Source organism: Anopheles stephensi, chromosome 2 (assembly GCF_013141755.1).
Source record: "Anopheles stephensi strain Indian chromosome 2, UCI_ANSTEP_V1.0, whole genome shotgun sequence".
Taxonomy (NCBI): Eukaryota; Metazoa; Arthropoda; class Insecta; order Diptera; family Culicidae; genus Anopheles; species Anopheles stephensi.
In genome coordinates, this window is record NC_050202.1 from 1,996,578 (window position 1) to 2,273,474 (window position 276,897).

The following is a 276,897-nucleotide window of genomic DNA, read 5'->3' on the forward strand; positions in this document are numbered from 1 at the left end:
AAGCAAGACGTCATACAGACCAACGCTTGTGGATCGTTTGAAGTTCGATGGACGGTTCCTGCAGGAACTGCAAAGTTTATTTGGTGCGCCTTCAGCATGACCTCCGGCCAAATCGAGCACCAACATGTGCATCGGAAAAGTACGAGCGAGCGACGAGCTGGACATCGAACTTCCTATCGCACACGAGGACCCTCTCCGGCAAAGGCATTCAACTCAGCATCTGTCCTTATTTGCATAAACCGTTCTCAAACCGTCTTCGATCGCTTTCCGTTTCACAGCGCTTTGTTCTTTTCCTTTCGAACGCTATTTAAAAAATCCACCAGTTTTCCGTTGCGCAAACCGCGAACGTTGCGTGCCGAGGCGGAGGTTCCTCCGGAGGTTTCCTCTTCCGTATGGCGAAGAGGCACTTCTTCCTGTCAGTGCGCAAATAATGATAGCTGTTTGTGTTTTTGCTTGTGGTTTTGTTCCTCACGCTTCGCTGTTCTGTTGTTGGGTGATTTCTTCGTTCGAATATACTCCGTAGGCCAACTGTCAGCTCGTGGACCCCAAGGATCAATGACACTGACGGGTGCACCTTCACGAAAAGGGGTTAAAGGCATTCTAAGGAAGGTGTGAACAAGGATATTTGGATGATCGTCTAGCAGTCCCGTTCGGGTATCAATCAGCGATCACTTCGCCGGTGGCTCAAGTCATCACAAAATTAATATCGCCTCAAAATATTGGTCCCCGTTGACAGTTCAGGAAGCTGCACAAGCTCTGGTTAAAGGGTGGAGCCACGGAAGATCCTCGCTGATCCTCACGCTGTCAGCAAGAAGATGAGCAAAAAGATGCGACCGAACGCTGGGAAAGTATCCGGTTTCCATTCGAAGCGCTTTTCCAGCTCGCCATTGATCGGACACACCCGGTCCTGGACGAGGTCCTGTGGGAAACTTTGAATGCGTGTGTGTAGGTGCCGGTGTAGGTTAAGCCGGTAGCGGATCCAGTTTCCTCCGTTGATGATATTTTCAAGTGCAATTCTAACGCACCCGAGTGCAGTCGTTCGAAGGGCTTCCTTTCCTTAGAAGCTCACATACACAGACACGTCACAAGGCCCTTCGGCCCAGACGATGTGCGCAAAGGGAAATTGCAATTAGATACTGGTAGCTTTGATTTTCTGTGTCACTTTTTCTCCGGGTCTGATCCCTGTGTCTGAAGCTAAATTTGAAACAATTTGAAGCGAAATGAGCGAAGAAAAAGTGATCCTCAAAAACAAAAGGTATCATGTTGGACAAGGTATCAAGATGAGATACGGCTAAAGGGACACCCCGGTACTATGGTTCATGTTTCTGTCTAATGTTCCAAGGTTTGCTCAATTTTTCATTCATAAAACCACAACCAGCATTCGGCTCATCACTTGCTTGGTGGTCTTTTCATTTAAAGTCTTTAACCAAGCTCACGTTACAGCGCAATGGGCATGGACGCTAACTTGAAGGCGCTAACGAAATTCTAGACATCTCTGAAGGGATGACTCGGAATGCTAAGAGTCACACGATTTTTAAACAGTATGCAAACGCATAAATCTGTATTAGATATGCGCCCTACTTTTTATCGCCATAAATCGCCAAATTGAGGTTATTTCATTTACAATTCCTACCAAAGTTTCTCATATCCCTAGGAGCTCATAGCGATTGAAAGCCTCTTGATTTCTTTTCCCAGCTAATCGATTTCATTTTCCTACTTTACGGCCTCAAGCATCCGCAAGGCAATCAAAACTGTAGGCTTGACGAGACCGGATATTAAAACACACACTGATCTTGCAGGCAAATCTCAACGATCCTCACAATAGGCTAGAAATTACATTCCCAACTATGACTTCGTCTTTTATTAAGGGGGACACGTCCACCTCAGCGTGACTGATTAGCCTGGATAGGGAGAGCCGCATGGAGATTTAGAAGAAGCGAAAAAAAATCCTCTACTCAACAGAACGGTCCTCAGGTTTCTTCGATCGAATATCCTCAAAAAATGTCCCTAGAAATCGAACCGTATGACTTGAGGATGGTCATAAAAAAAACTGCGTCACTCTTAAATAATGCTCCTAACGAGTGATCTTGAGAAGGACGCAAAAAACACACACACACCCAACCCCCAGGAAGCCAATGACAAAGCAAGTAAAGCACATAAAAATCCTGCACCAAACCTCTCTTTATGAAGCAGCGAACGTCAAAGCCCTCCAGAGGCCGAGCAATTTAAACAGAATCAAAAAAGCGAAATGCGTCCTGACACTAAACTTTTACGACGCCTTTCAAAACGCGGTGCACGTACCGAATGGAGCGCAGCCCAAGAACATGACCACGTGGTGCATTTTTGCTGTTCCATCCCAAAAACCCAGCTGGTGGCCAGGACTAAGGTTTATAAAAAATAATAATAATAAACGGGACCCGTAAATCGCAGTAAATTGCATCAGGAAGTTCTGTTCTTCGGTTTTCGGTGATGGTGTCTTCGATTCGATCCTCCCTATATCTTCCCCGAGGGATCCCTGGGTTTTGTCCTTTCACTTTCAATTTTTGTCGGTCCCACCGAAATCACTGCTCTTTCCTGTCCGTTCCGGAAGGAAGTTGGAAGAAAGCGACTTTCGTCCCTGTTCGATCGAGATGATTGTGGTCCTCTCTCCTTAATGCTCTAACTGCCATCGTCAGGACCCTTTTGCCTCTGTGCGAAAGCGGGGCAAATCATGCACGGAGAAAATACGGTTCATAAATTCTGTTCCAACGAAGCCCCTTCCGTACGGTTCGGCCAGGCTCGGTCCATTATCCATCATCTAACCGCTCAACGTCAACGGGCTCGAAGAAACGGACGGCCCGGCAAGACAACGCCATGTCCCGGCAGGAAAAGCGTTACACCCGGGAGTAACCGGGATATCGCACAGCAAATAAAAACATTATCAGCCGATCCCTTTCCCCTGGTAAAGCTCGGGACCAGGTGTATTGTACGATCCTTGCGCTGGTACCATTCGAAGAACCTCAACTTCTTCGAGTCATCCTGAAGTCTGTCCTTCCGGAGATTGATCCAGTTTTTTTTTCTTCCAAAGTATGAGACACCGGGCCATTAGAGCACGGACGGTTAAATACCGTAGGATTACATTTGGGGGAAGACGAGAAAGTACTTTAAAGACGCGTTTGAGCGTGCTCTCATTAGAAATACATTGAGGTTCTGGATTCGGATGAATGAAGACTCGTCCCTTCTTATCCCTTGCCGGTGCAACTGTGCTCGGCCTACCTATTCCTGAAGGATTGCATCTCCAGAAATCCACAAAATGTAGCATCAAACCAGAAGATAAAACCTTTTAGACCCCTGGATCCTTTTTAGACGAGATCGGTACGCAACTCTGGGTGGATCCTTGGGATGTGATTGCTGCATTGCAAAAAAAAAACCCACTTTAATACTCCCCAAGAAAAGGACCTCGGCAGACTGCTGGGTACTTTCTTCAGATCCTGCACGCAGCTGCACGATGCGCTGGTACGATGCGTTGTGTTCGCCCACAAGGCAATTTGCTACATTGTCCACAGCAGCAGCAGTCCCGCAGCTTTCTCAGGTGTTCCCATTCAGCACGTGCCTGTCCTTTTTGTGTTTCTCCTGGAGCAGCGTTGCTTTTTTTTGTCTTAAGCCATTCGTCTTACATTGTTCCCATTTGCGCTCAAGATTCGCGTCTTGAGCCTAGTGTGTGTGTGTGGACGTAACATCGTCAGGGCATGTCTCATCTGGGCCGGGCAAGGATGTAGCTGCATGCACAAGGAAGAGGAACAAAACTCTAAATTAAACACGCAAACAGACAAAGCCAACGACGGACGGCGACGGGGTGGTAACCGGATTATGGAGTTTTCTTCCCAATTTTTGTGCTGCTTGCCATCGTCTCACTACTGCTGCTGGCTGCGCATGTGCATGGGATTTTATTTGTTTACACTTGCGCTTGCTCCTTGCGTACTCCAGCTACTCCTTCACGCTGGCAGCTGTCAACCCAGACTGCATCGGCCTGCCTGGCCTGAGGGTGGCTTTTGCTGAGCAAAAAAAGAAGAAGTCCCACAAAGCCACTGAAGGCCAATCGATTCGGCACGAAGCGAAGCAATGCGATCAGGCCTTCTTTCTTTCAGTGTTGTTCCGTTTTAATGTTTACCAACAACGAGCAAACCCCGAAGGGTAAAACATTGTGCTCGAAGTAGATGTAAGCAAATTGTACCTGGAGGGACTGCAAAGAGAGAGAGAGAGAGTGGGCAAAAAATGCCTTTTAATAATTAAAACGGAAAGGTGTTTCTGCGTGCAAATGTGCAAGCTGCACCAGCACCCAGATGCCGAAGCGATAAGACACAGTTTTGATAAACCAATGTGCTAATGAGGTGTGCAGGCAGAAGGCAAACCGAGAACGGCAGAAATGATGTCGATTGCTCTCGGCTTCATAAAGCCATACACAGATGTTATCTGCTCAAAAAACGTTGAATGACATAAAATCTGTTCAAATATTGATCTTCGCTGGAATACATTGTATGCAGCTCCGGGTGGTTAACCCTTCAATGCCAATTGTGTACACCGTTGGGGAGATCCTCAATCGTGAGCTTCAGCTTTAGGCGTTTACTAATTAAAGGTCCCTGGCAGTTGTGAAGATCAAGAAATTGGATCTCGGCGAACCTTACGAAATTCTAACACACGATGCTTATGGACATCCCCAAGTCCTTCAAGAATTTGCTCACTTTTGGTCGTGTCCTGAAGGTGACTCGTAATACAAACGGTGAAAGTCCAAGACATTAGAGTACGCCTTCGTCCTGCGCTGCTGCGTCGGCTACCTGACAAATAATCTCATCATTTGCAACCGTGCAACCTGAAACCGTTGGCCTTTGTCAAATGCTTGCCAGCACAACAGTGAACACAAAAACTAAAGAAACCTCAACGAAAAGTGAAAAAAGGAGTGACAGAACGCATTAGCCACTTTGTTTTCTTTGCCACCGACTACATCGTGGGTGATTAGAGGTACCATTCCTTCCTGTCCAGCGCAACCTGACCAGCTCCGAAACACTCGAGCAGCCTTTGACACCCTCTACCGGTGAAACCAGTTCTTGCGCCTGATGAAGGGTTAGTGAAAGAAGCCTACCGCACAATGGCAAACGGGGTGTAGGAAACATTACAGAACCACATACACACACACACACACGTTTCTGTCCCGATCCTCCGATCCCCCGTTGACAGGTTGAAGATCGCCAAATCACTGCACTGTGCAAGCTCACATGCGGGAAGGCTGCGAAGGCTGCTTCTTGGGTCCTTTTGTACACCGTCCGTCTTCCGAGGCTCGGCGAATGGCATCGATTAAGCAAATTTAAGTCCACCCGTTCGGGTTCGGATACCTGCGCTGCATCAGCGAGCCGAGAGCGCCTTTCGAGCAGCGCCGAACATCGACAAACATTATAATGGTTGGGTTTTTGGTTTTGTGGTCCGATTTTTATTTTAGCGCTTGCCGGTACCTTAACGATCCTTACAGCAAACAGAGCAACACAAAAAAAAAAGGAAAACAAAACTCTCTGACGGATCGATTTTCGGTCAGACAAAACCAAGTGGAGGCTAAATAAAAAACACGCAAATGACCATCATGCCGGCACTAAACAGTTCGGACAGCAGCTCCAGCAGCGATCGGCTGCTGTTCGCACGGTAGATCCATTAGACGGTAGTTTCCACAAAGGAAAGACGATCGTAGGAAAGGATCGTCCACCACCGGATCCAGATCGAAGCAGGAGCGGACAAGGAAGAATGCGGTAATGATGCTCCTTAAATTCTTCGACCTTCTACAGTCACATCTATACCACGTATGCGCTTCGATTTAGTAAACCAAATTCTGTGTCTTGGAGATATCCTCCCAATATCCGCGACTTCAACTGCCGAACATGAGCGAAAATCCAATCCACAGCGACAAGGGCAGCTAGGTCTGCGCGCGCATCTTCAAATCAACAAGCAAATAACCGGAGCATAGCTCTTAGGGACACCTTCTTCAAAACCACAACCCAAAACAACGGAGCCCGGGCCACCAGAATGTCTCAAGGAATCATCCCAAGATCGTTCCGTGCGCGATTAGAAAAGCAAATAATTTTCGGTACATTTCCGTGGGCTATCCACTTGGCTCCGGAAACCTGATTTTGAGACCTTGTTGTCCGACCGTCCGTGTGTATCTTCAAATTATTTCCACCAACCGGTATAGAATTGCAGGCCCTTAGGGATGAGCAAACAGACCGCGCGTCCCAAACAAGCTTCTCGTTTGCAACGGAGCCAGAACGCAAGAATGCTGGCGGTCCCGCTCCTTCTGCACGCATGTCCGTAATGTGAAGATTGTTATTTTTTCCCCGAGTTTTCCCAGCCTTCTTTCCCTTTTTTTTGCCTGTCCTGCCTGTTTATTTATTCACCAAACACGGAGTTTCCTTTCGGTCTCCCCCTCAATTTCAATTTCAAACACCGCCAAAGTCCTTTAATCAGCGGACGGAAAGCGAGTATCACGATTTTAAATTGACACCTTCGCCTATCGCCGGGGTGGGCCCTTGGGTATTTTCCGTCCAGCCTGGCATTCTCAGCCTGGTTGAGAGCCCGAAAGGATTCCCAGGAGCTTGGAATGGGCAATAGAAAGAGACACGTTATTGCACGCATTCCTTCGCAATCCCGATTCGATCTGTTTGCCCTGGCCGTATCTCAACACTAGATAAGCTTTTATAGCTCCATTGAAAGGACCTTCCGGGGGACGACGTCGCGGGACAAAGGAAACAACGGACGGACAGACACTTTGTTCGTCGAGTCCTTTTGAGATTGAAAACGAAACGAAATATTAATGCACATCTCGACACTCATCTTCTCACATCAAGGATAATGCCGGTGGAGATGCGAAGATCGCTGGCGATCTTCCAAGAACGGTGAGTGAGCAAGATCCTCGGATATTCTAGATACTCGCCGTTATCCTGCCGTAACCTGTCGGCAGCTAGCCAGCCAGCTAGCCAGGGTTGATTTATTTCTTCCATCATTAAAAACCCCTTGTAAGAGCTTAATCAGAGGTTCGGGGAAGCCGCCACGAGTGAGAAATGGGAAAGGTCCTCAGCAAGAACAGCTCAGCACAGGGTGAGAACAACGCAGCATCTCTCCACCGTCTAGAGCACATCCGTCCGCCTTCACGGAAGGTAACGTTTGTTTTTCCGCCAACCGTTCAAACAACATCGTTTAGCATCAACCGCTCGTGGGACGGTTAAACAAGACCGGTGGAATTCCACCGAGGTAACCAGAGGTGCTTTTATGGGCCGGTTGCCGGTGCGCACTGAGGCTCGGCCGAGAAGGTGACGAGAAGGGTGTCCGGGCAGGATGGATTTGGGAATTAGCAGGTAAATAATTTCTTCAAACATTTTCGCCCAGCAGTACGATCCTTGGCGCGCGGTTCTGAACAGTGCGTGTGGTGAAGGCCAGCACCACACGCTAAAGGACGTTAAAAGCAATACCCCCAAAAAGTAAGTCGTACAGTCATTCCCTTCAAGTACCTTGTACTGAAACCAGCAAAACAGCACAAAAAAAACTGAATGGAAAGGTTACACGGAAGAGACACACAACAAAAAGACGCATAATAATCTCATACTTACAATCGAACATTCCATGCCGCCTCCGTCTTCACCCACTATTAGACCAGACCCGGTCAATCGATCGATAGAGGCGGCGAACAATTAAGTTGTTAGAACGGGTGCGTCGATCGTCGGCCGTACCACCGTGCGCGGCCGTGCCATTAAGGTCGTTAGTTAGTAGCGGTGCGGGCCGAGGATCGCCATCGTGTGATCCGGCGAATCGATAAATGCGATGCGTGCGGAGGATAAAGGCGTAAGGAACACGCAACAACCCATAGGAGAGAGCAAAAATAACCTCATCATCCTTTCGGCAATGGCGGATGTAGCGCCGATCAGCGCCAGCGTCTTTTAGCGAAACGATTAAACCAAAGTCGGCCATAACGACAGGCTCTACGAACGCATGGGCGATTTAGCCAAGACATCTCCAATCTACGGGGCCTAAACCGTTCACACCGACCACAACCGAGGTGTGCAGAGATTTCAGGTTTTGGTTCCCTTTTTTTTTGCTTCGGTGATCCCCGATCGAGCCCTTCAAGCCCTTCTTCCTTTTGAGCAGGTCCCAACAGCAGCTTCATCGATTGAAGGATGCTAAAATTGCTCGGAAGTCGTCCCTGCGCTTGTTGGAAAGGTTCTGTTGTAACTAAGGCGTCTGCTTGGGATTCCTCGTGCCTCATCCTCAACTTCCCTACTCGCTACTCTTTATCCTTATCCCGGCGTCTGAGCTCCCGTCGTTCACCCGTTCCCCGTGGCCCGTGCCAAAGCCGCCCGTGAACGTCTTCGCGTTCGTGCCTGTGTTTGATGGAACGCCATTCAAACGGTTCGGTCAGGAGCTAAGGCGTCCTGTGGAACGCAACGGCAACGCCAAGCAGCATGGAAACAGCAGCCCGTACATATGTGTATGCAAGGTATATCGTCACACTAAAACAGGATCGTTAGAAGCGACAGCTTGGTAGCAATAGTCGAGGGTTCCCGTTTGTTGCTGCCTTCCTTTCTTGCTCCGTCGCGAAGAAAACAAAAAAACCTACTGCACCGACAGTCCAGGTGTTTCGTGGCCGCTCGCTCTACCTCCCTCCTCGTGAACGTCCCTATACTGCCGCCCTTCCGTTGTCGCACTCCAGCAGCTATTGTGTTGTGTGTGCACCGAGACGTCGCGAATGCCAGCTCCCGAGGCCAACCCGTCTGGATTCTTGCTCGCAGAAGGGAAGAACGAGATCTTTAGGCGTTATTGTTCGTGCGTTCTCTCCTAGCTCCCGTTTCTAGCACCACTCCAGCTCCAGGCCACCGCGATCTCCACCATTTCACCCCTTGAGCAACTCCTGTAGCACAGCAACCGTCCCAAACCAAGCGACAACCCCTGTTCAGAGTGACTTTAAGAAACACAACCTTACCTCCTTCCTGGCACGCTTCCAACAATGGTGACCTCACGGCCTGCATGCCTCCACAGCTCCGACAGGACCTACCGTCTAGCCTCGTACAACCATCATTACGATATTCTTCCTGACGAAATTCGTTCAATTCGTCTCACCGCAACTGTGCAAGGAACTGCATCCACATCCGGCACATCCCTTCCTTCTGGGTTTCTACCCGTGAGCCGCGTTCAAGACGTTCCAGCAAGACTGCAACCGCACATGGCGTGCAGGTTACCAAAGTTACTGGCTCATAACAAATTACGCCTACAAGCTCAAGATATGGAAGAGGTCACACTTCCTTCTAGCTCGCAGGGATGCAGTCTTCCGTAAAACGAAACCCCGAATAAAAACAACATGCAAGGGAAGCCTGTTCTGCTAATTTGTTGACATCTTCGTTGAACTGTTTTATGCTGTGAAACAAAACATTCAAGCGCTAGGAGGGCACTGTCAGCGACATTCATTCATTACTCACGGGACCGTCATCCTTCGTCATTTTGGTCCATCTGGTGATCGTGCGTCAAGCCGCCTGCCAAGCGTCTGTTGGTACTTCACGCTGACAAGTTCTTCCCAAAAATTCCTCCACCGATCATGATGATGATGGGGTGGTTGATCTTTGCCTGCTCGTTGGTTTGTTGTTTTTTTTTTTGTGTCTCGCAATCAAAAGTATTTTTTACGGCTGATAAACATAATGCCATAATGGACCGTGTTGTGGCCGAATGGTTGCCTCCCTATCAGAACGGAACCGGTTCACCACCATTGTTGTTGAGCTGAGCGTCTCGACTCCATACACTAAGCCAGATGCCTCTCCGAGGTCCCAGAGGTCTGTTCAGCTGATGCTGAGCTCGCAATGCGCACCGAGTGAATGTCTTTTGTTTCAACGAGGGAAAACCACACACGCACGCTCGTTACCCTACTGGGGCGTAACTTTAAGTGACCAATATTTTACACTGCTTGAATGGAAGTGTCACTCGCTGCCACAGAGAGAATGACTCCACCCGGTACCGGGCGGTTCCATTCGATCATCACGAAGAAGACACGGATATCCCGGAGTTCTGGATGTCTCTAATCTGGTGCCTGCCTGCCTGCTTGCCGATCGGTACTTGAGATTTTACAATCAAACCTTTCCCACTGCGTATCAGAGGTAGTCCCAACAGTTCCCGGGAAAGTGTCTCATGCTGATATACGTGAAAACGCCATCGCTGAGGAGGGCGAGAAATGGCAAGATAGGAGAAAATGGGTAACTTCTTCGGCTTAAGTGCTTTGTTGTTGTTTTTTTCCTTTCTAATTCCCTTTCCCGTGGGTGTCATTGCAGGTCGTCGCCGAGCTGCTCTAGGATGCCGAGATTTCTCGCCGGGTACACAGGCCCGAGTTTACAATGGCGTTCGTAGGGATCACCATATACCAAAAATTACGGCAAGCTCTGCATGCCCTCAATGACAAACTCCGAAAGACAATCTGCCGGCAATATGTTGCCGATTCGTGTGTTCCATTACCCGTCCGGCCAATACAACCCGCAATACAAAGTCAATACGTCGGTTTATAGATGCGCTCGGGGTGTTAGGGACGCACCACAGGTTTCCAGTTCCCAAAGCAAGAGAGAGCGTATCATCACATCCAGAATCCTGGACATGCCATCCTGCCATACTCGACACGACCTGTGGGGCGACCGACATCTCTCTATTCCTAGAAAGATTGTAAACTAATTCAGCAGAGCAGAGTGTGACGTAAAAATGGCCTACGTTTGCCTGCCTACCTTTCCGGTAGGTGTCTTTCACACCGGGCGATAAAGATGGCCATAAAATCGGCTGTATCCGTCCCAGGCTCTCGAAATTGACAAACGGTTTGCCTGGCTCGCGCGCTGTCTACAACGTTTGACCTTGAGGATGTGTTTCACTGAACTCGGAAGGAATGGGACCAGGGGGGAGAACTCGCTCTTTGAGATGGACAGCACGGAGTCGCGGATTTAGCGTGCGTCTTTACAGTCTGCCTTTCCTACCATCCCCCATCCCAGATCCTCCCCTTGCCCTTCTTAAGTCAGCCTTAAGTGTATGAGTTGTGTTTTATTTTCGTGATCGTTCGTTCTTGCTGTTCTGAGCTTCACGACCCGTTTCCTTTTTCTAATACAAATCAATCCGCGGTGCCGGGCGGCATCCGCACCGAGCGCTTGATAGCATTAGGCATTAGGCTAGAGAGCTTCACACATTGTAAGGAAGCGGACACTTGACACCGGCACAGGCACCGCCGATTGCAACAGCACTCTCACACTCTAGGCAGTCTTTTCCCCCTGATAAAGCCGGAGATAAAGAGCATTCCAGCGTTCATCTACTCTGAAATCCCAGCAGCAAGGGCGGCCGGCCCTGTGCTGCTGGCGGTGAGGCTCTCGGTGAAGCTCATGTACACAAGGAACAATGTTTATGCCGCTCCTCAGGTATATTTAGTCGTGCGTGCCCTTCAAAGTACTCCACGCGCTCGAAGGAAGGAAGTACGGCAAATTTGTAATCGGGCGCTCCGTCGTTGTTCGATAACTCTCTAATAAGCACTTGGGGCCTTACGCAAAAGGGCTTCGCATATGCTTTGCTGAGGCGCTATTTTTTGTGGTTGTCTGTTTAGCGATTGGTGCGTTTGCTTGGGTCTTAAATTCGATATTGGTCCACCTGATTGCTTCCAACCCGATTGGTAAAGATAGTTCTTGCCTGTGTTGATTAAGGCTTTTTTTTGTTTTGTCCATCGTTTGTGCGTGTGTCTTGATTCTCGGATGGCCATATCTGTGTGTGTTTTTTGTAGCTATGCACTAAATGAAACAAGTTATGCTGCGGCTGCTGCTGCTGCTGAGTGGGGATGAGATGGTGGGGTTCGTGGTCAACCCTTATTGCTATGTGGGAAACGATTTCCAAATTTATGAATGGCCGAGCAAAAAATTAACATATCTTACGAGTGGTCCGACAGAGATCCCGCTCCCATCTTCCTCCCTCTCGCTCTCGCCCCTCGCGGTGACTCGTCCATCTATCGTCCTATTAGTGCGACTTGAGCATGATGAAGGATGTCGGGCCGGTTGGACTGATCGCTGGCCTGGCTGCTCGGGTGTCAGCAATGGCGGAGGGGGTGTGAAGGACGTGGGGATGGAGTTGGGTGAAGGGGGGGATATTGTATTGCCGCACACATAACAATCCTTATGCCGGTCGGGGTGGTCGCTTTGTTTACAAATCGTTCCATTCCGAGACCTTTTCTTGCATGCCACAATATGTCCAGCGCCTTCCACAGACGAGGCAGACGTGTAGAGGCAGAAAAAGTCCATCAAACGCACGCACACACGGACATCGCGACATCCGCTCAAACACCGTCACACTGAAGAGGGGCTGGGGGATTTGGGAAAAAAGGCATTCTTCTCCATCGTCGTCGCAAAATATAATGTGGTTTCGGTTCAGGCCGCGGGCCTGCTTCGTTTGCTTGTTCTTTGCCTGTTCCCTGCCTGCCAGATATGCGCGCACAGCTGGAAAGAGGAATGATTTCGGTGTTCTGAAGAAGTTTCGTGAATTGTCGTGGCTCTCGCGCTAACGGGTCGGTCGTCTACAGTGGACAAGAAAACCAAATTCACCGCGCAGCCATGTTCTGTTCGTGTAAGGAAAGTAAATTTCGTGGCGTTTAAAATTTCAGCAAAATGATTACGATTACTTAACTAGGGAGGCAACAACAACAACAACAACAACAAATCTTTGCTAAAATTTATTTGTTGCACATGGGAGCACGGAATTGAGAATCCCTGTAGCAAAATTTCTGTCTCTTTTTCTTATGTCTCTTTCCTAAGATACAGTGCGTGCCGTAAGAAATGCGCACAAGACTTGTTCTGTTATTTGCCGAGCTTAAGATGCTCGGTAGGAGGCTGGATGGTTGACCTCTATTGTTAGGTATCCTTATTTCTTGCTAACGAGTATTTCACAGCAAGATGGCTTAATCAGGCGCTGCGAGATGTGCAGAGCCCTGATGCTGAAGCAGTATCAGTCCTAGTACATATGGATGATGCATAGACTCTTAAACCTCACACAGCAGAAACTTTGGAGAAGTAAAACACACTCTTCGAACCTCGAAAGCTTCCCCGTACGCAGGGCTGAATTTTCAGCTAGAAGAATAATTTAAATCAAAAGCAGCCAGTAATGGTGGATCAAAACATCTCGAGGACCTTTCGAGCTTGTAGTGTGAAAGAAGAAGAGAACAACAATTTCAAATCAGTTTCAAGGAAAGTGATGCGTTTATAAAGGTATTTAAAGTATTGTTCTACCCATAATAATCTATTCTAGTTCCTAGCAACATCTCCATGAAATCCTTCTCCGCATTAAATCGTATCCTGCGCAGAAAACGAAACCAAACACGTGTTTCACCTTTTCCGCCGGTCACTGTATGTAACAGAGCGGCGCGCGACGCTTTTCTCTCGCCAGAACACGCACACGCTCTCTCGCGCTCTCGCTCTGCACTCGCTCTCTCCGGAACACGCACACACACAGCGAACCGCATCCAGGCAGACTTCGAAGTTCGTCATCGGTGGTGCCAGCGTTCAAAAGCGTGAAAACAATCAGACCGGACGGTTTGCAAACGATCGCCGCGCAACAAGCCCAACCAGTTGTCATCGTCACCAGCAAGCAGAAGAACGGCAAGAAACGTGTGTGTTGTGCGCGTGTGAGTGTTCATCCGGCTATCGGGTGCAACTGGATGGATTGCAGCAAACGATAACATTATTGTGGCGATCTTCTTGGAAGCAGCTTTTTGGCAGTGGAAAAGTGTGATGTACTGTTCGAACAGAGAAGAAAAACTAAAGAGCCGTGAATAGTAAAGTTACAAGTTTTTGGTAAACCATACAGCGTGTGGAAAAGACGTAAAATAATACAAGGTTAGTAGTGGTAAGTGTGGTGTGTGACAGGATTGGAGGAAAACGAGGCGGTAGTGTGTCAGTGGTTAGTGCGACCGCGTGTTGTGTGACAGGAATAGGTTTCTGTCTCTTGGGGTGTTTACCTCGTGTCATAGGCACACACAGGGTCGGTTTTGCGCATTAGGTGGGGTTGGAAAATAGCCACCATCCACCCACCAGGAAAGGAAGAAGCCGGCTGCCGGGCTAGGAAACTTTGTAGCCCCGTTTAGCCCTGACCGGAAAGTGCATGCCGTGCGTGTGTGTGTGTGTGTGTGTCTGTGCAACGTGTGATCCCGGTGGGTGGCGTGGGAGTAGTGTGGTGCGTGTGCAAGTGGTTGGATGATGTTGAATGCGTTCGCCAAGTGATACTGAGTGTGAGGCTTAAGGCAGAAAAAGGTGTATGAGCTGGAATCTAAGCAGCAGAGGAAAGAACTCTTCTTCTTATCAATCTGCGACCGGTCGTGCAAACGGACACACACGCACACATGCGAGCGAGTGAGCGAACGAGCGGTGACGGAGCCACGTTTGTTGACGTCTCGCCGGCCGGCCGATAGGGCAAGAGTGGTTAGGGGAGGTGTAGTAAAGGAGGAGGAGGTGGTGGAGGGTTGTGCTGCAGTGGGCCGTGGGGTTTTAAACTTGACAGTTAAATCGTGCTCTCTCGCTCTCGCTCTCGGCTAACACGCGCGTACATCACCACCTTACATTTTTGCGTACTATTACATACTTCGTTCGTGTGTTTTTTTTTTCTCTTCTGTCGTGTCGTGTCGCGTCTGCGGTGTTTGAAGTGTGTTTGAGATCTGCGCGCACACACAGCGAAACCGGCGCGCGACTATCAAGTGTCGCGCGATTGGCCTCGACTTCCGTTTCGATTGTGTTTGTGCGTATTTAGCGTGTCGCGGGCGCTCGTGTGCGTATGTGTCCCTGCTGGGTGTTGGGTGCGGTGTCGCGGGTTGGTGGGGGGTTGGGGGGTGGTAAGAAGTGAGGGCGAGAAATATTCGGCAAAAGAGGCACAAGAAAAGTGAAGGAACATAGGGGAAAAAAATCCGCAAAGAAAAACAATCCAACCACACACAGGCCAGGCCGGCGATTTGTTTTTTTTTCCTTATGCGCGCTGCTGCTTCTTTACGGTCCTATCCGTGGTTAATATTTATCGAGTGTGTCGACCTTTAGTGTGTGTATATATGGTGCAGAAGGAAGGTTGCTCCCTGTGTGTGTCGCCGTCGTGTGCATAATATACTTTGTATTTTCATCGCAGCGCAAACGTTTGATGGTGTGTAGAGTCTGTACTGCGCGATACCGATAATGGTGTGCGCGACCGGCACGGCCGGCTCCTATATAACATCATCATCACACGACGGTGATCAGCCGGATCATCAACACACATGATTGTACATGACGGAACACAGAAGAAGCAGCAGCAGCAGAGCGCTCCGAATAGTTATTGAAATCGAGACACGTAACGGGACTTTTTTGGATATTATTATTGTGACATTCCTCGTGTCATCAAATCGTGGCCACAGACATACACACGCGCACAAGCCTTCGCTTAGAACTAGAACGACACGGATGATGTAGTGTTAGTGTGTCTGAAAAAAGACTAAAAATTTTGTTTCTTTTTCCTCTGTAGGAACTTTGTTGGACTTTGGAACGTTCTTCTGGTGAAGTGTGTGCAACAAAGGACATTGTCTCTAGCAGGCTGTCCCCACGGCTGAATATACCGTTATCATTCTGCCTAACCGTTACACACTAGACAGGAACCAACTTCGCCAGGACTATTGTTGTTCCTGCTGTGTTACACGGAAATATTGGACGGTGCATGCCCGGACATGCTTCTTTTGTCGAAATAGTCAAAGTAGCAGCAGCAGCAGCAGCAGACACGGAAAACGGTTTTTATTAGTTCGTGCAACACGTTGAAGAACAGCCCGCAGACGACCAGAGAGACAGCCATTGCCGGTGTTATAATAGAGAGAGTATCTCGCGCATCACGGGGTAGAAATTTTCGCACAGTTCCGCGAGCCGCGAAAACGTCGTGTGCGTCCGCCTGCGTCGTCGTCGTGTCGACAGAAGAAGCCAACAGCAGAACCAAGATCAAGAAAAGTAGCAACGGAAGAGACAAACACAGACGGACCCCGAAACAGCTTAGAACAAAAGCAAGTCGCAATTTTTGGTACGTTCGCTTCACCGGGCCGTGCTAGATAGGGGTGGGGGGTTGCACCAGCAAGAGGAAGTGGAAGACAATCTGCCTGCGTAACGTTTTTAGGTTAAGGCAGGCAACAACATCCCTCTGCTAAGTGTGAAATCTTCACCAACAGATACACACGCGGAGCGGCACAATGGCACCACAGGCAGCAGCAACGACGACGCCGGTAGTAGCAGCCGGCGCAAGTCTGGTCGCGAACATCCCTACCGCTGCGTCGGTCACGCATCACCCGGCCATGCCCGGTATCGGACATCTATCCTGCGAGGAAATCATCTACGAGGAGGTGGACAACAAGTTTGCCGAACCGGATCGCCACATGATCAGTGATGCACGCGTTATCCAGAATCTGATCCGGCTAGAACGGTTGACCATTCCACCGCTGAACTATTTTGTCTCGGTGCAGCAGAACATTAAGCCAAACATGCGAAAGATCGTCACCACGTGGATGCTGGAGGTAAGGTCCCCTTTGCCACTGTGTATGACTTCAAGGTTCACTTGCGAGACCACTAGATGAGCGAAAACGTTTTTTTTTGTCTTACACTACCACCTCCCCTCCTTCTTCATCTCTCTGGTTCATCACCATGTACCATGCTTATTGGAGCATTAGAGGTACGCTTGAGTGTTGGAGGTTAGACGAGCAAAACATCGAAAAAAAATCGTTAAAAACCTTACAAAAAGCTCAAGAAACCATCAAGTGCCGGTGGCTTTTTAAATAGCCACCTCATTCCATTCCCCTGCTTCCTCTCTAACACCTCTCCTCCCTCCCCCGACCGGGAATGTGAATTGGGAGCATTGACTTTTGCGTACCGCTGGAGGAACAAAATCGCTCGCGCGAAAAACGCGAATTTTTTGGCCAACTAGTTCTCGCTAACATTCGCGCACCACCACCACCACACACCCGAAAAAAATAAATACTCTCGCTCGCTTGCTCTTTCTCTCTCTCTCTGGTTGTTGGTGGTTGATCATCATCATCATCATGATCATCAACAACAATCATCTTGCTCTTCTAATAACCTTGCTAATTTTGTTTCTGTCCGTTCTCTCGCTCTCTCTCTTTCTCTGTTACTCAATATTGGGGATCTTCTTCAATTGGGCCTGCCTTCGATCATCGTCATCGTCATTAGGTTTGCGAAGAGCAAAAGTGCGAAGAGCAAACGTTTCCATTGGCCGTGAATTTCTTCGACCGCTTCCTGTGCGCCCTGCCGATCCAACGCCACCACCTGCAGCTGCTCGGATGTTGCACCCTGCTGCTGGCGTCGAAAATTCGCCAATGTCAGCCATTAACGGTGGACGTGCTCAGTGCCTACACCGACCATGCGGTTTCGCCGGATCAGATAAGGGTAAGTGTGTGCGCGAATTCGCTTCGTTCTCTCTCTCTGAAAAAATTGGTAGTCTGTAAAACTGTGTGCGTGTCTCTATAAGTGTTGCGGGGGCAAGGGTAGGCCGGCTCCCCCAGTAAGGGGTGCGATCTCGCGAAAAACTAACCCCCATAGGCTTGCTGTCAGTGTAGTCGAAATGGAGGGGTAAGACCTGTATGTCTCCTCGTCGGAAGATGACGTTCATTCGCGAGTGCTCTCTCTTTGGAAGCTCTGACCAAGAACCGTGATTGTATGCGTAGTGTACCCGAATTCTTGCTGCGAGGTTTGAAGACACGGTTACACCACATTCTCTATGTACAGGCAAGGCCCCGTCTTTTTCTTCTTCCTGGTCCGCGAAACCTCTGCTTGGTGGAGGGTACCCACATGTGTCCTCTTCTGCGCACTGTACACAGCAAGAACTCAACTTCGGAAAAAAAACATCGCCACGCCATGGATAAGACACCCCTATTGACTATTCATGCCTCCTTAAGGTTGCGCTCTTTAAATCAAACTTCACCACGAACACCTACCCTGGCCTGGGCGTGGAGGTGTGGAGCAGGGTATCGCGAAGAAGAGGAAGGGTCTGCAATAAGTCTGCGGCGCTTTGTTGTGTGCGTTCGCGTGTGCTGTGGAGGCAAGAACTCGCGAAAAAATTGCCAAAAAATCGCCAAAATAGAAATAACCGCATGCCGGCGACCGACCGACAGACCGACCGACCGACCGGACCTGATGTGTGTGTTGGTGGGGATTTAAAAAACAGTCGAACTCGATTTGGAAATAGCATCACAGATGACGGAGGGTGGCATGCGGAATGTGTCTGTGTGTGTGTGCGGGGCTATTTTTTGTTGTTGCAAAACGGCTCGCTGGAAGTTACAAATTATCTCCACTACTTCCTGCACCACGATCGCGAAAATCGAAAATCGATCACAAAACCACACAATCGCACAGAATACAGCAGCTTGAACTTCCCTTTTCGAAATAAAGACTTGAGACTTGCAAATCTTAAACAGGGGGGGAGAGATGTTGATGTTGATCGGTGGGGCGGCGAGATCATGCGAAAATATATTGCGTGATAATTCAACCTTCTGGCATCCTTTTTCTTGGGGTGATGTGTGGAGGAGAATAGAGGGTAGACCACCCCCCTCGACACACACGCAAAAACAGAACCAATCCATTAAGGCGAAGAAAGATATCAAGCTGATGATGGCGATGACGATGATCATGCTAGAGCGGGCAAAGAAAATTGCGGAATGATGAAGAAACATTATTCACAGACACCCAGTTTTATCCTCCCCTAAATTGGAAGAACTGTCTGTGCGCGAAACACCCCCCAGCCCGGGATCGGAAATTGTCTTCAAGGAAGTCTTCCTGTTTGTAGATTTCTATAAGGGGGGCGTGAATCAAAATGTCGCCCGTATGTGTATCTGTATCATAATGTTGTGTAATTGGGAAGAAGTTTGTGGTCAAACAATTACGGTTTTTCTTACAATTATCTAGGTTAGATAGAGTAGCCTCCACCGTACGTTTATAGCGGGGAACACATGTGGTACGCGCACACCTGACTACACTCGGATGGAAAAAAAAACAACACGAAGAAGTCGTAAGGAAGTGATCGTCTTCAACGATCGTTCAAGAAGAACCGTCGAGCCGGCGAACCGTGAACGATAAAAAGCTGTATCCGTAAGATGATGGATCGTGAGGGACACATGGTTTCGGTGGCGTGCCACACACTGGTTGTAGGTGTCAGGGTGCTACTCCCCGTCGCCGAACGACTCTGCGCTGTAGTAAGAGTAGCGATTGCACGCAAGTTTACGGAAGCAGCACCACTAGCGAGGGTTTGGTTAAACTCCTTTTCAGCCCTATATCAACGAAGCTTGTTCCGGACAACACGGGATTGTGGCAAGCGGGCCATCAGTAGAATATAATTAACGCCCAGCGCCAAATAGTGACCGACCGGTGCTTGACCGGAATTAAATACCCCCGCTATAGCACCTCACACACACACGCACGCACACGCTACGGTGGTGAGGTTTCTCAATTCGCACACCGAAACAGAGCCGGGCGGTGGGCATTTAAAAATCGCCTTCCGGGCGAAACACCTACAAAGAAGCCACCGGCAAGAAGCGCCATTTAAACACCCTCGGAAGAAGAGTGGTGAGGAGATCAGTCTCAACTTAACGCTCATGCGGAAAACCACCACCTTTTTATGGGGGTTTTGTGAAAATAAGGGATGATGACGATGATGGAGACGAGAGATGCGCACGTAGAGTAGTAGTAGTAAGGAGTCATATATTGGCGGGGTTTTGAAGTCTTGCCTAACATAAATAATAATAACAGGCCCTGCTCCGTTACACAGCCACCCCGATCGATCCTCATTTTCGGGCGCTAGGAAAAGCGTGTCGGAGGAAAGGAAGGAACACATTCTCCCATTGACGCAAGCGCGCATAAAATTCTGCAAACCCAGCCCATCCCCCTGGACTATGGTGCGCATCAAATTCGCACTAGTAGAAACATGGCCCCCGGAGCCAGAGCGAATAAGCCACCACCACCAAAAGAGATCCGATCCATTCGCCTGCTTGTGGGAAGATCGTCTGTGCTTTACCTCGAGATTTTAGGGGAAACAGCACATCAAAAAACACCAGCAGCAGTCTGAGAGTCGGCAGCCAGTACCAGTTTGCGCCGCCACCTCAGCTTTTTAGCGCAAACGACGGAAAAATGGATCATCACTGTTTCCCACGCTGTTCCCACGGGACGAAACTGGCGAGAGATGCGAGAGAGCAAGAGTGTTCGTGTATTCAAATGACAAAGATGTGTCTCGCACGACACACAAACATTAGTTGCGTCGGGCGGACAAAAGAGCTTGCAAAATCGCCGACTTTGGCGAACGCAAATAAACCGCTGGATATGACGCATCCTCCCAAATGGAAGAGGACGCTCACACACACACACACAGCCGCATCTCCACCACAAATGGGCTTAATTAAACAAATCCTGACACACGCACACTCAGTTCCCCCGCCACCCCCAGAACATCAGCCGGAAACGGCCAAGGATCACGCATCGGTGACATTGGCTTGCTGGCAGCAATAATGCGAAAACCGCACCGCGGGGACAATATCCGCTAACACTCCGGATGTGTGTTGTCTCTGGTGCGCGACGCTAATCCATCACGCCAGACGGACGTATTTCTTTTTGCTCTTCCTGCTCGGCCCGGGCGGTCCTCCTCGCCAGGGGTTTCTTTTTCGGTTGTGCCCAATTTGCGAGCACGGCGGCATCTCTCCGTCCGTCCGTCGGCGTGTTCCGATTTAGTCCCAAAAATAAGTGAATATTTTTGGTTGCAAACGAATGCGCGCGGCGGTGACGACGTCGGCGAGAAAGAAGGTTTTTGGAAATGGTGAATGAACGACTCACAGCGGAGAGGGGTCGGACACACTACCGCCTCCCACACTCTGTCACCATCATCGGCCAACCCAAAAGGATAGAGGATGCCTTGTGCCTGCTGCTGCCTGTGTGTAGTGATGCCGCCACCGTAATACGATATCAATCAAACCCAATTAAGCGCAAAATTTTCTTCACTGCGGACACCACCGTCATCATCAGCACCCACCAAAGCCTCTTGCCTCTTGCTCGAAGCGCAGCACACTAGCTAGAGCGCGGGGGAGGACACACGTCCAAAACCCGTATGGGCGCTGTCAAAGCGCCCCCGGGAAGGTGCCACAATCGCGAAACGAAAGAAGCCGGTGGTCGGTCGGTCACTCGTTGGTGGATTGCAATTCTTCGTTCTTTCCGTTCCGTTGTTGCAATCAGAAATCATTGGAGATGATGATGGTGGTGGACACACCAGCACTCGGTGTGTGGGACAAGAACTCCGACAAAGCTTTTGTGGACGGTGGCGTTGTCAGGACAGGAGGCAATATCCATTTTTATCGTTTAGAGACGAACGAGGTTCTCGTCCCGCAGGAGGAGGAGGGGACACGACGCGCCTCATTCTTCCGAAGGGGGCCAGTAAGCAGAGACGGTGGAAGCGCCAACTTTTTACTGGCGTGTTTACTGAAGCGAACCTCCTATATGGATTCGGATGAAGTCTCAGACACCAGAGGACTGGCCGGAGATATATGTTTGTGAAAAAATGATTTACATTTATTATGTGGCGTGTAAGTTGGTTAGCCTTTCTTCTATTTGCTTCTTCCGTGTTCTTCTGGCGGGGTTATTCGCGCTCTGATCTCTTTCTCGCACTCTCTGATCCGTCATCCACTGGAGACGTTATGTTGTTTGGTGGTGTGCCACTGCGAAAAAGACCGGCCGAACGGTCGGCTGGTTGGCCAAAACGCGAGGCGCTATGTGTACTGCAGCAGCGACCCCAACAACATCGTGTTATCGTATTACGTGTGTTTGCTTGTGTGCGTTTGTTTGCGCGGCCTATGAGTCCTCGCCCCTCTACCAAGCCAGATCGGACGGTTTTTTTCTCAATGAAATATTCCAACAGCCCCCCCCAAAACCCCCTTCAAACTACGAAGACGACGATGATGGTCGAAGAAAAGCAAGAGAAGGAAGCGTAAAATCTGGCGCGCTTCAACAGGCGGCAGTTGAGCGTGCGCGCGCGCGGGATATTTTGCGCTTGGCTTTTCTTGCCCTATACTTGGGTTGGGGGTTGAAGAGGAGGGAAGAAGCAGCTTCATTGATCTTTTCGTATCCCTTTCCTAAGGAGCCTCGTTCTGGGATAGTTGGCTCCAACTGATCGGAGAGAGTAACTGGTTGATGGTGGTGGTGTTCTACTCTGTTGTCGAGATTTGTCTATTTAGGTAAACACATCAGCATTGAAGCGAGGACCCAATGAGAGGCAAGTGAGGAAGCCTTGGAAACCTGATTCGGAAAGATCAACTCTCCAGAGTATAGCTTAGCTGAGCGCAAAGCCAGAGCAAGTCGACGGTCGGTCTAATCTTTATCTAGAATCGCTTCATCCACCGAGGCTCGTTGGTCTATTATCCGCGTGAAACAGGATAAGACACTCAAACGCTACGCTCTTTGGGTGTTGGCAATCAAAATTTGTAGAGATATCAGCAGCGTGTTGAAGTTTTCCCCCCAGAAGATGTCGACGACTTTGGAGAGTCAGTCCGCGTGTTTCCTGTCGTCTTCGAAGGAGGTCTTTTCGGCATGTGCGATGATACAAAGGAAGTCAGAAAAAATCTATGCTCGACTCTTCATTCGTTCGGTGATAGTCCAGATGAGGCCGAAAGTTTATATGTGTGAACGCATAACCAAAGGCGCTGTTCGGTGTGCGTGAGCAAGATCCCGGCATGTTCCCGGTGGATTCGCGCGCATTTCTTCTGTGTCGTGGTCGTCGTGGTTTGCTTTGGTTAGGACCACCGGCGCATAATTTGTGCACTGTTGCTTCTCCTGCTTCCCCACCACTACCGCACGACACCCGCACACCCGCTCTGTCTCACATTCGTGTTTCATGTTTCGAGACAACTTTTCCCGTGGCCCGAATCTTCCAATTTCTCGCGCTCACCCGCCGTCCATCGTCGCCGAGGATCGTTTGGTATGTGTGGTGCATTGCGCGCTTTCTCAGATGGTTTTGGTATATTCTTCCTCGAGGACATCACCGGCGCAACCACCGACGACGACTTCGCTCGACGGCGATCATCGGGGCGTATGTACGGTGTGGTGTAAGGAGTTGGAGGAATCTCGATCATAAAACTCGATCCTCCCGTGTGGTGGTGTGGTCGGCCAGCCGGGGCAGGCAAGTGCTGTGTGGCGCAGTCTTTTCTCACTGTCGAATTCCAATGTCGCGCTTACCACACTCCATAGAAGGAAGAGCAGCAGCAGCAACAGGGGGGGGGGGGGGGGGGGGGGGGGGGCACCAGTGTACGGTACTTGATGCCCCGGTGCTCTTCTCAGGTTCGTGTGCAGTTCCGAGAGGAGTATTTAAAACCTCGGCCAAAAGCGCGCAAAACTACGCACCACAGCCACCACTATCTCCTCCCAAGAGAGAGGGCTCCACGAACCTGCCGAACCAGACAACACGCACGCACTCCAGGAAGAACCTCCAAAATGTCGGGACAACAGAAAGGGAGAGCGGCCAATAAGAATGCCAATTGTGCCTCCACCGCCCGTGTCCCCCCCCGGGGCCCTTTTTGGGGTGGAGCGTTAGAGAAGCAAAGAGAATGAGATAACTGTCTCCGCCGCCAACTCCATGCTCCTTCCTCCGAGGGTCTTTACCCGTCTGTTGTCTGTCAGCCGGAGCACAGATAGGGAGGACATATGCGAAAGTGCGCGCGTACTCAAGCACACCAAAAAGGCAAAAAATAAAAGGGAAGCCTACTTTGCGCGGGCATGTCTTGTGGTTGCGAGATGGCGCATAACGTTGCGGCAGTTGGGGTGGACAACAACACGACACACATACGCGCGAGGCGAGCAGGGGGATATCAGCGATTCCGAGCCACGAGAAATTCCTTTCGTCTGTTTCCCAGAAATACAGAACACACGGGTCTGGATGGAGGACCATAAAAAAAATGCGCACACCACACACAGGCACACACTACCCACCGCCATGAAGAAATCCAGAATGAATATTGGTCCACGCCAAGTACTTGGCGATGAAGAACCAGGGCGCGATCCTGGCGGAGTAGGAAGGCACAGAGTAGGTGATCGTGCCGGTAAGACAGGGCAGGCGGCTGTTGGCGCATCCCGAAAGGCTCTCCGAAAAGAGCCTGGCAATGTGGGACTGGTGCGCGCGGACCTTTTCGATTCATCCTTGTCCTAACCCTCTGGCTTCTCTTGGCTTCAGTCGCGAGTCCCTGCCTGCAGAAGATCCTGAAAAATGAGTTTACAACATTTTCACACGTTATTCAATCGCGGTGTGTTGTGTGCGCTGTGTTTCCTTTCAGCGGTTGTTGTTGTTTTACTTGTAGTGTTATGTTGTTTTTTTGCTGTTGTTGCTGCTGCTGTGGCCATTCTTCTCTCTGTCTGTTCTTCTCTCCATCTCGTTTTGTGGATCTATTCTTCTTTTATTAGTATTTTTATTTGTCCGCTTTTGTCCTTCACCCACCTATATAACCTCCTGCAATCGCACCCGACCGGGTGATGAGGCTGGTGTGGTGCTCATCACCGCCGCCCTGTATCCTCACCTTCGCGTCACCTTCCTCTCCAAGAACTCTGCCAAAGTTATGCTCGACTCGTTTAGCCTGAGTTTTGGCCTTTAAAAAACAACCCCAGATACGTGTTTTCTTGATGTGTGCTTTTTTTCGGCTTTTTCGCATACTTTAACGGGCTTCTCCGGGCTATAGCAGGCAAGCCGAGAGAGAGAGGGAGAGAGAGAGATTCTGCACTCTGTTCCTCTGGTGGCTTAATGTCGTCGGGTGGCGGCATGCCTTTTAGCGCACGATTGTCTCGCTTCATCGTTTTGCCACTTGTACGCTGCTGCTGCGCGGCGCTGCCACACATCAATTTTGGTGGAGGCTTTTTATCCTTTCTCTCCTTTTCTCTCTCTCTCTGCGTTCAGGTTGGTGTTGGAAATCTTCTGGACCAGGGAAGTTCTTCTTACACTCACCGCGACTTAAGCTGGTTCCCTTTTGCGCTCTCTCGCATCGCTTGTTATCGTCCCTTTTCCTCGAGCATCGGTGATCGTCGTCTTCGGTATGCCGAAGAAGGCGAACCTACTGCTTCAAACGTGGTGAAGATCTCGCTTTCCAGTTAGAAGTTCTGGTGCTCTTTAAATGGACCGTGCCTTTGCCTTTATTGCTGGCTAGCCCTTGGTCATGTGTGTGTGTGAGTGCGTGCTTGTGTGCACATATTTGTGCGGATGGGATTTCATTCCCTTACACTTCTTCTGCAATCCCCTTTTCCATCGTACTACGAGGATCTGGTTCTCCTCCTGGGAACAGATTCTTCATGGGTATGAGGCGAAAAAAAAAATCGGGACGAAAGTGCAAACAAGATCAGGAAGAGGATCATTGCACACCCAAGAAGAAAGCCTCCGAGGAATGTTGAATGAAGAGAAAGACCAAGGCACAGGCACCGAAGATGATATCCACAGGTCGCCTTGGTGGTAAACCTGCCAGGAGGAGTTTTTGGAGTTGGAGTGCAAAAAAAAAGGATGAGAAGGACGCACGATCGAAGAATGTTTGAAGGCTTATAGGTTTATATGGGAGTAGTCTCCGTTGTGCGATGTCCATTGAATAAAACACACACCGCGCAGGAGCGCTGAGCCCCGTGGTCTGGGCATTTATTTTTAAGGGTTCATTTCTTTTTCGCCCACGGTTTAGGTTTTGCGATACTCGCGGGGTTTGTGCCACCACCCCCAAGCACACCTTCTCCTGTCAGGATACAGCGCCGGCGAAGGAAACCGAACCGGATAGGGGAGCCTTTTTAACGATTTCCACGAAGTCTGCTGAGGTTGTTGTACATAAAGGAAGCGACGATGGCTCCTTTTTGGAGATCTTCGCCCTCGATCACCTTCTTTGAGTGCGCCGGTTTCTTTGGAGCCAGGTTCGATCGATCTTTCGTTAGCCAAGAGCCCGATCTTCTCTCTAACAAGCTTTCCGTTTCTTCTCGAGCCAGAAGGACAACTCTCTCACACATACTCCACTCCACTCCCCATGCTATAAAAGCATGCGCGAAACCACCCCCCTCGAATGGGTCGTGTCTCCGTCCCCTCCCCATGTCCAGCTCCTCCACTGAGAATGGAATGCTGTTCTCACTTTTTTGGCAGTTTTTTATGCGTGTGTGTGTGTGCTTCCATTCCATGTTCTGTGTGAACAGAGCAGAGAACGATCGCGCGGTCGGTCCTGTCCGTTAGTTAGCAAAGGTTGCGCGCGTTGTGAGAGATTTTATCGAAACCCCAGCGCGTTCTGTGCGAATGGAGGTAAGATTTTGCTGGGATCTCGTCTGTGTTTAGTCCGCGACGAGTCCTGCTGTTGTTGGTTTCGGCATTTTGGAATGGTTCCTCTACCTCGTCTTCAAACTCCCAGCCGAGAGGAGCCAACAACAGAGCGGTAAAGGTGGGTTGATCAAGCGTTTTGGTGGGCCGAAAAGGAATCGTTTTCTTGTGCCGCACAGCGAGAGCAGCGCACACACACACAAATGCACCTTCTTCCTTTTAGGAGTCTTAATATTTGCGCTGGTCAAATGATCAAAGGGACACGCGGAGATGGCTGGCCGCAATAGCAGCGCAGCTCCTTCTTGGGCTGTGGTGGGATTTTGTTGCTGCCGGTTATTGGTGATTGGCTTCTTTTTTTTTCCTTTGGTGGTGGTGAGTTGGTGTGGTGTGTGCCCTGTTATCTTCCAGATCATCAATCAAATCGAAGCACGGCAAACGAACGATTCGGTTTAGAGTCTGCTCTTTTTCTTGCTCTCCACAGCACGATCGGTCGTTCCTTGTCCCTCCGAGGGCAGTCCTTTTTGCAGTTCGCGGTAACCTTATGCCCTTATGTCTTCCTAGTTAGTTGCCGACGAGCGGCGCCCAAAATAACGGAGGAACGTGCTCGGAGAAGGCAACGAAACGAGGTGGCGGAATCGAATTTTAACCGTATCGAAAAAGCGACCACCACCACCGGCTCCTCCACCACTTCACATACGCACAATTCCTGCCAGTGTGACTTCCTTTTGAAAGAGATTTCGAAAAAGGTGCTACCTTGTATCATTTTTTGTTGTTGTTGATCGCGTCGATCACAAGGACCATTTTTTATTCATCATTCAACGGACTGCGGCTTAGAATGTGCTTTGGACAAAAAAAACGCGCGTTCGGCATTCCCTTTTTAGCGCCTTCCCTGAAGGATACGAAAATAATAATAATGATGATACGAATGCGAAGAGCAACAGCACCACACGATCTTGAGAATCACGCACGAACGGACGCCGCCTATCTCTTCTGAAGCGCTCTGTTTTTTTTTTGTGTGTGTCCAGCATCACCGAGGGGTTAAAATAGCAACCCCTAACATTGAATCGGATCCGCCTGCGCTAAGGGTTGCTTAAAGTATTCTGCTGCCCGTCCGTTCGTTCGCACGATCATATTTAGCTATTTTTTTCCTCTTCTGTTTGATCTCTCGATGATGATTTGGTTAAATTTGGTTCTCGTTGCGTAAAAGGATCTCTTCTCCGGAGGCGCTCCTTCATTTTTAACGTGCCTCGTGCGCTCCACAGGGGTGGACACAACATACAGGAGGGGGGGCGGAACGCACAGGTATATAAATCGACGCGCGATCCCATCCTTTATTATTGGGCCCTCACCTCCCGGTCTCCCGCCGAGTCGCTCGGTAATCGGCCAGGAAACGAGCGCGCGACGCGCAAACGTCGTTGATTTGAGCGGGAGATTTGGTTGCGGAATGATTTTGAGCAAGCAGCAGCTCAAGCCCAAGCCCAAGTCCAAGTCTTCGGGACTTGCGTTGAAGGATGATGGCAGAACACACAGAGAGCGGGTTCGGGTGGACGATTATGAGATTTTCTTTTTATGATTCTGATCTTTATTTTTACGTGCGGGCTGTTTTGTTTGTTGTGTCTTACTCTCTGGTACGTCGTTTTTGGAGCTCCGTGTGGGACACCCACCTTTGGGAAGCTTCTTTGCGATCCTTATTTTGGGCCGAGAAGATGCCGAGATGCCAACCGCCATAAATGCGCAATGAGGCGTACAAACGGTTCCAGCATTCCATTCATCAACAATCAGCATCACAAAAAGGATGGGAGAAGAATCTTTCAAAGAAGTTGTGCGTGCGTGTGTGTGTGTGTTTGAATCCTCCACCGGAAGAAGCAGCCGCGCATGTTGTTGTCACCCTGATGAAGAGATTGACCGACCGTTGCGTCGATGCAAACCGTGCGATTACCCAACCGATGTGTTGCGGGGCCTTAATGTCCTTCTGCCGGGAGCAGTCGGATGATTAAGTTGGCATATTTGCGTGTAGTTGTGATGAGGGAAAGGACACAGCACCGGAGGAAGGAGTTTGATTGTCGACCACACCGGCAGATAGATGGTGCAATGGGAACGATGGGACCCGGGACACACCAGGTTCAGTGTCTCCGGTCCGGGTCATGCAGATATTCATCAATCAAAATCTCACTCACTGTGTGTGTCCTCCGAATGCACATTATTCTCATCCTGGCCGTCGTTGCCCGAGCTGCGTGCAGCAGTGTGCAGAGTCTACACCGCAAGCGGCGATTTATTATACGGCCCATATAATCCTGCTGCGGTCAGCCAAGGGAACACTGTGGAAGAAACTGACCCCACATCATCTCGTCTTCGGTGTTGGGTTGTTAAAACATTTGCATAACCCCTCGCACAAAGACAACAGGACAGAAGGACATTCGAAGGGGGGGAGAGATGTTTTGTTTTCAACCGAAACTAAAGAAAAACAAGCATAAGGAGGTAGTTGCATGCATCACTAGGCCTGAGCTCAGGCCCAAGTCCATGGATATAAAATTGAACCTTATCTCCGGACGGGATAGTAGGGACCCCTGAAGGAAGGCGCCCTAGCTCTTGTGTAGCATCGCGTACACAATTTAACGGTTTTTCCATTGCTTTTTGTTGCTGTTCGAAGACGTTAATGCGTTCCAGTGTCCTACAATTAATTGCTGTAACCGACACGACCGGGTGTCCTCAGGGGGTGTGTGTGTGTTGTAGCCTTAAAGCAGAAGAAGCATTAAAGTTCAGCAGATCCTGCAAATGGTTGGGGAATATCCTTCAAAATATGCAAGCAGGCGCCAGGGCAGCACATGTGCCCTCCGTTTCACGTTCAACTGTGCACGAAATTTATGCAAAGTGTGTCCAACCGACTCAAATACTCGAATGGCGCACGTGCTCCTGCTTTAGCAGGGGAGAGGAGCTCTTTGGGTCCTTTTTTGGGGAGTTGTTGGCACGCGTTGGTTACTTAAGAAGGCCACGTTCCAGAATAAATTGAAGTGAGTCCGCAGATAAGCTATGGTTGATCCTGCCATATGTCTTCACTCGTGTGCGCCGGAGGCGTCCGTTAAGCTTATCTTTTATGACTTCCAACAGTTGGCCGTTTACTATTAACGCTTTACGCATAGCAAACCGTTTTTTTCTTTAATTGTAACACCTTTTATCTTCTCTTACCTTTTGCAGAGCTGGGAGTTGCTGTTGATCAGCAAGCTCGAATGGAACATCAACGCGGTGACAGCGTACGACTACGTAGATCACATTCTGGAACGCTGCAAGTGGGGCTCGGACGATTCCCGACTGCGCGAACATGCGCACACACTCATACACGTCTGCAACACCGGTAAGTGCTCTTTGCTATCCAGATCCTTGTAGCACCTAAATGTCCTTTCCGATAAAACGGATACACACGGTCGATACACCTTTCTTCAGCATTGGTGCGCAATTAAGCAATTTCGGCCAAAACCGTGTTGTGTTGTGTCCGCTCGTTAATTGTCAAGAATTCCCTTTTGCAACACGGCGCTGTGTGTCCCTGGTCGCCTGCCATCGTCGTCGTTTTGTCGTTATTAATGATCGCCTTACAAACTCGCCCTTCCGCTTTTTGGCCAACTAATGGTGTGGAATGTGTTGTGCGTCGTCTCCTCTCCCGGGAGGTACTCGGCGTGCTCAGAGGCGGCATTAAACTGAATTGACTTTTTCTGGATTGATTTGTCAAACGCATCGCGACGGTTAAGAATGCGCCGCGTCCACAAGGGGAGGACATTGCGAGACATAAGGAGGTCTCTAATTCGAGGTCATTTTCATAAAATTCTTTTACTACACGTTTATTGCTCCTCGTTCTCGCGCCGTTCGAAAAAATCACCCCAGAACGAAGACGCGGCCTGGTGGACGATCGGTTGCGATGAAAATTTTTAGCGACTTTCAAGTCTCGAACTTCAAACGGGAACAGAGAGAGTGAGAGAAGGGAAGACGTTTGAGGGGGGAACTTCTTTTGAGGTGATTGGATTTTTGGTTTTATTGCATTTTGAGCGCGCAAACAACACAACCCGGCGAATCTCCTCTGTCCCTTCGTCATTTCCCCCCGAAGGTGAACCCTCTACAAGAGAGTCCCTCTGGCATTCTGGGCGAGGACAATTATTCTTCGATTTCAATGCCAATCGGTGGCATTGCCTTCCTTTCCTGCTGGTAACATCTCAAGAAGCCGCACCGGGTGCCGAGCACGCGAGAGAGGTGGTAGGGCGAATATATATATTCTTCTGATCGCATCTCGCCTCACGACGACGACGACGACGACGACGGTGAAGACGCCGCCGGAATCTCTCTCCCTGTTGTGTGTGTGTGTTTTATATGTGTTTTTTCGGTCGTCGGTTTCGGGTTTGTGTTGTTCCCTTTTATTCCACCCGGTGCCCGAAAATGAATGGTACATTCATTTTCGGGGATATTTAAATTCAAGGTTATCCGCGAGACGAGCGTGTGCGCGCTCGCGTTCGCCGCGGTCGGTGCCGCCGCCGCCGGCTCACGCAGAGGGTTGAAACCACTTCGCTTCCAACCACGGGGTCGCGAAGATATGACGACTATCGCCCATGGCCTGGCTGGTTGTGCAGAGAAAAGGGCCATACAACGCACACACCCGGCATCGTTCCTCCTGTTTGCTGGCTCCGTGTGCCAAAAGTAAAGCGGAAACGAGCCAGATTCCTGTGTGCTTGTGTTTTACCCGCGATCGGGAAGAAGAGGTCGTGTCCCTTCACGGTTACAGCCTGTCGCATGTGGGCACCTCTTCTCTTTGGGCCACAAATAAAGGAACTTCAACCGTAGAAAATGGTAATGTAACGTTCTCGCGAATCGAGGGAAAAAACAGAGGTTGATGACAACAAGGTGAAATAAAACCCAACAAACCGGAATCGCTGTACCAGAGAGCAATGCCAGGAGTGTTTGGAGAAGCTCCCGGCGGATGGTGAACCCTGGAAGGGAATACCTCGGGAGGCTTGTCAGAGTTAAATGGCTTGCTTGTGTGCGAGAGTGTGTGCAAAAAGAGCGCTTCGGGAGGGTTACAGGACCTTCGAGGAGTGGTTGCAGAATATCTGCACAACTGTTTGGAAGTTCTATTGTTCGGAAGTTGCTACAAAAGACCTAAGCGTCTCCAGCAGGACCCAGTATTCAAACTCGAAACGAGTATTACAAGATCCCCGTTGTAGCAACCGGCTTCCTTCGTCAGGAGCGTCAGGATACAGTTAAGAAAAAAGAGCGCCATCTGCTGTCGCTGCCATTGTTCGCTCCCTCATTCGTCCTTTTGCTGCCCATTTGCTCCCTTGCCTGGTCCCCTGGGATATCCTGGTTCGCCTTCATTCCGATACATTTATTCTTCCTTCCCGCAGTAGGTCTCCTTTCGCGCGAAGAATAAACGGAAAGGTGTTGTGCTGTGCAGCAAACGGTGAGTTCAGCTTAATTTGAACCTCCTAACGAATGTTTCCTCCTTGTTCGTCGATATCAAACAGCTGCCATCCGCCGTTTTAATGTCCCGATACACGCACCCAAGGATGACGAACACCGGAGTCCATTGCGCTTTATCCGCCGGGGTTGTGTATCGGAATCTCTTCAGGGCAGCCCCCCTCCAAAACGCTCACCCGTATAGGAATTCTACTGCCTGACATACACTTGCTGGTTGGAAGGAACTCTGGACAGCAACAGGAACCGTGTGCGCCTGTTGCTGCTACTTCCCTGCACGCATTGCCTATCGGACTTGATCACAGGATAATTGTGTGTGAGTGCATTTTTGACCTTTTCACCGGGTGGGTACCCCGATGGTTTTCTGTAAATGCGCAGGTGTTGTGTGTGCTCGCAGCCAGCCGGACGTGTCCTTAATTGACTGGGTCGCTCGTTCGCCTGTTTGCTCGCGCCTCGTATCGCGACACCTCGATCAGGCGCAGGTTGAAAGGAGAAATTTATGTTAATTTCCGGTTCACCCTCTAATGACAATCGTGTGGTGTAGGGTGGGTCCTGCTGCTAGCTCGCCTGCTGCGGCTGCCCATCAAAAGTGTCAACGGCCAATTGAACCGTCGAGCTCTCGGGTGGAGGAAATTGAAGCAGCGCAGATCCTGCAGGTTGACTGACTAACGTGATAAAAAGAGAAGCGGAAGTGTATTGCTTGGTACAACAACCGGAGGGACACCTTCTTCCTTGAAATGGTTTTCTTTTTTCAACTTTTAACTCACGAAGCTTTTGTTTTAGCCGTGGCTCTTGCTTTTGAAAGTCAGACAGAACAGTGTTCCCTCCCCCCCCCCCCCTCCCCCACATAGCGAGAGAGGAGGGTCCACATGCCACCACCATAAACGGGAGACGCTTGCACCGAGGGTCATTTTCCACGTTAGGAAGTGCCAGTTTTTCCCTGTTTTTTAAATGCCCGCACCAACTTTTTCTGGTCTCCTGGCCGCTGCTGCTGTGTACACCACCACCGGCCACCGCGCTTGGCCAATTAATAATCGACGGCTCGCGATCTCCTGTGTCAAAGCCTTCGTATGGGAACGCCGAGCTCTGTGCAGTCCCGGTTTTCTTTCCCGAACCAAACCAAGGAGATCCAACATTTTATGATAAACCTGACCTGACCGCCACGACGACGGCCGCTTGCTCGGAACGGAAAAGGATATTGCATGGTCTGTGCAGGCACACACACACCTGCGAGTGGACCGTTTTTAGCTTTGGTGAAGTTCTTCCGGGGTCGCTCAACCGTCGTCCGGCAACAATGTCACTCAGAACGCGATCATAACTGCTAGAGCGGATGGTGGTCGGTATCCACACTCAGCAAAAGTCAATGTTCGACGAATCGTCTCCACCTTCTCAAACAACAGCCTCGGTGCGGTGCAGGGTAGATCTTATCGATTCGAGGAAGTTAAACATCAAAAACTGTTGCAGAGGAGATATCTTACTCTCCCCTCCGTGTTTGCACTCGACACAATGATATCAGTCGTCAAGGATTACTAAACGCCTCGGAGAGGTGACACCCGGATTGCTTGCCCACATCTGCCTCTCAAGGCGTAGCGAGACACACTTCGGGTCGGGCTTTGCTGCGGCTCTGCGATTCTACCTCGGCAGGGGACAAACCAAGAACGATCAACATCCATCAACCCCCAAAACGACGACGTGTTTAGTATGCATTCCACAGCTATGTATGCAACTGAGCGGGTTACTCGTCTTTCTTGCACCAGCGCAGCTGCCTTCGTTCCTTTCGCTAAATTCCTCGTCCAAGTTCGCTTGCTTTAGTTTATGCGCACAAAACCGGGTGATGATGCGGGAATGTGAAGCCTTCCCCAGTTCCTTCTCCACTGCTTCTCGCTGCAGGCACGCACAAATATCTCCCAGGAAAGGATCTCGTCTCGACTCTTCGTGGTCCAACAACCGGTTATTTGTCCGTTTGACTAAATTTAGCCAGTTTTTGCAATTCATGCAATTGTTGCGCTCACCGGATGATAATGTTACACCACCGTGTCTGTGTGTGTGCCGAAGCCGTCTGGCAAAAGAGCCCAGAGATATCATTTGGCCGGTTAAGCGTGCAAGGCAACTCCGTATCTGTGCACTATCTGTTTAAAATCCGGTAAAGATCAGTCAAGTCACTTTGGTCCCTTAATTCTGAGGTAATGAATGAGATGGCCTCGAGTTGCCCCGGGGGTTGGTATTGTCGCCGTTAAGCAACATTGTAGTCGTTCGAGATGCATCTTGCACAACCGTGTGTTGTAAAGGTTCCTCGAGGTTTGTGACACTTCTTGGGTTGGTGAGGACTCCACAGCGTTTGCTCCCCCTCCCAAACGTCCTGCATGTAGATATAGGTTCCGGTTCTTGGTTCACAGATATCCAGTTTTTTTTGTTGTTTAATTTCCCACCGGCAGTTTGAGATTTCGGGACATTCTCTCACTTATGATGTGTGCGAGGGGTTCTGTGGTCCCAGGACCGTGTTTGCGGAAGGAAAAACTCGTTCCTCCTCCCGTCTGCCGTCGTCAAACCTTCGAAAAAGGGACCGTGAAGGAACCACTTTCTTCTCGGAAACAAACGGGACCTTCTTTACAATGCCGCAACAACATCGTGTTTTCGTCGTCTGGTCTGGCGGTGGCCGGGCAACGGTTTTAAAAATCGGGGAAACACTCTTCTGGGAAACTGTCTCCTGTTGTCCCACTAGTAGTGTAGCTATCGATCGACTGTTGTTGTAACTGGGAGAAATTTATCACCCTTTTTTGCCGCTCGAAAACACCCCTTTTTTGGGTCGGTGGGACACCGCATGATCAATAAATTAATTACTGGCTGCAATCTCCGACAACGACGACGAGAACTATATCTCGTTCGGTTGGTGTGTAACGGCAAGTCTTGTTTTGGGTAATAAAATTCCTTACCACTTACCCTTTTTTTTACTCACGACTCCTCACGAGATCCTTACTGATACAACATTCCTTCTGTGCGGAAGCCACAGAACGTTATCCTGCGTCGTCATCCTGTAAGGGAATGTTCGAAGGATGCGATCAAGAATAGCACATAGGTAGGTTTTGCTTCAATTAATAAATCCTGGCCAACAGCAGCAGCAGAACAGGGACGAAATAAATCAAAGTTCCGATTGTTTCGGTTTGCCTGCTCGGGTCGGGGAGCAAAATGGTTGTTACATGAAGTGTGGTGCAATGGAATCGTGCGGCGGGAAACCATTAGAAAGGAGGAAAATTAATTAAAGGACGACACACATCATAGGGGAGAGCTGATCGCCACTCAATCATTCCTCTTCCATCGGGATTGTTTTTTTTTTTATTTCGTCACACGCTGCGATCGCAAAAACATATTCTCCAAACTCTCTCCCTGCAGGATTGTAAGATTTGTCGCATTTTGTATTTTTTCTGCAGCTTTTTTTTCCTTCTGCACCACGAAGAGTCCTGCAATTTCTTTTCTTTCTTCTTCAAAAGTAGCAATTCGTCTCCTATTTCCCAAAAAAAAAACAATCTCCCTTCCTTTTAATCTTTCTCAGGGGTCTTACCTATGTCTCCCTCTGTTGCAGTTAATGTAGCATGCTGTACAGAACTAAAATGGCAGAATGATAATGATAATCCAAATCAAAATCAATTGCTCCCGAATTTCGGTTGCGCGTCGTTGACTCCGGCGGCAGGATTTTGTGGCCGTTATTTTGAATCTTTCCTTCAGGAGGGATCCCTGTAAGGATCAAAGCCAGCTCTAAAGAATCGTGCTACAACAGAAGAAAAAACTTTCTTTTTTTTCGGTGTTTACTTACGTCTCGAAAAAAGGAAAAGTGATCCTTCCTTTAAGGAAAAACTTACAAAAAAAAAATATTAAAGGATGAACTTTAAATCACTCTTGAGAAGTTTTTCAATATCGAATAGATTACCAGGTAAAATGGAGGTTTTTTTTTGCTGATCCTTATTTTACGTGACATTGATGCGTCGTTCGTGTTTTTTACGTTAAGATCTGAGATTAAGAAAAAAATGTTTATAAAAATCACACCTGGCCAATTTCTCTCTCCTTCCTTAGCCTTGGTCTTAGACTAGAGGACGGTTTCCGTTCGCGAGGGGTCTCGTTTTAGGTCTGGAACACTTTTTTCGTTGCTTCAATCACAACCCGCTTTAGGGGAGAGAGAACGACGAGTGTGTGTGATCCTTCTTAATTATTTCCGATTTAAAATCACGTCTCGACGGCGCGCGCCCGAGGTCTTGCCCTCCTTTGGCGGTTCGTCTTCTCCTTCTGCTGGGATTGTTTTTTTCGGGTTGCCATTTGGCCAAGGATCGAATGACCGATTCCCCCCCACCGTACGTACGCGGTGCATTGTTGCACAATGGGGCTAATTTTGTGCAGCTTGCATTTCAACACGCACATTTGTATGGGAAGCTTGTTGTGTGCGCGCGCACCTTTCCTGTCTGGCTCACGAAAAACGCACAAAAAGAGGAGCCACAGCGCGCGCTTGTCAAGAAGGTCATTTTCACCTGCATTGCATTGCCCTGCCTTCCCTCTCCGATGCTGGTCGCTCCCTAGGTAGTGGCTCATTGGGAGCAATTACAATTACACAGTATCCCTTTAAATGGATTCCTTTTTCTGTGTCTCCCCGTTCCCATGTCGGGTGTATGGTGCTGATCGATTCCTAGTTAAATGCATCAATTGGCAATCGGAAAAGAGAGATATGCCGTAAGGAAAAACGCACCTCTCTCTGGTCCGCCTTGAAATAGCATAAAACACACACACACACAGAAAGAGGAGCACGTGCCTCTCAAACAGCCATTAAAAACAACGATTCGACGGTGGTGAGGGATTGAAGCAGGAAAAGAAGCAAAGGGTTCGTCGTCTCCTCCTGCTTGAAGTCTCCCAACTGGCGAAGTAACATTTCATCATGCTTCCCGCAGAAGGTGGACATCACGTCCTCTCCACGTGCAGGCAGGTTCCGGCCGCTGGCTCCCATACTTTACAGACACATTCGTTCCACTGTTGTAGGTTTTCATTTTCGGTTGATGTATGCACATAAATAATTAAAAAAGCATAACTGCGTGTGCCTCCCGCCCGCGTTTGCTCGGGGACAAACAAAACCCACAACCACACCACGCGGAGCCCTTTAAAAAAAGCTGTGGTGGTGTTCCGCAAGAAAAGGCGCATAGGAAAATTCCCTTTTCGGGTAGCAGCAGGTCCAGCAATGCTGTTGACCGTCATAGGTTTCCTTTCTCGGGGGGGTTTTCTTCACCCCATTTGTTGTCCTCTCGTTTAAAGGCAGCCTTTTAAATCTTGTTGCTGATGCTCGATAATGTGAGTGTCCTCTAGTACGTTCGACGTTAAACGATCTTCGATTAGGTTAATGGGTTTTTTGAAAAGTCCTGACCGTTTTCCATTCCACCCTACACAATTGTTTGTTTCATTTCTTTGCCCAATATTGCATCTTCTTGAGGATCTTCTCAGTCTCTGGGAAACATATGGACAACGCTCAGGACGCTGCTTGGGCTGGGCGTTGGTGGTGGTGTGGGCACTTGTTTGGACGTCTTTCTTTCTTTCTTTCGCTCGAAGATCGGCCATTTCATTTCGAAAAACCTCCCTCAAGTGGTGTGATGGAATGGGCCCAGGGATCGATCTGTTGAGCATCGGGAGAAAAAGCGAGATGGAACTTCCAACCACAGCCATCTTCTCTTCATCCTGTTATGTTTCGGAGGTTTGCCTGAATTGTTCCTGGAGTTCCTGGAAGGAAAAGGATGAGTTTTGCTTGCCCAGCGCAGAGCGCTTTTACAAACACACTCACGCGAAAAGAACTCGATTCCTATCTCGTTGTTACAAGAAGAGGCACAAGATGAAGTAACGCAACATTTTTCCCATGGTTTAATTTCTAGAACCGCTTGTGCAATTTGATTCCCAAAACGCACACCCCTTAAATGCTTCTCGACTTCTCATTTGTGCTCTTCTCATAACTATGCTAATAAGGCGTGTGGTGTAAATGGGTTGCGATTTTAACGATATAGTAGAGGACCCACAGCAAGCGCCTAATCAATATAGATGCCCCTGCATAGTGCGAGCCGATAGGTCGAGTTCAACAGTCGAGAGCCGCAGTTCTCTCATGGGGGTTAGGAAACTGTCATGCCCCTACTCAAGGACGATCAAAGCAATTCAACAAGACATACGTGTGTGTGTGTGTGTCGTCAGGCTAGCTTTAACGATAGGCAAATTCTTTCCGCACAAACCCTTCTTTTGGGTTCGCATCGATCATCCCTTAAATCTACATTTGCCCCGTTTTCTGCGCATACCCTTCCCGTCGAAACGTGTCGAATTGGCCCGAGGGCCAATATTTACAAATATTATAATTTTGACGCTGCTAATCGAACCTTCTAGCTGACGATGGTAGATTTATTACGATCTTGTTTGCTCTTGTGTGAACCCCTTCGTTTTTGCTGCTCTCTAGTCTACTACCTGTGCGTTTGGGTTTTTTTGGCGGATGGATCAATCGAGCCCGGCAACCGAACGGCAACCTTCTTCTTCGAGTTGAGGGTAGTAAAACTGGCCGATAGGAGACCGGACCTACCTCTAACGCTCGTTCGGCTCATTACGCGCCTCTAGGCGAAACCTTTTGGGTCTTGCGGACATTGGTGGTGAGCAATGATCGAGATCTCACACGCACGCTAGACGCACGTTAACCTTCAAAGAAGACGGGCACCAGACGCTCGCACGCGTTTTGTAAAAGACCTCCGGACTGCTAAATTTGAGTTGAGGTCCGTCCACAGTGTGTGTCTACGTGTTTTTGTAGCAACCTTGGGTTTTAACCGGTAATTCGTTGGCCTGCCTCTCTCTCTCACTAGGTGTGCAGAAAAAAGGGGTTAAAATAGATTTATGGCAGAATGATTGTCCATCCTTCTCTGTCTTCCTTGCAGCGCGATTAAGTTTTAGGACCTCCTTAGACGACCACCAGCCAACCGTCCTCCTCCAGACGGTCCGAACGCCTGGAAGCCGGCATACCGGATAAACCTTCCTTTGAAGTGTGTTCAAAACGGTTGTTGGCAATCGCTCGCTCTCTGCCTTGCCGTGGATGCAAATTATATACGCGCAAACCTTTTCTTTTATTATTTCGCAACCCCAAACCCGAGCAAAAAATCCGACGGACTTGGCTCTTTTCGTTCGGTGTTGGAGAGCGAGCGGAGCAGGAACGAATGGTTGAATCCTTTTTTCGTCTTCGGCATCTTTTCGTGTTTGGAACCGCGCTACCTCGCCTTAAGAAGGAGGAGAAGAGAAGGACCCGGGCCCAAAGGAAGGCAGGAAAGGAAAAACTTGAAATTTCTGCAACCAAGCCCAGCTTTTCCTCTAACGAAACCGTTGCTTATTGTTGCTTCCTTTTCGAGAAGTAGCGAGAGCAGAACAAACGCAAGAAAAGCAAAGCCGTTGTGTGCGGCTGGTCGCGTTGCGTTCTTGGCTTTTCCACCGTTTCAAGACAGGAAACGCATCGAATCCGTGCAATTCGAAACGGTTCCCGGGGTTTTGGAATCCTCTGCCTTCGTTTGGACCTCTTGGTTTCGTTGTGTTGTGTTGGTGCTGTTTTGATAAATTCGCTTCTTACGGGGAAGAGAAATTATTGCCGGCTACCCTATATTCGCATTTTGGGATTCGTTTCGGAACCGGGAAGATTACTGTTCTGTTCCTCCTCGCTGCGATTCAGAAGCATCGGCAGCCTTGCTTCTTTGTGTTTTACCGATCGCAGATCTTGATGGCCTGTGCGAGGATCGATGGATATGCACACAATCGTGATAATTTATTGTGCACGATCATAATCTCATATCAACTGGGTAGGGGCGTGCTGCTGCTGCTGCTGCTGTGCCCGTAAGGGAAAGAAGCGTCTTGCCTAATGAAACATCCACATAAAACCCACCCAATGAGCCGCCGACCATCTTTCTGGAGGGCTAACGAGAACAGCCAGTGTGTTCGTTTACATTTTCCAAATGTGATATTGCAAAATTAGTGCGCATTGGGGGCATGGTGTGTGGTGTATTATTACTTCTACTCCTTCGAAGCAAAAGGGATTGCCACACAGCACAAAAGCCCCGGAATCCGTGTAAGCGACTCGATCGTACTCTCGTCCGTCGTTTGAGATTGCTTCAGGGCGTACGACTCTTCGGAGCAGCTGTGTACGCTGTAATGATTTGTTTCCTGCAAGCTAAATTAAATAAATATGCCCAAGCGAATAGGAGGGGTCGGTTCGATGAATGCAACGAAATAAATAATAATCGTAATCGTAAGAATGCGACGCAGCGCACCGTATCGCGTGAGGGTTCTTCTAGGCGAAAAACACCTTTTCCTTTCGATCGCTTCAAAGTACCAATTGATAAGGACACACAACGGAACACACAGCACCAGGTGAAGTTAGCGAGCGAGCGAGAGAGGGTGGCTCACCTTCGTCCTTATCCCTGTGCCTTGTGACAACAAATGGCAAAAGGGAACGGAGGAGGAGGAGGACGCAGAGAAGTACGAAGGACCGATCGTTTTCTCGCTGCACATTTGTCTTGGGTCACCTCCCTACGCCGCGGCGACACGCAATAGTGCGTCGAATGTCGTCCTGCGCGATTTGAAATTGTAGCTAGCGAGATCCGTTGATGATATCGCCTCCTTTGTAGCTGCTATAAAGGTCTTTAGGGAGGACGGGGCACGGTGATGACACCAGGTGTTGAAGACGTTACATTAACACAGGGTTTGGAAGAAGAAAGAAAGGAACTGCACGACATTCGTTTGTGTCCCCCAGTCCGTACCAAGACGCACCCCGACGACCGCCTTCTTGCGTTGCGTGAGTGTCTTCACGTACTCTCCCTCGGTGACATGTGGTACACCACCACCACCCGTCCAGTACTCCCGGAGGTGAGCCATCTGTGCAGCTTTTGTTGAATGTGATCATCAACCTTTTTTGATCAATCGGTATGATAACCGACAATATATTTTTTTTTGTAATGCTACTTCCGTTATGCAGCAAAAAAAAGTGATACAAAGAGCTGGGGTGCCTGTCGTCTGGTGAGCTTTTCTTCCGGTGGATGAAGGTAATGACTACCTTCTAGCGATGTTACCCCAAAAACACACGGTAGTGAGACGAGTGACATTAATTACATTACATCCACTTTTCTTTCTTGGTAGCAAAGTTCAAAGGGAAACGAACGCTTTTGCTGTGGGGGGTTGAAATGAAAGGGAGGATCCTTTTTCTTCTGGGGGTTATTCCACCCGTCTGGAAGACATTCACCAGGAAATATTGGAATGGTGTTGGAATGTAATTTTATTAGTTCAAAATAATTAAGACGGCGCGACGACGACGACGACTGGCCCATAAAAAGCGAAAATGGCGCCTAAAAGTATTTTTGGCTCATTTTGCCGAATCGCGCCCAAAGGGCATTTTGGATGGCCAAATTATGCATGTCCGCACGCATTTTATTTACTCCTCAAAAGCTTGTAAACAGTGCGCCCGTTAATGAACTTCAGGGCCCAATTTATGGGCTTGAAAGCTGGCGAAAAGAGGTTTGCTTGACGAACGAGATGGATCTTCTTCCCGTGGTCGGTCGGTCGGTCGGTCGGTCCAGAACGGCATTTAAGATAATCACTCCTAAGGGTGGTGATGCGTCGTTCGCATTTTTCTTTCTGTTTGGCTATTTCCTCTTCCGTTCTTCCGACCGCCCGAACCTAGTTGATCTTCGGGTGGAAAGCGCGGGGTGCAATCGGGGTGAGCTCTCTAATCGAGCTTAACAGCGCAGAAGAAAAAGCGTATATCCATAAATGAGGGCAGGTGTTTGTCGTTTCTGTGTGTTGCTTCTGCTGCAACGGAACTCCACCCGGCAGGTGAACGAGATGATTGAGCGCTTTTTTATTATTCGTCTCTTTATCGGCAGGCAGGTTTTTTTAAAGGATAGAGGCGAGAGCTGCGAGACACCCGCTAGTGTGTGAGGCTAGGCGAGTGGCAGGATCTCTCGAACGAGCTGCGACAGGATGCAACTGGTTGGTCGGTGGACGCATCCAACAAAGCAGCAAGAATTATGCCAAAACAAAACACAAAAACACTTAAATTACGCTATACCAGAAGCGGAGAAGCGAGAGCAGCAGGTTCGGGTTCGGGGTGCGACAGGTGCCTTGCGTGTGTTGTGAATGATGACGAAAGGAAAAACATAAGGCATTCATATCGAAATGCTGCTGGTGCCGCTGACCAGACGAAGCATAAAAATGTGTTTCCTCTTTCGAATGTGTGTGCCCCGTGGATCACCAGAATCGCGCGATCCTTCGACGAGCGACGAAGATATCCTTGATCGCCGCTTTTGTATTCGAAAACCACAACGCAAGGTGCAACCCGCTTTTCTTACGTACATGGACGTCTGTCAGGGAGTCGATCTCGCTTCGTTTTTGGGTCTTCGGATGGTGTGCTGCAGCAGCAGCAGCAGCAGGCCCCACAGAGCAGGCAGAAAAGGAAGTGGGTTGTTTGTAAACAAAACGTAGCAGCAGCAGCAGTTGCTCGGCGCGCCATCATTCCGTCACGATGCTTGCCTGTAAGGGTTTGCTGCTTCGGCCGTAAAATCCCCATCTCTCCCATACGCGCCAATTTGAGCCCGTACTCGAAGGACATTTAAACGCGAAAAGCTTTTCTCTTCGCGAACAAAAGCGCGCACCACCTGGCGTCCGCATCATGCAAGCGAAAAGCATTTAAGTTGCACACCTTTTAAAGGGGCAGATGTTTGTTGTGATGTTGTGCTTTGGGGTTGTTCCAGATATAGCATCTTTGTGTGTTGTTGCTTGGCAGCCCCCAAAACTGGATTCGCACTCATTCTCTCCCGTTCAAGTACACGATGCGGTTCAGCACAATGGCCCCTTCTGCTGCAAGCTGCAACAAACGCGATCTTCCGTGTTATCATCGTACATGGAAGCTCTTCTCTATGTGCTGCAAGTGCATTCCTGAACATGCGCTCGCGCGCGCGCGGATAAGATAGTGGAACACCCCGAGCGAGCTACGCGAGTTCCAACACTAACACCAGCGCATCGCGCACCGCCTGTAGACTAATTCAATTCAACGAAATCGTTGGAAGTTGGATTTTTGCACATAATGTGGGCGCATCGACGGCGACGATGATGGCGTAATTGGACTAAGGTTTTGTTTTGCTTGTGCCCGCCTACGTAATCCGATACACTTCCGCCCCGGGGCGGAGGGGGGGGGGGGAGGGTGGAAACCGTCCGAGGGTTAAACCCTTTCTTGAGCAACCCGGGCGATGACGACAACGGCCGACTCTACTGCTGACCAGCACATGTGAAATATTTGTGTAACAGTGTTCCTTCTTTACGAGCACACACAAAAACAAACGGAATATGCATTTATTGTGAGTCTTCACGGTGCAGTGTGTTGTAAAACGATTCGTCGTTTCCACCGGGAATCGCATTTGCTTTAAATTGCCCTCCGCGCATTCCATTTTAGTGACGGCGTCGGCGCATGTAATTTGTACCTCCTGCAAGAGCTCTTGTTGCTTATAGGGTGTTAATTGTGGAGAAAAAGCTTCTTCTTTTTTTTTTTTTTGGGGTGGAGACCCTCAGTTCCCTGCACCGAAACAAGGAACCGAAAAGGAAGGTTAAAATTTCAGGATACAAAAACCATATAAAATCTTCCTTCCCAAACCCAATTGCGCGAGCAAAAGATTGTAAAGCCCTGCTTCCTCTCGCGTTGCCCAACCGAGAGCACCGTGCGTGTGTAACCAATAAAGTTTGGGCAAAATGAGCAAAGGATGGTTAATTTCGCGTTGAGCAGCCGCACAGCGAAAAAAAATAATGGAAAGGATCAAACAAAACACCCGAAAAAGAACGAAAAAAGGGGAAAATCAGGACGAGCGAGAGAAGATCACTCGCTCGGGGCAAAAGGAAAGGGCACTTTTATGGACTTTGCGGACTTGTGTATATTATTGCATGAAGGATTTACTCATCGTTTAGTTTTTACGAGCAACGAAAACGGCGTAACACCCCGAAACGAATGCACATACCAACAGCGCACAATCGATTGACGAGAGAGAGAGCTCGTGATGATTGCACCCCGTTTGTTGGAATGATTATTTATTTACCCATTAAATTATGGCTACAATTGTGTGTATTATTTAGAGAGCATTATTGGAAGGATTGCGTTTTTGTACTGTGGCTGACTCTGGAGTCTGGAAATTCCACTCACACACATGCGTACACACCAGGAAGATGCAACAGCAGCAAGATTCATTCAAACAAATACGCCATTGTAGAATTTACCCAACCGACGCAAGTCTTCTTCTGCAAGTCCTCGTTGTGTCCTTTCCGAATATCCTTCTTACTATGGCCATCTCCGCCTGTGTGTGTGTGAATATGTGTAAGAGGTTCTCCGTTTATAGCTAGCTTTATTTGTCCAAACGGAAAGAGCTTGCGAAAGCCTGAACTTTGGTACGCCAAAACAAGAAATTTGAGCACTAGAAAAACAATACACACGAAGAAGGATCGAGGCGAAATAGAATCGAAGAAAAACATCATCTCTCTGATGGCCTTGCCAGGTCTCTGTTTGACTGGGTGCATCCTTGCAGGTTTTACGGTACCAGGCACAAGATGATGCGATGGGCCATGGATTGCAAGCGGGCAAAACGACAAAGAAGGATGTTGCTTGTTGCGCTTAAACACACACACATTGGAAGGAAGATTCCAAAGGACACGGTTTTCTTTTCTACATCCAGCCTCTGCTTTGCTGTACCTTTTTGTTCCTTTCAAGGTTTTGTTCTTACCATCGTCGGGCTTGCCTTTTCGCTCTACCTGTGCACTTTCTAACGAACTTTTAGCCGAAGAGTCGTTTTCGAAACCCATTGGCGAAATCTTCAGCATCCATCCCCATTCTATTGCTTTCTGTGTGTTTTTTTCTGATTTTTACCTGCTAGTTTTAAGAATCTTCTCCTTTTTCCTTTTAAGGACTGTCGCAAATGAAACTGTTCCCACTAACGATTTTGTGTCGCTTTTCCATCTCTCGCCCCGTTCATTTTTTTTCTCCATTATATAGAAACCATCTTCATGCAAGTGGAACCATCACTGCTAGCCGTATCCTGCATCGCGTCGGCCACACGCGGTCTCAACGTATCGTCCAAGCTCGCCGTCGGTTACGATCTCTGCCAGCTGACCATGCACGATCTGCAGAAGATCGACGTGATCGTGAAGGTGATCGAGGACATTGTGGCGCGTGAAATCGCGGACAAGCAGTTCCAGCAGCAGCAGGTCGCCCAACAGCAAGCGCAACTGGCGGCGGCCGGCAGCAGCTGTAAGGAGCAGTACCAGCAGGCGCCCCAGAGGTTGGCCAATGCTAGCAGCAGCAGCAGCAGCAGCAGCAGTACGGTGCCGCCTCAGCAACAGCAACCGGAAACACCGACGGATGTCCAGTACATCTACTTCTAGAAAGGATTTCCCAACCAAAACAAAAACACGAGAGGAGAGGAGAGAGCACAGCACACGTCTAACGTAAGCATCTCTTCCGATCGTTCCCAGCAGCAAGAGTAGCAGCGTCTTTACCGTGCGCAACTGTATTGCTCCCCAGAACAGCCAACAACGGCCGTGTGTGTGTGTGTGTGGCCGTTTATAACGCCACAATCAATCATATGGTTGGAGCTGTTGGTAGCGCGGGGTGGATCAAAATCGAATCGAGTATGACTTAAATCGAGCCATAACATCTTCAAAAAAAACCCCACCCGCCGCCCCATATTTTATTGAAGGTGCTTAGATGCGTTTTTGTAGCGAGGGATAATTAGAATGTAGATAAGGGGAGAGAGGGACAGAGAAGAGAGGTGTCTTTACACACGGCGGTTGCACGGGGTGACGATGACCAAAAATATCGAAGGATTTCACGGAAAACTAAAACAGAAAAAAACACACAGCTTAGAATATGGGGAAGGCATTGTTGCAAGGGCGCACGAAATGAGGAGGAGGAGGAGGGTACACCCCTTTTCGTTCGTGGTTAGCTGATACGCCGATAGGTGTGTAGTTGTCGATAAGCTTTATCCGTATTTTTCCAACCTCCTCGTCCACGCACGGATCAGTGGGGTGGGGGGGGGGGAGGATGGGGGTTGAGTGTGAGAAGGATAGAAGGAAAACAAGGGCAACCTTCTTAATTCCTTCCGCGATCGTTTTGTAGTTTTTTTTTTGTTGTACATATTAGTTTAGAACTAGGTTAAGAGTAATGCCCTTCCTCCCAGCCCAATTTCTCACCAACTCTTCTTCATTCTACCGATCGCTTTTTTTTTCTTCTTCTATTTTTACGTTATTTTCTTTATCATTCCGCCCTTATAGTTTATCATGAATGCGCTATTTTTTAATCAATTATCATCGATACCCTCACAGTAGTAGTTGTTACAAGAATTTACATTTTTGCGCTCGTTTTTTTTTTCTTCTTCTTCTATCCCATGTTCGATTCTATACTAAGAGTTCTGTTGAAAAGTTGCAAATCTAAAGGTGAAAATAGGAAGGAAAAACACAGATATTAGGTAAAGCGCTACGTGTTTGCGCGCGCAGTTATATATATATATATATATATATATATATATATATATATATATATATATATATATATATATATATATATATATATATATATATATATATATATATATATATATATATGTATATGTATATTGAAATTTTCACACATTCTTGTTACTATGTATGAGAATCGGCAACACAAACCACGTTTATTATCGTTTTTCTTCATTTTTTTTTATCATATATAACTTCTCTGCGTGTTTCGCCGGAGCCACTCACGACCGAGCGCGCGCCTCCATGGCCTGCTGCGCGCCTCGTCCGTGATATCGCGATAACGCGCGAGTCGCGACAATGTACAAACGATACGTTTGTTCGCGAGCGAGCGAGCGAGAGAGAGAGAGAGAAAAGAGACAGCATAAAAAAGAAGGCGAGAAGAACAAACAGAGAGGGAAGCAAGAGAAAGTAAATACGCGCAAGCACGCACAGACACATGTGCTCCGGTTTGTTGCGGTGGCCGATAGCATTTAAAGGGACAGAACCACACACGCACTACACTCTGACTGAATTTTACTTTAAAATTACTTCACACTTCATCGACACAGGCGCCGCCTGGCCATATCCACCACCTTTCCCTTGTAAATTGTCCACCCCCCTCCCTCGGTTGGTGGTGGTGCGCCGGTGTAAGAACGGCGCGAAAGGCTCACACAGACAGCGCAGAATTGAACGCAGAAGAAACGCACGCACGCCGAGTCACCCCAAAAAGATAAGAAAGCGTGGAGGGGAAGCGAGAGTATTTTCCTCCCGGTGGTGGTACTTGCATTTCGGTAGTCGCCGGAGGGTGTGAAGAAGAAACCAGCAGCAGCAGCAAATGGCTGATAGGAAGTTGGCACTGTTTTTCTTTATCTTTTTCTTGGATATATTGGTTTTCTCAGAAGAACGGAAGGTGTGTTGCGGATATCCGTGACAGGAGAACTCGCGTGGCGCCCCCCGGGCCCTTCTTGTAGCCCTTCCGTTGCGTTACGTTACGCTGTCGAATGTAAATAGTAGGGCCATCTGTGTGGCACAAGTAACGGGCGCGAGCGCTCGGAGGGAAGGAGGAGGCGAGAGTCGCTTCAATGAACTAGATCTAGTTTTGGCCGATCACCAAGAAGCAGCAATCCATTCATATATCAATCCCATCTATGCTTTCGGGCGCTTATAAACCCTTTTCTTTATACCTCTGGGGGACTGTCCAGGGTCGGAACATTTACATGGTTATCCACCTTTACTTGCTTGATCAATATCGTTAAATCATCCTCTCGTTTATATCATACCTCTGTAATCTGTTACGTTTTTCTTTCCCATTTCTATAATACTTGTTCGTGTTCCAATTCATTGCTCTGTTTTCCGTTTTGGATTTTGTCTTTTTTCCTTTTAAAATCCAAATGTTTACTGTTTTTTTAAACGGAGTTACGAGACATAACAGTTTTTTTGAGTTAGTTCATAATGTAAAAATTCGAAACAAAAAGTGGGAAATTAGGGCGAGATATATACTAAAGTGCGTGAGGATATGTAAAGGATAAAAGAAAGGTAAAAGGTGAAAAAGGAAAACAAAAAAAGAAAAACACACAAAAAACAAGAATTGGAAACCACATACGCTTTTGAATTGATAAGTAGTGAAAAAACAATGGTGCGTCACGATGCGCGTTAAATTCTACTAGTAGAAGCAGTAGTAGTAGTAGTAGTAGTAGTAGTAGTAGTGTCAGTAGTAAGCTAGTATGCTAGTAGAGAGGAAAACCAACGGAAAGTGTCCAAAATCTGTCTGCCTGTTCTGCTCTCGTACATAGTGAAACACTTACCTCTTTTGGCCTTCTCTCACTGGGGCGCAATTGCATCACTGTTTTCTGAAGCCTTCTGTCGCACCCGTACAAAGTACACGGCGGTTGGTGTAGAAAAGGAAAGTAGGGGAAGAATGCTGCATCGGAAATGCAGCGCACCACACACACACACATGCAATCGCGAGCCAAGTGCTGCTCCAGTTATTCTGTGTGGTGCATTTTTGATCGACGATAAGCATCGATAGGGGTCGGAAGAAACATCGTTTGTTTGGACGGGGAGTGCATTGATCGATTGGGGTTGAAACCGCCACCCGCTAGGCAAGGTGTTGCTGCACCTGACTAAATGAATCCATTCTCGTGTCGCGATTCATTTTAAATCTCATTTACAAAAATGGGTTTAAATTTGAAACAAAAAGAAAACAGAACACACTTATTTATTTGCAAAACATAATCTTGAAGATTGCAGAACCGCTGGAGAATGATGGAAAAGGTGCATAAAAAGAGCTGCAAGTGAACTCTTACGAAAAAGAGCAATAGAACTAGAGGAGAACAAACGGCAAATAAACAAGGGAAAACGAAAGACTACTTAAGACTAGGTGGAAATGAGTGAAAAAGAGAGTAACAGGCAGACAGACAGGCAACAGTGGCAAACAGGTGAGGACAACGACTTTTTTTCCTTTCTTTTGTACATCGCTGGGCATTTCATGTTTAGAGTGTAATTGTTTTTATTGCCAAAGAAGTAGTAAGCTAGCCTGTAGAGAGAGAAAGAGAGAGAGAGAGACAGAAGCAAAGCAGAATAGAAAAAAAAGCATGGGAACGACAGGAATGACAGTATAATGAGGAAGCGTGAAATTACACACATACTACTAGCCAGCTAGCATTGCTACAGAGAACATACAAGTACACATACCTTCAACAAGCCATTACACACACAAGCATACGTGCGCGCACTACATACTGAACTACTTAAAGCGAATGCCCCTAGAAGTTAAGGTTAAACAAATTTCCGAGTTCCGGTGGACGACAGGATTAAGCGACAAGCACCAGTTACAACAGTTATCACTAAGAACAGTAAACTCCGCTCTTGCTCTGGCTGATAATACTACGGTACAACACCACCAGCGGACAGAGCAAAGGATTGCGTGAGACTTATTTTTATGGCAGACTGATCTCATTACTAGGTAGAGTTAGGTGAACGATAGAGATACACACATTGGAAGAAGTGTAGGAGAAAAGGAAGCGAAAGAGGAAAAATAGAAAGTAGAAAAAGGATGCAAGGAAAGGATATTGAAATGATATGAGAAGGAAAAAAAGGATGTAAATAAAGAAGATCTTAAATAAGAGGAAGATAGATCATAGAAGAAAACATGGTGTGTTGGTAGCTGACGTACACCCAGCTATACACAGTTTAGTAACGTAGAAGCTAAGGATAGGATTATTGCTGCTTACTACTACCGTGAGAAGATGTAGTGAGGTGGCCAACTAACAGCTGCACGGAAGCGCACCGTTAACCTACTTAAAAGAGGGGCCCAAATGAAGATTTTTCTTCTTCTTCTTCTTTAGCAACAAACGTGTTTTCTTACACCGCTTTCGGTCTTTGTTTGTTTGATAATTGAACTGTTAGGGAGTTTTCTTTTTTTCTTTTAATTTCCCCCCCACCCACCCCCCTTCCCCCTTTTTATTACGCTTTGTTTCTTTTGACAAAAAAATCAACAATCAATTTTTTTTTGTTAATCTAGTCTTAAATAAGAGAATTTATATTAATTTATATGATGATTATAAAGAAGAGAAAAAAAACGAAAAACCAAAACCAAATTGTCGGCAAACAGCAACAACAACGAGACATGTAGCACAAACTGTAAAAGGTGAACAACAACAAAGCAGGAAAGGTAAGCAGAAAATAGAACTTAGGCGGAGAGTGGTGCAGGACGGTTGAGCGAAACGAATCAACAAGCGCAAGTTTACCAGATTTACTAATCTGTGCGATCAGAGAGAGAGAGAGAGAGAGAGAGAGAGAGAGACAGGGAGTCATATAAACATAGTGAACGAAAAGGTGCATTTATTATTCTTTTTTTGTTTGTTTTTGTTTTACAAACGCAAGATTTCTGCCTCTTGATGTACTTTTTTTTTATTCACACCCACTAGTAGTTGTCTATTGTTGTTGGTATATAAAGTTACACTCTTGTCGGACACCAGCACTACCACCGCTCGCCACATAGCCTAGCGTAGCGTGGTGTGCGTGTTAGGATTACGTTTACTCTAAGCATAAGGACGAGAAAATATTAAAATAAAAGAAAAAATGGTTGGATTCCTACATAAAAGAGAAAACCCTAGACTCGCTGCGTCATCATCAGTTTATTTGTATAGCCTGTATTAGTTTAAGCGTAGAATGTAGCATTTAAGCATGTGGCTCTTTACTAATACTTCCACTCTGGAGTATAAGCGTGTAAAGAAGAAGGATAGGAAACAGTTGAATAATACGCTTGTTAACACGTGTTCTGTAGAAAGCAAACAGTTCCATTTATTGAACGTTCCCCCGAACTTTTTTGAACATGTAACAACTACGCGTAATTCTGTACCTTGTGCGAACTATTTTCTTTACCTTACTTTGTTTATACCAGCATTAAACCTGTAAAAAATAAAATGTAAAATGAAACAGAGAAGATGGGGTTATTTTTTTACGTTTTAATACAAGATTCGAAGGCAGTATAGATGACATAGGGGGAAATAAAGTGCAGTTACCCGCAATGGGCCCAAGATTGTTAAGCTTGCCGTTTGAAATAACGACCATTTTAAAATTAGTACAACGACGAAATGTTTCACGCCGGTTGGTTGAAATATTTCAACGGTTCGGGGCGATTCCTTTTCAATCAGCTACTCAGAGTTGTCAAAGCGATGTGGTGCGCAGTACGCTTTGTTGGTAGTATTTGGAGTATGTTGATAAAAAACGCTATAAATTCACTTATTCTTCCTTAAATATAGTGGATAACATACTAAAACGAGATGTATTGTTTAAATAAAGCCCAAAACGATAAAAAATCCACAGCAAACGATGAGACCGCGCACACCGTGTTGAAATTTGACAGCTCTGAACTGTCAACGCAATTGCCCAACGCTCGCTGGCTGATAGGAGATCAACACAAGCCAAACAACTTTCTCTGCAACCACAACAACAATCCCGGCATGGCCAAATTCCAGTGAAAAGTACTCTTTCAATTCGCTATGCATGCGTCGTATGCATAGCGTGTAGCATAATGTATATTGCGTGTATAGTAAATGTTCTTTAGTTATCGTGTAAAAAGTGCGATACGTGTACAGAGAAAGCATGTCGAAAAGTGCGACCAACAAACTGGGCAACCGTAGCTTCCGGGTACCGGCAACCGTGTTGGCTCCGAAGACGCGGCGAGGTTTACAGCCGCTAGATGGACGACCGAGTCCGGCAACATCCAATGTACGGCCACCGGTCGCCGTTCGGACGACGAAGCGGCGTGATGATACGATCCAGCTAATGGACATGGATAATACGCTGCTCAATGCGGTCGATTTGGATAGCATCGAGAGGCCGCGGATCACATCGGCGGCTCCACCGGCCATCACCACCACCACCACTAGAGCGCGATCACCGTCGCTCATTTCGTCCCGCGTTGCGCTGAGCGCTCAAATGAAGCGATCACATTCGTTGGGAGGTAGATCAGAGAAAGCGTTGAGTAAAGCAGGCCGTGATTAGCAGCTAGATTGTTTTACCTTTTCTTCCTTAACAGCGGCCCAGGACAAAATGGCGGCCAGCACTCCGAAGCGCCGAAAATCGACCGCAGGAGGACGGACCATCTTTGTCCTGCAGATGAGCATGGACGGAGAGGAGCTGGAAGGTGGCGAGCAGGAAGAGAACGTCTCTACCAATCGTTCCAGCATTACGAAGGATAGTGGTTGCTCGGAACGGAAGACCATCAACACCGGGTTCGAGGATGAGGACGACGAGGACTATCTGCTGGATGTGATGATTCCGTGTGGGCAGCAGCAGCAGCAGGAGCAAGAGCAGCAACCCGAAACTACCGATCATTTCATCCGCGATAAGCTTCGACGGCTGAGCAGCGTTCAAGGCGCGCCGCCATCACAGCTCTGTGTCGAAGATCACGCATTTGAGGTGTACACAAACCGTGCCATCTGCTCGCAGTATATGAGACTCGATCAAACCGTGGTGGATGAGGGCGTGGAGAAGATTGATCCAGTATTCGGATCCCAGCGTGATGCTGTCTGCCATACGTCCCCGTTGTTGAGTTCGTCGTTGCGGGTTGCGCACGACAGCGAGCAGCATCGGCTGCAGGTGAGCGAAGTGCAGCGTATTTTTGCCAACTGCGAACGGACACTGCTCGACCTGACGAATATCGTCCCGGAAGGGGGCAGCGGCAGTGGTGGTTCGCCGCAGCCCAAGATTTCGTCGAGCCTGGCAGCGATCAACTGGGACGAGGAGATCCATCAGCCGGCGATTGCACCGCCGTCCATCGGTCCGCCCCGGGTTTCCTCGCTCTTCCTCGAGAAGGGTCCGTTTTACGGGTTACCCAACACCGTCCGACGAATCTTACATGACTTCCGCGGTATAGATGGTCTTTACGATTGGCAGCGCGAATGTCTTGCACTGCCAGCGATACAGGAGCGCAGGAATCTCATCTACGCACTGCCTACCAGCGGTGGTAAAACGTTGGTCGCCGAAATACTGATGCTGCGGGAGATTATCTGCCGGCTGCGGAACGTGCTGTTTATTGTGCCGTACGTGTCGCTGGCGCAGGAAAAAATGATCGCCCTCAGTCCGTTTGCGCTGGAGCTGCAGTTCCTGCTGGAGGAGTACAGCGGAGGCAAGGGACAGTGTCCGCCCCGCAAGCGACGCAAGAAGAACACGATCTTTGTGTGCACGATCGAGAAAGCGTTGCTGCTGATGGATTCCTTGGTGCAAGCGGGTCGTGCGAACGAAATCGGGCTGATCGTGATCGATGAGCTGCACATGATCGGTGAACAGCGTCGTGGCGCCTGTCTGGAGATGCTCATCACGAAGGTGCTGGTGCTGCGTGCCGGCATCCAGATCGTGGGCATGAGCGCTACCATCGGCAACCTTACGGAGGTGGCCCGGTTTATGCTGGCGGATGTTTACAGCCGTGATTTTCGCCCGGTTGAGCTGAAGGAGTACGTCAAGTGTGGGGAAGATATGTACGAGGTGCGCAGCCGGGAACAGGCGGGCCACGCGGAGAATGTTTTCGGCGAAAAGCGGGCGCTCGAGTTCCCGGATTGTGCCGAAGAATTGCGGCGCATCGATACGGATCATGTGGTGCGGCTGATACTGGAGGTGATTCCCGACAGCTCGTGCCTGGTGTTTTGTCCCACCAAAAGCAAATGTGAGAGTTTGTGTGCGATGTTGGCGAACCATCTGCCGCCTCGGTTAGCAGAGCACAGGGCGGACGAGAGGGAGCAGATCATCCGAGCCCTTAAAGAAGATGGTTCGATTGCGCCGATTCTTCCGCTAGCGTTCCGTGTCGGTGTGGCGTACCATCATGCCGGGCTAACGCAGGACGAGCGTCGCACGATCGAGGATGCGTATCGTGCCGGAATCCTTTCGCTGATCGTGTGCACCTCAACGCTCGCCGCTGGGGTAAATCTTCCGGCGCGGCGTGTCATCATACGCTCGCCATACATCGGGAACAGCTTCCTCACGCTCAGCCGCTACAAGCAGATGGTGGGACGTGCGGGTCGGGCCGGTTTCGGCGAAACGGGTGATTCGATCCTGATCTGCACCCAGCGCGATATACCGCAGGTGTGTGAGATGCTTTGCGCCCCGATGGACGTAGCCGAATCGTCACTGTTAGCCGATGATCGTGCGCACTTCAAGTCGCTCATACTTAGCGCCATCGGGCTGGAGCTTTGCGAGACGCGGGAAGCATTGCAGGCACTCGTGCGATGCACCCTGCTAGCACAGCAAGCCACTCGACGGTCCATCGATCTCGAAGCGGTCACGGACGAAACGATCGTCCAGCTCTACCAAGGCAACGCGATCAAGGCGCGACATGACAGTTGCCTGCGCAATCCTCCCAACATGCTGGTGGAAATTGAATCCGACAAAGAAACGCAAACTCTAGCGGCGAAATCGGCTGGCAGCGCACAGTACGAAAGCTCCGCCGCCGGACCGGTGTTTGTCCGGGTGCACAAAGCAGCAGCACACCCGGGGAAGGTAGTTAAAACGATTCAGCGAACCAGTCCGCTGGAAGTGAATCGGCTTGGGAAGGCAGCAATCCGGGCGGGATTCGATATGGAGCGAGCCGTTCGATTTTACGACGAGATGAAGACGCTTGGCGAGCGTTTGTGCGTGCTGGACGAGTACGACCTGCTTCATTTGATTCTGCTCGAGGATGGTCGCGAGGTGCAGATGAAGCAGGATGATTTCATCATCTTGGTATGTCAATGTTGTGCTTTCAAGCTACGCTAATGTATAGAATGGTTGTAATATGATTTTTCTTTCGAACACTACGTCAGGTAAACCAATTTACAAACGAGCAACTGAAGATCGCTGAACGATACGGTATCAACAACGGGCTGATTGCCAAGATTCTTACGCGCCGGTCAACGTCCGGTGACACGCAGTACAGAATGATGCGCTTCATCCGGCTGCTCATCGTGCACGAGCTGTGGAAACAAACCGCACTGCAGGATGTGGCCCACCGGTACCACGTGAACGCTGGCTCGCTGCAAACACTGATGACCAGCACGGCTGGTACGGCTTACAGTCTGCTGCGGATGTGCGAGGAGATCCCGGAGCTGTGGGCCTTCAAGCACCTGCTGACGGGTATGACGGAGCGATTGACACACTATTGCACGCTGGAGTTGCTTCCACTGCTAGAGCTACCTTCGGTGAAGCTGGTAAGAATACGCTGTCATAGCGCGATAGAGTAATTGTGGATCAAGAGCGACATCCTCGTCGAACAATGATTTAACGCGCTAAAATGTGCTCCCACCGGCAGGGTCGCGCCAAGCAGCTGTTCCGTGCAGGGTACACCACACTAGCATCAATCGCCCGTGCCAAATCGAAGGAGCTGGTCGAAACGATCGAACATCTCAACTACCGCTCCGCGAATCAATTGATCCTTAGCGCGAAGGTAATGACGGCCAGACCGTGTACCGAGAACCTTCGAGCGTTTATCTACTTCCCTTCTTTTCAGGCCAAACTGATGGAAGAGGTCGACGCGCTACGCGAACAGGCGGAGGAGTATCTTTCCCAGCTGAACCGTTAGAGTGCATCTTTCGTCACGATCTGTCGGTGTTTTTCTTTCTTCTCCGCGCGAGTCGTAGTTTTGTTTGTTTAGAATTGAAGAAAACTTAATGAAGTTGGACTGAACTAAGAAAAAGTGAACTAAAAACGACCAAATGATGAAGAGACTGGCGAATTATAGTTGGAGAGGCTGTTTGCTTTAAAAGCTCATCCTCCTCCGCCCGGTAGCGTACACAAACGGAACACAAGCGCAAAGCGGTTCAGTGATCCTGTACTTATTTGTATTCTCATTAGCATTATTTGAACTTAACGAACCTCTTAGCCGAAATCCTGCTGCACTAAATAAAGCAAAGGAGCAATTCTTCTTCTTTTCCAACCACTACTCTCTTTTACAAGCCTAAAGCGCACCTACTAACCTTAATTGTCTTTCTTTCTCGGCCGGAACTCCACGTGCACCCCCTTCTCGCTGCGCATGCCGGCAAACCCCTTGGCCAGCTGCAGCGGTACCTGGGTGTTGGGCGTTCTTTCGAACGAGAATTCCAGCAGCATGTAGTAGACGATGGCTTTGACTTCCATCAGCGCGAACCGCGAACCGATGCAGTTGCGCGGCCCGATACCGAACGGCAGGTAGGTGAATGGGTTAATTTTGTCGCGGTTTTGCTCGTTGAACCGCTCCGGATCGAACTTGTCCGGGTTCGGGTAGTACTGCGGGTCGCGGTGCAGTCCGGCAACTGGGAAAAACACCACCGTGCCCTTGTCGATGGTAAACTTGAGCCGATCGCCATCATCCACCACGTAGTCGCGCACGCACACCCGATCGGTGGCGGGTGCCGGGCTCCACATGCGCAGTGCCTCCGACACCACCATGTCCATGTACTGCATGCCCTGGATCGCGTCGTACGTGAGCGGACCTCCGCCAAGCGCATTGCTCGTCGCGCGGATCTCCTCGTACAGCTTGTCCTGGACGTCTCTGTTGATGGTGAGCTCGTAGGCGAGGAACGTCAGACACGTTGAGACGGTGTCAAACCCGGCCAGGAAGAAGATCAAACACTGGGCCACCAGCTCCAGCTCGGTCATCTGCACACCCTTGCCAGTTTTGCCCACGTCCGACTCTTCTACGGCCGCGAAACCTTTCACCTCTTCACGATCTTCTTCCTCGCGCTGCTGCTTCCCGGCGGCACCCTTGCGTGCCTGCATCAGCAAGTGCACCATGTCCGGACGCACGATACCGTGCGCATCCCGCGTCTTGAGCGTATCCCGGATGATCTCGACGAAAAAATCGCTCTGCTCGCGATCGAACAGATCCAAGCTGAAAAAGCTCATCAGCTTCGGCGCCAGCCGAAATCCGATCATTTTGATGACCACGATCGGTCGGTTGAACGCCATCATCTTCTTGCCGTTCATGTAGAAATCGTTGTCCGCGTTCTTGAGCGAGTCCACCTTGATGCCGAACGCACACGTCGCTATGACGTCGTTGGCGTACCGCGTAAACACATCCTTCATCTCGTGCTCCTGCGCCCGGCCGCCATTGTTGCGGATCTCCTCCTTGTAGTACTTCGCCATGTTGGTACTGCACTCGACGATCAGATCGAACATCTGACGCATCTTGCTCCCGGTAAAGGCAGGGCTGAGTGTGGCTCTCATGTCGCGCCACCGTTGATCGTTCATCGCAATCAGCGTCTTGCTGAACAGCGCCGTACTGTGTGAATCTTCGTTGTTACCGAATACTGGCCGGTGGTTGACGAAGTAGTCGAAATCTTTCACACCAATCTTTTTGATCAGCTCGGGATCGCGCACCACAAACACGGGCTGCATAGTGTCCACCATACCGAAGACTCTGGAATGCGGAGAGAAGGACAAGTGATGCTTAGTTAAAAAATGATAAACTGAGGTCGGGGTGAAGTCAAGAGTCGCAGCCTTGAGATACCAACTAACGAACATCTTTTCCGATGAAAGAGCGTGTCAAATCAAGCGAGTCACCGACAACAACATTGATGTTGAGTTATGCGCACGGGTGCTGGCTGCCAACCGGTCATACTACAGCCTGAGGAAACTTCTCCACTCTAAATACCTGTCGCGACGGACGAAGCTGGGACTGTACAGAACATTTATAGTCCCAGTACTCACATACGCCTCTGAGACATGGACTCTGTCCAAAACTGACGAAGCCCTCTTAACCGCGTTCGAGAGGAAGATGCTCAGAAGGATTTTTGGCCCCGTATGAGTGTCGAGGCGGTCCGGTGGCCGAGGCGACAGCGGCGCCGGTCTTCACACGGCAGGGCCGGGGTTCAAATCCCATCCAGACCGCCTCCCCGCACTTAAGGCTGACTACTTTTCTACGGGTAAAATTAAGTCACAGAAAGCCAGAAATGGCAAGCCGAGACCTCTCGAGGTTGTAGTGCCAAAGAAGAAGAAGAAGATGTGTGGAAGGACAATGGAGGAGCCGCTACAATGACGAGCTCTACGAGCTGTACGATGATCTTACCATCGTGCTGCGCATTAGACTCGCCAGGCTCCGGTGGGCTGGTCACGTCATGAGAATGATACCGGACGACCCAGCCCGTAAAGTCCTTTTAGGCCGTCCACACGGACAGAAGAGGCGTGGTAGGCCCGCCATTGAGATGGAGTGATGGCGTTGATGCGTCCGCCAGAACGGGCGGGATAGCGGATTGGCAGACGACGGCGCTAAACCGTGAGCGGTATCGAGGCCAAGACCGCAAAGCGGTTGTAGCGCCTGATAAGTAAGTAAGTAAGGCCTTAGTTTTCGAAGCGAATTTTTTACAATTTTTTCTTATTTCCAAGGACCAATTTTCTTAATGCTGAACGTAATATACTCTATCGCAGAGCTGGAGCCTCCAATAGATAAATACGCTCATTAGTACATTTACAATCAGTTTCATCGTTTGTACTTCGCGTGAGGTTGTCAGTGCTGAAGTGAGATACAATTCGCAAAATATTCTAAAAAAAGATTTGATAAGCTCGCTATCATGAACGCCACGATAGCACAGGTTATCAGACGGTGGACACAACAGACAGCACAACAATTCGACTTCTGCCTATCACAACTATCAATATGCCTCTTCGTTGTGAAGATTCTCTCTCAGCACTGTTGACTTATGCCCCTGTGTCCTGCACAGCTTACACATCCCCCCTGAGTACTTACTTAACCAGCGGAAACTTGTTGTAAATATCGACGATAAAATCACTGAACGAAGTCTGCTTCATCATCAGCCGTCGTGTGCTCCCGAACAGTGGTTCGGTCGCCAACGACGGTATCGGTTTGTCGTGAAAATACTTATTATTCTTCGTGATGTAGTAGTAGATGAAGCCGAGGATCGCCACCAGCGGCATCAGTATCATCAGATCGATCTCCATTGCTGGAGCTTCTGTTCACTTTCAGCACACGCACTCAAGCCTTGTATCCTAGCATCGCACTTGCCAAATTTTGCGACAACACTGAAACGATCCCACGACACGGTCAGTCCATTTTATACTAAATCCGGTTTGCGCGTACGACACACACACGATCATATTTGAGTGTATGTTTTTTATTTGTTTTCACTTACTATGGGGTTGCGATTAGATAAGGGTCGCGCGGGTGAGAAGATCCGGGGGTTGGAACATCATATGCCAATTGCCACCCATCAGAACTCTGTGGAGCAGTGGGGTATCGTGACGGGCAGATTTCTCCAACAACAACAAAAAATGTCCATGCAATGAACGACGCATGGAGTTCACATGTGAGACGAGGGCGTTTCGTTTACCTGTGGGGCGCCCTCAGGCCGTTGATGATCTTAAATTTGTAATAGCTTAAAGGGTGAAGATGAAACTTAAGAGAGTCGTTGTGTAGTCGCTCGAATTCCTCTTCCGAATGTCGCTCACGCACACAACCCCTCGTGATCCATTGTTTATAATTCAAAAAAGGTAGTTAAAACCCGTTTTAACTCGACCGTCGAGCCCCTGCGTGCCGGTACATGGCGATGATTCAGCCCGATCTCCGTAGCACCAGGCTATCTTTCGCGTACCTGATTACGGCGTAGTTCGAAGCGATTGATTGACAAAAGTGGTTGGGGAACAAGCCCAAGCCAGGTCGGTACGTAAGCATGCCGGCGAGTAGTAGCTTCTTCTGATAGTGCTTATCTTTACTAATAAAACTCTGTTTTATTTCAGGTAGTCTCCCCGGGGGACTGATAAGTTGCATTAGAAATCTTCAATTTAGCGAAGTAGCAGTGGCTGCCGATAGTAGTCAAAGGACAAAGACTTATTGTCTCAAAGGCTATATTACCCATGTCCAGATTTACGCTCCAAGCGTCATAAACGTAAATCCTGTATATGCAACGCTGGCTTTGTAGGAAAATGGGTTTGCGAAAAATTTCACTCTATTCTCACTTTCTAGGCGACTGACCAACCATTACTAATGAATTCCAATGATCAACATTCCAGGCCGGGTGAAGGTGAATAATTTTTATCTATCAGGAACCTTTACATTTACAGAGTCTATCAAGAAACGGTTTGCGTTAGAGAGATGGATCTTTTTTTATTATCCTAACGCTAGAGAGGCCCACTCTGGGGTGGAAACCTCACAGTCCTAGTTCTGTAAGTCAATCTGGATCCTGACAATGCTGGGATGGCATAGATATAATTCATTTAAGGCTCTCCTTTGTAGCAGAAGCTCACCAAAAACATGCAGCATGGAGTGAACGACTGGTACATGAACACCTTGTAGCTGCGTTCAAGAGAAAGATGCTCAGATATATGTTTGACCCAGTATTTGTAGAGCGCCATGTCATGAAAATGATACCGGCCGACCCAACCCGAAATGCAATTTTTTCAGGCGGTTCACGTGCACAGATGAGGGCGGGGCAGAAAGTTGATGAGGAGTAATGGCAGTTGAGGACACATAATCATGACCATAAGCGGTATCGTGGACTTCTGCCGCTAGTCTTCCTTAAACTATTCGCCTATTTCATAGCTTGGTGGCAGACCTGTTAGCTTCAAATATCTAGAAAAATTTTGTCAGATCACAACACATCTTTTTGTATACTATTCATCTAGAGAATTTACTATTTAAAAACTAAATCCTTTACTTACAGTCCATGTTTGACACCTCTGCAATGACACAAAAAACCAACGCAGCATAATGTTGACTCACAGCATAGAATTGTGGTGTTATGCACATTCTCTTTCTAATATGCTTGACGTTTTTCTCTCTCACTCTCTCACACACACGGAGAGCGGAATTGAACGTGTGTGTGTGTGTATGCGTTAGACTCCAACCGATCGGAGCAGGAAACCATAGCAATGCGTCACCATCACACACACCTACACACACTCCCACATCGACCTGACAGAAGCGAGAGAGCGAGAAGCAACGGTAGAAACAAAACGCGTACACGCACCGAGACCGATCGCCACCATATATTCCCTGTACTGCACTTGCCGTTAGGGGTTGGAAGGCAGCAACAACAACAGCACCAACAAAAACATATTTGTGCGTGCGTGTGTGTGTGTGTGTGAGAGAGCATGATCGCACTCTATGTTGCTGAGAGCATACGCCCGCACGTTCTCCAGAGGAAATGGTAACGCAAAACCATAAGACGAACCAGCAGTAACAGCAGCAGCAGCAGCAGCAGTACAGTGCGAGCGTCCTCTGTCAGTCCAAGAGCTGCCACACTCGGCTCCGGGGTGTTTTGTGAACACAGTTGTTGTTGCGGTGACGGAGGCCGGATTGTCGAAAACAGTGCACACCACACCGTACCCGCCGGAAAGTTATCCGATCGTAACTCCTTCGCCTTTCGCCCACTACTGCGAACGAGCAGAAACCGCATGGTGCCCCGCCAGAATTCAACGACCTTTTGACGTGCACGGAGTTCGCTTCCGCCCGCGGAGAGTGGTGCATCAAAGAGTGCGTGTTTATGTGAAAGAGTTTGTTGCTGCAATCCTTTTTGCTCCATCCAAGTGTGCTGTGGAGTTGGCGTAGTCCATCCTCGGCGGAAGAATAATTTGCGTGAAGTGTAGTGTGGCAAGGTGGCTCCTCCGACGAAAGCAAAGTGTATTAAAGTGTTTCGGAAAAAAGGCAGTAATCCAAGTGTAACGTTTTCTCGGCCTAGAGTGCCGTTTGTTGTTACTCCATTGCTACCGTGTTTAAAGTAGGCATTAAAGCGAATCGAGCTTGCGAGACGACGCCGTTCATCCCTTATCGCGTTGTTCTGATCTTCGTGCGCGATCATCGTACAATGTGCCTGTTGCAGTGAGTGAGTGGCGTGGTGGCTGCATTCTAAACCTTCCGTCCATCCCTTCTTCCCGGAACACAGATTGCACAGCTCGGTTTGTGTTTGATAAAGCTGTGCGATTGCGTTGACGATCTGTCGTCATCTCGGTGGCGCATCTTCTCCCATCAGGCCTCACTGCAGACAACGAGTCGCAACCCCTTATTGCACCGGCAAACCTCGGTTCGCCAAGCAGAGTGAAGGTAAGTAATCTCTGTTGAGATGTGTCACCAGATGAAGTTCAACTTCAAACCAGCCGATCAAGAGTTGCTGCTCTGTGTGTGACGTTGCTCCGCTCCGTAGCTGTAGTCTTCAAGAAACGGACCAAAAGAAGAGAAAACCAATCGTACGAACCGGTTTTGGGTTTTCCAATCTGTTCACTCCCGGCGGCCCAGAATCACAGGTACGGGGGGAAGTAAAAAGCCAACATCAGCAGCAGCAGGCCCTTTTACGCTCCGCCCTGAACCCTCTGCTCTGTGCAATTCTCCAAAACCTTGCATCCGCTTGCTCCAGGTTCCGAACACAGGTAGCTTTAGTTTTAAACCGTTTTTGGCCAAAATTATTGCCCAAGTGTAAAACAAAAGGAAGAAAAAACCGGGGGTGAAGGGAACTCCAAACATCTTTCTGCTTTTGGTTTTGGCAACGAATGGCCGATTTTATGTGCGCACAATCACTTCTTCCAACCAGATTTCGGTTGGCCAATCTCTCGGTGTTTCTATCCCTCTCTCTCCGTCTCTCTGTTCCGAGACGGACGGCACAATACAGCCGAGAACCGTTGTGTGGTGTTTATGGGGGATGTTGTTCTTATTTCTTCTCCCTCTTCTGGTTCTTCTTCTTCGGTGGACTACTACTACCCATTCCCATGCTCTGGTGGCCTTTTTCATGTGGAGCGAAGTACTAGCACTGCCTCCCCCTCCAAACCTTTCTGGTTCTGCCGGGTGTTTGTTTCATGTTATCATGTTTCGCTGCAGAACAGGCAAAGTAGACTGAGCACATACCGAGCTACCAGGCGGCTCACGATCACGTTCTCGTTCATGTCTACCGAACAAACAGTGTGCCGTGTGCCGTGTGTGAGTGTGTCGCTAGTAGTTTTATTAGCTTTGGCCACTTTTCTAAGCAGCTTTATCTTACCAGTGGCATCTTGGTGCTCCGGGAAGGGTACAGCCAGGGCTTAGATTTCCAAATGCCATCAGCGCCTGCGAAAGTAACGGAAGCCTTTCGGAATAGACAATGTGCCTATGGAGATTTTCATTGCGTAAAGGAAACACGGAAAAACCAGGTCAATGAACAATTGTGTTCCGATGTGCGAGGGCTTTGCCAGAGGATTTTTCGGCTTTCGGATGGCAAGTCTTGTTACGTTCTGAAGATCTGCTTTTAAGAGGAGTTCTTTGACATGAACATCCGATTTCTGAATTACTAATTGGTTTAAGCAATGACGATGAAGCGTTGAGTGGGATGGGGATTTGCGGAAGGGTCGGGATGTCTCAGCGGCGTGAATATGTGCGATTAGTCATATGAGAGTGTGCCTATCAGTAGCAGCTCAAACATGTTGGTACGACATCCATAATTGAGGATTCATTGTCAATCAACTTCGCCCAATGTTGAGTCATTCATGGGATGACCCTAGCGCGTTTAGTCCGGGTCGACTCGGGTATTCCTCACTATAAGTTCCGGTCTTTGGTTTCTTCCAGAAACTAGTGTTCTCTGAGACTTTCCTCTTCTGAATTATAGTCTTCAAGCGTCCCTGGGTATTTAGATCCATCTGCATGACCTTCAGCTTTTCTAGAATCATAGTCTGAGCATCTTCCGCTTTGACCTTACCAAACAGGTTTTTCAGTAGCTTAGGACAAAATTCAGGTCTCAAATGTATCAAGTTCTAAAGTCTCTGCCAGCGTGACCACTCCCAGCAACCTTTATTTACATCTAAATATCCCGGGGTAATTTAACGCAAATTTCTTATGACTAGAGAGAAAAAAGTTCATTCCCTTACACTCGATGGCGAAAGTGACAGTTAGATTAGAAAAGCGTCATTTTTCTCCCATATAGCGTCCTTGGAAACCTTTTAATAGCCACCTGAGTTGAGCTAATATCATCAGGCTAATGGAAACATTCCTCTCGCGATTGGCATGAGTTCCAATTAACGACTCGATCATCTCATTGGGAGTGAAAGAGTCCAACAAAAAAAAACACACACACACAAAACGAGCACAACATTAGCCCACGGGGGTGAGTGGTAACTGTGCCTGTACGGCCAATATCCGCGTCCTAATAAGGTCACCATTTGCCTGGTTCTACAGCTGCTGCTGCTGCTGCTATGAGGCGTGAGTCACTTCCAGGTTGATCGAGGCCGCGCAATGATCTTGCGATTGTAAAAGAAATTTATCTTCTCCATCCTTCGTTTCGCGTCGATCAAAGAAATTGTCATCATCGTTCGCGTGGTTTATCCGATGAGAAGGTTGTGAAGGCCATCGTTTACCTGTGCCTGAGTCATTTGATGTGTGGAGCTGATGGTTCGGAACGCATTAATGCCATTTTCATCGGGCGCCCACTTTCCCTTTATAAACACACACGCACACACACGCATACATATTTTATCATTTACTTCCGCAAAATTTTCCCTTTTTTCCTTTGCCTTTACAATGAAGCCCATCGCGCATGCGCCCGTCCGAACACGGCCAAATGCTATTAAACAGAGAGAAAGATAAACAACACACGCACATGGCAAAGTACACAAAGCAAACCCGCAAATAAATGATGTGAAGCAAAGTATAAAATTTAACTTAAAACAAGAAAAAAAACATCGGCCGAAAAAGTGCTTAAAATCTGTACAAGAAAACGGTCACTCGAAAAAAAAACATATAGAAAAAATGCACTAGACCTAAGAGTTGCTGTAAATCTTTCTCCATTGAGATACGGGAGCTTTTTTGTGTGTGTGTGTTTGGGTGTTGGGTTGTGGCTTTTTCTTCAGCAACCATCCTTTGGCTTTATTTAGATTAGGGCCATCATGGAACACTTTTTCCATCCCCACACACCATCCCATTCATCCGCCACCGCGTGAAACTAGGCCACGCGGAACCGGGTTTATGATGCGCGGACCATTAAAACACACGGCCTGGCGTGTGTGTGTGTGTGTGGGGTGAAGGCGTGTGCCCAGGTTGATCAGTTTACTACGGCGCTATGGATTGTATGTGTGCACTAAAGGGGTGATAAGAAACTATTTTATCGCCTTACTGTTTCACAGATGAGCCAAGAATGGTGCTTTGGCAGCTTCTTCAATTCAGCAGTGCTTTCTTTTTGATTGCATCTAATAGGACGGTTAAAATTGCAATTGCACCGGGCTCTTTACCAGTTGCTTTACCTCATTAATCGGTTGTTTTAAGCTTGTTCGGTCCCAAACAGTGTGTTAGATTAATATAACGGCTAACTGTGATTAGCCAAAATACTGTAGAAGAGATTATTAATACATTTATGAAAAAAGTAAATGAGTAAACAGAAAATAAAAAAGTCAAAAATAGACCTAATAGTTAGAAAAAAAAGAAAAAAATAAAAGAAGCAATAATAACATCGTTCATTCGCAATTCATACATTCCAAAGGCATCCTACAATCAAAGCTAATTTTCAAGCAATTTAGCTAAAAATATCTTTTAACGTGGAGATTACTTGTATGCTCGTCGGAGTATTATTACTGTGTGCGTTCATTTTCCTTTACATTGACCCTGGGGAAACCATAGTGCACAACTTACAACAATTAAAAAATATAGGAAAGCAGTTTGACTAATAATCAATCTCTTACTTCCCTCTGCATCGCCCGGCAATCACGCTCAATTTCCCTTGCAATTGAGCAATTTTCAGCGGCTCAAACTTTAACTCTCTACGAGATGTAAACTCAACCGTAAAAAAACCCACCAAAATTGGCGGTTGAACCTTTGAACTGCAGCTACCATCTTTGTAGGCCACTAATTTGTTGTTGCTCGTTCCTTGCAGCGATCGGCTTTTGTTTTGTTTGGTTGCCTTTTGCATTTCGCTTACTAAACTTATTGAGTTTTAATCACCTTTTTGGCAATGCTGTGTTGCTGGCTGTGTGTGCAAGCATGACATAAAATTCGTTGCACTCCCAAGGACACACAGCAGTGTTGTGCTAGTAGAAAAATAAAGGCTCACGAAAACCACCCCAAAAGACACGCACACACACAGAGAGACTGAAGTGGATTTTTCGGTGTGGTGCGTGTGGCCAAATAATAAATTCAAGGTTCTCCTTCCTTCCCAAACACGCCTTACGCTCGTACGCACACTTGCCCGAAACCCCCCGGCGGGGTGGGTTCAGTTTTGCGTAATTGCATTTTGCGCATACACATTTCCCTTTTGTTTTGTCACCTTTCTCGTAAGGCGATGAAACCTTTTCCATTCGGAGCAAAAAGAAAAACCTCCCCATATCAGCTCATATTTATCGGTGTGTGTGTGTGGGTGGGTTTTCGGTTATTGTTTGGTGCTCTCTAAGGAGGTTATTAGTTTATGCTGGCAAAAGCCACCACCCAGGGCACACTACGGTCGATGATGATGAATGGAGCCGCATGTGAGAGAGAGAGAGAGAGTGGGAGAAAGAAACCGAGTTTGGATCATGTTTCAAAGAGGGCGACGAATTTCAGTCACCATGTTGGGAGGGGGGGGGGGGGGGATGGGGGCAAAGCAAGACAAGTTGCAAAATTGCATCCAACAAGCACGCGGCGGAGGACCGCACTGATGGAGTGACGTGTTTGGAGGGTTTTTGGCCGGCCGATCATATGGTTCGTGACGCATCTGTTTCTCTCTTTTGGGGGATCGTTGTGTCACAGGTTGTGTGATTCATGCTTTATGCAACGTGATGCATCTTTTGCGTGTTTGACGATGTTTGACGAAAGGAAATATATTACTTATTTTGATTTTAAATTTGATATTGTGGTGTGTTTTTATCTAGAATAGTCTTAGATTAGTTCCCACTCATGTTGAGAACGACAGAAGCATTTTAAAATGGCTGATCGGTTTGGATAAAAAGCTATTAAAACCACAGCAGAGTTCAGCATCATTCAAAAAATAAAATCTTGATTTAATTTTGTTAGTAGAAAGTGAGCAAAACGTTTACCCATTGCCTATCTTTCCCATAAATCCCAGCCGATCGGAACAGCGCCAGAACCTCGTTGGCGCTTTTTGAGGTCAGAGTGAGTGCCAAGGCGATTAGCCGTTTGCCATTTTCTCGACACACAGCAGGGAGAGAAGCCACAGCAATAAGCAAGCGGGAAAACGGACACCAACACCATAAGCGCTAGTAAAAGCCTCTTTGATGCTTACAGGAACCGGGAAAAGGGAAAGGAGGGGAGGGGAAAAGCCACCTGCCTGTCGGGGCTCATCAGCAAAGGTAAAAACCAAACTCACTTGGAGTGAAATCTGCCTCAACTCGGCACCAACACCGTGTACCGTTATGGGCGCTGCTGCGGTTAGGCTTATGCTTATTATTACTTTTTTTTGCATCTTTTCTGCACTCCAGCGAGAGAAAGGGTGCGTGTATGTGTGTGAGAGAGAGGGTGGAGGGAGTTGGGCTTTTCGGTTCTCCCTTTTTATGACTCGTGACCCGCGGGAAGGAAAAGCGACGACGCGCCATATGCTGCCATACGGGCCGCATACACGAGCTTTCCTTAACGCGCCAAGCGTGTGGCGGTGTAACGTGCCTATCGGTGTGCCCATTCGGAAGCTCGCCACAATCCGTAACATGTCTTTAATATGCACACAGAATAGGTTGAAACACACCGGAAGGACAGCTCGATTATGCCAATGTGTTCTGCTCAATTTCCGCCTTCATTAGTCTGATCCGCTCGGCAGACCTGTAGCGGTAAGGGGGAGGCAGTAGCAACAGGGCCGAGCACCTGTTGGGAAGGTGCTAGAACTTACCGAAACACTCATTTCCGGCCAGGGAAAATGGTGAAAGAAGGAAATAAAAAAAACCCACCCCACGGGATGGGAAATTAAAAACGTGTTCGCGAGCGGGTTCGTCGCTTGTGGACAAATCAAATCGTTCTCGTACGTGATGCGCTCCCGGCAGGGGTTGTCGACTGACAGCACGAGGGCGTTTAGGTTGATAAAATATTCATGGGTGCGGTTTGCTGGTAGGATTTGAATGTGGGCACTGGCAAAGGAAAAGACAAACGCCATCCCGAGGAACAGTATGTGTTTTTAACGCATAAATTAATACCTTTTGCTTAATTGCGTCTAGTGTTTTACATTTTTATCTTTTTGTCTAACTCACAATGTGCTTGCTCTTACCAAATTCTGTACCGTCGCCCACCATTTCATCCAGTCAACCGTAGCAAAGTGCGCCGGAGGTACAACCAAACAAAAAACCGCACGTGCATGTGCACTCCCAAATGCACGTACGGCACACGTCTTTCGTTTGTTGCGAACACATAGTTGCTACAACACAGAAGAACTCGGCTACAATTTGATGTTTTCTTTCACACACACACACACACCGTCTGTACTCGCGTCTTTTGTGCACGAAATAGTTTCCTGTTATGGTTCAGTGCGTTTCAGTCTGCAAGAGGCTTTTTTTTGTTGTTGCTGTTTCCCCCCGCTAATGGGTGGGTTGAAATTCATCCCCGCTGGTTGAAGGTGAATTGAAACAGTGTGCTGTCTCCGCGGTAAAGGTGGTTGCGGAAAAGCTGAACCAACCGAACCGAGCAACCCGAGCGATGTGGAAAGCGAAGGTGCATCAACACAACACAATTGTCCATTATTCTGGTCGGGCTCGGCTGCTGTTGGAGCAACGGAAAAGCAGAAGGGGGGAAAATATTAGAAACGATCGATTTCGATGATGAAAATTCGATGGAAATATGAAAATGCATCAACCAAACGAGAAAAAAAAAGGGAAACCCTCGTTGCGCCCGAAACGATCAATTAACATCGTTGCGATTTCACACGATGCGATTTTGGGGTGTTTTGGGCTGGTACTTTCTTCTGTGTCGAACGGTCATAGTTATGTTTGTGTTTTCGTTTCTCTTGAAGACATGTGCCATGCATTATTCCACCACCGCAAGTGCCATGATCATTTAATACGATCAATGAAGCGTCTGCCGATACATCGAAAATGGAAATATATTTTGGAGCGAGCGACTTTCGAAATGAGAGGGAGAACCCTTGTTTTGTTCACTTTTTAAGGCGCTTTCTGCTTGAATTTCTACCGCCAAAAAAAAAAAACACTAATTCTTTGTTTCATTTTCTCTGTTTATTATTGCAGAACGACCAACCAACCGTCGAACACCGCCCGGCATCAAACGATGTACAACGGTGAAGCAACAGCAGCCCGACCGAAGCAGGAAGTGATTGGATCGGAAAGCCGTTCGGTTCCAATATAGCACCAGCGTGCTAGAATCCGCCCCGACCGGTGCTAAGTTGCAAACGTGGCTTTAGCCCAACGCTGCTAACAGCTACCCACTGGCCCGAAGCCGATTTCTGTTGCCGATTCGGAACAGACCATGGAGGAGGAAACTGTAAATCATCTCACAAATTCACAATCAACAGCCAAAACGATGGCGGACCGTGGTGTGATGAGCCCGGGCTATTGCACCTTCCCGAGACCACCGTCCTCTACCAACGCCAGGCTGTCATCGGTGGCAGAGCATACCGAGCGTCAGCAGGTGCTGGATCGGGATGCAAACCACGCCGGACACTTCTACACATTACGGCCAGCAAAGATGGGTGGTGTTGGTGGGCGTTTAAATCCGGTGGTGGGAAGTTTTCGGAAAGTACCGACCACGGAAGACCTTGCCGAATCGAACCGCAGCTTACTGTACCAGCAGAACATGAGCACGTTCGAGAACTTCTGCGAGCGGCGCAACAGTGAGCAGCGACTGCAACCGCACCGTGCTGGTGGGGAGGAGGAGGTGGAGGAGGATGAGTCGGCTGAACTGGCTGGTCCGGACAGTTTGGGCAATTTCTGCACCCTGCGTAAGGTGCGAAGATCGCGTAGTGGAAGTGACAGTGTGACATCCGCGCAACAGTCCGACGCAAGTCGTCGCCCGCTCGGCGGTGCGTACTGTACGTTGAAGAAGAAAAAGCTGCAATTGAATCGAAAGTTTGTGGAAAGCTTCCTGGAAGACCCGAACGCGAAGGTGGTGGATTATCTGTCCGAGTTGGATGCGTACCTCGACGAGATGGATGATGAGCTGTGCGGTGATGTGGATGATGGTGATAGTGCGTGTGAGGATCACTGCTTGGAGCAGAATCTGCCCGCTCTGGATAGCAAGTGTGAGAGTGCTCGTGAAGAGGAAGAGCAAGCTGGAGAAAGTTTACAGTATTACCAAACCGAGGTGCGTGGTGAGGTTAGTGAGGAGTGTGCGATGACGGCGAACGATGTGTATCAGGAGGATCGTATCAAGTTCGGTGACATCAAGCATTTCTGTACCCTTCCCAAACAGAAGCGTACACAGTTTCTGGATGCGTTTAAGCGTGGTGCGTCGATGCGTAGGTCGGTCGCAAGTCAGCCAAAAGCGACCGATGAACCGGTAACCATTCGGGATGAGAAGATCGTGTGTGAAAAATCGTCGGAAAGCGGGGACACCTCAAATGGTAAGTTATATTGCAGTTTGGGCTTGAATCCTCCGCTTGTTTATTACTCTAAGTGAGTTTTGTTTCCGAATGGGGTTGGAGGGATCTAAGCAGCACATCTTGGAAGAGATTGCTTTTCGAGACTTTAGCTTAAATCAAAGCAATCTAGGTGTACAAGCCGTGCCACAGGTGATCAAGTACGTAATAACAGAACGAAAGTACAAAAATGGAACAACAGCTACAACCATCCTCATCGGTCGAGTTTGAAGCGCTCTCTGAGCAACTTGCCGAACTAGAGGAACACCAGCTCACAATAGCGGAATCCGACAGGATCGTGGCAGCACTGGAAGCCAAACTCGCCGTACGAAAGCTCAAAAGTGGCCGAGCGCCCGTCGCACCACTCCCGTTCTCCCACTTCAAGGCCTTCTGTCTCGATTGGGTACGGAAGTGTGAAACCGCCACGGAGAAGGTACGCTTCGAGACGCGTGCCACCGAGCGTCAGATCGCCGACCACCGTGCACTGATCGACCAGAAACGTCAAAGCGTGGGGAACGATGCACTGCGGGTACATCTCGAGAGCTTCACGATCGAGCGGCTTGTTGGGGAGCGTGACTTGCGGGCCGCACAGCACACCGATTACGAGCTGCGACGGCTCGGTGCGGAAGTGAAGCGTGAGATGCTGATGGAGAAGTTGGTTCTGTACGAAACTACCCAACACCATGGTCGCTTGCGCGACAATGTGAACCGGTGGAGTAGCAGGCTCGCCGAACTGCAAGCCAAAATTGAACGGACCGATCGTGAGGTAGAACTGTTGGAGCGTCAGAATGACGAATTGCGTGCCAAGCTGTGCCAATACCGGGTGCCAAGCGTGCAAGAGATGGCTAACCGTGTGGAGAAGTTGCGCCAGCTCCAGGCACGACTCTACCGACGGGTGAAGCGCGGAATATTGGACGGCTCTATTGCGGTTCCCGTAGGCAAAGTAGAAGAATAGCAACAATACGAGCGACGCACCAATTTGCTAGATAATTCGGTTAAACTCAATTGACCTAAATTAATCGCACGCTGGTCGGGTGGTGGGACGTTCGCGGGACGGGTTGAACGAGCGGCACCTAAATTCAATAAAGAAGGAAACCCCCCATTCATCAGCCGCGCACCGCTGCAATGGAACCGACTCTAATCGGATTCGGTTCGTCACGATCATGGTGGTTTCTACCACCTCGATTAAAGATCGCCCACGGGTTGTTAGCCTACCGACGAGACAATCGTTCAGTCGTTGATCTTTGTTGACATGTTTCTATCCAACGTACCAAGAGTTTCTACGGTCGCGTTTCGTGCTATGTTAATGTAAACAGGGTTAATGTGAATCTTGTAGCACGGTTGCAGAAGAAAAACGCTCTACTCGTGCTCGGTTGCAATCAATACACCCTTGAGTGTGATTGGCCAAAGATGAAGTACGAAACAATCGACTAGGTTGAGTCATAGTACTATGTTCTGCATGACTTTATATTGTAGATTACAAGCGATAAGAGCCCCGTCCTGTGTGCGTCTGTGTCTGGAGTGGAGAAGAGCTTTATCAGTGTCAATTATAAGCTGTCTGCTATACAGTTCGGTGGAAGAAGCATTTCCTATCGTTTCAAGTATCCAGCAGGACAAGTACTTCCTGTATTCAAGTGACCATGTTGAAGATCCGATGCTTTATTTAAAGTTCTAAAAATAGCTACGATACATCCGTATGCAAATAGAAACGATAAGCATATGGCACACAGCTCACAGCCTTTTGGAGGCTTTTTCCTCCATCAGGACAAAGTGCGACCCGATACAGTTTCGTGAATCTTATCTCGATTCGATTCGCTGAACCGCTCTGGGTCGAATTTCTCCGGGTCTGGGTAGTACTGTGGATCGTTATGGATGAACACATTCCTGGCCTTATCGATGATGAACTCAACACCATCTTCATTGCGCACCACATAGTCTCGCGTGCAGATACGATTGGTGGACGGAGCTTGACTTCATTTCCTGAGGTATTCAGATATTACCATGTCCATGTACTTCTTATGCTTTATACGGGCTTGAGAATCCCGTTGAACAGTGCAATTGCTGCTTTATTGTCAATTACATAGAGGATGCCATAAGAGATTACAAATTTTGCGTTAGTGCTTCTAAAGCGTGTATGAAAAGCTGCTCATCAGTTCGTTTTCCTTGGGATGAGCTGCAGGTAGATTCCTTTTTCCGGTTTCAACGGAGTAAACCCTTTTGCAACTTCGATCGGAACAGTTGTACGTTCCGAGCGCTGAAACTCGAAGTTCAGCAGTAAATGGTATACGACCGCTTTGATCTCCATCAACGCGAATCGGGATGCGATGAAGTTACGGGGTCCTATTCCGAACGGAAGATACGCTCCGAGTGGAATCTTCTGTCGGTTCTCTGCGTTGAAACGCTCCGGATCGAAGCGGTCTGGATCGGGATAGATTTGCGGATCGAAATGTAGTCCAGCAATCGGAATAAATACGCTAGCACCTTTGGGAATAATGATGTCCGGATCTCCTGGAACCGTATAGTCCTGATTGCAAACACGATCGGTACCTGGGGCTGGATTCCATTTCCTCAGTGTCTCCGACACAACCATGTCCATATAGCGCATGCCTTGTAGAGCATCGTAGGTGAGCGATTTTCCTTCCAACGACTCCGACACTTGTTTGACCTCTTCGTACAGCCGTTCCTGTATGTCGGACGCTATCGTTACCTCGTACACCAGAAACGATATTGCGGTGGCGAGCGTATCGAAACCGGCCAAGAAGAACAGGAAACACTGAGCTACCATCTCACCCTCACTGAGCATTACTGGGTGTTTTGGAAGGATCTTTTCGTCGTTCAATTCTTTCGCCGTCGCAAAGCTCTCTACTTCTTCGGGCTCTTCGCTTGGCTGGTGTCGCAACGTTCCTTTACTCGATTGCATCAGTAGATGAATCAAATCGGGACGTACGGTGCCATGATGTTGCCTTTCCTTAACCGACTGCCTGAATAGTTCGGTGAAAAACTCGACATGCTTCCGGTCGAATATATCCATCTGCAGCCATCCCATAAGCTTCGGAAACACCTGGTATCCCATCATCTTGAGTATCACATGCAACCGGCTAAAGTTAGACAGATCTTTCCCGTACCGGAAGAAAACGTTCTCCTTGTCACGGAACGAGTTGATGCGGACGCCAAATGCCACGGACGCAATAACGTCGTTCGTGAAGCGGATGAAAAGATCCTTCATCTCACACTCCTGCCCTGCTGGGTTGGCCAGTGCTTGCACCATATTTTCGCTGCACTCCACAATCATGGTAAACATCTGTCGCATCTTTCTGCCGGTAAACGTGGGACTGAGGGTGGTACGCACGTCACGCCATCTCTGACTGCGCAGATTGAACAGTGCTTTCGTAAACATGACGGTAGACCCTTCCGAATTCGCACTGTCTGCCGATATTAGCGGGCGATGGTTGATAAAGTGATCGAAATCTTTCACCGTGATGCGCTTGATCAACTCCGGATCGCGTATGACAAACATTGGCGTCAGTATCTCGAACATTCCAAACATTCTGCAATGAATATAAGATATGTTTAGCATCCAAATTGCCTATCAACAGTCGACATACCTACTTCGCGTCCGGGAATGCTTCATAGTTGGAGCGTACAAATTCATTGAAAGAAGTCCGCTTCAGTACTAATCGCCGACAGCTTCCGAAGAACGGTTCGACTGGCAAGCATGGTATAGGGAATCGCTCGAAGAATTTATTGTTGCTCGTCAGGTAGACATAGAGCGCCACCAGCAGCGATACAAATCCAATCATTAGCACTAAATTCACCTCCATTTTGTAGTACTTTCGAGTACACGTCTTGCGTCTTCTCTCAAAAGCCCGCTTCTGTTGATCGTCTTGATGTCAAAAGCTCTGGAAAAAAAATATTGGGAGTGTCATTAAAACACAACATAATTTAGTAGTGGCTTGAAGTATTCCAACCAATTCTAGGTACGTTTCCAATTCATACACAGGAAGAAAGTATGCTTGCGAAAAATACTTTATTTATTCATTAGTGATAACAAGTTGGGCAAGATGTTAGATACATTTTTTCACTGTTGGTAATGACGCGGTTTCAACTTTAGATGAATGCCCTTTTCTGCTTTCAAAGGGACGAATCCTTTTGCCAGCTGTATCGGTACCTGTGTACGGTCCGAGCGCTGAAACTCGAAGTTTAGCAGTAAATGGTACACGATCGCTTTGATCTCCATCAACGCGAATCGGGATGCGATGCAGTTACGGGGTCCTATTCCGAACGGAAGATACGCTCCGAGTGGAATCTTCTGTCGGTTCTCTTCGTTGAAACGCTCCGGATCGAAGCGGTCTGGATCGGGATAGATTTGCGGATCGTGGTGCAGTCCAACGATAGGGATAGACACGGTAACACCCTTGGGGATAACGACGTCAGGTGCACCACCTTCTCCAGTCACCTTGTAATCCTGGTTACATTGACGATCGCTGGCCGGATTCGGTGGCCACCTTCGCAGTACCTCCGATACAACCATGTCTAGATATCGCATCCCTAGTAGAGCATCGTACGTGAGCGATTTCCCTTCCAGCGAGTCTGACACCTCCCTGACCTCTTCGTACAGACGTTCCTGTATGTCGGACGCCATCGTCAACTCGTACATTAGAAACGACATTGAATTGGCGACTATATCAAAACCTGCCAGAAAGAATATCAGACATTGGGCCACCATCTCCTGCTCACTGAGCGTCTCTGTGTGGGCCCCTTCTGGTAGAAGCTTCTCCTCGTTCGATTCTTTCGCCGTTGCAAAGCTCTCCACTTCCTCGCGCTCCTGCGGCAGATGGCGCAGCTTTCCTTTTGCAGCTTGCATCTGCAAATGGATCATATCGGGACGCACGATGCCATGCTGTTCGCGCTCCTGAACCTGACTTCTGAACAGATCCGCAAAAAACTGAACATGCTTACGGTCGAAAATGTCAACATCGAGCCATCCCATCAGCTTGGGAAAGAACTGGTAGCCCATAATCTTGACAAACACTGGCAAGCGGTTAAAGTTGGATATCTCTTTACCATAGCGGAAGAACACGTTCTGCTCGTCACGGAACGAATTGATGCGCACTCCGAACGCACAGGATGCAATGGCGTCGTTCGTGAAGCGTATGAACAGCTCCTTCATCTCGCACTCGCGTTCAGAAGCAGTTTCCAGTGCCTGGACCATATTCTGGCTGCACTCCACTATCATGGTAAACATGTGCCGCATCTTGCTGCCGGTAAACGTTGGGCTCAGGGTGGTACGTACGTTACGCCAACGCTGTCCACTAAGGTTGAAAAGTGCCTTCGTAAACATGACGCTAGAGCTGCTGGAACTGTCTCCCGAAACCATCGATCGATGGTTAATGAAATGATCGAAATCCTTCACCGTGATGCGCTTCACTAGCTCCGGATCGCGAATAACAAACATTGGCGTGACCAACTCGAACATGCCATACATTCTGCGAAAGCAAAACAAAAACACTTTTAGCAAAATGGATCACTTGGTACAGACCGTTTACTCACTTTGCGCCCGGGAATGATGCATAACTTTGGCGAATGAAGCCGTTTACTGAGATTTGTCTCAGTAATACCGCCCGCTGGCTACCGAATAATGGTTCTACCGGCAGACATGGTATAGGGAACTGCTCGAAGAATTTATTGTTTTTCTTTAGGTAGACATACAGCACCACCAGCAGCGATGCGAATCCAATCACGAGCACTAAGTACCCCTCCATTTTGAGGCAGCTGTGAGATCACTACCGCTAGAAACTCTATAAAAACAAGATGAAGATTGATGTGGTTAACAATAGAACAGGAACTCGAGGTGGTCATGTATGAGGAGGGCGGTTATGTCAGCATCACTTTAGTTCTTTCTCCCTGGAAGCTACACTGTACCTTTTTTACACTGTATTTTCGACGATCGCGATTAATTTAATCGTCGTTGGTATGACCTCCCAAGATGAGACGATCAGACATTCGTACTATCAACCACCACACACCGGTTGCTACGGTTACCACCATCTCCACGGTTGCTGAACTGAATGCGAAGTGAATAATTAAGCGACGCCTGCTGTATGACGATCGTCATGAGTTGGCTTCTATCTATGCCTATTAATTCCTGGCTGTCTGATATATCTTATCAACGACGCGGCGACTAACGCTGAAGTTCATGAAGTTCAATCAATTTAGCTGCCGACCATTGGCCTCCCACAAACACAACCACACACAGCAATTTGCCAAAACAAGGCAAGATTCATCTTCGCACAACTGCTCCCGAGACAAGACCGTGACAGACAAGTTTTGAAAACGAGTCCACTTCCACTGTTAATAAGTCAATTTCGCGTGGACAGTGGAAGGAGACGTTATCGGGGTTTTTTTTACAATCGCCATCGACATACAAGCCGAGACTCAGTTATTCTAGACGACCGATAAGCATTACTTTGATAAACACAAGGATTACATGCGCGCCAAAGATGTCACGGATTACGATATCCTGCATTGTTACCTTCGAACTACTTATCAAGAACTGGTAGCCAATGAAAATCTCGTCTTGAGTGATTACGTTTTATTGTACATTCTTTAGCAAAGAACACTCGTCACGGCGGATCTCCCCTCAGTTACTGACCTCGCGCGGCTTCAATCGAATCCAGATTCCATTTTCGGTGGCTAGCGCAACTGGGCTACGCTTCAGGCGCAACGGTTCCTCCGTTTTATCGCAACGCTCAAATGTAAAGTTCTTCAGCAGGTAGTACACAACCGATTTGACCTCCATCAGTGCAAACCGCGATCCGATACAGTTGCGCGGTCCAACGCCGAACGGCAGGTAAGCTCCGGGATTGATTTTGTGTCGGTTTTCCTCACTGAATCGCTCCGGATCGAACCGTTCCGGGTTGGGGAAGTATTTCGGATCGCTGTGCAGACCCGCCACCGGTACCATGATGGTGCGTCCCTTCTCGATCTTGAACCGTAACCCTTCACCATCGTCGAACGTGTAGTCGCGGTTGCAGTACCGATCGACCATCGGAGCCGGTGGCCAGAAACGCAACGACTCCGACACTACCATGTCCATGTACCGCATGCCCTGCACGGCATCGTACGTTAGCGGCTTACCGTTGAGTTTTTCGTCGATCTCGACAACCTCCTCGTACAGCCGCTCCTGTATCTCCGGATGGCGCATCAGCTCGTACATCATAAACCCGATCGCGGTCGAGATGGAGTCAAAGCCGGCGAGGAAGAACAGGAAGCACTGCGCTACCAGCTCCTTGTCGGTCCATTCGCGCGTGATTGCCTTCTTGCCGACGGCCGATTCGTGAACCGTCGCAAAGCCGGCATCCTTCTCATCCCGCTGATGGTTCAGCACACCACGCTTCACCTGCATCAGGATGTTGATCATGTCGTTCCGCACGATGCCCTTCTCCTCGCGCACCCGTATGTTGTCCAGGATCATGGCGGAAAAGTGCTTGCACATCTCCTTATCCATCATCTCGATGTTCAGCTTCAGCATCACTCGGGGCATCATCATGAACAGCATAAAGCGAATCGTTGGCCAGAAGGAGCTAAAGTCCAGCAGCTTCTTTCCCTGGACGTAGAAATCATTTTCCCGGTCGGCGAACGAGTTCACCTGAATGCCGAACGCGATCGAGGCGATCACATCGTTGGCAAAGCGCGAAAAGATGTCCTTCATCTCGTGCACCTGCTTGGTGTCGTCCGCCCGTGCCTCCTTCAGCAGATGCTGCACCATACCCTCACAACTTTCCGACATCAGCTCGAACATCTGACGCATCTTGCTGCCGGTAAAGGCGGGACTTAGCGTAGCTCTCATATCGCGCCACTTCTGTCCGCGCAGCATAAACAGCGAGTTGAGGAACATGTTGTCCGAGCCGGCCACATCCTGCTCGTTCGGCAGGAACGGTGTGTGGTCGGTGAAGTAATCGAAATCCTTCACACCGATCTGCTTCACGCACTCCGGATCGCGCAACATCAGGTTCGGGGTTAGCATGTCGTACGCACCGACCACTCTTTAGGCGTTGAGGATGGAATCGAAACGGGCATTAGTTTGGTGAGCCGTGTCCCCCTTTTCCATGACTTACTTAGCATCCGGAAACGTGTTGTACAGTATTTTGATGTGCTGGATCATGTCCCGCTGGCGCAACATCATGGGACCGGAGCTTCCCAGCAGGAAAGTGGGCTTCAGGTGCGGGTACGGTTTGTCGAGGAAGTAGCTGTACCGGCTACGGACGTAGTAGTACAGCAAGCCGAGAATCGCGGCCACTGCCGCCATCGTCACAATATCCAGCGCCATGTTGCACTGCTGCCAGATGGTGTACTGTCGCTACTCGTCAGCCCTAAAACGAACTAACCGCTTTTGTGTGAGGCGTGAAACTGGTTTGATCTGTTCAAGTGTCTTCCATGGCCGCGCCGGCTGTTTCCCGTTTGTTTGATAATGGAAGGGCAACGAGTGTGTACATGCCCAGTCGCTATTTATACTACGAGATTAGATTAGAAGCCTCATTACACACTTGTGTTCGCGGCTTGGGACAACAAACCATCCAGCGTTTGGCGTTGGCGTCGATATGACTGACAGACTGACTGTCCCCCCCACGGGTAGCCAAAAGTATTATAAAAAGCCTGCAAAGTTGTGCATTTATATCAGCAATCAGTTAAGCTACAAATATGCAAACAAACTGTATCGTTGAAGCTCATACTGCTACATGCTCTCGCACTCGGATCGCGGCTTGTACACACTTTTGCTAAGCTATTCTGAGACGCAAAACCATCAATCGAGCTTCGGGACGCCAAAATGACCTCCCAAGCACACGCCAGTGATGATCTCATTTTTGGACAAACATTATAGCTGCCGAGCAGTGCACACCCGGCAGTGGACGAACCAAAGCGAATGCAAATCTGGGTGTGAGAAGAATATCTTCCACCTGAGGGGAGTCGATAGCGTCACTGCAAAAACACACACGGCACACAACAAGTATTCACACGGCTTTTCATTCACTTGCTAATGCTTACTTGTCTTGTTTCTAATTCAGCTATTTGATGACCAATGTTGCGTCCGCTCCGTCGAACGCGTTGTCCAGAACTAATAGCGGCATGTTGTCCGAAACCCATTTGCGCTGTTTGTTATTAAAAATGGCCGGATAGGCGGCGTTAGACACACACATACGCAATGTTTCGTATTGATGTGACCTTCAATTCGCGTGTGGTTCCCGGACATTGTGTACGGTGAGAGATCCGACGGTGGGAGGACACCGTTTGTATGTGTGTATCTTTGGGGGATGGGGGTGCGACAGAGTTACCCGCGGATTGATACACACTGACTCAGCAGTTCTTGTTTTGGGGACGATAATTTGGGGGTTGACGAACAAAGAGCGCGAGAGAGAACGAGACAGCGAGCGATACGTGTTACGCCAAGCGTAATCTAATAATTGCTCAAAAAACCAAAAACCAGCAACCAAACCTATAAAAGGTAGACCATATTCTTAGCACAATGCTACATATCAGAGCACTGGCTCTTAATGAGGGAACACAACGTGACTGATTGGATAATTATATATTATGCTGATCGTTTAACCTACCACAGCTACAGATATTAAAATTGATGTTGAGGTTGTGAACCTAGCTGCTTCTCGACTGGAACTCCAACCAAATGCCTTGTTCGGTTTGGAACTGTGTGGAGGATTTTTTCAACTTCAGCGGTATCTGGGTCTTGGCGCACGGTTTCACATGGAAGTGAAGCAACAGATAGTAGAGGACCACCTTTGCCTCCATCAGTGCAAATCGGGATCCTGGAAAAATCGGAGCAAACGTTAGCCCAAAGATACAGAAATCCCACTTAGAGGAGCAATAGACACTTACCGATACAGTTACGCGGTCCAGCACCGAACGGTAAATACGTGCCAGTTTGAATTTTCTTCCTGTTTTCCTCACTGAACCGCTCCGGATCGAAACGTTCCGGGTTGGGATAGTACTTCGGGTCAAAGTGAAATCCAACGACGGGTATGAAGATCTGGGCACCCTTCTCAATGATAAACTTCACCCCCTGTCCATCGTCGTACTGATAGTCTCGAACGCACTCCCGGTTCAGTACCGTAGCAATGGGCCATCTACGCAGTGTTTCCGAAATTACCATATCGAGATACTGCAGCGATTGTAGCTTTTCGTAGCTGAGCGTTTGTCCCTCGTCGAGCGATTGTTCCGATTCGCGCACTTCCTCATACAAACGGGCCTGGACTTCGTCATTGACAGCCAACTCGTACAGCGCGAAAGACAACGTCCAGGAAATGGTTTCAAACCCAGCGAAGAAGAAAATGAAAGCCTGTGCAATCAACTCCGTGTCCGACCAGACACGGTCATGGGCACGCTTTCCGACATGTGACTCCTCAACAGTCGCAAATCCTTCAGCAGCCTGGTCAGTCTCCTGCTTTGGTTCCTCCTTCTGCTGATGCTTCAGGCTACCCTTCTTGGCCTGCATCAACAGCTCGATCATGTCCGGTCGGAAGATGCCCTTCTCCTCCCGCGTCCTCATCGTCTCCATAATCGTGTCCCGGAAGAATCGATCCTCTTCCGGCGTAAGAAAATCAATGTTCAACCGCGTCATTAGTTTCGGCGCAAAGGTGAAGCCAATCATTTTGATCGCCTTGACCAACGATTCCTGGCTCGTAACCGAACGGGCCATACTGATGAACTGATTGCTTGGATCGCGGAACGAATCCACCTTAATGCCGAATGCGGCCGTACCGATAACGTCATTTGCGAAGCGCGTCATGACATCCTTCATCTCGAGCTGCAACCCGGATCCTTCGGACGCGCGAGCCTTCTGCTCTTCCGACCGGAAGTATGTCACCATCGTTTGACCACATTCTGCAATCAGGGCGAACATCAGCCGCATCTTGCTGCCGGTAAACGCGGGACTAAGTGTGGCTCTCATATCGCGCCACTTTTGTCCACGCAACGATACGAGCGAGTTGCCCAGCAGCAAGTGATTGGAGTTGTTCTCCTCGGACTGCTCCATGCCGGTGGTCATGTGGTCGGCAAAGTAATCGAAGTCCTTCACGGTGATCTGCTTCACCAGGTCCGGATCACGCACGACGTACGCCGGTTGCCGCATATTGAACATGCCGTGTATTCTACAAGTCGAAAATGATGGATGAGAAAGATGATGAAATTTCTAGCCGTATGGTGTTGATGTTTACATGGTGACGGTGTCGTCTTCTTCTACTTACCTTCCGTTGGGGAACGCGTCGTACAGATTTTTGAAGTGCTCAAACAGTGTCACCTTCTTCATCAGTATGGGGCCGGCATTGCCGAACGGGAACGATGGCTTGAGGAAGGGGATTGGTTTGTCCGCGAAGTAAAAGTAGTGCTTGGTGCAGTACCGGTAAGCTGCCACACACAAGCCGACCAAAAGGGCCAGCGTTACCAAGCTAATCTCCATGGCGAAGCTGTTGCGTCGCCTACTAGATGACTCACTGGTGGACCGTTTCGAAAAATGTTAAGCGCCGCGTTCTTTCGTCTCCCAACTACTTTGTCTGGCCGTTCGTTACGTACTGACTGTTGGCCATACACATCGGCCTGGTGCCTTTTATTCCGTACTAGCGTCCGCCATCACAAACACCAACAACCTGCTGTGTATGTTGCTTCGCAAATAGAGATTACGCAGCATACCCTTTTTTGGGGAGGAATAACCGGCGTCACCGCATTACTTTGAAGATATGCGTTTCGTGGTGTGAGCGTTCCACTGCTGTGCCGCTGTGTTGGTTTCATTTCATTCATGTTTTCTCACGCTGTTTCTATTTTTTCTCCTCTGGTTTTGTTTTCCTCCAGGCCAAACATCGACCGCCACCCTGCCACGATACGGCCAATCACCGAGCAATGACGCTCCACATCATCAGCATCATCACCCCAGCTGGCATCGGCATTCGATGCGCAAGAAGCACCTGATAGAATTGCCGGAGCAGGAGATCTTCGAGCTTCCAGCGTCTTCCAATGTAGCTTCAGAACCTTCTATGAGTGCGGATAGCAATGAGTCTCTACCGGACACCAACGACTTGAGCTCCATCACAACCCTGCCAATGGATGAAGTGCCAACGGCTTCGGGAACGCTTGGCGTAGTCCCCTCCTTGGTAGTTGCATTACCTCCCTCTCCGGTGCCGTCGTTTATAGAACACCGGGACGGGATAGTGGCATCCGCGCCTCCCGCCTCCAACTCCTCTTCTCCTCCACCGCAACTGCTCGAAACCGATGTGGATATGGTCGTACAGGAGCGGCCAAGACAGGCAGGACGGCGGGCGCAGTCCCAACCACGGATCGGATCGATAACGGTCGTGCGGGATGCGACGACGAACGAGCTCATCATACATGCGAACAGTGTGACAGGATCTCCGACGGCACCTCCATTAGAAGACCTAAGATCATCGTACCAGGCACATCATCACCATGGCCGATACGCGGGCGAATCGGAGAGCAGTTCGATTGGCAGTTCACGCAACCCGAGCCCGGTGTCGCTGCTATCTACGACAACCACATGCAGCTCGATAGCATCGGGCATTGATAACGCTAACGACAGGTACTGCTTGTTTGGACTCCAAAAATGGACATACCTACTCGCATGATTCACACCACACCGAACCGGTGGGTTGGTGTATGATTTTTCTTAGGTATCAACAACAGCGCCACATTTTGCAGATACTGGTGGGATAGTATGCAAATAGAGGCTTGTTTACTCTCACTCAGGATGACTCGGCACAAAGTCCGCGGTACCCTCAAAATCCAATAGTGAATATTCAAGCCGTAAATGCGTCACGAGCACTCAGAAATTTGCACTGTAAAAGAAAGGCCGTTAACATCAGACACTTTCAAAACAATCGTTTGGTCAAAGCTCATCGAAACTCTAGATTCAATTCACTGTCAGTTGTTGAGGATCTCCTAATTACATTCCATGCACTGTAGCCATCGTCGTTACCATGGCAACCACATTCAACAAACTTCCCGTTGGGTAGAGCAGGGCACTTGCTGCACTTTTTTGAAGCATATTGCGACTTTCCCACCGATGCAGCACACATAGGCAACGTGGCACACCGGGACGTGCCTGCATGGTAACGTGACGGTCTAACAGCGGTGCATCCAGGACTTGACCTAGTCCTTGACATTGGCCAAAACGGAAGTACGTCGGTGAACTAACGAACGCAAACGGGAAAATTGAGTGTCAAGATGTTTTACAACTGTGGTGCTGGAAAAGCTTCAGTGTTTACGCTCCCTTTTACCGATGACGTGTAAAAAGTGATCTACGAAATTCCCGGATTATCCTTCATTAACGTAACCTTTTTCCCGTTTTTAGGGCACACCGAAGCGTATCGGAGACTCCGCACGATGGATCTACGGAATTGGGCAGCACCCCGTTTGCTGAGGGTTCTACCGTTGTCAGCTCTATCGCTGCCGTCCGCTCATCCGCCCCCGACCGAAGACTCCGTGACTCGTCGGATCTGCACAGTCGCAGCACAAACGCCTCCTCCACAGCAGCACAAGTGACGCAGGCCGAAGAACCATCGAGTACAGCGGAAGATCGTACAGCCGCGACCGGTGAAGAGGAGTCGGACGTGGAAGCAGTCGGTAGTCCGCAACGGGGCAGCAGCCGCCGCAGCGATGGTCGACCGAAGGCACGCTGGCCGCACGCCATCTCGCGCTCACTGGCGACCACCTTCTGCACGCTGGGGCTGTTCAACATCTCACGCTTTGCCGTGTTCAGCGTCCATTTCGGGGCCAACTTTGTGGTGCAGTTTCTGATCTTCTCGCTCCTGTTCGGCATACCGATGCTGTGGCTGCAGATGGTGCTTGGTGCGCGCATTCGTGGCGGTCCCGTCACGATGTGGCGCATCAGCCCAATATGTAAGGGTATCGGAATAGCGCTGCTGCTCGCCCAAGCCCTCGTCACGCTCTACTCGGCAATCTCGCTGGCCTGGGTGCTGGTGTACTTCCGGGACGCGTTCATCATGCGCAACGAAAAGTATCGCTGGCAGGAACCGTTTGAGCTGTACCGAGGCGTCGGACAGGACAATCAGTCCTACCGACTGCCGGACACGGTTGCGGACTACTTTAACGGGGTCGTCCTGCAGCGCTACTATCTCGCACACCAGGCTGCCTCGGTTCCGGCAGGCTACGGTGCTCGCAACTCACCGCCAGCCCCTGCACCATCGCGCACCGGCGGCATCGGAGCAATACGCTTCCAGCTCGCGTTCAATATGGCCATCCTCTGGACGCTGGTGTTTGTGGCACTCTGTCGTGGCATACGCTCGCTGGGAAAGATCGTCATCGGCGTGTTTCTCGGCGCATTCGTTGGCCTCGCCATCGTCTGCGCAAAGTTCCTCACGTTCATCAACTACGACAGCGTGCAGAACATCTTCCCGGCAACTGATTGGCAGGACTTCTTTCTCAACTCGCGCAGCTGGACTAGTGCAGCCCAGGAAACATTCCTAACGTGGGGCCTGCTCGGTGTGTCTGTGTACGCAATCAACTGTCGAAGTAATCGGAAGGGAAGCTGTAACGTGCGGACGCGTCGAGAGCTGCGTCGTGACGCGTTTCTGGTCGCGTTCATCACGCTTGCGGTGCTGATACTGGCCGCCATATTGGGCAGTGCTTGTGTGCAGATACTGAACAGCCGTGGGTACTACTACTTTCCGGGATCGTACGGTAAGCGCACAGGGCAACAAGTCAGTTGCTAGATTCTACCCTTCAATGCTAAATTGTTGACCGTCAAAAACGTTCAAGGCTTACGAGGAGCCCCAGAGGAACCCTGCTAGAAAGACCATAACTATGTGTTTGCTTCTGTTGTTGCAGAAAATCTGGGCACAAACGTTTTCCTGCGGCCAGCAAATCAACCACTCCCGCCCCAACACGCCACCATGCCCAACCGTTGGCTCATCCGCTACTCGACCGTTACCGGGGAAAGCTTCAAACGCTCGTATGCCGACCCGAACCGCGAATCCGGTTACCAGGCGCTGCGCCTCGTCACCGAGCTGTTCCCGGCCGCCCTAGCCGCCGCTACACCGGAACACATTGCACCGGTATGGGGGCTGGTCGGCTACCTGGCACTGGTTCTGTTCGGATTGGGTCAGCTGTGCGTGATGTGGAAACCGGTTGCCGGCGCTATCGGCGATGCCCCATCCTCCATCTTGCTCAGCTGCGTGACGGGCCTTCTGCTCGGCATGCCGTTGGCGACCGAAGGTGGCATTCACATCGTGCACTATCTCGACACGATCCTCGGTGCGGCGTGGTGGGTTCTATTGCTCTGGATCGGCCACATTCTGGCGCTGTTCCTAGTGCGCGGTCGTCCATTCACGAGTAAGTATCCACGCGCACAATCCGCCGCAGAGTACCAGCGGGTAGTAATGGCCGTTCACTTTTCTGCAGGTGACATTCTAGTCAACGATCTGCAGATACTGCAATCATTTTCGGCGTTTGTAGCATTCGCTTGGAACTTCCTGCTGCCGATCGGGCTTATCTTCATGTGCATCGTGCAGTATCGGCTGTCTAACAGTGCCGCACTGTTCAACTGGTCGTCCACGGGACCTGCAACGATGGCAGTGGGAGCGAACAACTACTGGCCACTGTGGGCCCGCCAGGTCGGCGGTTTCGTGCAGGTTAGCTTCCTGCTGCTAGTGCCGATCGTAATGGTGATACAGATCTATCGCTATCTTTGCCGCGGTCCACCCGACATACTGGACGTAAGTTGACGGCCCAAACGCACTGCCTGCTGTGTGGGTAACCCACGGTAACTGTTTTCCTTTATTTTTAGCGCGTCGATTTGTTGCTTAGACCGCCAATAGATGGCGACACTAGCAACTCCATCCGTGCGATGCATGCGCGCCGTGCAGCAGTCTCGTTGCCACTGCAACGCAGTACCGCTGCCAGTGCTGGTCGTGACGGTTCCGAACCGACCATTACCCTCGCCATGGATTCACGATCGGTGCGTGACGCTGATGATGCGCCGCCAAAGTACACACCACCGCCCTCATACACCACCGCCACCGGTGCCCGCATTGCTAAGCTGTTGCGCAACAGCATCCGGCGAAGTGTGCGTCGCCTGATCGGAGAATCGAGCGGAGGTGCCGCACCGACGATCCGGCAACGTGCCGCACTGCCTCAAACCGCTTCGACCGAGGCGCAGGCGGCCAATCCCTCTACCGGCGATGAACTGCCACCGCCGGACTACTGTTCCGCGCTGCAACTCAGGAGTGGGGCCGCTCCCTATCTCAGCACGGCCCCAGGACTTGAGCTAAACCACCACCAAAATCCAACCGCTGCGCCACGCATCCTCTACAACTCAGCCACACTCGGCAGTGGTCGAAGGTATCGCTCACTGAACGCAACGGGAGATTCGACACCTTCACAACACCCACAGCCCAACTTCACCGCATCCGATGTGCGGCAGATACTGCGACCGGGCAACAATCAGCCAGCATGCTTCACGCAAACGCTACGGAACACACTGCTGCGTCGCGGACACTCGATGGAAAATCTCGTCCTAGCCGCAGCGCCGCTCGGAGACTCAAGTATCATCACACTGCACGGGGACGACAATGACGGCAACGATGATGAATCACAGGGTGGCAATCGGGTCTCGAGCAATGCTCGCGATTCGGTGATATAGAAAGCTTACCACCAGGCTACTTATGTATGTAATCTTACGCAGGGATGTGAGAGTGTATGTGTGCGTTTTTCACACACACGAACGACAAGGATTTCCGTAGAAAATGATCAATGCTGGCATGCTGCATTTAGGGATTAGTCGTAATCAACCTAGTATTGTAGAAAAAGAAAAACACACATACACACAAGCAGCGGACAGGACGAAATCGCTGTGACAGAGAATGTCCTGTTTTTTTCCTTTACTATTGGAAACAGAAACAAATGCTCGTTTATTTATTGGTTTCATTGAAAAGAGTTGCGTGTAGCATCCAATTCTTGCTTACTCGTTACAACATATAAGGCGTTGCATAAAAGTTTGATTTCGTGTTTTGTTTTGCAATTAAAATGTATAGTAACAATTACTGCGGAAGCCCTCTTCGGAAAGCAGCGGAAATGTATCATTTATCCAGCCCTTCAGGTAAACGCGAAATTAAGCAAGAATGTGTTTTCCGCTTTTACGATGATCAGCACGTTCTCGGCACGTTCTGTGTGCAAAAAATGTGTGCACTTTTGATTCAAAAGTTAAAGCAATAGCGCCGTCCAACTGATGTGTGGCCAAACCGCGCATGTGATTCAAATCAAGGGCAACAATCGTTTTACTAACTTGAACAGTGTTGCTAGATTGGCCTGATTTGTGTGCCGTAGACGGCAGGCTAATTCTTCTAACATAGCTAGAAAATGGTTCTCTCTCTCTCTCTCTCTCTCTCTCTGCTCTTAAAAACTATTTTTTTTTTCAGCAAGATCTTACTTGCGCTTGATGTAGAGAGCTGAATGATCTGGGTTTGGATCGTTTTATCTCTATCTGCATCCTAAGCCAACTTACTCAACGCAATCTTGGCCGCTGCCCGGCGAGCGTCCTCCTTGTTCTTTCCGAACCCATAAATCTTCTGCCGCTGGGAGCGGTTCGTGTAGGTCAGCTTCACGTACACCACCTCATCCTCCACGATCGGTGCACTGAAGTGGGGTTTCGCCTCCGGATGTTCGTACAGCTGCCGTACCACCTGGATCGGGGTGTCCCGCCCAAACGACACAATCTCGTCCCGCATCAGCCTGTAGCAGACCTTCCACACAACGCCAAGGTCATTGTTGCTGTCGAGATAGATTGCGCCGATCAGTGCCTCGAGCACGTCGCCCAATACCTTCGGCACATCGACGTATTCCGCCAGCGGTATGTCGGATTCTTCCGTCAGCAGGCGTACCCAATCCCCGGTCCGGTTGTTGTTGTTCCGCTGCACATCCACAAACTTCCCAATCGTATCGGTCAGCATGGGCGATTGGGACAGGATGTAGAGGTGCAGATCGTACCGCACTAGCACGCACGCCAGATTCACGTTGTTTACGAGCGCGGAACGGAGATCGGTCAGCTGGCCCGGAGACATTGTCGGATTGCGCTCGAAGATGTACATCGAAACGAGAAAGTCCAGCACGGCGTCGCCGAGAAACTCCAGCTGCTGGTACGACGACGTCAATCCGTGCGACGTGTACGAGCTGTGCGTGAACGCCTGCAGCAGATAGGTACGGTTCTGGAACCGGTAGCCCAGGATCGATTCGATCCGATCCGGGTTGCACAGCAGCTGATCGACCTTGTGCCGGATCGGGAAATAGTCCGCCACCTCGTACCGGCCCGTCCGCAGCACCTCCCCCACATCGTGGTCCCTCGGCACGATGCCCAGATGCGACAGGATGCGGCAGGATCGCTCGTACCCAACCGTCTTCACGCACACACCCATCAGCGCTTCCGTGGCGTCCGCTACCGCCTTGTCCGGGATTTGCACCTGCTGCAGCACGCTTTGCAGCGTCGAACGGGACGGCTGTTCGGCTTTCTCTATACGCGGCAAAAACCCTTCCACGGTGGCCTGCGTCGCTTCGCCCCGCTGTACCTCGTCCTCGGAGAGCTTCAGATTGTAGAGTAGGGCAGGCGATTCGTTTGCCTCGATCATCGCCCGCCGGATTGGCGCGGGAACGCTAGACAACGGTGGCACCCAATCGTTCTTCGGGTCAAAATCGTGCACTTTAATCTTACCGGGCAGCCCGTAGCTCATGGCGCAGTACACTAAATTCCGGTTGCTCACCATGCGGCTCTTGCAGGACGTCAGATACCCTTCGTGCCAGCTCGTGTGCCGGAACAGGATGTACACCGACACGCCGAACTTGAGAAACGCGTCGCCCAACACCTCAAACCGCTCGAGGTTAAACACATCGCTGGACGATTTGGTGGTGATGGCTTGCAGCAGATCGGCCTGCTGCAGACAAACGTCGGCCGTGTTTTCCAACGTAAGCTTCAGCATTCCTATCTCGCCCGTCCGTCCACCGATTCCGTCCGTTATGGCGGGAAGCTCAGCTTGCCTCACCGTCCCTTCCTCGATCGCATCGCTACGATCGAGATCGAGCTTCGCCACCAGCTGCTCCACCTTGCTTGTATCGGTCATCGAACGGTACACATTGCTGATGACCGATTCCGCGCACGGGTGGTATTTTTTCGAAAAGGAAGCATAATAATCGAGATCGAACTTGTTTAAAGTGTCCCAATTACGGTCCAAATCCTTTGGCTCCTCACTGGCATCCCACGGGTACGTACACCGATTGACCAGCGATACGGATTCGCTGTGTATCTGCTCCAAAATCTCGAGCAGGTTCTTTCGAGATGGTTGCTTGGCAACCGTTGCTACCTCTTCCTCGCAAACGTCGTCTTCTCCTGCTTCATCCTCCTCCTCATCGTCGCCGTCCAAGCTGTCATCATACATTTCGTTCGATTTTTGTTGAACACGCGACAGCAACCCGTCTACCATAACGTCGTCCAGCTTCCTGCACACCAAACTCCCAATCTGGGCCCGTTCCGCCAGATCGACCCGTATGCCTTCGGCCAGCAGCAGATAATGCACCCGATGCAGTGCACTCGGTAGCAAAGTCGCCTGCAACCAATAGTCGGCCGGGAACTCATAATTATGTACCAGCTCCGGAATCAGCAGCTCCTGAAACTCCCAGCTTCGTGCCCGTGCACTCGAACCACCATCCGCTTCCGCGCCCGGGTGCAAGCGGTTCAGGCTGGTCGTGATACCCTTCACCTCAATCAAAAACTGATCCTCACGCCGCACTATCACCTGATGGTGTTCCGTCTGGAAATAGTCCTCGTACGAATCGTACTTCTCGTTCGGGAAGGCACTCGTTGGCCGCAAATCTTCGCGCACCTGCAGCACCACGTAATTTTGATCCGGATCGTTTTTGTACCACGGATGTATGACACGCAGCTGATAGGCTTCCGGGTCAAAGCGTAGATTTGCGCGGGCCCGTGGGCTCAGCTCCGTCGCCGGCCGGAGATAGGGAAACTGGTTCACCAGCTTCCAATCGATACACTCCGCGCGCAGCATCGGCACAATAATGAACCCATTTTCTTCCGGCTGTGCGTCCAGCACGGTGAACGGTTTCCAAACCCTTAACAGATCGCGAAACAGCATCAGATGGAAACGCTTCAGACGCTGGAGCTCACCCGAACCAGGTGTCAAGGTAACTGGAATCGGAGTCGGCACTAGCTCCACCTCGATCGGACCGAGCGTAACGAACAGCTTCATCTTTGCCAGCGGTGGTAGCTTGTTGCGCGTCAGAATGCCAAAGCTATTGCCACTGTTGTACAGATCGTTCAGAATGCGGACGTTGTCGATACGGGCACGCGCTTCGAAATGCGCTCGCATTCGGATAATGTACACGTAACATCCTGCCTCCCCGTCCTCGCGTGGTGTGCCACCGATCGTTTCCTTCGGATAGCAAATCTTATGGCCACGCACGTACTTCATTGTTCCTGGTTGCGATTTTTGGGGTTCTTGGAGGAAAGATATAATTATAAAAAAACAAACAGTATTAAGGGCAAGGTTTACTGAAAGCAATACACCATCCACCTAACCCAAATAAACTAGTTCTGTTCTCTTACCATTTGCCATCTTGCGCCAGTGCTGGAAGTATTGCTCACTTAACTCTGCGATCTTGTCAGTACTCGTTATGGGCAGTAGATTCATATTCAATTCTCCGGCTTCGTACAGCAGCTTGCACGCATTGAATGCGGCCGACTGTTTGGCCAGCCGCACGTTAGCCATCGTCTGCCCAGCGATCGTCTCGCGCACCGTCGATTGCAACGGTAGCTTCACCGACACCATCACCTTACCATCCGACGTATCGGTTCGCTGCCAGGTGACGTTGCTGTCCGTGAACAGATCGCGCGGCATACTCATGCAGTACCGGTTCAGTAGCTGAATCGAGGAAAGTACATCCAGCTTAGCACCGATCGGTGTGTAAAACGGCGGTATGATATCATCCAGCAGCTCTTTTTCTACGTCGGCAGTCAGTGGTTCGGGGCGATTGATGGTTTTTCCGATCAATTCCTAAGCCATCAGCGATACAACTTTTGATTAACGACTTTGACAGGAACAGGTACAGGAAGCAGTACACATACCTCCTTCAGCCGAGCTTCAATAGCACGGTACGTTCTGACGCGCCCCAAAAACTCCGTCTGGTTCTCGATTGCTGTCATCAGCAGGTAGGTGCTGGTTTTCATCCGTGCCCTGCCCTTCGATTGCATGAACGCTGCATACGATTTCGGCTCGTCGAACATGATCACCATGTTGCACATTTGAAGATCTATGCCCTCTTCCAGCACGTTGGTCGCGCACAGTACATTAATTTTGTGCTTTCGGAAGTTTTCGATGACCTGCGTGGGTGGGGACGGATAGGGAGAGCGGGAGAAGAAAGAGATTGTTTTGAAATCGACTTATAAATGCCGCGTTGGCCCATTCAAACCTTACCCGGCGATCTGCTTTGGAAACCAATATCGCATCAATCGACTCATCCAATGGTGCATTAGCACCAACGATAAAGTCAGGCTTCACTAGCGATTCTTCCGTCGGATCCTCGCTTTGTAATAGCGACCGAAAGTAGAGCTTTATCAAATGGTACAACACTTTCGCAGTAAAGCGTCGTGTCACAAACACAATCGCCTGCTTTTTCTGATCTTCCGGTGTGCTGTAAGCCGTTTCCAGATACTGAATCAGTTTGCTGACGCGATCGCTGGAAAAGGATAGGATCTGCTTTTTTGTACTAAATCCACTCATTGCTTCCACCAAGTCATGCCGCACCATGTCGCAAACTGTTAAAACAAGATTTATATAGTGGTTACCAACCGTTAAAGTAAGGTACGACCGATCTCCGACCATCGATACTTACATGAAATCGCAGCACGATACACATGTCGAGCTTTGTTACACGCCGCCTTCCGTTTGCTCACTTCCAGCTGCACAATTATCGCCAGAATGGCTAACGAAGCCGGATACAGCCCGAGCTCCTCCACCTGATGTTTAAACTCGTTCAGTGCTTTTTTTACCTCCTTGACCGGTTTCGGCGCGGACTTTTCTAGCGTTCGGGCCGACTGGGTAGAATACTCCGGCAGATATACATCTCCAATCAGCTCCAGGAACTTCTGCATACGGGCCAGTATGTCGACAGCTACCGGCATCAAATGCAAGGCCGGTTTACGGTACGGAATCAACACTTCTCGTGGGTTGGTGGAAAAGTTAGCCACGGTTTGAAACTCCTCGTAGTTGGCCACGGTTGCTATGGTAGCGCTAAAGGTGTTTTCCAAACGTTCAAGCTCGCCCGGTACAAGTTCCGGCATCTTCAGCTCCTTAAATAGCAACGTGCCCGAAAGGCACAGCACACGGGGTCGAACGTTGGACGGGGCCGCAATGATTTCCTTCATAATCGCATGCATCGGATGTTGACCTACGGCACGGTGGCATTCATCGAACACGATCAGGTTGATGTTAGCCGGTTGCATGTACCCGTGCCGAAGCACATCCAACAAGATTTGCGCGGTGCACACGATGATCTACCATTCCAACAAGAACAGCAAAAAGAAAAGGAAAAACAGAACACCATTAAGCCATTTTGACTAATTTCATGAACCGTGCGATTTACCTGCCCATCGGTAAACTCTTTGTGCCAGCGGTCACTTTTCCATGAGTCCACATTCACCTCGCTCGTGTACAGCTTCACGTTGAACGGCATATGGCGGATGAAGAATTGTGACTGCTGCTTTGCCAGTGCCACCGTGTTGGCGAGGAAAAACGTCCGTTTCCCGCCTTGCTCGATCGTGTTCCGCACCTGGTGGCTTATCTCCTTCATCACCATCAGCGCGATGTACGTTTTTCCGGCACCGGTCGGCAGATAAACGATCGTATTTTTTGCCAAACATATCTCCTTCATCTGCGTTTGGTAGCTGCGAGGTGCGAAATCCTCCATCGGTTGGGTACCGTTGTTACTTTCCTGTGTGTCGCGGGGCGAAAAGTAGTTGAAAACAGTGGGTTTCACTCAAAGCGTCTTGCGTGGACGAACGAAACTGAACTGGACTCTTGACTCTTACCATAGTCAACATTGTATGCACGGGCGTGGAGAAAATTGCATCAGCTATCATGCATTAGTCACCCTATGCGTTCCGACACAGTAGGCACCGACAGAGGCCCAACAGTAAAAGTGCTACGCTTCTAATTCTTCCCGTTGCGTTCCCTTTTTCAACACCGGACTATATAACACAAACTATTTGAAAACATAACTCCTTTAAACACGCAATATATTAACGGCACAAATTCATGTCTTGTAGCCCGCACCGGTATCAACAACAATGTACACAACACTGCCGCTGATTCAATAGCCCAAGGTTGCTAAAAACAAGGTGTCCATGCTTGTACACGTAAAATGTTGAAAAAAAGTGAAACGAAAAGATTAGTCCATTGATTTTTTATTGTTTTTGTGTGCGGGCAAAACAACACTTTAAAACATACCCCAAGTTGTCTGTTCCCCCTGTTTTCGTAAATGTTTTGGTAAATACATTCGTTAACGAAATATCCTCGAAAAGATTTACGAGATTCCAAATTATTTCGAGGATAATTTGTTTTTGTTTTGATTCTGTTTGTTTACATTTTGAATGAACCCTGTCATAAAATGAACCGGAACCATGTTCATCGAATGTAAATAAACAAAAGTTCACTATCCTCGAAAAATCTATGCTTCGATAAATTTTTCGAGGATAGCCATGCAAAATGTAAACAAATATTCGAGGATAAGTTTTTGTCAATGTATTGTGTCTTGTCGTGTCTCGTCATGTGTGTTCGGGAGTTCCTCTATTCTTGTATTTGCTCTTTTCTCTCCTGATGTTGCTTTGCTTCTCTTCATGTCCGTAGACTCTTCGCGTTGTGTGGTGGTATGGTTGTGTGTAACAATGGAACTTTCGCTGCAAGGTTGGAGGGGGTGGGCGTCGAGTGTGTTGTTTATCAGCTGTGATCCGTGCGTGTGAAACTTTTTCGGTGTGCTGAAACGGGTGAGTAATAGTAAGATTAGAAACAGAATGCCGTGTGCATGTATACCTCAGCCTGAAGACTGAACCACCAGACTTGCTCAGAGCAGGAATGAAATACACGTAATATAAATTGGAGCGTGGTACGCTTGCGCGTAGCAGATCATGGTGTGGTTAAGAAGAAAAAAAGAAGCAGTGCTACAGTTGTACTAGACGCTGGAATGGCTTGTAACGGTTGAAATTTTCTTATTTTTCAGATTCAAAAATCTGTTTGCTCTACAAAGTCGATGAGTGCATCTAATCAGGTAAATATAATTATATGCTTTTATCCTAGTTATCTGGCTTATAGTTTTTTTGCCTTTTAGTTCTGCAGCGCCATGGTGATCGTTGAGAGGTGTTAGCACGGAAGACAGAGCGGGAAAAGGTTCACGACAACTATGCGGTGAGGAGGATATCAACGGATTGTGCATTTACAGTTAGCGGGTGAGCACACGCTGTACCTCGTAGGAGAACCTGGCCATGGGTATCGGAGAATGCATATCGTATGCCGGAATCGTGCTTGGCCTTGAACACTGACTCTGCTCGATCACGGGTTCCAAATTGGTCATTACGTTACCGGCGGCTTGCCAGCAATCAGCATTGGGTGTTCTTTTTCCGTTCAGTTCTTCCTACCGTCCTGCTGTGTATAAAGTGCCTTCCATTAACAGTAAGTTTGATCAATCATCATTCTACACAAATTTGTTTGCTTTTATTTAAGATCAATTTTGCATCTTTTAGTCTCCCGACAGCAATGGTTGCTGCTAGCCCGGATTATGATGGTGCTGTTGCTGAAGAGGAATGTTGTGTTGCCTGGTTGCACTGGACAGGATGGTTCACACAGTGTAGTCAATCTCCTGTTGGTGTCGATTGTTCCCTTCGAGCCGGAGGCCCATCCCGGCCGCTCAGTGCGATAGTGTTAGATGCTAGAAATACAAGATGTAAATATAAAATGGTTACTTTACATGTTAATACAGAAGAGGCGATTATATAGGTTATAGAATTATGACTTTTACTTACCAATAAAAACATGAACGAGCGCAATGCATCACGTACATATTGCCCAGCTGAAACAGGCAAAGAAATGCTCCAGTGTCGTCCCCATTTATGTCCGGAACATGGTCGTCGTGAAGGTTAATGTAGTAACGGTATTTGAAGGCATATCCTGAGCCGATCCCTATGACGATCGAAAGATCCGCAGCATCCTTTCTTATTGACGAAATCATTGCCTGCACAAATTGCTCAAAACAAATCGCACGACTTGAAACCTAATAAAATTTTCCGCAACATTTATTGGCGGAGAAGATAGAACGAAGACGATCGGGTTTGTCAACCTCTCCCTCTCTTCTAACCAAATCACGCATTAACTCTTACCCCTTCTCCATGAGCAGCCAGACCAAAAATCAGCGATCAAAGATACAGGGCTCGCCTATTCACTTTGCGATGCGAACGGCATATTTTGTACAAAGTGTTTCAATTTGTTATATACATTTTTTCGACAAAACCTACCGTCTTGACAATAAAATCATATCGAAAACCATGTGAAAGAAATTGAAGAACTAAAAATACTTCGGGATTGAATGAAAATACTCGAACGAATTGAAAAAAACAATAATGACGGTATAATATATGCCGTTCATATCGTAAAGTAACGAGACAAACCCTGTACGAGTGCACACATGCCCATACACATATTCACCCAAACAAGGTGAATTTATAGGCGTAAGCGAGATGGGTATAATAATAAAAGGAGAGCAAAATGTAAACATTTAGGTCATCATGAACCAAACTCGAGTGTGTGACAAATCATCCATGAGTGCGAGCGGAAGAGGTGTATAAATAGAAAGAGAGGGAGATATTTATCCTCTAAAATTTCCCCTTGGGACACAGTTCGAATAATAAACCATTATTTAAAAATATCTTTTATCCACTCTGTCAGCTGTCAGTGCGGTCTTTGACACTTAATATGGCGACCAGTTCAAATCGCGTACCAACCCGTTGTCTAGCACACTTTGAAGGCAGAGGGGCAAGTTGCGTATTTTACGAACTAGCTGTAAATTCATCCAAAGAGCCTTCCACCATTTTCCTAGAGTTCAAAGAGGAGTGAAGTCGTGAAGCTGCTCGGCTTTGTGCTATTTCGCTACGCGCAAACAGTAATCACGAAAAAAAGGATGTTTTGCGTGGTGTTTTGCTTTCCAGGCCCCGTTATCCTAGCCTAGCGCGTGCGTGCCTTTATCTGAAGGCTTGTTTTTTTTTTTGGTTTAGTGTGTGCGGCGTTGCATGCAGAAGTCATTCAACCTGAAAATAAAATCGATGCATCGTTCTGGCTGCCGCCGCGTTGTGCAAATCTGGTTTCGATGGTGGTAGTACGTGTGTACGGCACTGTGAAAGAATTATTACGAAAATTGTATAAAAGTTAACCAAAATAGAAGAATGGGCCCCGAATTATGAGTATGTGTCGTGGGAACAAAAAGTGCGATTAAATTCATGTTCCCCATTCACCTGTGCCTGCAATTAGTGCTCCCCACCGTCAGTGCATTCCATACGCGTACGCGACGTTCGTGTGTGTGAGTGAGTGTTTGTAGAGGTGCATGGGTTTCTTCATATGCCGCCGTGCTGTGTTTATTACAAAGAAAGTGAAGCGTTGTGAATCGTTCGTTACAGGAAAGGTTTGTAACGTGCAAGAAGCAGAAAATTCTGTGCTGACCAACAAATTCTGCCTACTACCTACCGCGCGGCATTTCTTCGCCCTTTCCTGTGTGTGTGGTCAGCAACATTCACTCGATGCGAGAAGAAGGCACAGTCGGCGGTTAGGGAGGAGCGCTAAATAGCTAACTGTAAGGGCCGGTTTTTCATTTGTTTCGTCGTCGTCGTCGTCGTCACCAACACCAGTGTGCATCGCCACGAGAAGCGTCATTCGCGGCACGCACGGAAGAAAGAATAGAACGGACGAGCATATGAAGCGGCGGAAAATATGTAACTCGTCCATCGTCCTCACATACGGAGCACAGTGGCAAATTAGCGATCCGTTTTCCGATTTGGGTTTTGCTGAAACGATTTGTGACAGTTTCATCCATCCTTTGGCGAACAAGTAATTAAACGCAACTACAAAGAGGGAGTTCGTTGCTTAGCAACCTAGTGTAGAGCAGGTGGTAGGACGGTGAAAACACTACACTTCTTGCTAATGACGGCAGCGGCAGTGTCCTCATCCGTAAAGACAGCAACACCACCACCACTGCGAGCGTCTCGATGGGCACGATGATGGAAACGGAATCGGTCAAGTCGGAACCGGGAAGCAAAAGCAGACGATCGCGTACATCTCAAAACCACCAGCAGCAGCAGCAGACTCAGCAACACCACAGCACACTTGGATCGCATCGAACGCGTCATTCGCATCGCAGCAGCAGCAACAACCATTCGCGCAGCGGCAACAACCCAAAGCGTCCCGATATGGCCCCGTTCCAAACCAGTGTCAACCTGGGCGACGATGGTCGGGATGGGCAGGAAATCATTGAGGTATCGATCCTGCCGCAGGATGAAACGTGGGGCGACAACACGACCGCGATCACGGGCAATACCTCCGAGCAGAGCATTTCGATGGAGGACGTAAGCTACTTCCAGATGTCGGACGATCGGGGTGTAGGGTTTGCCTGTCAACGCTACCTGGAACGCGGGCTGGCCGTGTTGCTGTGTGCGGTCGCTTTCGTAAGCCCACTGGCCATGGTCGTCCTTCCGCGGCTTGGCTTCTTCCCGTCCGCCTTCGACAGCTTAGACCTCACGCAGAACGAACGATTGCGGCTGGTGGCGTGTAATGCCGAGTGCAAGGGAATGCTTGTTTCGCTGGCCGCCCGGCTTTTACTGCTGGCGATCGGACTGTGGGCACTGTTTCTGCGCCAGCCGCTTGCCATTATGCCGCGTATCTATCTGTTCCGTTCGTGCGCACTGCTGCTCGTGCTGATCTCCTCCTTTGCGTACTGGCTGTTCTACATCGTGCAGGTGACCGAGGGTGCCCGCGCGATCGTGTCCGGATCCTCTGTCGTCGATTACAAAACGCTGGTCGGGTATGCTACCAGCTACTGCGATACGCTGCTGTTTGTACATTATGTGGCGGTGGTGCTGCTCGAGATTCGACACCTGCAGCCACTGTACCACGTGAAGGTGATTCGCAGTCCGGATGGCGAATCGCACAGCTACAGTATCGGACAGCTTAGCATCCAGCGGGCGGCCGTGTGGGTGCTGCAACGATACTACACCGAGTTTAGCATCTACAACCCGTATCTCGAGCGGTTACCGGTGTCGAAAGCGCAGCGTAAGGCGGCCGCCGTCTCTTCCTTCAAGTACTACGATGTGGACGGTGCCACACCAGCACAACAACAGAGCCAATCGCGCGCTGTCCTCGCGGCTCATGCTCGGCGACGTGATTCTTCCCACAATGAGCGATTCTACGAGGAGCACGAGTACGAACGGCGGGTGAAGAAGCGACGTGCCCGGCTGGTCACCGCTGCCGAGGAAGCTTTCACGCACATCAAGCGTATGCAGCAACCGTCCGCACCGCAGCAGCACGAGCAGCAAGGCGATGGCGGAAGTACGGTCCCGCCCGCCATTCCCCTCGACCCGCAGGAAGCGGCCCAAGCAATCTTTCCTTCGATGGCACGGGCGTTGCAAAAGTACCTGCGCGTTACGCGCCAACAACCGCGCCACACAGTCGAATCGATCCTGAAGCATCTGGCGCACTGTCTCAAGCACGACATGTCACCGCGTGCCTTCCTGGAACCGTACCTCGTCGAAGCGCCTGTACTGCAGAACGACAAGGAGCGGCGCACCAACCACAACTGGTCGCTAATCTGTGACGAGCTGCTGTCCCGACCACTCTCCGACGGCTGCACGTTCCAGCTGATCCAGAACGATGTGTCGCTGACGGTGTCGATACACCGGATACCGCACTTTACCGTCAGCGAGGAGGTGGTCGATCCGAAGTCGAACAAGTTCGTGCTAAAGCTCAACTCTGAGACGAGCGTGTGACCGGTGGCGACCGAGGCAAGCAGGTCCGGAAAGCTGAAAAGTGGGGAGCAACGGCGGACCGAAATTTTGCACCAACTAAACCATCTACTCATCACCGGCAAGCGCCGGAACCGGAAGATTCAGGACCGGTTAGTGTGAACGCCCGAGGTATGCGAACATCACATGCGATTCCCTCTTTACGTGATAAGAACTTAGGTAGGTTAGTTCAGGCGGTTGGCCAAGTCCCTTTCGCTGCTTGTGCACGTGCATCATACAGCCGGTTCAATGTGAGTCACTCGCCAAAGAGTAATAGGAAGTAGCGCACCGGAGGACGAACGAATGAATCCGGAAGCCCAGTATTTGGTTGGAAACAGAGACCACATATCCAACGCCCGCGATTAGGTTTAAACGGCACGCCGCTATTTAATTGCTATCCCGCTTTTACCTCCTGCACACACACACACACGCACACACACAGAAACAAAATTCAGATGAAAAGAGAAGACCCCCCGAAGGGATACGGTCCGCGCCACCCAGGGTGGTGGGCTAATGACGAAAATGGTGGCCTGCCTTTGTCGTCGTTGGCGCTGGGCTTACACATTGAATGAAGACTCACACAATCTCTGGGAGGCGCAATTTTGCTTCGGCCGGGGAACTGTATTAAAACAAAGACCCGATTGATTAGGTCCGGGCGAATAGACTCCTCCGGACGAGTTTCTGTGCCTGTATCCCAAAGTTTAATTTGTTTTTGATCACAACGAGATCGGGATTTTATCTGTTTTCACCCCCTCGTCAGCGAATGGGTAATGGAGCGGCCACGTCACTTTGTGTTGTTGTTGGTGCTTATTCGAAAACAATCGAGTTCCTTGCACTCGTCTTTAGCCGTTAAAACGTTATCCCACTTTTCCGACACTCTAATTGCTTGAATCTCGGAAACGCACGCTGCACATCGTTCCGTTCCCACGTATATTCCAAAGAGAATCGCTTTTCAGTCAACTCCGAACGAAACTGTAGCCACGCGCAGGTGTTTCTTGACGATCATTTTGCAGAACGGCAATGGGAGGTTTTTGATGGATGTTCTCGTCCGTTTTTGGAGAGGGTTTATCGTATCGAACAAATGACAACCGGAACGAATCGCATTTGTTGCCACCGTTCGTCTTCCTTACACTCACGATCACCCGCGCGGACTAGCATCGGGTGCATGAATCGAGATCGTGTTAAAGGAAGCAGCTTGAATCGAGTCAATCCGATACGAGTCTACTTTTCCTACGATCAATCGAGTGTGGAAAATTGCATTCCGCGGGTATCCTCTCTCTCTATCTCCCTCTCTCTCCCTCCCTCTCTCTCTCTCTCTCTCTCTCTCTCTCTCTCTCTCTCTCTCTCTCTCTCTCTCTCGCTCTTCCATCAATCTTCGTATCGAAATGCAAGATTGTGAGATGTTTTGTTACTGTAGAGAATCAGGAATTTGTGCACAGTGTAGAAGTCTGTTCTGTGCCGTCCAACGCCTAAAGGTATGCAATATGGATTGGTGTCAAGGTTTATCTTCTTCTTCCCCTGCCATTTCTGGCTCACTAGACGACTTATTGTTATCGCAAAGTTGGATAGTCATTCCTCACCTATAGGGAAGCAGCCCAGCTGGGATTTGAACCCCGGTCCTGCCGTGTGAAGACCGGCGGCGCTGTTGCCTCGGCCACCGGACCGTACCAACTAGATTTATCTATTCTCCGTAGATAGTGAAATTTTGCTTCGTTTAAGCAGAATACTTTTGTCAAGTATTCCCACCCGAAGCTTAGTTCTATTCGAAATTAGTGATGCAAATCATGATCCTAGTAGAAGGCCCCATTGTTTTTGTGTCCAACGTGTTGCACACGCATTAATATGTAACGCTCGTTGAAACGACATTCCCTGTTTTGTCATGTTGGACAATATAGTTAAGTTCGGGTTGAAACGATGTGATGTCTCTGGCCCAGCGATGTCGTCAGTATGCAAGAAAACATTGGAAAGATAGAGCTTCAGAGGATACAGCTAGCACGACGCGCCGCTTCTTTTTTAACCGACAGTGGTAGCGAAAAAAAAATAACATGTGGACCTGTAAGATCAAAGCAAAAATCCCGCGCAATCGCGAATCAAATTTCGTTCCGTGGTTTTGAGCTTCCACACTACCATGGCCGGGGAGGATCATTAATGGCGTCTGTAGAGGGTGAATAAATTGGTCCGGGGTGGTCACTCGATGAAGATAACCATTCCGAAGTGTTGCCGCAAAGCATAAGGGAGAGAGACAGAGCGCTGAAAACTATTAGCCGGATTTGCATATCATTTACTAATCAAATCATAATCCTACCAGCTAATATTCGTGCGGTACCGGGGTTTCTCCCGGTGGCGTGCGCACTAGGTCTGCTTATGGGAAGCAATTTTATCGCGTTCGTTGAGTGTTTCACGGTGGAATACTGTTTCAGTTCTCATTTGGTTACGTTTTTCCTCGTTGCCTGGGAAAAGGGTGGCGGTCAACCATAAAAACAACCAGACCAGTACGCAGCGAGAGATATTAATATCAGCAGTCCTGTCGAGACAACTAGTGCAATTAATTTCTAAGCATAAGAAGAAAGTTATCATTAATCTGTAAGCACACTTTCAACCATGTGCTCACTTTCTATACCTGTTCTGCCCGAGAAGGCTGTATAAGATTGGATGAAAACTGTGATCGTAGCTATTGCGTTTAAATTTGTATGCAGAAAATGATCTTCCTTCAACATCGGCACCAGCTCCTTCAACATGTATTCAATCAAAGAAATATGAACATTAAATTTAATCCAGACCTTTGATCACCTTTACCCTCATCCTCTCTCTCTCCCTCGCTCGCCGATGCGTTACTATGTGTGTGAACCAGCCGACCGACCTCCGGGCAGGTTAATTTGATGATCCCGGGCACATCCAGTGATTTGGTTTTGTGGTTTTTGTTCGTTTTATATTCTCCATTAGCTTTTTCATACCTTAAGCCTTCAATTTGTGCTGTTCAGTGACACTTGGAAGGTTTCTTTTCGACCCCTTTTCCTTGAATTTGAATCATTTTGAGCATAGGTATCGGCATCTGATCTGTGCTACACACCCCGGAAGCTATCTAAGAGCAGATTTTCAACCGATTATAGGTATTTTGATTGTTCCCTTTGCTTTGGTGGAGTTGGTGGACTATTTGTGATCAGGAGGAACAGTTCTTTTATGTGGGTACTACACACCGTATGCAATGTAGGATTGATATTTGAAGAGCCGCTTTTTCGGTAATTCCAAATGTTTTCTCATTGGATAACTTGGATAAGTTGGATGTTAATTTAGGCTTAAATATGCTGGACAACCTACCTGTTCAAGTCCGTACTGTTCAAGTTTATTATTGCTGGATCTATTACATTTGGTTCTGTGGACTTGCCTTAAATATCAAACTTTAGTTCAATATTCGATTCTAGCAACTCGCGCAAGTATCACTACAGAAGCACCCTTAAAAAACCCATGTCGAACACCGCATCCCTTATCAATTTTCGTACCTTTTTGTGCGTTTCTGGCTACCTGGGACTTGCCTGCCTACCGAGCCCATCTCGCTTCACCAATTGTGCAATCGATCGACCCGTCGAACGACCACAGATGGCAAACAGAATCATCCACCTCGAATCAGACGAAAAGCTATCTTCCCAAAAGAGGCAATATTCGGTGGTGCGGCTGTGTTGGCTGCTTCTGGTGCTCTTCCCCATTTCCACACCATCCGGCGGTGCAGTTTTGTTCTACCGCGCAATGCGGTGGACGCCTATGAGACCTGGGTTTTATGGACAGTCGTGACTTTTATGACCAATACGTCGATAGCGTGCCTGAATCCGGTGGGGATTGTAATTTTGTTTAATTTTTCCATTGTTGTTCCCTTTGCTTTTCATCTTCCCTCGGGTTCGGTCGGTACCGTGGGCAACCCCAGCCCGGGTGGGAAATCGCTTCTTTGATATTGGATTTTTAACACCAGCAATGGTGGAGTGAGATGGAAAATTTGATGCGTACAATCGAGCATAGAGCGAATCTTTTCTTTTCACGGGGTAAGACTGCCGACTTTCTGAGCTCACGACTCTCGAACGCACGCACGCTACTTGTTGGTGCTTGTTGAAATACGTTTAGGAAGGAACACATAAGGGCGCAAAGTCGCTTCGGCAGTTTTAGTGTGGACAAGCTCCCATGAACAGGTAGGTGTTGCCCTCGATCAGCCCATATATCGCATCCGTCCCATCGAAGGTCAATCAGTCCGCTTTCGTCGGGAACCCCGAGGCGGCCCTTTTGTGCGTCTCATCCCTCTTTACCGGACCTTTTTGCCGGTTTGATGTAGACCGGCACTGGAGGCATGGCGTGTGTTGTGTGTGGACGGACTGCTGTTGTCTTCAGAACCATCCGATAACGATGAGTCACACGGAAGTTACATTGAGCCCGATAGCCTTTCGCCCTTTTCCACAAACCACACCTGAAGCGGGGGAATGAAGGGGAGCATACCTTTATTTCATTCACATAGTTGTCGCTTCTTTTTGGCGCCCTCCAACAACGATCGGATCGCCCGAGTTGGTGGTGCAAGACGCGACAGGATCTTCAAAATTAAACCCCACTGTCCGGGGTGTTGCAGTACGAACGAACCCATTGAGCCCACGGTAATCCACAAACAAACTCTCCAACACCAGACCAACGGCAATCATTGGTTTTTCCTTTACCCCGAGAAAGGTGCTGGTGTGGGGGTTTTGTATGTTTTCGGTTGATTTGAAAAGTGGTGAAGAACGAGAGAAGGAGAAAAAAACGGCACACAAAGGTAATCACATAAGTGGCCCCTTCCGTCACGATCCGCGGATGACGACAACGACGGTGAACAAGAAGCCGATTCGATTGCTTGTTGTTGGTTCTTTTTTTTTTTTTTTGTTCTTTCGCCTTCATTCAACACTCAAAAAACCCCAAAAATGTGGCCTAACCAACAAACCAACCAACCTAGCCTGGGTGGATGGACAAGAGGGTCCCACTCTCGAGGTTGCTGTGTATGTGTGATTAAACCTGGCGGAAGAAGGGTGATGTTTTTCTTTCGACAACTTCCCCCGATGACCGTTTACCTTTTTTCCCCGATTGGTCAAATTGCTCAATAGTGGTTAGCTGGCTAGCTGGCTGGTGTGTACTTTGGTTTTGTGTGTTTTTTCTTCCTTTTCTCTACCTTGAAATGAATAATTTGTGGAACCATCATTTTTGGATGTTAAGGAACAGCAGTGTAATAGTGTAACAGGGGACTGGATGTGCTGTAAACGATGGGAAAAAGGTCAAACCGAACAAAAGAGGGATGAATTTTCCAACCACAGCTGAACTGTTTAGCTCACAGTCAACTACGTCTTACTGGTCCCACCAAATGTTTAAGGCATGACTTGTGAGAAGTTTCGCCAAATTTTGCTAAAATTTCACAACATCAAATTCCAACGGATGCCTCATCAAGGGGTTTTTGAAAGAGATTAAATTACAAAAACAATTCACAACGTGTGTGTTCTATGTGTGTGTGTGTACGTATGTGTGCAGGATTAATTGCCCTGATAGAATAATTCAATTGATCGACCGAATAACCATGCATCATAATGACCAAACCAACAAAATAACCTACATATCCTTTTCCGTGGTTTTTTTCCGATTCGCATTTATTCAGCAACTGAGTTGCAGTTTCTGGAGCGTGTTAAAGCACAACAATTAATTCCGATTGTAAAATCGTTTATTTATAAGCGTGCAGGTTTATTTAATGCTAGGTGTGTGTGTGTATATATATTTCAAAGCCAAGACCGCAAATTCAAAGACAGCGAAACGAAACGGTCCGAAAAAAATAATGATGTGAAGATTAGGCGCCGCCACACATTAGTTAGAGCGCCGGAAGAAAGGTGAAGTTCGCTGATCGCGCTTCTTTCACATTGACAAAACAACATAAGCGGGAATCACTGCACTACTACTGGTCGATAGTGTTTTTCAGTGGCAAAAGAGTATTAAATTTATTAATTAAAAAGAAAAAAACAAAAGCAAAATAACACACACTATCAAATCGACGATGAACAACGGAAACAGCTATAATTATCAACAGCGTGCTGTGCGTGTGTGAGTGTGATTTTTTGCACAATTTTCGTTTGACCCAGTAAATATCAAGCGAGTTTCTCCGGCAAACGGTACCCAGTGCGATAGAAATGATGATATAAAAAATGAATTAAATAAATTCGCACAACATGAACACTGGCAACCGCCCGAAAGCGTATGACCCGGCCGTACGATCAATTGATTGTTTTATAACAAGCGTATAAAATGCCCTTTCATTCATGCAATTTGCCCATTTGTAGTGACTCGCCGGTTGCATGCAAAGAACTGAACAGAATATACAGAGCTGACTGAGAGCCGAGTGTAGCGCAAATATTTTACATTTCTAACAAATCAGACACATGCAACAAAAATGTTAACGGGGCACAAATATTGTTTTTTTTTAGATAATAATTAATAGATTAACATATGAAAGGCTGAGACAATACGACACAGTTTAATCACTGCCAGAACACATACTCAGAAATTCTCCCTATAAACGAAACATTCTTCATGACTCTAATGCGCAATTATATCAACGAAAATCTCGAAACACAACCAATCAATTAATACAGCAGGAAACTGAAACGGCATTTATCTCTTACGCACAAAACTGTGGGTTGAAATAGTTTATTAGAAAAATGACAAAGCAGCTGTTGGGAATAATGACGAATGATCGGGGCCGAATCATATGGCTTGCTGATGAAAGCTTAGTAAGAAGCATCTGTTTTGACTAGTGTACTGGTGTGCGCGGGTTTGTGTGTGTGTGTGATAATCTGAGAGAAGTATTTGAACTAACAAGCGTTTGCAAAACGGAGGAAGGCAGAGCAGTGCTTTAGAAATAGAATAATTATAGAAGGACATTCTTTGCTTATACATGTAAGGTAAAGAAAGCAAACATTTAAAGGCGCATATTGCCACCGACTGTGTATTTGCTTGCTATTTAAATAAGCTAGGGAGATAAGTAATGCCGAGTACTTAACAACTTTTCGAACTGAAACTACTTTCTGTTTTCTTACATACCAGTTACATTTGGGTTAGAGTAAGGGTGGAATAACCACAGAACCGACGCCGGACAGACGGACAGTCGGAATCGGAATGATAATTTATTAAACGGAAATCTCTATCTACTACTGACATTTATAGTTTTAAGTTAAGGTATGCTACTTAAGTAATTCCTAGTTCACTATTACGTGCATATGAACACTGTTTCGTTTATCGAATTTGTGTGCGGATGCAACTGAGACATGCAGCTCTCCTGACACCACGATCAATCAATACTCCTTCAATTCGTACTATTTCTACTTTAGAAACAATCGACTTTGCTACTGGTGGTGGTGGTGGTGGAATGTGGTGCATGGCGCTAGAAAATGCTCAGTCCCACCCCCCCAAAACACAGCAGAGAACGAGCGATCAGTAGCATAATGTTAAGGGTGTTCATTTCTACAACAAAGATCGAGTTAGTAGACCGAGTCAGAGCGAAAGAATGGTGTTGTGTACACGTGCAGGATAGGAAAGGGAACCGAAGTCAATGAAACTGAAAATAAACAAAACTGGAACTGAAGTTTTAAACAATGCGTGCGGGCGTGTTCCTGTTTGTTTGCTTGTTACCGAGTGGGCAGTGGAAGGTCGAGGGAAGATGACACATTATGATTTGTTTTTGTTTGTACATAGTTAAGAAAACGGTGGCTACCATCGATCGTGGCGTTGGAAGTGATTAAGGTATGTATGAGCTTCACATTAGCACATATGGGAATATTATCGAAATTTTACTCAAGATAACGAACATAGATTGAGCACTTCTGTGACTTAATTTTACCCGTAGCAAAGTAATCAGCCCTGCGTACAGGGAGCGGAGTTGGATGGGGTTTGAACCTTGCAGTTCTGTCGGGTGAAGACCGGTGCCGTCTTCGCCCAAGATCTAACTAGTCAGCATCCCAAGACCTTCATAAAATGAACTGAAGCATTAGAGTAGTACAATATGTGAGTGCTTATTACTTACTTCGCACGCTGTTGAGATCACCGTACAACTTTTTGGGCTCGTAACTCTAACGACTCTTCTGTTCTTCCCTAAGTAGCCATAAGGCTAAAAATCGCTCTGAGCATTATCTGAGCTAAGAGGGATTAGTTAATGTTGAACACAATTCATGTCTCAGAAGCGTATGTTCTATACAATCTCAGGCTCTAGTTAGACCAGTTGGCAGCCTGGGAAAGGTAATGAGAGTACGGGAAGGGGGCAAACTCGTTCAATATTTAATCAAATAGTACACTACAAAGAAATATGATGAATAATGATATTTCGAAAAACCTCGCCGTAAGTGCGAGACGAGGAGACGACGCAGAATATGTTTAGCATGTTTCCGTATTCGGTTATAAAACTGATCGCAACAATATGCACATGCAAAACAAATAACATGAGACTAAGGACACATAATTTATGAAATCCCACTCACCGCCAAAGGATGAAAATATTTTGAACCTGTTGCGAGTCGCGGCAAAAACCGATTTGTTGAATTGTGATTGAAAGGCTTTTCCGTTAGTTGAACCGGTTCGTAAGATTTCGTTGAAAAGGTTATTTTTATGACTTTCGTTCAAAATAAGGGTAATTTTTAATCCCTTCGTTCAATTCGAGCTCAATTTGACATTTGTTTCGTTCAATCTGACTCGTTCGGCGCATGCAGACAGCAAAACACGAGAAATTTGCATAAAACATGGTATTTTCACCATTTAAACCACTTGCAATTGTTACCAAAAGATTCTACCCGTCCTAAACGTGCCAGAATTGTAAAATGTGCATTATATCCGAATCCATCCCCGGTGTGTTTTGTAAGCAAACGGGAATGTTTACGTTCCTTGCAGTACAGGTACAGTTGCAAGCACACAAACACACACACACAAGGCCCTGTGGTGGGGTGAACTGAAGATATGAAAACAAAAGGCACACGCACACTACCATGGAGCTGTGCGCGAGCTGGGATCGCTTTCACGTGCGTGAATCCACTTTCCCGTTATCGTTGCGCGAGAGGTGCCGCGTGGAATTAACGCGCTAGCCGCCAGCAGGTCCGGCTGGTTCCCTTATCCTAGACGTCGTCCTCCTAGAACATCGACTCGGCACCGTATTGATTGAGGGTTGCAGGTAGGTTGGTCCTGACGCTGGTCATTGGGCGAGGGCATCGTTGGTGGTGGTTTTGTGTTTGCTTTTATTTACGTAAGTGATTCCCGTATGTTCGCGCGTTTCTGCTGCTCGTCTCGAAGTGCGTAAGGTGTTTGGGTGTGTGTGGATGACCGATTTCATCATCACGAGTAACCCACCCGCCCAGCAGCTGATTGTACTTTCTCCGGATTCCTTTTGGAATTAACAAAAGCAAAACGGAATAGTGTGCCATTGTAGCAACTCAAGGTGGCGAAGAGCAGTAATTACGCTGAAAGTGTCTTGTGACACACATTTTGAATTCCCCAATCATGCGATCATCGTAGACCTAAGATCATGCTGGAGAGTATCTTACGCATCCGAGTGATTTTCACACCGCTTCTATTCCAGATAGACGTACGCTGAATGTTCCCGAGTGTCTAGCTGCACAACCTCACCCACGAGCCGTCGCCATCTCTCGCAGCAGAAACGCACACAATGTCCATGCGACGGGCTCTAAAGTATGGCGTCGTCGGAAGTGCCGTACTGGGAACGGCCGTCAGCCTTCACGCTAACGACTACGACCTCAACTCGGTCGGTATCGTGCGGCTAGGGCGTGCCGGTGCCACAGTATTCGACATCGCCACCACCTACAAAGCGAACCTGTACAGTCGCGAATGGACCGACAAAAAGTCGCCCGAATATCTGAAGGTAAAGAGTGACACGCATCGGGCGGCCGCCGAAAAGCTACTCGAGCTCTGTCGCACGAACCGTGGCGTGTACATAAAGGTCGGCCAACATATCGGTGCGCTCGAGTACCTGCTGCCACCGGAGTACGTCACCACGATGAAGGTGTTGCACAGCAACGCGCCGCAAAATCCGGTCGAGGATCTTTATCGCGTGCTGAGGCAGGATTTGCGTATGGATCCGAACGAACTGTTCGAATCGTTCGATCCGGAACCGCTCGGGACGGCGTCGCTTGCCCAGGTGCACCGTGCGACGCTTCGGGATGGGCGCGAGGTGGCGGTCAAAGTGCAGCACCCGTACGTGAAGGGCAACTCGATCGTGGACATCAAAACGATGGAAGTGCTGGTGAAGCTAGTCGCGTGGACCTTCCCGGACTTTAAGTTCCAGTGGCTTGTGGACGAGTCGAAGCGCAACCTGCCGATGGAGCTGGACTTTGCGAACGAGGGCCGAAACGCGGAGAAGGTAAAGGAAATGTTCCGCCACTACCGGTGGCTAAAGATTCCGGGCGTTATATGGGAGTACACGACACCGCGCGTACTCATGATGGAGTACACGAAGGGTGGTCAGGTGAACGATCTGGAGTACATCCAGCGAGAAAAGCTCGATCCGTACGACATTGCGAACAAGATCGGCCAGCTGTACTCGAACATGATCTTCCTGAAGGGGTTCGTGCACAGTGATCCGCATCCGGGGAATATTCTGGTGCGGCGGAGCGACCAGACCGGTGGAACGGAAATTGTCCTGCTCGACCATGGGCTCTACGCGGAGCTTACGGAAAAGTTCCGGTACAACTACTCCAAGCTGTGGCTGAGCATTCTGCGGGTGGATCAGAACGGCATGAAGAAGTACGCACAGGCTCTCGGCGTCGAGGGCAGCATGTGGGGCCTGTTCGCCTGTATGGTGACGGGACGGCCCTGGAACTCGGTCATTCATGGAGTGGATAAGGTGAAGCAGGATGATGCAGAGGTGAGCATGGAACTGAACTTTGATTGCACTGCAAGGATTTCCGCCTAATCCGCTATTAACATTTGCAGAAGGAACTGATCCAAAACGAAGGCAAGCTCGTACTGCCGCACATTTCCGACGTGCTCGAGAAGGTCGACCGCCAGATGCTGCTGGTGCTGAAAACGAACGATCTAATACGAGGCATCGAAACAACACTCCGCACCCAGAACCGCATGACCGCATTCTGGGTCATGTCCAAGTGTTGCGTGAAAAGCATCGGCAGCCAGGAGTACCTTGGTGCGGCGGATACGTGGACCAAGCTGGCCACCTGCCTGCGGGAGCAGTGGTGCATACTGAAGCTAAACCTTTACTACCTTTACCGGGGGATCGTATCGTTGCACCTACTGTCAGCACTGAAGATGATCTTCTGAAGCGGATCGGGGGTGCAGACGGATACATTACACACACACACACCTGCCTATTCACTCGAAACCTACTCAGGAAGAAGGGACACAGGTTTGCAGATGACGCACAGATTTCGTTTAGCTGTATCCCGCCGAAGGCACCGTGAAGGTCATTAAGCAACTATTTTCCAAAAAAATGATGCTAATTAGCTAAACGGAAGCATCTTAAGGGGTTCTATTTTGCATTGCTTTTATCCCATAATTTGCAACCGATATTTATTATGCTTTTTTTGCGCCAAATTCCCCCCAAACACACACACACACGCACCAATTGATTTCACCATTTGCGAGTGTATACGTTTAAGTTTGCTTGTTTCATCATTAGTAAAATATTAATTACCGCACGTAGGGAAGAAAAAGTGTAGGTAGTTTAGGTATGTATTGTGCGCGGGTACGGGTCAAGGTTAGTTCTACCGGTAGAACGAGCTGGTAATTAAGTGTTCATAATAGTGCGTATATCTGCAAAACGATAATTTTCTGTTTTTGCTTTTTGTTGGGCATTAGAATTGTGAAGAAATTAATAAAAATTATGTGTATGAAAAGTACCAAGAACGGGAATCGGGTGATGTGATCTACCTATACAAACTAAGCGACGTCATGTAAGTAGTTTAAAATTTAAAGTTTACTTTCCTGCATCTTGAGGGTGGCAAACCGAGTTTGGAACCTCTGGATGCTGATCGAGTGCGACCTGACAAGTAGAAAAAGAGACTCTCCTTCTTTGAGGCCCACTGAAGGCAACCACTCCGCCCGTGGGTTAATCCTCTAATGTAGATGGGAATCAACATCTAGCTTCTTTCTTCCTCAGTTGGCCATGAGAATTTCGATGAGCAGTTAGCACTTCATGTTCACCTCAAGAGAGATGCAAAAAAGATGAAGATAAAGAAACGTTTCCACAACACCAACAAAGAACTAGAAGAGGAAAACTAAAATATTCATTTCCAGCGGACACTACATTCGAAATGATCCAATAATGCATGGAAAGTGGTTTACCAAAAAAAAAAACAGAGATAAAAGTGCGAATATACAAGAGGGACTACTAAAAACCATTTTTGGGCAGTATTAATTATGCTCAAATGAAGAAGCCATACGTGCGGCGGAACCTCACCACGAACGAACAATAACACTGCTATCGCCAAGCAAGAGTTCCTGGTTTGGAAAATCAACCCCTGTTCGGATTTCCCTTCCAACAGCATCAAATCCTATTTTTCATTATTTGCAGCATTTTCAAATAAAACAGCATGGCGTGTTTTGGTTGAATTTCACTGCTTCTTTCTCTTCTTCTTTTGTTTGTGAATTCTTCCCCATCGCTGTCAAACGACGGCCCTTTCACGACGGAACTAGTGATGGGAATAACTACTCAGTAACGTGAATTTAATAAGATTGAGTGCGTTAGAATTGTGGGCTTAAGTCTGAATGATGGGGGGTTGCGAATCTATTCAGACTTTAGCCTCACGGGGTATCTCACTCTCTCACTCTCTCACATTTTAACTCAATAACTGTTTTACTCACTCGTGAGTTAAATATCACATCGAAAGATGAAAACATGTTGGCTCAAATGGGTAAAAGACTCGAGAAGACCCCTTCTACTAAAATCTTTGGTAAAAGACTCGAGAAGGCCCCCCCTAGAATCTTTTGTGTGTAGCACTGTGGCTTGTCATTTTTGTTGTACAGTGGAATTTCTGTATGGTCAAAACCCATTTGATGTAAACATTGTGCATTGTTCCTTAATACTGTTAATAGACAGTGAATAGAACTTGATAAAATACATTGTAACAAGTGGTTTGAGATTATGATATTCTTATGTTTCCTCCTTTGCTGAATATCAATGCAAGGTAACAAGTATTCATCGAATTACTGTTCCGTTACCGTCCGAGAACGCCGTGCATGTTTTAGGCCCGATTGTTCACCCCTAGTGCGACTGAAAACTAGTACGAAGCCCCTGTAACCCAAAATGAATGGTAGGGTTAGCGGAGAGGGGATTTTAATCAAATAATAACAATATTTTATTCGACTTTCTTCAACCAATTTTGACCACACTGAAAGCACACTGAAAGCTCACTGTGAAGCTCTCGCAACGTGTACTGCGGATTGCATACCTTTAGGCGTAAATCCTACAGCGCCTAACAAATTTTGTCAGGGGGGGGCCTTCTCGAGTCTTTTACCAAATCTTTTGTGTATAGCACTGTGGTCTGTCATTTTTATTGCACAGTGGGATTTTTGTATGGTCATAACTCGTTTCATATAAACATTGCGCATTGTTCCTTAATACTGTAACTGGACAGCGAGTAGAGCATGATCATATACATTTGTAAGAAGTGATTTTAAATGTTGTTATTCTTAGTTTTCCTCCTTTTCTGAATATCTATGCCCGTTAACAAGTATCCATCGAACTAACGTTTCGTTACAGTCCGGGAACACTGTGTATGTTGTAAGCCTGATTGGTCACTCCTAGCGTGACCAAAAATTTTTTACGGACCTCCTGTAAGCCAATATAACTGGTCAGGATAGAGGGAGGGCGATTTAATCGAATAATAAGCAATATTTCATTCGACTTTATTAAACCATTTTTGACTACACTGAAAACACACTGTGAATCTTTCGCAACGTGTACTGCGGATTGCATACATTCAGGCGTAAATCCTACAGTGGCTAACAATTTTTTTCAGGGGGGGGGTCTTCTCAAGTCTTTTACCGAAGATTTCAATCATTTCAGTCATTTGGTAAGATTTAACGCATTCACTCATTCTGACTCAGTTTGTACATCACTAGACGGTCCGGGTATGGGGTTTGACAGTTTGCGAACGAAAGAAAAACCGCGAAAGGAACTACTGCATCCGCCCGTTCGTAATTATTTGGCTCGGCATAAACGATAGTTTGTGAATTTCCCTGCTTCTACTCACCAGTTTCGGGTGGGGGAAAAATTACACCAAGTGTTTACTGTTTACTTCGCACTGTCTGCAAACCATAACAGACGGGTCGGAAGGCAATTTTCCGACCAGCAGCAGCAGCAGCAGCCACAACCGCACAGACAGGGAAGACCCACAGGAATAATTTTGCTCCGTAATCATGCAGAAACAATGGGAACTGATCAAAGAATTTTCACTGCCGGCGGAACTCTCGCTAAGCATCACCTATCTGCAGCGAGCTTTACGGGACTGCGTTTTCCAGCATCAGGTAAGCCAGGAATCGCTGGCACACTGGGACGGACACCATCGGAACTCACGTTCCCTGGTTTGTATTTGTTTCGTGCAACCGACTGAACAGCGGCAGACTACAATTTCGCAAACATGCGATATCTTGCCCGTCGTCGTTAAATTCTCTTAACCATTATTACAACACTTTCGTTTCTAATTTCATGTTACCGTTGCTGCTGGTGGACAGGTTTTGGCTTCGAAAATCAATAATTTACCAATGCACCAGGTAAAAAGAGATTCGTTCCTTCTATATGAACGCGGAGTGAGAGAGTCACTTTCAAGAAGCGCTACCAATCGGGAATGCCGCTAATTATGATTCTTTCTCCGAATTTCTTTGCCTACTACGATGGAATCACTTTTTGCATTAGCGCCCGAAAGTCAAACAGTACATGTTGGAGCTGGAACGGGAAATGCTATCGATCGGAAAGGAACAGGAAGGACTGGTGCGGCAGTTATCCGAGCGGGTTAAGCGGTTCCAGATGACCGTCCAATCGCAACATCTCGTTACGCTGAGCGACGATCTGCTGTACGGGTTTGTGACACGCCAGCTGGCAACCCAGCACGAAACGGCCGTTATTTCGGGCGCACCGAAACACATTTCCCAGCGCTGGAGCGCAACCGAACTGGCCCAAAAGTACAGGTCTGTCCACCAACAAATTTACACAACAGCCCAGGGCCGATAATAATCTATCTCTTTTTTTTACCTTCTCCTTTTTCAGTCTGGAAACAATTCTCGGTACGGTTGCTGTGATGCAGGAGGAATTTAAATCGGAACCGCTTGAACAGCAAACCGATGACAACGACGACGTGGATGATGACGATGAGGACGAAGAAAGCAGCAGCTGGAACCCGGTAATGCCCCTCTCGGACGCCAAAAGGTACAAAAAGCAGGGGAAATCGGCTCCGAAAACGTATACGCAGCACACCAGCACGAGCCATCAGTCGCTTCTGAAGCGGAAACCATCCGTGGCAGCACCCACCACGGACAAGCGCCATTTTGCTGGGATTGCCGTCCAAAGCAAGCAAACGTCTGCCGCGAACGGTGCCGCCAAGCTAAAGAGCGAGAAGGAGCAGAAGATACTGACCGAACCGCCGGCGGCCGAAGAAGTGTCCGAAGACGAAGATCCGGCAGAGAGTGTGCTGCGCGGTACGTGGGTCCCCGGCTGTCCGGGACGACCGCCCAAAGCGGCCAAGTACCTGTCCGCGGCCAAGTTGGCACAAATCCGGGCACGGCGTGCATCGGTCCCGGTTGGCCCAAAGCCGGTCGATGCTGGGACCGCGCTCGCTGCCCAGCAGAAGCGAGCCTCCAAACGGATAGAGGTGTTGACGGAAAAGATTAAACCGATCGAGTCGGGTGAGGATGAGGAGCAGCAGCAGCAGCAGCTGGAGGTGATGACCACGTCGGCTGCAGTACGTCGCGGCCGTAGCAATCTTCTGCAGGCACTTAAAAAACAGAAGCGCGGTCCAGGACGGCCGAGCTTGACCAGCTTAGCGCAACGAGGCGCAAAGCAGGGTCCCGTGCCCAGCGTTAGCAGTAAGCTTGTGAAGCACTCGTCGTTCTCGGCTTCCTCCGGATCGTCACCGAATTCCCGTTCGTCCACACCGACCTGGGGCAACGCGGCACGTCAGCATTCGGAAGACTCGTGCGACCGTCGTTCGTCCTCGACCGAGTATCCGCCGCTGTTGCTGAACGATCCGGGCGAACCAGCCACGCCGACCCTCACCAGCATCTACGAGCTGGAGCAGGACGCGTTTTTGCGCTACTTCGGGCTTCACACGCCGGAGGAAGCAAAAGCCCTCAAAGAACGCAAGCGCGAACGAAAGCGCCGCAGCTGTTACAGCACGGAGCGGAAAGACTTTCACTACGGCAAGCTGGATTACTACGAGCAGCAGCAGCAGTATCAGGCGGTACGTGCCTCGAGACGGACCCATCAACGGCCGATCCTTTACTCACCTCCGGTGGCCGTGGCGAAGAGGCGGAAGCAATCAACACTGCCGACCGCTGGGAACAGCATCAGCAGCAGCAGCAGCGGTAGTTCAATCGCACGCCAATACAACAACCACCACCATCAACGGCCACAACCTGCCAACATTTTCGCCGCGATGGATAAAAGGACGTGCTTTGTGTGTTTCAAAAGTGGTAAGAGCAACACGCGTCGCGATGGCTCGCGGCTCGTGGTAAATAGCTAATGAGGGTGCCCTGTTTTTGTTTTGTTTCAGGAACAACGGATGAGCTGGGCGCCTGCATGAACTGTTGCAACATTTATCATCTCAACTGCCACACGATTGACGAACGGTCCGATGCGTACCGCCAGCGGGATGATCTCTGCCCCGTTTGTCTTGTCTCGGACGATAAGTAAGCGGGCTCGGGTTGGGGACTGTAATCGTCCGTTACTCTATGATCTTTAGCCAATAATCTAATGTCGTCTAATGTCGATTTTAAATATGATTTGTTATTATTAGGACGCTTCCCGTAGCGAGCGGCATGTACATAAGTATAGGTTACTATGATCGTCTACGCATCGTAAGACACCACTACTAATCAACACTTGTAACTCAGGTGTAATAAAACTATGAACGATTTTTGTTTTTAAACTCAATTAACTATGGACGGTCTTTAATGCGTCACGCTGTATAATTGTAATTTAAACGGCGTTTATATTAGATCGCTGCCACATCCCTCTTCATTTCGTTTCTTACAGCGAGACAAATGGTTTGAATACGTTTCTTGGTATTGGTGGTTTCATACGACGAAGGAACCTTTTATCTCTTTTAGAGGGCCGAAAAAAATAAATTTACGCGTAAGTGGATATTTTAAATTAAGGATGGTCTTCACATGGTAGAACCGGGATTCAAATCCCATCCAGATCCGCCTTCCCGTACACGCTAGACTTGGTATTTGAGCTACGGGTACAAAAAAACATAGAAAATCGGAAATGGTGGTGGTAGGCCGGGACCTATCGAGGTTGTAGTAGTGGCACAGAATAAGAAGAATATTAAGTCCTACTTTACGAGGAGGCGGTTGAGATGGGATTCTTTACCCAGTTCGGCCGTGTACTGGCCTCATAGCCAGTAGGCCAACGGTCCATTATGGTAACCTTCCTTCCTGGCGGACGTATTATGCCATTTAAGCCTAGAAAGATTTGGTCAACTGGGTCCGTCCGGTGCTCATGACATGACTAAACCTTCGATTCTGGTGAGTCTACCAGCTGCGCACAATGGCAAGCTAATTGTGTAGCTTTTAGAGTTCGCAGGGATTTGTCTGTGTAAGCCAGAGTCCATGTCTCAGAGACATACTGTGTTCTAGCCAGAGGATGATTGAATTGCTGCGACAGTCTGCATGTTATCCTTACATCGATGGATTAAAGCAAGGACGGATGTGGAAATATCGCTCTTCAGTGGGGTTTAGTACGAGAAAACGACAGCGGCAGGATATAAGCGACGACGTACAGAACGGCAGAGAACAAACAACAGACTAACGATGGTGAGCACATTAAAAGGAGAACCAAGATGAGAGGATGGGATTGAATTGGATTTTAGTTGCAAGTAGATCATTTCTTTCTTGACATTTGAACCGCTGCAACCCTTGCTGCATACTATTAGCTCAACGCAAACTCACAATAATAATACGTTTTGCGTGCTACCGGATCAATATCGTGAACGTGATCCACTCGATTACTGGAGTTCCGATCGTGATTAAGGGCCACGAATCGATTCACACCTGCACCCGCTCTTCACAACAGATTGAACACGCGTTATTTCTTCGCCTTACTTCTTTTATTCACTCCTTCTCTCCCATTTCACCATAATGGACTGCTGCCACCTCCCGGATAGTAGTGGAGGCGCAATGGTATCAAACCGAGCAAACAAACAAAAACCTATTCGCTCATCAGCTGGTCCTTTGCCTCGTTGTTGTACACACTAACCAGAAGAATGCTGCATTATCACACCACACGTTATCACACGCACATACACAGAGAAAGCACTTCCACACGCGAGAAGCACACAGGAAATGTACCACAGGACCAGTTCTCGTTGCTTTTCCACCATATATGGTGAACCGTGTGATGGGTGCTGACCGACGGTGGTCGTACACAAATAATGCTGCTTCTTACTGGAAGAAGGTGACCGGGCGACGGTAAGAGAACAGCTTCCGGTAGCGCTTGTGGTGGTATCGCTGCACCAGCGGGAATCGGATCTTCGAGTTGTGGAACTGCTTGATGTGTGCACGACGCGTCTTGGACGCAGCGATCGCTTCCACCTTGATGATCTACAAAAACAACAGAGAAGCAAAACGGTCAACACTACGCGGTCGGGTCGGTCGTCGCTCTGTTCAATACGCTGTACCTGGATCGAGTGGGCACGGGCACGATGACGCGAAGCCATGTCACTGTAGCACTGCGTGACGGCACCACCAACAGTCAGGTCACGGTACTCACGGTACATGTTGTGCGTACCGGAACGCGAATCGTAACGCAACCAGATGCCGAAGTTCTTAACCTTCAGCGGCGTCTTCTCCATGATGCGCTTCACCGAGACGATCTCGCCGGTTCCCTTCTTGAACTTGCGCAGCTGACGCAGGAAGTACCAGAAGCGCGACTTAGCCACAATGTGGTCCGGGGCGAAGATGTGCATCTTGAACAGTGGAGGGTTCTTCTCCTTCTCCGAGGGCAGCTTGCGCCCGATCACCTGGTATTCTTTCAGCTGAAATTATACAAACAAGCGATTAGTCCGTGGTCCATGTTGATGATCGAAGGGAAAGGCAGTGGCAAATATCGATGCATAATTTCCTCCCGGTTGCTTTGTTCCAATCGCCAGTCAACAACATGCTCTACTGCAGGCTGATGATACGGCTGACCCGCTGTCACTTTGCCGACGATGAACACAAGTCCCGAAATTGGTGTAAATCGGCTATATTTAAGCCCGACAAACACCGCGCTTCACTGCCACACGACGGACCGCACTTATTTTCATCGAAATTTGCATCCCTTTCACTATGAATTAACGTAAAAACATATGAAAAATAGAAATTTACCAATCCTTTAGCTTTCATCTTGACTGCGCTTCGTTAAAGAGGAAACGGAAAAGGACTTTGACAGCACCACCTTGAACTGGAGTTGACAATTGGCGAGGCGAAACGTCAAAGTGATGCGTACCGTGGCAGTGTTGCCAGTTTCTGTTAAAATTCAAATTCATGTTTTCATGTTCAAATTCATGTTCATGCGAGCAAAAATTATCAGAAAAACAATAAACTCATTCGTGCTTAATAATTCTGAAACCGGGGCTAATTGCACATTTACCACATTACCTGAACGTCCTATCCTACTGAACACAGTAGTACAATTAAAGTGAAAGAAAAAAATATAAAATAAGCTTCATAATACAAATACTACAAATATAATGGAAAATGGTATTTTAGCGATAATTTGAGTTCTTTCCACATTGATATCCAGCGACGATACAGGCGCGTATTCAGGAGATTCGATTCCCAGAACCAACGATAACAAACGTTGGACAATAGTTGACAGCTGTTCATCTTGTTGTGGATCAGCCAGCGAGCGAGACGTACAAAGGTGGGTGGGAAGTGAACGCGAGATCTGTTTTCCTAAGTACCGGGATTAGGCAAGCTCAAACAGATATTGCATCTTGTTTTCTCGCGCGTAATAGTTACTCATTCGACTGTTACACCACATTTTCCGTTCGTTGCTGTTTTTAGGGGCTAACGACTAAGCTGCTGGGGGAAAAAAAATGGCAAAACGTGTACAACCGACGTGGCAAGCACCGGAGGAAAAGACCGCCCCAAAGCTCTACCTGTACAACAGCTTGACGCGGCGGAAAGAACCGTTTGTTCCGCGCGATGGTCGCAATGTGCACTGGTACAGCTGTGGGCCTACCGTGTACGATGCGTCCCATATGGGCCACGCCCGGTCCTACATTAGCTTCGACATTTTGCGCCGTGTGTTGACCGACTACTTCGGGTACAACGTGCTGTACGTGATGAACATCACCGACATCGACGATAAGATCATCAAGCGAGCGCGCCAGAACTATCTGTACGAGCAGTACCTGCAGCAGGCGAAGGATATGCCGCTGGAACGGTTGCTGGACGACAGCAAGGAGGTGATGGCAGCGTTCCGGGAGAATGTAGGACGTACGACTGATGCGGACAAAAAAACGATGATGGATCGTATGCTGGAGAAGCTGACAGCGGCCGTGGACAACCTGTCGCTTGCGGTGAAACAAGGAGACGATGGGCGCATCCGGCAGGCGCAGGACCAGTTCCTGCAGGATTCGAAGGATCCGTTGGCCGACCTGCTCGACAGTAAGCAGGGTTCGTCGGTGACGGAAAATGCAATTTTCGAAACCTTGCCCCGCTACTGGGAGGATGCGTTCCACAGGGACATGGCGGCCCTGAACGTGCTCCAGCCGGATGTGCTGACACGCGTCAGCGAGTATGTGCCGCAAATCGTGGCGTACATCGAGCAGATCATTGCAAACGGCTTGGCGTACGAAGCGAACGGGTCCGTGTACTTCGATGTGGCCGGGTTCGATCGACGCGAGCAGCACCATTACGCGAAGCTGGTTCCGGAGGCTTACGGGGACGCAAAGCAGCTGCAGGAAGGCGAGGGCGACTTGAGCGTCGGTGCGGACCGGTTGACGGAGAAACGATCGCCGAATGATTTTGCCCTGTGGAAGAGCAGTAAGGCGGGCGAACCGTGGTGGGATAGTCCTTGGGGCCGTGGCCGTCCGGGTTGGCACATCGAATGCTCGGCGATGGCATCGGACATCTGTGGCGACTATCTGGACATCCACACCGGTGGTGTTGATCTGAAGTTCCCGCACCACGATAACGAGCTGGCCCAAAGCGAGGCACACGATGGAAGCTCCGAGTGGGTGAAGTACTTCCTGCACACCGGTCATCTCACGATCGCCGGCTGCAAGATGTCGAAATCGCTGAAGAATTTCGTCACGATCCAGCAGGCACTGGAGAAGCATACGGCGACGCAGCTTCGGCTGGCGTTCTTGCTCCATTCGTGGAAGGACACGCTCGATTACTCGGAAAACACGATGGAAATGGCCGTGCAGTACGAGCGGTTCTTGAACGAGTTCTTCCTCAACGTGAAGGACCTGACGCGTCACGTACAGACGGGCCCGGCGCGGGATGCGTTCGATCGGTGGGGATCGGACGAGGCGGACTTGCAGCAGAAGTTTGCCGATGGCCGTGCGGCCATCCACGAAGCGCTCTGTGATAATGTCGATACTCGCACGGCGTTGGATGTGATGCGAGGACTCGTGTCCGCTTGCAACGTGTACATTAAGGCGCATCGATCGTCGGGCTTTAATGCGCTGCTGTTGCGCCGTGTCGCCAGCTACTGCACGGACCTGTTGCACATCTTCGGCGCGATCAATGGTCCACGGGGAGGAATTGGATTCCCGATAAGCTCTGGGGCGGCCGGCGCTGGAACGGGAATGGCTGGAGATGTAAGCAGCCGATTCACTGCTGCTTTACAGCTTACTAACTAAAAAGCGATTTTATTGATTGTTTTTCCCTACAGCTCGAACAAACCGTTATGCCTTACCTGCAAGCGTTGGCAGAGTTCCGGAACGCCGTCCGAGAGCAAGCCCGAGGTATTAAAGCGACCGAAATTCTTCAGCTCTGCGATCAGCTTCGTGACGACGTACTGCCTGGGTTGGGCGTAAGGCTCGAGGATCGGGAAGGTGCACCGTCCGCCCTGAAGCTAGTTCCGGCCGAGGTGTTGCTGCGCGAACGGGAAGCCAAGCGCGCAGAGGAGAACCGTAAAGCGGCTGAAAAGGAGCGGAAAAAGGCGGAAGCGGCAGCAGCCCAAGCAGCCAAAGATGCGCTGCGTAAGATCAATCCGATCGAGATGTTCCGTAGCGAGACGGACAAGTATTCGGCGTTTGATGAAGCGACTGGGCTGCCGACGCACGATACCGAGGGCAAGGAAGTAAGCAAGGGCCAGCTGAAGAAGCTGCAAAAGTTGCAGCAGGCACAGGAGAAACGCTACCAGGAATATCTGGCCTCGAAGGAGGCGAACTAACGTGGCGTGTGGTGTAAAGGGAGCAAATAAATTGCATTTACTACGTTCGGATGAGACGCGGAAAGGCAATCCCGTTGAGCGGTTATGTTTTCTCTTTCTTTAAACTTCTTTGCTTGGGTTTAATATAGTTATACATATGCAGGAGCGTATATAACATAACACGTTACTAGTATGCGCGTGATTGATCGCTGGAAAAAGGATACACCACCACTACAATCCTTTGTCCGGCTGCAGTGGACAAAGCCCTTCTTCAAGCCTTCTTCCGGAAGAATCATCGTTCGCTTTCGACAGTGATTTGCTACAGACAACTAACGCTCCCGTTTTGCTGCATGCTGCTTTTGGACGACAGCCAGCCTCACACATTCATAACCAAATACGCGGATCAATCGAAACGGTAGAGCAAACAATTCTGATTGGAGGTAGTTTAGTTTTGAGAGGAAACGTTATCCACGGTGTGCAAGATTGGGGAAGTTTCTATTGGCCCGAAGTTTCTATTGCTATGCTTCCCATCGAACGAACGAGGTACGAGGTGTGTGTGTGTGTACGGTCGGGGGTTAAAGGACCAACAATTGGATTGCCCTGTCAAGAATGCCCTCAGTTGTGTAGATGTAAAAGACAGCCCGGCTGCAACGGGCTTGAGATTCGAACGCGTCCGAACCGGGCAGGGGGCTGACCTTCCGTAGAGACTGGATGTTTTATTTTATAGTTAAAAAAAAAAAGAAAACACGAACTGGACCCACATGGTAGAGATGATACAGTCTAACACGGATGTACTTGTACTTGAAAACATGGCATAATAACGGGCTGGGTAGAAGGATGGTCTAGCATTGGTCTTCTGACAAGCAATGGACGAGAATGCAGAGCCGTATGATGCGAATTGAACATAGCAAATGTCGACCATTAGAGTTACTCCCTTTTCGTCGTAATTCAGCTCACTGATTGTTTTTGCCCCATTTTCCTGCTTCGTTTCACAGCACGCATTCTCTGTTGCATAAACGCTAATATTGTAACGACTTACAAAAAATTAACCTCACAAGTCACGCTATATATGTAGTGGTAGTAGTAGTAGTACACTGCACTGAACGGTAAAGTTACAACCAATCGAAGGAGGGAAAATACGCCTTCGCTTTCACTTAACCATCGCCGATCCACTCGACTGGGGTTGTATCGGGAAACAACGCCGGGAAGTATGCAATTCGATCAACTTTCAAAACAAAGTTCATTCCGTTTGATTGTTTTTGGTTAAGAGAGTTCAAACAATCTTTTCATTAAAACTGGTGAAATGAATTAATTTAGGATAAAATCGACGAAGAAAAAAAAAAGAAACTTGGACGTTTACGTTCCGAGTTCCGCAGAGTGAAAGAAGTATTGCAACGAAACGAGCTCTTCAGCTGCGGTGGATGAAATGGACTAAATTTAGCGAAAGAAAAGAAGGCAAATCTGCATCCGTCCGTCTGCTTCCTAGCCGTTTCCACATGAAAATCGAAAAAGTAAAAACGCATTAAAAACTTAAAACTAAGCTTAAACAAAACGTTCAAAATTATGGTGCCAAATGACTTATCCTACTCCCAGGCTGAGGAGGGATTGATAAAGGAGATGATACAGGCGGCATTATTAGCACAGCAATAGCTTCCAAAACAACTGGTTCAATCAAACCGCCAACGCCGCAGTGTACTACTGAAACACGTGCGCAAATCTATATCACGATGTTGATGATGATCCGGATCGTATCCACATCCGTTGTCGGTCTATCTCGTGTCTCGTGCGGTTCCTGTTGTTTCTGTGCGTAACAGAAGCAGGAAGCAGGTAGGTTGATCGGAGATCGTCGCGCGCGCTCATATTTGTGAGGTGAACTTTTGAATCTGCCGACGGGGAAGATCGCCAAACACTGCCTCACCGTGTACGCTTTTGGCGAGGGCCTTGATGCTGGCCGCAATGTCGACCGTATCCTCGGCCATCTGCAATGGACACAGAGTTGGTCGATCATGATGAAGCTTTCATCCCTTTTCTTTTCTCTTGCGCCTTATTGCGCCCGCCTTACCTCATCGAGATCATCTTCGTTCGCCCGGAACGGGGCCATTTTCTTCGGCATTGAAATCGGAAGACTTTTCGCGATCGAGCTGGTCTGCCGTCCGTACTGGTGACGCGGTATGACTATGCCGCCCTCCGTTCGATTGTTGTTATCTGGTATTTCTGGAAGCGTAAAACAGAGGGAAACAATTTAATTCGTGACCGCGTGCCCGCGTGCCCGCGTGTGCAAACACACACACACACACCCACGCCTTACCATCATAATCCGATGGTTCCTCGTCAGAAATAGCATCCGGTGGGGGCGTTTTGTCATTTTCCATGCCGTCAATGTCGAACAGACAGTCCGAATCGAACATCATCTGCTGCTGTGGCCGCTGATGGATGGTGCTGCTAAATCTATGTGTAGCCCCTGTTAGGTTGCCGACACTACCGGCGAGCCCTGGCACCGTTGTGGCAGCTCCCAGGCTATTGCCGTGATTGGCAAAGAGATTTGTACTCATGGAATGTTGCTGCTGCTGCTGCTGCTGCTGAGTTGGTGGTTTGCTAATGGCACCTTGGTTGCTGTTCGTAGTATTATTGTTAATCGTATTGGCGGCACTGTTGCTAAGCTTTAGCAGCGGCTTGAAGCCGCGCGTATCCGAACTCTGCCGCTCCGGGCTAACGGACGCACCGTTGCTACCGTTCACAATCGACGGTGGACTGTTCCCGGTCGACATCGGCATACACTCCGGGGTCGGTGGTGGCGTTTCCAGCTGACCCCCGGCTACATCCGCGGCCACCGGCGTACCCAAGCTCGTTAGCAGCGGCTGAAGCGCTTTCTCCGTCAGCGTCGTCGGGCTGGTGGCAGCGTCGGTGGCCACCGCCCCGTCCCCACGCCCTCCGCTTCTACTACTATCTACTAGTTCAGGTACGAATGTTTGCGCCAGGAACAGATAGTCCTGCTCGGCCCGGTCGCGCACGTTGCTCAGCTGCTCGTTTAGCTCCTGCGTGAAGCGTGCGATCCGCTCGTTGGCCGCCTGCGTTTCGGCACGCATGAACGCGCGCAACGATTCGAGCAGCTCGTTCCGATCGTTCGTACTGTCGAGTGTGTTGGCCGCGGCCGTAAACAGGCTGCGGTACTGGTCCTTCCGGTAGAAGCCGCGAAAATCGGCCGCTCGGCCATCGAGCACGATTCTGTAGGCGGATGAATAGTTTTCCTGCCTCTTGCGCCGATTCACTTCCTCGGCGGTGACCTAGCAAATGGAATGTTAGGATCCGGCTTGTATTACGAACAAGTAGTCGGGGACATTTGCCACAGGGCAGCTTACCGCTAGTGTTCCATTGATCAGGATGGCCGCCGGGTTGGAGCTATTACGGGCAAATGCGACGCAGCCACAGTTCACACATTTGTTCACGTTCCAGCCATCGCACGAGATTGTCTTCAGCATCATTGTCAGCTGCACGGTCACGCTAGTATCTTGCAGGGGTCCAACCGACTGGAAGATAAGCAAAAGAAACGAAACGAATTTTAGAACCTTCTTAAGCTCACCAGCTCAAATCCTACACGGTTTTACTAATTGTAATCCTGCACAGCGGTCTTGGTTTGGTTCTCCTTTGGGCACAAATTTTCATTTACTTTGAAAAGAGTCCATGCCTGCGTGAGACACACCAGCGTGTATTGGGTTTCCATTTAACGCAAGGCAAGTGCAGTTGTGAATGCCGTTGGATAGGCGATCATCATCCTTAACACCTCCTCACTGTGCGAGTAGCTACAGAAAAGGGTCCCTGAAGGTTCTTCATCCGTCCGTCTCGACTGGCAAACATATCAGAAGGCAGAGTATAGCATGACGGACATTCGAATATGCCTTTGGACAAAACTGAAGTGCATCATACAATAATCCTCTTCTCATATTCCTCCCTGTTTGATCACATTAAGTTTCGTTTATCAGATGTGCCTACTGCTCGATCGTTGAGATGTGCTACTCGATCGTTATATTACGACAAAATTTAACTCTCTTCCTCTCTTTCTCTCTCTCTCTCTCTCTCTCTCTTTTTCTCCCTCACTGTGTTGTATTTGTTTTCTCGCAGCTACAGTAAGCAACCCCACTAAAGCAACCCATCATCCCTTTTACGCTCAGCTGATGAAACGGGAACTTAAGTCGCTTTCCTTCCACCAACCCACCCTCCCTACCCCTTCAACTCCCTCTCCCCTTTTTCGCATTTCAAACATACAAAACCCCCACAAACGAGCCAAAAACAGAGCCGAGCGCGTCATATTCACCGTGATTATATTTTCGTTCATTCGCGCTTGCCTTCCTTTTCGCCGGTGGGTGAGGAGGCGATGCGCACTCGGCCACGGTGTGTATTGTATTAGATGGGAGTTGTTCTCTCCCCCCCCGTTTGCTGGTTCTGCTTATTATTTTGTGTACGGCAATTTCCGTATGTATAGCGCTTTTCCTCCCCTTTATGGGAGGGCGATGATGATGTTGGTGGAGGGTTTAGGATTACCAGCCACCCCGAAACCGAAACACACAGGCAAAGGTAGAAAATTGCATGCCCAGCATAAATATTCAAAAGGGAAAAAAATACAATCCACTTGAGGAGCCGATTCCCCGGTGGCTTGTTTTGTGCGATATGAGTCGTGTGGTTAAGGAGTATAATGCTATTTACAACATCATTCACACTCGCATACGATCGCAGCGTTCCATGTTGAAGATCGAAAGGTCATATAATGTTGATACTAAAACGGCCGCTGCAAGCACGTTCGGATGGGGAAAAGGGCAGCGTAAGAAATCGACCCAATATCAACCTTATTCCTAGTCAATTGTAAGAGAAACCCTTGCCCCGAGCCTGTGCGTTTGTTACAGCGCTTCCCTTGAAAAATGAACAAAAGTCAGCGTAAGTTGCTTGTTACGGGTACACAGCAGCAGAAGCAACACTTCCATCATCGTGTGCCGGTGGTGTATCACACCAACACACACGTGTGCGCACGCAGCGGACGCAATCGAACCATCGCGCGGCTAGAAGCTGGTGTGTGCGCACGACGTTCTTGTTCTTCTGCCGTGAAGCGTTTTCCTCTTCTTTTCCTTGTCCCGTTCAGATGTCTGAAAACTGTCGAGCGATAAGTGGATTGCGGATGGTACACGGCTTGCTGGCAAATGGGCCACTGAGTGTAGCATACAACGGGTGGTCACAGCACCACCCCCTTAGCGCAGGCCTCCTACTGCCCCTGCCCGATCATCCGGTTTGTAGGTGCCCACACCGAAACGAATTTGTGTCCGTGTGCGTGGACGCAAAGTTCGCGGACTGAGGCGAAATACAATTAATAAAACCAACCTGAACCGTCTCGAACCAATCATAAAAAACAACTATAAATGCTGATACCTTTGCCCTGCAAATGTGCGCAAATGTGTGCCCTTCAACAACAACCGATATTCCGCTTCTAGTCGCGAGAAGAAAATAAAGCGCCCAAAAATCAGCGAAAGAGTTTCTTCAACTCACAGCTAATCGATGCCTTGCAATAAGAAGGCATCACGGGAGGGGTTTTAGGTTTGTTCATAGCCAGATGATAATCCACCGACCGATGCATTATCACAGTGAACGCCATGCCGGGTGGAAGGGGTTACCAAGGGGGGAGAATGAAAAGGCGGACACAAAATGCCGGCCGGCATAATTGCAGTTCGTTCGATGGCGAGAGAACGAAACGGGCCGCATCCACCACGTTCTGATGGAAATCGTGATGCAAGATCGGTACAGCAAAATTGCATTCATATTTCGATTTGTTTTTGCTCCGTGCTGAGCTTCCATATCTTATGACGCTCTTGATTTTTTTTTCTTCAGCGATAGTGAAAACACGATCAAGTGTTCGTTTTCCTTATCGAATTCGATTTTCCTTGATAAACATCATACAAGCGCTAATGCAATTTGTTCCCGGTTAGTTCCGGCTTTCAGCTAAAACGGAAGAAACGTCTTGTAAAAACAACAGAAAGGTTTCGGGCAACAATTGTGATAATCCAATCCAGCCAGTCCTAATGTTCAAGAGTTTTCATTCGATGTCTCAATGTCCAAATAGTTGAATTCGAATCCGAAGATTCTGGACAGCAGTAACTAAAAAGGAAAACCGGGGCTGATGACTTCAATGTTGTCATATGTTGATCCTGATATCTGAGCTTCCGTATGAACGATGAAGAATATCCTGGACATGATGGACGTTGTTATACAAAACTCTATGCTAAAACGTTATAGCTTATGCAAAATATATCTTCTTGGTCGCTCGAAGCAACTTCCAAAGGATTTCCATAGCGATGGCCAAGAAAGAGGACTTTATTCCTCGAACCTCGAGAGGATTAAGGATAAAGGGAGGATTAAATTTGCCGCAAAACTGGGTACGCAATCGATTGGATCGCTTAACCTTAACCTAACTCAGCCAAAATGTTGGTGCTTTCCGGATTGAGCCACCATTCTGAGGATGCATCATCATATTTATCCAAACAAAGCCAGCCTTAAAAACATCGGTTTTGGCCGTGTTCGGAGGTAACTATTTCTAATCGTACCCAACAGTACACACCACTAATGACTCTTTGCTGCCTGATAACGCGAACCCACACCGTCCGGCTCCGTGTCGATACGCTCCAAGAGAAGCGACAGGGAAAGTGATTATTTGCTTTGCATTCAACATTTCGAGCATCATCACACTCTGGAGAGGGGGTTGTTACGGGCTGCATCATTGTCGTTGACCATGATGTTCGGTCTGGTTCGGAGGGAACTGATTAAAGCGCGATTGGGATGTTTTGTTTTCCGGGCTCCGAAACCGATCGGGCGAGCGAAACGTCCGCGATCGGCAATGTTTATTCAACACGGCACATTCTTCCTTCATGAGCAACAACGGAATCTAAGGTGTGAGGACAACGAGATGAGGGAGGCGGTGGAGCAAATGCACTGCCAATTCCGTCCCGGTTTGTTACCGATTAGCCTAGGGTGGATGGTTTTCTATTTCAATTTCAACGTCAACCCGGTGAGTGGTGTGTGATGCCAACTAAAACCCGGTTGCTATGTTTTATTTCCCGTACTGCGATGACGACGTATGACGCTGTTACAACTGCGTTCGCATTGTAAATGCCGAAAACTCCAGAAATCGTTCAGAGTAGGTCTAGCAAAAGCGTTGAACCGAACAAGCAAAACAAACAAAGGAGATGTATGAAAAGTGTACTCATACACACGTATAAGCAAAGCAAAAAGCCATTACAAAATCGATTTGCACTCGGCAGATTGTATGGAAGACGCTTGTTTGACGGCTTGCGACGCAATAAATAAACACAAGTGTGCATTTTCCAAATTTTCCAACCCGCGTGCGTCCCGGACACACGGCAGCAATTCGTTGGTGTGTGTGTGTCTGTGGGAAAGCGGCACCAGGAAAAGTGGCTGGTAGTAAAACTTTAAAGAAAAAGAGGAAATAAACGCTCTTTCTAAATAAAAATTGCCGGCCGGCAAAGAACTAGTGTGGAAAAACTTTTTCCACTAGCACTAGCGCTGGGTCGGGGGATTGGAGAGTGGTGAATGGTGGCGACGAGGAGCAAACAAAGAAACTGTGTACGACAGGCAAAAACAAACCATCAACATGGAGAATGATATAATTCTACATACCTCCTGGAAGAAGCTGGCCAGCTCTCGTGATTTTCCTTCCACCAGGCGGGCAATCACGGCTGCCGGTGGCCGCGGCAGACTCGTTTCGTTTTTCAGTGTCACTGGGCCGGGATCGTTGGTGGCGGTTGGACCGGTCGGGACGGTGCTGCTCTCATCGTTTACGGCTATCGACACGTTCAGGCACTGGCAGGTAAACATCTTTGTTGACCGACCGGACACCCAGCACCGGACAGATGCGGACAGCGGAATGAGAGATCTTCCGGACGAGCGCAATCCGTGCGGCAACCGGGATACACACACACACACTTGGACGCTCGGCTCGGTACTGTTAATATTGGTGGTAGTTGTGGTGGTGGTGGTGCTTGCTTTTGGACGCGTTTGTGCGGGTGGTTGTGTGTGGGATTTGTTTCACTTTTCTTCCCCCCTCTCGGTAGGTGTAACAAGGTTAAAGATTCCTCCAAATATCGCCGTAAAATGTTGCAACCAAAAATGCCAAAGCCGATCAAATTCAAGAGCACCGGACCCGACGAACTACCACTAATCGCAGCACACTGGTCTTCTCTTCTGGTGGTCCGAAGGGCTTTGAGAATGTAGGGCTATGGTACGCGATATATGCACACACACACACACGCACAACGGGGGTTGGTTTGTTGTTTTGAGAAGCCTCTTCCTCGCCTCGATAAAACGATCGAGCGGATCGAAAACGCTAGGACAGGTAACGGGGTGCGTGAGCAACGGGTGAAACGATGGCGATGAAAGCGAGCCCTTTCCAAGTGCACGTACGTTCCTTTCCGGTAGGTAGAATTTTCCAAGCGCGAACCACGCACGACGAACCGCACGCACGGATAAAGAAAAAGGATCTGATCCCGTCTTCGAGCGAACGGAAGAGGCAGAAGAAGCTGCGCTTTTTACGCTACACAAACAGCAGAGCGATGCAATCGTCTATTGTTCTCTCACGCACACAGGCGCTCTCTTTCTCGTTTCCTCTGGTTTTACATCTGCTGATGGTCTTCTTTGTGTGCGCACACTTCTTGTCCCTCTTTTATCGTGATGATGACACTTGACGGAGTGTCGAGCGAAAACGGCCCTCTCTTTGCTTATCGTTCTGTACTGAAGGTGTGTAAAAACGTTTGATAAGTATTTTAAAGAAACGAACGACCTTTTAAAATGCGATTATTACTTGCTTTTACGGGGTTTTGTGCACTATTTTTGCACCTCGTTCGATTTGTTTTGAGAAACGGTCGCGTTGTTTTTGACAGCGCTGTTATGTCATCGGATGTTTATTGTGCAAGATTCAGTTCTGTATTCATTGGTCGCGCTTCGAATGGAGCTCGACAATCGGTGAAGACGTGAATTTGATATCGTTTCTTTCTCTACCGTATGGTAAATATTTGGTAAGTGAAGAATGTGAATACATATTTGGAGCTACCAAAGATCATCAATTAACGGGCAAGTAAAGTTTAGAGGAAGACAGCATCGATGTAAACAGGCAGGGATAGCTTTGTAGCGTGTGGTCTTATTGTTTGCTTGTTAAAACGGATAAGCAAATCAGGATCATACTGTTTCTTTTCGATACAACCGTCATGAAATCCTCCCGTCCCCTTTCAATATGAATTAAGAAAAATCAACATTGTATTCGTTCATATTGTAAAAGAGTTTATTAGCTTAATCGACGGTTGTCGTCCGGCGCCGAATGATAAACTCTTTCTCTGATGGATGTTAGAATAGTATGAACGAAAATGATTGCGAACGTCGACTACTTCCCTCAGGGTTTACTTTCTCCTGGAAGATTTCCCCCCCGCTAGTTACACACGCGACGCTCACTTCCTAACTCGGAAGTTCTGGTTCTCCACCCTCACACGCACCTTTCACCACACCGCTTACGCTTTCTTCTTAATACGATTCGGAATTTACGCTTCTACTGAGTTTATGGTCTAGCTGATTCCACCACACACAAAACACGTTAAATCTCTTCACGGGACACACGCTTACACAAGTCACTGGCGCTGGGAGAGCTCCATCTGAGCGGCAGCTACCGAATTGATGTTTTCCTGAACAAGAGTAAGATTAGATTTCCACGAAAGCAACAGATCGCGAAGCTGCTGCCACTGGGGACGACCGAACGTTCGGTGCATTGTGCTGGAAATGTGCACCTTGCGGGCTCGCTGGTCCATCCGGGCACGGACGAGCTTCGTTTTCAGTACTTCGATGATAAACGGTTCCACTTCCTCCTCCTTAATTTGCAGCTCATCCTGCAGCTGCTGGAAGGACATCTCGGCATTGCTCTCGGCCAGTTGCATGAACGACAGCAAGCGCATTTTCTTGATGTTTTGTTCGTGGTTTAGACCTGGAAGGGTAAATACGGATTAATGGGAGTCTAAGCAGAGAAACATTACATCAAATACTGAATAATGTGTTTCACCTTGCGAATTGACAAACTCCTTGTGGTGCTTGTAGAACTCCAAGTAGCTTGGCAGCTTTTCTGACACAAACACCGAGAGAAGGTCGTGGATGAGCTCACCCTCCAGAAACCGTACCGGCTTCAGAGATAGCAGCGGGTCAAGCAGGAAGGTGTTGGGATCGGCCAACGCCGTTACGATGCATTTCATTGCATCCTCACGTGCGTACGATGCATTCTCGGCAGTGTACGTTCCGAGCAGCTCAATCATAACTTTCGATGCCAGCTCGCTGTTGGTGTCCTTCAGCACCTCATGCAGCAGACGGTAGAGCTTCTGCATTTGCTCGTTTGAAGGTGGACACTGCGCGAATTGAGCCTTCAGCTGTTCCACTCCCGTGAACACTTCCTTCACTTGGTTGACCTGCTTTGCTACCTGTACCAGATGGTAGTAGACGTGGTACCGAAGAGGCGAAGTCACCTCTAGATTGCTGAACAAGCGCCACAAGCTGCAAGCATTAAATTAAGAAACATTCGTTTGGCCCGGATCTTTATGGAAGGATGCACCGTATCATAACACTTACGACTGCAGGCACACCCGAGCAAGATTCGGCTCCTTCGCTTTCGTCATCTTGTCACAGAACGACAGGATCAGGTTTTCGCCCCGCTCCAACGGAATGGACACGATGATGGAAACGATGCTGTTCAGCACGGCATCGATCTCTTCTGGCGAGTGCGTGTTATCCTTGAAGCACACATCGCACACACCGATAATCTTGTGCAGATCATCCTCGATGCCCTTGGTCGACTTTTCTTCGCTGATTTCGGCACCCAGCTGCTTCAGAAACTGTCGCAGTTCCTGGGCCTAAAACGGGGCAAACCAAAAACATAACCTCAATCATTCCGGTTGCCGACACAGAGCAGGGCGCTCGGCTGCGTATTGGTATGCTGCGGGATGTAGTGGCTTATTTCCATGATGCACTTTTGCCATACCTGATCGTCGATCTCAGCGTCGATAAAAACGGCCGGTCCTTGCATTGTGCAGTCGATTTTTTACGATTTATTCACGCACTGCAATCGAACAACACGTCGCAAAGATTCGTCTTCTTCGTGGTCTTGTTGTATCGATACGGGGAAGCTGTCAAACTTTTCTGACAGCTCTCCGACTGACAGTAGAGCCATCGCGGCATTCTCAATGAAAAGTTTCACAAGGGCTGTGAAACATTTCGTTTAAATCGGGCCGGTTCGTCATGCCTTCACGTGTCCTTATTCAAATAGTAAATTAGTCATCGAGAAACAGGTGCTAAAGAAACGAAGAAATATTCGCTTTATATGTCAATATTTATTTTTCCGTTTTTTTGCCGTTCATTTGTTTCGTTCCGTCTTTTACTGGTCTCTGCCGCTCGACTCTCGTATCAATTTCGAAAATTGCTCTATAGACTTACATGCTACGGTAGCTCACACAAACCGCACTACCGGCGGAACCCCACAACACCCCCCCACGAGGCAGGTGTCCTTAGCTTCCTGTCCTGTCCTGTCCTGTGTGTTTCCCTTCCAAACTCATCGCCTAGCGAGTCCTTCAGCTTCAGGTTATCTACGGATTCCTTGTCAAGTTTTGGTAGCTTTCCGATTCCTGTCCTGTATAATTGGCCAAGAGCTGCAATTTCTGCGTTCCGGTTTGATAATCCCGGTCCCTAGCCTCTTCAAGCCAGATCCGACATCTTCCAATCAGTTAAATGGCGGCATTCTGTTTTTTCATGCTTCCGTTGTCTCCAACTTTCTTGGCGCTCGTACTCGCTGTCGTTACGCGTGCCGATAAAATATACTATTTTGCTTTTAAATAGAATTTGGGCTTTCCTTGTCAAATGTGTTTGTTTTTCTTTTTTTGGTTTACTTTTGCTGTTGCTTACAATTTTGTTTCCATTTGTTAATGTTACCATACACACACGGACAATGTTTACAGATGGTTTATTTCGATAGAGTTACGAGTAGAGTTTGTGTTATTCGGATGTCTTACTTGACACGTCGCTTCACTCCCAGTGGAGAGGGTTTGGTTGTTGCTGTGGATATCCATCTCCAAACACTTGGCATTTTCGTCTTGTTTCTACTGCTGACGGTGCTGTTGCTTAACTATGTTACTGGGGGTAAAGAAGGGAAAGAAGGGGGTTCTTTTCATTGGTTTTTGTTCGTGTGATTGTATATTTCTCCGGCTAAGACTTAATTTCGCGCAATGGGGAACGGGCGTTTGACCGTACTTCAATATGAGTGTAGTATTTTAAGTGGTGGCGTTTAGCTAAATTTCGGATTCATTATAGGGGGGGTGCGTGTCTCACGAAACTCTAAGGATTTCTCTACTCCATCATCCTGAACCAATCAACTCATGCCTTATAAAACAACAGGGATGTAAACGATGCGGTCCGGACTATCGCGATTTCGTAGTGCCACTTCCGATCCTCCGATGGACATAATGTATGAATCTGATAATTTCTCTATTTTGATATAGGTATCTATGTTAGTATGTATATATAGTTTAGATTTAATCATATGTATCGTTGGAGTTGTATAAAATTATGTACAATCGGAGTGTAAGTGTAGTTGTGTGGTTTTCTTTTGCGCTAATAAAACTTGTTCCTTTTCCCTAATCTCCAATCAAATGATCAAACTTAAAGCAATTCAATGAAAACAACTTTCCTCTCCATCTCTCTCTCTCTCGCAGTCTTTGTAGAAGTAGCCAACTGATACACAGAAAAAGATAAGAAAAAAAGTCAAAAAAACATTACTATCCAGCAAATAATGCTCCCGAATTGCATTTAGCTTGTGAGCGTGTTTATCGCTTGATTTAGTGTTTCTTTTTGTGTTGGTTGCATGGGTTTTAAATAGACGTTTTTCTTCGCCCACCACCCCCCCCCCCCCAGGTCCGTGACATCGGATATGTCGGACATGACATGGTCCAGTTCGTGCTTCTCCTGCCATGATATAACGTGCCCATGATGGTTTAGATTTGCTTTTTGTGTTTAATTGTAATCCTGTTTTCCGATATGTGGGAATAAATTACTGATATAGTGGAGTTTTTTGGATTAGGATCTACGGAGACCGCTTCTTTTCGCTCCTCTTCTTCAACTCTCTCTCTCTCGTACACTGTGGTCTGAAATACTGGATATAATTTTGCTCTTAGTTTGCTCTTAATGTCGGTTGGAGCAGTTTGCTTTAACTACTAAGTTCGAGTTTGTTTTTGGTTCCACATGGAGCATGAACTTCGGTGGCGCGGTTGAGAAAATGGAAAAGGTTCATTTGAGTGGTCAGACTCCACGAGCTCTCGCCTAACCTTTAAAGATTACTATTGTCTCAGAGAATTGAAAGGTTCGTTGGCGATAAGATTCCCGGGTTTGGTTTTTGGGTCAGGTGTGGTAATTCCGATTTGGTTCCTTGTTTGTGTTCTTAGAGGTTGAACATGTCTGTAACAACTGGAGTACAGATCCTGCTGCCGTGTTTGGACAGACGCGAAGGATAAAGCAGATCCGATGTGCAAGTTTTGCAATAGACATTGTTGGCTGAATGGCTAGAACATGTTAGCGACGATCTGATGCCATCTGATTGTTCCACTAACTTTTTCGATTTACGGCAGATATTAGTCCTCAATACGCACAGATACTTAATTTTATCAACACCAGTGTGTTGGGCCTACTAGACGCCATTTTACTCCTCCGGTGAAGATTAAAATGGGACAAAAACCTAGGAAAACACATAGCTTATACCGCAAATACACACTGTACACATACAGTCACGTACATACACACATACACACACACGCACACAAGGACATGCAGAAACTTCGTACATCCGCCACATACACACACGGTACATCCACACATCCATACGACCATCTTTATCTTCAGGGAAATGAAAGTAAGTAAAGTTAAAACCTGGATCACCTATAGCACGGGTCCTAACCGGTGTTCCGTTGTGTACCAAACAGATTCCTAATACATCCTCTATTAATTGCGACAAAAAGGTTTGAGCATCTCGAAGGCTCTCTGCAAGGATCGTACTTCAGCTGTGTTTGCCAAGAGACATACATTCACTTCCGCCCGGATGCCACCTTGGCTCTAATCATATACAATCGACACTTTTTCGACTCAACTTGGAATGGGATTGTGGAGAGTCGGGGCTTAGCCAAGGGAACAGGAGCGGAGGACCTAAGGAAAGGATTTAGAGTTCTATGCGTTCGCGTTAGAGGTTTTCTACTATTTAAGTTTAATTGTTTTACGGTTTTGCTTTGTCTACTGTTTAGGGCTAGTAAAAGTATGCTGTTTCGCTGCTTCCGAACACGGCCCGGGTGTGTAACCGTTGCCGGATAGCCAAAAACATACCCTTTAAGTACATTTTTCAACCGCCACTCAATATCTTTCGCACTTTCTTCCTCTCACTATATCTAATAAGTATGTAGCGTAATCTTGCGTTATTGTTCTAGTTTCTGTGTGAGTGCTGCGTACCTGGAATAATGGTCTAGCCTTAGAAAGCTGCAAGCGATTGCGGAAACAAAACCTAAGACCTTGGTGGTCTCAAACCTTCAACACGGAAGATTGGGCCTCGCCCGGGGGAAAAGATGAAAACGGGGGGGAGATCCAACAGCCATACGCCGTGTAGAACCAGTCAGACCTAGTGAAGTCCTGGTGATGCGCTGCCGAATGTTTTCCTTTGTGTAAAAATTCTAAAAACGGCAAAACTTCCGATCAATCTTGATCCCCAAAAGGGCCAGAGCGAGTACGTGTGGGGCAGAGGGAGGGAGGAAGGGAGGCAGGGAAGAGAAGGGATAGGGAGCCTAAGATTAAATTAAATCAAAAACCCTTGCTACCGCGCTACGCTGCCATCCTAAATGGCCAAAAATGGTTCCTTGCGAAATCGCAACTAAAGCCAACGTCACATCACCGTGCGACGTGCGCATTAGCTAATGATTGTATTTTGCCATCTGTCAAGTATCGGTTACTCCCGGTCCGGTACTCAAGTCCGGTTACTAATCATCTCCACATACAAACGCACGCGCGCGCTCACGATTTTCACAAAGCTACTAAGGTTTAGGGTTCTACGATCGAGTATGAGTATGAAACAGTGCTCCAATGATTTCCGTGTCCGTGCAGGTGTTGCATTGAGTGGCGGTGGTGGTACAATGGTTTTAGTTGGAGCGTCCTCTAAAACAGGGGACACTTGCACTTGCTCTCATTTTGAGTAGACTATTCCAAGCGTAAGCGATGGGTGATGATGAGTTCGAGATATTATCTGATGTCCCTGTTTTTACTTTGCTTTTGCTGTAGGATATTCTAATATGCGCACACGTTAACCTTAGTGCCCATCGTATTGTTTTGTGTTTCAGTCATCTGTCACTTTGACAATCGGTAGTAGTAGTAGTAGTGGTAGCAGTAGACGGCGCCTGGCAAAATATTTCTCGCAAAATTATAGCGCCTACAAGGTATGAGTTTATGGGCGTAGGTCGAAGCGCTAGACCCATACCAGAGCTGATAGGTGTGCCTAGTAGCAAAAATGGTTTCTCTCTAGGGGTTGTGCGACATGGAATCCTTATCACGGCACACTGTTGGCTTTGGAGTAAGGTATGAAGATGCAAATACTGATCGATGGAAGATAAATGCTGCATTTCTTTATGGAACAGATCTGGTGTTTGAACCTTCCCTGACTGGTAGATTTACTGGCTATATCTGTTAAACGGAAAGTAGTGGCAGATGATTAGCCGCCTGTGGATTTAGTCAATCATCCACAACAAATTACTCTATTATGATGGTTAGTTGTGTGTGTGTGAGTGTGTTTTTCTTGGGGTTAGACGTCTTGAACTATGATACGTTCGGTGTATAGCTATAGGTCTCGCTAAATTAGGTTAAGGATTTTTCTACACACTGCTGCCTATAATTTCGTGCCACTGGCAAACGACTCACCGTCAATAATGTACACTGAACGTCTCCGTAATTGCCAAATTACGGCCTGCTAGTAGAGGATGCTGTAGAGCCAATAACGAAGAGGATGACATCCTTAACACGTTTGACGTAAGGATGCTGACGTGTGACGTGTAGTCGTACGCTCAATAAACGCAGCTCGCTAGGTAAAACGGATGTAACTAGCGCACTATCTGTTTTCCTACCGGGAAATGAGAAGAAAAATCTATCAAACGAGGCGTTGAATTGAACCGAAAAACGGTACATCGGAGACAAAGCAGTTCGGTGAGGCTTTCTATGACATTACAATAATTATTAAGCTAAGCTTTTCATCTCCGCAGAGCTGTACACGATTAACATTAAAAATTGGATAATTTTCTTCTCACTTTCTCCTCCCCACTCTCTCTCTCTCTCTCTTCCTCCTTTGCTTGCCGTAATTTTCCGTTCCGTTGTCGAGTTTAGTTTTTTTCTCTTGTCTTTAATATCTTCTTTTACTAACGCTACGTTTCTTGCTATGGTTTTATTACATATTCGACTTTTGGTTTCTTCTCCCTTTTTTTAAATTAGTTTCTACCGATTTCTATATCTTTTTTTTTGTTGTTTTACTATGATAAGGTTGATTTCTTTTGCGTTCGTTTGCTTTTTTTTCTTTTGTTTACTTTAGTTTTCTTTTATATTTACCATAATATTCATTATGTGGTATAATTGTTTTCATTAATTGCTAGAGTTCGTGCTGTTGATCTCCTGCTGCTTCACAGCTGTGATGTTGTTCGTTTCGGTCAACGTGTTGTTCGTGTTGCTCGCTGTTGTTGCTTTGTTTGTTTGTTTGTTTTGGGTACACTGTTTACTCCCTTTTTTCAATATACACCCTGCGCGGTTTTTGATGACCAACCAGACAGTCCTGCAAAAGCGGGAAGAGATGGAGAGGAAAATGTTGGGTGAACGTTAATACATGATCCAACAGCTCGGGGGTCATACAGGTAAGAAACAAAGGTAAAAACCAAACGGATGTGTGAGTATCAGTATCAACGGTTACTTAGTTATAACAACAACAGTACGTCTGTCTAGTTTGTAATACTCGAAGCCGTAACTGCCCATAACGCAGGCAAACTAGAGATGCGATATCAAGTCAAATGTCTACCATCGATCAAATGAGAGTAGAAAATGGATGTTGAAGCAAAACAAAGTAGAGACTCGAGAACGGAAAACAAAACATCATCACGATCCGACCTTACGACAGCTGGTGGCGGTATACTTACTTCATATAGTGCCGAAAAATTTGTTCTCCAATTAGCGTGATTTTTGTTTGCGTCGTTCTTTGAATGAATGATGTTCTGTAAGAGATGTTTTGCGTCGATATTCCGAATTCAGTCGTGTTTCGGTGGTGATGATGGTAATGGTGTACTAGTAGTAGTAGTAGCAGTAGTGGTAGTAGCTGTGGTTGTTATTATTATCGGTGATTGGTGGTGGATGCTGGTGTTGGTAGATTGCTGCACTCCATTTTCCAAAGGATTTCCTTTTGCGAAAGATACAGTCTTTGGAACTGGTGGGCGGGGGCTGCAGTACTATCTGAGGCTTGATTGTTTGTTGTGGTGTAGCTGTGTTTGTTTTTTGTTGTACTAGTAGTAGTAGTCGTTATGTGTTACGTGGTCGAACAAGTAATATGCAACAGGACCGGGCAAGAACCCCCGTTGTCACTGGGCGCGACTTTTCCTCACAGTATGGGTGTGATCTCTGCTGCATGGCAGCACTAGGTCGCAGCAACTGCCGGCGGTCAGTTTAACGATGGCGAATGGCTTGTGCAGCGTGTCGATGGCAATGGCGTGATTCCTTCAAAAATTGAAGCATTTTTACAAGTCGTCACTCGTGCCGCGCTCGCACGAAAACTGTCCCATAGCGCGCTCGGTTGTGTTGCATACTATATTTTCGGACCAATTTCTCTTCATCATTTTATACTCAATGTGTCACGCTGTCTTCCCGCTACTAGCCGACGTCGATCCATGCCGTGAAGTCGAGCGCGATGATGTTGGTCTGACCTTTCCGCCCCGAGTGACGTTTGTGGCGTCGCCGGGTGTACTAATCACCTCACCAGCATCGATCGGATCGGATTGGTAACGTTTTGTTGTTTTTTTGTTGTTGTTGTATCTCTTGAATCCTTTTCGCTCGTTTGTTCCTCGCCTATGTTTCATTCGCTCGCTCGCTCGCTCGCTGTCACGTTCGCGTTCTCACCTTCCGTTCCGTTCGCTTGCTAGTATCATTCATTCGTGCTGTCATTCTGTCTGTCGTACGCTCATCAGACAAACCACTCGTCTTTCTGTGAGGTTTGTTGCGATAAATCCGGACCTAATTGTCTTAATTTGCCAGGCACCAAATGGGACGGACTTTGGCCATCAATTTGTGTGGAATGCGGAGGTACCCTGCAATAAGACACGCAGTTTGACGGCGTGGCACGATGCGCCGACCGGGAAAGAAGAGGATTTGAATTTGTTGTTATTTGTGGGGATGGTGGGATAGCGGGAGTGGCGATCGACTGAATCGCGGGATCGCGGTTCGAGAGAAGGAAGTGGAGCAAAGCAAAATTACCTAATGGTCCCGCAGGGTGATGCAAGTTTCCCGAAGCAGGTATTGTTGTTGTTTCCCGCGGCAGAGTTCCTTGTAGATGCTTCGATGAACCATTCGATTCGATCATCTGGTTCACTGTGCGTTTGTGTGTGCGTTTGTGTGTGCGTGTGTGTTTTTCATTTGTAGATCCAGCCATACATTGTTAGGTATGTTCCATCGTTCCGTTGCATAGCATTCCAGACATTTTCCATCCAGTGAGATAGTGTTTTAATCGTTTACAGTTTGTGACATCATCATGGTGGTTTTTGGTAGCAGCCGTACGGATTTGGGCGTTCCGACAGTGCGTTGCACATTGGCGAGATTATTTGAGGTTACCATAAGGAAACAAAATGGATGACGAAAATGAAGCATGAGCCATATGAAAGAAAGAAGAAAAGAAACAAATAGAAACAGTGTGAGAAACAACGTTCATTACATGATCAGGCGAGGCATCAATTTAGCAGCACATCCTAAAGGCAGGCACAACTGGGGGAAGGGTTCCAGGGTCGGAAGGGCGGGACATGTTTACGCATGGTACTAGGATACTGAACTATGAGTATTATTAACCATCTAATAAGCATCATACTCGAACGGTAAGCCTACGGAAAATGAAGTCTAACAGGGGATGCCGACGCCCTGACGATCTCGGCTGGCAGGGTTGTGCGATCGTCGGCATCGTCTTGCGACAGCAAACACAACAAGGTAGGCATCTAATCGAATCGACAAGAAACTCGAACAAAACCACTCAGAACAGCAGAAGATCGAGGCAGGTAAGCACAGTCAGTGTGGTCTTGACATGGGTGAGCGCTGGTAGCGCAACGGATCTCACTTACACTGTATCGAAGAGTTTAGCTGGTTGGGTGTGTTGCGTGCATTGCGCACGTACACACAGATCGTGATGCCGACGATGCATCCGCAAACGACCAGACTGGCCACACCGATCAGTATGACCCACGTCAGATCGATACCGAAGATCGTGTTGATGTACTGATCGGGGCCTGGGCAGTTCGGGCCGACGGCCTCATCCGACCCGTCCGGGCAGTGGTTAACACCGTCGCACCGGAGATCCTGATGTATGCAGAAGTCCTGCAACGCACACCGGAAGTCGGCACAGTTAAGCTCTGTCGGTGAAAAGAGAGAGAGAGAGAGAAAGAGAGAAGCGTGACAGTTGCGAGCTGACGTACGGGAAGCCGCTGGTCGAGATGGCACCTACTTGAATCTTTCACGGATGTTATGACCATCTTGAAACCGTTTGTCTCCGTGCCCCAGTTGTCGGTCACGTACTTGAAGGTGAGAAAGTTCGTCTTGGTGAACAACGCTCCCACTGATTGTTTTGTGTCCTTACAGGTCAGGTCCGCCTGTGGAAAGAAAGAGTGCGAACAGTGCGAAAAGTTTAAAACTCGTCACTCCCCACGTGCGCCCCTGCGTCCGTTAATCGTTTAATGGTGGCCGGGTGGAGGTCGGCCGGAGCGCGGGTGAGATAATAAATGAGATAAGTTAGGGTAAAGAGTATGCTCGAGCTGAGCGGTCCGTGGTTCGCCCCGAAGACGGCGGGCAACAGGATGGATGATAAACGGAGTCCATAATTTGTCGAATGGATTCCTCGCTGTTCCGCAAACTATCCACATTCTTGGGAAGCAAATCTTTTGCTGCCAGCGACTCGTGGCGAAACCCGGCGGGAGGAGGAGGAGACGGTTCCGGGGCTGATTGGCGTAATATTTAAACCTCCTGTCGTCTGTGTTGTCTAGCGCTTGTGACAGTTTTCTGTCCGCCCGGGCACGTCACTACCCGCTACAACGTTAATGGCGATAAGCTTTTATAATTGTTTTTTAAACTACTTGTAAGTGCAGCAGCGCGCGAAGAGAAGACGCGATTCAAATCGGACGCCCGTTGTCACTGGGAACAAAGTTATGGTTTTTAATTTCGCCCCGGACGCTTCGGATATTAAATATCACTTTGAATATTACTTTTCGCCGGTGAACTCCTCCGGGGGGGCTCGTTCGGGGGAGGGGATCGACCGGAAGTTCCGGGTGCGAATTGGGGGTTTGGGTTTTTATGGCCAGTTCTTACTCACCTTATGCGTACCAACAGCGTGTGCACCGTCATATACATACAAATGATCATTACAGTCTAGTTGTAGCATATCGAAACGTAACATAAATCTCTGCAGTATGGAGTGCGTTTGAAACGTGACCACACAGTTTAGGTTTCTCTCGTTCCTCGACAGAAGGGTAGCACCATCTATTTTTCTATAAAGTAACTGTAGAAAATGATTTTTACAGATCGATTCCATGTAATCTGCAATGGAGAGAAAGAGAACAGTGCGAAGAGAAGCTTGTGGTTAGTTTGCCTGCGGTTTGCCCGTTTGTGTGTCGTTGATTGATATAGATGTGTGTGTGTGTGTGTGTGTACTGTGGAAACAGATTGATTGGAAAGATTGCTTTGGGACGCTGATTTGCTGCGATCCTCGAGTCAAACTTTGGCCCTTTGGTCCGGCGGTCTGATGGCACCGGGACTGACCGGTTGACTCGCAGATAGAAAAGTGGAAAGTTTAATTAACCTGCAATATGGTCATTTTTGGAGCGATGAATGTATAAGCTGTCACAGACTTCCTAACTGAGGACACAACTATTCGGTGACAAAAAAACGAGGACCGACGTACCAACATTGTTTTCCAACAGGAAGCTCAACTCACCAAAAAAAATGAGCCCAAAAGGAATCAAAACCAAACCACAAAGAGTAACTTTCATTTGTGGCTAAGTGTAACAACTAAATCTCTACCTTTTTGGACTCCCTCCGCGCCTTACCCGCACGCACAACTCTACTACCGGGGCAGGATGTGGTTCATTTTTCATTTCGTATCGCGTTCACACGAGTGCCGCTGGCAGCTCGGCAGCCACTTGGCAAGGCGACACAAAAACACCGAAAAAACGTCCGTCTCGTTTGTCAATCGAAGTCCTGGTGAGCCTGGTGAGCCTGGTCCTCAGCTGGTGGAATGAGTTTTTTTTTTGGCTGGCTGTGTGTTTCGTGGTGCCAGAGATTAGGATCAGTGTGAAGGGAAGCGGATTGGTGGTGCCGATCAGCGTTTCCGGGTTGGAGTAGCGAGTTAATAAAAGTTTACAGCGTTGATAGTCCACGAGGAGAGGCAGAGAGCGAGAGAAAGAGAGTGAGTGACAAACGACAAAAGCCAGCAGTGTTTCCAGTCGATCTATCACTGTATCGATAGCCCTCGGGCGGTTGGCGATGAGGCTGTCAGTGGGCGTGCTGTGTATGAGTGTCGGACGACTTTTTGTATTTTGAGTATTTGGAAGCCAGAACTTTATCGTATCGTTTCGGACTGTGTAGTGTATCGCAAACATTTCATGCTTTCACGACAATTTATCAAGCTGTGCTGGGTATGTGTTTGAATCGTCGGAACTCTACAATTTTTGGGGCATAGATCTACCAAGTCCAGAGGCTCTGCCGAAGACAATAGGAACATGACTTGTATCTTTAAACTTAATCAAATATTACTCCTCCTATATAGGGACCAATCGGAGGCTCGGCTTCTGCGTACAACAGCTACAGCTGTGCCTCAGCAGTTTGGAATAGAACATTTGAAAAGGATTGACACACAAATTGAATCTGTTTTTGCACTTAGCCCAACCATCCCTGTGTCTAATCTCGGTGTCCCTTCTCCACCTCCCCCCACAAGGAACGATTCTACTAACATAAAGAACCAATGAGCCACAAACGTACCAACACACATACACACACACGGGGGGGCCTACTGCACGTCGGCATACATCCCGGCGTGGTAATTGGCCGTTGATTACGGTTCGTAAATAATACAAAAACTTCCGCACCCGCGCTCAATTATGCTCAATTAAAAAGTAATTACTGTCCAGCTGTCCGTCGTCGGGCATTGGGTCGACCTTAGCCACGTTTTAATGGGGCGTCGTCTACGCGAGCCACTGGTCCTCGCCAGGTGGTGATGGTGGTGACATTAGCGAAAGAACACCTATCACCATCACCATGTGCCGGGAGACCATTTGCGTGTCGCGCACGTCCTCGGACGATGATATTTTGTCCCTCATCCTCCGATTGGGGCCCATGTCGCAATTGCAAATCACGTTTTGCGGCAGTAAAACGGCATTATCAAGATTTTATCGATTACATCGCATTAGTGGTGGCACAACAGTCGAGGCAGGCTCTTTGCACTTAAATGTTAACAACGTTGGAGGATTCGAGTGGTTTTGTGTTTACTTTTTTGCTTGCCTGCGTCGCGCTTCCTTACCTCCTCCACTCAGCATGTTTTGTTTCGCGCGGGTACGCAGTGACCAACCCCGTGACTGTGGACTTGGGGTTATGTGTCGTACCGGCGTACGACATCCTCGAGCGCCTTGATAAGCTGCTGTTGACACTTCAGGGACACGACAACGGTTTACCGAAAGCAGAAGCTGAAGCCGGGGTGTCATGAAGGACACTCCTGACACACTTGACACGGCAGACTTTCTTATGTGTGATGCCCGTGCCGTGCTCCTCCCTGAGCGGGTTGGCGTACGAGCGGCTGACACTCGACGGAAGGCTCGCAGGGAAAGGACAGCTGCAAGCCGTGTGCGTGCCCGAGCCCGGATTCTAAGCTCCGGACGTCACTCAGCAAGGGGCATGTCTGAGGGCTTGTTATGGCACGAATTAGTAGCACAGCTCCACGGCTGCACACACACGACACGAAACAATGGCGACATCCGTGCAGAGCTTATTGACTCAATGTAAAACCGTTTATGACGTTCGACGCTTGGCTCGGGTGTCCTTGGGTGTTGTGGGGAGAGAAGGGATGAGAAGGGATGCGGTTGTTTAAAGCAGCAGAAAGTTTAAAACCAGCTGGATCACAAAACAAAACGCCAAGAAATGGGGCCATTCAGTCAGGTCCGGAGCGACGAGCGATATTGAAGGGACGTTTGCCCTCCGGTGACGGTGAAAGGAAGCAAGGAAAGATGCTTCTTTAGCTGGTCTTGCTCTCACTTTTTTTGCCTCGTCGTCGAAAAACATATTTTCGCAGCCGGGTTTTTTTTCTTATCAGAGTTTAAGTAGATACTTCGGTCGGGTATCAAGTTTGTTTTTGTGTGGGTTATTGTGTAAAGTTTACACGCCATTGTCACTCGTCAACCGAGGAACAGGCTGTGCTGCGGCCGTCTTAATCTGTTACATACTTTGCATGTTTCAAGCGGCCACTTGGTGCGCTTGGCCCGCAGCGAAAGGAAAAGATACGCAATTAGCGAAACCACTACAAAACATGCCCTTCAACATCTGTGCTAGTTCGAGCGTTGGATAAAACGTTTAAAAACTACTAGATTTGATTGCGCTAGTTTGCGAGAGTTGTTGCAGTTGTTTGTGTGGTTGTGGTTGATGCGTGAAACATTTCACAGGATTTCAAGTGAAATATTTCAAGCAGGCGCAAATTGTGGATACTAAGGATTCTTAGTAATGGTTTCTCAGTGTTCTGTATGAAATGCTTGAAGGCTGTTTGACGTAATTTAAAATACATTAAACTGCTAGGAGAGTTGTAAAAACTTGGGAGCAGTCCAGATGCCCAGATGATTTGAACTAGCTTGAACTGAAGACTTAGCCTCCAGCATCTTGTTGTTTATGAGATAATAAAAACTAAATATTTCTTTCACTATTTCCATCCCACCACAGCAAGATGTCTTCATTACCTACTTTCACCCCAAATCCAACCCAACATACACCGAGTTCGGCTCACACTGCCAAAGATTAGCTGCTCGCTGCATCCTTCCTGTATCTCCTCACAAGACAGGGGAGGGAGAAAAAAAGAATCCCCAAAAACCTCAGCTGAGCCGAATCGAAGAAAGCTAACTTTTATCGCCCTCGTCCCCTTCCGACAGGTGTGCGTGCATGCGTGTGTGTCTGTGTGTCGGATAAAACCTCACAATTTCCTTTTATTTTGGGTTCGTCTTTCTTGTTTGGGAGGCCCAGCAGATTTTCTTGCAGCATTCACTCGCAACGCGAAAACGGAGCCGTGGGATGAATCGGGTGGAAAAATGTAAGAAAAAAAGTAAGGACAAAGGAGGTTTCTTCTGATAAGGTTCTGAATATATCCGGCCCCTTTCCAACCGCACACCACCGTCCGTGTACCGGCGTCGGGTTTGGTCGGTCGGTCCTATGGTCTGTTGTGTGGTTCCCACTTGAGCTCAGCGTTGCGTGAATTTCATCAGCGGTAATACTCCTGCCGCCCGCCAGGGTTTTGCCCCGTGGTGGACCGGAATGATCAAAGGACTAATGTGCCAGTTTCGATTCTCTTCCTACTTTTCCGCATGGCTTACGATTGGAAACATGGCTGCGGATGTTGTCCGCCTGATGCTGGGATTTGCTGTTTTGTACCGGCTGGCAAACGCGTACAAAAGGCTTCGGCACACATACAGGCCGCTTGAGGACGGTCGCCCGGCACTGCCGCGTCCACGTCATTGAAGTCGTCATCGCGCGCACGAGAAGCGTTCCAAAGCGCCATTATGACAGTTGCGTATGTTGTTCTACGGTCGTCCCACCATCAGTTTGGTCCTCGTACGCAGCCTGGTACCGTAGCTGGTGGGGTGGTGCGAAATGTTCGAATCGAATCTGTGGCACACATCTTGTGGTGTCTCTCCGGTTTTTCGTGTGCGACGCACATAGCTTTTATGAGGCAAATCCCTTTAATCATAGCAATTTATAAATTTCTATACCCAAACTAAAACCGCCGGGAGTGAATTCGGATTGCGGACCCGGTTACCGGAATTGAGAAGCTTTTCCGTTTGGGATGGAAAACGGGTAAATGGGTCCTTTGATTTCGGTTTGGTGGGTTGGAGGCTGGAGCTGAAGAATATTCGTCGACAGCAAAAGGTCGCGATTCTCGTGAGGAATTGGAAGATTTGCAGACCGGGTCCGGGTTACGGTTCGATATCAATTGAACCTTCTAGCCCGGCGTACGTTGCCAACCGGGGCGGGTTGGGTGGCGGGTCAATAATCTGTAGGAAATGACGCGACCGAAGAACCTTGCATTCAATTATACGTAGTATAGCGCCATTTATCTTCGGCGTTTAATGGAATAGCGACCCGCGGCGAATGGGTGCGTTATGTTGATTGTATTTTGTAAGAAGTTCCGCCAATCGGGGAACCGGAGTGGATTGTGGAAGCTTTAATACAGTACAGGAGGGATTTGGATGATTCGTGAGTGAAATTGAATTTTGTATAATCTGCTAGATAGTTATTTGAAAAAAGCGTTTTAGAGCAAATATGCAAAAGGATTTCTGAAGTATAAGTGTTTGAAGAGGCGGAATCCAGTTGTCTTGGATTTCATTCCATGACTGGAACAAGTCCTTGGATTTCTTTAGAGCTCCCATTTACTTAAAAACTGGAAGGAACTTTTTTTAGTATGTGCTTCATATCGAAGTTTCACGAACACCTTTTGCGCCTAACAGTAGGCAATACACATTACATGCATTTAGTACATTTAGATAGTGCCAATGTTAGAAGCGCTTCTATTCTGGGATTGAGTTTTGATCGAATACAGCTTTCTCATTTCACCATCAGAGGAATATCATTGAAAGATTCCCGAAAGCAGCTGATTAAGATATCTGACCCGATCAGTTAACCTTTTACCGAGTGTCCAGGAGGGATAGCTAAGGCCCGGACTGGCAAAGACATAAATATATATGTGTGTGCACGCCGAGCCCCGGTAATGAGCTTAAATTAGAACGAATAATCCACTCTCATTTCGCTTCCATTAGCGGCTGCACGACTCACGGCCACGTGCACGTGGCATATATTTTTTCTTCGCCTATCGAACATTACGTGCCCACCGTTCGGGTTCCGATCCCTGCAAGAAGGTAGTCTGCTAGGTATATTCCCTGGTAACACATTATAGACATCAGAACCAGCAGCTGATCTCACCTCGCTTCTCCAGGAAGGTTTGGGGCGATTTTGGAGAACCTCTCCGAACTTTAAGCAGAAACTTTTGCGAGTCAGATTTTTAGCACACACAAAATCTCGTCCTTCCGGAAAAGGGAAGATGCGCGTGTGTGTTAAGCAATCAAATTACCACAGCCACTCACACACACACATACAGCGAGTTGCGGGAAAGGCGTTAATGGCAATGGAGTCGGGGAACATTTGCCTGACACCGGGGAAGGGGAAAAATCGATCGAACATCGAAGATATTTCACCATAAAATTCTTCTATCCCATCGTCTATCTGCGCCCGATAATGAGCAAAAATCTGTACCGTGCGATACTGGTGTTGGTTGCCTTCAGCGAGTCGCAGTCGTTATCCGGCGCAACGTTACGATGATGAAATTAATAACCTTTCTTATCGGTGAAACATTAGCCCGAAGTATATGGGGCGGGAAATGTGCAAAAGACACAATCTTTCCTTTCCCAACATTCCACGCGGTTGGGCCCGATGGAAGCGATGGTGGAAAGTGAACGAGGAGAACCCTACAACAGTGGCTTCGGTGGAACGGTACAATGGGCTTAGTAGGCGGTTTTGAAGTTAGTTGGGATAAGCAGATGCTGCTAGATTAACTTCTCGCACCGGAAGCTTTATCCGTTTTTACAACGATTTCCAAACATTTGAAAGTGGAAAATATCTCTTCTGCCCCTTTATTGGAGCACCAGCCGGAGTTCTAGCCGGTATAGATGCAAACACACAATGGAAGAAGAAAAATTGTACGATGCACCAATCATACCAACGATCGTTTACTTAAACCGGCAGAAGAACAACATTCCCAACGATAGGATGTAGCGATATGCTGTGGTATGAATGGATTCGGGGCCGAACCGCTTCTGTTCGGCCGAAGCCAGTATGTACGAATGTGAGGGATTTGTGCTTTTCATTCCTTTGACCCTCCATTACCCGTCGTAATCCCGTCTTAACCTAACTTAAGCTCGTACATGGTGCCGCACCGCAGCACCAGCGTTGCCAGCCAGCCTGCCCGTTCCGGAGGTGTTCGGCCAGCCTGGGGCAGATGGGGTTCGGCTGTGCTTTGCGGTTAGACAACAGGATGGAAATGTGTTCTGAGAAACTTTCAACAGTTATGTGCAGAAATGTGTGCCTCGCGTTCGTATATTCCGCAGAAGTTCTAGAATCCTTAGAAGATGAAATAAAAGTTATTGGACGAACAGCAAAACATTACCAGAATAGTGAAAGTTTGTACTAATGTTAACATCAACAAACAATCCTTTAGGGCATCCTAACGAAAAGAGAGCTTAAATTTTTAGGCTCTACTGTGCGCTCCCAAGTCGCAGGCACTATCATCACTGCTCTCTGCTCATATTTGCGTTCCGGCGTTGAGACAGTGCAGCCACATCCAAACAAAACCGGAAGCTCATCCACATTCCTAGGGGGTTTTTGATCTCGGAACGCGCGCTCAACCGGTCGCGGGAAACCGGCTAACCATTTCCTCGACAAAGGGGTTTTATTCCGGGCGCGCGCCATCCGGCCTTTCTTAAAAACACCCGAAGGGCTCGTCCAAAAAGTTCGTTCGGTCCACCGCATGGATTCGTACACATGTCGCGAACACCGCGTTTTGAGCAGCACAGGGTTTTGGCGACTGTGCGTGACGTCCTTTTTATGTGCTTCCATTATAAATATCGTCATAAATAATACATACAATCATATTCAATTTCCATTTCCATGACTTCTTCCGGTGGGCCGGATGTACGGGCAAAGAGTTTCTTGTGTTCTTGGGCGTTCCCGGTCGTCTCCGGCCGTCGATCCCGCACGCTGTCACACACGCGTGGTAAGGTGTTTCGGAATTTGGACCCTCATCTGCGGAATGTGCCTGCTTGGCGGTGTGTCTTGTGATATTCGCACACAGGGGGAACAAAAAAACGATGAACGATAGAAAACTTTTCGAAGGCGAAACCTATACAACTGAGGACCACTCTTGGGAACCCGGAAGCTAGAGAGTTTATACGCCACAAAACAGGAGTTGTACAGATCGTACCGATATCATAAATTATTCCTACTCTAATTTAGCTCCTACTTGGGACGAGTGTCTGTGTGTGTGAGTATGGCAGCAAATCAATGAATGAAGTCTAGTGGACGACTGCTCCCTTTCCCGAGGAGTACAATAGATATCCATCATTTGATCGTTTTCAATTGTACCGGACCTGGAGTCGTTTTTGATAGTATCCATTTAGTCTTTCGAAACGCTTTTGACAGTAATTTTGGCAAGCTACCGCACAGTAAAGCATGCGGTTCGTTTGTATGCTGCCTCGGCTAACTGCGGTAGTGTCCTGTAGAAGAAACCGTGGCATGAGAGCCTCCGGACGGCAAGGCAACAAAAACAAAGCAAAACAGACTAAACGGCTGCAGCCTGACCTAGATCACTATTTTTAGATTAAGCAATAGAAGTCTGGCGTCGATGTGAGGCCACGGTCTGGCTTCGTGGAAATGATACATTGGAGGGAGCAGTTTGGCAGGACGAGTGAATGGTTTGGGGAGGAAAAGTTGCCTCACGCTGGTTTCTTTGGCCGCTCTTTCGCCAATGGAAAAAGTTTGTTCACTATTACGGATGGGAAAACGGAGCGTAGAGGACGTGGTCGCGTCTAATATTAGACGCGCAGTATCTTTCATTTCGAATTCGTTTCGCGCACCGACCGCCCACCGACACCGTGCAGCTGCAGTCCCGTGCTAGAGTACGAAAGAACGGAGCCATTATTGTTTGTGAAACCGATCACGTTCCTTCCATTTGTTCGCCCTCGCCTCGCACATGATGAAACTTTAGCTTGTGCCAGTATTCCGCAAGAGGGCGCCCCACAACGACGATATCCTCGTGGTGCAAGAAACGGTGAAACATCCGTGCATGCATCCGTGCAGTGGCGTGGCGCTGGGTTGTCCGCATTTATTAGCCCCTGGGAATGGGGTTTGTATCGTCGCAGGTGTATTGGCTAGGCTAAGGCACCCCACAATAGACACCCCAGCGTGGGGCAGCTCCATAAACAAGCTCCACCGAGAACTGGCTGGCTCGCGGGTGGGTGCGGTGCTGTAGTATGCTAATGGACACCGAAAACCTGGCATGCATCCATCGCGGCACGGGTTTTTCGAGCTAATGTATGCAATCGATGCACCACTCACGTACTGACATTACGGTGACACTGTCTTCCATTAGGGGCGGCGTCTAATAGGCGTTAGGTGGCACAGTTAAGATGCCGGAGTAGGTCTTAGTTTGGTCCTGTGCGCGAGTTTGTGGCATGATATCACACCCGATCAGTAGCGAAAGGGCGTCCGTCCTGCCATGGAGCACCGAATAAGTAATTATTACAGAGACAAGGCAAACTTTTGACGCTCCGATAGTACTTACCGACCGGGGAGGACTAGTACGACACTAACACACACACACACTCACACACACACACACACACACACTCACACACTCTAAGAAGTGGCTAAAGCGGGTTGTGCTGAAAGATACGCAATTAATAATGACACCTCCAGCGCACAATGTGCTCTACCCGGTAAAGTCCGGCCACTCGCCGTCGTTCACTTTCTTCCGTTTTTAAGGAAGGAACTGCCGGCGGTGGACCGGTTTGGAGCGGCAGGTGACGATGAAGGTAGTACATCCTTCACACGTACTCCGGTGAACTTTCGCGAATATGCGGTAGCATTATCATTAACTCCGGCAGAACGGAAACCAGAGACAAGGGCTTTTAGATAGTTTTTGGGCTAGGTTTTGGACGGCTAGGGTTCGAAAAGTTTTCGCGAAGTAATTAATGATCGCTTCGTGAAGATTCGCTCGGCTCGGTGAAGTGTTTTGCGAGTGGGGACAGGAGAGAGACGGTAGCAAAAAAGCAGCTCAAAGTAAACCATCCGCTTCAGCTACTTTGACGTTATTGACAGTTATTAATTGTCATCACTGGATCAGTTGAGTGTGTTTGTGTTTGGAAGTAGCGATGTTTGTGCTCTAATAGGTGGCACGGAACTGAGCAGAAGAATTCGAGATGATCTTTACCTGAAACACCACGTAACTAGAACAAACGTTGTTTGGGGCAAAACCAACCGCCGCCCAAGTCATTGTCGCCTGGTGTGTGGTGTGCTCATCACGGCAAGTAGTAGTGTACTTAGGGTTACGAGCTGGAACTGACATGGCTGCCCGTTGAGCTGTCAATTATGGTTGCACATAGTTTTGACAACTGTAGTGTAGTGTACCGGCGGTACCGGTGGTTGTGTACGCTCGGCTGCCTGGTGCCTGGCTTTTAGAACGATTACTGTGGACTGTGTTACGGAATGGGGGACATTATATATTTATAGACGAATCAAGAACCTGATGTTTGTCTTAACAAACCATTTGTGCCGGCATAGGCCAATTTGTGGAATGGAACAGGCTAACTACCCGCGCCGGTGTACAGGTGTAGCAGGTTCTATAATGATGTTCCTATTTTTAACCTCAGCTCCCTCAGCGCGAAACTTTACATTTCCGAAGCGGGACGTTGACTGTTGTTGCTGGGGAGTTTCTTCTTTGCAGCTAAACTTTTCCCCGTTCGTGAGCAATCATCAGGGTGGGAATAAATCAGCCACAGAATTTCTCTAGAAGCATCTTCTGCCTTTCGCCATCAAAGGTACTTTTGCGAATATAATTCCCCAATCAGTGAGTGTCTGCCATCATCAAAATCGATGAAATTTCTTCCGAAAAAAACAGAATTGGTCGAATAAAAAATCCCAAATCGATCGGACAAATGGAAAGACGGGAATATTAAAACCGCCAACCATAAAGCCCTCGCTTTATGCATTTCGAATTATCCTTTGCACCCGGGCGCCCATCGTGATCAAAGTTGAATCTAGCTGCCGCTAACGACTTTTTGCGCGCGGGGACATAGTGGGCACAGCGAGTGTAGCTCACCTGTGTGGCCGCGTTGGACGAAGGTCGTGCGCTGTAAAATCAATTCTTTGGAAATGGGAAAATCTTCATCTCAAAGCTGCTGCTCCTGGCTGGGCGGGCTTGCCTGCGGAGGAACCTTGCAAATGTGTGTGCGAGGTTTGACAAGGCTGCGCCAAGGCGGAGAAATCAGGCTTTTGTTGATAGAGCTTGTTGCGAACGCGACAAAATAAAATTGATCTAAAATGACTGGCATGCAAGAGTTAGAGGAACAATTATAAATGACTAAATATCTTTCGTTTAGGATAAATTCTTACCGGAAAACATTATCTTAGGAAAACAACCTTAAGTCACAGAGAGGCCTCATACCGTGAGGAAAACGAAAGTATGGTGCGTTATTGGAAATATCAGAAAGGGGACAATATCCAGACATATGGAAATTATAAATAAACTCAAGCCATGTAATAAAAACGAAAGTGAAGAACATGGGCCGAAAAGGGTTAACACTAGAACACAATGCCTACATTGTCATTGCGCGATTAAAAACGATCAACGCGAAGATCAAGGCACGGTCGTAGGGCAGTGAAGGAAAGACCAACTTGACGAATAGAACAAACGACGCGCAGGCAACAGGCAATAGGAAAATAGGCATACGCACTTGAACCACAGATGCGCGATGCATTACCCATGGTCATAAAACGATAGGGTAACAATCGCCAGATATTGTAACATTACAGACCTCCTACACTAGCCGACGCCTGGCAGGGGTCAACGCATCAGCATACCGAATTAGGAAAAAGGAGATCGATGTAATGCTGTTTCATGTTCTTTTTCCCACGGAATTTTAGTATATAAGATAGGATTTTTGAGAATAAAAAGCGACTTGTAATCCAAACCTCAACGAAGAAACTTGTGTTTCATTGTTTGGGTATCAGTACAGAATCGGGAAAGTTTCACCTTTGCCTTCCCTCCGGAAATTGGTTACGCACTTTGGTGCCTCCCCACTCCGTCGGAAGAATTAGGCGAAATCAAGCCAAGCAAGAACCACGGTTAGATACTTCTCCTGGTTATCCAGGAAAAAAGGCTAATCGTCTGATCGAGCTACGGCATTCCCGTTGTCCACGCCGAGTTAGTGAAGTGCGAGTCCGCCGCTAAAAACTTCTCTTGGTTATCCAGGAAAAAAGGTTAGCCGCCTGATTCAAGCAACTCTGACAAGGCCAGGAATCTGCGCGGAGATCTCCGAATCGACCATTCCTTCGCGTGGTCGGTTCAACAACGGTTCGTTATCGAACTAACAAATGGTGGCTCCAGAGAGGAGTTGTTAATATCCGCGCGCGTTAACAACTCATTCGAGCGAACTTACGTTCGTGGTGTGCTGTCGCCAAAAAAACAGCCCCTAACTGAACCCGCACCAAGTAGTGCTTCAAAAAGGTTCAGATTGAAATTCTGCGCTTGTGAAAAATAAAGTGAATTGCAGCGAGTGAAACGGTTTACAATTAATACACGTAAGAACTACAGTGCTATAAGTTAACCGATCGAGTGCCGTTGCGATCATATCAATGTGCACAAGTGCAGAACAAAATCGGAGAGCATCAGTGAGTGCCAGTGCGTGATTTAAGCTATATATAAGCAATAAACACGGCTCCGAACTAACCCATATCAAAGGGTAATAAAGTTCTTCCAAAAAGGTAGAACTAAACGGAGTACGTTATTTTACTATCCGAGAACAATAGTGTTACAATACGGCTCCGGAGTGAACAAAAAAAGTTCACATTCGAAACAAACTCGAAAGTAACTTTAAATGTTTAGCGAAGACGTCTATGCTTACGAAAGAAATCGTGTTTAACAATCAGTACGTGGACAACCGCGGAATAATAAGTTAACCGAGTGAATGACGTTTCGATCGTTTTTAAAGTGCTCGAGTTTAAACAATTGAGGACATAAAATACCAGTGCATAAAGGAAGCTTATCAGCAATACGCACGTGGGAAAAAGTTCTCGTAAGGCGTATCTTAACGGAGTAAGTCAGTGACTATCGGTGCAGATGGTTTTTTAGTACGACTCCGGAGTGAAGTATCAGCGAGATCAAGACCACATTGAACTACCGGGCACGTCAAGGAAAGGTAACACCGAAAACGGTAAGTCAAACTTTCTTATCTATAGCTCAGAGTAGGAATTTTAAAGATCCGCCGAAATGCCTTATAAATTTACCACGAACACTTCCGGCAGTTGCCGATTGTGCGTGGCGGAAGACACTTCCGAAGAAAGCATGATTTCATGCTATGAATGTGATAGGTGGTTTCATTTAACATGTGCCAAACTAACACGTAAACCAAAGCCGGAAGAATGCTGGCTTTGCGTAAAATGTCAAAAAATAGCGTACGAACTTAAAAGATTGCCCAAAGAATCTGCTAGTAAGGATACAGAGGCTATGTTCACACGACTATTGATTGGTCAACAAGAACAATCGAAAGAGCAATTACAAGAATTTTTAAAAGCAGTAACAACTATTGCGGGCGACAAACAAGGATCGCCGCACATAGAAACACTATTAAAAAGACAATCGCTTATGCAGTTGCCGAGATTTGGAGGAGATCCAGTAGAATGGCCGAATTTTAAACAAACATATGATGATACAAATGAGGAGGGAAGATTCTCTAATTTAGAGAATTTAAACCGCCTTAAACAGGCCTTATATGGACCAGCCCTCAAAAGCGTTCAACAATTAATGCTGGATTCTTCAAACGTGCCAGAAATAATGACACGTTTAAAAAACTCCTTCGGAAGAACAGATTTAGTGTATCTTGAACTACGTAATAATCTGTATAAAATCCGAGGAGATTCCAAAAGCATTGTCGTGGAAATGGTAAACGCTTTAGAAAACCTCATTCAAACAGTAAACTTGATGAGGGAACCGGACTACCTGAAAGATCACACTTTGGTGTTGGAATTGACTGCTAGGCTACCACACCAGATTCAGGAAAAAAGAGCCCAGTACATGGCTGAAGCGGAATCACCGTTAAGGGTTCAAACTCTAGATAACCTATGCGATTGGTTGAGACCTTTCGCTAAAACGGCAAACATGTTAAAAACAATATCCACACATACCCAACGTGGAGGCGTTCATCTTCACGAACAAAAAATCCCATACAAAGGTCTTCAACAACCAATTAAAAGGGGTAAGGATTTCGAACAGAATTCGAAAGAAGCAAGCAAATGCTTAATATGCAATAAGCTACATGAAACGATCAAATGTTATGCATTGGTCAATGAGGTGCCACCTGAGCGAATAAAAATTGCTCAAAATAAAGGTTTATGTTTAGGTTGTTTGAAATCTAACAATCATACAATACATGATTGTAGATCCGCGCAAATATGCGGGATAAATGGATGCACCGATAGGCATCATAAAATGCTTCATGTACCTCAAAATTTTGAAATCGCAGGAGTAAACAATCATCAAGAACTAGAAGCAACATCATCAACGCACTTCCAAGTGTTGCCAGTTGAATTGATAAACGGCAATCACAAAATAAAAACTTATGCGCTATTAGACCCAGGTTCATCCTCAACCCTATTAGAAGAAAAAGTTGCGCGTCAACTTAACCTAAATGGGGAAGTAAAACCGCTCCAATTACTATGGACACAAGGCAAACAAACTGAACACGTTAAAAGCCAAAACGTGGAATTAAGAATCAAGGGTCCAACTAAAAAAGGTTTTCAACTGAAGAATGTGAGAACGGTTAAAGATTTGAAATTACCTGTTCAATCTTTAGATTATGATAATCTAAGCAAAAGATATTCTCACCTTGCTAACCTTCCTGTTTCAGGATTTCAAAACATTCGACCCACTATAATGATCGGCTTGAATAACAATCATTTATTGATGGGGTTTAAACATAAATATGGTAAACCCACAGAACCGATAGCAATGAGGACAAGATTAGGTTGGCTAATTTACGGAAAAACAACCGAAAGCCAGGAAGAGGAATATTCCATGATAGTGCAAGAGAAAGAAAGTTTTCGTAAACCAATATCCAACCAATTTTCAGTAGAAAAGTGTGGATTAAAACCAGGTGATAAAATTTCTCTTTCTACGGATATTGCAAAGTCAAGCTTAAAACAATCAGCAAAAAGACGAAAAATAAAATCTGAAAAAATAATTTGCAGAGATATCAATAGCCATCAGTCAAAGAGAGACAAATCCGGAGAGATTCGTCAAAAGGGCTACAAATTAATAAATGAAAATTCAGTTGTTCAGGCATCAACTACAAAAAAGAAAAGAAATAGGATTTCTACCTGCATCGCAAACTCCAACGTTTTCATGGAAGTACAGATGAAAAAAGATCGAAAAGGATCTACTCCTGTAAAAACTTTACACGGGAAATACCGCCGTCCAGTCAATGAACTGGCGGATTTGAATGTTTACGGCAAACAAAAGTTTGAATCACCGTTAAACAAGAAACAAAGGCTACCCAATAAAGGACCAATTGAAAGTAGTTTCATAGGAATTCATGAAGAAAATATGATTGAAGAGGTAATCGATAAAGAATTACCAACAATAAAGATGAAAAGTAAGAAAATAATTCCTGATGCATGGAACTACGAGGTTTTGACAACCAGCTCAAGGAAAGCTACTGCAATCACACAAACGATTAAGCCTATAGGAAAAGGGTTTACTGGTTTAATCAAAGGCCTCAGAATATTGTTCAACAATTTATCGACCTTTATATTAATCATGTTATTTCTCTTTTCAGCTGAAGTTCTAGGTAAAACAACAAGGGGATTGATTACATATTTGTTTGCAACCAACAAAGTATTCGCAATAGAAAAAAGCCTCTTGCATGCCACAAATGATATAAGAAGACAAGAAAATCTATCAACTCAAATCGACTCAAATGAAGCATTCAAGTATTTTAATTTTCAAAAATTCAAAGCAGAAAACGATCGTCAAATGGACATTGCGAGAAAAAATACACATTAGTTTTCTTAAAGATTAGAAGTGAAGAGATTAGCTCAAACGTAAGAAAAATCAACTATGACTCTCTATATCAAAAGTCTTGTAATTGCAACGCACCCGCGCAAGAGCAACGCATTTCATCAGTAACATCTGAGTTCAACCAGAATCAGAGAAGTCTTCAGAGCGTCATTCTTCATCCGGCAGAAACAGTTGGTCTGCTATCAACAATTAGATGACAACGGTCAACGTCAAAGGGAACTACGAAGCGGTAATATGCGATTGGCTAGTGATTAGATACGAAATTGGCTATCTCAACAAAAAAGTGGAACTTCAAAGGGTGTGCAAATTCACAACTATAATCTACGAAGAAAGCTAGTTCAACTATCAAACGTTCAAGGTCGAACAAATGCTGTATGTCTTGCTAACACCATCGAGAGACTACTGTTTGGTCATATGGGCCGAGTCTGATGGAAAGCAAGGTCAAGATGCTGAGATCTCCAGAAGATGAAAACCTGCTATACAAAGTGATGAGAGAATCACTTCTTCTGTGCAACTAAATCAGAGCTGAACAACACCCAAGTCTACAATAGTTTCCGCATAACGCCTTACTGCGGTCTAAACTATAATCTTGGTCGACCAGCTGATTACAATGCATCTTCAACTGTCGATATCTAAATCTTAAAATCCAGCATAAAAATGACGACTATTCTTCAAATCGTAGCCACTTGAGAAATCGCCCAACTGAAGTCATCGTGTTAAAGACGACGACGTGTGAAATCAACGAGCAACTACAACATCTCTTATCCTGTAGAGATTCTTGAAATCGTGTTAATCAAAGTCGTATCTGAGTTTCAACGCCCAACGCGCAGCCCTACGAGTAGTCCAATGTGCAACCAACAGTGAATTATGCCTCACTACTATCATCTCCTTCGTGCTTCGTCATCGCCTCGACAACCTACGAGCACCAACGCATCCTCACCGGCTAGACATCTGTAAATGGTTTGTTCAACCGACTGCAAGCATCGATGAACCATCAACGGCAGAATGCGTGAAATTACAATCAGGTGTCGTATAATGAGAGTCGAAACAATTCAATTGATTAAAATATTAGGAAAGTTAACTCAACTCAGGAGAATTTAAATTTTATCTCGGCAGTAATACGTCGCGATTATTTGGTAAAACTTGTAGTTTTACGAGGGCCGGAATGTTGCGAACGCGACAAAATAAAATTGATCTAAAATGACTGGCATGCAAGAGTTAGAGGAACAATTATAAATGACTAAATATCTTTCGTTTAGGATAAATTCTTACCGGAAAACATTATCTTAGGAAAACAACCTTAAGTCACAGAGAGGCCTCATACCGTGAGGAAAACGAAAGTATGGTGCGTTATTGGAAATATCAGAAAGGGGACAATATCCAGACATATGGAAATTATAAATAAACTCAAGCCATGTAATAAAAACGAAAGTGAAGAACATGGGCCGAAAAGGGTTAACACTAGAACACAATGCCTACATTGTCATTGCGCGATTAAAAACGATCAACGCGAAGATCAAGGCACGGTCGTAGGGCAGTGAAGGAAAGACCAACTTGACGAATAGAACAAACGACGCGCAGGCAACAGGCAATAGGAAAATAGGCATACGCACTTGAACCACAGATGCGCGATGCATTACCCATGGTCATAAAACGATAGGGTAACAATCGCCAGATATTGTAACATTACAGACCTCCTACACTAGCCGACGCCTGGCAGGGGTCAACGCATCAGCATACCGAATTAGGAAAAAGGAGATCGATGTAATGCTGTTTCATGTTCTTTTTCCCACGGAATTTTAGTATATAAGATAGGATTTTTGAGAATAAAAAGCGACTTGTAATCCAAACCTCAACGAAGAAACTTGTGTTTCATTGTTTGGGTATCAGTACAGAATCGGGAAAGTTTCACCTTTGCCTTCCCTCCGGAAATTGGTTACGCACTTTGGTGCCTCCCCACTCCGTCGGAAGAATTAGGCGAAATCAAGCCAAGCAAGAACCACGGTTAGATACTTCTCCTGGTTATCCAGGAAAAAAGGCTAATCGTCTGATCGAGCTACGGCATTCCCGTTGTCCACGCCGAGTTAGTGAAGTGCGAGTCCGCCGCTAAAAACTTCTCTTGGTTATCCAGGAAAAAAGGTTAGCCGCCTGATTCAAGCAACTCTGACAAGGCCAGGAATCTGCGCGGAGATCTCCGAATCGACCATTCCTTCGCGTGGTCGGTTCAACAACGGTTCGTTATCGAACTAACAGAGCTATTACCATACCAGCAGCAGACGAGACAGACAGAATGGAAAGCTTAGCATAATTTGGAGAGTGCTTCCTTTGTAAGATGCTGCTCTGTAGTGTAATAAGTTCGAACACACACACACGCACACCCGTAAAGTAAAGTGAAAGTATACAAAAATCCATCTTTTGGGTTTCTGTTTAATCCCGAGACGCCGGAAGTTCGGGATCGTATTACCAGGTAGGAATAATCCTTAGCGAATCAGGACCCGCCGAGCGAGTGGGTTTGCTTGGGGCGGCTGTGTAAACTCGTTAAACTTGATGAAAGCTCGATAATGTGGGCGATTATATCCTCGCGCGGCGCAGGGGATCACCCGAGCCCGTTCACGCTGGTAATCAATTTCATGGAAATGTGTAGTTGACATTTAAACTCCAGCAGCAAGAACTTGGAAAAAAAAGCTCGCCCGGAACGTGGGAGCTACTCGGTTCCGAAAAGTTTACCTCGGCAACCGGCGCTGGTAAATATATCAACAAAAGTAGCATCAGAAGCGCAAATAATAACAGAACGTTCGCCGAGGAACGATGCCTTTGTGTGTCTGTGTGTGTGCATTTTGGCGCACCGAGTCTCCGACCGTGAGGTTGTTCTACCTTGGCTTGCGTTGCCTGGTGTCGAAAGAAACCGAATGACCTTTTTCGAGGCACCCACAGCAACAAGTTTGCCTGCCAATTTCTTTCCACACAGAGCCCCGGAGGTGATTTCTTCATCATCGTTGTAGGACCCGCAAAAAGGTTGTCCGAGAATTGGGAGGGCAAGATTTCATTTTTTCCCCATCTGTTGATTCTAAGTTGTTGTCGAGTAAATAAGAGTTGGATGAAACATTCTTTTCGAGATGAAAACGAAAACCGTGTGCTTATGTGCGTGTGGCTAACGCTGCAAGATTTATGCAGTCGTTTATCTGTCGCTAGCACGGTGTGCCGTGTGTAAGCGTGCCCACGACAATTTCTAAACCAAACAGCATCCTACTCGGAAATTGACCAGTCCGAAGACTTGATCACCGTGCCGGGCAGGTATGGGGCGGAATCCGAAAAACGACAAAAGCATTATCATTTCGTGCGCAGCATGAATCTTTAATCGACTGTGAAGAAATAACTAGCTCGAACATTAACATTAACACCTGCCAGGACCGGTGCGGAGGAAGGCCAGTATTTAGGGGCACGTGCGCACACCGTTTGGGAAGCATTATGATGCTCCCTGCTCCAGGAACACCGAGCATCCTCGAGACGGACACAGTTCCGTGCCGAATGGAATAAATTGGCACACTTGGATGGACATCTCGCACTCGGACTCGGAGGTTTGGAATGGCGCTGGAACCTTCCGCTTCCAGATCAGTCGGAAGCGCAACCTTCTGCCGCTCGTAAACAGCATAACTAACGCCCCGGTGGCAGTTAACAGGTTCGCAAGCTATGAGTATAATAACGCAACGTTTCTTTGGAACGTCGGTCCAGGTGGTCGCATCCGTCGGAAAACGACCACACACCTCCTGATGCAACGGGAAAAGCAGCAACATGGTCGCTAGAATGAGAGAGGGCTAACCCTTTCCCACTCCCGGATTTGGTCTCCGTATTCTTTTCTCGAATTCTTCTCGAACCTCTGACTCACTGATATCTTTTCGCAAGCGTCTTCCAACCCGGCGGATGATGGTCCAGCTATCGAGTGCACTGGTTTTGCACTTGACGTAGATATGCTGGTGGAATAATGGGTCAGCACACCGTACTCTGTTTGATGTCGAAGCTGAAGGTGCTGGGGAGAGTTGTATCCTTTTGCTTCAGTAAGTGTCAGTAGCACAGAGAAGTGCTTTATGCATTGTTTCCCAGTCGAGTATTGTCTTCATTTACTAGTGCAACAGTCGTTGCACTCGGGGCGAACCCCAGCGGTAATTGCTTGCTTAAAGCGAACGATTGAAGCATCGGTATAACAGTCTCGAAGCAACTGTTATACATACATTGGAAATTGTTTTTGTGCTGCTTGCGAGCGATAATACGATCCACTTAAATTCAAGAACCGTGCATAAACCGTGTGGCCACCATGCTTACCCAAAGAAATAAAAGTTGCCTTGTCAGCACGGTAAAAGGTTTCCACGCCAGCCCTCCAACGATTGGCAGCTTTACCCCGGGAAATCGGTACCAGGAAAACCATAAACATGGAATAATTACCATCGAACTTTCCACACTCCACACTCGTGTGGCACGTGCCGTGGGTCCGCGGAGACGGCTTCGGCAGACGAGGAATCATATAATTTCGATTTTGGGGAATTATGGGGCTGGAAATGATAAATTATACCTCCGATTGCCTCTAATGCCACGACGCACATGATTGACTTGATGTTCTCCACTTCTCCACCGACGTATAATTGTGGAAGGAGGACGGTGGAGTTGGTGCCGGCGAGGCAGGTTTAAGTTTCGCGACCGGGTACATTTCCACCGGCTAGAACTCACACGAGAAACGCAAGAAAAGAAGTCCATCCTTTAAGCCTGTCTAATGGAAAGGCATTCCGGTTCGGCAATGGCATCAATCGTTTGCCTTCTTTTTCCCTGTCACTGTTCCGGCTGTTGTTGTTTGGTCCCGTTTTGTACACCCGCGCTTGCCGGTAGCTAACAGCCATACACGCACGCACACCATCCAGATTGGAAGTGATACTAAGGAGGCGGGCACCCGGCACCCGGGCACTTCGCGTTCGCTGTATGACTCATTTGAAAAGCAATTTCATTTTCCAATAATACCGGATGAAACGTGATATCTTTGCGAGAAAAGCACTCGATTTATGATATTTTGCACCACGCGAAGTGAAACGCAAACGCAATAACGATGGTTCGGTTTCCCGGCCGTCGTCACCTTCAGCTTGGTCGACCGCCAGCTGCTGCTGCTGCTCCTGCTACTCCTTGAGGCCACGACTTTTGCCATGCCATGCCAAAATGGAGCAGTAGTTCTGTCGATACACAGCCGTAGTTAAAGGCGCAGTAGTCTCGCATGACAGACGGACTGACAGATTGGTTGGGATATGGAACAATGCGGAGCGGGCAGCATTGAGGAATGGAGCGGTGGCAAAAAAAAAACTTGATAGAGTTATTAGAAGACATACTGACACGCTCGGCACGGGCTCGACACGTTTGTGCTGGTAGTTGGGTAGTTTTCCGCTAGAGGGCAGCTTTCGGCTCACCGCGCTTCTGCTCGAAACTCAAACAAAAGAAGTAAGCGAAGCTAATGGATCGAAATGGAAATGAAGTACAGCGTTGAAGAAAACTTGCCGTTGGGTTTTCTAAGAGAGTTTTTTCCTTCTTCACACCGAGAAGAATGCTCCCAGCTCAGAGGTGTCGATATGTCCGCGTGGCGATGTGGAGATGCAGAAGCAAGGTTTGCTTTCCTATTAGTGTAACAAGATCCGTCCGGAAAATGGGATCGGAAAAAGGGCGCGTAATGTTGCGCGTAAATCAGGCACGTGTGTTGCTCGTGTGCGAAGTGCCAGTGCCTGTAAGAAATGGGCGGTCCACCTGCCGTATGGCAGAGTCTGCTCACACACCAGCACACAGATGGTCCCTCGTTCGGAGGTTCGAACGGTGGGCTTTTGCAGCGAATGCAAATTGGATCCGATCCGGAGGCTTTCAGTGTTGACACTGTGAGTGGAATATCATTAGGCCACTGGTGAACGTATGCGCCAGGCCGCCTGACCCTGAGTGAGATGTGGCTTCTTGGAAACCGGGCGTCCATTAGAGGCTGCACTTGGTAGCAAATATTGAGGACCCGAAACGATTCAATTCAGTTGGCAAAAACACAGACGATGGAACGATGGAGCGTGTTGTGATTGCTGTCCACAAAAAAAAATGAAACAAACCTCCATTCCTTCTGGCTGAGCCGAAACTGCATTGCCAGGTTATGGCGACTTGCAACCGCAAAATCCTTGGCTCTTAAACGACCAACGCTAACCATTCTACTCGTAGCCCTCACCAACAATGGTAATCCATTTTCATCCGATCCGAAACTGGCAAAAGCGAATGCGCACGACGTCCAGACGACTCACGAAACGGATTCGAATACTTGAACTAATGAGTCTAAGAGTCTTCAACTTCATCACCGTGCTCGTGCTTATACCTCTCCCGTCTTCGGGGGTTGGATGATCTGATTTAAATGAAGGCCGGCATCAGTTCACCGAGGCCACACGAACGCTCCGGCAAGCTTCGCTGGAGTGTGTTTGTTCGGAGTTCGTTTTTTGAAAACCCTCTTCCACAGCACTTTCTTTGCCTCATTTTCCGATGCACGCGATGTGGTTAAGCTAATTGTACGTGATGAGTACTAATGGATTTGTAAAACATGAGCTTATCAACGGTGAAGAACGGAAGCAAAAGCTTACGGCGAAAGGTTGAGATAAGGATCATCGAAAATAAAACCTGCGCCCCAGCGGAGATGGTACTTCATTATTCGGCGAAGATTTGGGCGAAACATGCATCAGGATAGTGATCGTTTTTTTGTAGTCCTCAAGACTTATGATTCACTCAGAAGGATAATGTTGAAGAAGAAATAGCAATAAAACAAATCTGAGACGGAGACGAATCTAGGAAGGTTATCAAATGGATTCTTATTAGAGGAGTTAATTTGAGGAAGTCCAATAAATATGGCAAAATAATTTCTATAACCTTTCAACATATGGCAGGTACGCAGGTCCTTATCTAGCGTAGGGGAGGAGAGTTTTCTAGCAACTCGAAAAAGCTTTTATTGCTCATTAATCGTAGCAGTGTCCTAGTTAAACGCTTAAATGAAACTCACACCACCGTCACCACGGATCGGCTACGGGCTTTTAGTGAAGTTGAATATTTCAAGCCATCATTCCAAGTATGTGTGGTAGGCTCTCGGTAATGGATCTGTGTCTCAGTGCGCATTTTAAAAATAACTCCTTCGCCGGTGAGTGCGTATGCATTTTTAAATAACCTTTTGTTGAGCGTACTATTTTTGGAAGGTGAGAGAAATATTTCGATCTCTTTACTGCAACCCACTGTCTTCAAGTGTTTTTGTTGCGTAGGGGAAGTAATGGAACCGGTGGTTCAAAACGCACACGCACACGTGCCAACGATGACAGTTTTGTGACAATTTGTCAAACGAGGGTTTAAAAATAGCTGTTAGAAACTAGGCTTGTTATTTGGATTGCATACATTGAGGCGTGGCTCGTAACATGAAAAGCGCCTACAGTTATGCACTTTTTGCTCCAAAAACTTTTTATAGAATAATATTTTGTATTTTTCAAGCTTTAACAAACTAAACAGAGCAGAAACTGTCGCGTTTAAAGCGTTTCACTTCCGTACGGCTGGATGGGATGGGTGTAGAAATTATCATATCTGCTTGGCCAGCCTTTTGCACCGAGCCGCCGGTACACCATTTCCAACATTAGAAATTCCGTCAACATCACTCAATGGGAGGTTCGGTTTTTATTGTCATCGCACTGATCCTCTTCTCACTGCTCCTACAGTGCGTGTGTATTTTATTTTTCCGCTTTTCTTTCTTCGAACGCCCCCCACACACACTAACACTCATTGATATGGAAATCCAATTCCATATGCTTCGAATGCGCGCTCGGAACGATTCGTTCGATTCTCCCTTTTACCCACTACCGAGTCCTCCCGAGTCAGCTACATAAAAAGGACATGATGTTCAAAAGCAAATCCCAGACGCCGGCCAAGACGTCAACATCCTGCTGCTACTCGACTGCGGGACACGGGAAGCTTCCATTTATGATATTAAATTTTATTGTAAAGCCTTGGCGACGGTTCGTGCCGGGCATTCAACACGTATGTGGTGCGAGTGAGTCCTGATATTGCTCTCATTCACTCTCTCTCTTGCTGTCCCTTTTGGAAATAATGTCCCAAATCCGGGTGAATCCGTTGGCAAAATGTTTTTGTCATGCAAAAAGCGAACTCAAAAAGCGTGCAATTGTTTAATTATTGGGGCTTCTGCCAAAGGAGAAAAAAAGTGTACACCGCGAAACCGTTCTAATCTAAATGGACGGATTTTTAATGCTTCTCCCAACCTCTGCGAGCGCTCGTTGTCCGTATGAAATATGATCGAGCCAGGGTTACCAGCGCAGGTTCCACACGTTCGCTCATTTGTCCAGCTCGCAGCATACACGATGGGCTTCCAGCTGTAAAATGGTCGTGCAAGTGCAATTACATTTGCACGATACACGATTTCCCGAAAACCGAAACACATCCGACACCCGGACTCACACCTTTCCACCCAGTTAAAGGACATCCCCGAGCGAGTAACGAAATACGCCTGAATTGCTGCACGTCGCTCGACGACATCGGGTTGGTTGAGTGGAATGTGAGAAATGTCAACAAACGAGGCACGGGAGTTCCTTTTGCTGCCGCTGCTGGCTGGCCTGATTTTCCCGGGGCTTTGAGAGCTGTGAACCTTCCGGGAAAAAGGTGAGGAAAGTGGAAAGCTAAGGGTGAGTTTTTTCCTTACTTACTCAATTCCTTACTGCTTTCTTCCTTGGAGCTTGGTAATATTAGTTTCACCTCCTTAGGGCAAGGGTACGGTTAGTTGCCTGGATAGTAGAAGGTAGGGAGGAGGAGTAGGCATTGGGGCCCTCACACCATGTACGGCGTTAAACCCATCGGATTGGTCATGCATGTGATGTATTTGATAGGTACGTGTGCTGATTTGCTAAAACCCCAAAATTCCCAGACCCCTTTTTGCTCTGGAATGACCAACAACATCCGATTTCCGGCTTTGAGAGGTCCGCCCGCTCAGTGGAGGAAGGATGTGATGACAAACATATTTTCACTTCGTTATTTTCCCTCCGGGTGGCAGATTTGTTTTACTATTTTATTTTCCCGTTCTGCCTGTGTGTGTGTGTGTGAGATGTGCTCGAGCGGAGCTCGACTGGAGTCGGAAAAGGGAACTAAACAGCAACAATCCAGCAAACAAGGAAAAAAAGGCACCAACATGCCACCGTTTAACGCCCGCTGTGGAAATGGAAAACTATCTCCGTGTCTCTAGCCACAAAATGGTTCTGTGGCGGTTGTGGTTGTTTGTGTGTGTGGGTGTGTGTGAGTATAAACTGTTTTATTTACCGAAAACATCGCATTCGATGGGTCGTCGGGCAGTGGCATTAAAGGATGCAGCAGCGCCAGGGACTTGGTAAAGAAACAGTTCCTGACAGAGCACATATTGACTGTTTTCAGGACGGCAAGAATTCCTCGCCAATCTTCAATATTGTCCAGTTCGAGCTTTGTAGACAGAGAATTGTGACAGCACGTTCGATGTTTTTCAGTGGTTTTTTGGCTCGTGGCGGAGATTATTTGTAAGTTGGGAAGAATCGAGCCCTCCTGGGAGTTGCTGCCACCGTATGTGGAATGCGCGAAAAGACATCGAAATGATAAACAGACAACAATATTCTGCATATGAATGTCTGCTTTTGACTGGGATCGGGTTTGGGACTGTTGTTATCAGAGTTCCGGTTTTGGGGGGGTGGTTGGTTTGGAACAAAAAATCGTCGAGTGCCAAACATCGACTAAGCTACTTTCGGAAGTGAGCCCTCGAGCAGCAGCAGTAGAAGTGGCTTTCCTGGAAGCCTTGGAATCTTCCACTTCGTTAGCTATAATCCCTTCGCGTTTTCCACGGGCACTGGTCCCGTTTCCGGTGGGGTGTAGAAGAGGGGAAGGCAAGAGGGGCAGATTTTATCTCCGGAGAGCAAGCGGAAGAAGAAACGCAGCGTAAAATCCACGGAATTTCTGAGGATACGGTATAACTCCCGTAGCTAGTAGTCCTTCGTGCCTCGCAAAGCTTGCTATGCTTCGGAATGTGGTTGTAATGTGTGTGCGTATGTATATATGAGTGTGTGTGTGCGTGCAGGAATCTTCCACCGGATCCGTTGGGCGTTGGGCCGGTTTCGAAAAACCCTTTTGACCTCTTCCAAAAAAGAAGAGAGAGAGAGAGAGAGAGAGCGAACGAGACAGGAGATAGCGAATGTCAACTCTTCAAGTTGCATGTTTTATTCAATCTTGCCTATCAGGAATTTCTGGATTACCCATCTAGCTGACGTGACACTAAAGCAGGACGCAATGTGAGCTTGAACGAGAGAGAGAGAATGAGAAAGAGAGAGGGCACATTTTCTGCCAAATGTTTTCGCCAGCGAGCAACGGGGCAACCAGCATTCCACGCACTCTAAGCACGGCCGTGTACAAAATACCTTGCCCTTACAGCGTTTCGGGAGGCCGGTTCGGGGTTTTAAGGTGCGTTTTGCGAACTGCCGCCAGGATTGCCGGGTCCAAAATTCCATCTTTTCAGCGTAGAAACAAAACGATATTCAAACCGACAAAAAATACTCGAACGAAGGTATTTCAACGAAACCGAGCAGATTTCGAGCAGTTTTCGAGTAGTTTGCGAATGCATAGCGCGGAAGCTGTCATTTTGATAGATTTTTTTAATTTAATGTTTTTTTTTTGAATGTGTTGCTGGTTCTTGTCTCGTGCTGAGTGATTCCAAGCGTTGTTATTGGATGTTTTAATTGAAACAAAACATGCCGTAAATACGCTTTATGGTGTGTAGACGACGCTAGGACATAAAAAGAAGCAAACTGCTGTTCCGTTCACTTCGAAGATATGGTGTAGAATGTAAGAGCGAAAATAATTCCTTTCTTGGTGCAAGAAAACAGTCTTTGCGCCCAAGAAAAAAAAAAACGGTATATATTTTAGAAGCATAAAAGAAAACCGGGCCTCCCTCAAACGATGATGAAGGAGCTGAAAGACCAAGAGGAAAACGCATCTCGTCCACTAAAAAGAAATTGAAAAGGTCCAATCCGAATCCGAAGCAAACCAGGCTCCCGAATGCTTTCCCGGTCGTTTCCTGGTGCTAAAGTAAGTAAATCCTGACACGGGGAACAAAAAACGATGAGCCAACTCGCAAGGAACCAACGCCTAAAGAGATCTTGGAATGTCCCTATTCCGCTGGCGGAACTGAGACTCAGGCAGAGGCGAAAGTGCGGGTGAACAAAAACAAACACGCAAGCAAAAAAAAAAAAACTGAAAGATGGTCGCGCTTTCAAGTTTTGCGCGCATCTCGGCCAAAATCCGGAAAAGATATCCGTTCGTCCACTTTTCCCATTCAACAAGTTTTCACCTCGCCTCGGATGTGATGTGGAGCTGGCCGGAGACGGTAGCTTTGAAGCTCTCGAGGTACAAACTGAGCCCTAGCTAAAACATAAGCAAAAAAAAGAAAGAAGTCCCTCTCTCAGAAACATTCTTCTCGTTGGAAAAAGGGCCTCGGCACGAGGAATGAAAATCGAGCCACTTTTCGGGCTGGTCCTTGAAGATGGATCCAGCGGCCGTCAACGCTGAATAACGCGCTCTGGGGCCCGTTTCGTCAAAGGGAAGCGAACCGTGTCCAGTGGTGAAGGTGGTGGTGGTTTCGGCCCAAGATGAAACCCATAAAAAGACGTCCATTTCTTCGCACAAATGAATGAACGAATGATTATCACTAGGCAGAAGTCTCGTCATAAAAAATCGCTACCACGTCGTGAGGGTTTTTTCTTCCCCGATGCAGGCGCTGGCTTTACATCGGTCAAGCAAGAGAAAAAAAAACTGGGTGTAAAGATGCTGAAGCAGGGCAGCCGGGATGGATATAAACACAACTCAAATAACTAATAAAGAAGGCTGGCAAGTTTGTTTTCCTCTTGCAGCGTGCGATGCTCGCCTTGCCACTCTCTTGTGTTTCGGATTTATTCGTCATTCGTCCACGCGGGACGTATAAAATCCAAAGATATTGCATTTTCACAGCATGTCCACAGGACGACGTGTCACCCACCCGGATGAGGCGCACACCCGTTTTCGAAAGTGTGTGTGTGTGTGTGTGTGTGTTGGGTGTCGTCGCTGAAATGTCTACATCATAATAAAGAGTAAAGAATCGGTCGGATGTGCGGCTAAGTGAAAAAGGAAGCGAGTGACAGATTTATGCCGGGAGAAGCCCTTTTGAGTCCCGGAGAAGGAGTACAAATTGGGGTGAGGATTAGGCTTGTTGGGAGAGAGTACCGTCACAGAATGTAGGTGAAAATTTGAAAGATTGTAACCAACTTTTCTTTGGTTAATTTTTTACAAGAAGACTTTGGGCGCAATGTGTTTCAGATGATATCGTAAGAGGAGCAATATTTTAGGCAAGGACAGCATATGAAGTGTTGTGAGCATCTTTTCCAAATTATATCGCAAAAGCATCACTCAACTTTGAACAGTCTGCATAATGGCGTAACTAGGGTTTATAAACGTTAAGTACTTCTCTAAAACTGCTGTGCTTGCTGTCCGAAATTATGTTTGGCATTTATGATATCATCTGAGAAGATTGGCTTGAATATGATAGAATTTTGATGTGATATTCTGTGAAATCCCTCAGCAATTTCATTCTATTATTTAAAAAATTCCCTCCACATTAACACAGTCCCACCGAAAAGTGACCATACATTGTGATTAATATGCTGTACATTTGTGCGGTGTAATGCACAGGGATTTTCGCCGTCCCATTTTTCTCGCCAGCACCAAGGTAAAAAGAAAAACTGATGAAACTAATGTGGTGAAAATTCTTCCACACGGAAAACTAATCCCCTGGTATCAATCTTCCGACCGTCTGGTTCAACGGTTTCGGACTGATTATTTCATTCCCTTCCTTCGCTACTCACCTACACTCACAGGAACGGGCCACCGGGCCGATCGCCCAAAAACGAACAGGCCGATGGAATGCTTCGGCCGATGGAAAACATGTTTTCACTTTGTCGTTTGCGAGGCTCGAGCTCTCCCGGAGCACCGGATTCGTACCGGAATCCGACGCCAGGAAGGAAGAGATTCAAGCTTACCGGGCACGGCGGGTATAGTGGCGACGTAGTAATGCTATGCGGAAAATGGTGAAATTTTCACTCACCGTCACAAATTCCACATACTTTGCTACTGCTGTCCGGTTGGGGGAAAAAAGTTGAGCGAACTGTAAAATTTGGTGTGTAACACGAACGTAAGCTATAAAAATCGCTCTCAAAATGCATAATGCCATACGGGCTGCATACTTTCAGGCGCTACCAGCCACCATCCTCGGCGTCTAAATGGAAATTGACATCTCAATGCATTGCGGTTTAGTATAACTTCAGGGCGCCAAATCGGATTTCGTCCGCTGTCAGCAAACAATTTGCTACGGTTGTGTAACATTTGAAGAAAATGGCTCCATTTGATGGAGTTGGTGTCGATGTGATTTGCTACACCACTAACCGGTAGAAACTGAAAGGATACATCAAAAACGTGATTGATCGTGATACGTTTCGCTTCTTGGTGTTGAGTGTGAGGGGAGGGTCATTTTCTTCCCAAACTTCAACACTCTGGGGAAAACGCGTGAAGAAAAACGATAAAATTAAATGCACCGATCGTGTTGACAGTGGTTCAATCTAAATTTCGCCCTTCTTACTTTGTTGCCCTTGCTTTTTCTTCACGAGACACGTTTGTGCTGGGCAAAATAGAAAGCTGGTGGCATTTTCTTGGACAGCGATGCACTCTTTAGTTTCCATTTAAATAAGAAAACCAAGTCATGCCACACACACACACACTTAATCGGACCGACGGACGGAGGTTAATGATTGTAATGTTTTGGCCGCTGGTCGTGTTAAATTGAAATGTAAATTGAAAACACATTAGCTTTAAGTGGTTCAGCGGTCCCCGGTATGTTTTTTGCCCTTTTCCTTTCCAAATGCCAAATGAGATGGCAATAAAGTGCGCTCAACTCTTGCCGTTCCCGTGTAGCTGTGCTCGCGTACGATAAACGGGTGAACGTGAGAGAAAAACAGAAATTGGTAGAAATAAAACACTTTATTTAAGTGCATTGTACTGACCTCGATTCTATCGGGATGGGTGGGGTGTATTGTTTGGAGTGTGAGTGGAATGCCTTCCCACTCTCTACTTTAACAATCGCACCAAGCGTTGTCAATAAATTTTAAATGTTGTGTTTTTTTCTCTCTCCGATGCCTGTATTGCAATCCTTCCCGGAAGCGGAAGTCGAACCGTGGAAATGATTTGCAATAATTATTACCAACTGATCGCTGGTGCCGTGTTTAAGGTTCCCCTTTTTCTCTTGCTACACACTGGAACATGTATGCTGCGTCCGATTCCAGCTAGCGGGTGCTTTTCGTGCCATTTTCAAGAAGCTGTTCAAGCAACACTGCTACCCCCATCGACCGAAATCTGGTTGTGGCCTTATTTCCCGCTTTGGTGCATGCCAACCATGCCAGCACCAGGCCAAGGAAGGACCGGAAAGACGATAAATTTAACAGCCGAATGAAGTTTCGCAATTGTTCGCAACTTGGTTTATTACTGTTATTATTACTTCGGGTTCGGGCAGCGTACGGGCGATTCGGTGGAAATGCGTTACCCGGCTGCTGCTACAACTCGAAACTGTCGGTACCAATTAACGGGGGAAGTTAAATTTAGTGCCCGTTTCGCTGTTGCAAACAGACGCCGCTGCAGCACAAGCTGCCTGGGTCGATGCGTTTCGCTTAAAGTGTGCGTTTTCGGGGATGTAATAGTAGGTACGGGCCGCGCTTGGGCAGAAGTTGAAATTAAGATAAACGGTTTTCATTCAAAACTGGAGGAAAGTTAGGAGTTTTCAAAGAGGAATAAAGTCGGCAGATCGTCAAAAATTAAAATCAATAATATTGAATCTAGTTAATACATCGTGAGACAGAAAATAAGTTCCTCCAAGTCTAAAGAAGCAGTTCGAAGCATGCAAAACAAGCTAAATGTCCTATTCTTTTTATTCACAACGATTTACGCAAAAAATACTTTCATAAAAGCTCCTCTCCGTAGTGCATGTGCCTTTGCTGGCAATAACCAAAATAATGCAAATTACGTCCATCCTCGTTCCATTTCCCGGCTGACCGTGGTTTTTTTGTGGCCATTTTGTTTTTGTTTTGTGTTTCACCATCACATCACCATCACCGGTTCACTTTATACTTTGTTGTACCTTTCGAAACCTGAAGGCTTATCAATATTAATGTTAAGCCCATTCATTCATCAAGTTATTGACCCGACCACCCCGAATGGCAAATAGCAGCTGGAAGCATGGGTGGGAGTTGGTGGCTTAAAAGTTCATTTCAAAAACATACGCGCACACACCCGCGCACACCCACCCAAAAACCCACCAACCAATGAACCAGACTTCAGCGAACAGCCAACGCGTGAGAAAGAGCCACAGCAAAAAAAAAAGAACCAACTCAGTCCCTTTTCATCGTGGGTGAAACAATTTGTAAAGGTAGTACGAAGGAAAAAAGAGGAACAAACTTTTCGATACTAATTTTCCTACCACATCGCGGGGCGGGGTGTGCGTGAGTGTCACGCGTCCCGGCTGCTGTGGCAGTATTGTTTTTATTTCGAGGGTTTTTTCGCTTTCGCTTGTTTGCAGTTACAGTGCCGCCTCAAAGGAGGGAAGCTCGGTTTGCCCTTCGCACGACGCTGAAAGCATTAATCAGTTTTTGCATGATGAGAATGTAATGTATTGCTTGCGGTGCACACACACACACAAACAGCCGCAAACCCCCATTGAACAGACAAACATAGCCCGAGAGAAACTTGGTGGGCGGGGGAAAAGATGCTGCTCGATAATTTGAAAACCACCGGTAACAAAGTGGATTTTTATGGGTAAAAGGGTAATTTGTTAACCATTTTGTAGTGATTCTTTTTCCCCCTGTTTTTAACTTTTGGAAGTTGGCGCGTAAGCATAATACAGATGAACAAAAAGAGCGAGAGAGAGAGCGAGAAAGTGTGCAAACCGCGTGCAGTGAGGCAATAATGAGAACGCAAATGAGAGAAAATGAGGTAGTGGTAGAAGCGCTGTAAAACACCATTGATTGAGTCGCTCAACCAGCTATGGTGGAAAGGTGACTGTTTGCAATGAAACAACCGAAATTTCGCCTTTATTCTGGGCTGCATTTCTCAGCGACCAGGCGTCTCCATCGAACAAATTTTCATGAACAACCAGGCGTCTCCATTAAGTGTGGCATGTGTCCATTTAAGCAGTCGTAATTATTTTAACACACTGCTTCGATTCGAATAACAATCTAACCATTTGCGTTAAAGTAATTACTTCCCTTCGAATGTTAACCAGAAGAAACGAAGAAGCGAGACACCGGACAGATACCTTTTATTTACACCTCGAATGGTTAATCTTGAGTGTCAGCTGGAATGCGGGAATAGAATGGAATCGGCAACAGGAAAAAGACGCTTGTCCATCCCAAGAGATCCAGTACGTGTCTTTTCTCTTTCCCGCGTTCGCACGCGCGCTTAGCCGAAGAGAGAATGGCTTTCCCATTCACCTTTACACACGCCCATCAGCCTAACGCTAATGCAACACGCCTGACGATGATAATAACAAGTGATTATGGGTTCCATCGGCATCGCCCGCACCGACCGTGCTGCTAATGCGGAAGCAGTGACTGGCCGTGGTAAGGAGATAAATCTAATTTCAACTTCCATTAATAATTTTTTCGCCTTCATCGTTTCGTCTCACCTAGTGCGCCGTGGTCGGCAGTGTGCAACGGTGTGGAAAACACGTCTTGGAGGGGTGGGAAAAAAAGCAAAAAACAAAAGTAAAAAAGTTTTGCTCTTATTCCCACTGTCAAAACGGACGGATGGAGCACCACCATCCGAGTTGCAGTTGTGTTCGAGGTTCGGTTTGTGTCTTTGGTTTGTCAAAGAACGCCTCAAGAACATTCGTGCTTCGAAGAATTGAGCGAACAGGACGGGTGGGGGGGGATACGGGAAAACAAGGCGGAAAAAAGGACATTCCATTTCGTTTTCATTTCCACCGGTGGTCCATTTCTTGGTTGTTTGGCATGTTTTGGCTTACCTTCTCGGAGGGTTTGAGTTTCATGATATTAAAATTATGCTCGCGCTGTGGGCAAGAGCCATGGGATGGCCATCGAGCGCGCACAGCTTCAAGCTGGACCGCCCGGGTAGTAATATCAATTTGGTGAATCTTGAACGGTTTTGTTGCAAAAGCACCTTTGATTTTTTCTTAACGATCTTCCTTTCGAGCGTTCCGGCAACAACAGCAGCCGTGAAATGTATATCGTGGGCAAATTAAATTAAGGATACTACCAACCTGGATGAGGTTTTTGTTTTTCCCCAGGAAAATTTCGGACAGGCAAGAGCGATCTCAATTTATTTTAGCCACTGGACCTGGAAATCGGGTACCGGCCCCCCGCCCCTTCCTTCAGACGCAACTGGGCAGGCGAAATTTCATCAATATAAAATTAAATTTATTAATCCAAACAGCGTTGCAAAAGGGGTGCCCAGTTGGGTGGGCAATACTGGGCGGTGGAAATTAAATTTTGGTCTTTCAAACAATCGCGCAGCTTGCGATGGAAATACGGGTAAGAAACTAAAACCCCAACTCTGGGTGGGTGTTGATCGTATGCCTTCTTCTCATGAATGTGTACATAATTTAAAACACTCTCAACCGCCGGTAACGAGAAGAGTAAATAGCATGACCGTACTCTTGCCGTTTTTCGTTCATCATCATCATCATCCTCATCATCATGATCGTCATCTTCGTCAACATCGTTCTTACAGTATTCCTTTCATTTGCACAAATACTCGACTGGTCCCACTTCCGTTCCCTTTCAAATCGTGTGCGCCCGTAACGCTTCGTTGACTCGTGACATTTTTTTAATCAAAAGAAGAAAAATAAAGCACACACGCACACACAGTGTGCGGCTACAGTCCGCATCAAGCATAGACTTTTCAAACCTCAAAAAGAAGCGAAAGGAATCCGCTAAGAAAACCAACCACACCAACCCTCTTCAGAGAGGGAGGGAGTGAGAGAGAGAGAGGGCAAAACAAAATGGCTAACGGAAGGACGGGAAAAGAACGAACGCAGCATAAAATCCGAAGCACACACACACACACAAACAGAGCGAAAGCGTTGTAATGTTTGATTTTCATTCGGGATCCCTTTTTATTTGCCCTTCCCAGGGTTCGTTACACGGTAAGTAGGTCCGTGTGACCTTCGCCTCGCTTTTGATTGGAGCTGTTTCATCATCGGTTGATGCTGCCTGATGCCCGCGTGTGCTGAACCTGAAGCGCTGGAACGGAATTGCATCGAGAATCCGTTAGCTTGAAAGGTGAGCCATGTTACCGCAAATACCCATCAATCTTCACCCACCCGGGCGAGTGTTTGTGCGAATTTACTACGATTGCTACTTTTACACCGGTAAATTGAAACCAAATACCGCCATGAGGGTATAGCAGCCCGGCCCACAAGACAGCCCATGTTAAAAGCGGCAAACAAGCTATCGAACCGCTTCATAGTAAGAAGTGTGTCATGCGGAACGTCTAACTTAAGGCGTAGCTCACAATAGCTGTTTTAGGAATTAACCCTAAAAGTATGCAATTTGCTGGTAAACATTTAAATTATACACCGTTTTTTCCCATTTTTACAGACTGCCATCCGGCACAAAAAAGTCACATCGATCGAGTAAAATAAAACCGACTCTAACTTTTAAAGCGCTCATCCCGTGCTCAATTAAATGTCAGTTTGTGAGAAGGTGAATAAATTACTATTCACATGCACCATTCGGCGGTCAGCGGTACGGTTTAGAGCCAATTTCCCACGAGTGAAGCACACCTCGGTTTCACTTATAGCGCGACGGGAGCGCGAAACCAAAAACAAAAAAACAAACAACCCATGTCCGTGTGTATTGGCCTTTCAAATTAATCCATTCGTAGAATTGGGGATTTTATTTTCTTCTTCACACACACACACACGGCACACACGGACGGTGGTGCTGAAAACCCGCAGCTGGAAAAACGGAAGTAACACTGAAATGTGCACAATTTATCAATCAAATAAATCATCCACGTGCCCCGGTGTGCGTACGCGCACTTTTTGGGGAACGGTTTTATTTTTGATGAATATTGCTAATAAAGCTCAATGTGGGGAGCACAAAATGAGCGAGAGTGAGAGAGCGGAGAATGTGAGAAAAGAGTACATCCAACCGTGCTAATACTAGGGCGGTTGATTTATTGAACATTCTCTATTCGTCTGTGACAGATCTGCTTTGTCCAGCTGTCAGCCGTTGTTCTGTTTTATTTGTTATTGCTCTTTTGCTCGCGCGCGCGCCTGTCTGTCTGTCAGCGACGCGAAAGTGATGATTAATTGACTAAAAGTGCCGCAAAATGCACCGGGCGCGCTTTTGTTAAATGCTTTTTTTTGGTTTTCCATTCCGTTTCACTCCCACCCACGTGTGATTGATACGATTTTTGGCGAATTATTATTATGGGAGATGTGTTGCGGGGTTTTTTTTTTGTATCACCCGAACTTTCCGGCCTACCTTCGCCAGAACCTCTCAGGATGATGTCAACGCGGTCCTTGACTGGTGAGTATGCATTAAAATGCGTTGAAAAAGAGGGAACATAAAAATGCGGCCGCCTTTCGCGGGACCCACTGCACAGCAGGTGTGAGCAGTATCCTGGCGGGGTTAAAGGCTACACGCCCAGCGTCACACGTTACGCCGTGTTCGTGGAAGTGAAGACAGCAGGTCCTCCCCTGTGGTTTTGTGCCCGGGTTCCCCCCTCATCGCCCGATCCGGTGTCGGTAGCCTGAGTGGCTCTGGCGTGGCGTTGTTTTACACCTACGGCAGCGCCCCGACATGATCTCAACCGACGAGGTGAGAGGTTGAGCGCGGTCTCGCGTTTAGGGTGTGTTATCCTAGCTCCCAGGGGAAAATTCGGCGTGACAAGTTGGCGTTACGGGGGTGTGATGGGCTGGTGGCTCTCATCCGGTAGCGGGATGGTATAAATAGGACCGCACTCGCACTAGTTTCGTTTATCATTGTTTGAACGAGCGTTCGCGATGGATTCACGGTCGGTGAGCAATTTCGAGCTGAAAGCCATCAATGCCTGGGATAAGCGTAACTTTACGCGCGGCGTCAAGAGTTTGTTTTTGGAGTACTGCTCCAACAGTACGGTGCACGGGATCAAGTACTTTGGCTGCAAGCGACGAACCCTGTTCGAGAAGTATGAGCGCGAGGGCGCTGCCAGCAGTGACCTACCACTCCACCTAGGCCGTGCCGTGTCAAGTGTGCTAATTGTGATTGTTTCGTAGGATCTGGTGGATCGCAACGTTCCTGCTGTCGGTGTACGGATGTGGACGGTTGATCCAAAACATCTACCGCAAATGGGAACAGACGCCGGTGATTGTGAGCTTCGCGGAGAAGTCCACCCCGGTCTGGCAGATCCCGTTCCCGGCCGTTACGATCTGCCCGGAAACGAAGGCACGCAGCGAGTACCTTAACTTCACCCAGGTATACTTTCAGATGAACGATACCTACCGGGAGGAAATGGCCAACGAAACGTAATGTTCCTACCTCATTACTACACATGAGTGTTTGTGCTCGTCTCGTAACGATGTGTGTTTGTGTGTGTGTGTGTGCGTGCGTGTTAGTGTTTTGTGTAGCTGACCCGATTAGTGAAAAGGCACACGGTTAAAGCTGTTCCCTCCTCTTTTTAGCTACGATCGTTTCCGTGCGGTGGCACAGGCATGCGATGCACACATTCTTCGAGGTGTCAGCCTGAACCAAACGACCGATCCCAACTGTGTCGATCTGTTGCGGAATGTGTCGATGCCTCTGGAGACGGCACTGTTCTTCTGCAAATGGCGTAACGATGCGGGGCTGTGCAGTGAGTTCTTCACGGAAACGATTACCGAGGAAGGGATCTGTTTCACGTTCAACTCACAATCGGCCGGCGAGATGTTACGGTTGGATGAGCTTCACAGTGACTATGAGTACATTTCGGAGAAGAGACAATCGCCACTGTGGTCGCTCGAGAAAGGGTATGCGGAGAACACGGATCTCGATACCTATCCGGTGCGTGTGCTGGGAGCCGGTGCGAGGGCTGGGCTGTACGTGCTGTTGAATCTGTACGAGCGAGACACGGACTTTATATGTCGCGTAAGATTTGGAACTATTGGTGACGATAGGAAAGATATTAATTCTAGACTAAATATTTCAGGGACCTGTTCAAGGATTTAAGATCTTGCTTCACACCTCCAGCGAGTATCCGCAGGTATCGAAGCAGTATTACCGGGTGCCTCTCCATCAGGAAGTCATCATTTCGGTCAAACCACAGATGATTACTACGTCCGATGGATTACGCTACTACACTCCCGAACGGTAGGCGCTAAGGACTCTGTGAACGAACTTTAATGTGCACTAACTAATACCCGAGAATTCCCTTCTTTCCAGTCGGCAGTGCTTCTTCAACCACGAGCGCCATCTGAAGTACTTCAAGGTATACACCCAACAGAACTGTGAGCTTGAGTGCACCACCAACTACACACTGCATCGATGCGGTTGTGTGAAGTTCTCAATGCCTCGAGACGATCGTACGGAGGTCTGTGGAGCAAGCAAGATCGATTGTTACAACGATGCAGAAGACGAACTGCTAGAAGAAGACGTCAAGTTCATCGTGGACAAATCGCGCGACTATCGAGCCAAGTGTAACTGTCTGCCAGCCTGCACTTCGGTCCAGTACGATGCAGAAATCTCGCAAGCCGACCTCGATTGGAAGAGTCTGTTTGCTGCGTACCGGCAATCGCTCGGCGAGCAAGATGGTGCCCAATTTGCCCGACTGACGATCTACTTCAAGGAGGCACAGTTTATAACGTCCAAGAGAAGTGAGCTGTACGGTGTGACCGATTTTCTGGCCAACTGTGGAGGATTGCTAGGGCTGTTTATGGGCGTCAGTTTGCTTAGTCTGGCGGAGTTGATCTACTTCTGCTCGATACGCCCGTTCACCATACTGCGGGCTTATCGGGCCAAGAGACGCGAGTCGAACGTGTTCTTCGACCAGCCTCCGCCGATCATCGAAAAACCTAAGGACTTTTAATCGTACCAATGCGAGTTTATGTCTTAGATAGTGTCACTCAGGGAACTGCCAGATGATGCGGAGAAGAACATTTGCAGCGCCTTACTGTCTTGCTATGTACAAGTGACTAAATAAAATGTTTGATACTTTCTCTGCTTTCAATTATCTATAAATGTTTGTCCCGAACGGGGCCCTGACTGTCTTGCTTCACAAAGCGTTCATTATCAGCGTGCAGAAGGTTTCTACTGCGACAAGGGAGATGTTTCACATTCTTCGCGTGTTGAAATTGATGAATCTGTTCGAAAGTTGGTGCACAAAATCCGACAGAAACTGCAAGAAATTGAATCAGAACAGCACCAGTAGAGCCACGAAGAACGAGAACGCACATCATTGCACCTTGATTTGCATCATCGCTCCGAGACTCACCGTATCGACCACGAGAGACACCGGGCGGGTGCACTCGAAAATTGCACTGCTCTTATCTAATTTATATGCAAATGAAAAGCATTTGTGGCTTCGCGGTACGGGTGCAAGGGTTCGGGACACGCTTCAGAAAAGAAACCCGCACCCCGTCCCTCCCAGGGTGATCTTTGCGCCGCCGGTGTACTACAATGAAAGCTCCCACAGGCGTTTGAGGTTTGGGTCCTGCTGCAAAGACAATCTCGCTTGGCTTCGAAATCGCTTTGCAAGCAACACAAACTCACACACACACACACACCAACAGAGCGAATCGTTCATCTTCGTCTTTCGGGGCACATATTGAACTGAACGGCAAGGGTTCTCTCTTGAAAAGGGAAGATGCAAAATTTCATCGACACTTGCGATAAACTTGTGCTCTAGATTTTCTAGCAGCACCGAAAAGAATTCTTCGATCTAGGTCGATTGGCCGAACACGAACCACGTACCATGTTCAGTTCCAAGGAAAGGAGTCCTCTGTCTACTACGGTACCACAAACACACACACACAGAGGCACAGGCACAGACACCGGGAAAAAGGAATTTATTTTCATTATAATTATATTATCTCTTAAAGTGCCCCGCTTCGTTGCTTGCATCTTCGAGCGTCCTCGAGGATTTCTGTCCTCGGGAGATTGCAACAGCCCGGATCACGAAGAAGAGCTGTCGGTGGTGTGCGACACCTGTCCAACAGCGCCTTCTAGCTCATCAAGACTAGCCATCGCTCTTAGTACATTCAATAGTGGTGGTCCGTCGGCAACAGGGAGACCGAAAACACTTGTCATCACTGCAATGACCATCATCATCACCAGGAAGGTTCGCAGTCAAATCATGGACAACGCTCTCCCGAGACGACAACGCCCGATCCAGGTGTGTTTCGCTTTTTGGGGGGACAGCAAAATAACATTAATTCGTCTGTTTACCGAATCCGTGTGTGCTTCGCAAAGGAATTTGGGAAGATACTAAGCGTAAGCTGTCAAACTTTCAAGAAGCACCAAAGTAGTGCGGTCCCTGCTTGTGCTGGAACTTTGCAAACCGAGAAAGACCTTTCATGATCCGGTGGTCCCTCTGGTGTCTACTGTGGTGTCGTACTTTTGCGTGCCATAACAATGACATCATACTCACACACACACACACACGGTCGAATCCGGAACGAGATACGTACCGACACGAGGTCACTCACTCCAGTGATAGAAACAAGTGCGGTACATACGTATCAGTTCCGGTTCCAGCCGGAACGACAACACTTGATGCTACCTTTCATCCGTTTAATGACTCTTCCGGAAAGATCACACATGTTTCCGGTGGGTCCAGCAGTGGCGGGAGGCGAGCTGGAGCGCTGGAGTTGGTTGTACGATTGTTTGTCCAGGCCTCCCTCGAACTCCCCTGAACGCTCACCATTCAGGACAAGGAAAAACTGCGGAACGAAAAAAAAAACGGAGAGTCCACAGTATCTCACATCTTGACTCGCTCGCTTTGTCGGACTGGAGGAGAGCGTTCAACGGGTTTTGGATGGGGAGGATTCATTTTGCGACAAACGACAAACAAACAAACGCCCACGGTTGCATCTGCTGGGCTGGGAACTGCACTCCCGGCTTGGTATAAAAGAGGGGGCTGGGAAATGGAAAAAGTACAGCACTTTAGGGACACGATGCACGTGAACGTAGCAGCCCGGTCCCGGTGCTGGTTTCCCTGTAGGATTGCGACCAAATCGGGTCAGAATTTCTCCAGGGAGATCCAGGGACGAGTTGCCCAACATGGAAGTGAAGCACGCATCGTCCCATTCATGGGGCATGTATTTCAAGCGAAGGGTTGTACGTTGAGTCACTTTCCAAGCGGATGTACCCTGCATACTGGACATGCTGGAAATTGGAGCAAGACACCGGTGCCTACCTTTTACCCGGGGCAAGGTATAATGTATTGATTGTTCGAACGCAATTGGCAAATGTGCTTTTATTGTTCGGCTTGAGGATGAGGACACCGGACTCGGTATGGACGAGGATGATGATGATGACAATGGTAATGTTTTCCAAGGGTCCTGGTGGGTTCTGTGGGTACGCTTTTACGCTAAAACACGTACCGAAGGTGTGCAGGCTGTTCTGCGACATTGGGAAGATTTATTTCTGCACCCGAGCAGAGATCTCACAATTAGCTCCAAAGACTGTCGGTGCTCGGTGCGACGGCCCTGGTACGTGATCTGCCTGCTACGATAGGCAGACTCCAATACATCATTACTTTATTGCCACTTTGTGCAACGATCTAGGCATGCTTCCGGCCGGAGGTGGAGATGGAGTGGCGAGTGGAGCCGTCGTGATTTAGTGCGATGCATAAACAAATAAAAGCTCGCTCAATAAACAAACCCCGCCAATCGGATGGGCAAGCATCAACAAGTAAAGCCAATCGGTTACACCATTTCGGTTTCTCCCTCTTCGCCGAGGTTACTGCGGAGAAGTTCCATAGAACTCTGAAAATCCGTACCCGCTAGAACTTCGGGGATGGAGAACTTTTCGTCCCAGAAGACACAGCCCGAGCGGTGTACATTCATCTCGAGCAAGCGTGTTTTCGTGTTGCCTGTGGGAGGAACATATTTATTGGCCAGCACTTGAGCGAACTGTTGTTCTGCCAGTCGTATCGAATGGCACATTAAGTGAGGTTATAAGCACCACCCTCGCTTGCGCGATAAACACGCGCGTGGTGGTCGAGCAGCACGAACGAGTAGATTACTGCTTCATAAAACTAAAGCTCCGTACGCTTGTGGGGCTCTGGTCAGGACAGATGGAAATCATGGGCTTGCTTTTACCGACACGCAAATCTTTGGACCCTGCATTGGACCAGGTGAACGCATGTGTTTTCTTCTTTTTTGAAGTCATCATCAACCTCACCTAACCTCCCCCGGACCTGCCTCATCCTCGACGTTTCACACATCCGCCCACATCCGTCCGTGGCATGCTAATTAAATACACCAACATTCAATTACACATTACAGGCGTCCTCTTTCCGGTGCCGGATTCGAGTTGGGTAGGGCGCAGCACAACTTTTTCTCTCCACTTCCCGCCCAAACTTAATTGCACCGAACCTTCGTGGATTCTTGCTTCCGGTTCGGATTGTGGTCGGCGTGGAGCAATTCGTTCCGCAACTCCGTTCTATGGCGGGTGTGCAGCGAAAGTTACGAAATTACAACGAATAATTTAGGCTTTGAATTGGGCTTTTTTGTGTTTTTTAATTCTTGAAAACCGTGGTATTGCGTCTGTGTGCGTGTTGCTATTGTTTGTTTATTTTGTGCCGCTCGGTTCATTGTTCATTGGTCTGAAATCAGAGCTTTGGGCGTAGAAGGGATAGAAACTTGTTCGTGCAAAAATAAATTGACGAATTGTTTCTCGCTTTGTTTACATGCCAGGGTTAGAAGATCCAGCACGTGAGTATATTGGAATACTTTATTAGCAAGCTTTATTAAAAATGCTTTTATAATATCTAAGTAAGGCAAGGAAGTTAAATTTATTTAAAATCCTCTTCAAAAACCTTGAAAAATCATTCCCACTGCATTTCATAAGAAAGTTTAAAAGCTCTAAATGACAGCATTGCTAACCTCACTGTGTTTACACATGATGGTTAGAAGCTCCAGATATTCGCTTTAGTTCTTAGTACATTCATAGCAAACTATAAAAGATTTAGTTAGAAAGCATTTTAATAAAAAACTGTATGCTCTTAAGACAAAAGTCATGAATATAATCATTGAATTCTTATCCAATCGATGCTTGAAGTTAACAGAAAAGAATGCCAAATGTGGCCAAAAAAACCAAGCAGTGGAAACATCCTTTCAAATAACCCCTTTAGGTAGCAGTAAAAAGCGTGTTTTAAATTAAAACCTCAAACATTCCCCTTTTCTATTTCACCTTAAACTCCCTAGTCGTAGTCAACGATTGATGGAGTTTTCATACAATGCAAGTTCGTTACCACAAAGTGACCGACTGTGTACCGACGATTTCTTCACCTCAACAGTCAGCAGCGGCAAGAAAGCCCTCTTCCTTGAAGTCACCCTTCAGCTACCGTCGTCCGCTGCAAGTGATGATGGTTGCTGTGTTGCTGACGACTTGTACTACATTCGATGCCACTTTCCGCCCCATGATACACAGCCACAGCACATGTACACATGTCTGCGCCGCTCCTGGGGACTAGGGGGGAGCGTTTGTATGTTTTATTGGTCTGTGACATGAAAGCCGTCGTGTGCCGTCCGCCGCTAACGGATCGCACGGGGTCGCACGCCCAGCTAATAATAAGCAGTAATGATGGTGATTGGAGGTGACTAACGGGGGTTAGAAAAATGTATGTACCACGACGATCCGTCGTCGTCCTAGTCGTCGTCGTTGAACGTCTGCATCGAGTCTGTCGTCGCCGGAAGACGGAACGAACGAAACCGGCAGCAGCCACCATCGTCAATAAAGCAACTCGTCCCCCCTACCAATCGAATAGGTTTCGCGTGTTTCCGGCGCCGGTCGTGAGGGATCGCGCTGTACTTTTGAACTGTTTACAGAAATGCAATTCCGGTTGCCGAACCGACAAGGGGCACCGAAAGGGATTTGTTAGGCTTTAATTTAAACTTATTTAATCGACTTGGATTCACATTGTGGTGAATTCGGGCAACGATTGCCGCTACTGGTTAGTGTGAACAACAACTGAATCTATTTTTGTGCAGCTCAGTTTTGTGAAATTGTAGCTATTCTTAATGGACGCAGCTGAAGCTACCTTCCAATTTCTTGAAATTGACTGAATTTCTGCTTAAAACCGTTATTACCGGCGATACAGGGCGATACCAAGAACGGAGAAACTCATTCGCGCATTCGTCCGTAAGCGATCACTTTCCCAGTAGTGTGTACCAAATTTAGAATCGTTTACAGTACTTACATGTCTTCGTTTTCTCGCCCTGCACACTGCCAAACTGTCCAACGGTGAGCAACGCTAGCAGGAACGCCACCCAAACAACACCTAGCTGCATCCAACGGTTCTGACATGATCTCCCCCGATGTCTCGATGTCCGCTGTAGTAAGGGCGCTGGAGGAGGTCTCCCAGGACCGCAGGACGTCACTTCTGACGTCGCGGCCATATTGTGTGTGTGTGTGTGTTTTTTTTCTGACGTTTCTCGAGCCCGTCACTGGCTCAGTGGCTCACTGCACGATCACTTTGATGCCGCTTTGCTATGGCGTACGCTAGCACACCTCGAAACTTCATGATTGCTCATGCTCTCTCTACACAAAAAGGACACATCACAAGTAAGCGGGAACTCGGACACTCTCAGATGCTTATTCACCACCACTGCTCATCACACACATTGTCATGATAGTTGGGACACACTGTCACTTAAAAGTTTAATTAATACTTGCTTGAAGCAGCTGGAACTGAAAGTAAATGTCAACCTGGTGAATAATTTATCGGTTAATAGTAATCGTGAAGGTTAATTAAACGATCAGATTAAGGTGAATTCAAGGTAGACAAACAGCTTCCAACGCGTGCTGTTTGGATAGCGTTAGAGATGTGAATTCGACGGTATAAACAGGAAAAGTAAACTCCCGGAACGAACAAACCGTCACTTGTTCATCGTTGTCTGAATCTTTTACAGAGCAGTACTCCGATTTTATGAAAAGCGCTTCTTTAAAGCAAATTAATATGTAGCAGAATATCCGCTACACCAAAAATAAGACAAACAAAATTACATATGGTAATAGAAAACTTTAAAAAAACGTAAACAATCACACGCATACGCCTGCTGAGATAATTACGAAACGCGCAGGATGAACGAAACCCAAACACACACGCCACCGAACGCTAATTGGTTTGCGTGCCTTTGTTATCATTCGCCCTCGCCGATGCCTAGTTTCTATTAGTTCCACTATCAGTTCCGTTCTGTTCCGTTTCGACACCACCAGAGGTCAGCACCAGCGGAGCAGCAGGGATGCCACGTGGGAGTCCTGTCCCGGTACGCATACACGAAATTTAAAATAAATTGCATGGAAAATTGATTTTCTACACCATATACTACTTCTACTGGTGGGTGATTTCTTCCTGGCGAGGTTAACTTCATGGTGATGAGGGTGATGATGGTCGGGAAACGGGTGGCGTCCTCTCAGATGGGTGCTCCATTAGATCGGAAACTGGACCCATTTGCAAGCGTACACACACACACGGGCAGAAGGCACAGGTGAGTCTGTGGATCTGGTAGGCGTCGCCGAATTCAATTAAATTCCGTTGAAATTGAAATTACTTCTTGTCCATGCGGGAGGACGCAACACGCAACGCGGGCAAAGCATCCGATTCGGTGATGAAGGTTCACTGCTACTTCCGGGAGAATCTTTCCACATTTTTTCTCTCCCCTATGCCTCCAAACTTGCTTTGGTTAGGGTTCGGTTTGTTTGTCAAAAGTGCTCGTCCCACACAGGAGGTCTGTCGGCTCCCCGATGTTCTTGGGGATTGCGAAGGAAAGGTAGCAAAACATGGTTATGTTTACGTGCGTTGGTTTCACCATCGAGCTAATGAACTGACCAGACTTGGGGTCCCCTGACGAGAGGTACGATTTTTTTGCGCCCCCTCAGCGGAGATGAATTTCGTTTCCTTTTTGTTCCCCCATGTCCATCGTCCGATTCTGAATCCGGGACCGGGAAATCACGTCGGGACAATAATTCATTCACACGTTGTTTGCTAGAATGTGATTATTAAGGAGCAAATCTGTGCAGGTGTCTCGTGCTTGTGGGGAAAGTCTTTGCGTTTTTTTTTTTGCATTACTGAAACGCCCCAGGGACTTTCGAGGCGAAGGTTAAAAGTAAATTCCGGCCATCTTTTTTGAACCATCAACCACACCCACACACACACAGGGGTGGGTAATGTGTCGTTATCCCTCGATTAGGGAAGTGCTGGCGGCGGTCGGTTTTCCAGGGGTTGATTAAATTTTTACTATTTGGTGAATGCCGCAGGTGTTTAATTTACATAACGATCGATTATGTTAAATGTTTCGAGTTGGTGTAATAGATATTGACTGTTGATTCTATGGGAATCAATTAGATCGTAGTGAGGCGACGAACATTAAATGCGTGGTGCGTTGTAAAATGTCGCAAATCCTGCAAAAAAGAGAGAAAAGGACAGATATTAGATAATTCGAATTTCATCATAATCATTGACGCGTGTCAATAGCGAAATATTGAAAATATAAGGTTATAGTGCTTCTCTGGTCGGGTTACTACCAAGATGTTCGTACGCCGAAAGGTATGCAATTTGTTTTACTCTATAATTATGAGATTGTCTCTTAGCAACAATGCAATGTAAAATACCGATTGCATACAGTCAGGCGCACTTAATCCCAGACGTGAAGTTGCTTTTCATGTAGAACACTCTCTGTCTGTATCTGTGGTACTATTACGATAAATTAACAATATAAAGGCGTTAAAACAAGCCTAAACTAACTACCAAACTCCCTCTGTTTCAGGTAAAACGTCCGCAGATAATTAGAAACGCCTAAAAAGAGTGTAATAATGCATTCACGTACTTAGCGTCATTAGTCACAAAACAATAGGGTAGCCTCATTTTCTCTCCGCTACCCGAACAATGAAAAGGCCCACACCGCACAGCAATACAGGGCAGCAAATGAAGCCGAATAAAATAATAAAATGGAGTCGCGCGGCAGGGAAACGGGCAGATAATGAAAGATTCGTGTGGAGCGTTTTTCTGTCGTGAGCAGTGGACTTCTTGTGTGGAAGCTGCTCTGTTCTTGGTCGGTATAATTTAACCCACTTCTTCTAGCACCCTTCTCCTGCCGAATGGACCTAGTTTACAAATGGCCACCACAAAGACAGGTTTATGTGGTTCACTCTTATTCAATAGCGCATTTAGAGCCGTGCGCTGTGAGTAAGAGACCGTACACCATCACAATCGATAAGCGGTCCGTATCGTCTCTGGAACGGACGAAGAAGTTGGTGCAAGATGGGCACGGGTTTATAAGACGATATGTATCTGCAGGTGTGTGTGGGCCTTCCTATCGCACCGATCGAGCGCCAGCACAGTCGACCGGAGATTCGCAACAATGTGTACTGCTACGGGATGCTTGTTGGTTGGGTTTGGTTTAACTTTACCATTTTCCACCCGTTGCAAAGTGCGCCCGCGACGACACATCCAACCTGCCAGGAACAGCGAGAGAGTATCTGGTAATTGTTTGTGACAGCAGAGCACCGGAGCCTGAGATCCGGGCCGGGCCGACGCGGGCAATATCTTTCGCGTGGTAAATTTTAAGCCGATAACCGGTCGACCTGGCCTGAGATACGGCAGTAGAAGAAAACCTAGAGTGTCCCGGTGTAATGTACGTAGAGGAGGAGGAGATGGCGCTGCTAGTCACTACTTATTTAGATCGCTCGGTTACACACACCTGCCCCGGTACGAGTGGGTCGTCTTTTGCATTGCACAATCGCTTCCTGGCCTGGCGTTTATCCGCTTATCCCTCCTATTCCTCCCAAGAGTCCCGCGTGCTGGTGGATCGATGAGGGCGAGCGCATTCTTGCAAACAATGGGCCGCAACATGAGACGCAAACTTTTCTTCCTTTAAAGTTGTTGTCTCGTTTTTCATTCGCGCCTACCCACTCTCTGAGGGAGCTTTTGGGAGGGGAAAACTTTGATGGAAAGTCTTACTGCAGACTCGGGCGCGGGCCTGGTCGCGATATTATTGGGGAAGTTTCTTTCCGGCAAACGACGATGCGAGACGGCTTGAGAAGGAGACGAGGAACAACACATTTTCGATTGCTTTTGGTAAATTATAGCAGTTTGTTGTTTGTTTGCCTTTTGTTGTCAATCATTTAATTGCTGATTTGGGCTCGATTTTAAAGTGTATTAAATTACGTGACATCCGGGCAGGTGGGAAGAGGCATTAATTCCCTTCCGATCGAGTGTCTTTGTCATTCACATTGCATACCTTTAGGCGCGAATAAAGATAATATTTTCTCACGTGCGAAGATTCGATCACCCTTATCCTACGCAATTGTAACCTCGCAACGCTACCATGCCGTGCGCCATGCCGACTACACACTCAGCCGAACGTTAAAAGTTTATAATAAGCTACGGTTGATGATCAACGAAGAAAATGTACATCATCTTCTAGCATCGGTTCAATAGAAAGCTCATTAAATAAATATCGGGAGTTTTACTTCTAATCCATCCATCCACCACCTTCCAGAACTTTTTTCGCACCGGAATAAGTTATCTTCCTTTTGTTCGTTCTACACACAACCCGAAAAAAAAAACAGACTCGTCCCTGACGAGCAAATAAACTTCGCTGGAAACTTTTCGGTGGACACCATAACTCACAGAAGATGCCACAAACTGTGTCCGGCAAAGTGGTAAGTTCTGGCGGAGTTCAGCGGTGTCAATAAGTTCGGGAGTGGGTTTTTGCCGTTGCGCTTCCTGGTGTCATCTTTGCGCTGGTTCTACTTACTCTACTCTAGCAGTGCTAGAAACCGTACAGTATGCTTCAAAATTGTTAGTAGTGCATCTAGCTTTACTAGCACAAAGCACTAGTGCTGGTTTGCATCGCATTCTCGTCATGCCATTGTGAGTCGCCAAATTTCAAGGACGCCACACTAGTGTGCGAACCACGTGCACATTCTAAATGGTTTCCCTGAGGGCTCTCCCGAAAACTTGAAATATGTTAATCATTCACTTCACAGGCAGCTGGGGCGGGAAGCAAATTGTTGTGTTAACTCGACAGGTCACTTGAAGCGAGCCAGTCCACTGGTGCCGGTGCAACCCTTGAAGTGTATAATTATGAACCCCGGGTGCACCCGAAAAATGGACCCGAAACAAGCGTAACAATGCGCTCGCCCCTGAGTGTGTTTTCCCCTATTGAAATGCAAATATTTATGCGAAGTGCCGAGATCGTGGAGTAGAGAAGTGCCCTTAGCTCGCGTTCTTTCTTTTTTTTTTGTTTGTTACCCAGCAGCTCAGCACTGGTGCTCAGGAACAGAAGAAAACAAACGGGGCTTTTTGGAGTGCTGCGGCGGAGGTCTTTGTGTTGACGTTCGTGTTATGCCAGTTCCGGCAAGCTGCTTCATCTTTTGCTGCTGGTGTTTCTGCATGCATACTTGGTGCTAAATGGTAAATTAATTTTATCTTTACACCAGCGAATAATTGCTAATGGGCGGTTGGACAGCTCAAGATAAGCTGAACAAACCGACACGAAAAGTGACGTTTGTTAAGTTGACAGAAATGTCAAAAGGCTGTTGTGTTGTTTTGTAGTGCACTGTAGTCAGTGTAATTATCAGAGCAACAAACAGAACCGGCTGCTAAGTTTTCTTTCCCATTTTCCGGGGAAAAACTTCCCATTTTCCTGTACCCAAGTACCGGGCAAAACGGTTCGTCCTTCGACATACATCACACTAATGCAGTTGGTGGTATCAAATTTGTGCTCGTTGGTTGCAAATTTTCCCCACAATATTCATTTCACCGTCATGAGCACGAGTACGCCCCTCGGAAGGTGTTCGCATGGAAAAACGAACGGGAGAATCCTGTTTTCGCAGTACATCTTGTCAGCTCTCTGGAGGATTCTCGACACGCAACGGCAGAGCGTGTGTGTGTATGTGTGCTTTTCGGTAATTAAAACTACATTTCAACTCGCCGAGCACGTGAAAGTGTTCTTCCCCATGTTTGAGGTTTGAGGCTTTTGGGGTCCGTTTCAGGTTCCCTTCATCTGCTAGAGGAACAGGTGGAAATTTGAATAAAATATAACCACCAACAGTGGGTCTCGGAGATGCTCGGGATGCTCGCCTGGTTCATCTGCTACATCAAATCGCTGGCTGTTCTGTGGCAGATGGTACATTCTTATTGCCCAGGTAGATGTGCACACGGCCAGCTGCAACTGCATGGATCTCGGAGCCACTCACAAACACACATCTACCGCCCAATGCTACGCTGGACATAAAAAAGGCATCCCCTAGCACAGTCGCTATGGAAATTCTAACCCTCGAGAGTGAATGTGAGTGTGTCAACTTTTCTTCCTACTTTTGTGGGCCATTTGTATTTCACCGATTGAATTTCGGGAAGCACCGTAACGAATCGATTTCCGCATTAATCTGAGTTTGAATGTAAGACTTGGGAGGCACAGCAACCGGCACCAGGGGTTGATAAGTCTTGGGAAGAACGTGGGAGATAGACGGAAAGAGTACAGTCTCCATACGGGATATGTTAACATCCTTTCCTTTCATCACCATATGTATGGCTAATGTGTATGTGTGTGTGTGTATGAGTGCTAGAGGGAAAACTGTGCGACATTCAACACGGACCTGTCAAATCCCATTGATTTACGCGCCAGTCCATAGGGCATGGGGCTTATTAAAAAGTTGGTAAATAAGTAGTTTTTATCTTCTCCTGTTTCGAATCCTCCTTATGCTATCAATTTTTTCGTTTCGTTAGTAATTTTGTTAGTTTCTAAACGTGTTTTTAAACCTAATTTCGGTAAAAGACTCGAGAAGGCCCCCCCTAGAATCTTTTGTGTGCAGCACTGTGGCCTGTCATTTTTGTTGTACAAAGGGATTTCCGTATGGTCAAAACCCATTTGATGTTAACATTGTGCATTGTTCCTTAATACTGTTAATAGATAGCGAGTAGAACTTGATAAAATACATTGTAACAAGTGGTTTGAGATTGTGATATTCTTATGATTCCTCCTTTGCTGAGTATCAATGCAAGGTAACAAGTATTCATCGAATTACTGTTCCGTTACCGTCCGAGAACGCCGTGCATGTTTTAGGCCCGATTGTTCACGCCTAGTGCGACTGAAAACTAGTACGAAGCCCCTGTAACCAAAAATGAATGGTAGGGTTAGCGGAGAGGGGATTTTAATCAAATAATAGCAATATTTTATTCGACTTTCTTCAAACAATTTTGACCACACTGAAAGCACACTGAAAGCTCACTGTGAAGCTCTCGCAACGTGTACTGCGGATTGCATACCTTTAGGCGTAAATCCTACAGCGCCTAACAAATTTTGTCAGGGGGGGGCCTTCTCGAGTCTTTTACCCTAATTTCTTATATCATGTTCCTTCTTCTTCTTGTTTATTTATTTTCATTTCATTATTATAACTTTCATCTCAGTAATTTACTCTTCTCCCCTAGTTCCATTTTATGTTCTCTTATTTGGTGTTTCGTTTTCCTTTTCTATATTTTAACTCGATAATTTACTCCTTTTGCCATGTTGTTTACTCATATTTTTCCTCGTTTTTATTCTTGTTTTTCTATGTCTTAAGTAGACGATCTACTCACTTTTTACGATTGTTTTATTTCCTTGCTTATTTTGCATTAATTTATTCATTGTCATCTAACAAAGTGTTGTTATTTCAATGTAATCTATTACTTGCTAAAAGTCTATAAAAGATGTCGAAATGGCTTCGAAAAGACACACCGTGACACGACACAAACATCACCGAAGGAAACCATGGAAATGAGAGCCCGTTCCGCATTCGGTGCCGGAAGAAACCGTAGAGCGCCCTCACCATTTTGGCCACTCATTTTCTTCCCTGGTACGCTACGAACGAACGAACTTCCCGCGCCTTTCAACGGTGAATGTTGAATAATGAATGTTTATTACGCATGTAGCCGCATGTTGTTACGCCGAAGAAGAACAAGATGGTCTATGGGAAGCAATTATTAGCTTGTTAGCTTAAGTAGTGCCAAGATTTATGTATGTAATTGTTATTCTCCTAAGCTAACTAAATCCTGCACTGTATCAAGATCGTTGATGGCGGAATCGTACCGACGGGCACAATTGAATTGGCAATTTCAAATTTTTATTCGATTTCCACAAAAGCCGACCACCGCACAACGACGAACCGTGGCGCAAAGAAAGGTGACGGAAAAGCGGTTCTGCTCAATAATTTTAATGAGTTTTTGTCTCGTTTCCGCCACCGGAATCTCCGAGAATCCCCGTACCGTACATCATTTGTCATTTGTTTCCTGCTCCAGGTTTGCGCCTCTATTCTACGCTAGCAAACCCCATTTTCCATGAAAGAAGGTGGCGGTAGTTCTGCTTTTTTTCCGCCCGTTTGGCAAAAGACACACACACACACAGACACGCGCAGCCGGGAGTCGGTGGAAATGGGAAGTGCTCACATGATTTCGGGCCATCTCTTCGGGTGCACCAGCACGGCCTTCTCTCGGGAGACTTTTGGTTCTGATTTGCTCTCCCTTTCTGGTGTCTCGGCTCGCACCTTGCGACGGGATGCAAGGACGCACTCATTTCGGTCACACGCACACAGGTGCAGAAGCAGGGCAATCCTTTCTGGGAAACGGATCTTGTTCCAGTTTCATTGCCATCTTGCTCTCATTTTGGGCAAATTCGAGCATTTCGGGTTTTATTTTGGCAAAGTGAAAAATATTTAGATGTTTGATGTGTGCCATACGTTTTTATGTAATTTAATTTAAAACATTAAAGTATAAGTAGGGCTTGTTTTTGAAACTTCATTCGATAAGTCAAATAACGAAAACACATCATCGTGACAATAGAAGAGGTAAAATATGCAAAACTCGCGCCTTTTCACTTCAATATACACAAAATCTTATTTAAGTTTTTCAATTTAGTTTAATCCTATCTTTTGTTTTCTCTTCTATCTGGCTCTTCTTAACAATACAACTACGCTAGTGGTAGTGGAAATGGTAACAGTAGACACTGAGTGTTATACATTCAAAAAAGAAAAAAAAAATAGACACAAGCATACACACACACATTCACAACATTTGTACTGGGAACTCACCTGAAGCAGAATGAGGCAGAAAAAAGTGTGCGTTAACAGTCAGATAGAGCAAAAACCATTAACTTTTCTTCTGAATGCACTCGTCCTTGTTTTTTTGTTGTTGCAACAACCAACTTTTCCTTCGATCGTTTCGACGGTTTATCACTGTTTTTGCTCCTTGCGTTACGGGAGCATGGTTTTCTTCTTCTTCGGGGTGATGATTTTCCTGTTGTTTTGTGCAATTTCTGCCGCCCGAACTGTATGCTATTCTCTTTCGATGGTGTAGCAGCGTTGGAACACACCAACACCCACATGACCAACTGTCGTTCCGACACGAACACACATACACAAACACAACCAAACGCTCTCGTACTAACAAACGATGAATTCGGAGTCGGGATTTTCTTTTAACGAGAAAAAATCTTTTAACAAGGCAAATGGGATTTTTCCTTCATCTTGCGTGGAAAAACAACAGCCACAAATTTAAGCCACTGCATAAGCTGCTGTCTCACTATGTCAGTCGGAGGTTTTGTTTCTAGAAAGCACACTCACAACACACACACAAATGTCACACAAACGTACACACACGCATCGTTTGGTTCGAAAGAAGCCACAGGACAGCCATCAGAATGTGGAGGAAAAATCGATAAAAGTACTACACGAAAATGTCAAACGGAACGGCTCGAAAGAAACAATTCCATAGCGAAAAGCACCGAAAGCGTACACTTTTTTGAAATTACTGTGTTGAGGAAGAGCATCAAAACCACTTTTGCTATAATTATTGTTTTCGTTTGCTATAAATTTGAGCACCACAACAATGAAGAAGGCTCATTGAAAGGTCAGGTTTCTTGTGCGGTGAGAAGCGATCCACTCATTGAATTTTTCCTTTCTGATCGTTTTAAAAAGAAAGTTACACGGCGAAAACAGCACACTATTGTTTCGTTTCAATCACAACACGCATCAATTCATCACTGGCAGCTCCTTTGGGCCTTTGGGCAAACAACTAAATCCACCTGGGGCAAACCTTTCCGCCGCTTTCAAAGAATGCTTCATGGCGCGTTTCTTGTTCACCCTCTACCCTCTGATCGGCTTCTCGTATGGGGAAACGTACCGTCCAGTGTAATCTCTTCCAATTTACGAACAAGCGCCAAGTAAGTCAAACCAGCGCCTAAGAGTAACGCGGTCACACGGTCGTGTGAGTCGTGAGCGTGAACCACGTTATGAAACGACTTCACCGAGTTTGTGACCGATACTGACACTGAGACCGGAAAATTCCGAATCGTTTCGCGAAATGAGACGACTTTCAGAAGAATTCATGCTGAGCCGCGACGGAGGGTGAGTGCTCACTGTCAGCGGTTTTGAAGTCACTCACTCGCTCCGAGTACCTGCCAGTGCGCATGTCCTTACGCATCGTACACAACCACTATGATGCGTGTAACGCTTCACACACAAACACCTAACGCTATCCTGATTGCACTGGTGTGTGTGTGTGTGAGACGAAATTGAGTAGGAAAAGTGCGTTTTCCCGTGGTAGGAGTTTTACACACTGCATGACCTACCGGGCGTCTCCACACGGTGGTCACTCAAACTGTCGGGCATTTCGTCGTCGGCGTCGTCGGCGTGGGTGTGTGCGTTGTGTGAATGAAAATGCAAAATTCATCAGCGTAGGCGAAGCGTCGCTGCTAGTCAGAGTGGAAGGAGCCTGGTTGAATGATGATGATCATCACGATGATGATGAGTGGATTCGAGTAGGGATTTTCTCGTAAAATCTCTCGACATAAAACGATGGATTTGTGGCGATGGTTCTGATTCAAGGGTGGGCACGGCTAAGAGAAAGGGCAAAAACGGAGGAAATCTCACCAAACAATCAGGCCAATCTCGGAGGCCGAAGCATGGATGGAAGGAAAAAAATGCAAACGTTTTATTTATGTTGAAATGCTGAGAAAAAATGGTAATAATTTGCTTTTTCTTTAAAACAAAGTTCTTGAGGTAGTGTAACAAACTGATCTTAAGTAGTTTTTTGTTAATTACTAAAATCATTATATAAGAAACAATAAAGATGCGTGACCTACTTATAATCGAAAGAGTGTTTTTACAGTTTTAAATACTATTTTAGTACAAAAACTAAAACTTGACCTTGTGAGAAGTTTCCCGCCAAAATCATTAATCAAAGTAAAAGAAGATTCAATCCAAATAAATCCCCCAAAATCCTTTATTTTTCTTGCAATACTTTGCAGTAGAGAAAATATATCATATGACATTCTTCGCTCTAGGAACTTTCTCACAATGTTCTAATTAATGTGAAAAATGAATGAACAATCCTACCACGAAATCAGCGGAACAGCGTGAAAGCGTGCAGCAGGAAAAAAGGCGTGTAATTATATTTTCCCCATTAACCTTACGCCGTACTATTACGCTACGCTACAAGCGCACCGTTGTTGCCTCGAGGTGCATTTCTTCGTGTTTGTTGCACTTCACGGTAGCAGCAGCAGCAGCAGCAGTACCAGTCGCCCACCAGACGACTCTGCTGGTGCACGTTTCATCGTGTTGGTAATCGGGTCGGCTGGTGGCGGGAGAGATGAACAGGAAAAGCGGAGTTCGGTGTGGAGGCAATTTTTAGTACTCCGGCTCGCGTAGCGTTGCGTGAAAATCGATTTTACGGCGATACAAATTCCGGCCTACGACGACGACGGCGACGGCAAATCCCTCGCGCACTTCATGTGCTTTTCCTCCTCCTCATTATAAACGGACGCACACAGAGCCAACGCATCGCACACTTCGGGGGGTTACGCATACTTTCGTTGTCCATTTTCCCGATACCGATGGAAGGAAGCAACTTCCAACGAGCGTCGAGTCTCGTGCGGTCCGGAGAGCGTAAGGGAGCTGTTTTTTTTTCTTGTTTTTGGCCTTTCGGAAGCAATTTTCCACCGACATTCGTGAGCGTGCGCGTATGCAGGTGAGTGAGTTTCCCCGTACGCACACCAAGACGTGACCAAATATTTAATTGGGCTCTCTGCATGCGTCGTCCTTTTCGGGGTACAGTTGTATCGGATGACAAGCGCTCACGCAAACACCCTTACAGAGGCTTCTGCTCAGAAGGCACTCATTTCGTCTGCACTCAAGCCGTTCGGTATTAATCTACACAAGCTCAATGCTGCAACAGTGTTGGTAGCGGACGATTTTGCTTCGTCCGCTCATTTCAGAGGTCCGAAGCATTGATGATAAATCACGGGCGGCCATATTTTACACTCACTTTCACGTGGGTATCTCCTTTTTTTTTGTTAAGACAAATCTCATTCAGAACAGGTAGGACGGATGGGAAAATACAGTCAAAAATGGGCACGAAGCTTGCGCTACCTGTTGGAGAGTAGTGTAAGCTTTACATGGGGATATTTTGACATAGAAGGAGAAATATCCTTTGTAAAAGATATGTTTCACTAAATACTATCGCAAAGTCGATTAAATTAGAAAGTGATATAGCACCAACAAAAAGCAATTTCTGAATTTATTTGGCGATGGAAATAGGTCCATAACTGGTATTGTAGCTTAACGCGGCTAGCATGCTGTTCATGCGCTGGTTGACTGGATGAATTCATTCTATAAATAGCCACTCCGCGTCTTCGCGGCTTATCAGCAGTGGCGTCGATAGTTCATCGGATCGGAAGGGTTGTGCGATATGGGTAATCGTTGGCATCGGTTGATATCAGATGAATGCATTTAAATGCATCGAATTGCATTTGCAAATTTATTTTTAATATTTTCCATCTAAAAGCGCTTATCAATGTATTTGGACCTTAACGTATAGGCTCATTTAACAATGAAAGAATTTAGAAGGAACGAAAATAAGCTTTACCACCTATTCGGCTCTGATCGTACGCATCATAATCATTTGCATACATCGTCCCAATCGGCAATGGTTTGCAGTGGTCTCGAAACTACGCACCCCCGGAAACATATTTCTGCCTGCCACAGTTGTCCGCAATCGCTTGGTTTTCAGAATATAGTTTCTTTTTTTGCCCTCTGTTCCCCGTAACTAGAGTCGCGAGGGACATTCGAACCTTTGCAGCTGGCTGCAGTGCAGCAAACGAAGCGACAGTGGCAGCAGAATGGGCACTTTTGCAAACGCTGTAGTTGGCGAGACCATTTCAAACACGATAAGACTGCAGTTTCAAATGCCATCTGCTGCAGATGCTTCAGTGTACGACGAGTGGCCTGCACTATCGCGCTTGGCACGGCCGGCGAGGGGCAAGGGGAAGGAAGACGCGGAAAGTTTGCAAACGGGAGAAGGTCGGACGGAAGGCTGAAGGGCGTACGCGCACGTTAAGATTACGTCGATTATGGCTGCACTTGTAAGTGCAAGCGTACGAGAGGTGTGTCTACATATAATAGTGTAGAAGAAATATCTCAGGCCCCTTTCATAGTTAATCTAATCTAAAAATATTAGTTCTTCTCTCTAAACGAAACTAAGCTCCGAAAGTTAGGTAAAGATAAGTTTCTCACGCAAATCAGCTGAACCGTTCGACGTGAACAGTGGTTCATCCATGTTTTCCAACATCCAACTCAAGTAATGCTCAGTGTTGGTGTACACTGCGGGATAATACACACTACAGCCTCTCGGCAAGATCAAAACGTAGCCTCGTAAAAAGTGTCTGTCACTCGATTGAACTCTTTGAAGCGTGTGCAGTGCGGCACCGGTAAACACTCCAACACATTTATCATCAGACGATCGTTTGGTAATGATGCAGCTCTTCATGGTGTCTACGGTGAAGCTTACAGCCAAACCGTTCCAACGTTGTTGACACTCGTCTCGATGCAGGTATCTGTTTTCGATAGGCGTAACTGTGAAGTCGGAGGTTCTTTCCTTGGTGGAAGACATCACCAGACTCGATAGGCCATAGCTGCGAACTTCATCCAACAGGGGCAGACAGATAGGTCTCACATTACGCTGAGATGTGTCTGCGGGTCTGGCTAGCTTTACCAGTGCTATATCGTTACTGTAGCTGGGCCGATCGTACTGTGGATGGACGATGATCTTTTCTACTGGAATTCGTTGCTCGGGAAGCTTACATGGGGCCGTTGTATTGAGCTTTGCGCATTCCCTGTTCGTAGAATCACTACTAAAACCAAACAATATGTTGTATCTGAAAGAAGGGAGACGAACGCACTATTAATGTGGCTAACTGCAACAGAAACAGTATCCTTACTCTTCTTTGACATCGCCAAAACAGTACGCAGGTCCTACAGCATACCATTCGCTGATGAGCGTCACCGAACATCTGCTGACGTTGAAATACGTTGCGTTTGAAAAGACATTGCCCGTCCACGGGATAGGATAGCTGCTGAACGATTCGCTCAGAAGAGTGTTTATGCCGCAAGTATTGAAGTTGAACAGATTCCTCTTGGAAGTGTCCGGCATGGGTGCTAAACTAACTCTCTCGCGATCTGCACTTCTCGTTTCGATCGGCAGCGATGTATTGCGCTCCTTAAACTGCATATTTTCTACGATCCAATCAAGATCGGCCGGCTCTATCGTGCCGAACAGATACGGACCGTACACTAGGTCGGAGAAAATGTTTTCCTCGTTCGTATCCATCCCATAGAGAAAGTAGCGCGCACGGCCACCCATCCTCACAGGCATCTGCAACGGACTGCCCAGGCTGGAAGGCAAGGACACCTGGCGAAACTTTTCCGCCTCGATCGCACACGGGAAATCTCCATCAAACGTGACAAAGTGTGTCGCCAGCAGTAGCCGTTGCTGGCAGTTTAGATAATCGATCATCGTGAGCTTCTTGCTTACGATGGCAAACTGTTTGTTGGACGATATGGTCACCTCGGTTGGTGTTTTGCGCTGCAGCTGCTGCATGAAGGGCAAGCAGATTGGGCTGATGTAGGGAAGCTTCAGGTTGGCCGGCTCTAGCAACTCTATCAGTGCCAACATTTGCCGTGGATGATCGATGGGTGGGACGATGACGTTCTTAATTTCCACCATCTGATGCGTTATCTCGCAGGTGCTGGTGTAGCAGTTGGTGGGATCATCCGGATTGTACTTGCCCAGTATCATTAATCGCCAAGATATGTTGCTCGTGACACTACGTTTGGGAACTATGGCGTACCATTCGCTTATTAGTACCGCCAGGCTTTTCGTGAAGGAGGATTCATCGGTCACATTCTCGGCACCCTGGAAGAACCCGACCCACGGCAGAATGGTAACTCTTCCCAAGTTTTCATTGCGCGATGTCGATAGGCCGCAGGTGTCCATATTGAATAGGCGCAAATTTTCCTTCCCAGGCTGCTGCTGTAGTGCGTCCCACTCCTTCTCCAGGCTTTGCTTCGGACCGCTGGTAGTCGGGGCCGGAGCAACGGGTTCAGCTTTGTCCGAGATGCTGTATCTCATGTTGTACAGTATCCAGTCGAGGTATTCGTCCAGGTTGTTGTACACAGGAGGTATTTCCGTTGCACAAGCCCGTCCGAACAGCTCGAATCCTCGTAGAAAATAGCGGCTTGTATCGCCGAAAGATCGCAACTCTTGCAGTGGTGCGCCACTTCTCAGCGAACTGCATGATTCTTCCGCGGGTATTTGAGCACAAAATCTCTTATTTTTCCAGTCGATTGTGAATCCCAAATCTGCGTACTGTGTCTTGCAATAGTCTGTGTTGACAAGGCTTACAGCTTCGCTCCGATAAGAGCTCGCTTGCGAGGAGAAGGACGCTACAGACAGGTTGACCATCTGAGTCGTTCGGAGTTCGGGAGTAGCCGAAATGCAGATGGGTCTCACATTCGGGAGTGTCGTGTTGGCCGCGCTCAGTAGCTCGATTAGTACGATATTATCACCGAGGCTGTTACTGTCGTACTTTGGGTGTGTGATAATTCGTTCGATTTGGAGCGTTTGTGTTGGATAAGAGCAGACTGCATTTCCATTGCGATCGTTCGAACAGTTCGTTGTGGACGATTCAGAATCACCTCCGAGTAGAATCCAGCGTCTTAAAACAAAAAAGTTGCAGGTAGAGCCAAAGGAATAGAACATCAAGCACTGTACTTACTCTATGCCATCGTTATCGAAACAATGTGCAGGACCAATCGCATACCAATCACTTATCAGCGTTACCGTACACCTTCTGTTCGGTGCACTGTCCGAGCCAGGAGAAAATATGACAAACCCTAGCCAGGGTAGCCCAGTCCAACCATTCCCATCGCCGAGCAGTGCTGAGGACGGCACACCACAAGTCTCAAAGTTAAACAGCCGTAGCTTTTCCTCGTAATCTATCTCCAGCACATCCGACTCGAAGGAAAGCACCCGCGGGTCCACATACTTAACAATCCACTCAAAATGCTTCGCCACATCGGTGTACGCGGTGTACTTCAACGGATCGCAAAGCCCAGTATTTCCACGCAGCGGCGTAAACGAGACCAAGCCCCTCACGAACCATTTGCCCCCCACTTCGAAGAACATACCGCCACCACTGTCCCCATTGCACGCACTAACGCCCGTCTGTCCTTTGGCGCAATACATATCCGAGGTCAGATGAGTTCCGAACACTGAACGATCGCTCGCGATGCATGTCAACGCATCCACAACACCGATCAGCGCTTGCTTCAGCTGCTTGGATACTTCATCGTGTTCATTTAGGCCGAATCCAACGATTGTCCCGTTTCGGCCTGCGATCATCTCCTGGTTACTGTCCATCGTCCACAGACAGACGGGCTGCACGTACTTCGTCATCGTGATGTTGGTTGACAGCTTCAAAAGAGCAATATCATTGATAATACTTGCTGGGCCGTACTTAGGATGTACGATCGTTTCATGCAAGTTGTGCTTTTGCGTGAACTCGTTCTCGTCTTTCAGATCGATCTGGCCGACAGTCACAACGATCCGATCGAGAGGGATTTTCCCGCTCGTTGTGTAGATACAGTGAGCGGCTGCAAGTGGGAAATTCAAACCGATTGCCGTTAGAAGAAGATTAATAGGACGTGAGATCACATACCTGTGAGAATAGTGCTCTCGTCAATGATCACTCCTCCGCAGGCGTATTCGCTCTTCCCCTGCTTGCGATGGAAGATGGCAGCATGCCACGGCCAATGACCGGCCTTAGCATCGATGCCATTGTGGATGAGATAGACCGATTTCACCCGACGCCTGCCACACGTTAGACGGCTCCCTTGGCCATTATTTTGAGCAATTACACACGATAAACCAAAGAGGAGCAGTAGGAGTCTTCCTGTTCTACAGCACATTATTCCAGCAAAAGCTTCCTCGAGCTGAGGAATCTAATCAGATCGTAACGAAGCGAAGGTTCTATCGCTACTGAACGTTTGTACGGCACCGTTTCAAACATGCAAGTGATCCCCGGCTTGTCGCGATCGTTAGAGATGACGGGAGATAATCATTGAACTGTAATGCACAAGTGTTCGTGCCATATTGCAAGAACCTTCACCGGCCGGAACGGGTTTTGCGCGTGGCAAAAAAAAACCGCGCTGCGGTAAATCCGGAAACAGGTTTAAAGTGAAGGCACTGAGAGTTTTTGACAAGTGGTAGCTGTGATTATTCTCATAGAAGAACAGTATCATCACACATATCTAGAGTTTAATACTACCTTGGTTTTCGGAGGTCATCGCGAACTATAATTCAAAGGAATCGGGCGAACCTAACCGCAATGATAATGTTGCAATCGTAAACCGGCTTTTATTGGGATTTCAAGTATGTAAACCATTTGTTGAGGTTGTGCTGAGAAACCCATTACACATCCCTCTATTTCTGAATAAAAATAAGTTTCTCTCTCAGGTCATAAGACAATCCAAGGGGATAGCTAGTGTCTTCCATGTTTGCCAGTATCCAGTCTAGATGCACATCTGTATCAACATAAACCAACGGGAAGTACGAAGAGCAAACTTTCGATTTGATCTCCAAAATGCCACGCAAAAAGTGTCTGTCCTCTGTGTTGATCGGCTGAATCGTGTGTAGTGAGGCACCAGTCAGCAGATCGAAACACTCATTGTTGGGCGCTCTTTCAAGCTGGGCACATATTTTCACGTTTTCTATGGCAAACTCGAGTCCCATTTCGACCCAACGTTTCTGACACTCGGTGGAATCCACGTAGCGATCGTCTATCGGGGCTAGTAGATAGTGGGAGCCTTCTTCATTTTCAGAAACTGCCACTAAACTGGATGTATCATAGCTGCGAACTTCATCCATCAACGGAAGGCAGATTGGTTTCACGTGTGGCCTGGATGTGTCGACGGGTCTTGCTAGCTTTGCTAGCGCTATGTCGTTGTCATAGTCGGAGTTGCTGTACCGTGGATGGATGATGATCTTTTGCACTGGAATTGTTTGCGTGGGATGGACACATTCGGTACATTCCTTCAGACCGTGGACACTGTTAATGCCAAACAGTACAGAATACCTGTAAAAGGGTGTAGGGTAGGGAATTATTCAGGCTTCAGAGGAAAACACGTTACCAGAGTACTTACTCCGTGCTATTGCTGCTAAAGCAAACCGCCAAACCGACCACGTACCATTCGCTGATTAAAGTAACGGCACACCTCGTGTCTTTGGTAGCATTGAGATGTGTTTGGTCCGAAGCTAAATACCCCATCCATGGAATGATGTTGCTGTCCATCGTTTCGTTCGACACTGACATTCTTCCACAGTCGGTGAAGTTAAACAATCGCCTCTTTTCGGCGTGTTTGATCGGTTTCAAGCGCACTTCTCTAGACGTCACACTGCCCTTTGTTGCAGTAGGCCACAGCGGTTCGAGCTCCTTAAACTGCATGTTGTCCACTATCCAGTCGAGAAATCGATCGACATTGGTAAACAGCTCCGGAAGGTATGGCAGCTCATTGGGCAAGTTATTGCGCAAGTTGACGCCGCGTAGAAAATAAAGCTGCTGGTCATCGAACTGCAGCAACGCTTGCAGGGCAGCGCCTGCATTCAACATGAGTGGCGATTGACCGCGATTGTCCGAATCCACGGCACACCACGGCACGTTCTTGGCCGAGGTTAGGAAACCTTCCTGAGCCAACTGTCGTTGACAGGCGGATGGAGCTAGCTCCGTCAGCTGCTTGCTTCTCAGGTCAAAGTACTCCTCCGACGTCACCACCAGATTCAGGGGCTTACTTTTCTGAAGTTCCTTGACAAACGGCATACATATGGGGCCTATGTGCGGGTTCGTAAAGTTGGCCGGGAATTGAAGCTCCACCAGGGCAATGTTATTGTTTCTCGGGTCCTTCCCGTAGTTCGGATGCACGATAACGCGTCGAATTACAGCTTCCTGATGTCGGAAGCAATCATCGCCCACACATTCCGATTGCAGCAATACGTTGTACAATCCGAGTGCAACATAGCGCCTGGAACAGGCACATTGTTTTAAATGTTGTGATTAAAAGGGAAAGTAAAGGACACTTACCACGTTGCTTTCTGTTGCACAACATGCGCGCTGGTCAGAAAGTACCATTCGCTTATCAAAACTCCCATACCGTGGACTTGGATGTCGGCGCTGTTTAAGCCATGCACACCAAATACCAGCACCGCCCAGGGAAAGATAGTGATCTGGCCTACGGCTTCATTTCTGCTTGTAGTTACCCCGCAAGAGCTCATGTTAAACAGGCGCAGCTTTTCATTTCCCGGTTCCAGCTGAAGTTTCGCCCAGTGCGATTCCAGCGTATCGTTGGCGGGAAAATCTCCCTTCGTGTCCACAACGTCCGGTTCGTTATAGCGCATGTTGTACAGTATCCAGTCCAGGTATGTTTCCAGGTTATTGTAGACGGGAGGTGCCTGCGAGTTACAGGCCAAACCAAGCAGCTCGAACCCTCGCAGGAAGTATTGCTCCTTCTGGTCCAACCTTTTCGCCTCTTGAAGCGGCGCTCCAGCGATTAGGGCGTTGCAATTTTGTTCGTCCTCTCTGTTTGCTATCGTCGCACAGAGTCTTTTCTCTTCGAGGTTTAATGTGATATTGCGATCGGCGTACTGACGCATACACTCAACGGAATCCATATAGCTGACCGGGATGTTTTTGTACGACTGATCCACCCTGGAAATGGAGGCGACATTTAAATTCGTTTTCGGGTTAGCCCTCAGATTGGACGTTACGGGCACGCAGATAGGTTTAACATTCGGTTGCGTGATGTCTGCCGGGCTCAGGAACTCAATCAGAGCGATATTGTCCGCCGAATTGTTGGTGCCAAACTTGGGATGGATGATCACACGCTGGATGCGCAACCGTTGCGTTGTTTCGGTACAGAGCGTCGTTCCGTTGCGATCGAAACACTCAGGTTTGGTCTGTTCGTATCCGTTTCCTACTAACACAAATGCCCTGTAAGATGAAACCGATGTTGAACCGATCCTTGGAATCGCAGTTGAAGATTACTCACTCAACACCGTCGTTTTCGAAGCACAGCGCTGGACCTACGGCATACCATTCGCTTATGAGTGTCACTACGCACCTCGAGTAGAATTCGTTCGCTGCTCGGACAAACCCAAGCCATGGCAATGTCCAGTTACTTCCATCGCGTACATACGTAGAAGACTTTACGCCACAGTTGTTGAAGTTGAAGAGCCGTAGCTTTTCCTCGTAATCTATCTCCAGCACGTCGGTCTCGAACGTTAGTACGCGCTGGTCCACGTATTGGGTTATCCATCCCAGATACTTTGCCACATCGGTGTACGCGGTGTACTTCAACGGATCGCAAATGCTCGTATTACCGCGCAGCGGAGTAAACGAAACCAAGCCCCTCACGAACCATTTGCCCCCCACTTCGAAGAACATACCGCCACCACTGTCCCCATTGCACGCACTAACGCCCGTCTGTCCTTTGGCGCAATACATATCCGAGGTCAGATGAGTTCCGAACACTGAACGATCGCTCGCGATGCATGTCAACGCATCCACAACACCGATCAGCGCTTGCTTCAGCTGCTTGGATACTTCATCGTGTTCATTTAGGCCGAATCCAACGATTGTCCCGTTTCGGCCTGCGATCATCTCCTGGTTACTGTCCATCGTCCACAGACAGACGGGCTGCACGTACTTCGTCATCGTGATGTTGGTTGACAGCTTCAAAAGAGCAATGTCGTTCATGATGCTCGTTCTACTAAACTTCGGATGAACTACTATCTCCTGAACACTGTGCGTTTGAGTCGATTCGCCCTCTTCCTCGAGATGGATGCGTCCTACGTACACCATTACTCGATTTGCAGGGAGCAACCCTCTTCTGGTATGTACACAGTGTGCAGCTTCAAGTGATGAAAGAGACCAACTTTAATTTACGATCACGAAAAACACCATTTCACTTAACATACCTGTGAGAATAGTGTTCTCATCAAGAACGGATCCTCCGCAGGCATAGTCACTTCTGCCGACATTTTGATGAAAGATGGCAGCATGCCACGGCCAATGACCGGCCTTAGCATCGATGCCATTGTGGATGAGATAGACCGATTTCACCCGTCGTCTGCCACACGTTAGACGATTCTCCTGACCAGTTGTGTGAGACACCAGCCCCAACAAACCAAAGAGTAGGAGAAGCGTTCCAAGTCTAGCGAACATTATTCTGTTCCAAAAGCTCCCACAGCAGACGAATCTAATTAGATCGTGACGGAAGGAAGGTTCTAATGCTAATAAACGTCTGTACTGCACCGCTTCGAACCTACAAGTGATCCCCGGCTTGTAGCGATCGTCGGAGATTAGATCAAATGCAATCACACTGGTGTTAGTAGCATTCTGGGCAGCTTGAAGGGCAACCGTTGTGCGAATGCAGTGTGGCGGTAAGTCCTCAAACAAGTTTTTTAAAACAAGCTTCAAGCATCCGATCACCCGCTATCACTGAATTCAAAACAGTTGAGCATTTCCGTTGCCGCACAACGTCATGTGGGCCATTCCAATGTGCAATGTAGCGCGTGGGATTATAAGTTTGAAATGTTAATCTAAGGTGTCCGAAACATTAACCAAAACATCCACCAAACACGTGCACGCATTCAAATCGCATCTGTCATTTTGAATTTCGTTCCACGCTTTTAATTTACAGTCCACACGTTCTCAGTGCGGGAACAATACCGATAATCACCCCGAGCCAAGTCTCACCGGATCAGATCGAAAGAAAACGATGAACAAGAAAAAAAAAGCACCCGAACAGAGATGAGATGCCGGTGATCAGCTAGGAACGACCGCTAGCGGACAAAAAGATAAAAACCTAACTGGGATTTAACTCGTGAAGGTCTCGAATACCGTACGAAAAAACGCCTAAGATCGGTACGTTCGAGACCACAGCGAATCGATAAAACTGGCCGGCTAATTTCGAACAGCTCAAAAATCGACCGGTCCACGGTGCTTGCGGGCAGCGGAACGGCATGGAACGGCCAAGCGCCGTTAGGAACAATCGAACCATCTTATCACGCTCCGATTCGGGTTTTCTTCTCACCCCAATTTGATTGACCAAACGACAACCGAATCGGGCATAGAATCACTTTTTTATTGCATCTCCCCACCCAAACGTAATCGGACGTTATCAAACCTTAGGCGCTATTCACCGTCCGCGAAGGGGTGCGACGAGTTTGATAAGGCTATTTGAAGCAGTTTGGACAGCTCGAAGGTGGTCCGCGTTACAGGTTATTTTGGAAGTAGAGACTGATCGGGATTCGAACCTATACCTTCTAGATCTTCATTACTAATAATTCGTTTTCCCGTTTGCATACTTTAAGGCGCACGAGACCATTACCGAGACCATTCTCATTACGACATGCGTTATTGTTAGTTTCTTTTGCGTTTATTTCGTGGGTGTTTTGTTGTACAAGAGAACCGCTTTGAAGCCTTAACCTTCTAAGAAGACTGGGAGCTATTTGAAGTCGCTACAATTTCATAGTCCTCTGAAGTCGTTTCAGACTGCGCAACAAGTTGCTGCTTTCTTTTCACCTCATTCGAATTCAAACCTCAATATCGGCCCAAAACACGTTCTGCTGGGTTTTTCTTCGAATACCGCAGAGCTCAAGAGCGTGTGAGGACGTGCCAACCCCAAACATAAATCATACCTCCTAAGGCGAAAACCCTTTGAAGTGTTACTGCGGCAGCAACCGAAACTGAAGAAGCGATATGAAGTAATAACCGATCGCAGGCACGTACCCGCGTTCGTGCATTCATAAATCAGTGCAGCGGTCGAATGATGCGACGAAAAATGGGCGCATATATATGTAACTGCCGCTCGGTGGCGTCAAATGAAAGGTTTAGATGTGTTAAGCGGCCTATATCGTTTCTTGCTGCGTTTGAAGCCCCATCCCAGTTGCTATTGGACCATATGTTCGGTTCCATGCTTGCCGAACGTAAACAAAAAGCGCGCGCCTGGTAGCTTGCCGGAACTGTCAAACGTATGCCACCTGTCAAGTGCCTGGAAACTGGAAAACTACTGGGTAAAGATACGAAGCGGCGTAAAAACTACTTGGTTACCGTTACTTAGGCAACACGGTCGAGCACCTGGCGGTTGTGCTGCGAATGCGTTGTTTGTTTGCTGCTATAGCAGGACGTGTCAGTCTTGCCAAACCTTTCGGAACGTGCTGACAGACATTCCTTTTTCGGGGGGGTCCATTTTCTTTCTCTTTCGTCTAAAAAGAAGCAAAATTCTAGTTGTTTTATCTAAATTGTTTTGTGCACTAAATTGGTTGGAAGTGAATAGATTCGATGGCGAAAAAGGGAGGAGTTCAGCAGCTCCAGACAGAAATCAACACGGATGATGAGTTTGAAAAATTTCTCGAGCGTGATGGGTTGCTTGGTTAGTGTAAACCGGGTGGACCAGGGCTAAAGAAGAGAAAAGCCTGCTTTAATTCGGTATTTTCAACTCTCTTCTTTCCGTGCAACAGTTATGGACGTGTACACGGAATGGTGCGGACCGTGCGTAGGTATGATTGGAAGTTTGAAGAAAATCAAGCTGGAACTCGGTGGAGACAACTTGCAGCTGGCCATCGTACGTTGAGTAGATGTTTGGGAGGTTTAGTAGCACACGGTTGAGTTTCAATTTCTGCTCTTTATGTATAGTGTAAATCGGACGAAATAGGCGCGCTGAAACGGTTCCGCAACAAGAGTGAGCCAACGTGGCTTTTTGCCTCGGTAAGTTGGAGTAGTTTAAACAACTTTTAAGGAAATTCAAGGAAGACATTATTAGCTTATCTTTGGTTAGTATTTAAATTACTTCGAAAAAATCTACATACTAGAAAAGCTTGTCGAATGCTTCAATTCCACCACCAATTCTGGGTCTTGTTGATTCGACCGTAAAGAGCAATGGCTTCACTAAACCAAAGGACAACTTAAACGTTGGCCTGCTGGGTATCAAACATAAACCCAACCACCAACATCCCCGACGACATACAAATCAGCAACGACAGGTTTATGAAAATGGACTGCCAGCTGCGGCCGATAAAACAAAAAACTGTCCCACAGAGTTGACTACATTATGGCCTTTCCATTCGACGAGTGGTAAAGAAATGCATTACCAGCTTTGCCCACAAGCACGCGATCGGCTGCCAAAGTCTTCACCGATGGTTAAAGCTGACCGTGGGGCTTTGCTGCTTAAAGATATGGACAGGGTTTGGTGGAACATAAATCGGTCTTCTTAATGTGATTTAGTCGAAAATACACGGTCTTACGAATGCGCCTAACTGTATGCAACATGCATCACAAAACGTGCACCTCCAGGCAAACGTGTCTCAGCACCATACACGTGCCGCAAGTAACAAACGGGTAAAAGTTTTGCCGTTTTTCAATTTCAACCCGTCAGACTTTGACCTGATTTAACTTCTTCGCTTCATTTAATGGCGGCTGGTAAGGTACGGTTGGTAGCATTTTGTTGCAACAGTGAAAAGGTTGAAGGTCATGCACAGGTCTATCGAAGCCGGCATCGGGTTCGGCTGCCATGTTTAGAAGTGGATTAAAAAAAACTCCCATTTTAATTGAGCCACGAACGATACGGAGGAGAAAATTACAATTTAACTTGCTCTACTGAAGAAACGGCCCGGTAAAGGTGGACTGGATCTATTTTTACCACGCGAGCTAACCACAGCCACAAAACCTCGCTTTTGCACCGCTTTCGCAAACAAATCGTTTCAATTTTTATCGAAATCGGTCACGCATCCGGTCACCACCGTACGCGGGTGACATGGCAGAAACTTGCCGCCCTTTTGCTCAATACTAATCGATACAGACATGACGGAATGGGGGAAAGTAAATATTTTCTTCCATCTATCCTGAGCGCGTACGAGCGCACAGGGCATAAAAAGACGTTTACGGTAACGTCCATAAACCAGGGGACCTCATAAGCCGTTCCTCGTTCGGGGACGGTGATTTCTTTCCTTTTCCCTTTGGCGTGTCCTACATTCTTGTGGCCAGCATGCCAAACAGCCGAACGCAGAATGTAAACTAATAAAGTAGGAACATACAATCAATTAAATCAATACCAATAACATGCTGTTTGGGCCTACATTTTCGGCTCGTTGCGTTTTCATTTGCCGTGGTTGGTCATAAAAATCCCCCAAATGGTTTCAGAACTGCCCTGTTTGTTTCGATCCTAGTTTTGTAAACATGATTTTGGCTCTCAGAACGTTATCAGAATTTTCATCCGTCCATCGTCTCAAACAGCATGGAAAGATCGTAAATCTGATGTTCGGCACAAATGTGCCGAAGCTGATCAACCTCATCACCGAAGAGCTGGACATTGAGCTAAAATGTCGGGCAGGTGAGCTGGAACGAAGCTACTACGAGCTATGGGAACTTACGCCCGAAGAGCAGGAGCGGGAAGATGTGCGCCAGGAGCGAGAAGAGGAGGTGGCCCGCATCGAGAAGGAAGCGGCCGCCAAGAAGCGGCTCGACTACATCACCCACGTTACGGACGAGATCATGACCAACATTCCGGACATGGGCATCACGCTCTTTATGCCGCACGTACACAAGGACGTGTTCAAGAAGCTGCACGATCACGCCGAAAAGCACGATCTCCACATGAAGGAGAAGCGACTGGTCCACCTGAACCCAAAGATGCTGGAAGTGCTGCACTTCGAGTGCGAAAACCGACTAGCGGACGATGTGTTCGAGCAGATCTACTACAAGGACATACAGGCGTACGTGTGGAAGCTTACCGAGGGCGAAACGCGCTCGCCGGAGGAGGTGATCGGAGCGTTCGTGAAGATAATCACCGAACCGGTCGAGGTGCTGGATCCGGACGGTAACGTGGAGAAGGTGATTCCCCGCATGATCGAACCGCTCGAGATGATGTACAATGCGAACGATGGAACGTGGAAGATGGTTTCGAAGTTGCCGCCGCAGAAGAGCGCAAGTTCGATTGCGACCACGACCTCTTCCGAGTCGTCCCAGAACGCTTCGAAGGAAACGTTCGACGAGGAGGCATGCCCCCGGCTGATCATCCCGGGTGTGTGGACACCGACGAATCAACGCGCCAATGCGGCCCTATTCTATCTACTGTTCCGTCATGTGAGTCATTGCCGTTTCTAGCCCTTACTGGTTGAAGCAATCTATTAGCTCCTTTTTCTCTCTGCTCTCTCTCTCTCCCGCGCGTTACAGCTAACGGAGCACTTTCTGCCACCGGATCCGGTGCCGGAACCACCCCACATCTGCATGGTGTTTGACGCCTACAAGAAGCGGGACGTGCTCGAAGTGGCAATGAACGAGAAGTACAAAACGCAGGTTATGGCGTTCGGGTACTTTAGCACCGGTGATCCGAAAACGGCGGAACTGATCGCCAAAACGACCGAGCGCTACATGACCAAGCGCCCGAACGTCAACGACAAGCTCATCATGAAGGTGTCGAAGGCTACGAGCCACGCGATGCTTGCGCTAACCGCGATGGGTCCCTGCTACGTTAGCCAAAACGCTGTCGAGGGCCAGGAGGAGTGTGCGGCCCTGTTTCCACCCAACTACAACTTTGTGGAGGAAGAAAATGAAACCGGCGAGGTGGAGAAGAAGAAGCACAAAAAGAAGCGACGCGGCAAGAAGAGTGACACATCGGTATCATCCGCTGCGGATTCAGCCGTCTCGACCACGCCATCCGCAGAGCCGGGCGCTGATGGGCAGGGAGAGTTGGGAACGATCGGCGAAGGTTCGACCGGTGAGGAAGGAGAAACGACCTCTTCCTCTCAGAATTCGCCCGAAAAAACGGGTGGCGAGCCCGAGGAAGGTGGTGCTCCGTCCTAAAACGCTACGGTTTGGTTGCAACACATTACACACGGTTTTGCAGGTTTTTCTTTTTTATTTTCTTTACAAATGCAAATGCAAAACAATACATTAGATTAACGTAAAAAATTGTTACTAAAACTTACACTAAATCATTATGCGATGGAATGGCAACGACAGATGAAGATGAGCGAACACCCTAACCCCTAGGACCGTAATACTCGTACGCGGACGAACCCTGCCTGGTAACCGATGGCGTAGTATTTGTAGGCGTTGCAGTTTGGATTCCACCGGATTTGGTTCAGGCGGACGGCGGGATAATGGTTGAACTTTGCGCGACGCCACGTTTTCAAATGCAGCGCCGTTGTGTCCATAGCGGTAGGGACCTGTTCAGGGTCAAAGGTTCGAGGGGGGAATGTTAATGTTTTGGGAAACATAATAAATAAAATTAATAACATAATACGCAATTTGTTGTCCAACTTTAATTACTAACCTTATCAGTGTCGGCAAATAGGAGGCCATACTCTTCGGAGAATCCACCATAATACGAAACGTCAACAGAATCGTCACCAGCTTTCAGCTTCATCGGGATGGTTGTCGTTAAAATCTGGGGAAACGAGAAAGAATAAATAAGCATAAAAACATGCGGAAATTACAGCAGAACGGTGTTTAACGCGAAACTTGAGACTGCTCCGATTGGTCAACATAGTAGCATATCCGCCTGCTACGCTGACAGAACTAAGTTCAAATCCCTCCAACCTCTACGTCACTTCAAAAGAAGATGGTGTTTTACTGCACATTGTTCATATTCTAAAGAAAGAGAGAAACATGCGTTCACATCTATCCTCTTCTCTCTCATACACACGTGTGAAAGTTTGACTGTGTTCTCGTCAAGGGTTTTGACCCCCGGGGGTTTTTGTGCCTTGCTTTTGTCTGTCCACCACCTCTCCTCCCCCTTCGCCTAATACCACGATTTTTATTGTTTATTTATGTGAAGCAAAATATGTTTTTCCCAGTCATTTCAGTCAAAGCAAGAGTAGCAGTATTCTTTCTTTTCTTCTCAACACGTAAAGCGTCTTGGTCCAAAAATCAAGGTCAAAATTCAACGTTTTTTTTGTTTGTTCAACGTAAGATGCGCAGAATTGTCCTTCGCCTTGGTTAATGCATGCCCATTTCGCGTCACAAAACCCCCATCTTACCTGTGGTAGCTTCTTGTAGTTCATACCGTGCACAAACGGTACCGGCCGATGGCATACCAAATCTCCTCCACCGGTCGCCACCGCATTCGTACTGTGCCAATCATTCGTCCCAAGATCCGTCATTTCGGACCCCACTGTAAAGATGTTAAACATGCGCAAACCAATATCACGCTGCTGATGCACACTGTACGCACACCGGTCGATGTACAGTGCATCGTCGTACGCGATCACCAGTACCGGGAAGTGGAGCATCCAGCGGACGGCCGAGATGCGACTACGCACCACCATACTCAACGTTTCCGACGGTTGGTACAGCCCGGAGCCCAGATCGTACACCTTCAACCGTCGGTCGGCATTGCAAACCACGAGAAACCGTGTGCCGGAGCTGTAGTGCAGATCCAGTGCCGTAATACAGCTGCTGCTAGAGTGAAGAACCTTGTGCACGGGCAGCAGTGTTCGGATGCCGTGTTTCGTCCCGCAGAGCAGGGACGATTGCGCGGATAGATTCCAAACCGCCACGACCCCGTTCGAGTAGCCGGCCGCCAGCACGTTGTGTCCCTTTTCCCGTGACCACGCAATCCGTTGCACGCTTCGTCCGGTAAAGTCTGAGGCAGGTTCGTTGTGTGATTCAACGGACAAACTAAGCGACAGTAGCATAGCTGGTCGAAGCGGTAAAATTCGAGGGAACAACGCATCGCCGTCTGCCATGCTTCGGCTTAACGCGTACAAATGAACGTCCCCGTCGGAACCGGCTACCGCCAGTAAACCTAGGCGATCGAGATTGTCTCCCTCCTGGGCGGGATCGTTGTAGCATCCGCTAGGGCAGAAGGCCAGCTGCCAGATGGGACCATAATCGCACGCGATGGCGAATGCTAATCGTGGGCACCGAAGTGTAATCTTCGTTGATCTAGGGAAGGAAAGAAAAGGCGAAAGTAGCAAGAAGAACGATGAGACTTAAATGAGCAAAATAAGCTGTAAATATGTTCTGCTTAAAACTATTTTGAAGAAAAAATCCTAACCCGAAATTCGAGACGAGCAACAAATGATTCTTTTAAATCATGCTAGAACCCCGCTGCGACGAAGGAGAGATAATTGTTATCCATGTCAAATACCAACATAGGCAGCCACTTCTGGCATGCTTCCATAGCGCACCGTGTAAACGCACTGATGTGCTTGTCAAGCTTTCCACAGGCACAGGTTCAAATCTCACCCGCTCGCTACTACTATTCCTATATTGTTATGAGGCTTATCTTTATACTGATTTTTAACGACCGTTTCCCGTGGCAACCAACTAAAAAGAGGAGTTATAGAGAGAGAGACACACAATATCGCCATCTCTTTCCTACCTCCTCAGGCTAAAAAAGCGACAGTTTTGAGAGTTTTCTTATTTTATGACCGCTTACTTACCCAATGTTTTGAATAGGACCAACGTTCCAGATCTGCACCAGGCACTTGTGCGACCGCCGGGGCATTGCGAGTTGCTCGCAGCTGTAATACTCATCGTACCGCTGCTTGCAAGCCACCGCCAGGAACTGATCACAATCGTTCCCGGCCCCGTCCGGCAACGGCAGCCAGTCGAGTGATACGACCGGCCCACCGCAGAAGAACATCGATTCGCACCCAAGCGCTTCACCGTCGAACGTTTGCTTCTGCTGCCAGCGGTGTGTAAACTTTTCCGCCGTGTACCCCGGTTCGTATTGGCCCGAGTTGCACTGCACGTAGCGCATCGAGCACGTTGCTATTGGGAGATAGTCTTTCAGGTTGGCAACCGACCGCAGATAGGATGCGTCCACGTCCGGACGTAAATCGGCAAACAGTAGCCGTGCCGCGTAATGCGTTCGGCGGAACTCTTCCGTCCATTTTGCGGACATCAGATGATACTTTAGCTTATCCTGCTTGTATTCTATCGATTCCTGCAGTACCACTGGCAAAATACAAGCAATCCAAAAGGCGACTTTTAAGGAGCATTCATCAACCGGACAGAAACGCCCAAAAACAACTTACTCTCTTTATACACATCCGTTTCGTCAGCGCCGCCCGACACCATGGAAGAATCCAACAGCAATTCCGCCGAGATCGCCTTGCTGCCGGCCTTGCTTGGCGTCTTTTTCGGTTTCAATGCGCTCTTCTTTCCCTTGCTCCCTTTGTTGCCTTTCCCTTCGTCCTCATCCTCAGGCGCAAAGCTGTCATAATCGTCCGTGGTGCTGCCATCCTTATATCCGGTGTAGACATCAGAATCGCTACCACTGGTTAGATTAGGCGTTTGACGCCGTTGGGCAGCAACTTGCCGCATCACCAGAGGATGTTCGGTGGTAAGATGTGACTTGATCCCGTCCTGACTCGACGACATGTACGTACATTTGCCACACTGGAACAGTGGTTTCGGGTCGGCTCCACCATTACCATCATGCTCCCGGCGCATGTGCTCCGATGTCATCCCAAAGAACGGGCACTCGTGCGAACTGCAAACGGCTTGCTCCGATTGCCTGAGGTGTGACAGCCAACACTGCATGATGGCGTTGCTAACTCCACGGCCAGTTACTTCCACCATCAACTAGTTAAAAGAAGACATGTTCTCAAACACAATTCGAATCATTCGTTTATGCAATATGGGCAGCGGTGCGTACCTCACGGACCGGATCTTCATTTATTTCTTTGGACATCTTTTTAATCATCCGTTCGGCGCTAGAAGAAAAGACACCAATTAGAAAACCGCACAGCAAACACATCGAAATAAGCCCGAAGCTACCTGGCACCCGATTTCCGCTTCTTCCGGCCACTCGCAGTCGTCTCTTTGGCGGCAGCAGACGAATCGTCTCTTTTTTCGCTGGCCGCGCTTTGACGTTGCTGTTCCTTCAGCACGCGGCAGTGCTGCTGCTGATGCACCAACAGGCTGACGGCTTTCATCTTCCGCCCACAGTGCACACAGGCCGGTTTGCTCTGCTCCAGCTCCAGCTCCGTAAGCCCGCACGAGATGTAATGGGATGCCATCCCGACGCCCGATCGCTTCACCATTCCGCACCGTTCGCAGGCCAACTCCTTGCGGTTATGCAGTTTCATAAAGCGCAAGATCGCCGTTGAGATCGCTTTCACGTTTTTCATGTCTAGCGTTGCGTCGACCCCAACCCGATACGCTGCTCCATTGTGATAGTTGGCATGATCCTCCCAGGCCGCAGCGACCACATCACCACCACAGTTACCACACTTGACCAGCGGCTCATCCTCCGGATCATGGTGCACGGAGCTGTTGACCCGGTCGCTTATTGCACTGTTGTTTGGAGCATTGAATGCTTGAGGCTCGGCTTGCTTCGACTTGCTTGCCGTTGCTCGGGCACGACCCTTTTTCGGCACAGTCTTCCCCAGCTGTTCCGGTGGCTGTTCTTCCGCAGGCTTTAAACCGCGATTGTTCCTCGAGCTAACATTGTCGAAAGCGCGAGGTGCTGCTGCTGCCTGCCCTACTGCTGCTGGTGTCGATTGACCGGCCACCTGCGACGCATCTAGGTTGGAAGCTTTAGAACGTGGGGGAATGTGGAGGAGAAGCAAGGTTGGAGGCAAGTGTGAGAGCTACTTCGGTATCGATGCTACTTACTAGTGGACGTGGAAGGACTGGTGTCGCAATCGACGGTAGCAACAACGGTGGCGGGTTTATGCTCGCTACGTTTCGTTCGACAACGCGCTTTGCGCCTCTTGCCTGACTTCGATACGCCTCTAGCGGACAACGTACCGTCAGGGCTGAGACTGACACTGTTCCGGCTAGTGCTGCTGTTACTACTGCTACTGCTCGAGTATCGCCTTCTGCCTATCCTACTTCTGCCCAGCGGTTCTCCTTTACTTCCGGACGGAAGATTTTCCGTTCTAGCTTCGTTTGCTGGCTTTCTGCTGATGCTGCTGCTGCTATAGGCCACTTCCACCGTCGATAATCCATCCGACGAGCAGTCCGAAACTACCTCGTCGCGCGACCCATCCGAACTATTGAACCGGAAGAGCGGCATCTCGATCGGTGCAGTAGCCGCTTTGCTAAGCTTTGGCCTTTTCCGTCCGGATGATTTGCGCTTCGCGAAGCGTCTAGCCGCTTCCGCCAGTCGTCGTTTTCTACTACCAGGTGCAAGTTGTACTTGTTCAGTGGGAGTATTGTTCAGTTCTGTTACAGCACTGCTCGATGTATCACAGATTGTGACATTCGTTTCGATTTTATCACAGACAGCAGTAATGGGCTGCTCTTGGACGAATGCTTCATTGCTTTGCGCTACAGGAGCAACCGATCGAGCTGGCAAGCTTGCGAAGGAGGGCAAAAGCTCATTCCTCGCTTCCGTACATTTATCACCGATGAACACGGAACATGGCTCCGTCTCATCTCTTTGGTCAAATTGTGCTGTTCGCTGTTGGTCACATTCGGCCGACAATTTCTCGACGACACCATCACCCGCACTGCTGCCTCGTGCTGTACGCGCTTTAGCAAGAATTCGATCCAGAATCGTTTTTTCTGGCAATGACCCATCGCTGGAAGGGGTAAGCTCATCCGATTCCGACTTCGAGCTCATCTCTTGTTCATCAGATGACGACTGATAACCAAAGCGACGCTTCTCTTGGTCCACCAAATCCTTTACAAGAGCGGCAACATCCACGTGCTTCCACAACAGTTTCACGAGGCTTCTTTTATACCTGTGCCTTTCTTTCCGGTGGCCAAGCGGACCGCCACGGGAAGCAGTGGATGGTGTTGATCTTGATGATCGTGGGCGTTGGGTTGCAGGTGCCCCTTCCGTCGCATCAATCTCATACTCCCGATCCGATGTATCCTCAGCAGAAGGGATACGCTTCTGGCGCCTCATTGCTGCCATGGCGATGATCAAATCAACGCCTGTTGTTGCTGCCTGGTGTAGTGGTGGAGTTGGCTCATTTTCTTCCAACCTTTCATTCGCTACACAGTCCGTCACTTCCTCAGCAGGCTTCTTGTTGTTGTCATTTTCTCGTTCATTTTCAGCGGCTGCTTCGTCGCTATCCGATATCACCACGACGCTATCGTTCAAAAGCGTTTCCGGGGAGTGCTCTTGTGTCTGTTGCACGTCGGTTACAACATTTTCCCGAGGTTCTTCTTCCATCTGTTGAGCACTATCGGTTGTATGCTCAATCTTTTTTAAGCTAGCATCGCTTGGAGCGGGGCTTGAACCGGAACGATCGAGATTATCAGCAACTGGACCGCCAGAAGTAGCTGCTTCGCTGTCTACTTCAACCAGTTCCGGTTCGATTGACTGTTCCTGCTTGCTTCTACCTTCTTCGGTGGATTGTCTTTTCGCTAGCACCAGATCGATGGTGCGCGATCTGTCCTCAAAATCTCGCTCTGCGTACGCAATGGACGCACTGGAAAACCCGAAAAATACATTCGCTTCAATATCCTTTGTCTCCTCGCAAACTGTACTATCGACCGTTGGTGCATTGGTGCTTTCCGTGTTTGGAGGATCTGTTGTGTCAGCTGCCACATCATCAAATCCACTCTTGACCAGTGGCTCATCTTCCGGCCCATCGTTTATCGCACTGTTCTTTGGAACATCGAATGCTTGTGCTTCAGTATGCGTCGACTTGCTTGGAGTTAGTTGGGCACATCCTTTCTGCGGCACGTCCTTCCGTAACTGTTCCGGTGACTGTTCTTTCGCATGCTTTAAAACAGGGTTGCTCTCCACATCCGTTAAAGGTTCTGCTACTGCTGCTACTCTTTCCGATTGTCTGACCACCTCAGAGATCACATATCGTGGCTCTAGCTTGGAAGTTTTCGAATGAGGTGTGGTAGACGAAGTAATGTTAGTGACAACTCCTCGAGCTACAACGGAATCGGTGCTACTTTCCGTGTTTGCATGATCAACGGTTTTTTTGATACCCCGTTCTAACACTCCCGCTGTTGATGCAGCACGTTGAAGTATGTTAGCATCGTCGTTGGCTTGTTGCTTATTGGCCACAGGGCCAGGATACTGTCGTGGAATTTGTCCGCTGTGCTCGGATTCCTTTTTCATCTTCAAATTAAATAACGACTTCGCACGCAGCTTGTCCCGGATGTCGGGTGAGCATCCCATTCCAGTAGTTGTCGAACAATCTTTAACTGGCGTTGCTGTGGAGCAGTCGGAACGATTCTTCGGTTGATTCTTGGGCACCGCATGCTGGCCCGACGAAGATGACGAGGAGGTGGACGAGTGCGACGCTTGGCTGTCATCGTGATCCGCCGTGTCACATTCATCGATTACAATCTTTGGAACAATGCGAGTATCAACCGGCACCGGGTCCACGCGGTTAGCCAAGAAGCAGTTACTAGCATCATCATTGGTCGCCGGTGTCACGGTTACAGAAATAATCGGTGTGGGCAGCGGGGCAGGAGCAGCATTCGCGTAAGGCGTCTGTTTCGGGGATGTCTGTGTAACGGTTACTTCGGGCGTGGGTAACGCAAAGGGTCTCTTCGGCGGCGAAGGAACGATGGGCGAGTGTCCGGTGCGAACTGTCTGGCTCGGTAGCACGGTAACACTCAGGGAATGTTGAGGTAACTTTAATCTACCGCAGGACGGATCAGGGGACAAAGCAGAAGGTGAAGCCGATGCGGGTTTATGCAAAATCAACAGCTTAGGGTATTGGCCAGAATAAATCGGTGGAACGTTCGGTGAAACAGCAGCTGTTGATGTTGGGCAGGGCGGCATTGTAGGCATGCTTATGGCCACCGCATCATCGGACACGCTGAAAATGTTTGGATGGGTGGCCGTTCCATGCGTCGCAGAAGCAACTTGAGTATTCGCTGAACGAGGCGAACCGTTGGGCACATTTAACGGGGGCAACACTATGTTTGAAATAATATTCACCACCCTGTTTGCGTCCGTCGAGCCGCTAGACTTGGCGGAAACCTCAGGTGCAACAAAAGGCACTTCTGCTGGAGGCTCATTTGGAATGCTTTCTGTTGCAATTGCTGCTTGTGGTGGTGTTGCAGCCACATTGTTATTGTCATTCTTAGCCTTGGACAAAATCACGTTTTTGGCTTTTTTGCGATTTTTTGCACTTTGTAGTGCTGACTGCCACTGTTCGGGCGTAAGCTTCAGTACCTTCTGGATTTGTTTGCCCCCGGACACTTGTCCAACAGCAGTGGGTGCTTTTTCGGCGGGAGCTGGTGGTGGTTTTGGGTTAACGGAAGGGGTTGGTGGTATCGTAATGGCCGCTTCGGATTGACGGCAAGCATCATCCGGACAGGGTTCGAGCACGGTGACTTTTTCTGCTTCTGCTGCTGCTTCGGCTGGTTGTGGATCCGGTTCAATAGTTTCATTAGGAGAATCCTTATCGAGATGTATTTCTAGGACGGGGACTATATCTGTCACCGATAGAGTCGAAGCACAGTCTTCGGTGGTCAGTTTACTGTGCTGTGCAACCATCTGTGCCGACTTACTTTCTAGGTGTTCGTGTGATGCATTTGGAGGTAAAGATGCGTGCTCGAGTTTTGAATTGGGATCTGGCGGTTTCGATACAGTTGCTACCTTCCCATTAGTGTGCGTCGACCGGACGGTTTTCTTACAGATGCTAGCTTTAATCAAGTCCGCTATTTGTGGTGCGAGATGGCCCACATTGTAGGTCCTTTTGATGGTTTTGGGTGCGGCGACGACTGCGTTCGCCGCATTGCAGGGAGTGCTAGGAGTTGCCGGAGAAGCGGAAACCGGTGGAATACTATCGATTCGCATTTCTAAGCCGGGAACTTTATCTGCAGCAGCTACACCCGCAGCACTATTTTCGAACGACGGTTTACATTGCGTTGAGGGAGGTTTTTCTTGTTCATGTAATGTTTTTGGAGTCAGAGATACGTTTTGCAGTTTCTCTTCAAGATCCGGCGGCTTTGACGCAACAACCACCTTCCCATTTGTTGACGCTGGTTTACCAGGGACCGCCGATTTCTTGCCTTTGATGCTACTTTTTAACAAATCCGCAATTTGCGGCGCACAATCACTTATCTTCATGGTGCGTTTGATGGTTTTGACCAAGGGAGTATTTGTTGTCAACGTTTTGGAAGCTAATGCTGCGATGGACTCCCCTGCTGAAGCGCCGCTAATGGCACTGGTATCCTGGTCCTTCTCTCCGGGAAAGGATTGTTGTTTTGGTGCCAGCGATTCATCAGTTACAGTTACAGGATCGTTTTGCTGCGAAACGGCATCAACCGTAGATCCACTGTTTTCTTTCTGTAGTGCGTGGACAAAATCTTCCTTTGCCACACATACGACCTTTTCCGCGTACGGGTTTTCCTTGCCAGGAGTGGTGGCATTTTTTAGAATAGATTTCGCCGGCTTCTGTGTTTGCGGTATTGCAACCTTTGGCTTGATGCGTCGGAAAGCGACTGGTGGTTTGGCCGTGCTGGTGGCAATGACTGCTTGCGGAGCATCTTCCCTTACTACAGCAACTTGTGCTTCTTCGACTTGGCATGATGATGGAGTTTCGATCGTTTGTACTGTTTCCTGCTGCAAATTGATCACCTCCGTAGCTCTCTCCTCCTCTTTACCAGCAGCTTGCTTCGATTCCTCGTGGTTTGGTGCCTCCTTCGCACCTTCCTTCGATGATGCAACTTTTGGTGAGCTTTTGGTGCTGATGTTAGCACCGAATTTTCTCGCCACCACAGAGGGAACTATTTTTTGCCGACGAAAGCGCGTACTGCTGCTACCTGTTCCGCTGCTTGTGATTGCAGCAGCAGCAGGAGCAGCCGGCTGTTGTGTTGCTTTCTGTGGTACAGCGGACATTGCGGCTGTCGCTTTTTGTCTCTATTGCCTGTACAAGCGTAGCGTGCTCTTATCACTGCTGCTGCTCCTCCCCCCCCCCCCCTTCCCCCTCTCTACCTGTCGAAGGAGGGACGGGAACTGACGAGGTCGTGCACCGGCAAAATGTGACGGGAAAATCGAAATGCAGCGGTAGGAGTGATGCGGGCAGAAGTAGCAATGCAAGTGGTAGCAGTAGTAGCAACAGCAAAAGAAGCTTCTTGCCGGCTGTGGATTAATGACGAGAAATAGAATTAGAACGCGGAGAGCATAGGTACGAATCTCTACTAGCGCTTTCTTCTCGTTTTCCTTGCGTTCTAGTTGCGTCGAATGAGCGGATTGTCTTCTTCGCTAACGTAGATGACTAAAACGCAACGCTTTTCGAAGGGGGAAAAGGTAAAAAGAACAGCAAAATAAAAACACGTGGAACTTGCTTTTGGTCGGTGGGGCAACGACGACTTACACACTTCTCTCTTCCCTTTCTATAGGGAGAATCCGCACACTGATTTCGGCTGGATGGACCTGTCTCTCCTTTTGCTCCTCACAACACGGTGCACATCCCGTTTTCGCAAAAAGTTGGCGAATGATCCCCAAACAGCTGATCGCAGATACAACACACACCACAGGGTAGAAAGTAATCACAACGTTGGGCATAATAAATACTCAGATTCGAACCACCGACTTATCGCTTGCGTGGTAAAAGACTTCCAACCACGCCACGAGAAAACAATCCTTTCTTCACACTGAAACGCAATCAAATGGGCCAATGTGCTTGACAGCTCTAAAAATAGAATTCCTAGGAATGTTTGAACTGTCACACTGGCACGTCACGAAATGTCAAATCCCGAGGAGGAAGAAACATTGTTTTCGATTCCTATTTTCCGCACCCGAAACATCACCACAAATTGTTGTTGCTGCTGAACCGTCGATTTTTTCCTTCCCAACACCGACCTTCTAGTCTCTCCTTTCGTCCAAAAAAAAAAAAAAATACAAGCGACTTATATTACCTGCCACCGGCTCGGAAGGAATCAGACGGGCTAAATCTGGCTTGAAGTCTTCCGCTTCCATATCGGCGCTTTCCGGAACCTCTGCCGGTTCCTCTTTGATGCAAGTTAGTAGAAAACTAGACGCATCCATGGTGTCGGGATGTGTATTTATGTACTGTATCTACCCGACAACTCCCGGATTTTGACAAACTAACGCGCACACACGACTCTCCTAAGGAGTCAGCACACCAAACCGCGAGACACTTTCACACCACCTGGTACAATAGACACGAGAACATTTTACTACGAATGTATCGCAATTACCTCTTGTTGCGGGGTGAACACTCAACAACGATCCTCCCGGGAGTCTTTTTGGTTTGTTTCATTCATTTATCACAAGAACCGTCCGTGAACGGATGTTGCATCGTTTTCGGCAGAAACGTAAAAAAAAGAGCTGCTCGGTATGAATCCGCCGCCGCTACACGTTTGTTTTCGGATATTCGGATATTCGGACATCCAACACGCACTAGAATTATCGCTTGAAGTCACAGAGATAATCGGGGAAGCTTTTTATATCAACAACTTTCCCAAACAGCGGCTATCAAACTCGCTTTGCAATGGCGTTGTCGTAGCACTGACGGTACCTAGCGGTACATCGCGAGCGACACTACGTGAGGCGGATTAATTATTGTGCCACATGAATGAACAGTAAATGGGCGAAACTATTTAGGGAAAAGCGGAGATTTTTGATTAAAAAAATAAAAATCATGGTGAGAATTTTGTATCAGCAGCCAGAGTTGGGTGAAACGTGGTATCTTCGGTAAATGATCCTTAAAATACGATTATAACTACAAACACAATGAAACGCTTTCCTAGGTAAAGCAAAGTAAAGAAAATAGTCAAAGCATTTTGCAAGATTTACAAACTTTGTAAACTAAACGTTTAATATTTTATTACGAAAAGTCACTTGGATGACAAATACGTGATGGTGGTGTTGATTTTTCGATTGAAAAAGGAGTTTTAAGGCAAACAGTTCTATTAAGAATATTTTCTTACCTTTAACCACATAAAATGGCTTGGTGATCGTTTAAAAAGCTCCTGTTGAAGAGTATTTTTCACAAAAAAACGTTTTAATGTATGCCGTAAACAAAAATGTATCAAAAATGATGAAATTCTTCCACTGTGTGGAATGTTATTGACATGGTTTCGTCCATTGGTGGGCATGAGTGTGTGTGAGTGTGCGCGCGAGACATGGACTTCGTCAAATGAAACCAACGCTTTCAGTGAGTGTAATGAAGCAGACGTCTCCTGCAGTGGCGATATTATTTAGAAGTGATTTGGTGTGGGACTTGTCGTTTGCATTCCCTAAATAGCATCTGCAAACCATCTCTCCTGCGCTCCAGATGCAGTGCAGTTATGCTAGAAGCAAAGTAAAGTGCCGAAAAAGTATGGCGTTCCTTCATCTGCTGTGGGGAAAGTGATGTGGAACGGGCGCACCGTGAATCGTTCCCATAGCTTCTTGGCGTGATTTTCAGCCAGTGCTGCCGCAGAAGAATAGAAAGTGTGCGATATCTCCCATTTTTGTGTCGCTGGTGCCATCAAAACCGGAAGCTACATGGTGTAATAGTAGCGAAGGATTGAAACCCGTACATCAGTGCGCGCGTGTGTGTGTGCGTGCGTGCGTGTGTTTAGTTGTGCCGTTTGGCGTTTCATTTCCCGACCAAAAACAGTAAAAAATAAGAGCCAACGAAGGTGAAAGAATTTTCATCACCAAAGGGGAGCTGCATTTTTCGTGCTTTGTGTGTTGCCAAAGGAAGAAAGCACCCGCTGCGAATAATACGCGAGAACGCCATCTGCTGGTGTGTGTGAAAGCGACGTATTTGCTCTGCTAGGAGAGAGAGAGAGTGTACGTCGTGAGAGTGTGTGCGTGTGAGGTCGACGTTGGACGTTGAAAGAATTTTTATTTACTAGCGTGTCGCGCGCGGATTGTGGCTGTGTCGTCTAGCCTGCTAGCACGGAAGCAAATTTTGCAGGAAATCTGCACTTTCTGAGGATAGAATCGTCATTGCGAGTGTGTTTCGAGACAGTGTGGTTCGAAATAGGTGAAGATTGATTGGTAAACGCCAAACAAAATGAGTTCACAGGATGCTGGATCCGCGGGTGGTGGACCAGGAGGTGGTGGTGGCGGGGACAAATCAGCATCTTCCGGAACGGTGAACATTTCCGGCGGAACAAAAGCAGTTACATCGCTCCCAGTGGGTGCTGCTGGCGGAACGGGAGGAGGAGGTCAGCTGAGTGCGACGAGTGTCGTTGGTGGTGGCGGGGCAACTGTGACCACCACAACGATTCCGATCGATCTGGCATCCGCGTCGAAGGTTTTAGTTCGGCCCGAGAAAACGACGATGCCCACAACGACGTACAGGTTAGTGTTGCAAAATGTTCGGAACCTGGGCAGCGAAGAAGATACGCGCATTTTTTGGCCGCCACGAATCGCGTCACGGTCGAGTGTGGTGTGCGTGTGTGCGTGAGATGAAAAAGTCAACACGTATACCATGGCAGCTGTTCCCCGTTGACACGCACACGCACGCCGATCCGATGCTCCAAATCTCGAAACGAACAAGAGAGTGAAAGAGAAAGAGAAGGAGAGCGATCTCTCGACAGTGCAAAAACGTTCTTATCACACGGGGCATTTATTTTTATTATTATGTTGCCCTATGCAGTACTATTTGCACAGGGGAATTTTATTCCTAATTGCAAAGTAGTTGTCCAAATGGTTTAAAGATTGAAGTTCAATTTCTGAATGGATAATTAATTGGTTCAAATTATTTACACAGTTTATTTATTCAGTGAAATAAGGTTTTAAAATTTGCATGCAAATGCAAAGCCTTCTTCTTCGCCTGAGGTCCTGTAAGATCACAGCGTCCTTATAATGACTTTCTAGAATTATTTATACAGTTTAGCCGGATGGACAACTGTTTAGATTGTTAGGACAAGTAATTGAATACTTAATCAAACTGACGTTTTCTACCATTTTCTTTGTCCAACAGATTCGGTTCAGCACCTGGCAGTCAGATGCGTGTCGTGATACCGAGCAGTGCCGCTCAGCAATCGTTCTACCGTCAGCCGGCGACCATTAAGCAAGGTAATACAGCATAAAGCCCCCCCCCCCCCCCCATACACACGCACTTATGTTTAAATTGAAAAATTGAAAAGTTTTCACCTCTTCCCATCATTTGCTTACAGATGCGACGACCAATCGCACTCAAATCAGTACGCTACCGGCAGCACGTACCGTCACGCAGAACGCATCGCTAACCGTGTCCCGTGCTCCGCAAACCACTCCGACCACGGTATCGTACCACGTGTCGAACCGTGTGTCCGCAACCCCGGTTGTGGCGGCTAACCTGCAGGCAACGACGCGCGCCACCATTAACGGACCGATACGCATCTCTACGCCACCGATACAGGTGGCAACGAACAACAACACAACGACGTACGTACAGCGTCAGCCGCAAACCGTTGTTCCGTCGCGTAGTGTTACCGGGGGGACAGCGACGGCCGCTACAATCATTTCGCAAAGCAGCAGTGGCGCAACGACGACGCTTGTGCCGAACTTTCAAATGTCCACACCGTTGTTCCGTGCGAGCAGCATTGGGGCGGGCGCGGGACAAGTGGTTGCGGCCGGCGCACCGAGAGCGCGGGTAGTCACCCAAACAACACTGTCCGCCAATCATCATCAGGTGACGGGAGTGGCTAGCAGTACGGGTGGAGGAGGCGGTGCTGGCGGCGGAACGACGGTAGTAACACCCGGTGGTACAACTGGAGGCACTCCACAGGCGGTCGCGATAAGTTCCGCTTCCGGCGGTGGGTCGGCAGTTGCTTCGAGCGGTACCGGAACGGGAACCGGTCAGTCGCAAGCACTAGTGGCGACGCTGTCCGCCGTGTTGCAGGGACCACGACAAGTTTCGACCCTTCTCTACACAAACAATAGCAACGCGCAACAGTACACGATTGGGCCGAACCAGCAGCGACTGGCACTGGCCACAACTCTTTCGCCACAGCGTCCACAAGCGACGGTAACGACCGGAATCCGGCCCACCATTCAACGCTTACCAACGGCGGGTATTCGTGTGAGTACAGGCAGCTTAAACTTCCGCTCACCGGTGCTCGCATCGACGACGGTTCTGACGACAATTGCTTCCAACACGGGAACGGTTGGCACGGTGACCAACACCCAGCAGCAGCAGCAGCAGCAGCAGCAGCAGCAGGTTCAGCAGCAAGCACAACAGCAGCTCCAGCAACAACAGCGCACCGTAACGGCCACCGGAGCGCCAACCGGTGCAACGGCCATTTCGAATGCCATCCCGGCACGCATCATTCAAGTGCAAAATCCTCCGAGCGGTACCACCGGAACGGCACAGATCGTGAATCGCCTTCAGACGAATCTGGTCAACATACAGCCACTGATTGTGAGCAACAGTCGGTTGCCGCAGAGTGCGCTGCAACCAGCCGGCATCACAATCGCACAGGTTGGCAAGCTAACGCAGGTGGCGACAGCTGCTGGCACGGCGGGTAACGAAGGCACCGGTTCCGGTGGCAATACCGGCAGCGGTTCCGGAACGACCACAACACTCCAGACAGCGTCCGGTCAGCAGATTGTGGTCAGCACGGGTGGCGCAGGTCCGGGAGGCGGTGGTGGCGGGGGCGGTGGTTCCTCCGCAACGGCCATCATTGCGGGCAATATAATTGCGGCAAATCATCCCGGCACGCAATCAGCCCACCAGGGACAGATAACGCAAATCGTTAACGTGAATGCGGGTCAGCCGACGGTTGTGTCGGCGGCAGTAAGTAGTGGACAGCAGCAGCAGCAGCAGATTGTGACTGTGAGTCAAGCGGGCGGTGGGTCCGCGACAACCGGGACCGTTATCCCTTTGCCACTGGCACTCACGAGTGCTAGGAATGTGGGTGCGGCAGGCGCTGGTGGCCACAGTCCGCTCAGCATAGTTACGGGCGGAATAGTGCGGACGGCGGGCGGTGCTACGGGCGCCGCTGCTACGACATCGATCGCGTCCGTGCTGCCGATTGCCAAGGTGACGCCTCAGCAGCAGCAACAGCAAACGTTGGCGTCGATGGAATCTTCGGCTGGAGGCAGTGTCACGCAGCACTATTCCGTTGCGAGCAGTGGCGGTGTGTCCGGCGGTCCTTCGCTTTACATTCAGACGCGCCCGGGTGGTGCGGGGCTGGCAGGAGCGGGTGGTAAAGCGGGTGGAGCGACGGGCGCTACCTTGAGCGTTGTTTCGTCCGGACCTGCGGGAGCTGGTGGTGCTGGCAGTGGCACGGTTGGATCTGCAGCATCCGCAACCACGTTCCTGCCGACGTCTACGTTCTACTACGAGCGGCTGACGTCTTCACCGGCCACGAGCCTTCCATCCTCAACGTCGGCCGTCACGATTTCGTCCACCGGCATCCCGGTATCGTCGTCCACGTTCGTTCAGGCGGTGGCCGCATCATCATCCTCCTCCAGCACCATCACAACCGCAAGTGCGATCAGTGGGCCCGTGTTCTCGATTCCGGCCTCTTCCAGTGTGATTAACAGCAGTGGTGGTGGTGGTGGCGGTGGTGGTGGTGGTGCGAGTGGTGGCAATACGACGGTGGTCACGGTAGCAGCAGCGGCAGGCAATCCAACTCTCGCACCCTACGGCAGCACTGGTTCGTTCGCGATTGTACAAGCTTCCCCTGCTGGAGCCCGCACGGCTACCCTGGCTGCCGGGCCAGTCCACGGCATAGTTCCCGCTTCCGTACAATCCGCTCCGGTAGCGGTATCCTCCGTGTCTCAGCCAACATCCGGAGGAGTTTCGGCCGTATCGTCCGCCACCACGGCACAGATCGTACCGATAAGATTCCACTCGCAGATGCTCATCGATAGCAGCGGTCAAACGCAACAGATAATTGTTTCGAGCGGTGGTGGTGGTGGTGGTGGTGCGGGCGGTTCGGGTGGTAGCGGAGGCGGTGGTACGAGCAGCATTGTGCCGATTATTCCCGTCGGTACGAGTGGGGCAGCAACGGCCGTTGTAACGGCCACCAGCAAGCAGCAGGAATCACCCCAATCGAGCATTTTGCGCAAACGAACGCTTGTGGAGACAACATCCGGTCCGATGAAGGCAACGCCGGTTGGGAAAGATCTAACAGCGGCACTGATGGCCGTGGAACGGGAGCGTTCCGTCCGGGAGCAGCAGGAAGCGCAGCTGCATCTACTTCAACAGCAGCAGCAACACCATCATGTAGTGGCGGAATTGCGAGAAATAGCGAACGCATCTCCGTTGCACCATTCCCGGCCACCGTCAACGGATGGTTCGACGACGGTTAGTGCCACTTCCAGCCCCGGGCTGGATGAACAGGAAGAGGAAGAATTGCGCGCACAAGCGTACGCCAACCGAGCCAGCAATGCAATGTCGGGTGATGGACACTTTAAACCCGTCCAGGATGAGCATCACTTCTTCCAGCAACAGCAGCAGCAGCAACAACAACAGCAGCAGCAACAGCAAGCACAACAAGAACAGCAGCAACAACAACTGCGAGAAATTCTGTCCCTCCACTGTACGGAAAGTTTCCCAACGAACCTCGGCACCAGCACAACGCTTTCGGTCGTTCCGATGACGAATCACAACACGTCCCTGGTTTCGATTGGTGGTGGCGCCAACAGTAACGGAGGAACCGCCGCGGGAAGCTATGAGCAATCGCCACGGAAAAAGGCACGCAAACAGCTGCTACTCCCGATGACGGATGGGCACCACCAGCACCATCACTTGCCATCGGTAAAATCGAACTCTTCGTCCTCATCGTCATCGTCCTCGTCGTCGGTGGTGACAAACTCTTCCACCTCCTCGACAAACACGACGGTCGGCGTTGGACAGCAGCAACAGCAGCCCTATCCGAACGACGAGCGGATGGATACGAGCGGATCCGGACTGGTGGTGCTTGGCCCGGTTGCAGCGGGAACCAACAGTAGCGGCATGAGCAACGCTTCTTCCCACACGAATAAGCACAACAGCAATAACGTTGGTTCGTCGGCGATGAACAACAACAATCTGCACAACAATAACAGCAACAGTAACAGCGTGCGAATGGATCCTCCTTCCTCGGGGTCGGTTACCGGGTCACAGGTTGGCGGCACCGTCATCTCCGTGGTAGCTGCGAGACAGCAGAATCTGACGGTGCGCAAACCACACAACATTAGCCTCTTGCAGGTGCGTATTTTTGGGCAAATCTTATCATTCTCATGGAATATGTGTGGGAAGTGGGTCTACATCTCTTCTTTGTTTCTTTTCGCCACCACAGTCCTACAAACAAACGTGGAAATCGGCCAACAATCACTTCCAGCGGTACACGGACGTAAAGCAGCGGGAAGAACGCCGCCCGACCGTGATGGACATTGCCAATCAATCGCACATTCTGCAGAAGCTGAACGGCTGGAAGATTTACCATCTCAGCGCACAAATAGAGGATCTGGTAAGCGAATTAGCGCGGCTCGCGTACAATGCGTTGCGCTGACCGATCATTTGAAATTTCCCTTCCTTTCAGTGCGATCTTGAATCTCAAGCGTACGGCAAGCTGGAAAAAATGTTACGTGCAATGGAGGGCAGCAGCAACGGCAGTAGTAGCAGCAGCAGCGCTGGTAGCAGTAACGGCAGCACCGCGATGAAATTATCATCCGATGTAGAACGCATCAATGAGCTGTTAAAGGTGAGTCTCTTTTTGGCTTTAAATGTGGATGTAAGAGGTCACGTGATCGATCCCTTTTTCCTCCCCACCAGGGCAATATGCAGCGCAGTAAAATCATCATCGATGGTATTAATGAGGCCCGCACGCAGATTATGAAAATTTTCCAGCACAAACCGCACGTGTCGGACATCATCCTGCGGTGCGCCTCGAAGCGTAACTTTAAAAAGCGAGAGAAAACATAAGCTAAAGGGCACGGGCCGCCGCCGCCGCCGCCGCCGCATCGGTAAACGATATTTGACGATTGAACGCTTTTGAGCAGAAAAGGTTCCTAAGCAAAGGGGGAAGTATTGTTTCTTTGGCCTCCCCGTTGCATTAAATGCAGCGGGGTTCCCTCCCCACCTTTCCGCAGGAGGCATAGGTGATGTGCGGATTTGCATGTAATGCAAGTGCAGCTTGGTGCAGCGATCACCGTAGTCCGTCTTCTTGCTGGTGGAATAATTGTAATTGATTATTTTAATCTAAGCATCTCCCCCAACAGCAACGCGGATTAGGTTTAGCTTTATTAAAGTGCGCCGAAGAAGTGTGCATCTTTGATTCATTTTGTGTCATATATACCCTTGTAAGCGCATTGTACATTAATTGCGCGCTGCAACAAACGTAAAGTTAGGAAAAGCGACTGTAAAAATGTTTTAGCGTTTAGCACACGGACCTGTCTTGTATCAATTGGCGGTAAATTCGTGATGAGGAAAACCCCCCGACACCCCCCTTTTTGCGCGACAAAGCTTTGTAAAGTCACGAAACTAGTTAAGGTATGTTAGCTAAGTTGTTTAAGAAAGAAGGGGAGGAGGCATGGCCGATAGTGGCCATCGCAATGGAAAGTTTGAAAATAAATTATGTGTAGACACTTAAACCAGTGTGAAGTGCAATGTTTTCGTAATCAAGCATTCGAATGCATAAAGTTTCGTCTTACAGTAAAGCATAGAGATGTATTCATAATAACTTTAGTATAACAAACATTCGTATCGTTGGTAGACGGGAAGCAGTTTACACCCGCGACGGACGCAACATTCACTATTATCGGAATTTCAGTATTAGGTATAGTGCAAAAAACACCACCATCACAAAGAGAAACATGTAGCACATATAGTTCCGGTGGCCGCCCTTACCCAACCGGACGACCCGATTTATCGTGTTCGACATGAAACCTCCCGTCCGGTCCATGTCCTCGTCGATGCCGCGCAGCAATCGGTCTTGGTATCGCACCTCGTTCCCGATGTCGATCGTAAGCGACTTAAGGGCACCGATTTTCCCTTTCAGCTCTTCCGCCATACGCTCGTTTTCTTCCTCCAGTGCATCGTGGCTGGCATTGCTGGGTCCCGGGGCTTGCTGAGGCAGCGGTTGGTAGCTGTAGCCGCCTTGCGTTCGTCGCATCTTTCCACCCGTTGTGCCCGATCCGGTGAAATTCGCCACCTTGCTGCCGTCTTCGTCGTCGTCGTCGTATCGTCAGGAGTAGTATTGAACCGTCTGTTTAGTCACACTGCTGTATTCCGAGGATTCTCGCGCGAGTGATGCAACAGAAGTTGATAATAATCACACTTTATAGTCACATTCAGCCTTTTATCAATCATACGGTACGATTGTAATGTGATTGTGGCCGAAAAATTGGCCTGCAAATCCGTGAATTTTGTGTACGATGCAATATTTACAAAAACACTGCCGTCATCAGCTAAACGTCAAACGCGAGCTGTCAAACTCAACGGCGCTCGGTGCGAGGACGGTCGTTTGCTTGATTATTTGTTGAATAATATTCTATGTATTGTGTATTGCGAGTGCTTAAGTATTTAAGACACGCTTTACTCGTAAAAAAACAATGTTTCATTGTTTCTTTAATGATTTGATTTAAATTGAATTTTCGAAGAAAAACGACTCACCCCGGATAATCGGGAGGACGCTACCAACAGCAGCAATAACAACAACAACATCCAATCGACGCTTTTCGAACTTCAATATGCCAAAGTCCAAGCGGATCAAAAATCAAAACACCGAAAAAAGTAAACAACATTACTTTCTCTCTCCGTTTTCCTTTTTTTTATGCAACATTCGTGTGCGCTGGGAGAAAACTAATTTATTTTAAGCTTATTCGTGCAAAGGCAATTGCTGTGAAGAAAACGGAGTAGAAAAGCTTCTGCTAGGTATCGCGAAGGTGTGCGTTTTATGGAGTGTTCATCGGAGTACGTGCAGCACGATGGCATCATGAAGCAGGATGCGCCTAATAACGCGGAACTTTCTTTCTGTTTCCAGCATCTTCCATCGACAACATGCAGGAAAGTACGATCTACAACATCCTACCGGTGTTGCTGTGCGGTCTGTCCGTTCCACTGTCCATGTTTATGTGGATCGGGAATGTCGCCTACTCGAAGATCGCAAGCGATGGTTCCAGTGAGTTGTGAGCAACGCCAAGACTGTCGATTGTTCATTGCGTTAACGGCAATCTCTTCCTACTTGCAGATAGCGTCATTCCACCGACCCGTTGGCTGTTTTCGGTGCTCGTACCGATACTGCTGATGGTGTACGGGTTGAAGCGAAAGGGCGTGAACAAATCCGGTGCCGCGTTTGGGTTAGTTTGTGCGGTGATTCTTTCGATATCATCGCACGCTTTCCTAGCCTGTCTCGCAGCCTTCTTCTTCAGCTCGAGCCGGGCGACCAAATTTCGTGGCCACGCGAAACGCAAGTTCGAGGAAGACTTTAAGGAAGGTGGTCAACGGAACTGGGCCCAGGTGATCTGTAATGCGGGCATGGCGACACAGTTGGCGCTGCTCTATCTGCTCGACTGCGGGTACGGCGAGCGGCCGATTGATTTCGTAAATCTCTACCGGTCCAGCTGGCTCGGGGTGGCCGTGATGGGATCGTTTGCGTGTTGCAATGGTGACACGTGGGCGAGCGAGCTCGGGACGGTCATTGGGAGCGGGGATCCGTTTCTCATCACAAACAGGAAGCGGGTTCCGCGTGGCACAAACGGTGCCGTTTCCTTTGTTGGGTTGGTGATGAGCTTCCTGGGAGGCACACTGATCGGGTTGGTTTACTTTCTCACCATCCGTTACACGGTTGAGACGAACATTTATCAAAACAGCCCGGAGCAGTGGCCGTTAATTGTGTTCGGTGGAATGGCGGGACTGTTGGGTTCGTTAATAGACTCGCTGCTTGGTGCAACGCTGCAGTATTCGGGACAGAACGAACGGGGCATGATTGTGGAAAGGCCGGGCAAACACGTGCGACACATAAGCGGAGTGCGCATTTTAGACAATCACAGCGTTAATCTGATATCGACCATCCTGACCGGTATCATGATGCCCTCGATTGCGATGAATCTCTGGGGCATGTTCTGATGGGAAACGGGTCACACAAGCGGCTCGTTACGTAAACTTACTAATTACGGTAATAGAGATTAATAGACGGTTGTCGATCTGTCGAGTGACTTTTTTCTTAACGGTGGCTAGCGAATAAATTTTACATCTTATATCAAATGAAATGCAGGCTTTATTCTTATCTCAATTGAGAAAAGTAGATTATTCTGTAGCAGTTGAAGCAATAAATGATTAAAACCAGATTTAGTACAAATTGTACTAAAATGTGTAAACAAAGCTTAAGTTTCCACTCGGAGGAAAATGCGGTGGAAAAGTGCAAGCTTATCGCTTATCAGCAATATGAGAATAATTTAAACTGTTTAAGGTGTTTAATTTGTTTAAGGTGACAAGCTTTAACCTCAAATGGTTTATGTCTGCCCTATCTGGCTTTCTCGACTTGACTATCACAGATCCACAGATATGATAGAGCCTTCTTATTAGTTAAGTAATATCAGTTCGTTTGAAATCATTCTTCAAACTCTTCAAACAACTGGAGCATGATAATGTGACTTAAAAATAACCCAACGCCCATTTTGTTGCATACTTTCAGGCGCTCCACAAAGCATTCACAGCCACTACAACCCGCAAACTCCGGACACAAAGAACACCTTGTAGCAACGTTGCATTTGCAATTCGATTGCAGTCCACATTTCGCTCTCCCAGTAGATCAACTTTGTGTGTTTGCAGCGAAACGGCCCTTGAAATGAAACAGCTTCGAGCAGCCGAATTGTTAATTAGGATGATTCGCTCCAACTCGAATGCTTTCGCATGATGAAACCATAGAACTTAGCGCTGTTGCTCATTAAAATAGCTACAAAAAGTTGCTCCGTTCACATATGGCCATCCGTGCTAGCGAATGAATGAGTCGCCTTTTTTCCACTGAAAGCACTTTTTGAGGGTTCCATGCACAAACACAACACACCTCTGTAGTTGTCATTCTTTTCGGAAGGCATCAATTGGAATGCAAGCGATACCTGTGGAATGCAAGTGTTGTGTTTTTTAATATCCACCGAATCTGCAATGCAGCCTTTGTGGGACCACATCATTATTGCTTACATCGGCTGCTGCTCGGTGTAATAAGCCGGGCCAGGATGTAGCAAAGTTTTTTAATCATTTCCGCATCCCGGACGCCACCGTGACTCCCTCCTTTCTTTCAACCGTCTTTTTCTGCACCTGGGTAGGTGACAAAGAAATGGGAACCGGGGCAGGCTGGAGTGTGTTGTATTTTGAATGTGCAAATGCGAATTTACCATCAGCCAGCATGGGGTGGAAAAGTTATCCCAATCCGACCAAGCCGTCCCGCTTTTCCTCCTCCGTGGCCCCGAAACACACAAGAAGCCAACACTTTGCCTGTTCCGTTCCGTAGCCGTTTGTTCATCCATGTGCTCGTTGTTCCACGTGTTGTTGTGTTGCTATGGAAGAAAGCGTGCAAGCAAATAAAAACGGAGTAGACGCTGACTTGAGGTGTCAAAAGGTGTGTGTGTGTGTGTGTGTGGGTCTTATTGAGGCAAAGAGAGGGTGCTACAGGTTTTGTGCTTCAATATACCGGGTTATGAATAATTTATGTGTGTTCCCCCTGTTCGTCCTGTGCTTGATATTCTCAAGGTCAACATGGCGTTTCCTCCGTTTTCCTACCGGGCTGTTGTGGTGCTTCGCTTAAAGATGAGCGAAAACCGATATAAAATAACAATCTTACCACCTTTGTTTTCCTTTATTCCCGGTGCAGAAGGTTCGAAAGGGCCAATCTGCCGCCAGTGAGCGGAATTAATGATGCACTTTTAATGTCCTTTATTTTACTCGACTGCAACAAAGCCGCACACACACAGCTACAACAATAATGCTGGACAGGTTGGATCACAACAACATAAAAAATCCGAAACGGAAGAAACCACGCGATACACCACAAAAGCAATAATAAAGTGTCAGAATCGGAATGGAAAACTGTCCGCGGATGGGATGCAACCTCGATACGTTCGTGTTGTTGTTTTTCCACATCTCGCTTTGTGTGGCTTTTCCTTTGTATCGCGTGCCTTTACCTGCAGACAGGTGTTAAGGTATTAATGTGCAGTTTTTATTGCTTTTGAAAGCGTTTTTCATCCCCGTTTCTCTTTATTGCATTGTGTGTGGTGCTTGCAGTGCAGCATTCCATCAGCGATGGGTGGGGAAGTTCGTTGTTCCGGTTTTCAATTTTCCTTCGGCTTTTCCTTGTGGAGGGGATTCGTTCGTGGCTACTACCCTGAATTTCCCGAACCGATGCTAGTAGACCAAACGGCTGGGGAAAACCATGCCACACTGCCATTGTTTACGTTCATTATCCTGAACCGGGGCGTTCGTTTTGGTCGGTGTGCCGTGAAGCTCGGCAGCTCGATTCGGTCCCCATGGTAACGAAACGCGCTTTCCGATGGTTCGATTGCCCAACGGTTCAAAACGTAGTTGCGGAATTTGTGGCGCCGATTGCAGCCATTTAGGGGTTACACGGGCCTTTCTAGAGACGCCCACGCGAACGTTCCGTCTGCTTGAGCGTTGGTAGGAATTTAAAAGGGCAATGAAAATCAAAATTACAAGCGCCAACGTGCCAACAAAAAAGCAGGCGTGAATAGGACAAGGTGAAATACCTGGCGGATGGTGATGAGGCCTTTATACGGGGCGGGTGTTCAGGCGAAACTTGGATGCTGTTGTTGTTATTGCCACTTTTCCTTTTTTCTTGGTAGTGCGTGCGATAGAACCACCACCAACAGCCTCTCGGGCGGGATTCTTGGAAGCAGCCGCCCCTCAAAACACCATCGTGCATTTCGTCTGTTCGTGGAACTTTGTAATGAAGCTGAAGTGTGTCGAAGAAATGCGAAATGAGAACAGGGAGAAAGACGAGAGATAAACGGCAGAAACGGAATATAAAACGATGGGCTTTAAAAGGCGCGTGTCACACCGATAAAAAAGCGGCGGTGGGTCGATGTGGTCGCTGCCGAGCCGTGCCAAGACACACCAGGCCACACCAGTGGTGTCATTGCAAAATGGCATTCGGAATATGATTTCAATTTCTGCCTCTGCCTAATGGCATTGGCCCGAAAAGAGCAGCTTTCATTCGCATGATGTATTAGATGAGGGGAGGCCGATGTATTTTTCTTTACGCCTGAGCTGAGCGTGAAGGTGCTTACAAGCGAGGTGGAAAATGGAGAGCGTTAATAATACAGTTCGTTAGGTTTTTTGGGGGACTTTTTGTCACACACCCAAGCACTTGTAGCCTCTGTGTGGGACAATTGTGCTCGGAAGAAGCAAACCGAAAAATGTATGACATTGGTAAGTTTTAAGCAGTAAATTGTCATTCCGAATTCGGAAGGAAGCGGCACAATAAAAGAGCACATTATGTATTGCAGGGAATTTTGTAAGGTGCTTTACGCTATCGGAAGCATTATGATATCAAGTTGTATTGTTATGAGAAGAAAAGCGTCTTTAAAAGCGTATTTCAGGAATGATATAAGATAATAATAAATTATTCTTCTTAAAGGTGTGCCGTTTCTACAGGATATGAAGAAAAGCGCCTAAAGGTATGCAATTTATTGCTCGATTTTTTACGCGGCCCTTATATAGTACTAAATATAGTGATTGCATACTTTCAGGCTGCATTTATCGAAAGTTAAAAAGAGTAACGGTTGATAATTTTTTATTTAATTTCTTTTTTTATCGATTGTCTTTGTGGTGGAATAAATCAATTTCAGCATATAGATTAACTCGATTCGCCCTTTTTAGCGATTTATATCCTCGATCAGCTATTTATTGGCATGCATCAAAACGGAACGACCTCTTGAGTTTGAACACATAATTGGACATAATCCGTCTTAATGCAGTTTTAAAATTTCGTTCGCTTCCTTGCGCACTCTGAACGGCACCGCATCATCCATCCGGCAACAGCAAGCATCCGCCAAGTTTTTACTCCAACCCGGCTAATAAAATGCGGAAAAATCGCCATCATCGCGAATTGATTTATGATTATGTACTCCGCAACAGACAGACGCTGGCGCAGCTAAGGGAAGTTCACTCAATTGCCAAAAGATGAGGGTAGTTTGGGAATGAATCGAACCACGGTCATAATCTTTAGCCCCTGGCATGGCTGCACCAGTGGAAACAATGCTCTTTCTATGCACAGTTGCGAGTCAAGTAGAGTTGAGAGAAAAATGGACGCCGTTCGTTGTGTGCGTCGCGAATATACCCCAAGAGGAAGTAGGGTAAGAGCTTTTCAACACCGCAAGCATTGCTTTTTCCCGCACCCCGCACGGAGAGTGAAGATGGTCATAAAATTGATTCAGATAAAAGCAATTTTCGCCTCATAATTCTCGCCCATCATCTGCCGGCGGAACTGGTGGCTTACGGTGGCTGTCGAAAACTGTGCTAATGCTTATGGTGTTCGAAGGATAGAGAGAGAGACAGAAAGAGAATACTTGGATTTGAATGTTTGATCTTTTTTGCCCTTTTAAAGTCTATTTCTTTGTTAGCGAATATTTTTCATGTGGTCTGTATGTCCAGATAAATCCGCATTGCATAGCTTCAGGCGTCTTGTCGTGCTGATTAAACATTTGGTTGAGAAATTAGCCTCAAAGTATGCGATTCGCAGAACAAAATGACCACAATTTGTCACTAGAGCAAAGTTAAATCCTCAGGTGACTTGCTGATTATTTTAATAAATTGCACCATTTTATAAGCTTTCCAGCTGTTCTTTTACTCTCATTAGATTTATTTCATACCCTACTTTAGCTAGCCTGATTAACAGGTAAAAATAATTATTTTCCGTACATCATTATTCATACAATTACGGTTTCTTTTTTTTTCCTCCGTGCCCAGTATTATTCTAAATTGTTAATTAAATCCACACCCGGACAATTATTCCAGGAATGCTTACTTCGAGTTAGCTTCTCGCGCCCATTCCGAGAAGATGTGCAGGCGAGCGAACGCTTTACACGCGTTCCCGAGCACACACAGTCAAAGGCACATTTCCGGAAACGTAAAGCTCTACGGGAAATTGTGCCAGCGCCTACACTCGCACTGCGTTGTGCCATGCTACTGCCAAAGCTTTACCAAAGGGCTTAGGACAAACGGGAGGGAAGAGATGGGACGATGAGGCGACGCGAGGCGTACATAGCATAATAAACTTTGCCGAGAATATCCTCGTTGGTGGCGTTGTCGTTTGAAGCTCCAGCTTCGTTGGACGATGTTCGAATGCCGGCAAGTAAATCTTGCCACTGAAGATCTTTGCACAACTTTGCCCATCCTGGGTGCGGTGGAAGTTCGAGTTCCCGTCTGCTGAGCAGACGCTGGGATGTAGGGAAGAGAAAAATCGATAAACCAGACTAGACAGACAAGGATCGCTCGCCGTGTCGGAGTTTCCTGTTCCTGGTCCTGTTTCATTCATCCCGTTCGGGCACAGCGTAGGAGAATGTCCAGAACCTTGCGAAAGGGAGCCACAAACGAGCACCACAAACTACACCAAGGTTCGCCGTTTGGAGCACCATTTTGTCGGCGTAAACTTTTGTTCCTCAAACTTCCAATTCGTGTTGGAAGCTCGGGTGCAGTAAATCGTGTGTGCGTCTCTAGCCCCTTTCTAGCCGTCATCGTCGAAGAAGTGTTACGACTATCTTGCTGAAGGAATCTGCAGCAAAACTTTTCCTCGAGAACGTTTACCGATTGCATACTGTTTCTCTCCAAAAAAAAAAAACGAAGTTACTCCAAAAACAGGGGATGTAATGCAAAGCTGGGAACCGAACTCAATGTTCTTCTTTTCCTTTATGCGTTTCGCTCTTGCTGTTCCTGGGTCAACCCGGTTTGCTTGCAATTCCGATTTTCCTCTCGCAAACGGACAGAAAACAGCAGGAAACTGTGGCCTTTCCTCTTGCACATCCTCTGGCGGCCAATAAGGTCGGCGCAAAAGGGGAAAAGTCTATTAGTTTTTAATTAAATTTTACATCCGAACAAGAAAACCGATAAAGGACAATTGTGGCTGTGAAAAGCGATCGGGCACAACTTTATCCCGAAGAAAGCAGGGCTTGTGCTTTTTTATGGCATTCGGTACATAAAATGAAGAGGGGGGATTTGATTTTTAATGAATGCTTTTTGGAGGAACCTTTTTAATGATTTGCAGAAACGAGAATATTTTATTGTCTGACTGATTTTAAAGGAAATATTTTTAAAATATCTTAGGCAAGATTGTAAGTAAAAATCTAACCTAAATCTCCAATCTGAAGCGCCCATTGTAATAGGTTTCAAATGGCGAGGTTAGCAAAATGAAAATTTCGCCGAATTTGATTTGGTCGACAAAAATTGAAAAACACCGGACAAGGCTTTCCCAGAATTGGAAGCAATTTCATTGGAATGGGGCAATGTTTTCCCAAAAAAAAGCAAACCGTTTTCCCATTACGCGAAAGGTAAATACAATTCGTGAAAAGAGATTACCACTACCACTTTAAGCTCAATTTTTGTTAAATTATTTATTTAATAAGGTTTTTAAAATAAATAACTGTAAGAAACTTATTAACTTTATGTAAAATAATAACGCAAAAATGTCGATTATCGTTAAGCCCCCTAAAAGTATGCAAATCGCAATACAGCAGTGCACCCCGAGCGAGGCAATTTAAATTTTCCGCACTATAAAGCAAGCTACAAATTGTCTCACGGGATGAAGATGTTACACGGGCGTTCTGCGTTCTGGGTTCGAGGTTTATTGAAAATGCATCAATGTTATTGAAAGGTAAACACCGTTTCAGTCTCATACTCTTCCGACCGATTCCCGATACTAGCCGCATGGGGCACCGTATAAACTCGGCAAAGGTTAAGCTAAGCCTGCGAAAGGTCGTGATTGTTTTGTTGCGGATAGTAAACGAGGAAAAAAAGCAACAACAGATAGAATGCAACGTTACTACGTAGGAATAATAGCCCTCGCCTGGTTGCAGGCTAATGGTGCTGAGTTGGCAGCAAAATTGCATGTGCACGTGTTATGCATCGTTGCGGTTATCGTCGGCAAACTATATCCAGATTGCGGAAGAGAGAGAGAGAGAGAGAAAGAGAGCTACCTCCTGCGTATGTGGCTGATGGAGAGGAAAAAAAGAAGGAAAATAGTCCACAAACAACAGTTGCAAACAATCGATCGAAGTAATCCGTTTTCCGGTAGTGTTGGCAACCTTCAAAAGCTACCGTCTATACTTGTCGATTAAGCACTCAACTATGGGCTTAGTGCGTTGCGCGCGAAAAATAGTGCAATATTTGAATATAAAATATTTCCTCTGTCTTTTATAGCAGTGTACTAGCTCCTTTTCAAATTTATAAAAGACTAAAATTACGCCGTTTCTCTTTAAAAAAAAATCAATAATTACACTATAAATATTTAAAGCTCATAGTGAACTACTAAAACATAATATTTTGTGCTGGAATGCATTCCCCAGTTAGTTGAATGAAACTTTTCCTCATCTCGTTACGCGGATACGGCCACATCCTGTGGTTGAGGAGGATAAGCAGCTATTGTTTATGACTGGGCATGTTGATGAGCTTAACGATGTTAAGGTAAACAATTTCTATTAACTCCATCACAATAAGCTGGTGTACAAACCAGCGGGATGAAATTACGCTTCAGTAAATACAAGTCCCGAACGTCCTGAACACCAACAGCCATCAGGCTGATGTTCAAAGGGGAAAACTTCCTGGGCTTACTGGTCCCCCTTCGCTAGCTTTTAAAAGGTGATGCACATTTCACCGATACCTCGACTGGCAAGCTTTCATAACAAAACACCCCCCACAGGGAAAGTGTCGTAGAAAATGTAGAATAAAAATCCTGTCCCCCGCGTGACGAGCTGGGAAATGTGGAGGGCGTTAGTTTATTGCTGACCGGGTGCATTTACTTGCGTGCACTTCCTGCACCCGAGTATCGTGCCACTCCTTCCGGCAGCCTTGCTTGAACCGATAAGCGCAAGGCTGGAAGTAAAGTGCAAATAAAAGTCACACTGCCAGCTGATGATATCATTCCCGGGCGAGTTCGGACGCTATTGCTATTTGTTTTATCTTCACTGCAACGGTGTGCATAAAGCAAACAAAGTGTCTATGTGTATGTGTGTGCCTGTAATGGAAAGATTCCAGCAGTGGAAACCGCGTGAAAGCTTCTGCTGATTTCATGGTCTTATTTTATTAGTTTTTCCGCGACCCGCGGTGATAAAAAGCAGGGCCAATGGTCGATGCTATTTAATTGCACCGCACAAAAGCGAAATGGACGGAGCAAACTGCTGGTGGCTGAAATTTATTTCAAACGGACGGTTGACGTGTGATCATGAGCAATACATTGTTTGGAGATTCCAAAAAGGATGAAATATTTGGAAAGAAATAGGATGTGGATTTGAAAAGAATAGGAAGATACATTTGGTTGTGCGGGTTGCATACTTTCAAGAAAAATTGATAAAAATCCCACATAATTGACAGCAAAACCCGCGCGGATATTAAAGAGCTAAATATCTAATCCCCTGTTTAACAAATCGTTCCCGAGCTCGTTTCGAATTAATTGAGGGAAATTGTTTTTTCATGACATAAATTCAATTCTACGTTAAACCTCTCCATACCGTTGGATCGCAATTAAATTCAAACACATTAGAACGGTTCACACACACACACACACACACACACACACACACACACACACACACACACATGTGGAGTAACATTGCCGTGTGCAGAAGGAACGACATTCAATCCCATCATCGTGCGGTGGTTGATGTTGGTTCTTCGAAAATTGATTATACTAAAATCACGCTCTGACGCGGGGCAACATCTAGCGCAGGAAGAAGCTCATTGTCGTACACGCGACGTGTGTTTGTGCATTTTTCGCTTAGTGGGCGGTAAAATCACAGACACTCGTCAGTCGCTAGCGAGTGCTAATGGTAACGCTTGCTGTAAAAGCTGCTGTGTTTGGCAACCGAACGGAACCATGTTCCATGGAAAAGGTGTTGATTTACATTGAGTGCGTGTAATTCAATTGCTTTTAGCACGGTTGTAAAGGAGAAGGTGCCCAACACAATCGATCGAAACACGCAGCAAATCGATTGCTAAACTGTTAGGGAAATGGGTTTCAGGCTGGAATTGGGCGGTTTTGGGGTACAATAATATCTGCCCAGGACTGCTCACCGTACCGAAGACTACGGATCTTAATACATTGGTGGGATTAAATTTCCCGCATTTTCCGGGGAAAGCAGGGCGGAGAAATCTACGTCAAGCAGCACCGGGTACACCCGTGAGTATTTGGTTCTACTCGGTTTTCTTCCAGGAAAATCCACCAGCAACTCCAAACGCACACGCAACGCACGCATCCGAGTTCGCTAAAAATGCTATCAAAACCAATTTCAATCAATCAACTAAAGGGGGCTAGTCGCCGCCGCTCGGCAACGCTGCGAGTGGGGTGGAATTGGCGGCACGGAAATCCTTTTACCATCATAACTTTAATGCCCTTCATCAGCATCGGTTCTGGAACTACGATTATCTTCTTTTTCGCGTTTGATACTCGAGAGAGCGGACGTGAAAATAAGCTTACAGTGCGGGGCTTATGTTTGAGCGTTTTATTGAAGGTGACAAAGAATTGTCAAATACCGTCTGTCAGTTGATTAGTATACACAGAGACGAAGTATCCAGTAGAGAGTTTTAAATCCATCAGATTATTTGTTTGGAATAGAATTTTAAAACGCAAATGGCAGAAAATATGTTTCACATATCTGTGCAATATTTTCCTCATTTCGCTCGTGTTTCATTTCCACATGGAGGGGTTCATCCGAGAGTCCTTGGCGTACCGGATCGGCAGAAGACTTACGATCTCTTAAGCCTTCCCGGTGGAGAAGCGAGCCGTGGCACTTGTTTGTTTATTTGATTGAAACCAATCGATGGATTGGCTGGTAAATATTGTTCTAAGCACGTTGTGTTTTCCCTGATAGTACGCAGAGCCAGGAGAAGGAATCTTCCTGGGTAGAATGTGTGGGCCACCTTCCGGCGAGCACCATGCGCGGGCGATGCGTTTTTCCCGGCCCAACTGATTGACTTGTTTGGGCGATAGCTAATGGGGCAAGCTATCGCTATTAATAGCGTTTTTGTGACTTCTAGACCTCCAGCCACACGGCAACGCAAAGCAAAACAAAGTAAAAATGGGATCAGGAAAGCTTAAATGGAAAACAAACAGAAACACACACACACACGCTTGTGCGAGCTTGGGTGTAGGCGATTTGCAGAAAAAAATTGTTTTCCAAGAACGCACACACACACACACACTTGAACTTGGTTGGGGAAAGTGTTGTCGATGACTTTGTGTTACCTGTAATCGAGCCGATACGGGGGTAGAATGGTAGAATATTGTGTTTCTAAGTGAAAAGTCAATGGTGTTTCCCTTCTGAAAGTAATGTAAATGGTAACCTTTTCAAACATTGCAGCGTTAAAAAAGAAGGTTAAATATCAGCTGGTAGATTAGAAAACAGGGAATGAAACTTTTAATGTTTATTTGCTTTACGCTTTAAAGCCTCTGAAACTTTACTCGACATTTCAATACTAAGAGTTGGCAACAATCGCCTAGACGTATGCAAACTGCAAGACGTGAAGAGCTTGTTGTGCTTCAGTAGCCTCATTTCGATAGCGAAACTATTATCATGCTCGCAATTCACTTCTCTCGACGTAAGTTAGCTTAATCAAATTTACAGATATCTAACGCCTAAAAGTATGCAATTACTTTATTTTGTACCATCTTTTGTACCTTCTGGGATGAGCAAACGATTCTACATTTCCTCCTAACTTGATCCTAGTGGAGTTAGTAACAATAAACTTACATAGCATACATTCAGGCGCTACAGCATATACCCTAGAGCGAGTGGTGTCGCGTCGAGCAGAGTTATTCACTTATACCAAATTAATTCTCTCCCTTCCTTAACCCGAGGCTAGCAGTAATAGAATGTGTCAACAGTGTTCCGGTTCAGGATGGGATGCGATGTGTGCTGTTCCGTTGTCCTTGTCAAGGTAAACAGCTGGCAACGCTTGTACAAAGAGGGAAGCAACAAAATATGACTCGTCTTCGAGGGACAGATGGATGTGACAATGGAATTGGCCTCAGGACACAAAGACAACTTCGACATTCGGCTGCACATCCAAACACAAATACACATGTACACACCGAACCCCCCGAAACCCGGCAACAAACAAAAAAACAGCAGGATGACAGTGGCTCGTAATTGCTGTGAAAACTTTCCTCCCATTGCTACTCCACGCTCACACAAAGGATGCAACAGTCTACTAGTTGTGCTGCTGGCTGGCGAAAAACGGGGCCAAAGCTGCTCAAACTGTGCAAACTTTTCACCAAACTTGACGTACCGTACGGATCTCGCCGACGGGAAGATAAAAAACAATTTTATTTAATTATCCACCCACCCTCGGCCCGGCATCGCACAGCACAACTTTTCCCTTGTTTCCGAAACAGCACAACTTCGAACTTAACGGAAACAAACGGCCAAGATGAAGGGAAACTGCTTAGTCAGACAAAAGGGTGGACGCTTTTCTTCGAACTGGGTGAAGGAAAAGTGGGGAATCTGGCATCGGTAACATAAACTTTGCGACTTAGTGGAGCAGAAAAAAGGAACACACTGAAGGGAGTTAAGCTTTCAACTTTACGTTCTAAACGAGGGGCTCGCGAACGTTGGCACTGTTGTGGTGTAAGTGCGTGATGGCAAGTGTGCTAAGTACCGATGAAGATTGTCATCCATCAGCACCCGGTCGGTCACTTTAATTGTCGAAAGATGAATGAATAATAATAAATAAAGCAATGTAAACAAAGGGCGTGGGAAAAGAAGAGCAAATAATTAATTTACGGACAAATTAGTGTTGACAGCAGTTAGTCACGCAAATCCTCAGCAAAAAAAAGAGAAAAAACAAATCGAAGACTCTTTTATCTCTTTCAGTAAATCAACTGTGATATAGTAAGTCAGCAATGGAGCGTACTTCTCTGCTCTCTTGATTAGTTTCTTGGTGGTCAATGACCGGGCAGCTGTCTTATCGTATCGTCCCTCGTTCCCACGACAGTTCTCACGTGGTATTCAAGTACAAATTGTATCGCTACACGAGCTGTTCGCTCGATTCGTCGCACCAATTAGCAATGCTTTGGTTGACACATTTTCCACCCCAGCGAGTGCTCCGGGAGCTTTTCTCGAGGTCAACTGGCACCGTCTCAATACATCAAAGCGTAATAATTAGCCTCCACACGATTGAAGTTGCAGGGCAGAAAGAAAAGGCTCCGTATGATCGAACTTTATTTTCCATTGCTCGAAGTGATGAAGATGAGTTTTCCACAGCTTCCGATCGCTTCTAGAGAGCGACGACAACCGGCGGATCAATTTCAGCCTGGCATTTTCGCTCAAGTACCGCAGCATGCAGACGGTGAAGATGTTGCTTCCCTCGGTTCGATATCATGTTTTTTGATGAAATTTGCACAAAATTGAATCCCGTGTATATACATTTTTTTTTTGTTTACGTCACCATATTTTACGTCAACCGTCGTTCCTTCGTGCTATCGTAGCTGCTTCACTAGATCAGGTTTTATGATTTGCGTTTGCTTGTCTGTCCCTAATCCGATTCGTGCTTGTACGCTGTAGGCAAGCAAATTTAATATTATATCGTCAAATTTTACGCTGACAGCATGTGAACGGTTCTCGGGCCCAATGCGAGCGGCGATAAGGCGATCCATTATAGTCGGCCAATGCTCGGAATCGAATTTCGGATGTACATGTTTGATCTGTACTGACGGGAAACATGGGAGATGAAGGTTTCCTTTCCCGGAATAAAGCAAATACTGATAAAACAGAAGAATGTCCTTGTACCTTCGAAGAGGAAAGTCGGGAAGGATGGAACGGGAATGGAAAATTATGCCCACTGTAAGGAAATTTGTCTCGAAAAGTTGGCTGTAAATAAAATATTTTCTTAGAACTGCCTGAGTGGTAGAGTAATGTTGGACATTATTGCAATAAGAGTTTAACTATGCTGTGTAAATCATGCAGAAAACATGATTAAATGTCCACCCTAGCTAACAAACCAAAAACATACAAATGTACTTCCAAAACTAGACAAAAAGAAATAGACAAAAAATCCTGCCTGACTTGTTGCAAGTAGGCAAATTCTTCGTACAGTAACGAGAAATTGTTTTCGATTAGCGGAAGCAGTTATGAGTTGCGCAACAGCGAAACAATATGTCTTTCTGCTGTCGGAGTAAACTTCCCGGAGTGAAGCTGAAGGTGAGTGTATAAATAACCTTTGCAATTTGGTGATTCCTGGCAACACATTTAAGGCTCCCCGTCCAAGCGTTTCTTCCTGTCCTTCACGCACCGGAGAGATCATCCGGTGCGCGTCAACTGTGAGACTGTATTGCGTTTGCATACACGTAGTACAAGGGCGTTTGAATGAATCTGTGGTGGGTCGAGGTATTTTTTTTGCAAATAAAAATCTTGGAAACACTCTCCACACAATCGCACACGCAGTGCAGGAGTGCGGGGAATAGAATTTCTGTGGAATTTTCCAATCCCGACCGAGTACGTACAGAGACCGAAGCCACACGTGAATGGAAGTGACGCAAGGCTATCGATGGCTGGCATCTCACGCCAGGCTTTGCCGCGAAGCACAAAACTAGGACAACGCCAGACGCAGAATCCGCGCGAAACCGCTTTGATATTTTTTGCCCGGGTGCAGTCCAGAGATCGGGTGACTTATTTCCTTATTTTCTTGCTCCGATCGGTGCGAGATGAAATGGGAAACATCCGAGTCCGAATTAGTTTGCAAACAGTTGGTTGTTTGAGTGGGTGAGTTTGAAGGGTTTGTGGGAGCTGGTGGGAGCAGGGTTGGATATTTGAATTTATTGGCCACTAGTTTCACCGGGCGAACATGAAACTCGCCAACAGACGTGGAATAGAATAAATTGCGCGATGTTTGAACGCGAGCTAAAAAGCGAGAATTCGATACAAAGTTGGAGTGCATGCACTATTATTTGCTGGTGGAATGATTTTTGGAGATTATTTCAAAACAAAAATTCTTAACGTTACCTAGTTTCGACTTCCTTTTTTGGTAGGAAATTGCATACATTCAGGGGTTTTAGTGTTTTGCTTGGGGATTATGGATGGTTAGGGATATGGAGTCGTCATAGTTGTAGAATGCACAATAAGAATTATTTCAGTTGAAATAAAAATGATACCTTTTAAAATTATCAAAAGCGGGTTGAAAGAGCGTCAGGATAATGAATTTCTTGCAATAAATAAAACAGCGCCGTAAGGTATGCAATACATTTATTTTTTCTTCGTTATTATTCTGCGGCAATATTATTCTAAACAGTTTTTAGGAATTTTTTGTATAAACGTTATGAAATTTTAATCAAATTCATCAAACTAAGACTAAAACAACCTTTTTAGCGCTAATTTAATATTTTATTTAAAATACACAAACATACTTGCGGTGCCGGATGAAAACCAAGCAATTTCATTCTTTGTGGGAAGGTTCTTCATCGTCATAGCCATTTTTCCTCCACGTTGCAATAAAACCTAGAAATGCTGCACATTTCTTACCCAAAACGTGTCCGAAATGGCTTGCGAAACTAATGCAATCAAAACACTAACGTTTTGGGGTCGATTTCGTTGAGATTTCCCGATCCGGATTTCACCTTTGCTTGCTCACCTTGCACAAAGGTTTTATGAAGCAGTTGCAAAAAACTATTCGTTAAACTAAAAAAGTTCAGCTTTGCTCTCTCGGTCTCTCGCAGAAAAAAATTCACCATCACTAAACAGCACGAATCCATTTATGATTCTTGTACGGTTTGCCCATCGTACCCAACCGTGCACCGGTTCTCATACGGAACGAACCCTACGAACACCAGCTCCACAAAAAAGGAACTATTGCGGGAGAAATGTGTCTGAAATTTTTGGATGGAAAAAGCTAAACTTTTCGAAAACTTTTCCTCGTACTTCCTCCTTTTTTTTCGAAGGAGTGAGACCTAACCTTCTCAAAGTCGTTCTGATCGTCTGGTTGTTTCGCGGAACCCAAGTCACTGTACGGTTGCACAGCAGTTTTGGCCGAAAAGCACTTAGTCTCGTTACCGTCCCCGGTTTTATTGTGCCCGCGAGTTGGATGGTATACCGCGATTTTTCCGCGATAAAACCTCTGGTCGTGTGGAAAATAACACAACAACATCCTTTCGCAAGGAAGACGACGAACGTGATTGCTTGCCTGGTTTTGTATGCAAGAAGGTGCGACCAACTGCAGAGCGTGCCAAAACCGTATACCGTGTTATTAGCATCGTGCAAGATGCACCGCAGGAAAACAAAGGGAAAAAAGGGAAACACACACACTCACATCCACGAAGTGTGGTGTCCCAAAAATGAATCCCAGTGCCTGTGAAGCAGGAAATAAAAACCCGAGTATAGAAATTTGAATTTAATTGCAGAAACTGTCTAGACAAGTGCCCGCAGTCTGCTTGCCCCGTTGGTTGGTTTCGAGTGGAGATGCTTCAGGTCGGAATGTATCGTTCGGTTAACCTTTTGCTATTTATTTTGCTAGCCCCACAACAGCAACAAAAAAAAAAAAGGGTAAGGAAGAGCATCTTTCGGGCAGCGAGAGCGAGTGTTTCTATTCCTGTGCATCCAGCTATAAATGTTGGTACGTGTTTTGGGTTAAGCTAAGCTGAAAATCGGCTATATTTTACGTCCTTTCCGGCGCTGTACGTCGGAAGGATCACGGGACAAATGAAGCAGTAAATTGCTCATCAAAAATTCACCAACAGTTTACCCGAAACAACCGAAAAACTGGCTGGCTGGTGTGGAAGGAAAGGAAGCGCATGTGTCTGGTGCAGAATGGGTTTTATTTTTTCTAGATTCAATTAAAATATGTAGATTTTATTTGAGAAATTGAGTGAAAGTTAGTTTTGACAACTGGTTTAATTGATGTGGTTTAAAAATAAATCCCATCCGTCTAGGAGAAACGGGTGAATAAATTCAAACAAGACCAACAAAACATTGCATAACTTTTGGGGCTTCTAGCAACTCGCTCCTGAAAGTAGGCAATTTACACAACTTGCTATGAAGGACGATGGATAACATTTTAAAAAGTTGTTTTAGTCGTGTGTTTTTTTTAAAGCGCTCCGAAACTAGCCACAAAAAAACGTTTGCTGATTAATGCAACAAAAGAGTAATCAAGGCGAAAAAACGGAAAAAAGGAAACTTCTTCAAGATGTCCTTTTCCATCCATCCCAATCAATACAATTTAGAAAACTCGATACGCACACACGAAAATGGAAGAAAAAAAGGCCGAATCGGGAAACCTTTCTTTCCACCTCGGTTGACTTTTGAAACGACCCAGATTGGCCACGTGCCGCTTTCGGTTTATCCATTATCGAATTCAGTACAATGTTTACGGCAGCAGGTACTTCTAGAACGTTCGCAGGGGGGAGCAAAAAAAAAAACCCACAACAAAACCGTAAATAACGAATAAACAGAACCCTGTACAGTGTTGCAAATCGACATGGCGAAAAAAAGGGCAGACACGAAAATGATGAAATAGGTCCACGGGAAAAGTTAAACACTTACGATTGGAAAATGTAGCACAAGATGTGTATGGGGCCGAGAGGTTCTTTAGGCATTTTCCCGATCATTCGAAACCTCCTTTTATTCGCATAAATCAATGTCAAGGTTGGTGAAGGCCAACCCGAGCGGCCTAAGCCCCGGCCGACCTTAGATCAAATCCCGTTTGACCTGCGGCATGCCGAGAGTCCTCACGATGATTTGTCGTCCTTCCGCCGGTCCATTTCCGTTTTGCGGCGTTTTCCGGGAAAAGGGGCAATTCTTGCGCTCCCGTTGGAAGGAAGTATTGAAATTAGAGTATCTGGCGTTACGGTGGTTTGGCTTTATTTGATCTGCCTTTTCTCTGTCCTTTACCACTCAAGGACATTGTCTTCCTGTGTTCCATGGGCTTTTTGTTGCCTGCTGATCGGAAGTACTAACCCGGCTTACAGAAAAGCTGAAGGTCGAAATGTTTGCCTGTCTCGAAGAAGGAGACAACCACAAAAAATCGAGTACTTCCGCTGTTTATCGTATTGTTTCCATCTTACCATGACACGTGTTTGGGAATAAGGTTTTTCGCCATGGTGTATGGATCCGATCTGACTAATCCTCCTTCTCCAAGAGGTAAACAACATCCTTCTTTTATCCGTTTTTCGTCCTGGTTCCACGACCTATGCATTTCCAATTTCGTTTTTATCTTGTAGAGTTCTCTTACTGTCGATTCGAGCAGTTATTCGAGCAGTTGCTTGCTAAGTAGACGCAAGCCTTTTTGCTCCTACCGCGTGTAAGGACAAGAATCGAGAAGCAATAAATCATCGCGACAAAAAAAGGAGCATGATTACCGTCCACCGTCGACACTACGCGTTCCTTGGGAGGTAGCGTCGTTCCCGCCCAGGAGGAAAAACAAAAGAAAAGCACCGACAACAATGCATCGTCAGCAAAAAAGTACAGGGAGGACGGTGATTTATGCTGAGTTAAATGCAGTCGACCTGTTTCTTACGTCGTGCTGCCGGACTGTTGTGTCATCCGGTAACTGTTTGCCCAGTGACTTGGGGTTGGTTAAGTTTTACATTGTTTTTCCTCGAGTGAAAGTTTTTATTTTCCTTTCCAAGATTTTTCTAGCAGCAGTTGATTTTGTCTGTGACACAATATACTCGCAGGGAAACATCTTGAAACGAAGGAAGAATGTAGCACGAAATGTCGCACGGACGCGACAAAAACAAAGCATCGGAAAACCATGAAGGCAGGTCCGACAACCGACCCATCCAGCACAAAATGGCATCAACCGAGAGTGGTCTTTCATGTTGGCTGGCTGTTTTAAAAATAAAGTATGTTTTTAATTAGATTTTTTCCACCTTATTATCGTGATAGAAGCGTACCGAGCTCGCTAGGCGGACGAAACGATCGTTGAAAGTTATTTTTCCACCATCGGTGGGTGTTGGCATTTACAGTACTTTTTCAATACATTTTTCCTACCTTTAATTAAAGCGCACATGCACGGTGGCTTCATTGTGTGCGTGTGTGTGTGGAAATTATGTTTGCCCTTCGGAGTTTGTTTTCCTATTTGGTTTTGTTTCACTAATTATGTAAAGTAGAGTGGTGCGGCGAGTGTTTTTTTTCACTACGATCCGCTTGTTGATGCTACACATTCTAAATTGAGTTTTGATTAAAGCCATTATTGCGATGGCATCACTTGATTTGATCATTAACGTGCATTATGAGGCTGAGTTAATAATATCATTTGTACCTATAATCGTGTTTACTTGTTGAGGTTGAGGTTTCATCCAAGTGGTTAGTGTGCTTGAGGTTAGTCTAATAGAGCAATTAAATTAAATTAAGCTGCGACTTGTACTGTATCGCTCATCGTCCAGTAGCACTACACAACGACATCTCAAGAACGCAAAAAATTAGATGAATGTTTACAAAATAACCACTCGAAGAGAGCACCATGAATATCGCAACAAAACAACTCACATATAGAAAACAAACTTAGCAACAAAAAATGCTCGTCTTTATCTCTCCAGAAATGCTATTTCGATCGGCACTAGCATGACAATGGAGCAAAAACATCTCCACTCAAAGATACCATCGGCTAGTGTTACGGTTCGCCTGCCCGTCATCGATGAGAAAATCGTCAGCATCGATGAATAAATGGATGACACGACAGTTTGGAGTACTTTCGCCACTAATTCATGCGCATATCGTGTGGTCTTTGCACGGATTCGTCGTTGCTGTTACGCACGATACTGTTGCACCGATTGGCCAGGATTTGCTCGAAAATGGCACCAGCAGGGACCGTCATCCGTTTCGGCCGTACTGGGAACTAGGGCCGGCAGGAGATTAGGAGATTGATGAGCAAAAATAACTTACTACGCCGTGCCGGGGCGAGGCGATACATCTCTGGACGCGTGGTTACGCGTCCCGCTTGTTGATGTCTTCATGTCCAGCGGCACGAGTGCCAAACAGCAAAGTACAAGCAAATCTTGTCTGCGGGCCATCCACGGTCCAAGGCTTTAAGCCGACCGGGACATGCTCGGGCATGAGAGTTGATTCTCCAGCCCGAAAAACCATTAATCATTGTACCGCAAATAATTAAGCAATATGGGGACGTGGGTGGGAATGCTGGCTACATTGTAGGACCTGTTGGAGCTGTTCGGGCAACGTGTAAACCGATGCCGGGCGGGAAGCAATCCGTTGATGGTGGTCGGTCGAGCCGGAAAGGGAATTGATTATTGCTCTGCAAGGAGATGGAGATGTCCTACATTTGGGGTTTTGTATCGGCTGCCGAGAGGCAACACCATCATCAGCAGTACCGAAGATACCGGATAGATGTGGGACGGCGGCAGCAACACAGTCGAGGATGAGAGTATTTTTTAATTAAGAATCTGGAACAGTGCGCTTTGGAGCTGTGGTTTTGTGGGTTAATTAGATTAAAGCCTTTATCATGCTTATCACGCTGCTCGGGTGGAGTCTCGTGCAGGAGGGTCAAACAACAGCAGTCCTCGAACGAGCTGCAAAAGGCTCCGTCCTTGCGGGACGCTGGGCTGGGTGAGAATCGAAACAAAATGCACAGACTGCTGGAGCCATCCTTGACGAAGCAGCTCGGCATTCGTTCCCATTTGGCACGATGCTAATTAAATAAAGCAGCTCCAGCAGGAACCGATCCTGGGGATGTCCTTCCAGACGCACCTCTGGATGTCTCTGCTCCTGTGGGAAGTATGAAGTACGAATTTTCGGTCCAGCACCCGGTCGTGGATGTTGTCAATTTCTCACTCGGCGGGACATTTTCATAACGAGCGGTCATTAATGGTTGGTGGTGGTGTGTTTTCTTCCGCCTTCAGCCGTAACGGTAGGACACGGTCGAGAAATATCAATGTGCCCATAAATCAGTACACCGAACTGGGTTAAATGCTAAGCAATGGAGTGTCCCAAGGAGGGAGTCGGAACAGAATCCCTGCTGCTGTTAATAGTGTCATTTGAAGACAAGAACCTTTCGTTTGCTAGCACTGACTAACTCTTCCTGTATGTCCACCTTGCCGTGCCAAAAGAAAAAGCGCAGCAGGGAAAGGTGGATGAAAAGAAAATGGCACGCGCGTGCTGCATTACGCCAAATGGTACTGCAATTGTGCTTACCGAGTGTGAAATGGGAAAGTTTTCAATCTCGTCCAAAGGGACCATTTGGTTTAGTAGGACAGCTTAAGGGAAGAAATTTGCATTCTTGTTGCTTTGGACGAAGGAAGTCATTCGAACTTTGAAGCGTTGCTGTAGCATGGGAAGGACCATTGACATCGACAAGCGCTGTATTAGGTTGTTGTGGGGCATGGAATAGCCGATACGCTCGAGCTTATTTGTAATACATCCTCTTCGTGGAGCAAATAATTTTGAATGAGTTCTCAAAATTCTGAGTTGGCGCAAGATAACCTACAGAAATACAGCTTAAAGTCAGATTAGCCTCCTTAATTCTCTAGACGTATTCACACCAGCAGATTAACTTTTTCGTACTTTGATCACACTTTGAAACTTGATAAAGACCTCCTAATCATTTAGTTTTAATGTTAATAGGATCACATCATCTAGCTGTCAGATCGTAAAAAAATATTTCACACTTCGCAGGAAAAAAAGACACGAAAGAGACAATCAAAAAGTCTGATCCAAATTCAAGTTCAAGGTCGACCAGCTGGGAGTTTCACGCTCCAAATTCGACACACACACTCACCTCATATCGAATGTGCTTTACAGTTTGATCCACCAAAACCTGTTGTTTTACCCATGTGATCGTGATTTTCCAGTGAGTAAATACGGCACTGGACGAACATTCGCTGCTTGGCAGTGGTGAAGTGAGGACGTGCAAATCTGCAAGGCAAGTTCGTCGCGTGTGATAAACGAGCCAAACCATGCGATATCAACTGGGGTGGTTTTTTCTGCTGTCCTGTGCACTCAGCACGACGTGTCAAACGATCGGCGTGAACCGTTTGGTGTGTGGAAGGCGTAAGTTTAGATCCGTTTATCTCATCCATAATGGGATCGATGCAAGAGTCGGACACTGGCCATGGCATGCGACCATCTTTCAACGGAAGGACAGGGAAGAGGATTACAGCTGTGGAGCAACGATTCTGGACGAGGACACGATCCTGACATGTAAGTAAGGATGCTACTAACTCGAAGCCCGCTTAGTGTTCGTGATCTGTGCGTTGTCTCTTGTAGCTGCCCACTGTGTCTACGTCGCGAATAAATTGATCCCGGTGAACCAAATCTCCGTGCACGTGGGAAGTATTCGGCTGTCAGATCCAGGCGATTACGAGCAGATCCACAAGGTGCGTGAAGTAATAGTATACCCTGGCTTCAAAGCAAGAAGATTTGTGCACGACATCGCACTGCTCAAGCTCTCGACGAACATTACGATGACAAAGTTCGTTCAACCCGTTTGCCTGTGGACGATGGACAGCAATCAGGAGCTGATCGTGGGTAGGAACGGTACCGTGCTCGGGTTCGGGCTGACAGAGCAGGACAAGGTGTCGGAGCAACTTAGGCAGGCAACGGTTGGCGTGGTGGATACGTTGACCTGCATCGCTAACGATCGGGCAGCATTCGGCACACAGCTTACGCCGGAGATGTTCTGCGCTGGCGGGCAGGAGGGCGTGAGCGCCTGCAATGGTGACAGTGGGGGAGGTTTGTTTTTAGAAATTGAAGGCAAATGGTTCGTACGGGGGATAGTGTCGTTCATTCCAACGCACAGAAAGACCGGTCTGTGTGACACCTCCAAGTTTACCGCCTTTACCGATGTGGCCAAGTACATGGGATGGATCGAGCAGTACATCAATCAGAACGTGCTGGTCTTCGACACGGACGACTATGACGTGGACTTTGAGGAGAAGCTTCCGCTGGTTGATTTGGACAGGTGTGGCGTTAGTTCGACGACGTTTTTGGTTGATAAACTGCGCTGGACCACACCGTGGCTGGGGAATGCCGTTGTGTATCCCACGTTCTATGCGAAGTGTCCCGTTACGCTTATTAGTGAATGGTACGCCATTGGTATAGCAAAATGCTTCGAGAACGTTGACAGCGAGTAAGTAACATCACGGCAGAGTGGCAGGACGCATATCCGGTTATTAACATTCCCACAACTCATTTCAAAGGCTTCGTATTCGAATAGGCGACTATAAGGATCAGAAAAATAGCACGTGCTTCGATCGGAACGGAACGATGGTGTGTTCCACGCCATCGCAAACACTACAAATCCATCGGATAATCATCCACCCCCAATACAATAGGAAACAGTTCACGGACAACATAGCACTGATCGAGCTGCTAACACCGGTAGACACTACACAGCCGAACGCGCGACCCATCTGTCTGCCAATCGTAAAGGAACTCTACACGAACAAAACCACCGACATTTCCGTAATCAGCTTTTCGTCCAGCAATCAATCGATCGAAGGAAAAGCCATGCACTACGTGAATGAATCGTACTGTCAGGCGGCTTACTCAGGAAAGGGACTTACACTGAGCTTGAAAGAGAAGCGCATCTGTGGAGTACTATCGGCCGAAGATCGGACGGACTGTGTCCCGATCAAGGCGGGTATGGCGTTGCAGGAACAGGTTAGCTACGGTGGAAGCGAACGATACGTTCTTCGTGGACTTGATGGGTTCGGTCTTACCTGCGAGATTGGATCAGTTCCGATCGCGTACATTAATTTGTATGCCTATCTCGATTGGATACTGTACAACATGAGGGACAACGAGCTGGACGAGTCGGCCGCAGAATACACCATAGAGGCAAAGTGGAAGAGACTGCAGCAGCAGGAGGGTAAGGAGAAGCTGCGCATTTTTGATATGGACTCTTGTGGTGAGAGCGTAAGCGAGCAAGGAAATTCGCAGTTGTATACCTATATGCCTTGGATTGGGTCGCTCGATAGAGTTGAAGATCGAGCGGCACCGCGCTTAGAAAGCAAGGTAGTGCTCATCAGCTCATGGTACGCGTTGGCTCCGGCACATGTTTTCAACAGCAGCGTATCCTGGTAGGTAGCCCAGCTAATGACTTAAGGTTGATTGTGCTTAAAGCTGTCTATACTTCCAGGCGCTCGATTACTTTAGGTTATTATGAACGGATCTTAGAGTTCCAGTGTTTATTCTGGAAATGCGATCCTCCTTATCAGCATATCGAAATCAAACAGGTTATCATACATCCAGACTACAATGGGGATTTGAATGTGAATAACATCGCGTTGATTGAGCTGTGGGAGCCCGCCAACTTGACCAAACCATTCATCAGTCCCATCTGTTTGCCGTTCATGCAAGAGTTCCAAACCAGCACCCCGTTAGAGATGACACTTTCTACCAGCATAACGGACACGCGGAGGGTTGTCCGACTGAGTGCATTAAACTGCCAGGCACGGCTCATCCATCGAAGACACTTTTTCTTCAACCAGGAAATTCCAGCGTGCGCCGATGAGTACGAGAGTGGCGTCGAACGGTTTGTAGCTCATCCAGGCGCTGCACTGCAAGCGACTTTATTTTTCGCATATAAAAAACGACATTTTCTTAACGGTATAAGCTACCTGCTGGAGACTACAGACGCAGGAAATGAAAAGCTACCGTACCTATTCACTGATACTACCCTGCATCTGGACTGGATATTGGAGAACATGAATACCACCCACGATCGTAAAGTCACAGTGAACGATGGGAAATCCGTCCCCAGCCGAAAAATTCGTTTACCACTTCGAACGGCGCTGTCCAAGGCAACACTTTTGAATTTTAACACTTGCGGCATATATTCGAACGATTCTTCGGAGAGCTTTACGCATGAACCATGGATAGGTTTCATCGAAGCGTGGGACTCCGAATCGAAGTCTTACCAGTACACAAAATGCGCCGTAACACTGATCAGTGACTCGTATGCTGTGGGTCCGGCTCGTTGTTTAAACCATGAAGTTGAGAAGTGAGTAAATGCCAGTAAATCAAGTGAATGTGGTATTCACAGCGGCATCTAATTTCAGGTCATTTGTGCAGCTCGGTGGCTACAACAAGTACGATGAGTGTAATGATGAGAATTGTAGATTGCAGAGGATTCCGATCGAGAGGATCATTCCCCATCCGAACGACAATCCCGCCAATCTGAACAACCATATTGCGCTGGTGCAGCTTGCCAATCCAGCCGACGTTTCGAAAGATAACGTAAGGCCCATCTGCTTACCAGTTCAAGACGAGATACGCAGTTACGACGTATCGAGCATGGCCTTGGGTGCTATCGATTCGTCCTCAAAGTTCTACGTTACAAAGACCGTTGATGATCGGTACATCGAGTCGACAGAGTGTCAAAGGCGGTGGGATGGGTTGTCGGTGAATTTAGCCGTAACACAAACGAAACTGTGTACTCTGCTGCCGGAAGGACTCGATTGTTACGGCATAAAACTAGGCTTCCCGCTTCATACGACACACGAATTGTTGGGGAGGGAACGACGCTTTCTACGCGGCATCAAGACAAATCAACCGGATGGATGTAGCGAGTACTATCCCATCGTCTATACTGACGTTGATTTTTATCTGGACTGGATATTGGAGAACATGAATGCGACCGAAACTCCACAGGCTTTATAATACGATTTAAAGGAAAAACTTATATTTGCATCGTAAGGTTTGATTTGGTTTGGCATGTAGATATTTTCTGATGTATCAACGATCTTGTGTACTATCTCTTTCGTTTTTCTGTAATTAAATAAATCAAATGTGTAGACTAGTGCTAAACATAACTTGATTCAGTTTGCAGCTACTTAAAGTTCTCGGTGGCCCAATTTGTGTGGGCCAAGATCAAGATCAAGGTCACACTGAACTGGTTCGACCGGTACAACGACCAGACGTCGTAAATTTATGCGCAGCTTTAGTTTGATTGTTTTGCTTGGATCTTTAAATAGATTTAGATCGTTACGTTGTAGCGGTAAATAAAGCCGGTATTTGGGTTTTTTATAGAAATTTTGGAAATACTCAGCACTGTAAGCGGGGGAACCTGTTCCGGTTGATGCTACACAAACACTGTTTAAAAACCAGTTTAAGATGTGGGTAGGCTGGTGTGACAATAAAAGTTCATCCACTTTAAAACCAGTTGGCCAGTACAACTTTGCCAGTGATATAGTGAAGACGCAGAGGTTGGCTGCCTCGAAACAGAGAGAGAGAGAGAGAGAGGTAGACACAAGATTTCTTCAAGGAGAGGTGTGACCGTCATGTATTGGCAGCTGATAAGTTGTCTGATATTGTGCAGCGTGTTTTGCGTGGTGTCAGAAACGCTCGGGCCGAATCGATTGACTTGTGGCAAGCGTAAGGTGAAGACCATTCATCTGATTCACAATGGAATCGATGCAAAGCCCGGTCACTGGCCGTGGCATGCGGCCATCTTTCATCGGGAGCGTGGTAAACTGCAGTACGCCTGCGGTGGATCAATCATCGATGAGGAAACCATCCTTACCGGTACGTAAAGGGATAGTGAAGCGAGTAGTTTACCAGCATTAAGACCATGTTGTCATTACTCCTGTCCTGTCAGCGGCTCACTGCGTCTTCCTTGACAGTGGACTAATCGCCGAGAGTCGGATTGCGGTGCATGTGGGCGCTATTCATCTGAACGAGGAGAGTGAATTCGTGCAGCAACACACCGTGGATGAAGTGATAGCCCATCCAGGATATAATGCGAGCAGATTCATGAACGATATCGCACTGTTGAAGCTGACGAACAATATCACGATGACGGAGTTCGTACAGCCCGTTTGTCTGTGGACGATGGACAGCGATCAGGAGGAGATTGTGGGGAAGAATGGTACGCTGGTCGGGTTCGGGCTGAACGAGAAAGATGTAGTGTCGCAGGTGTTAAAACAGGCCCCGATCGGTGTGGTGGACGCGCTGACATGCATCAAAAGTGATCGCGTATCGTACGCTAATCAACTGACGTCGGAGATGTTTTGCGGTGGAGGACAGCGGGGAGTTAGCGCGTGCAATGGTGACAGTGGCGGTGGCTTATTCTTCAACGTGCAAGGCAAATGGTTTGTGCGGGGCGTCGTATCGTTTATTCCTTTTCGACCGAGAACCCATCTTTGCGATCCCTCCAAGTTTACCGCCTTTACCGATGTGGCCAAGTATATGGGATGGATCGAGCTGTACGTTAACGCGCGTGTGCTATTGATTGACACCAACGAGCTGGAGGTGGATTACGAGGAGAAGCTGCCTTTGTTTAACCTAAACACGTGTGGTACAACAACATCGGACACGGTTGATGCGAATGGCAAACCGACACCCCTACCATGGCTTGGCATAGCAGGAAAGAATTCGCGAGATGTTAAGTGTGTCGTCACGCTCGTAAGCGAATGGTATGCCGTAGGTCCTGCAAGCTGCTTTCAAGATGGTGGTAAAGAGTAAGTAGAGCTTCTGGCGTATCTGGGGTTTCAATCGGCCTCCCTTTTTAACTAATATTGTTTGAAGGATGCTGATACGGTTTGGAGGACGGCAAGAGATAGGAGAACAGAAATGCTTCGAACGTGCTGGCACGACGGTGTGCACTCATCCAACACAGTTGCGGAATGTTCAGCAAATAATAGTCCATCCGCGATTTACCGAAAATGCTATTTACAACGATATAGCACTGATTGAGCTTCAAACCCCAGCAGACATCACACAGCCAAATGTGAAGCCCATCTGTCTTCCGGTAACGCCGGCCCTGTACACCAACCTGACGACCAACCTGTCGGTGATGTCTTACTCGCTGGCAGAGGATGTTTACCGAGACCAGATCGTGAACGATGAGGATGTGAGTGAATGTGCCAGCGCATACAAACGAGCAGGCCTGCCCGTGGAAGAGAAAAGCCTGTGTGTGACGGTTCCGGAGGAAGATCTTCCCAAATGCAACTCCATAGGTAAAGGTGCACCTCTTTACGAGCGAGCAGGGGTCGATGGTGGCGAGCGGTACATATTGCGAGGGCTAGACATACTTGGCATAACGTGCACGGGGACAGTCAGTATCGTGAACGCCTATCTGGATCTGTACGCTTACCTGGACTGGATGCTGTACAACATGAAGCACAATGTGGTACGCACTGCCGAGGCGGAAGCTGCCAACACCAGCTTAGCAGAGTGGATCGAGCTGCAGCAGAAACCAGGCAACGAAAAGCTCAGGCTGTTCGATATGCACACCTGTGGAGAGAATGTGAAGACTGGTGAAACGAGCGCTATCATTCCCTGGCTAGGTACGCTTAAATCGATCGAGAACTCAACGAATCTGCTAGAGTCCCCGGGTCAGTCGATAGTTAAAGCTCATGAAACAGCAAGCTTAGTAGTGCTGATAAGCGATCGATATGCATTGGCTCCGGCTCACGTGTTTAGTGAGCCGACCTCTTGGTAAGTTTTGTTCAATTGTACGACGTTTTTTACAGACGTGAACAACTTTTTGGCCCAATTCCAGGCGATCCATTATCCTTGGGCTGACGCGATTCAATCCGCTGCAACAAATCGAATGTATGTTTCAAGCGTGTGATGCTCCTTACCAGGAGGTCCAGATCAGAAACATTACCATCCATCCTGAGTACAACTCACGTTTACACGTAAATAACCTCGCACTGATCGAGCTGCTCGAGCCAGCCAACACCACGAAACCGTACATCCGTCCAATCTGCTTGCCGTTGACGGAGAAGTTTCGAAACAGCACGCCATTAGAGTTGCTGCTACCAACCTATATCTATGTCGAGCAGAGCACCAAACTGTCACCGCTGGATCGGCTCAACTGTGAGGAACGATTCGCACAGGAGGGCTATCTTGTATCGGTGACAGATCGGGCACGCTGTGCCGTTCTGGAAAAAGACTACGGGGAAGCGGCAGCGGTGAAATCTGGTGTTCCACTGCAAACCTTGGTGCAGGTTGGCGAGCAGCAGCGCTACTTCCTCAGTGGAATCAACAGTTTGAAGGATCTCGTCAACTACCATAATCCGTTTTATCCGTACCTGTTTACGGACGTTAATCAGTACCTCGATTGGATTCTGGAAAACATGAAGCTCAACGATAGCGAAACTCCATCGATCGATGCATCACCATCGCAGCCGGTTCAGGTGAATCCGATGCCAATACGTAGCACATCGAGAAGAAGACTTTTCAACTTTAAAACCTGCGGCCTGTACTCGAAAGGTACATCGCGGAGTGCAATCTATGAAGCGGAACCGTGGTCAGGATTTGTGTTTGCGTGGGACCCAACGTACAACAGTACTTCGTTCACAAGATGCACTGCGGTGTTGATTAGCGAATGGTACGCCGTTGGTGTGGCGAGCTGTTTAGATCCTGGAAAGAAGTAAGCTTCGGACTTTGGTCTAATCGGAAACTAAAGATTGTGAGTAACGTTTTGATTCTCGATGCAGGTTGTTCGTACAGTTTGGTGGATATATTGAGGCAACCGGAAAGGATTGTTACGAGCACGATGGAACGACTATTTGCAGACCTAAAACGTACCAGGTCCCGGTAGAGAAGATCATCATTCATCCGAGCTATAGCAGACCAAGTTACGCAAACGACATCGTTTTGATACAACTTGCAACACCGGCCGACATTTCGCAAGCGCACGTAAAACCCATCTGCTTGCCAGTACTGGACACGGTTCGCAGCTACAACGTATCCAGTATGAACACAGTAGCTTTCGGTAATTCGCTTGGATCGTTCGTTTTCAACAAGGTGGATAGCAGATACATCAACTCGACCGAATGCCAGCGACGATGGGATGGAATGGCGTTGAAGTTTCAGATCCAGAATACCAAGCATTGCGTCGTAAATCGGCGCGATCCTGGCGAAAGATGCACGGGAGATATATTTGCTGTGCCAGGGTTTGCACTGCACTCGACACAGGACCTGCTGGGGACAACGCGTTACTTTCTTCGCGGTTTGCTGGTTGTTGAGCCGAACCTTTGCAGTACGTACTATCCGGCGATCTATACTGATGTCGACGTTTACTTGGATTGGCTGCTGGAGAACATGGATGAGCGATTAAACACCTTAACACGAACGTACAACTTGATGGAGAAGCTACTGTTCATTTGAATACCATTGGAAGCTGTAGGTCACTGCATACTACCAGGAGATGGGAAATGAAAAGTTTATTTGAACTATCCGGAAAATGCATTTTTGTTATATGTAAGCGCAGCTCAACTACAACAAAGCTGAGCTGGAAAGCAGTGTCAAGTACAAATGTTTGACGAAAAAGAAGAGACGAGTACGGTGTTGTGCTGCTAATCAACATAATTTATCTTTCTGGCATGACAGTTTTTTGGGGCAGATTCAGCAAGACGAAAAAAAGGGCAACACCAGGCAAAGCATCCCGTTCCCGAAGTTATGGGTCTTTCGTCTAGACGGAACAAATGTTTCGACAATACCTCCTTCCTGTCTTTGATTTTCCACCTCCGTTCCGTCGAAACATCCTTACCGTCGACAAAGAAACATTATCATCGGCGCTCGCCATTCGTGTTGGACCACCCAAAAATGCAACCCTAGGCAATGATTCCTTTGCGCTGGGGGAAGAACTTTTGTTGGGGCATTAATTTATGTTACCGCCATTATTATGAGCACCACTCGACAAATCGAATCAATTCGTGCGGAGTTCACCTGCGTGTGTTCGAATGCGAGCATTTCGAACATCCGTTAATACCATCCCGAAACATAAAGACCCAATTGTAGGACCTTTTTTTTTGTTGGTTGGTTCCGTTTTCCACATCGAACTACACCGGTCTTTGTTTTGAAATCGATCGCTGAAACGAAGGGGTATCAATTTTCCGCTGGAATATGTTCCGCACTGCACTCCACACCGAGCAGCGAACGATTTGGCTCGTGAAAGGTGAGGAAATAATTGATATCATCGAAGTCTGGTGGTCTATTTCTGCTCGATTGCAATGGGACCGAGAACTTTAGCATTCTTCCAAGGTAAAGCGGAACTTCTTGTTTGAAGTCTTTCGAAACGGTGTCTGGGCAGTATGGATGCTGAAGGTTAAGTTGACTCAATCGAGGATGCTACGGTGAACGTGATTCAATCAAGAGAGTGACTCGAGTTGAACCGTAGCACACGGCTCACGTGACTCACGTACGCATTGAAACATGTGTCAGAAGCTCCTTAGGAATGAGAAACTCCTTGCGAACGGAACGGCTCTATTAAAAACGTATCCTTTAAAAGAAAAAGACGGCAGAAAGAGTGAGCATGACAATGTTTAATTTATGCATGAACAACTACGGGTTGTTATGTCGTAGACAGACTCATTCACTTGGTAATTAACACTCGATCGCCTGCTTATCTGCTTAAAGCTATAGCAAATAATTAATTTAAATTGAAACTATGCCACAACAACGTGCGCGCCTTCAAAGAGATTGTTTATCGGGTTTGCTCGCTTTAAACACTTTGAAAAAGATATTTTTGTCATGCGGATGGTATACTTGTGGGCGCATTGCTTTATAAATTTATGAAAAATGTGCCTACATTCAGGCGCGCTTCGGTCCCATCCGCACAATGGACCCCACTCGCTTTCGCTTCACAAACTTATCTTTTTAATCTTTCAATCACGAGGCTATAAACGAGAAAGTGAAGGAGTGCGATTGAGAGTCGGAATAAAATAAATTGACAATTTTAAGTGGTACCAGGCCACCAGTCTGCACGTGACAGACGGGTGACGTCCTTCCTCTCTTCCTTTGCTGTCGTTTCCTCAAAGGGGAAGTTGGAACAAATGAGTTCGGAAGTACAATGGGAGCTATTTTTAATGAAACACATTCCTGGCTCTCCTTTTGCATGTGGGTTCAGATAAAAGTCGGTTGACCAGTTGAGTGGGGTGAATTGAATCGAAGACAAAAGGGGAACAGTAATGGCAAATCTATTTTTGGTATAGGTCATCAAGAGCGAGATCCTTATTTTAACCTTTTACAGCGATGAAAGAAGTTTCTTTGGGTAGTTTCTAGGAATTTTGTAATGGAAGTTAATCAGAGTCTTGCAGTAAATAAAGTTAATTTCAATCAGTAACCTCTGTGAACAGGGAATTAATGTTACCCTCTCCCCAAGGAACTATTTTCCATTAATTCATTCAATCATTTCCCAGCACTAAAGCAAGCTTTATTTTGAGTTGATTGAATCAGTCCGCACCGTACAATAGAAAAAGGCTATTTATTGAACCATAAACAACACTCTCCTTAACCTTAGCTTGCTGTCTCATTGCTGTCTAATGTGCGAATGCTCCAATGGAGACGTTTAAATCTTGCCTTTCACCGTTCGCCCGAGACCCACGGGAAAAAAAGCGAACAAAGTGGAACAAGTCCCGATTGGGTAATATTTTTCCTTTCAACAGTACGGTGAACGGTCCACCGTATTGTGAACCCATTCTGGGCGAAACGTGTCCAACCGGGTCCGTCGACCAGGTTGGTGTGCCGGGAGTGGTTGGTTTTTGCAGCTTATAAGCTTTCGATTCATGAGCCGTGAATTGACCACCAAAGCGCTACCGAAGGCGGTGCGCAGTCGATGATGACGATGATTATGATTATTATGACAAGCTGTGCTGCCTGGAAGTCTGGCCAGGATCGGTGTGTGTTCCAAGTGTTGGATTTCTTTCATTCCAGCATCCAACAGACGACATTCGGCTGACTTTGACTGGGAACATGTACGATATGCACACGTGCAATCCCTGTTGTGAGACGAGAGTTTAACGGCATCGCGAATTCCGACGGCATTTAAAGTGTTGCCAGTCGTAAAAAGGCTCCCGCTTCCTAGCTTCCCCCGAAATCCCTGCCGGAAGATTAACTCGGATCAGGTACGTGGCGTGATCGGGGTGGGTTTTGTTCTTGCCGATGTTTAGCAAACTAATGGCAACAACGTGCACCTTACGTGAGATGCATGAAATGTTGTGATGCGAGTTCCAAGTTGCTCGCTCACGAACACCGTACACCAGATGCAGTTAATCGATTGTCGCGCGTTGTGATTTCTCGCGTGTTTTTGTTGTCCCTTCGGGTTGGCCTGTGTCGTCGAGTCGAGTTGGCTTCCTTAACCTTTTAGACAGTCTGTCTGGTAGCTGGATGTTCTGCCCGGGTCCTTCCGGTGGGCACCGAATAATGCTTCTGCTTTGTTCTCGCTCGCTCGCCGTGGTGATTCCCGAGGGAACGATACAAAAGCACCGGAAAGCGTTTTATCGTGTCCGGGTAGCAAAATAACGATGGCAGAATGGTTGTGCTTATAATGCTTGGTGCTCACTAATGGCTGACAGTGAAAACAACGAAAATTTAAAGTGTTAACTGGAGCAAAACAAGAGAAAGGGACTGAATAGCTTAGAAACTCGAAGGAGCTTAGCTCACCTGATTAGTAGAAGCATAGGAATTAAACGTAAAAAACTGCTCTAAATTAGCTGTCCAAAGTCGGAAATGTTAGTGCAGATGTTAATAAAGCCAAAGGAAAACCTTCGATAAGCTGCAGCAAACTGACAGCAGCTTAGTGCCAGTGCAGTAGAAGACTTTCATTTTAAAACTGTTTTAATTACACTTCCTACATTTTCACACTCTTTTACATAAAGGAAAACGATACCAGAGTTAGTATCATCCGTTTCTGTTTGCAAGTTTGCACCACTAGCATTATAATTCTACGAGGATTTCATTGTAAGATTTTCATGTCTCATGATTTGCATACCTTTAGGCGTAGCAAAGTACTTCAATTATTATCTGTATTTGTGGCAGTATTTTAAAATAAGTGAAATTGTATCTTTATTATTAAAAGAATATCATATCAGGTTACATACAACCCTTTTTTTATTCATAAAGAACGGCCTGGCCGTATTGCTTCATACAACCCTTTCAAGTCTATAAATTTATATCGTTTATGTTTGATGGTTTGCATACATATAGGCGTCGGAGAATAAATAAATGTTTTTGTAAACGCTTAGGCTTTCAACCTCTAACTGCTATTTTAAAATTGAAAATTTTGAAAGTTTGATACAACAAATGTTAGTGCCACAATGAAGCAGCTTCAATTGTTAAATTAATTCTTCCCACTTCGAGTTGATCCACTCCGATGAGGGATTTGAGTGCTTTATGAGCAATATAATTCAGCTTATTGTTTTATTACCGCACTGTTCTTGCTTTATACATCTTGTAACACTTTACAACGCAGCACACACACACACACACACACACACATATACCACACATAATAGATTTCCTTCTGTAGACAAATAAACTCTCGCAAAGTGCATTGTTTTGCTTGAACGCAAACGTTCGCTAGCTCGTTCGCCATGCAAATGTCTCTTCACACATATCATAAACCACCGTAAAATTTCAATTTCACTCATACTCTTTCACACACACGCGCACGAGCTCACACAACTATTCGCGAGTAGACGCATGGTTCGCAGAAGGAAGAAGCACGATGCAAATAATTATGTGCTCGAAGGAAAGCTGCGCTTTATGGGAAGTTTCCGGTCGTATGAATTGCATTATCAAACCCCACGGCTCCATCGTTCGCGTCGAATACATTTCCCTCGGGTGAATGTAGCGAAATGCATCATCGTTCCATCAGCAGCAGCCAGCGAACGCAAACATAACACAGTCGCTGAGCGAACAATGCATGACACTTTATTTATGACATTTTGTGGGACACTTGTTCGGTGAGATGGAGTTTTGCGCATAAACTGTAGGAATTTGAGCTGCTTGTTTGGAGCAGAAACGAGTGAGATAAGAGAATAATTCTTTTTGCGATTTCGTTCCATTCTCGTTCCTTACCACGTTTGTCGTATTTCGTTGAATCGTTCTCGACTCGACTTTAAACGGGTAACGAGAAAAGCTGAAAGGAACTAAACCACTCCGCAGTTTAAATCGACCCATGAATTCTCCAGGCTACCCGGTACAAATCCGTAACGAGTTTCCATTTCACCATGCTTGAACCACTGCCAATTACTTTTTTAGCCGCTTCAGAAGCGTGACAAATTCAATCCATCGCTTTGTCGTTGGAGGTTTCCTTAATTTATGAAGCTCTTCTCGCTCTCCGGTAGATTCCACCGTAACGCAAGAACGCTTGGGGAAAACCCGAAGGAAAACATGCATCTCGTCCCCGCCAAAAAAAAGGTCCTCCTTCTGCGTGGAATGAATCGTGCGTTTGACCGAAAAAGACTTTTCAGCTGCCGGACAATGGCGTTGAATTTGCCGTTTTTGCAATAGAGCGAAGATTTACACCCGAGCCGGTCCTTCCGAGGAGTAGCAGCATCGACGTTCGGGTAAAACCTCGGTTGGGATTACTTACATCGAAAGCCCTCCGTAGGGCAATCTGCCGTAATCTCCGTGGACCAAACCGCCACCAACAGTTCACCGTCCTGCTCGGGTCATTAGATTTCATGGTGTGCGTGTGTGTGTGGGAAAGGGGAATGGTGGTGTGGGGACGAACGGGATTAGTGGACCATTTTTCGGGTTTTAGCCAGATGGATGGATGGACTCCGGATGGTCAGTGTTTATGGCGGATGGAGGGAGAAACGGTTGCGTGACTATCTGATTGCATACTATTAGGGGCTGTCCGGTGGTAGAAGGATAAATATGGTGCTGATTTACCGTTTAGTACGAATGTTCTGTGAAGTGCGTCAGTGCAAGAGCACGACCCTAAGTGGAAAGCATAACAATTTGCTGGAATGTTTTATCATTGAAGGATTTTGTTTACTGCAGTGTGCGAGTGCAGAGTGTTGAGACGATTAGGGAGAAATTATTCTTCATCAAGTCGAGCAGTAAGAAATGCATTAGAAAATGGCCCCTCATACTGGGTAAGCATTAGATTAAATTATGTTAAAAATCACGGCCTCTCTTCTCGAAACGCTCTTCAAATTCACAACACACTGCGCAGTTGAAGATAATGCAGAAAGATGGCTCTGAGCTTTTGATAAGGATTATGTCCAGCCATTCTCGATGAAATATGGTACTGGCTCATGCTGGTCATTTTATCGGCTTCGTCCACTCGATTTCCTCCGGATAGTTCGGATAGCAGCCGATGATGGGCAGTGTCCCGTAAGCTGATCGATGCAGCTGCAACCGGTACCTGCATCACAACTGCTTCGACAGGCATTGCCGAATGGCTCCTAAGCGAACCATTGGATCGGAACGATTCCAATTGTGATCTGACAATAGGTAAATAATTCGTAATATATCCTACTCAACATCGCCCGTTGACCGAGAAGCCTGTCCAGGAATTTCATCTCGAGCTATTCTTGGTGTAATAGAAATATATTCCTTCCTTCTAATTTATCCAGCTATTCGGTTGAGGGGCCGGGAAAGATTTCAGCCGGTTGCTCAACGCAAACGGCACTCCCATCCGGCATTGACTTCCTCGACAAGTGAGCAAGGATAAAACCTCAGTCCAGAACTGCACAGACACCAAGTTCTGCTAGATAATGCCCGTCTGATAAGGTGGCGTGCTAAAGTTGCCACTTCCTGCCAGCGCCAGACACTCGGACAAATGGGAGGCAAATTCTAACACGGGCAGTGGAGAACGGGTAGATTGTGATTGGAAAAAGGGAACGCCAAGCTTTTCCTGTCGATTGGGGTGCGATTATGGACACGGCTGAAGCGTAAATAAAGTGGCCCGATGGCTTCTCGGTCGGTCACCGGAAGTCGTTTCTGCCACTCGATCGGTCCCATGATGGCAAACGATTGCATCTATGCTTGTGTTTTTCCGTTTCCTTCCTGTGCAACGGATTGACTGTGCGGCAGCCGTTTGCATGAGTTGGACACACAAACATACACACGGAGACATAGTAAAGGAACATTCTTAACCAACTGTCCTTATAGTTTGTGTCGACGGAAAGGCAGCTCATGTTCACCCGTTCGATGCGCTTTTCTGCAATACGATGCTGAAACAATGTAGAACGAAATGGGTGTATTTTTCAGATGGAGAAGAAGCAAAAAAAAGGCCGAAACAGCATTTCTTTGCAATGCAAACTCCTCATTTCGCCGTAACTGCTATGGAGATTATAGAAGCAGGCGATGGGTTAAAATTTATGCCGGTAAGCCGGTAAGGTCGTTTCGGTACCGAAGAGTGCACCGAGACAAATTATAAACCCATTTTTCCCAGAACTGGAATGGAGTTTCTAGAGGAGTTTAGCTGGAAATCCGAAATGTGGAAGGCTTTGTTATGAAACTCGTTTCGTGGTACGGGGACTTTTTTAAAATTTTCATTTTTTCGACATGTTGGGTAAAACGGGTACGAAATAAAAAAAAATCGTTTAAATTTCTTATCATTAAGATAGAAACGATATGAGATGGAGACGCCCAGTACTTTGTAACTCGATGGAGGCGCCTGGTGCCTTTCAATGAAAGCTGCTTTCGGAAATCACACATTGAAAAGGGCTTTTCGAAAGCATCGCTTCAATTAATCCAAATATCATTCAACGGAAATTTCATCCATTTACATACATTCATTCGTCAGAACTTTTTTTCAGAACTCTTAGAGACACTACACACAGTGCTACAAAGACATTGTTTCAAGTAGATGATTGCCAATTAAAATTTATTCCCAACAAGTTCCATCAGATCCGTGAACATATTTTCCGGGTCAATGAGCAGATTCTGAAGCAGTTTCCGATGATTGAAATCGTTCGCTTCCATCGAGAGAGCTCATAATGAACCACGGGTAAAGCGGCAACAGTGTGTCCGATGAAATAATAAGCAGTTTTAATTAATCACTGAATGTTATGCTGGCTGTGTGTTGTGCAGATAAGACGGTGTGAATGGTTTTCTTTGGAAAGGGTGGAAAATAAGAATCGTTTCTCTTCGGATTTGTAATTACATTATCGCTAATACTGCTTTGTTTCAATGTCTGTTTTGCATTACAAGCTAAAACCAACAATTAGTGTCATTTTAAACAGAACAAATTCTATCATCCCTTTGATGGGGTAGTCCGTATGAAGTAAGGATGTGTAAAAGATAAGGGTGGTTAATATAGCTTCATCTGTACAACATCAAGACCGTTGATTTGGTTCGCTTCATTCAAACCTAACGACACGAGCTAATCCTTTCAGATGAAATTAAAATTTCATTCAATGCCCCCCCCCCCCCGCTGTCGTTGCTGGAATATGATATAATTGGATCCTCATGGCTCAGAGAACCTTCTAGCGCGCTATCGTCATGTGAGGATTATCTTTCAGCTCGTTGCGTTGTGCTGCGAGCAGTGCGTCAGTACGAAGAAAAGTATCGTATCGAAATTCAATTCTTTGAATCAAGCTTGTACAGTTTTTCGCCATTGCTGCGCTGCTCGTGGGGAACTATTTTGTTTTACTCTCTCTCTCTCTCCCCGCACCAAAACACGTCAATTTTCTGCTTGCGTTCATTTGCACAGGCTTAATTCTGATCATCCAATAGTATGATTTACATAATCCTCCTCCATCCCGAGGCGCCATCGATGGAAGGGTGCAGCAGCGTAATATTGTTCTCGGCAGATGCGTCATTCAAATTCACGTTTCGAATTCATCCCGTTTTTCCCTAGTGCTATCGTCATTAGAAACAGTGCCCGACAAAATTGGACCTCCCGTGACAATCGAATAAGCGTTCGAATGAATCCAACCGATAAGCTACCAGTTACGGGTGGAATGTGATCACTGTGACAACGTTCGCTTATGCAAGCGACACCATCTCATCCATCATGCGCATCCGGTTGATTGAAGAAATATTGTGCATTGAGTGGCGAAGGATGTGTCGTGTCCCTTTTGCTGTGTGCTTTAAGCACAGAAAAGCACACACTCACACACGCGCGTACGTCCCCATAAAGATCGGGGTCTGTTTCGGTGAACGTAATTTAAGCGTACACTTAAGGGTTGCGACGAAATTTTGTCACTCTTCGGATACCTTCAGCGAAGATTGAGGATGGGAATTGAGGGTTTTTCGCTTCACGGTATAAATTACGACGCCAAACAGCGTCTGGTTTCGACCCTCGTTTCGTCACGCTTGACGGGTGACGATTGGTGTAGGAGGACGCACTAGAAAAGATGTCCCATTCCCATCTTGGCACGGAACAAGCAAGGAATGGGAAAGCGGAAGGGACCTCTTGAAAATGTCATATTTTATGTATACCATAATGGATGCCCTTGAGCGTCCAACGGCTCTTACAGTTTCAATTGTGTACGTCAGCACGAGCTTGATTTTTTACTTTACTGCTGCTTACTGGCCCATAACAAGAGAGACACAATACGAATGGGTGTTTGTAAAGCGGCTTGTAAAAACCCTAAACCTACAGAAGGCCTGTTTGTTACCATGGGACTCCCAACTAGCGATGATTGTCATAATCGAGCGGCTCAGTTAATCCTTGGAGGTGACGAATGTTAACTTTCCCATTCAGTCTCAAGCCTGAGAGTAGATGCTTAGAAATCTAGCTTTTCAGTTGAAATTATCAAATTCGGAGAGGTTTTCCATTCACGCTGCCACGACCTCGAGACGTTCTGACAGTTGTCAGTCGATCAGGGGGGTAAAGCTGAACACACGCCAACACACGCACTGGAAAGCGAACTACCCAATCTGAATCCTTTGAACCGTTTCGTCTCGTCTCTTGGATGTAGGCGCTATCCTATCCTATCGACAAGGCAGGTCCAAAAATTAGCCTAGTTCCTTCTAAAACGGTCCCGTCGACATGGGATGTGGCGTAAAGCAGCTTTTTCCGGGATACGGCTTAAGGTGACGGTCGAATGATTTTGACAGTTGGTTGTTTTCTGATGGAAAACCCCAGTTGAGAGCAACAGCTCACCCAAATGGAGGCGCCCGGTAGGCTGTAAGGGGAAGCGATGGAGACGCCTGGTGGCTGATGCGGAGAGCGTGGAGAGCGTAAATGTGTTTTTCATCGTTTGATAATTGACAAACTTTGCTTTTCGCGGAAAATAGCATCGCTCGTGCACGTAGGAATAGCTCACCGAGGGGAATAACCGAACAGCTTTGGCCTTGATAAACAACTTTGGCGCGCCCTTGCAGCGTCTAAATTACTCGGGGCACATTTACTCTTTAATCTAGAATTTTAGGGCGAATGAATACTTAATGAGCGATGGTTAGTTCAAAGAGTTAGGGCGGTTTTTGATACCCCAGCACACAAAATACCTTCAATGGAATGTGTGTTCCTCATCGCAATCAAATTATGATATGCAGTGTTTTTGTGTGTGAGCAAATCGCAAGAATTGATACAACACGAGTAAAACAAACCCCTTCCTCGTTTACACACTTAACCCCGTTTTGGTTTGATATTTGCAGTTAAAAAAAAACATACCATCAACATACAACGATGCCATTCCGTCCATAAATCGGAATTGCGAATCGTGTCAGTACAGCGCTTTGTTGTTTTCGCAAACATTTCGGCACCGGTGTTCGATGGGGGAATTTTACAACGTACAATTTCTTATCGAACGATCAAGAATCTTGAATCTCGAATTTTCCCTTTTTCTACCAGGCAAACCGTTCGAGCGTTCCTTAACTTTCACTGGTCGGCGATAAAAATTCACATGACAGAAAGGAATTCCTGGGCAAAGGAATCTTTAAGAAATGTGCTATCCCATTCCGGTACGATGTGAGGAAAAAGGGATGAGGTTGGGAAATTTATGTGTCTTTATTTAAATTTTCTTTTGCACAAAAAAAGAAGGGAGCAAAAGGAAAATAAAACATTGCACATTTCGTAGCATTTGCTGTCCATTGATTTTGTTTTTAGTTTTTAGCGTGTTCGTTGGGTTCCATTTCCGCTTTTCCATCTCCACCAGCCTGCCCTGTTCAAAAGGGGTGAGAAAACTACTGCAACAAGCTGTTACGGTCACAGCAGCAGAGCAACTTTCCGTCAACGAAGTGTGGGAAATGATCCAACCCGTGGGATTTGCAGACACACATCCTCGTGTCGTGCAGTTTCGCATATGTCGGAAAAGCTCTCGGACGCAGCGAGCCCCAGCAGAGCGAGCGCCAGCCACAGTAAGCGGACAACAGCACTTTGCATCCCATCGCATCGCAGCAATGGCATCATAAATTGTTCGGTAATTTGTTCCGTAGTGTTAGCACCAAACGTGCCAACATAATTTGTGTGCACATACGCCGGCACGAAGACACATCGGAAGCGTCCACGGTGGTAGATAATCAAACCCGGTTTGTTTCGGCATCATTGTTTCGCTGGTCCTTTATGGGACGGTTCATGATACTGGCGATCAGCAAAACGGTGTCAAGCGACCGTACAAGCGTCCGAATGCTGTCACCATCGGTTCCTAAAAGTTGGGTGAAAAGTTGTGAAGAAAACGAGGACTCTCGAAGCATAACGTGTGGTTCAACAGCTTCAAACATACTGTCGAGATAAAGCTTGAGCTGAGCGTGTATAGTTTCGGTAGGTTACATGTGTTTCGGTCCTTGTTTATTTATACTGTACGACAGAGAATTATGGTGTTTCACTGACGCTTGGAGAATTTATTAGCTTTAAAAGAGAGTTTTTGGCGGGCTGTCAGTTCTAGAAAGATGTTGGCACATGCCTAAGAATAAGAATATCAGTAATTACTCAAACAACTGGACAATTGAAAAACTGTTCCCAAAACAGCTCAAACAGGTCGAAAGAGAAATTCTGTAAATATTCTAAACAGACTTTTAAAGGATCGAAAATTCCTACGCAAAGAACTGAGCAGAAAAAAGCCACCCAAAGTCTTCCATTCGATTGCATTCGTTGAGCGCGGGTATATTTGCACCACGGACAAAACCCCTGAAACGATCCTGGGACTCACTCAGCAACAGACGCTATTGATAAGATTTTCCCGGTAAGCTGGCACCACAGAATTTGTGCTTTCTCGTGAAGATTCCATACCCGTGGCACGGCACACACGAAACAAAAACCTATACACTCACCTCACCTCACTGACGATTGGAAAACCATCGTAGTGCAACGGTTCGAAAACCCACTAGAGCACACATAAGTATGATACCGTGTGCGCGAGCTTTGCCCGGGAAAAAAAACTAGAAAGGTTAGCGTACCGGGGAGAGAGAGCAAAAAAGAAAAGTGTAAATTCTTGCAATGGCAGGCTAACCATTTTCGGGAGAACTCTAACCGGTGCGGTTGAATGCGTCGCAAGCAGCGAAGGATTGCTGCTTTGGTGGATCTTTCTCTCTGTGTGTTCGCGTTCACCGCTGTTAGAATCCTTTTTGGGGATGAGTAGAGTTGCCAGCGCAGCTACAGTTATTAGTGCCGCTGCACTGGTTCCTTGATTCGGTGGAAATGTGATTAAACGATCGGTGCATCTGGCGGGCGAAACAAGGAAGGTTTGTTGGAGTATTCCGGTGTCTGAATCCCTGGAACTATAAGGTAACAGCAGTGCAAGCATCCTCAAGGACATGAACTTTTAGTCCAATTTTTGCAGATGAAGATACCGGAAAATAATTTCTCTAATGGATTAATTTAAAATTAAAAATAAATTCGATCTCAATTTACTGATTTGTCACGTGCCGAACTGCTCGTCAGGAACACATCTCCATCGCCGGTTGCTGCGGTGCGGTCGCGTGCGCGAATCGAAAGTGCATCGTGATCCGCAGGCGAACCACTCGTAATGTCGTCCTCGACCGTGAGAACGTGACTCGAGCGAACGCCTAAGGTCACGGTAAACCACCAAACGACACCGGCTGCCGCCGGGTGCAACACGAAAAGCACATTTGTCTGAACTGGTCTGACCCTTTCCGTGTGCTGCCAAACGGTGGTTTCGTTCTTTGTCACAGTTTCGGGGCGAACGGGGCAAGGGAACGATGCGGCAGCCAGCGATGGGTTCACGCTCGTGTAAAAGGCA

The 276,897-nt window shown here is 47.5% G+C and overlaps 26 protein-coding genes and 2 long non-coding RNA genes across 47 annotated transcripts; 14 read left to right on the forward strand and 14 right to left on the reverse strand.

Moving 5' to 3' along the window:
• Positions 1-13,546: 13,546 nt before the first annotated feature.
• LOC118503066 (G1/S-specific cyclin-D3) lies at positions 13,547-45,491 on the forward strand. 5 transcript variants are annotated; one of them, XM_036035936.1, is made up of 6 exons: positions 13,547-13,895; positions 15,541-16,080; positions 16,226-16,567; positions 17,238-17,453; positions 29,548-29,704; positions 44,864-45,491. In XM_036035936.1, exons 3-6 carry the CDS (start codon positions 16,247-16,249, stop codon positions 45,250-45,252), a joined length of 1,083 nt encoding a protein of 360 aa, XP_035891829.1. In that variant the 5' UTR covers positions 13,547-13,895; positions 15,541-16,080; positions 16,226-16,246; the 3' UTR covers positions 45,253-45,491. The 5 variants fall into 5 exon arrangements, with proteins under 5 accessions (XP_035891829.1, XP_035891830.1, XP_035891831.1 ...); XM_036035937.1 differs by having other exon boundaries at positions 13,547-13,905; positions 15,541-16,567; XM_036035938.1 differs by lacking the exon at positions 15,541-16,080.
• Positions 45,492-51,163: 5,672 nt separating this feature from the next.
• On the forward strand, positions 51,164-55,777 carry LOC118503060 (helicase POLQ-like). The gene is made up of 5 exons (XM_036035927.1): positions 51,164-51,832; positions 51,908-54,585; positions 54,666-55,049; positions 55,151-55,285; positions 55,349-55,777. The coding sequence occupies exons 1-5, from the start codon at positions 51,472-51,474 to the stop codon at positions 55,418-55,420; spliced, it is 3,630 nt and encodes a 1,209-aa protein (XP_035891820.1). The 5' UTR covers positions 51,164-51,471; the 3' UTR covers positions 55,421-55,777.
• Positions 55,658-59,047, reverse strand: LOC118503063 (probable cytochrome P450 9f2). The gene is made up of 2 exons (XM_036035930.1): positions 58,562-59,047; positions 55,658-57,235 (listed from the first exon to the last, which is right to left on the reverse strand). The coding sequence occupies exons 1-2, from the start codon at positions 58,771-58,773 to the stop codon at positions 55,816-55,818; spliced, it is 1,632 nt and encodes a 543-aa protein (XP_035891823.1). The 5' UTR covers positions 58,774-59,047; the 3' UTR covers positions 55,658-55,815.
• Positions 59,048-61,090: 2,043 nt separating this feature from the next.
• On the forward strand, positions 61,091-87,249 carry LOC118503059. 2 transcript variants are annotated; one of them, XM_036035925.1, is made up of 7 exons: positions 61,091-61,870; positions 68,932-70,262; positions 82,137-82,878; positions 83,650-84,998; positions 85,146-85,649; positions 85,719-86,032; positions 86,104-87,249. In XM_036035925.1, the coding sequence occupies exons 2-7, from the start codon at positions 69,170-69,172 to the stop codon at positions 86,956-86,958; spliced, it is 4,857 nt and encodes a 1,618-aa protein (XP_035891818.1). In that variant the 5' UTR covers positions 61,091-61,870; positions 68,932-69,169; the 3' UTR covers positions 86,959-87,249. The 2 variants fall into 2 exon arrangements, with proteins under 2 accessions (XP_035891818.1, XP_035891819.1); XM_036035926.1 differs by lacking the exon at positions 61,091-61,870 and adding an exon at positions 61,906-62,070.
• On the reverse strand, positions 72,288-79,684 carry LOC118503065 (probable cytochrome P450 9f2). 3 transcript variants are annotated; one of them, XM_036035934.1, is made up of 3 exons: positions 79,323-79,684; positions 73,887-74,176; positions 72,288-73,825 (listed from the first exon to the last, which is right to left on the reverse strand). In XM_036035934.1, the coding sequence occupies exons 2-3, from the start codon at positions 74,096-74,098 to the stop codon at positions 72,427-72,429; spliced, it is 1,611 nt and encodes a 536-aa protein (XP_035891827.1). In that variant the 5' UTR covers positions 74,099-74,176; positions 79,323-79,684; the 3' UTR covers positions 72,288-72,426. The 3 variants fall into 3 exon arrangements, with proteins under 3 accessions (XP_035891827.1, XP_035891828.1, XP_035891826.1); XM_036035935.1 differs by having other exon boundaries at positions 73,883-74,176; positions 79,323-79,420; XM_036035933.1 differs by lacking the exons at positions 72,288-73,825; positions 73,887-74,176 and adding exons at positions 76,848-78,322; positions 78,395-78,659 and having other exon boundaries at positions 79,323-79,455.
• LOC118503064 (probable cytochrome P450 9f2) lies at positions 74,286-76,839 on the reverse strand. Its single transcript, XM_036035932.1, has 3 exons — positions 76,200-76,839; positions 75,828-76,075; positions 74,286-75,763 (listed from the first exon to the last, which is right to left on the reverse strand). The coding sequence occupies exons 2-3, from the start codon at positions 76,037-76,039 to the stop codon at positions 74,356-74,358; spliced, it is 1,620 nt and encodes a 539-aa protein (XP_035891825.1). The 5' UTR covers positions 76,040-76,075; positions 76,200-76,839; the 3' UTR covers positions 74,286-74,355.
• Positions 79,845-81,868, reverse strand: LOC118503062 (cytochrome P450 9e2-like). The gene is made up of 3 exons (XM_036035929.1): positions 81,536-81,868; positions 80,169-81,439; positions 79,845-80,098 (listed from the first exon to the last, which is right to left on the reverse strand). The coding sequence occupies exons 1-3, from the start codon at positions 81,745-81,747 to the stop codon at positions 79,929-79,931; spliced, it is 1,653 nt and encodes a 550-aa protein (XP_035891822.1). The 5' UTR covers positions 81,748-81,868; the 3' UTR covers positions 79,845-79,928.
• A 79-nt stretch (positions 87,250-87,328) lies between the features above and the next one.
• Positions 87,329-93,692, reverse strand: LOC118503058 (endoribonuclease Dicer). The gene is made up of 7 exons (XM_036035924.1): positions 93,403-93,692; positions 92,958-93,305; positions 92,208-92,868; positions 91,790-92,130; positions 91,441-91,695; positions 90,922-91,369; positions 87,329-90,813 (listed from the first exon to the last, which is right to left on the reverse strand). Exons 1-7 carry the CDS (start codon positions 93,451-93,453, stop codon positions 87,806-87,808), a joined length of 5,112 nt encoding a protein of 1,703 aa, XP_035891817.1. The 5' UTR covers positions 93,454-93,692; the 3' UTR covers positions 87,329-87,805.
• A 152-nt stretch (positions 93,693-93,844) lies between these two features.
• LOC118503068 lies at positions 93,845-95,371 on the forward strand. Of its 4 annotated transcripts, XR_004905121.1 has the most exons (5): positions 93,845-93,859; positions 94,220-94,356; positions 94,590-94,637; positions 94,698-95,038; positions 95,110-95,371. It is a non-coding gene; the product is annotated as an uncharacterized LOC118503068 (long non-coding RNA). The 4 variants fall into 4 exon arrangements; XR_004905120.1 differs by lacking the exon at positions 93,845-93,859 and having other exon boundaries at positions 93,956-94,500; XR_004905122.1 differs by lacking the exon at positions 93,845-93,859 and having other exon boundaries at positions 93,956-94,455.
• Positions 95,044-95,736, reverse strand: LOC118503067. The gene is made up of 2 exons (XR_004905118.1): positions 95,389-95,736; positions 95,044-95,294 (listed from the first exon to the last, which is right to left on the reverse strand). It is a non-coding gene; the product is annotated as an uncharacterized LOC118503067 (long non-coding RNA).
• A 555-nt stretch (positions 95,737-96,291) lies between these two features.
• Positions 96,292-107,045, forward strand: LOC118503061 (vang-like protein 1). The gene is made up of 2 exons (XM_036035928.1): positions 96,292-96,521; positions 96,634-107,045. The coding sequence occupies exon 2, from the start codon at positions 97,618-97,620 to the stop codon at positions 99,388-99,390; it is 1,773 nt and encodes a 590-aa protein (XP_035891821.1). The 5' UTR covers positions 96,292-96,521; positions 96,634-97,617; the 3' UTR covers positions 99,391-107,045.
• Positions 107,046-108,110: 1,065 nt separating this feature from the next.
• On the forward strand, positions 108,111-111,306 carry LOC118503069 (aarF domain-containing kinase 1). 2 transcript variants are annotated; one of them, XM_036035942.1, is made up of 3 exons: positions 108,111-108,604; positions 109,010-110,311; positions 110,380-111,306. In XM_036035942.1, exons 2-3 carry the CDS (start codon positions 109,097-109,099, stop codon positions 110,719-110,721), a joined length of 1,557 nt encoding a protein of 518 aa, XP_035891835.1. In that variant the 5' UTR covers positions 108,111-108,604; positions 109,010-109,096; the 3' UTR covers positions 110,722-111,306. The 2 variants fall into 2 exon arrangements, with proteins under 2 accessions (XP_035891835.1, XP_035891836.1); XM_036035943.1 differs by having other exon boundaries at positions 109,014-110,311.
• Positions 111,307-113,534: 2,228 nt separating this feature from the next.
• Positions 113,535-116,548, forward strand: LOC118503070. The gene is made up of 5 exons (XM_036035944.1): positions 113,535-113,928; positions 114,136-114,174; positions 114,317-114,588; positions 114,668-116,088; positions 116,169-116,548. Exons 1-5 carry the CDS (start codon positions 113,821-113,823, stop codon positions 116,306-116,308), a joined length of 1,980 nt encoding a protein of 659 aa, XP_035891837.1. The 5' UTR covers positions 113,535-113,820; the 3' UTR covers positions 116,309-116,548.
• Positions 116,549-117,706: 1,158 nt separating this feature from the next.
• LOC118503071 (60S ribosomal protein L18a) lies at positions 117,707-119,116 on the reverse strand. Its single transcript, XM_036035945.1, has 3 exons — positions 118,984-119,116; positions 118,296-118,652; positions 117,707-118,218 (listed from the first exon to the last, which is right to left on the reverse strand). The coding sequence occupies exons 1-3, from the start codon at positions 118,999-119,001 to the stop codon at positions 118,060-118,062; spliced, it is 534 nt and encodes a 177-aa protein (XP_035891838.1). The 5' UTR covers positions 119,002-119,116; the 3' UTR covers positions 117,707-118,059.
• Positions 119,117-119,389: 273 nt separating this feature from the next.
• LOC118503072 (cysteine--tRNA ligase, cytoplasmic) lies at positions 119,390-122,077 on the forward strand. 3 transcript variants are annotated; one of them, XM_036035948.1, is made up of 3 exons: positions 119,390-119,521; positions 119,665-121,430; positions 121,505-122,077. In XM_036035948.1, exons 2-3 carry the CDS (start codon positions 119,697-119,699, stop codon positions 122,006-122,008), a joined length of 2,238 nt encoding a protein of 745 aa, XP_035891841.1. In that variant the 5' UTR covers positions 119,390-119,521; positions 119,665-119,696; the 3' UTR covers positions 122,009-122,077. The 3 variants fall into 3 exon arrangements, with proteins under 3 accessions (XP_035891841.1, XP_035891839.1, XP_035891842.1); XM_036035949.1 differs by having other exon boundaries at positions 119,516-119,570; XM_036035946.1 differs by having other exon boundaries at positions 119,493-121,430.
• Positions 122,078-122,665: 588 nt separating this feature from the next.
• On the reverse strand, positions 122,666-130,946 carry LOC118503074. Its single transcript, XM_036035951.1, has 6 exons — positions 130,842-130,946; positions 129,662-130,771; positions 125,347-125,514; positions 124,296-125,271; positions 124,050-124,201; positions 122,666-123,966 (listed from the first exon to the last, which is right to left on the reverse strand). The coding sequence occupies exons 2-6, from the start codon at positions 129,857-129,859 to the stop codon at positions 123,844-123,846; spliced, it is 1,617 nt and encodes a 538-aa protein (XP_035891844.1). The 5' UTR covers positions 129,860-130,771; positions 130,842-130,946; the 3' UTR covers positions 122,666-123,843.
• Positions 130,947-131,294: 348 nt separating this feature from the next.
• Positions 131,295-133,210, reverse strand: LOC118503075 (eukaryotic translation initiation factor 3 subunit M). The gene is made up of 4 exons (XM_036035952.1): positions 133,050-133,210; positions 132,641-132,921; positions 132,084-132,565; positions 131,295-132,008 (listed from the first exon to the last, which is right to left on the reverse strand). The coding sequence occupies exons 1-4, from the start codon at positions 133,092-133,094 to the stop codon at positions 131,659-131,661; spliced, it is 1,158 nt and encodes a 385-aa protein (XP_035891845.1). The 5' UTR covers positions 133,095-133,210; the 3' UTR covers positions 131,295-131,658.
• Positions 133,211-133,378: 168 nt separating this feature from the next.
• On the reverse strand, positions 133,379-196,108 carry LOC118503076. 2 transcript variants are annotated; one of them, XM_036035953.1, is made up of 8 exons: positions 195,927-196,069; positions 185,967-186,457; positions 142,674-142,897; positions 141,813-141,957; positions 141,433-141,720; positions 140,582-140,695; positions 139,258-140,415; positions 133,379-138,899 (listed from the first exon to the last, which is right to left on the reverse strand). In XM_036035953.1, exons 2-7 carry the CDS (start codon positions 186,163-186,165, stop codon positions 140,351-140,353), a joined length of 1,035 nt encoding a protein of 344 aa, XP_035891846.1. In that variant the 5' UTR covers positions 186,166-186,457; positions 195,927-196,069; the 3' UTR covers positions 133,379-138,899; positions 139,258-140,350. The 2 variants fall into 2 exon arrangements, with proteins under 2 accessions (XP_035891846.1, XP_035891847.1); XM_036035954.1 differs by having other exon boundaries at positions 138,668-138,899; positions 185,967-186,475; positions 195,927-196,108.
• LOC118503073 (pickpocket protein 28) lies at positions 178,563-180,773 on the forward strand. Its single transcript, XM_036035950.1, has 5 exons — positions 178,563-178,757; positions 178,846-179,094; positions 179,251-179,692; positions 179,754-179,914; positions 179,987-180,773. The coding sequence occupies exons 1-5, from the start codon at positions 178,594-178,596 to the stop codon at positions 180,627-180,629; spliced, it is 1,659 nt and encodes a 552-aa protein (XP_035891843.1). The 5' UTR covers positions 178,563-178,593; the 3' UTR covers positions 180,630-180,773.
• Positions 196,109-198,819: 2,711 nt separating the features above from the next.
• LOC118503077 lies at positions 198,820-203,142 on the reverse strand. Its single transcript, XM_036035956.1, has 4 exons — positions 202,798-203,142; positions 201,856-202,732; positions 200,020-201,795; positions 198,820-199,956 (listed from the first exon to the last, which is right to left on the reverse strand). The coding sequence occupies exons 1-4, from the start codon at positions 203,045-203,047 to the stop codon at positions 199,293-199,295; spliced, it is 3,567 nt and encodes a 1,188-aa protein (XP_035891849.1). The 5' UTR covers positions 203,048-203,142; the 3' UTR covers positions 198,820-199,292.
• A 328-nt stretch (positions 203,143-203,470) lies between these two features.
• On the reverse strand, positions 203,471-207,569 carry LOC118503078. The gene is made up of 5 exons (XM_036035957.1): positions 207,108-207,569; positions 206,180-207,041; positions 205,216-206,121; positions 204,281-205,156; positions 203,471-204,213 (listed from the first exon to the last, which is right to left on the reverse strand). Exons 1-5 carry the CDS (start codon positions 207,352-207,354, stop codon positions 203,562-203,564), a joined length of 3,543 nt encoding a protein of 1,180 aa, XP_035891850.1. The 5' UTR covers positions 207,355-207,569; the 3' UTR covers positions 203,471-203,561.
• Positions 207,570-208,676: 1,107 nt separating this feature from the next.
• On the forward strand, positions 208,677-213,102 carry LOC118503081. The gene is made up of 5 exons (XM_036035964.1): positions 208,677-209,566; positions 209,655-209,758; positions 209,830-209,901; positions 211,426-212,274; positions 212,365-213,102. The coding sequence occupies exons 1-5, from the start codon at positions 209,476-209,478 to the stop codon at positions 212,992-212,994; spliced, it is 1,746 nt and encodes a 581-aa protein (XP_035891857.1). The 5' UTR covers positions 208,677-209,475; the 3' UTR covers positions 212,995-213,102.
• LOC118503079 lies at positions 213,030-224,762 on the reverse strand. Of its 4 annotated transcripts, none has more exons than XM_036035958.1 (9): positions 224,242-224,762; positions 217,762-223,159; positions 216,922-217,681; positions 216,800-216,857; positions 216,177-216,726; positions 215,580-216,096; positions 214,173-215,079; positions 213,467-213,580; positions 213,030-213,359 (listed from the first exon to the last, which is right to left on the reverse strand). In XM_036035958.1, exons 2-9 carry the CDS (start codon positions 222,914-222,916, stop codon positions 213,180-213,182), a joined length of 8,241 nt encoding a protein of 2,746 aa, XP_035891851.1. In that variant the 5' UTR covers positions 222,917-223,159; positions 224,242-224,762; the 3' UTR covers positions 213,030-213,179. The 4 variants fall into 4 exon arrangements, with proteins under 4 accessions (XP_035891851.1, XP_035891854.1, XP_035891853.1 ...); XM_036035961.1 differs by lacking the exon at positions 224,242-224,762 and adding an exon at positions 223,939-224,069; XM_036035960.1 differs by lacking the exon at positions 224,242-224,762 and adding an exon at positions 223,395-223,930.
• Positions 224,763-225,136: 374 nt separating this feature from the next.
• On the forward strand, positions 225,137-232,549 carry LOC118503080 (mucin-19). Of its 2 annotated transcripts, none has more exons than XM_036035962.1 (6): positions 225,137-226,339; positions 226,965-227,059; positions 227,131-231,164; positions 231,256-231,426; positions 231,499-231,660; positions 231,732-232,549. In XM_036035962.1, exons 1-6 carry the CDS (start codon positions 226,050-226,052, stop codon positions 231,879-231,881), a joined length of 4,902 nt encoding a protein of 1,633 aa, XP_035891855.1. In that variant the 5' UTR covers positions 225,137-226,049; the 3' UTR covers positions 231,882-232,549. The 2 variants fall into 2 exon arrangements, with proteins under 2 accessions (XP_035891855.1, XP_035891856.1); XM_036035963.1 differs by having other exon boundaries at positions 227,161-231,164; positions 231,732-232,537.
• A 48-nt stretch (positions 232,550-232,597) lies between these two features.
• On the reverse strand, positions 232,598-233,389 carry LOC118503084 (BET1 homolog). The gene has a single exon (XM_036035967.1). It carries the CDS (start codon positions 233,068-233,070, stop codon positions 232,714-232,716), a length of 357 nt encoding a protein of 118 aa, XP_035891860.1. The 5' UTR covers positions 233,071-233,389; the 3' UTR covers positions 232,598-232,713.
• Positions 233,390-233,647: 258 nt separating this feature from the next.
• LOC118503083 (transmembrane protein 19) lies at positions 233,648-235,168 on the forward strand. 2 transcript variants are annotated; one of them, XM_036035966.1, is made up of 3 exons: positions 233,648-233,870; positions 233,941-234,085; positions 234,148-235,168. In XM_036035966.1, the coding sequence occupies exons 2-3, from the start codon at positions 234,043-234,045 to the stop codon at positions 235,023-235,025; spliced, it is 921 nt and encodes a 306-aa protein (XP_035891859.1). In that variant the 5' UTR covers positions 233,648-233,870; positions 233,941-234,042; the 3' UTR covers positions 235,026-235,168. The 2 variants fall into 2 exon arrangements, with proteins under 2 accessions (XP_035891859.1, XP_035891858.1); XM_036035965.1 differs by having other exon boundaries at positions 233,650-233,870; positions 233,941-234,078.
• Positions 235,169-255,963: 20,795 nt separating this feature from the next.
• On the forward strand, positions 255,964-260,144 carry LOC118503086. Its single transcript, XM_036035970.1, has 5 exons — positions 255,964-256,258; positions 256,325-257,186; positions 257,257-258,138; positions 258,198-259,061; positions 259,120-260,144. The coding sequence occupies exons 1-5, from the start codon at positions 256,015-256,017 to the stop codon at positions 259,718-259,720; spliced, it is 3,453 nt and encodes a 1,150-aa protein (XP_035891863.1). The 5' UTR covers positions 255,964-256,014; the 3' UTR covers positions 259,721-260,144.
• Positions 260,145-260,219: 75 nt separating this feature from the next.
• LOC118503085 (transmembrane protease serine 9-like) lies at positions 260,220-264,340 on the forward strand. Its single transcript, XM_036035969.1, has 5 exons — positions 260,220-260,584; positions 260,658-261,519; positions 261,587-262,498; positions 262,563-263,438; positions 263,506-264,340. Exons 1-5 carry the CDS (start codon positions 260,341-260,343, stop codon positions 264,176-264,178), a joined length of 3,567 nt encoding a protein of 1,188 aa, XP_035891862.1. The 5' UTR covers positions 260,220-260,340; the 3' UTR covers positions 264,179-264,340.
• Positions 264,341-276,897: the final 12,557 nt, after the last annotated feature.

Excerpts from the sequence above, each read along its gene's own strand:
- LOC118503066 (XM_036035937.1), top strand. The coding sequence starts at position 16,247 with ATGGCACCACAGGCAGCAGCAACGACGACGCCGGTAGTAGCAGCCGGC. Across the intron at positions 17,454-29,547 it reads TTTCGCCGGATCAGATAAGG|AGCTGGGAGTTGCTGTTGAT; the intron begins GTAAGTGTGTGC and ends TACCTTTTGCAG. Across the intron at positions 29,705-44,863 it reads CATACACGTCTGCAACACCG|AAACCATCTTCATGCAAGTG; the intron begins GTAAGTGCTCTT and ends TCCATTATATAG.
- LOC118503060 (XM_036035927.1), top strand. The coding sequence starts at position 51,472 with ATGTCGAAAAGTGCGACCAACAAACTGGGCAACCGTAGCTTCCGGGTA. Across the intron at positions 54,586-54,665 it reads AGGATGATTTCATCATCTTG|GTAAACCAATTTACAAACGA; the intron begins GTATGTCAATGT and ends ACACTACGTCAG. Across the intron at positions 55,050-55,150 it reads AGCTACCTTCGGTGAAGCTG|GGTCGCGCCAAGCAGCTGTT; the intron begins GTAAGAATACGC and ends TCCCACCGGCAG.
- LOC118503063 (XM_036035930.1), bottom strand. The coding sequence starts at position 58,773 with ATGGAGATCGATCTGATGATACTGATGCCGCTGGTGGCGATCCTCGGC. Across the intron at positions 57,236-58,561 it reads AACAAGTTTCCGCTGGTTAA|AGTCTTCGGTATGGTGGACA; the intron begins GTAAGTACTCAG and ends TCCGCATTCCAG.
- LOC118503059 (XM_036035925.1), top strand. The coding sequence starts at position 69,170 with ATGGAGGAGGAAACTGTAAATCATCTCACAAATTCACAATCAACAGCC. Across the intron at positions 70,263-82,136 it reads AAGCGGGGACACCTCAAATG|GCCAAACATCGACCGCCACC; the intron begins GTAAGTTATATT and ends GTTTTCCTCCAG. Across the intron at positions 86,033-86,103 it reads GTCCACCCGACATACTGGAC|CGCGTCGATTTGTTGCTTAG; the intron begins GTAAGTTGACGG and ends CTTTATTTTTAG.
- LOC118503064 (XM_036035932.1), bottom strand. The coding sequence starts at position 76,039 with ATGGAGGGGTACTTAGTGCTCGTGATTGGATTCGCATCGCTGCTGGTG. Across the intron at positions 75,764-75,827 it reads GCATCATTCCCGGGCGCAAA|AATGTATGGCATGTTCGAGT; the intron begins GTGAGTAAACGG and ends TTGCTTTCGCAG.
- LOC118503065 (XM_036035933.1), bottom strand. The coding sequence starts at position 78,606 with ATGGCGCTGGATATTGTGACGATGGCGGCAGTGGCCGCGATTCTCGGC. Across the intron at positions 78,323-78,394 it reads AACACGTTTCCGGATGCTAA|AGTGGTCGGTGCGTACGACA; the intron begins GTAAGTCATGGA and ends CAACGCCTAAAG.
- LOC118503062 (XM_036035929.1), bottom strand. The coding sequence starts at position 81,747 with ATGGAGATTAGCTTGGTAACGCTGGCCCTTTTGGTCGGCTTGTGTGTG. Across the intron at positions 81,440-81,535 it reads GACGCGTTCCCCAACGGAAG|AATACACGGCATGTTCAATA; the intron begins GTAAGTAGAAGA and ends TTCGACTTGTAG. Across the intron at positions 80,099-80,168 it reads TGGACCGCGTAACTGTATCG|GATCCCGATTTGCACTGATG; the intron begins GTAAGTGTCTAT and ends CGATTTTTCCAG.
- LOC118503058 (XM_036035924.1), bottom strand. The coding sequence starts at position 93,453 with ATGATAGCTGATGCAATTTTCTCCACGCCCGTGCATACAATGTTGACT. Across the intron at positions 92,869-92,957 it reads AAGAGTTTACCGATGGGCAG|ATCATCGTGTGCACCGCGCA; the intron begins GTAAATCGCACG and ends TTGGAATGGTAG. Across the intron at positions 91,370-91,440 it reads TTGAAGCTCGGCTGAAGGAG|GAATTGATCGGAAAAACCAT; the intron begins GTATGTGTACTG and ends CTGATGGCTTAG.
- LOC118503061 (XM_036035928.1), top strand. The coding sequence starts at position 97,618 with ATGGGCACGATGATGGAAACGGAATCGGTCAAGTCGGAACCGGGAAGC.
- LOC118503069 (XM_036035942.1), top strand. The coding sequence starts at position 109,097 with ATGTCCATGCGACGGGCTCTAAAGTATGGCGTCGTCGGAAGTGCCGTA. Across the intron at positions 110,312-110,379 it reads TGAAGCAGGATGATGCAGAG|AAGGAACTGATCCAAAACGA; the intron begins GTGAGCATGGAA and ends TAACATTTGCAG.
- LOC118503070 (XM_036035944.1), top strand. The coding sequence starts at position 113,821 with ATGCAGAAACAATGGGAACTGATCAAAGAATTTTCACTGCCGGCGGAA. Across the intron at positions 114,175-114,316 it reads ATAATTTACCAATGCACCAG|CGCCCGAAAGTCAAACAGTA; the intron begins GTAAAAAGAGAT and ends TTTTTGCATTAG. Across the intron at positions 114,589-114,667 it reads GAACTGGCCCAAAAGTACAG|TCTGGAAACAATTCTCGGTA; the intron begins GTCTGTCCACCA and ends CTCCTTTTTCAG.
- LOC118503071 (XM_036035945.1), bottom strand. Across the intron at positions 118,219-118,295 it reads CCCGTGCCCACTCGATCCAG|ATCATCAAGGTGGAAGCGAT; the intron begins GTACAGCGTATT and ends TTGTTTTTGTAG.
- LOC118503072 (XM_036035948.1), top strand. The coding sequence starts at position 119,697 with ATGGCAAAACGTGTACAACCGACGTGGCAAGCACCGGAGGAAAAGACC. Across the intron at positions 121,431-121,504 it reads GAACGGGAATGGCTGGAGAT|CTCGAACAAACCGTTATGCC; the intron begins GTAAGCAGCCGA and ends TTTTCCCTACAG.
- LOC118503074 (XM_036035951.1), bottom strand. The coding sequence starts at position 129,859 with ATGTTTACCTGCCAGTGCCTGAACGTGTCGATAGCCGTAAACGATGAG. Across the intron at positions 125,515-129,661 it reads TGGCCAGCTTCTTCCAGGAG|TCGGTTGGACCCCTGCAAGA; the intron begins GTATGTAGAATT and ends CTTATCTTCCAG. Across the intron at positions 124,202-124,295 it reads GGAACCATCGGATTATGATG|AAATACCAGATAACAACAAT; the intron begins GTAAGGCGTGGG and ends TTACGCTTCCAG.
- LOC118503075 (XM_036035952.1), bottom strand. The coding sequence starts at position 133,094 with ATGCAAGGACCGGCCGTTTTTATCGACGCTGAGATCGACGATCAG. Across the intron at positions 132,566-132,640 it reads GCTCGGGTGTGCCTGCAGTC|CTTGTGGCGCTTGTTCAGCA; the intron begins GTAAGTGTTATG and ends TAATGCTTGCAG. Across the intron at positions 132,009-132,083 it reads GGAGTTTGTCAATTCGCAAG|GTCTAAACCACGAACAAAAC; the intron begins GTGAAACACATT and ends TTACCCTTCCAG.
- LOC118503073 (XM_036035950.1), top strand. The coding sequence starts at position 178,594 with ATGGATTCACGGTCGGTGAGCAATTTCGAGCTGAAAGCCATCAATGCC. Across the intron at positions 178,758-178,845 it reads CGACGAACCCTGTTCGAGAA|GATCTGGTGGATCGCAACGT; the intron begins GTATGAGCGCGA and ends ATTGTTTCGTAG. Across the intron at positions 179,693-179,753 it reads ACACGGACTTTATATGTCGC|GGACCTGTTCAAGGATTTAA; the intron begins GTAAGATTTGGA and ends TAAATATTTCAG.
- LOC118503076 (XM_036035953.1), bottom strand. The coding sequence starts at position 186,165 with ATGGCCGCGACGTCAGAAGTGACGTCCTGCGGTCCTGGGAGACCTCCT. Across the intron at positions 142,898-185,966 it reads GGGCGAGAAAACGAAGACAT|ATTACATGGAATCGATCTGT; the intron begins GTAAGTACTGTA and ends TCTCCATTGCAG. Across the intron at positions 141,958-142,673 it reads ACGCTGTTGGTACGCATAAG|GCGGACCTGACCTGTAAGGA; the intron begins GTGAGTAAGAAC and ends TTCTTTCCACAG.
- LOC118503077 (XM_036035956.1), bottom strand. The coding sequence starts at position 203,047 with ATGTGCTGTAGAACAGGAAGACTCCTACTGCTCCTCTTTGGTTTATCG. Across the intron at positions 201,796-201,855 it reads TTCGATAACGATGGCATAGA|ACGCTGGATTCTACTCGGAG; the intron begins GTAAGTACAGTG and ends TTTTGTTTTAAG. Across the intron at positions 199,957-200,019 it reads TTTGGCGATGTCAAAGAAGA|ATACAACATATTGTTTGGTT; the intron begins GTAAGGATACTG and ends CCCTTCTTTCAG.
- LOC118503078 (XM_036035957.1), bottom strand. The coding sequence starts at position 207,354 with ATGTTCGCTAGACTTGGAACGCTTCTCCTACTCTTTGGTTTGTTGGGG. Across the intron at positions 207,042-207,107 it reads TGAGAACACTATTCTCACAG|CTGCACACTGTGTACATACC; the intron begins GTATGTTAAGTG and ends CATCACTTGAAG. Across the intron at positions 206,122-206,179 it reads TTCGAAAACGACGGTGTTGA|GGCATTTGTGTTAGTAGGAA; the intron begins GTGAGTAATCTT and ends TTCATCTTACAG.
- LOC118503081 (XM_036035964.1), top strand. The coding sequence starts at position 209,476 with ATGGCGAAAAAGGGAGGAGTTCAGCAGCTCCAGACAGAAATCAACACG. Across the intron at positions 209,567-209,654 it reads CGAGCGTGATGGGTTGCTTG|TTATGGACGTGTACACGGAA; the intron begins GTTAGTGTAAAC and ends TCCGTGCAACAG. Across the intron at positions 209,902-211,425 it reads CAACGTGGCTTTTTGCCTCG|CATGGAAAGATCGTAAATCT; the intron begins GTAAGTTGGAGT and ends CGTCTCAAACAG.
- LOC118503079 (XM_036035958.1), bottom strand. The coding sequence starts at position 222,916 with ATGTCCGCTGTACCACAGAAAGCAACACAACAGCCGGCTGCTCCTGCT. Across the intron at positions 217,682-217,761 it reads CAGTCCTTCCACGTCCACTA|CTTCCAACCTAGATGCGTCG; the intron begins GTAAGTAGCATC and ends CACGTTCTAAAG. Across the intron at positions 216,097-216,176 it reads AACGGATGTGTATAAAGAGA|TGGTACTGCAGGAATCGATA; the intron begins GTAAGTTGTTTT and ends GTATTTTGCCAG.
- LOC118503080 (XM_036035962.1), top strand. The coding sequence starts at position 226,050 with ATGAGTTCACAGGATGCTGGATCCGCGGGTGGTGGACCAGGAGGTGGT. Across the intron at positions 226,340-226,964 it reads ATGCCCACAACGACGTACAG|ATTCGGTTCAGCACCTGGCA; the intron begins GTTAGTGTTGCA and ends TTTGTCCAACAG. Across the intron at positions 227,060-227,130 it reads GCCGGCGACCATTAAGCAAG|TTTTCACCTCTTCCCATCAT; the intron begins GTAATACAGCAT and ends AAAATTGAAAAG.
- LOC118503084 (XM_036035967.1), bottom strand. The coding sequence starts at position 233,070 with ATGCGACGAACGCAAGGCGGCTACAGCTACCAACCGCTGCCTCAGCAA.
- LOC118503083 (XM_036035965.1), top strand. The coding sequence starts at position 233,958 with ATGCAGGAAAGTACGATCTACAACATCCTACCGGTGTTGCTGTGCGGT. Across the intron at positions 234,079-234,147 it reads GATCGCAAGCGATGGTTCCA|ATAGCGTCATTCCACCGACC; the intron begins GTGAGTTGTGAG and ends TCCTACTTGCAG.
- LOC118503086 (XM_036035970.1), top strand. The coding sequence starts at position 256,015 with ATGCGATATCAACTGGGGTGGTTTTTTCTGCTGTCCTGTGCACTCAGC. Across the intron at positions 257,187-257,256 it reads TTCGAGAACGTTGACAGCGA|GCTTCGTATTCGAATAGGCG; the intron begins GTAAGTAACATC and ends CTCATTTCAAAG. Across the intron at positions 258,139-258,197 it reads TTCAACAGCAGCGTATCCTG|GCGCTCGATTACTTTAGGTT; the intron begins GTAGGTAGCCCA and ends CTATACTTCCAG.
- LOC118503085 (XM_036035969.1), top strand. The coding sequence starts at position 260,341 with ATGTATTGGCAGCTGATAAGTTGTCTGATATTGTGCAGCGTGTTTTGC. Across the intron at positions 262,499-262,562 it reads TTTAGTGAGCCGACCTCTTG|GCGATCCATTATCCTTGGGC; the intron begins GTAAGTTTTGTT and ends GCCCAATTCCAG. Across the intron at positions 263,439-263,505 it reads TGTTTAGATCCTGGAAAGAA|GTTGTTCGTACAGTTTGGTG; the intron begins GTAAGCTTCGGA and ends TTCTCGATGCAG.